The following is a 264,390-nucleotide window of genomic DNA, read 5'->3' as shown; positions in this document are numbered from 1 at the left end:
AAGTCCCTGGAAGGTAAAGGCTGCGGCCAATACCTGCAGTGCTCAGTGGGTGTTTGGGAAGAAAGAGAAGAGTCACGGAGCGGGGAGGGATAGCATTAGGAGATACACCTAATGCTAAATGACGAGTTAATGGGTGCAGCACACCAACATGGCACATGGATACATATGTAACAAACCTGCACAATGTGCACATGTACCCTAAAACTTAAAGTACAATAATAAAAAATAAATAAATAAAAATAAAGTTTTATTAGAACAACAACAAAAAAAAAGAGTCACGGAGACTCAGGGCTGACTGGGAGCACAGAAGGATCCTCTAACCACCCCCACACCTTGCACACACACAGCCTCCTCTCCTGCCTTCTCTGCTCTTAAGGTGCAGGTTAATGGTTTTTAAGTGTCCTGCTATTGCCTTGCCCTAAGTAGGCCTGGTTATCTGGACATTTTCTCCACCCCTCCTTACCTGCTGTGTAATTTGGACAAATTACTTAATCTCTCTGATCTTTACTTGTTTTTCCTTTGTTGGACCTCAAGTACACAGGGCTGAGTTATTCATACTCCTTGCTTAGCGATGCATTATCATCACTGGTCCTCCTCTCTTCTTGTGTTAATTTTTCTCCTTATCTCCATTTTCCAACCACACTTCCCACCCACCCCAGCCAAAGGCAACCGTCTGAATCTGCTTAATGAGTATCTACTTGTTCATATGTGTTATTGCAAAATCTGTATTGTTGTTTTTATGCAGGTGGTTTTCGTTTGCATAAGTGGTATTGCGTGTTTTGGGTCTCATTCTGTTATTTACTTGTGGGACTCCCTGCTGTTGGTGAGACCCTCTGTGTTGCCACATAAGCACCTGCTTCCTCACTTCCAGCTGCTGCGTCGTCCTCCACGGAGTGCACCCACCCCATTTTACCTCTCTACTCACCCACCCCATTTTACCTCTCTACTCCCCTGGATGTGGACCCCCAGCTGCCTCCGGCTCCCCACCCCCAAACAACACTTTAATGACATCATATGCATGTCCCCTTCCCGACCTGGGTGAAAGATTCTTTGGGGCACATTCCTAAGAGCGGAATTGATTGGTCATAGAGTCTGAGTAAGCATCGTTTGAAGTCTTCTTTTCTCCATCCATAAAATGAACATATGGGCCTCCCCCTCACAGGGCTGATATGGCTGTAGTGGGCTCTGTGACTGACACAGAGGAGAAGCCCAGCCAATGACACAATGACAGGTGTAGCTGCTGGTGCCTCCAGGTACCAGAGAGAGAGGGAGACAAGCTGCTTCATCTTTTTTTTTTTTTTTGAGATGTAGTCTTGCTCTGTCGCCCAGGCTGAAGTGCAGTGGCACGATCTCGGCTCACCGCAACCTCCATCTCCCAGATTCAAGTGATTCTCCTGCCTCAACATCCCGAGTATCTGGGATTACCGGCGCGCACCACCACACCCAGCTAATTTTTGTATTTTCAGTAGAGACGTGTTTTCACTGTTTTGGCCAGGATGGTCTCAAACTCCTGACCTTGTGATCCACCTGCCTCGGCCTCCCAAAGTTCTGCGATTACAAGCATGAGCCACTGCATCTGGCCTGAGCCACCGTGCCTGGCCAATGTCCCACATCTTGAATTGGAACTTTGAGCTCTGAATTACCCAGGCCTCAAATCCCAGCTCAAAATTTGGTCTCCAGAACATGGGAGACAGGTGTGGGGCTGTGTGATTCCCTGAGGCTCTACATAGCTGAATGGTAGGACCTCCCACAGCCTGAGCACAGAGCCTGACGCAGAGGAGATGCCGTGCCCAAGACAGGCTCGCCACGCTCCCATGAAAGATTCCTCCCATTCCTGACCCCTCTTTCCTCAGAGCTGGAAGGAGCCTTCTCACACAGGAGGGAAAAGACAGCCTCATTTGCTGTTCTTCCACTGCCCTGTCAGCCAACAAGCATTTTAAACAGATGTGAAACCACACCTGAGTATTAGATCCCACCATCCCATTTTACAGATGGAGAAACTGAGGCACAGGAAGGCTCATGGTCTCACAGGAGGTTAGTGGCAGAGGTGGCACTAGAATCCACATCTCCAAGCCCCCCTGACCCCTGCTCTAGGGCTTTTTAAAAAAATAAAGTGGGCCAGGCACGGTGGCTCACGCCTGTAATCCCCAGCACTTTGGGAGGCCAAGCCGGGTGGATCACCTGAGGTCAGGAGTTTGAGACCAGCCTGGCCAACATGGTGAAACCCTGTCTCTACTAAAAATATAAAAATTAGCCAGGTGTGATGGTGGGTGCCTGTAATCCCATCTACTCGGGAGGCTGAAGCACAAGAATCGCTTGAACCCGGGAGGCAGAGGTTGCAGTGAGCCGAGATTGCGCCACTGCACTCCAGCCTGGGTGACAGAGTGAGACTCTGTCTCAAAAACGAACAAACAGACAAACCAACCAACAAACAAAAATCCATTCCATATTAAATTATGTTATTTTTGTTTGTTGAGTTTTTAACTTAAAACAAATGATAGAGCAACAGGGCGCATCACTAAAAAGTTTTAAAAAACTCATATGTGGCCGGGCGCAGTGGCTCAAGCCTGTAATCCCAGCATTTTGGGAGGCTGAGGTGGGAGGATCATTTGAGGCCAGGCGTTCAAGACCAGCCTGGGTAACATGGCGAAACCTCATCTCTGCTAAAAAATACAAAAATTAGCTAGGTGTGGTGGCACGCACCTGTAGTCCCAGCTACTCGGGAGACTGAGGCAAGGGAATTGCTTGAACGCAGGAGGCGGAGGTTGCAGTGAGCCGAGATCGCACCACTGCACTCCAGCCTGGGCGACAGAGCAAGACTCTGTCTCAAACAAACAAACAAAAAACCCCAAAAATCCATAGGTAATCCTGACATTCTAGCTGGACCATCTTCATAGTTCTGTTCCCTTCCAATCCCTGGCCATTCACAAATATATATTTATGGTTATAATCTACAAATAATTTTAATTTTATTTTATTTTTGCTTTTTGTACTTAACCCATTTTTTATTTTTATTTTTTTATTTTTTTTGAGACAGAGTCTTGCTGTGTCGCCAGGCTGGAGTGCAGTGGCCCAATCTCGGCTCACTGCAAGCTCTGCCTCCTGGGTTCACGCCATTCTCCTGCCTCAGCCTCCCGAGTAGCTGGGACTACAGGTGCCCGCCACCATGCCTGGCTAATTTTTTGTATTTTCAGTAGAGACAGCGTTTCACCATGTTAGCCAGGATGGTCTCGATCTCCTGACTTCATGATCTGCCTGCCTCAGCCTCTGAAAGTGCTGGGATTACAGGCATGAGCCGCCACGCCCGGCCAATCCATTTTTTTAAATGTAGACACATGCCCTTGTGCACACACACATTGTTTCAGATTGTGGGATGTGTTTTACCATGGGATGTTTTTACCTGGCCTGCAAGGTGACCTTGTAGACACCTGCCCCACCCTGTCTCCCGGGTCTCAATGGAATTTTCCTTCTTGAGGTTCTTTGTTGAATTGACACTGCTCTTCTGCAGCTTCTCATGGTCTCTGTTACGTTTTTGCTGTTCTCTGTTTAGCATCTCCATGCCCAAAGCAGGGTAGGGAGCTTTGGCTACTTACAAGGTAGGGGGAGGGAGCACACAGGTACTGAGTACCTACTATGAGCTGGATCCTCTGCTGAGCACCTTAACCCACTCTTTCATTGAATCTCATAACAACCATGTCTCTTACAGATGAACCAACTGAGACTCAGAGAGGTGGTAACTCTGCAAGTTCACTCCCTTGAGAAGTAGCACAGCCAGGCTTCAGACCTAGTCTGCAGTCAAGGATCTTCCCCACAGTATCATAATCCCATCAAACATCCCATGGATGAAAAGGAAAATGAGTCCCTTCCCAGCACTCCCTGAACAAACAGGGCCGACCTCAGATCTCTACACCTCAGGCGCCAGCTACCCGAGAATCTCCAAGCCCCATCTCGGGATGTGTAGGAGTCCAGCCATCCAGAGCCCCTCAGCCTAAGCCCCTCTCCTTGAATGCAGCCAACCCAGAGGAAAACAGAAGTAGCCGGGATTGAAGCCCACCTTACCCTGAAGGCCTAAAGAAACAGCCTCAGGAGCTGATCTGTGATAACGTGTCTCCTGCCCAGAAACAAAAGGCCCGGCAGGATGATCTGCATCCCCTCATTATCTGGGATTTGAGGATTCTGATTGAGCTTCTGAAGAGCTAGTGGTAGAGACCCAGGGTGGGGACTAAATTGACTCTCTGGACGTTTTGGCCTGTCCTTCCCTTACTTAAGAGTACACTCTCCCAGCCTGGACCCCTTGGCATTGTGGGAGGAAAGACCACAGCCTTGGCCAGGCACGGTGGCTCATGTCTGTAATCCCAACACTTTGGGAGGCCGAGGTGGGCAGATCACCTGAGGTTGGGAGTTTGAGACCAGCCTACCAATATGGAGAAACCCCATCTCTACTGAAAATACAAAATTAGCTGGGCGTGGTGGCATATGCCTATAATCCCAGCTACTCGGGAGGCTGAGGCAGGAGAATCACTTGAACCCAGGAGGCAGAAGTTGCGGTGAGCCGAGATCGTGCCATTTTACTCCAGCCTGGGCAACAAGAGTGAAACTGTCTCAAAAAAAAAAAAAGACAACAGACTTGACAAAGACCTGATTGGGTCTCTGGGGAGACTGCAACTGCAGGCCCCCAATCCCACCCTGCATTCCAGAGCTGCCCAGTAAAGTTGGCTCTCAGGAGGTTACTGAGTAAACGCTGAGCAGAAATGTAATGATAGGATTGGGCTTTTGTCTGTTTCAAGGGGAGCCTGTTATTTGGCTGCTTCTGTTCCTGGGGGACATGTGTGAGGTGTGGTTATTAGGTGACAGAGTGGAGGCTGAGTATCAACAGTACAGAGTGCTGAGCTGGACAGAGGATGAGGCCCTGCCCTTGCCCCAGGGAGTTCAGCGTCAAAAGCTGCCAGGCTGATGAGATGAAACTGGCAGGTTTGGTGGGACTGCTCACTGCTGAACCTAGACCTTCCAGAGACTCCTCCTCCCACCCCTATGGACAAGCCCAAGAGGGGACAGTGTTACTGCTCTCATGCTGCAGATAAAGAAGCTGACTCAGAAGCTCTCCCCCTATATGCCAAGTCTTTTCTTTTCTTTTCTTTTTTCTTTTTTTTTGAGACAGTTTCCTCTTGTTGCCCAGGCTGGAGTGCAATGGTGCGATCTCAGCTCACTGCAACCTTTGCCTCCTGGGTTCAAGCTAGTCTCCCACCTCAGCCTCCCGAGTAGCTGGGATTACAGGCGCCCACCATCACACCCAGCTAATTTTGTATTTTTAGTAGAGACAGGGTTTCTCCATGTTGGTCAGGCTGGTCTCAAACTCCTGACCTCCAGTGATCTGCCCGCCTCAGCCTTCCAAAGTGCTGGGATTACAGGCGTGAGCCACCGTGCTTGGCCTTTTTTTTTTTCTTTTTCTTTTTTTTTTTTTTTTGAGATGGCGTCTCACTGTGTCACCCAGGCTAGAGTGCAGCGGTGTGATCCCACCACTGGGTTCAAGCGATTCTCCTGCCTCAGCCTCCCTAGTAGCTGGGATTACAGGCGCCCGTCACCACACCCAGCTAATTTTTTGTATTTTTGGCAGAGATGGGGTTTCCCTATGTTGGCCAGGCTGGTCCTAATCACAGGCGATCCACCCTCCTCAGCATCCCAAAGTGCTGGGATTACAGGCATGACCCACCACGCCCAGCCACTACTTTTATTAGTTTTTTTTATGTAACTTTCTGAGGTTTCTCTGTGCCAAAAGAAACAAATAAGATCATGTTTACTCTGCCCTACCTCCTGCCCTTGACAAATGGTAGCACACTATACCGTTTGGCGCAGTGGCTCACACCTGTAATCTCATCACTTTGGGAGGTTGAGGTGGGCAGATCACTTACCATTTGGCTAAGTTTATCAGGTTATCTTAGAGATAACTGGACACAGCTAGCAGCTAGCTGACTCACTTGTATTTAGGGTTGCATTATGATAATTTTTTTTTTTTTTTTTTTTTTTTTTTTTTTTAGACGGAGTCTCGCTCTGTCGCCCAGGCTGGAGTGCAGTGGCGCAATCTCGGCTCACTGCAAGCTCCGCCTCCCGGGTTCACGCCATTCTCCTGCCTCAGCCTCTCCGAGTAGCTGGGACTACAGGCGCCCGCCACCACGCCTGGCTAATTTTTTTGTATTTTTAGTAGAGACGGGGTTTCACCGTGGTCTCGATCTCCTGACCTCGTGATCCACCCGCCTCGGCCTCCCAAAGTGCTGGGATTACAAGCGTGAGCCACCGCGCCCGGCCGCATTATGATAATTTTTTTTTTTGGAAACGGAGTCTTGCTCTGTCGCCCAGGCTGGAATGAAGTGGTGTGATCTCGGCTCAGTGTGCAACCTCCGCCTCTCAGGTTTAAGTAATTCTTCTGCCTCAGCCTCCCGAGTAGCTGGGACTACAGGCACACGCCACCACGCCCAGCTAATTTTTTGTATTTTAGTAGAGACGGGGTTTCACTGTATTGCCCAGGCTGGTCTTGAACTCCTGAGCTCAGGCAATCGACCTGCCTCGGCCTCTCAAAGTGCTGGGATTACAGGCGTGAGCCACCACGCCTGGCCAGGGTTGCCTTTTTATTCCATTGTGTGGATAGGATGTACCATAGTTTGTTTGTTTATTTATTTTTGAGACAGGGTTTCTTTCTCACCCAGGCTGGAGGGCAGTGGTATGATCTAGGCTCACTGCAACCTCTGCCTCCTGGGCTCAAGCGATTCTCCCACCTTAACCTCCCAAGTAGCTGGGACCACAGGCATGCACTACCACACCCGACTAATTTTTTTTTATTTTTGGTAGAGATGGGATTTTGCCATGTTGGCCAGGCTGGTCTCGAACTCCTGGCCTAAAGTGATTAGCCCACCTCAACCTCCTAAAGCTCTGGGATTACAGGCATGCACCATGGCACCCAGCTGGCTATAGTTTATTTAAATTTAACCTTTCACCTTTTGGTGAACATTTGGTTGATTCCCATTTTCCCAGCTGGCCTTTTTTTTTTCTTTCTTTTTTTTTGGACGGAGACTCGCTCTGTCACCAGGCTGGAGTGCAGTGGTGTGATCTCGGCTCACTGCAGCCTCCACTTCCCAGGTTCAAGCAATCCTCCTGTCTCAGCCTCCCGAGTAGCTGGGACTACAGGCACACGCCACCATGCCCAGCTTTTTGTAATTTTAGTAGAGGCAGGGTTTCACCATGTTGGCCAGGATGGCCAGGATGGTCTTGATCTCTTGGCCTCGTGATCCACCCACCTCAACCTCCCAAAGTGCTGGGATTACAGGTGTGAGCCACCGCACCCAGCCCCAGCTGGCTTTTTCTTTCTTTCTTTCTTTTTTGAGACAAAGTCTCACTCTTGTCCTCCAGGCTGGAGTGCAATGGCGCAATCTCGGCTCACTGCAACCTCTACCTCCCAGGTTCAAGCGATTCTCCTGCCTCAGCATCCCGAGTAGCTGGGATTACAGGTGCCTGCCACCACACCCTGCTAATTTTTTTATTTTTAGTAGAGACAGGGTTTCACCATGTTGGCCAGGCTGGTCTCGAACTCCTGACCTTAGGTGATCTGCCCGCCTAGGACTCTCAAAGTGCTGGTATTACAGGCGTGAGCCACTGCGCCTGGCCCTTTTTTTTTTTTTTTTTTTTGAGACAAAATCTCGCACTGTCATCCAGGCTGGAGTGCAGTGGCGCGATCTCGGCTCGCTGCAACCTCCACCTCCCAGGATCAAGCAATTCTCCTGCCTCAGCCTCCCAGCTACTTGGGATTATAGGCGCCCGCGACCACGCATGGCTAATTTTTTTGTATTTTTAGTAGAGACGGAGTTTCACTATGTTGGCCAGGCTGGTCTGGAACTCCTGACCTGGTGATCTGCCCGCCTCGGCCTCCCAAAGCGCTGAGATTACAGGCGTGAGCCACCGCACCTGGCCACCCAGGTGGCCTTTTTAAGCCTTCCACACCTTGGCCAACCTTGCCATGACCTCCTGCCCACCGGGTAATTCCCAGCTCCCCCATCCTCAGCCCCTGAAGAGGCCTCCTGCCTACCCTCCCCAGATCCTGCAGCCCCCAAATTGCACTGCACCTTCCCCCATTCATTTCCTTCCTTTCAGTTACCTCCCCACTGCCCAGCTCTCCACAGGTCGCTGCCTGTCTCCATAGACTATATAGCAACCTGCACTCAAGAACCATGTCTTTAATTTTTCCGGCTCTTTCACAGCCCAGCGTGCGGCACACAGTGGCTCTCAAGAATATCAGTTATAGGCCGGGCACGGTGGCTCACGCCTGTAATCCCAGCACTTTGGGATGCCAAGGCCAGTGAATCACCTGAGGTCAGGAGTTCAAGACCAGCCTGACGAACATGGTGAAACCCCGTCTCTACTAAAAATACAAAAATTAGCCGGGCATGGTGGTGGGCACCTGTAATCCCAGCTACTCGGGAGGCTGAGACAGAAGAATCACTTGAATCTGGGAAGTGGAGGTTGCAGTGAGCCGAGATTGTGCCACTGCACTCCAGCCTGGGTGACAGAGAAAGACTCCATCTAAAAATATATATATATATAATAATAATAATAGTTATATAGTAGAAGTAGCAAACAAATGGAGCCACTTGGCTGGCAAGGTGGCTCACGCCTATAATTCCAGCATTTTGGGAGGCCGAGATGGGTGGATCACTTGAGGTCAGGAGTTTGAGACCAGCCTGGCCAACATGGTGAAACCCCATCTTTACTAAAAATATGAAAATTAGCTGGGCATTGTTGTGGGTACCTGTAGTCCAGCTACTTGGGAGGCTGAGGCAGGAGAATTGCTTGAGCCTGGGAGGCGGAGTTGGCAGTGAGCCAAGATTGCATCACAGCACTCAAGCCTTGGCCACAGAGCAAGACTCTGTCTTGAAAAAAAAAAAAAAGGAACAAAAAAACTAAAATGACATTTGAGGGGGATAATTGTGAAATTTTTTTTTGTTTATTTATTTATTTATTCATTTATTTTATTTATTTTTTTTGAGACGGAGTCTTGCTCTGTCACCCAGGCTGGAGTGTAGTGGCATGATCTCGGCTCACTGCAAGCTCCACCTCCCAGGTTCACACCATTCTCCTGCCTCAGCCTCCCGAGTAGCTGGGACTACAGGCGCCCGCCGCCTGGCTAATTTTTTTTTTGTATTTTTAGTAGAGACGGGGTTTCACCGTGTTAGCCAGGATTGTCTCGATCTCCTGACCTCATGATCTGCCTGTCTCGGCCTCCCAAAGTGCTGGGATTACAGGTGTGAGCCACCGCGCCTGGCCTGTTTTTTTTTTTTTTTTTTTTTTTTTTTTTTTTTTTTTTTTTTTTTTTGAGATTTCGTGTTTGCCCTGGAGGCTGGCCGATCTCCCCCCCCCCCCCCCCCCCCCCCCCCCCTCCCCCCCCCCGCCCGCTTTTTTTTTTTTTGAGAGGGGTTTCTGTTGCATTCTCGTCTTGTTGTTCTAGTTTTCGGTAGGGTTTTTTTTTTTTTTTTTTTTTTTTGAGACGGAGTTTCACTCTTGTTGCCCAGACTGTAGTGCAATGGCGTGATCTTGGCTCGCCTCCCAGGTACAAGCCATTCTCCTGTCTCAGCCTCCCAAGTAGTTTGGATTACAGGCATGCGCCGCCATGCCTGGCTAATTTTTTTGTATTTAGTAGAGACAGGGTTTCACCATGTTAGTCAGGCTGGTCTCAAACTCCTGACCTCAGGTGATCCACCCGCCTCTGCCTCCCAAAGTGCTGGGATTACAGGTGTGGGAATGTGGAGTGTGTATAAAATGATAATAGTGTATCAATGTTAGATTTCCTTTTTTTGTTTTATTTATTTATTTTGAGACAGAATCTCGCTCTGTTGCCCAGGCTGGAGTGCAATGGCATGATCTTGGCTCACTGCAACCTCCGCCTCCCAGGTTCAAGTGATTCTTCTGCCTCAGCCTCCCTAGTAACTGGGATTACAGGCACACACTTCCACGCCCAGCTGATTTTTTTATATTTTTGGTAGAGACAGAGTTTCACCATGTTGGCCAGGCTGGTCTCAAACTCCTGACCTCAAGTGATCCACCTGCCTTGGCCTCCCAACATGCTAGGATTACAGGCGTGAGCCACCGTGCCTAGCAATGTTAGATCTCTTGAGTGTGACAGTCGTATTGTGGCCATGTAGGAGAATGCTCCTACTCTTAGACATCGATGCTGAAGTGCTGGGGGAGGCTAAGAAATGGACCACGGTATCTACAACTTCCAAGCTTCAGCAAAATGAAAAGGAAAAGAATCCGAGAGAGAGAGAGAGAGAGAATTTAGCAATGTGTTAACAATTGGTGAATCCAGGGAGAAGGGTACCCAGGTGGTCATTGTATAATTCTTTTAAGTTCTCTGAAGGTTCGAAATGTTTCAGAATGAAAAGTTGAGGGAAAACGCCTTTAGTGTAAGATCTGGGGGAAATTGCGGGGAAACGTGGCAGTGGGCCCTGTCCCCAGGAAGCTCGGCGGAAATGGCAACTTGCACCAGCCTATGCCCCCTGCTGCCCAGAAAACATCAAACTCCACCCACTTGGCCTGCACCTCTGCTCTCAGCATCTTCACACAGGCTTTCCCCATCCTCATTAGAGGAAACTTCCCCCATGGATAGCCACCCCTGGCTTGGCTAGGATGTTACCCCAAGTGCCTTAAAGTACCACTGCTTGTCTCCCTGGAGAGTGAACCCAACCCTAAGGGGGCTCTACCCACTTTAGGTTTTCAAAAATTATATTCACTTAACTTCACAGAAAAAAAAGAATGTGGGCCAGGCGCGGTGGCTGACGCCTGGCACTTTGGGAGGCCAAAGCCGGCGGATCACGAGGTCAGGAGTTCCAGACCAGCCTGGCTAACATGGTGAAAACCTGTCTCTACTAAAAATACAAAAATTAGCCGGGCGTGGTGGTGCGTGCCTGTAATCCCAGCTACTCGGGAGGCTGAGGCAGGAGAATCGCTTGAATACGGGATGGGGAGGTTTCGGTGAGCCGAGATGGCGCCACTGCACTCCAGCCTGGGCAACAGAGCAAGACTCCGTCCAAAGGAAAAAAAAAAAGAAAAGAAAAGAAAAAGAAAAAGAATGTGACGTACAGACACAGAATGCCAAGATTTCGTCATCCCACATTCTCTTCGGAGCCCTGTCAATGAGGATGTTTTTCCACCCTCGTCATCAGATTGGTATACTAGTTTGTCATTTTCTTGCTTTTCCCAGCTTACTTTTCTCTTACAGGCACTTTCTGATGTTCCCCGAAGCCTCACGCCCCACATATTTGAGGGGCTATAGGATGCCGTGGCGTGCTCGCTTTGGCCATCCATGTCCCTCGTGTTGGACACTAGAGCTGTCCCCGATGTACCCATACTGACCTGGTCACGAATGGCCTTGAGAGGCTGGGAACTCACCCCCCTCCTTCCCCGGACTAGGGGGAAGTGGGGTGAAGGAGGCGTGCAGGGAGGGAACCTGGGGGAGGGGGTGGCCCGTCTCCCAGGCTGGGCGTGGGCCGGGCGAGGTCCCCAGCCCACCGGGCCGTGCCAACAATGGCCTGTTGTAGAAGGAGGCGGGAAGGAATGCGGCCTGGGGAGTTGGGCGGCGGCGGGGCGGGGCCCGGCCGAGCGGCTGTCTCTTACCTGGCCAGGTGGCTCGCATTTCCCGGCAAGCGGCGGCGCCCGCAGCACCTGTTGCCCGGTGCTCGGGCGGGGAGGACGGCGGGGGACATGGCCTGGTAGAGTCCCCTGGGGAGACCGTGCTGAGTTCAGTCCGGGGCAGGGCAGAGCGAGGGAGGGAAGGTCCTTCCCCGGCGCCCGCGCGGGCTGCGGCAGCATGAAAAAGAACCAGACGGTGCAGGGCACCTTCAGCAAACTCTTCGGGAAGAAGCACACCACGACCCCCACCACCTCCCTCTATGCCACCAACCCCCCCTGGATCTTCACCCAGGAGGCCCCGGAGGAGGGGACCAGGGACTTCGGTGAGTGCTCTGGGGACGGAGGGCGCTGGGGCAGGGCCGGCGGCGCTGTCTCCTGGAGGCGCGGATGGGAGGGACACGTTGGAACCTGCGGACTGGCCGAGAGCAGCCGCCGGGCAGGGGAGGAGGCACCGCACCGGGGTGTCTGGGAAGGGCTGTGCGGTGAGAGAGGTGTGGGGAAAGAGGGGACCCCCCGCACCACGGGGAGGTGGGAGAACTTTGCCGCCCCCACCTCTGACCCGAGGCCTTCTTCGGAGGTGTTTAATTCCCCCTCTTGGCGAATCCTTTGCTTGTGTTACTGTTAGGGGAAAGGCTTCCGGAGGTTTGCGGTATCTCCCCCGACCCCCACCGCTACACCCCCTTTCTGGCTGAAGCAAAAGTGTTCCTGAAGAACTGGGGGCTAAGGGGCTAAGAACTCCTCCCTCACCCTTTGCACTCCCTGTTTCCCTAGCCCACGTGGCAGAGAGGGGCTGCTATCTGGGTGCTCACAAACTTGGCTCTGGCTAGGTGAGGCCCAGGAAAAAACAACAGGCGCAGCTGCTACCAGGTTACCAGCCTGTTTGTGACACCAAGTCACTTATTGGGGCCACAGGCTCCTGCCAGGTCAACCTGGGACCTGGGCTGTCTCTGGGCTAAGACCAAGGAGCCAGAAATGGGACAGTGGAGGCCAAGGAACCCTCTCCCTGACTGCCAGCTGCTGCTGACCCTGGAATCAGTCTGGTGTGTCTCTGCAGGCCTCTAAAAGCACCGCCCTGGCTCATCCGCAGGCTCTGGCTGTGGGTCATCTTATCATTGCATCGTCTTGCAATTTGTATTCTCTGTAACTAGGGGAAGCCAGCGGCTGGAGACAGAAATCCATTTCTTGTGTATGACATGTGGCTCTGGAACGCCCAGGTTGTGGGGGCAGGGGGCTTCTGGGCCCAAGGAAGGTCACTCGTCACTGCTTTAGCTTGCCTGCCTTCACTCTCACCATTATTATCTTCACTGATCTTTATAGCCACTGTGCTGGGACCAACAGTGGATGTCACAGCCTTGGTGCCTGCTGTTGGACTCAGTTCAACACCCAGGTTGCCACACCAGGACACAAGGCACCATGGATAGGAGCGGGGCAGACAAAGTGTTGCCTCTTCCTGGCACAAGGATCTCAGATCAGGGGGTGAACAGAACTAACCATATGCCATTTAACCCTTTCTGAGCTTTTGCTATAAAAGATTATTAAGCATAAAAGCAGAGAAGAGAGATGACCTCTGAGTGGAACTAGCATTCGAGTTGAGAGGAGAGGGCATTCCTGGCAAAACAAACAGTAGAAGCAAAGACCAGGAGGAGCAGGACAAGTGGAGGCATGGTGTAGGCACTTCCAGACACAGGTGTGCGGGTAAGTGCCTGTGAGCCAGGACACTTCTTTCCCTCTCAACGGAGGCACCATGGAATGACCATTTATTAATCCTTTCTTTTTTTTTTTTTTTTTGAGACAGAGTCTCGCTCTGTCGTCCAGGCTGGTGTGCAGTGGCGCTATCTCTGCTCACTGCAAGCTCCGCCTCCCGGGTTCCCACCATTCTCCTGCCTCAGCCTCCCAAGTAGCTGGGACTACTGGAGCCAGCCACCACGCCCGGCTAATTTTTTTGTATTTTTAATAGAGACGGGGTTTCACCCTGTTTAGCCAGGATGGTCTTGATCTCCTCACCTTGTGATCTGCACGTCTCGGCCTCCCAAAGTCCTGGGATTACAGGCGTGAGCCACCGCGCCTGGCTATTAATCCCTTCTTAGGTGCAAGATGCCATTCTAAAATCTTTGCGTTACTGATTCATTGAAATATCATCTAGAGTCAGGCACTATTATTATCATTCCTGTTTGACAGATGAGGAGACTGAGGCACAGGGAGGTTAAGTAATATGCCCAAGATCACACAGCTTTCAATGCTGGAGGCAGCATTTTTCTAAGTCCACAATTCAATGATTTTTAGTAGACCGTTTACACAGAGTTGTGCAACTATCACCACCATCTGGTTTTAGAACATTTCGATGACCTCCAAAATCTCCCTTGTGAGGCAGAACCAATATTTGAACCCAGGCCGTCAGGATCCAGAGATCACACTCTTAGTGGGTTTGCTGAATTAACTCTGCAGAGGAAGGTGATCCAATGGTGAATTTTACTAGAGGGGCATCTGCCTGGAAAATACACCCCCACACACACACACCCTTCCTCCCTCAGGGGGAGACCTCAGCCATGCCTCTCAACACACCCTTCCTCCCTCAAGGGGAGACCTCAGCCATGCCTCTCAGCCACTTCTGCATTTTGCCTAGCCTGTGCAGGCTGCTAGTGGGCATCAGCACCTCTGGTGAGGGAAGAGGGCCTGGTGCCCTGTCATCTCCAGCCAGCTGCTGCCCTCATCAGCCTGGGCAGAGCTGGAGCCCAAAGGACAGCTCCTCCCATTCCTCAAGGCAGGGCTGGGCCTCCAGCTGACTCAGCTTGGTCTTGCCTGCACAAGGAGCGGTGGAAAACATCATGGGCCCAGCAGAACAGCGCCTCAGTGTTTCCGGGGTGTTCCCTGGGGTGCCACTGGGCGTGGCAGAAGTCCTCCTCCCTGCTCTGCTTGGAGTTAGGGAGAGGAGGGACCAGTGTTGTGGATTCTATGATGGGATGCAAGTGCAGCCCTGCCTTGGCATCCTGTCTTTGTCAATACGTGGGGCTAAGCACTCTCTGGGCCTCAATTTTTTCTTCTGTTAAAGGGAATAGTGTCCAGGCTGCCTGCAGGGTAACTGCCTGAAGTGGTATTTATGGTAGTGCTTTGAACAGCATTCAAACGAAAAGCTCTAAGGCAGGGTGTCCAATCTTTTGGCTTCCCTGGGTCACATTGGAAGAAGAATTGTCTTGGGCCACACATAAAATACACTGACACTAATGATAGCTGATGAGCTAAAAAACAAAACAAAAAAATGCAAAAAAAAACAAACCCTCATAATATTTTAAGAAAGTTCACTAATTTGTGTTGGGCCATGGGTTGGACAAGCTTGCTCTAAAGCAAGGATTGGCAAACTACAGTCCTGGCTCCATTCTTGCCCATGGCCTGCTCTGAGGAATAAAGTTTTATTAGAACATAGCCAACTATGCCCCTCATTTACATATGGTCTATGGCTAGAGTTGAGTAGCTACAAAAGAGACCTTATGGCCTGCAAAGGCTAACATATTTACTATCTGGCCCTGTACAGAAAAAGTTTACTGTCCCCTCCTCTAAGGCATGATTTATTATTGTTGGATCATTCCCAGCATGGAGCACTTCCTGCCCCTGCCTGCTTCCGCTCCTCTTCCTAACACTGCTGTAGAATAGAGGAAACTGAGCCATGAAAAGAGTATTTCAAAGTCTCAGAGAGAGTGGGATTAGAGTTCCATAGGGCCCTTGAGTCTGTGACATTCCCCTCGAGCCTGGGGTGAGATGCTGGCGATATCCAGCCCTTAGAGAACAGGCGGTGGAACGGAAGGGAGGAAAATCAATGTAGGGATGTGTAAGGGAATTAGGGAGTAATCAACTGTTTGCTCTGTGGTTGCAGCCATGTAAAAATCTGTTTGGACAAGGGTAGGCTGGGTACAGTGGGTAAATGCAAACAGTCATGTGAGAGTGGTGACAAGCAAAAAATTTTTCTTTACAGAATTTCTCTAATATGTATTCCAGCAATTAGGAGGGCTTCACTGAATACATTTGCAATCCTAACGAAGTCTTCTGCCCTCTCCCAGCCCAAGCAGGGCCACACGATTGTGTGTGTGTGTGTGTGTGTGTGTGTGTGTGTGTGTGTGTGTGTTTTAAATGTATGAGAAAGCAGAGATGTGGATCTCTGCAAATCCCAAGATAAAGGACTGGGCTGTTACTGGAGACAAAGCTGCCAGTCACTCAGGACTCCTCCCTGGCATCTTGGATTAACTGAGCCAAGATTCTTTATCTACCACCGCTGCACCTGCCACCAGCAATGGGACACCCTTGTTTGCTAGAGGACTCTCTTTCCTACCCCATTCCTCTAAATGGGACAGCTCACAACTACCTCAGTCATTTATTTGAAATGCAGATTCTGGGCTGGGCAGTGGCTCACGTCTGTAATCCTAGCACTTTGGGAGGCTGAGGCAGGTGGATCATGTGAGCTCAGGAGTTTGAGACCAGCCTGGGCAACATGACAAGATCCTGTTGTCTCTACTAAAAACAAAAAAATTAGCCAGGCTTGGTGGCATGCACCTCTAGCTGCAGCTACTCAGGAGGCTGAGGTGGGAGGACTGCTCGAGTTCAGGAGGCAGAGGTTGCAGAAAGCCAAGATTGCGCCACTGCACTCCAGCCTTGGTGGCAGAGCGAGACCCTGTTTCAAAACAAAAAAACAAAAACAAAAACAACCCAGCACTTTGGGAGGCCAAGGCAGGAGGATTGCTTAAGCCTGGGAGATAGAGGCTGCAGTCAGCTATTATGGCGCCACTGCATTCCAGCCTGGGTGACAGAGGGAGATCCTGTCCTCCCCCACCCAAAAAAAAAAATTTAATTAATTTCAGATTCCTAGGGTCCCACCTCAGGCACAGGAAGTCAGAATCTCTGGGCTAGGGTCTGGGTTCTGGGGGTTTTTTGAGACGGAGTGCAGTGGCACAATCTCGGCTCACTGCAACCTTCTACCTCCTGGGTTCAAGCGATTCTGCTGCCTCAGCCTCCCCGGGCTGCGCCACCACACATGGCTATTTTTGTATTTTTAGTAGAGACGGGGTTTCACCATGTTGGCCAGGATGGTCTCGATTTCATGACCTCGTGATCCACGCCCCCACCCCACCCCGCCCCATCCCCGCCCCGCCCCATCCCCGCCCCTGCCTCGGCCTCCCAAAGTGCTGGAATTTACAGGCGTGAGCCACCGCGCCCAGCCTTTGGGCTCTGGGTTTTTAACCAGCTCCAGGGGAATTGTTTTGTGCAGGAAGATGTGAGAATCCTGGTATTTCCTTCCCCACATGAAGCAAGGCTATTCTCTTTCCCTTTAGGACTCCCTGCAGGGCACATGGTAGGTTCTACATAAATATGGAAAGAATGTGACCAGCTCCTTATCTGGAGGACCCTAGTGCCCTCTGGTGTGGCTGCAGGTTCTGGTGTTCCTGTTCCCTGGGTCTCCTGACCCTGTGTTTCAGGCCTGGCTAAAGAGTGGGAAACTCCCACCTCCTACCCCGGGAGCCAGGAGCTGAGCATATATTTCCACCCAGGGCCAGACTGGCACCAGCCTACCAACTTTTGTTTACTCCTGTTCCCTGGAGGTGTGCTGTGGTTTGCCGGCAGTCCAGTGCATACATATACACCCTCTACTGCCCCATTATATAAGCTTCTCTTGTCACTCTAGTTCAACTCCAGAAAGCCAGGCCTGCCCTTGACCCCTGCAGGCCAGCTACAAGGTGCCCCTTCTCTCCTAGCCAATAAGTAATGACAGTAATGTAATTATTATATCACCAGTCTGTGGACTAAAAGCTTTGTATGTCTTCTGAATTGAGGAAACAGACTCAGAAAGGTGAAATGACTCAGTCATTCCCGTCCGGGGTAGCTCAAACATGAAAGTGCACCCAGTCATCTGGAATCTTGTTAAGATTAGATTTGTTTCGGTAGTTTCGGGATGAAGGGAGAGTCAGCATTTCTCACAAGTTCTGGGGTCTGCACACTGAGTGGCGAGTCCTAGCTTGGAAGCAGAGGGCCCTGTTCACTTTGCTCCTCCCCCTTAGTCCCCACCTGCAGGGTTGGGGGGGCGGTGCCCAAGACTCCTCCATTTCTGTTCCCTCCTCTTCTACTTTGTGGCTCCCTGCCCCTCCTCCCCTCCACCCCAGCCAAATCTTCAGCGTCCCCTCTGCCCTTGGACAAAGGCCTCTCTCTGGTCCTCAGGTCAGGACTGCTGGGACTTGCTGGGAAAGACTGGCCTTTTTAGGCTCCGGTCATGTGGACTTGCTAATTAGCAAGGAAAGGCCTCATTAACGCCATTTGTGAGTTACATTCACGTGGGGCCGCCCCCGCTGCTTCCCTGAAAGGCAGGGGCTCCCCTAGTGGCCGATGATTGGATGCCACACTTCATACTTCACTGTCCAGCACCCCCATTCTATATCTACGATGAGGTAGAAGTAGAAAGAGGTCTGTTTTGGGATTCTGGGTTCCTCTTAGTCAAGGCAAAAACTCCCCAAGCTAAGGCCCGAATCCTCCGAAGCCCCAGGAATCCAGTTAGACCTGTAGCCAGTGCTCCTGAGGTCATTTAGGGGCTCCTGGCAATTTGGGGCCCCAGCCCTCCTCCCACTCTGGCTAGCTTCCTTCCCTCCCCTGATTTTGGGAGGCTTCCAGAAGAGTGTCATCCTCATTTTACAGGTGGGGAAACCGCCCGACAAAGTGCTCAGTGTCCTCAGGTATTACATTGATGTGAATCCAGATATGATTCCTAGGCCCATTTCCTCCCCTCCAGGCCTCACCAACTTTTAAGTCTCATTCAGGAAAAACAAGAGATGGAGGGGAGAGACACTGAATCCCTACATCCCTTCCCTGCCTTGCTGGCTATGACACGAGGGAATCAGAGTCTAGAGTCATGTTGCCTGGGCTGGAATCCCAGCCCCTTTGACTCACCAGCTGTGGGACCTTGGGCAAGGGACTTAACCTCTCTGAGCCTCAGTTTCCTCACCTGCAAATTGGGAATAATAAGGGTACTTCCCCCATGGGGTGGTGAGGTCTTAGAATAGTGCCTTGCTCATAACACAGGCTTAATAGATGTTAGACATTTAAGTATTTAATTAATCAAATTAATTTTCTCTCTAGTTTGGACCTAGCTAGAATTTGGGGAAGAACTAAATAACTGCCCCGGAATCTTTCTGACCTCAGCCTCCATGGAGATCCATGAGCAGCTTTGGGGCTGGGGGAGGAAGAACATTTCTTCCAACCCTGAACTCGGTGAGCAAAGAAATGCCGAAGACTCAGTGAGGCTCCTCCCCTCGGGGAGCAAGGCAGAAAAGAAGGGCTGGGCGTCCTGCAGCAGCCTGTACCTAGCTCTCAGCTCGCCCGGAGCTGACCCACCCACCACATTTAACACGTACCCCACGCCAGGCTGAGAGAGCCAGGTCTGCCTGTTGGGGAGAGGCAGGGAGCCACGTGCCCTGTCATGCGAAAGGCAGTGCAAGTCAGGGGCCATGTTTGACCCCTGCTTGGTGACCTTGATCCAGCCCCTCCCACTCTGGGTTGCTGCAAAGAGGGCTGTTCAGCCCCAGGCATCAGGACTCAGAGTGAACCCAAACAAGAAAGCAAAGGGCCCAAAGGGCCGCCTGCCTCCCGGTGGCTCTCCCCCATGGGGACAGGTGTCACCATGATTTGCAAGTGACATAGTCCAGCTCAAGCTCACAGCTCAAACTCTTGGTGGAGGGAAGTAAGGTGGAGCAGAGAGAAAATGATGTTGATGACAACAATAACCAGCCCTCCCAATTATTATTATTATTTTTTTGAGATGGAGTCTCACTCTGTTGCCCAGGCTGGAGTGCAGTGGCACAATCTCAGCTCACTACGACCTCTGCCTCCCAGGTTCAAGCGATTCTCCTGCCTCAGCCTCCCGAGTATCCTGTGTAGCTGGGATTACAGGCGCCCACTACCACACCTGGCTAATTTTTGTATTTTTAGTAGAGATGGGGTTTCACCATGTTGGCCAGGCTGGTCTTTTTTTTTTTTTTTTTTGAGATGGAGTTTCGCTCTTGTCACCCAGGCTGGAGTGCAATGGCTCAATCTTGGCTCACTGCAACCTCTGCCTCCCCGGTTCAAGCAATTCTCCTGCCTCAGCCTCTTGAGTAGCTGGGGTTATAGGCACCCGCCACCACGCCCAGCTAATTTTTGTATTTTTAGTGGAGATGGGGTTTCACCATGTTGGCCAGGCTGGTCTTGAACTCTTGACCTCAGGTGATCCACCCACCTTGGCCTCCCAAAGTGCTGGGATTACAGGCGTGAACTACTGTGCCCGGCCACCAGGCTGATCTTGAACTCCTGACCTCAAGTAATTCGCCTGCCTCAGCCTCCCAAAGTGCTGAGATTACAGACGTGAGCCACCACTCACAGCCAACCCTCCCAATTATTAATACCATCGAACATCCAAAAACCTGCTCCAAAAACAATTCCTGGTGCCAAGCAGGAGACTTCACCCCAGATTTCAACCTGGGTACAGGCAGCTCCCCTCCTGCCCCTTCTCCCTCAGGAGAATCTGGCTCTGCCATGATTGTCATGGCAGAGGTCAGGAGATCGAGACCATCCTGGCTAACACGGTGAAACCTCGTCTCTACTAAAAACACAAAAAAATTAGCCGGGCGTGGTGGTGGGCACCTGCAGTCCCAGCTACTCGGGAGGCTGAGGCAGGAGAATGGCGTGAACCTGGGAGGCGGAGCTTGCAGTGAGCCGAGACCACACCACTGCACTTCAGCCTGGGTGACAGAGCAAGACTCTGTCTCAAAAGAAAAAAAAAAAGAAAAACAAAGTCATCATCTGCTGATGACTTTTGCACCCTTTCTCTCACTCAGCCTCACATCAGCCTGCCGAGCAGGGACCACTGTTCACATGTACAAAGATAAAGAGACAGCCTCAGAGAGACCAATGAGACTCCCAGGATCCCACAGTTAAGTGATGGAGCCGGAACTGGAACCCAAGTTCAGCTGGATTCTAAACCCATAGCCTTGACCCCGTAAGGTTCTGCCTCCCGTCCCAGCCATGAGCTGTCCGACTGCTGGGTGTTTCCGGCCAGGGCAGACAGGGCAGAATCTCAGCCATGGCCTCCTCACAGCCCAGGCAGCCTCTGCCACAACTCTGCTGCCCTCCGGCCCATGGCAGAGCCAGATTCTCCTGAGGGAGAAGGGGCAGGAGGGGAGCTGCCTGTACCCAGGTTGAAATCTGGGGTGAAGTCTCCTGCTTGGCACCAGGAATTGTTTTTGGAGCAGGTTTTTGGATGTTCGATGGTATTAATATTTATGTCAACTCAAATCCTTGAGGGAGTGTAAATGAAAGCAAAGCCCTACCTTCATTTCCCATCCTTCTATGAGGGAGAAATTGTTAGGGAGAAAATCTAAAGTAATCCTATGCCTAATCTTGTCATAAATAGGATTCCATTTGGGGGGAAGTTGGGTTCATTTAAAGATCAGGTTTGGGTCAATGGAGGCAGACCTGGATTTACTCCTATTTTATCACTGCATTATTTGCATGTGAGTTTGTCAGAAGTTTGTATCTTGACAGGACTGTGGTCCATCTGGGGCTCAGGCCTTGCTCAGAACCTGCTGCTGGGGTCTCACAAGGCTTCCTGGCTGCTGGAATTGCCCCAGGACTCTCTTTCTCTGGAAGTTCCTGGGTCCAGGGGCATCTCCCTTCCTTTTCCAGCTTTCTGAATCCCACCTGGATGTTCCAATGCTGCCTCTCTGGTCCGTGCATGTGGCAAGCATAAAACCTCTGAGATCCTGAAGGACCTTTCCAGAAAAAGCCAGACACCAAGGGAGTTTGCAAGTTTCAGAGTGGATGAGACAAGGGGCTGTGCCCCTCTTTCTCATTGCAGTCTTGTTCCGAGAGCAAATCATCCAGCCTCCTCTCCAGGCACCCCCTTCACCTCCTCCTCACCCCTCCTTCCTCAAGGGACACCAGGATGTTCCTAGCCCTCCTTTAGCTCCTCGACTGAGGAGGGAGCTGCTTCTCAGGAAGGCCTCAGCATCCCTGACCTGTGATCTGAGCAAAGTTCATCACTTCCAATAGGAAATTCCCCAAGGTTGAGCTCTGTTGTCTTTCTGTTTAGTTTTCGGCCTTGACCTTGAGGCTGGGAAGACCCCAGTTCTGACGTTGAATGCTTTGAGGATCTAGCTGATGGAGATGGACACACGCGCCTCACTTCATGCTGTGCCTCTACCCAGCAGGAGCTGGGCCAGGTCTGAGGGGCCCCTGAGAGTTGGCCTGATTCCAGCCACACCTCCTTTTCTTTTTCTTTTTTTTTTTTTCTTTTGAGACAGAGTCTCGCTCTGTCACCCAGGCTGAAGTGCAGTGGTGTGGTCTTGGCTCACTGCAAGCTCCACCTCCCAGGTTCATGCCATTCTCCTGCCTCAGCCTCCCGAGTAGCTGGGACTACAGTTGCTCGCCACCACTTCCGGCTAATTTTTTTGTTTTTAGTAGAGACGGGGTTTCACCGTGTTAGCCAAGATGGTCTCGATCTCCTGACCTTGTGATCTGCCCGCTTTGGCCTCCCAAAGTGCTGGGATTACAAGCATGAGCCACCGCACCCAGCCGGTTCTTTTTTTTTTTTTTTTTTTTTTTTGAGACAGAGTCTCACTCTGTCACCCAGGCTGGAGTGTACTGGCACAATCTTGGCTCACTACAACCTCTGCTTCCTGGGTTTAAGCGGTTGTCCTGCCTCAGCCTCCTGAGTGTCCTGAGTAGCTGGGATTACAGGTGCCCACCACCACATCTGGCTAATTTTTGTATTTTTAGTAGAGGCAGGGTTTCACCATATTGGCCAGGCTGGTCTTGAACTCCTGACCTCGTGATCCGCCCACCTCGGCCTCCCAAAGTGCTGGGATTATAGGCATGAGCCACTGCGCCCAGCTCCACACCTCCTTTTCTTATTTTATTTTATTATTATTATTATTTTTGAGACACAGTCTTACTCTGTCACCCAGGCTGAAGTGCAGTAGCACAATCTCGGCTCACTGCAACTTCCACCTCCCTGGTTCAAGTGATTCTCCTGCCTCAGCCTCCCGAGTAGCTGGGACTACAGGCGCCCGCCACCACACCCGGCAAATTTTTTGTATTTTTAGTAGAGACGGGGTTTCACCGTGTTAGCCAGGGTAGTCTCGATCTCCTGACCTTGTGATCCGCCTGCCTCGGCCTCCCAAAGTGCTGGGATTACAGATGTGAGCCCCCGTGCCCAGCCCCTTTTCTTATTTTGATAACAAATTTACTGTCTTACAATTCTGCATGTCAGAACTCTGACACAGGTCTCTGTGGGCTCAATTAAGGTGTTGGCAAGACTTTGTTCCTCTGGAGGCTCCGGGAGAGTCTGTTTCCTTGCCTGTTCTGGCTGCTAGAGGCAGCCCACAGTCCTCGGCCAGTAGCCTCCTTCCATCTTCAAAGCCAGCCGTGGCAGCCGAGCCCCTCTCACAGCGCATCACCCCACCTCTGCTTCTGTATCACGTTTCCCCCTCTGACCCCTACCCACTCCTCTTCAGACTGGAAAATCAAATCCGATTTTCCAGAGGTGCCTGGTGGGGAGAGGAGCCACCTGGGCCTTCCAACCCGGCCTCGACTACAGCCACTACCCTTCTATATGTTTTACAGAGAACAACTATATTCTTAGAAAGGATTTCACTGCTTAAAACAACCACAAAGCAAGCAAAACAACAATGGCCCAGAGGCAGGGCTGAGTCATGGGACCTGCGAGGCAGTTAGAGCGCCTGCTTGGGGGTCAGACGGCCACAGTTCAGATCCGACTCCATCCTGACCAGCAGGCTTCGAACAAACTGCCTCACCTCCTGTTGCTTCCCAGAGCTGCTCCTTGGCCAGAGCCGAGCTGAGCCTTCCTCACCCCCGTACATGGTGGGATTATGACTCTTCCCTTTAGGGGTGTGTGTATGGTGGTTTAGAAGTCAGGCCCTTTAGGGAGACCCTGGCTTCAACACTTACTGTGAGGCTTTGGGCAAGTTATTTGACCTCCTTGCTTCTCAGTTTCCTCATCTGTAAAACAGGGATAATGACTGTACCAATTTGCATGGGGCTGTTTTGAGAATTAAATGAATTAATAATGTGTAAGATGCTCGGAACAGTGCCCAGACCATTAAAGGTGCTCAGTAGGCTGGGCGCGTGGTGCACACCTGTAATCCCAGCACTTTGGGATGCTGAGGCGGGTGGATCACCTGAGTGCAGCAGTTTGAGACCAGCCTGGCCAACATGGTGAAAACCCCTCTCTACTAAAAATACAAAAATTAGCTGGGCGTGGTGGTGCACACCTGTAATCCTAACTACTTCGGAGGCTGAGGCAGGAGAATTGCTTGAACCTGGGAAGCGCAGGTTGCACTGAGCCGAGATCACCCCACTGTACTCCAGCCTGAGCGACACAGCAGGGGGATTCCACAATGGCTCAGGCCTGTTGTCCTGGCACATAAGGAGGCGAGACGAGCTTTCGAGGCCAGCCTGGGCAACATAGAAACCTCTCATCTATATAACCAAAGAAAAGACTCCATCTCAAAAAAAATAAAGATAAAAAAATGCTCAGTAAGTTTTTACCTTTTATTATTATTACTATTACAGTTATCACCCTTGCCAAGTTGCTCAGATATAACACTTCTAAAGCTTCTAGGCACCCAGTAAGAGTAGCCATTAATATGACAATAACTCAGCTGTAGGAAGGAGGCTCCCTAGATCCCAACATCGGTGCAGAGATGAACTGAAATGATTAAGGCCTTGCCTAGGAGCGTGGCTCTCATGCAGCCCCTGTGGCAATCCCCGCCCCACCCCAGTCCTGTTAAGGGTCCAGGTAGCCACATCACATCAGATCTAGGGCCTTGGCATCCACACAGCACTCTCTAGAGAATGCCCCAGGAGATCCTGGTGTCAACACGCAGACTCTTGGAAGTGAGGGAATCGGGGGCTTTCGTAGTGGCTGTTGGGTGTGAGCTACTTTTGTTGTTTCCCATTGGGTCAGATCTTATAGCTCCCCTCCCCCATGCCCTATCCGATCTTGGTCTGCAGCCTCAGGCATGGAGCCTGGCAACTGGGACTGGAAAATCATATTTGCCCAGAGTGCATGGGGCAGGGCAGTGCTGGGAACTGGAGTTTCCAGGGACATGCGGAGCACACGGAGAACCCGACGTTCGGGCCCCTGTTGAGACATGGAGAAGCTTGAGTGTCCCAGCCAGCTTCCTGCCTTGGGAGGGCAGCACACGGAGGACACCACCTCCAGCTGCTGGAGCGCTCCCAGGAGCCTCCCTGTCACATCCAAAGCCCAGATGCTCACATGGGGTGCTGCGGCTATCAGTGTAGGGATTTGGGATGGGTGTAGTCTGATCCCAGGATCTTCCTGACAAGCCCAGTCTCTTGAATAAATCATTTGGCTTTCTTGCAATTTTCTCCTAAAGTCATGTACAAGGAGAAAAGTAATCATGATTAGCTCAATTTCCCAGTTAGTAGGCTTCTGGCTAACTGGGATTCTAACCTTTCTTCTCTCCTCTTTGGCTGTCGAGGAAAGTCCTCCACACTTTGTTAAATGGAAGAAAGCCCTCTTTGCTCATGAGCCACATAGCAGGAGGGCCACAGCGATCCCTGCCAAGGGAGTGTGAATTTCTTGTCAGTGTGTATCAAGGGTCATGAGGGAGTTGAGAAAGGGATGTGATGTGATGTGAGTGGCCCCTCACATCCACTGCCACAGAGCAGCACAGAGCACAGACTCAGTAACTGGAGGAAGAGGAAGGTCCTTCATATCATCTTCCTACAGGTGAAGCAACCATGTTTGCTGAGCACTTACTATGCCCTGGCCACACTCACTCCTCACAACAGTGCTATACAGCACTATCATCACTCCCACTGTACGGATGGGAAAAACTGAGGCCCAGAGAGGTTAAGCCACATGGGCAGTCAGTGGCAGAGCTGGGATTTTTTTTTTTTTTTTTTTTTTTTTTTGAGACGGAGTCTCGCTCTTTCACCCAGGCTGGAGTGCAGTGGCATGATCTCGGCTCACTGCAGGCTCTGCCCCCCGGGGTTCACGCCATTCTCCTGCCTCAGCCTCCCGCGTAGCTGGGACTACAGGCGCCTGCCACCTCGCCCGGCTAATTTTTTGTTTTTTTAGTAGAGACGGGGTTTCACCGTGTTAGCCAGGATGGTCTCGATCTCCTGACCTTGTGATCCGCCCGCCTCGGCCTCCCAAAGTGCTGGGATTACAGGCGTGAGCCACCGCGCTCGGCCAGAGCTGGGATTTTTTAACCAGGTCACATTGACCCTACTGTCCCGTTTTTTCTGCTCTGCCCTCAAGGGTGCATTAAAGCGAGCCATGTACACAACCATCTGTGGTTTGGTGGTCAGGGAAATCTTGAGTTAGGGAGTCCAGATGATGGGATATTGGCCACTGGGGACAGCAGGTGGCCTCATCTGCTCTGCATGTTTCAGATTAGAAATTCAAACACTCGAGGGAAAAGCCAGCTTGTTTTCCTCCCTCTCTGAGATAAGCTTCAGCTGGGCCCTTAGCCGGGCTTCCTGGGCTCCAAAAACGAGGGACCATTGCTGTGGGAGAGAAGGCTCAGGACGGTACAGGGTGGTGGTTATGGATTGGGAGAGAGATGGCTGCAGGGGGCTGAAAGCCCCAGGAACACCGAGTCCCTCACCCAGCGGCACCTCAGCTGGCCCCATTAGCGCACATCTCATCCATAAGATCTGATTATGTTAGAGGCGCTTAGCTGAGTCCAACACCGGGAGACACGCAGGCCCTGGCTTTCTTCACTGGGAGCTGAAGGGCAGATTAAACTTGGGTGGCCGGATGCCTTGGATCTCCAGCTTATGGTGTCCCCACACTTGTGTTCTCTAGATGGCATCTATTATGGAGACAATCGGTTTAACACAGTGAGTGAGTCAGGAACAGCCACACTGAAAGCTCGGCCAAGAGTCCGGCCCCTGCTGACCTTCCTTCCGCTGGTGAGTACGGTTCTGCTCTGAGATCGGAGAGTCTGCTCTGGGTGGGGACACCAAGGCTGCCCTGGCCCGAGTGGACATCAGCTGCACCCTCCGTCCACCCCTTCCTTCCTGATGCTGACCTGGCGGGAAGGGGGGCTACTGGAAGGAGGCATGGCCGAGGCTCACAGTAGGAAGTCTAGGATTAGGGATGCCAGCTCGTTCAGGGCCAAGCCCAAGGAGAAGTTATGGAGAACTTGTGTGCAGGAGTGACACAGCAGTGGGTACCCTCAGCCAAGCAGGGTTCATTTTCCACAGTCACTGATGACTGTCTACTTTGTGCCAGGCCCTGCATTAGGTGCTGGATACAGAGATGACTGGGCCAGCCTTGCTGTTCTCAAGGAGCTCCCTGCCCACTGCAGGAGACAAATATATTTTGCTTAACCCAGTATATTCAAAAGAGTGTCATTGTGGCCGATGTGGTGGCTCTATAATCCCAGCATTTTGGGAGGCCAAGGGGGGCAGATCACGAGGTCAGGAGATCAAGACCATCCTGGCTAACAACGGTGAAACCCCGTCTCTACTAAATATACAAAAAAAAAAAATAGCTGGTGCGGTGGCAAGCACCTGTAGTCCCAGCTACTCGGGAGGCTGAGGCAGGAGAATGGCGAGAACCCGGGAGGCAGAGCTTGCAGTGAGCCAAGATCGCGACACTGCACTCCAGCCTGGGTGACAGAGCAAGACTCTATTTCAAAAGAAAAAAAAAAAAGAATGTCATTGCAACATTTAATCAATATAAAACATACTAATGGGCTATTTTACATTCTTTTTTTTCATGCTAAGTCTTAAAAATCTGGTGTACTACTTATGTAGAACAACCCGCTTCTGACAGACTGAGACATTTTAAGGCTCAGTGGCTGCTTGTGGCCAGTGGCTGCTGTACTAGACAGCCCAGGCCTAAACAGCCAGGCTCCTAGATTTGAGGCTCACTCCTGTCTGTCGGACCTGGGTCATGGGTGGCACAATGCTGTCACTGGGGTCACGGCATCCTCTTGCCTCCATGAGGGTTTAGTATTGCCTGGACTGAAAGGCCCCTTGCCCTGGTCTGAGCTCTCAGGGGCCTGTTAGACTTCATGGCACCCCACACATTGGTCCTGGGTCCCCATACCTCCTGCCTAGCACTGCCTGCCTGGCACAACCACCTTCCTCTCCCCATCACCAGTTGTTTTCTGCTATGTCCAACTTCAGTCAGACCTAAGATTCTAGATGGGACAGAGGCAGTCTTACATTCTCCTTGGTGCATCTCTAAGGCCTCTCCGTGGAGGGCTGAGCACACAGATCTCTGGGAATACAACTTTAAATAATTTATTTTCTGCTTATAAAGGCAATTCGTGGACATTATAGATAAATATAGAAAGTGCAACACCACCAACAACAAGGTAGAAATCAAATAAGTCAGCTTGGAATCCTAGCACTTTGGGAGGCCGAGGTGGGAGGATCACTTGAGGCCAAGAGTTCAAGACTAGCCTGGGGAATATAGCCCAACCCCATCTCTACAAAACATTTAAAAATTAGTGAGGTGTGGTGGTGTGTGCCTATAGTCCCAGCTACTTGGGAGGCTGAGGCAGGAGGATTGCTTGAGCTCAGGAGGTTGAGGCTGCAGTTAGCTATGATTGCACTACTGCACTTCAGCCTGGGTGACAGGGTGAGACCCTGTCTTAAAGAAAAAAAACAAATGAGTCAGCCCCTAACTTGGTTTCCAGAGAATGCATAAAACTCTGATAGAAGTGATTGCACCCATAAATGCAGATAAAATCAGTTTGAAATATTCTTTTTTTTTTCCAGACTGAGTTTCGCTCTTGTTGTCCAGGCTGGAGTGGTACAATGGCGTGATCTCGGCTCCCTGCAACCTCCACCTCCTGGGTTCAAGCGATTCTCCTGCCTCAGCCTCCCAAGTAGCTGGGATTACAGGCGCCCACCACCACAACCGGCATTGTATTTTTAGTAGAGATAGGGTTTCACCACGTTGGCCAGGCTGGTCTTGAACTCCTGACCTCAGGTGATCCAGCCACCTCAGCCTCCCAAAGTGCTGGGATTACAGGCGTGAGCCACTGCGCCCAGCCTGAAATTCTCTATATTGGGAGGTTAATTAGATTCTCTCCTGTCACTTACCCTCAACACACATACCCAGATTCACAGCAGTGTGGGCCCAGAGTTGACACACCTCTACCAGTCAGTAAAATACTAAAACATTCATCTGTAAAATGGGAATTAAAAAAAAAACAAATAAAATACTGAAATGCGGCCAGGTGTGGTGGCTCATGCCTGTAATCCCAGCACTTTGGGGGCCAAGGTGGGTGGATCACCAGGTCAGGAGTTCAAGACCAGCCTGGCCAACATGGTGAAACCCTGTCTCTACTAAAAATACAAAAATTAGCCGAGTGTGGTGGCACACACCTGTAATCCCAGCTACTCAGGAGGCTGAGGCAGGAGAATCACTTGAACCTGGACGCGGAGTTTGCAGTGAGCCAAGATCGCACCACTGCACTCCAGCCTGGACGACAGAGTGAGACTCCATCTCAAAAAAAAACAAAAAACAAAAAACAAAACGGAAATACTCTCTACATAGTAGAAACAGCTATTGCCCCTGGAGTGGCTCCTGCTGTCCTGCCCCTCCCCTAGATCTGGACCACCCCCAAAAGCAGCAACTAAAGAGTTAATGTGGGCCCAGCTGAGTTCGTTCTGATTGGTGGGCATCCTTATCTCCCCCCATCTATCTGCTGTGGGCCCCTCAAAGACCAGAGCAAATCCTCGCCTTCCAGCTCTCTCTGGCTCTGGTTTGGTTCTGGTCTGGGCAGAACATGACTCAGGGGCTGCATAGACCCCAGGCAGGCCTGGCCAAAGGCTCCGGGGCCCCTGGAGTGGTCTGGGTTCCAGGCTGTCCTGGGGAAATGCTTCCTGGGAGCAGTTCTTTTGGGCAAGCCTCAGAACCAGTCCCAGGAAATGGGGGCTTCTCCCTAAAAACTCACGCCCCCTTACTGGAGAGGGTGAGAGAATGGACACATGGTGAACTGACGGGTGAAAGGGGCCTCATTTTACAGACGCAGGAACTGAACCAGGAAGGGGAAGTTCACTCGTTCCCTCGGTGCTGGCTAACCAGGGAAAGGCAGATGGAGCGACTTGCCAACCCCATCCAGTGGCGCGGCCTGTGATCGTGGCCACCGTGTGCTGAGCACTCACTGTGTGCCAGGCACCATTCCACGTGGACCATGTGTGTTAACAAAGCCACCCTCCGAGCAAGGTGCTGTCATTAATCCCCATGTTACAGGCAGAGAAACTGAGGCACAGGGTGGAGTAACTTGCTTAAGGTATTGCGGCTAAGTGGCAGAGCCGCGACTGGAATCCCTGAAGCCAGGCTCCAGGATCCAAGTTCTATTCAGGCGGTTCTACTCTCCCTCTACCCGCTACATAGAAGCTTTTTCCTTCTCCTTCCAGGACCCGGCAGCAAAACCACTTCCACCTCCCTTGCCTGCCTCTCTGAATCCCTGTCCAGAAGCCTGGGCCTGCTGGGCACCAGGCCTGTTGCCACTTTTGGCTCATAGATGCTTCTGATGCCATGATGAGGCTATGAGCCACATACATCTAGCTTTGCTTACAATTTCAGCAGGGGACTGAAGCCCACCCTGATATGCCTTTAGATTAGGAACCCTTGGCCCAGTGGCCCACATCACAGGGACTGTTCTGTGCTCCTCACTCAGGTCACAAGATAGGGCATCTTCCACGCTGTTCATCGCCTGCTCCCCGGTGGAAGGGAATCTGGCTGGCGGCTTAATTCTTTCCTGTCTGAGCTTCTGACTCCTCTCCTGTAGGCCCTGGCCAGTTCCTTTGCTTTCTTTCAGCAGGGACAGAAGGCCGGGAAGATGGGGAGAAGAGGGAGGATGAGCTCTGTGTGGGTGTGGGCTCACACACACATGCACTCGCACACACCCCGTCCCCCAGCCCCGCCAAGTCAGGGTGGGTGGGGAGCTGGGCCGGTGCCTAGCCCTGCCTGATACTGTCCTAGCCGGCCAGGCCTCCACCCCTCCCTGTCCTCCCTTCCCACATTCAGAGGCACCTCCCAGGCCAGGCTGCCCAGTGGGTAGGGGAGGTACGAGGTAGCAGTGCCCAAGAAGTCAGGTGCCCCCCGAGGGCCTGTGAGCTCTCTCCAGGCCTGGGCCATCTTCTGAGCCTACCCTCCCTGTCAGTGCCCTAAAGGAGCCTGCCAGGGGACAGAGCTAGAGAGAAGGAGACAAGGCAGCGACAGGTGCTTCTGCCCCCTTCCCCAGAGCTCCCTCGCTCTGTGTGCTGAGGGTGCTGGGGATTACAAAGTGTTTATCAGGCATCCAGCAGCCAAAGGCCAGCTAGGAAAAGGACCTTGGGATCCCTCAGTGGCTGGAATGGGACCAGGGGCTAATACTCCAGCTGCTGACACCAGTCCCAGCTCTGCCGCTGGGATGCGGGGTGGCTGCAGGCCAGTCCCTTCCTCTCCCTGGGCCTCTGGCTCCTTACCCAACAGTGGGGGTCACACTGCATGGTCCTCAAGGGTCTCCCCAGCCATGACTTTCTGTGTTAAGATGACTTCCTAACGGAAGGGTAGATGGTGTGGTCAGCTCCCTGGAGGGCCACCAGAGAAGCCAGGCCCTAATGACACATGGACCCCTCCTTGAGCTCTGCTTCCGCCTCTAGAAAGGGAGGTTTTCCAGCTACCGGGGCAACCCCACCTTCCTGCTTGGGGAGCCCTGAGGAGCTGGATTTGAGCCACCAAACTTCAGAGTGGGGAGATCTACGGCAGTTGTCAAGATGAGAATACTGAGGCCTGGGGAGGGGAAGGCCCTGTCCAGGCCACTGGGCTCAATAGAAGCAGGGACAGGAGCCAGGCCTTTTCCCCAGGCTGGCCCCGTGTACAACATTGGAGGCCTGGCTGAGTGAGGGGTGATCCTTTCTCCCTCCTTCTCAGGGAATACTGGGCCCAGAGAGCAAGCCGGAGCCTGTCCCCCTGTTTCTTCTCCTCCTTCTTCTTCTTTTTTTTTTTTTTTTTTTTTCTGGGATGGAGTCTGTCTCTGTCACCCAGGCTGGAGTGCAGTGGTGCGATCTCGGCTCACTGCAAGCTCCACCTCCTGGGTTGAAGCAATTCTCCTGCCTCAGCCTCCCGAGTAGCTGGGACTACAGGCGTCTGCCACCACGCCCAGCTAATTTTTTGCATTTTTAGTAGAGACGGGGTTTCGCCGTGTTAGCCAGGATGGTCCCTCAGTCTCCTCACCTCATGATCTGCCCTCCTTGGCCTGCCAAAGTGCTGGGATTACAGGCGTGAGCCACCGTGCCCGGCCTGTCCCTCTGCTTCTGAGAGCTGGGTCCATAGAACAGTGGGTGGCAGCAGGGTTGTATTTCTGGGGTTATCTCTCGCCCTCCCCAGTCTGAATCAAGCCATCTCCAGGGTGATGCATATGAGGAATTAAAAATTAAATGCCAGTGTGGCAAATATGGGAAAACTGGCCCAACAGGTCCCCAGGGGTGCCCTGGGCGGTGAGAGCTGCCTGGGTCACCCCACCCTGTGAGTCAGACAGGCCTGGCTCTGCCAGAGGAGGCATCCCTAGGCTCAAGCAGGAGGCCTTGCCTGCCCTGCACCCCTCCCTTAGTCCTTGCTGCTGAAGAGGCAGCTGGAGTCAGCCCCATCTCTCCTTTCCACCCACCCCGCTGCTGCAGGAGCTTTTCTCTAAACTCAAGGCCCAGGCACATTTTGGGGCTGGAATCTGAGCTCTGTAGGGTGAGCCAGGCAAGGCAGCCATGACTGGCTTTTAGCTGGTTTGTGTGGATGATGTTAGGCCAAAGGGTTGTGGGGTGTGGGGTGTTAGGCCTGCCACGAGAGTGCAAATGGAGCTCCACATCCCCTTCTCTACCCACCTGGCTCCTTCCCTCTCAGTAAGGACCTCAGCTTGAACCTCCAAAGCTCCATGTAGGCCCATAAACCTCCATCCTTCATCCTGGCCCATAAACAGCCGCCCCTTTGTCCCCATGGACTCACAGATGTGTGCCCCCTCAGGAAGACTGGCCAGAGAAGAAGCCCTTGAAGTGGGCTCAGGGCCATTTAGGCAGGGTCTCCAGGGACATGATGTGCCCTCTGAGGGCATGTCCCCTTGATCCTACTGACTTCTTGCCCCAGAGAGAGGGCAGACCTGGGCCCTCCATAATACCCGGTGGAGGGCAGAAGCCGTGGTAACCTGGGTCTAAGGGTGGTTCTCAGATGGTAGATAGGTCCAGAGGAAGATGGTTCATGGGTGGACACTCTTTTCTGGCCCCCAGGAGGGGTCTGAGCTGTAGCACAGTGTGGGGCTGTGTTGGGGAAACCATCCATCTCCTTTATAAACTGCTCACTGGCTCCCAACTTCACAGGTGCTGTGCAGGATACACACAGCCTTTCTCGATCCTTGATCCTCTACCACCTCCACCAGGCCAGCACCCCCATACTGCACCCCTAAGCCAGGAAAACAACTGGCTGGGCTTCATCTAGTTGGGTATGTTGGGTGCCTGGAGGGGTTTCTGTGTAGCTCTTGCTCTAGGGCAAGGGTGGGGGCTCCCAGCTTCCTTTTCTCCCAGCCTGCAGTGGTGCCCCCAACCATGCCTGCCTCTAACTCAGGTTCAGGGTCATCTCCCTCCCACTCTGCAACTCCACACCCCACCCCACAGGGCCAGTGCCCCAGACCAGGCTCCAGAAGGAGTCTGGTGAGGAAGTTTGCATTCCATGATGCGTAGCTAAGACTCCGAGCTGGCCGCCACCCAGGGTCAACCATGCATTGCCCACTGGCCCAGCCCCTGGTGACCCACCCTTGAGACTTGGCTGAGCTCTGAGGAATCCCAGGCATGAGGATGTGTGTGTCCCAGGCATGGGGAGGCCAGTGGGGTGGACTGGGGCCATCAGTGGGTGAGCCCTGCCCTTCTGAACTCTCAGGGGTGCAACAGGTGAGCAGTGGGCCCCAGCCCCCACAAAACTTCAAAGGGAAACTAGCCTCATCCTTGAATAGCGAGTGTTTTCTTCCCTGCCTTCTTCCCTCCGTTTCTTCCTCCTTCTCAACTCTGAAATGTTAGCAGTCAAGAGGGCAATAGGGTATTCCTGGTGACCTGTCCCTGACCATGGGGAAGCACCCATTTCCTCAGATGCAACCAGAGAGACACACCCTGAAGGCTGTGCCCGGAGCAGTGGCCCAAGTCCTTGATTAGAATCCAGGGGAAATAAACTTTCTTGAGCACTACTCTGCAGGACCTCTTAAGGTGTGTAGTGGCCTCTGGTATCACAGAAAACCTAAGGGAGGTGGGATTATTCCCATTTTATAGATGAGAAAGCTGAGCCTCAGAAGGCAAGAAAGGGACACACTTCTTGAGCACCATCTATATGTCAGACACTGTCTCTGACTCCTTTTGGATAAGTCAGTTAAGATTGCAAATCTGGTCTGCCTGACTCCTAAGCTGATATTTTTTCCACTCAATCACAATAATTAAAAAGAAAACTAGGCCAGGCACGGTGGCTTATGCCTGTAATCCCAGCACTTTGGGAGCCTGAGGCGGGAGGATCACAAGGTCAGGAGTTTGAGATCAGCCCGGCCAATATGACGAAACCCCGTCTCTACTAAAAATACAAAAAATTAGCCGGGCATGGTGGCATGCACCTGTAGTCCTAGCTACTCAGGTGTCTGAGGCAGCAGAATCGCTTGAAGCCAGGAGGCGGAAGTTGCAGTGAGCCAAGATCGTGCACTCCAGCCTGGGTGACAGTGCAAGACTCCGTCTCAAAAAACAAAAACAAAAATAAAAAAACCCAAAAAAACACACTATTATTGTATTGGGTATTTTTTTTTTTAATTATAAAGGAAACAAAAGTTCATTGTTAAGAACCTCGCAATAGAGACAAGGAAGGAAATACATATAAATATTCTTGGAATGGTAGTTCTCTCCACCCATGCTTCCTCCCTAATCATTGCTGGGAACTTTCCAATATACTAGGCTGTGATGATGGGTTTTTTTTTTCTTTTCGAGATGGAGTTTTGCTCTTGTTGCCCAGGCTGGGGTGCAATGGCGTGATCTTGGCTCACTGCAACCTCCGCCTCCCGGGTTCAAGCGATTCTCCTGCCTCAGCCTCCTGAGTAGCTGGGATTACAGGCATGTGCCACCATGCCCGGCTAATTTTGTATTTTTAGTAGAGACAAGTTTCTCCATGTTGGTCAGGCTGGTCTTGAACTCCCAACCTCAGGTGATCTGCCTACCTTGGCCTCCCAAAGTGCTGGGATGACAGGCGTGAGCCACCGCCCCTGGCCACTGTGATGGTTTTTAAAGGGCTGCTTTGGCGGGGTGAGGTGGCTCACATCTGTAATCCCAGCACTCTGGGAGGCTGAGGAGGATCACTTGAGCCTTGGAGTTCGAGACCAGCCTGGCCAACATAGCAAGACCCTGTCCCTACAAAAAATATAAAAACAAGCTGGACAGGCTGGGTGCAGTGGCTCACGCCTGTAATCTCAGCACTTTGGGAGGCCGAGGTGGGTGGATCACTGGAGGCCGGGAGTTCGAGAGCAGCCTAGCCAACATAGCAAAAACCCATCTGTATTTAAAATACAAAAAAATTAGCCAGATGTGGAGGTGCGCGCCTGTGGTCCCAGCTACTTGGGAGGCTGAGGCAGAAGAATTGCTTGAACCCGGGAGGCAGAGTTTGCAGTGGGCCGAAATTGCACCACTGAACTCCAGCCTGTGCAACACAGTGAGATTGTGCCTCAAAAAAATAAATAAATAAAAGCTGGAAAGCTGGGCATGGTGGCTTGCACCTGTAGTCCCACACTTTGGGAGGCCGGGAATTCTTTTTTTTTTTTTTTTTTTTTTTGAGACAGAGTCTCGCTCTTGTGCCCAGGCTGGAGTGACGTGGCACAATCTCAGCTCACTACAACTTCTGCCCCCTGGGTTCAAGTGATAGTGATTCTCCTGCCTCAGCCTCCTGAGTAGCTGGGATTACAGGTGCCTGCCCCACACCTGCCTATTTTTTATTATTATTTTTTTTTGTAGAGACAGGGTTTCACCATGTTGGCCAGGCTGGTCTCAAACTCATGACCTAAGATCCACCTGCCTTGGCCTCCCAAAGTGCTGGGATTACAGGAGCTCAGGAATTTGAGGCTGCAGTGAGCTATGATCTTGCCACTGCATTGCAGCTTGGGTGACAGTGAGATCCTATCTCCAAAAAAAAAAAAAAAAAAAAAATTAAAGGGCTGCTTCAACTGAACTGAGTTGCTGGCTTGTACACCTCTGTGAAGTGAGTGAGGTGGCCGATGGTCTTAGCTTCTGGGTGTTGTCTGGGTGTGAGGACGAGGAAGTGCTGAGGCCCAGTTTCGTGGAGTTCCCAAGCTGGCAGAGCCAGGGCTGGACTCTGCCCCCAGGCAGCCACAGCGCAGGGAGTGGCTGTGGCCAGCTGCCCAGGCTGGCCCAAAGAGGGAGGTGCTGCAGCCCAGCCCACCAGGGGCACGCTCAGATGCTCACTTGCATGTTCTTTGCTTCACTGGACACAGATTGGTCTGCCCCTTTCAATGTGGGCTGCCACACTCAGAGGGCCATGCACTCCACTCCCCTGAGAATGTTTGAGGTACATGGCAACCCCTGCCGGCAGCACCCTGGGCTCCTGAGTCTGTCATTTTCCTGGTGCCAAGGGTGGAGCAGTGTAAGGTTGGGACACAGCAGGCTCCCCAGCTGACTGCAGCAGTCAGAGCCCCGTGTCTGAGGCCAGCAGTGACCTCAAGCCCAGCCCTGCCTGCCTGGTCTGGGGCTCCTGGAAAAGAACTTTGAGAACTCTCCCTCCCGGCTCCCCCTGCCTCTATCCTGCTGCCCCTTTGGCATCTCTGGAGTCAGAGGACAACCTGGAGGCAATACAGTTGTCTGTCCCAACACCCTGTCATCGAGGGGTGACCCTTAGTGTCCAGGTCACTGCCCACACGACGCAGGTGAGCTGACTCACAGAAGGGACACTTTATGGGCCTGGACTCACAGAACGCTGTAGTCAAAGTGATCCTTGGAAAGTATTTACAGAAGGGGCAGAAAACTGAGACCAGAGTGAGAAGTTACTTTGCTCCAAGTTAATTGGTAGCAGAGCTGGAGCCATAACACAGGTTTCCTGCCTCTTTGTCCCATATTCTTTTTTTTTTTTGAGACGGAGTTTTGCTCTTGTTGCCCAGGCTGGAGTGCAATGGCACGATCTCGGCTCACCACAACCTCCGCCTCCCGGGTTCAAGTGATTCTCCTGCCTCAGCCCCCCGTGAAGCTGGGATTACAGGCACGCACCACCATGCCCGGCTAATTTTGTATTTTTAGTAGAGATGAGGTTTCTCCATGTTAGTCAGGCTGGTCTCGAACTCCCAACCTCAGGTGATCCGCCCACCTCGGCCTCCCAAAGTGCTGGGATTACAGGCATGAGCCACTGCGCCCGGCTTTTTTTTTTTTTTTTTTTTGAGACAGGGTTTTGCTCTGTCATCCAGGCTGGAGTGCAGTGGCACAATCTCGGCTCACTGCAATCTCCACCTCCTGGGTTCAAGTAATTCTCCTGCCTCAGCCTCCCGAGTAGCTAGGATTACAGGTGCCCACCACCACGCCCAGCTAATTTTTTTGTATTGTTAGTAGAGATGGGGTTTCACCATGTTGGTCAGGCTGGTCTCGAACTCTTGACCTCAGATGATCCACCTGCCTTGGGCTCCCAAAGTGCTGGGATTACAGGTGTGAGCCACCATGCCCAGCACTTGTTCCATATTCTTTCTGCCACTCATTCACTCATCCAGGAACGTATTCATTCAATAAACATTTGTTTAACTGCCCGGTCTGTGTCAGGCACATACAAAGAAGCAGCCATCACTGAGCCCTCAAGTAGACTAGGCTGGGCAGCAGGGACTACAATCATCAACTCTATGTCTATAGAGTTGTGCTAGAGGGAAAGTATGAGAGCAAACACTGTACTGGCAAAGGAAGCAGGCTTTCGGGTCCCGATATTGGCCCTGGCACTTAACTAGCTGTGTGACCTTGGGCAATGTACTTAGCCTCTCTGTGCTTCAGTTTTCTCATCTATAAAATAAAAATAATAACTTGTCGGCCGGGTGTGGTGGCTCACGCTTGTAATCTCAGCACTTTGGGAGGCCGAGGCGGGCGGATCACGAGGTCAGGAGATCGAGACCACGGTGAAACCCCGTCTCTACTAAAAAATTAGCCGGGCGTGGTGGCAGGCGCCTGTAGTCCCAGCTACTCGGAAAGGCTGAGGCAGGAGAATGGCGTGAACCCGGGAGGCAGAGCTTGCAGTGAGCCGAGATTGCGCCACTGCACTCCAGGCCGGGCGACAGAGCGAGACTCCGTCTCAAAAAAAAAAAAAAAAATTAATAACTTGTCTCTTAGGGTTACTGTGAAAACTAACAGTAAGACTGGGTTGCTATATGTGAAATACTCAGAACAGTGCCTTGCATCTAGTAGATGCCTAATAAATGTCAGCTGCAATAATAATGCACATAGAGCCTGAGGATCACACAGGGAAGAGAATTAACTTTGGCTGGGGTTGCCAAGAAGGACTTCACAGAGGAAGGGCATTTAATCTGGGGCTTAAAGGATACCTAGGAGTTTGCCAGGAAAAGAAGAGAATCCTAGGCAGAGTAAGAGCAAGAACAAGGCTGTGGAAGCTTGAGATGTGGAAATGGATCACAAGTAGGGGCAGTGACTTTCGGGGGTTGGGAGAGGCAGATGTAGCTGGATCATCTAAAGGGCTTTTCAAGCTACCCATCCGCCCCTGGGACCTCTGAAACCTCTGCACAATTCCTCCAAGGGGTGGTTTCTGTGCCCCACTGAGGACCCCTGCTGCAGGGAGCACACTTGTTCATGAGTTCGTCAGGTTCCCCCAGCTACAGTGGGGTGGGAAAAAGACAAGAACCACCAGTGCGAGCCCAGGGTTTGTGGGGTAGGTGGGGAGAAGATGGTAGGAGCTGCAGAGGGTCCAACTTATGAAAGTTCTCACAGGCCATGTGAAGGTGTTTGAATTTCTTCCTCTGGACCAATGGAAGGATTCTGAGCCGGGAAGTAACCTGCTCTGAGATACTTTTGAGAAAGACTATCCCTGTGGCAGCTTTGGACAATGGAGTGAGGCGGAGACTGGGAAAGTATCTGGCATCAAACGCAATCTGTCCATCTGGGTGAGGGATGGTGAGGACTGAGGAAGGGCTGAGGTGGAGGGGCAGCAGGAAGGAAGGATTCAGGAAGTGATGGGCAGAACTGGATGACAAGCTGGGTTTGCAAGGTGCCCGAAAAGACAGTGATCCATAACTCGCTGTAGGACCTAGGGCATGTCACTGAATCTCTCTGAGCCTCCGTTTCCTCATCTGGAAAATGGCGGTAGCAATGACAGCACCTGGCTCATTGGGCTGTTGTGAAAAGCAAATGAGTTAAGTGATAGAAAGTGCTGAAAGAGGCTGGGCACAGTGGCTCATGCCTGTAATCCCAGCACTTTGGGAGGCCAAGGCAGGCGAATCACAAGGTCAGGAGTTCAAGACCAGCCTGGCCAACATAGTGAAACCCCGTCTCCACCAAAAATACAAAAAGTAGCTGGGTGTGGTGGCGGGTCCCTGCACTCCCAGCTACTTGGGAGGCTGAGTCAGGAGAATCGCTGGAACCCGGGAGTCAAAGGTTGCAGTGAGCCGAGATCTTGCCACTGCACTCCAGCCGGGGTGACACAGCGAGACTGTCTCAAAAAAAAAAAAAGAAAAAGAAAAAAGAAAAAAAAAAAAGAAAGTGCTGAAAGAGTACCTGGTACAGAATAAGTGCTGGCCAAGTAGCAGCTGTTGTTCCTACTGTTAAGATTGGGAGTTTAGGGGATGGGAGAAAGAGGTGATGTCTAGAGGTTACACACATTCTAAGTTGCCCCCAACACTTTTTCTTTTGATTTCTTGTCTTCTGTTTTGTTTAACTTTTTTATTATAAGATATACATAAGATAAAATTTACCATTTTAACCATTTTATTTATTTATTTATTTATTTTTATTTTTTTGAGACGGAGTCTCGCTCTGTCGCCCAGGCTGGAGTGCAGTGCCTCCATCTCGGCTCACTGCAAGCTCCGCCTCCTGGGTTCACGCCATTCTCCTGCCTCAGCCTCCTGAGTAGCTGGGACTACAGGCGCCCGCCACCACGCCTGGCTAATATTTTGTATTTTTAGTAGAGGCGGGGTTTCGCCATGTTAGCCAGGATGGTCTCAATCTCCTGACCTCATGATCCGCCTGCCTCAGCCTCCCAAAGTGCTGGGATTACAGGCATGAGCCACTGTGCCTGGCCTTTTAACCGTTTTAAAGTGTACAATTCCATGGCATTAAGTACATAATTTTTTCTTTTCTTTTGTTTTTTTGAGATGGAGTCTCACTCTGTCGCCCAGGCTGGGGTGCAATGGTGCGATCTTGGCTCACTGCAACCTCCGCCTCCCGGGTTCAAGTGATTCCCCTGCCTCAGCCTCCTGAGTAGCTGGGATTATAGGCACCTGCCACCATGCCCGGCTAATTTTTGTATTTTTAGTAGAGATGGGGTTTCACCATGTTGCTCGGGCTGGTCTCCAACTCCTGATCTCGTGATCTGCCCACCTCAGCCTCCCAAAGTTCTGGGATTACAGGTGTGAGCCACCATGCCCAGCTTTTTTTTTTTTTTTTGAGACAGAGTCTCTCTCTGTCGCCCAGGCTGGAGCGCAGTGGCACAATCTTGGCTCACTGCAACCTCTGTCTCCTGGGTTCAAGCAATTCTCCCTGTTTTAGCCTCCCGAGTAGCTGGGATTACAGTCGCCTGCCACCACGCCTGGCTAATTTTTGTATTTTCAGTAGAGACAATGTTTCAACACGTTGGGCAGGCTGGTCTCAAACTCCTGACCTCAAGTGATCCACCTGTCTCAGCCTCCCAAAGTGCTGGGACTACAAGTGTGAGCCACTGTGCCCTGCCTCAAGCCCTCTTCTTAAGGAGGCTTTTCCTTTGTTCTCTGAGGTGAAGAGAGGCAGGTTAGGAAATTCAGCACCCACGGAGATGGACGCTGTCCACACCTGTGCATTTGCACACTGAAATATGTCACCAACCACACCAGTGCACTTGATGCCAGCTGCCTGGGCGGGAAGCAATTTACCTTCTGAGTCTGTTTTTATGGGACTAAGATTAAAATGAGTTTGCATTTGCTTTCCCTGAAAAAACATCAGTGAAAGGGACAGCTAAGTAAGCCACAGGGGCCCATGTGGGCCCAAGTGGGAAAGAAAAGGGCCAGACAGGGGCTTGGAGAGCCAGAGAGACTATGTTCAGTTCAATACTGGAAGCTTCTGAAGGGATGAGGCTGGCCTTTGGGACTTGCTCCAAGGGCCAGACCATGGCGTGTCACAGCACTGCAAGCATGGTGGTGAGGTGGTGGGGGTGCTGTGGGATCCCCTTGTGTCGGCAGAGGGATCTAAGAAGCCAGGGCTTGGACTGAGCTGTTGTTACAAGCCGCTCCAGAGATGGATTTTCGCCCTGCGGTCTTGGGAGTCTAATGTGTTTTCCAAGTGCTTTAAGATCAAAGGGCATAGTGAGTAATATCACCTTAGGCCTATAAAGTCTATCTGTCTTCCTCCCACACACACCATTAAGCATTCAGGATAACCCAGAAGGTGTTACTAGACTTCCAGGGAGCTTAGCTTTGATTGTTCACAATTTTTTCACTTTTCTGGAAGAGAGGATTATAAGATATAATCCTTCAACTAGCATTGGTTTCCTGGGTTAGGGATATTATCTTATTTGATCCTCATAATAGCCCTGCAAAGTAGGAACTATTGGCTCAATTTTCTTATTTTTTTTTTCTTTTCTTCTTTTGGGACAGTCTTGCTCTATCGCCCAGGCTGGAGTGCAGTGGCATGATCTCAGCTCACTGCAACCTCTGCCTCTCCAGTTCAAGCAATTCTCCCTGCCTTAGCCTTCCAAATAGCTGGGATTACAGGCACCTGCCACCATGCCTGGCTAATTTTTGTATTTTTAATAGAGATGGGGTTTCGCCATGTTGGCCAGGCTGGTGTTGAACTCCTGACCTCAGGTGATCCTCTTGCCTTGGCCTCCCAAAGTGCTGGGATTATAGGCGTGAGCCACCATGCCCGGCTGCCTCAGTTTTCTAAGTAAAGAAAATGGGTCTCAGTGATCTGTAGAAAAGGTAAGGTGGAAAGCCTAGGTTTGCACCCTGGCTCTATGAAGGGATTTGAGGTGACACCGGTCACACTTTTAGTATAGGGCTATCGCACAGGAAGAGCCTGGACAATGGCTCAACATCACTGACCCCATCCCGCATCTCCACTGCTCATCCAAGGCCACACCGCTGGCAAGCCTGAGCATGAATGGAACCCAAGACTTTTGATGCTAAGTCCCCAGCCTTTCCGCTTTTCAATTATGTTGAAATTAATCAGAGATCTCAACCCTGGCTTTTGAAGGCCCGGCCTCCATCTCATCAAAATCAGAGTGTGTGTACTTGATGGAGGTTATTAGACCGTCAGTGATTTGCATGTGTGTGTGGCACATCTCAGGATGTCATGGGAGACACACCGCTGATGGGCTGGGTCCCTGTACCTGCCCTGGTTCGCAATCACTGGGTTTGAGAAAAGTTGAGATCAGGCATGTCGCTGGCCATGCAAATCAAGTAAAGGCAGGAAAAAAAAAAAGACAAGTTGATGGCTCAAGACCATTCCAGCTTCAGAATTCTTCAAGAACGAGATGAGTGGTTTGCTGATCCCAAGTGACCAGAGTAATTCTGAGATGGCCCTTGGTAACCCAGGGTCTCATAGATATTTCTGTAACATCAACCTTGAGTGCCCTTCTTGTATATTAAGTCCAGAGGGTTAGTACCATCAGCCCATCACTGAGTAACAACTGGGCTTACTATGCATCCAGCTTTGGGGGATACCATAAGACATGGTCCCTGGGCTCCAAGGAGCTCCCACATCTCACTGAAGGAACTAGAGGACAATCTGGAGTGCAAACAAGAGTCTCCCCTCTTTTGGGAGCTTGGCTGTGGGTTGCTCTGGGTAGCAGTGGGTCAGTGTGGTGCGGACAGGGGATGGCTCCCAAGTGCTTTTTGTGCCTTGCATCATTTAGTCCTCCCAGCTTCCCTACAATGGGTAATTCTATTGTTATCACCATTTCCCAGATGGGGAAACTGAGACACAGGGAGATTAAGTAACTTGCACAGTCATACATCTAATAGGTAGCAGAGCTGAGATTCAAATCCAGACAGGCTGGAAAGCCAGAGCCAATGCTCTTATCCCCTACCCCTGTTCCATCATCCTAGAGGGGCTCAGCTAATCCTTGAAGGATAAGGGATTTTAGGGAGGCAAAATACTAAGGAGTGGGAGCTCCACAGACCTGGGTTTGGTAGTACTGGTCGAACGACTTTACACAACTTCCCAAAGGTCTTTGAGCCTCAGTTTCTTCACCTGGTAAATGATGACATCCTCTTCTATACAGAGTGGTGTGACTGAGATAATGTGTTCAGTTAGAGCACAGTGCAAGGAGCATTATGATTATGATTATTGTTATAAATGGAGAGTGGGAATGACAGGTACAGCTGACCAACGCCCAGCATCATGGATGAACACGGACTATATGGGGTGGTTGAAAAGGTGGCAGGGAGGGAGTCAGTGAAGCTACAATGTGGGATGGGTGTAATAGGTGAGTGGGAAATAACAGTTGGCTGGGAAGCATGGGGCCAGGTCATTGAGGACTTTGAAAACTACCCTAAAATGCTCTACAGCTCTTCAAAACAGCAGGTGTGCGAACTTTGTTGACATATGGAAATGTGTGTTTGGAAAAAAAAAATAGAATGCAAAATAGTATGTACAAACTGACAGCTGTGTAAACATATTATAGCCTCTTAAGCTTAGCGATCAGAAGGGCATCTGCAGAGCTATAAATATTCAAGTTCAGGCTGGGAACAGTGGCTCATACCTGTAATCCCCGCACTTTGGGAGGCCAAGGTGGGCAGATTACTTGAGCCCAGTAGTCCAAGACCAGCCTGGGAGACGTGACGAAACCACATTCTCTAAAACATATACAAAAAATTAGCCAGGGCTGGGCGTGGTGGCTCACGCCTGTAATCCCAGCACTTTGGGAGGCAGAAGTGGGCAGATCACGAGGTCAGGAGTTCAAGACCAGCCTGGCCAACATGGTGAAACCCCGTCTCTACTAAAAATGCAAAAAATTAGCTGGGCATGGTGGTGCACGCCCCTGTAATCCCAGCTACTTGGGAGGCTGAGGCAGGAGAATTGCTTGAACCCAGGGGGCAGAGGTTGTGGTGAGTAGAGATCATGCCATTGCACGCCAGCCTGGGTGACAGAGCAAGACTCCATCTCAAAAAAAAAAAAAATTAGCCAGGAATGGTGGCACACATCTGTAGTCCCAGCTACAGATGGGAAGATTGCTTGAGCCACGAGATCAAGGCTGCAGTGAGCCATGCTTGCACCACTGCACTCCAGCTTAGGTGACAGAATAAAACCGTCTCAATTTAAAAAAAAAAAAATTCAAGTTCATCACTTTTTATTTTTCTGTAAACACCTAATGAAAACTAAGAACACACAGGAGGCCAGGCTGAGGAGTTTGGCTTTTCACCTATGGACCTACATGGAGAGTCAATGCAGATTCTATTTGTTTGTTTTGCTTTGTCTTTGTCATCAAGATGGAATTCATACACAGTCAATCCTCCCTATTTGTGGATTCTGTATTTGCAAATTTGCTTAGTGGCTAAAATGTATTTGTAACCCCAGAATCAATGCTTGTGTTGCTTCTGTGGTCATTTGCAGACATGCACAGAGCAGTGAAAATTTTGAGTTGTTCATTGCGCTTGTTCCCAGCTGAACAAGAGGATTCTTTGCCTTCTTGTTTTAGCTGTCATACATAAACAAGGGTCTTTTTCTGTTTAGTATCATGTGTTATAGTGCTATTGGCCATGAGTTCAATGTTAACCAACCAACAAAATATATTAAAGTGTCTTTAAGCAGAAACACAGCTAAAACAAGGTTATGGTTATGTATTGATCAGTTGACAAAAATCTGGTGACCAGAGGCTCATAGGAACCTAACCTTGTATTTCCCCTAGGAGCAACGGGTCAGTATTTACTAATACTATGTTCATTGCAACTTTATAGAACATAACTATGACAAATAGTGAGGAGTGGTTGACTGTACCACAAGATTCACTTTTTAAAATCAGCCTTTTATATTTTGGTATATGCACAAGGTTATGCAACCATGACCGTCACTGCAGATTTTCAAGCAGTAAAATGGCCTCAAAGAGCAGCAGTTTGAGAATTATCTGTCCATCTTTCCCTGTCCCCTGATTTCTTTCTGGTCTCTTTCAGAATGCCCAGGAAAACCATGGGCTGGCTGTGCCCACCCCCTCGGTTCCAGAAGATTTTGCAGACAAAGTGACAGGTAAGTGAACCCTGGGCTTGGGGCTGGTCCATCTTTCTTTCCTCCTAGGGCTCTGAGTTCAAAAGCTAAGCATCTGCTCATCTTCATAGCTGGTGACAAAGCCAGAGTCCCCAGGCACAGCCACTCTCGCCATCCTCAGTCCTCTTGATTACTGGCCGCAGTGGGCCCGGGCAGTGGGGCTGGGAGTTAAGGAGAGCCAGGGTCAGCGAAGGCCCCTTTCTGGCGGGGGAAGGATGGCAAGGGGACAAGGCCAGAGCAGGAACAAGTGCAGCAAAAGTGGGAGAAGGGCCTGGCTTTGAATCCCAGCTCCCCACATATTCGCTTTGCTCCCTTGGGCAAGACACTTCACCCCTCCTACCTCTGTATCTTCCAATGAACAATGGGAACAACAGTTCAGTTTGGAGGAGTAAATGAAGTGGTGGATGGGATGTAAGTCACGCCTGTCACACCTCTCAGAGGTGCTTCAAACTCGCTAATGGCTTCCCGTGTCACTCAGAGAAAAGGTTCCCGCAAGGACTGCTGGAGTGTGACTGGAGTCCGGCCACTTTGCTTGCTTGCTTTCCCCTCCCACACTGCCCCAGCCAAAGCATCTCCTGTTGCTCCTGAAATACCCCAGGCACATTTCCGCCTTGGGGTCTTTGCACTGCAGACCTCTCAGGTTAGAATGCTCTTCTGCAAGGCATCTGTGCGGCCGTGTCCCTCACTCCTCCCTTCTTTGCTCAAATGTCACCTTCTCTGCTTGGCCTTCTCAGACTGCTTTATTTATTTATTTATTTGAGATAGAGTCTTGTTCTGTCGCCAGGCTGGAGGGCAGTGGCGTGATCTCAGCTCACTGCAACCTCTGCCTCCCGGGTTCAAGCAATTCTCCCACCTCGGCCTCCTGAGTAGCTGTGACTATAGGCGCGCACCACCATGCCCGGCTAATTTTTGTATTTTTAGTAGAGACAGGGTTTCACCATATTGGCCAGGATGGTCTCTATCTCTTGACCTCGTGATCCACCCGCCTCAGCCTCCTAAAGTGCTGGGATTACAGGTGTGAGCCATCGCACCCGGCCGGACTGCCCTATTTAAGTTGCACCTGCTGCAGCCCTCCCCTGCTGGTGTTTTTTCCCATCGCACTCATCCTCTAACGTGATAATAATGTACTCACACATTACGTTCATTGTCCCGTTCAAGCGTAAGCTCCCTAGGAGGGCCAGTGTTTGTCCGTTTTTTGTTTTGTTGGTTTTTTTGCTGCTGCACCCCAGCTCCTAACTCCTGCCTGACAGTTGGGTGCTCAGTGAATGTTAGTTTTCCCCTTCCCCGCTCTTGGTTTCTTCAGTTTGAAGTCAGGCAGCTGGGAGGAGCCCTTCAGAGCTGCACACTCCCCAGGTTTGCCACACTGTTACGGACTGAGAGGAGGGGAGCAAAGGATGGGTGCCCCTAAGAAGGAAGTAGACTCTGGGAGAGGGACTGGGGACCTGGTCCAAGGACAACAGAGGGATGTGCGCTGCTGGGGCCAGGGGCTCTCAGCATCTCTTTAGCACCCAGATTGTCCAGGCCACCTTCCTTCTGCACACCCCTGTTCTATTCTGCAGTCCAGAATCTGCCTCCATTCTCTATGAAGTGGACAGCTGGGTTCTTAATAGTTTCAGGGTCTTTAGAAAGCAGGAGTAGTTTGTGCAAATTGCTCCCTCCTGCGGGTCTCTCACCCAGCCTTCCTCACTGAGGTCTCTCGCCCCTGCCCCATGACTTCCTATCTCTTCCCCACTTTCCCTGTCTCACACAGTCTGAAAAGTTAAGCACAGATGGTAGGAATCAAAGTGGTTCCATTTTATTAACTGCCTACTAGAGGCCTGGCACCATGACAAGCCCTTTCTGTGTGTTTGCATGGATTCTCTCATTTAATCCTCACAACGGCTGTAAGAAGTGAGCACTGACATCATGCCCCTTTGATAGATGAGGAAACTGAGGCTGAGCAAGGTTAATTAGTGTGTTCAAGGTCACTCATCTAATAAGTGGTAGAGCTGGGATTTGAACCCTGGACTTTCTGGCTTGGCCAAGGTCAAGGTCCCTGCAAGAAACAGATGGCGCACTCAAAGGGGATAACTGAAGAGAGTTGAGTAAAGGGACGGTATACCAGAGTGTGAGCTTGGTTAGGCGACTCGTCTCCTGGGGACAGTGACACCCAGGGACTGAACATAGCGGGAGAGGGACACCGCGACAGGACCTGTGTCTGCGGGGCAGGAAAGACAGCTGCTGCCAACCTGTGACGCAGCCAGGAGGCAGCCGGAGGAATCAGTGCCCTGGCCCTCTTGTCCCCACCCCCCATCTCAGGGGGCAAGGGAGTCCCGGCACAGGTTAGAGGGTGACTCTGGGGAGGCAAATGGAGGTCATTCCATACAGGCTTCAAAGGCTGTGCCAGGGACAGGCAGGGGACCCTCCCTAGAAAGAAGGGGGACACCCCCAGGACAGCTCAGGAGACTGGACACGGGGCTGCTCCCTCTCTTGGTGTTCAGGAGAAAATGATCCAGTCATTCTCTTGGGTGCCCACCCCTGCCCCTGCCCTGGATAAACAGAAATTGGCAGGGCTGGTCTGCCTTGTTCCTGCCCCCCATCTTTGCCTCTCCTTCTTTCAGGTACCAGCTCACTAGTCAATGGCAACCTCCGACTATACAGCTCTGTGGGTGACCTGAGGCCTGGACAATATGGCCAGGATCTACTCATCCCCCCACCTCCCCCAGGCCCAGCCCCAGGGCCCCCTCAGGACATTTCACAACCTCCAGGGGGGTCGCCACTGCCATCTCCACCTTCCACAGCACCCCCACCGCCTCCCCTGCTGCTGGAACCCCCACCCCCGCCCAGCATGGCCCCACCTCCACCCCCAGTATTGGAGGCCCTATCCCCACCACACAGTCTTTCCTCCCCATCCATACCCACCCCTCCTGACTTCATTCCCCCTGCCCCACCCTTGGCCTTTCTAGCCCCCCACCGCCTCCTATGCCAGCCCCAGCACCCCCAGCTCCAGCATCTCCTCACACAGTGGGGACTCGTCTCTTTCCCCCTGGGGGTGTCACCAAGTGGAAATCAGATGTAGCACTGAATGGCAGGCAGGCAGAGGCCACCAGAGCCAGCCCCCCGAGAAGCCCTGCTGAGCCAAAGGGGAGTGCCCTGGGACCTAACCCAGAGCCCCATCTCACCTTCCCCCGTTCTTTCAAAGTGCCTCCCCCAACCCCAGTCAGGACTTCGTCCATCCCAGTTCAGGAAGCACAAGAGGCTCCCCGAAAGGAAGAAGGGGCCACCAAGAAGGCTCCCAGCCGACTCCCACTGCCTCCCAGCTTCCACATCCGCCCCGCCTCCCAGGTCTACCCAGACAGGGCCCCCGAGCCAGACTGCCCTGGGGAGCTCAAGGCCGCAGCACCAGCCAGCTCAAGGCTTGGCCAGTCCCAGTCCCAAGCAGATGAACGAGCTGGGACTCCGCCTCCAGCCCCTCCCCTGCCCCCTCCTGCACCCCCCCTCCCTCCCCCAGCACCCCCACTTCCCCCAGCTGCACCTCCTTTGCCCTGTGCTCAGAAGGCAGCCCATCCACCTGCTGGGTTTACAAAAACCCTTAAATCCAGCTCTCCTGCTCTCAAACCAAAACCTAACCCCCCCAGCCCAGAGGACAGAGCCTCTTCAGCACCTGTGGACTGGAGGGACCCTAGCCAGATGGAAAAGCTGCGGAATGAGCTGGCAGCCTATCTCTGTGGCTCCAGGAGAGAGGACCGATTCCTCAGTCACAGGCCAGGCCCAACATTGGCCCCTCAGAGCAAGGAGGGCAAGAAGGGCCCCCACCTGCCCGAGAAGGAGACTCCTCTGAGCCTGCCAGCAAAGGACCCTCCCCCAGGTGTTCCTGAAAAGAGTCTTGGCGGCAGCAGCCTGACAGAGACAGAGGCAGCCCCCAGCCTGACCCTGCCCCCTGTGGACTACATTCCCCAAGACTCTTCAACTCCCAGTGTGCGGCAGATCCGGAATGAGCTGGAGGCCCGGCTCTCCTCATCAGCAGAGAAGGAGGCTAAGCCCAGCATAGGATCTCTGCCCCCTAAGCCTCGGCTAGAAGGGGGAAGAATTTTTGAAAACAGGGCTGATAATGACAAACTCTCCAAGCCTGTGGCCAAAAATCTGCCACCTCAATCCACCACCCTGCTGCCAACCACATCACTCCAGCCCAAGGCCATGTTGGGACCAGCCATACCACCCAAGGCTACACTTTGGCCAGCCACACCATCCAAGGCCACACTTGGGCCGGCCACACCACTCAAGGCCACATCTGGGCCAGCCACACCACCCAAGGCCACATCTGGGCCAGCCACACCACCCAAGGCCACATCTGGCCCTGCCATACCATCTACAGCCACAACTTTGCCCACTACCACATCCCAACTGATGGCAGAGAAGGACTCAGGCTCAGCTGGGCAGCCAGAGAAGCCAGCGTCTCAAGAAGTTTCCACTCCCTCCCAGGCAAGGGGAGAGGGGTCCCCCTCAGAGGCCACTAGACTGCCCACACAGGGAGCCCGCTCATCTCCAGCCCTCCCACCAAAGACATCTCCTGGTGGAGGAGAGGTGCCATGTCTCTACAAGCCCCACTGCCACCAGAGCAGCCTCAGCCGTGAGGTTGCTGTGGTGATGCCCACCCTGGCCAAAGGAGGGGCTGCAGGGCCAGGGGAGCCCGTGGAGGTAAAGGAGCCCCCAGGGCTGCCAGCCAAGCCTCCTGCCTCGGCCCAGCCCACTGATGAACTCCTCAGGCACCCGGTGACTGGGGAGGTGGTGGAGCGGGGCTCGCCGATGGCCCTGCTCCTGGCGGCCAGGCAGAGGGCGCAGAAGGGGAGGCCTGGAGGGGCTGCCCTGGGTCGGTCCTCTCTGCCAGGAAGTCTCCGTGACCACAGCCACCAAGCCGAGGCCAGTTCTGACAGCATCTTCCACAGCCAGGGAACGCCCAACTCCTTCACTGTGGTGCCCAAGTTACCCAAGGAGGCTGAGAAGGACTCCCCGCTGACGACCGAAATACCCAATAAGTGGGGACCGCGGCCGGGAAGAGACGCAGAGGGCACAGAGCCGAGCCGCAGGCACAACTGGACAAAGCCAGAGCCCCAAGCCCCTGTGGCCTGGGAAAGAGCAGCTCCCTCCAAACTCCTCCAGGGCCACCCGCTGCCCAAGTCCTTCTCCTCCCCACCTTCTCCTTCGAACAAGAGGGAGGAGGAGGAGGAGGAGGAGTTCAACTTCGAGGTCATCCCACCGCCGCCAGAGTTCAGCAATGACCCTGAGCCCCCGGCTCCGGCCCTCCAGTATCTGGGCCGCCAGAGCTCCCCTCCCCTGAACAACTACTCAGACTTGAGGCAGCTCCCGAACGCTGGCCCCGGGGCACCCCCGGCTCTCGGCTTCTCGCGCTTTCCCGCAGGCGCGCGCTACGCCGGGGCTGGGGGCCTGGAGCGCTTCTCGGGAGGGGGCCGCTCGCTCATAAAGAAGCGCCTGTACGTCGGGGAGCCGCACCGAGGCCCAGGGCTGCCCCACGGTGGCACCGGCCGCAGCCTGAGCTCTCCCAACTGCTTCGGGCCGCAGCCCAGAGGCCCCGAGATGCGGCGCGTGAACTCGGCGGGTCGCGCGCCCCCCGGAGGCCTGCACGCGGGGAGGCTGTCCCTGGAGGGCGCCGCCCGGGGCGCTGCGGAGGCCAAGCACAAAGCGCCCGGCAGCGCCGACTACGGCTTCGCCCCAGCTGCCGGCAGGTGAGCTGCGGGCCCGGCTGGTGCGGGAAGCCGGGAGGGGTGGAAAGCCAGGCGAGGGCCAAGGAGGCCCGGCCGTCCATCAAGAGAAAACATTTTGTTTTTAACCTTCGGCCTTGCAGGTAGAACGGGGGAGGGAGGCCCACTTACCGGGAGAGGGCGCTGTTGGCGCCTTCCTGACCGGCTTCCTGACCTCCCTAGTTCTCTTTCCCCACCAGCTCCTCTCGTCTTTCTCCCACCCGCTAGATCCCAGAGGTCAGGCCAAGTGTGGGGCGGGGAGAGATCTGAGTGGTCCTTGGGTGGAGGGATTTCCCAGCACAGAGTTGGATCCAGACACAGGCCGGGAGTGAAAGAGTTCTGAGTGAAAGGATGTTAGATATGTTCTCCGGCCAGCAGGGCCCAGACCAGAATGGGAGCCCTGTTTGTGGTGGTCTGCGGTCCCTCCCTGGGGTCGCTAAGCCCAGGGCTTGTGGGGGCAAATACAAAAGTATGAGCAGCATCTTTTCCTCTCGGTCCCTGAGGGAGGTGGGAGGCGTGTTGGCTAACCAGCTGCAGATATTCACCTCACATCACTTGCTCTCCCCCAGGTCTCCCCACACCACCACCCTCTATGGAAGCCCCATCAACACGTTCACCGTGAGGCCTGGGACCCGCCATCCCATCTCCTATGCCTGCTCAGGGGCCCATCGGAAAGCCACCTCCTGAACCAGGGGTTCTCTTAGCTCTACTCCAACAAACTGTGTCTTTAAGGATCTGGGCACTTGTTTCTTGTCGGGGGTGGGAGGTACACAGCAGGTGTTAGGCGACCTGACTCAGGCACAGAGGAGTCTTTGATCCCCAAAGACCAACGATGAGAAGCAGTGGCCCAGGAAGACCAAGAGTAGGCTTCTGTTTCCCAGAGCGCTGGTGTGGCTGTGGACTGTTTACACGTGGGGTGTGGGAGGGGAAGGAGGGTAGAGAGGAGGAACCATTAAGGACCCGGGCACTGAGTTTCCGCTCTCTGGTACTGTCTGCTTTAGCAAGAGTTATTTAAAACAGTTTTACAAGCACGGCCTACTGAGCAGGTTCTGAAAGCAAGGGGTGGGGCACCGACTGAACTGGAACCCATCAAGATAGCTGTGATTGCCTGTCAGGCCCTTGCAAAGGGCTGAGGCCCAGCTCTGTCCTGGTGGGTGTGCAGGGCACCGAAGGGAGATCTTGGAATATGTATGTATAACACGTGGAGGAGGACCATGTGTGGGGTGGGGAGTGAAACTCCCACATGTGGAATGGAAGCCCCTTGCATTGGCCAAGGGCAGAGGTGGGAGATTGATGGTTCATTTTTCCTTGGCCCTGGCCCTTAGCTACAGGCAGGCCTAGAGAGAGGACACTTGGCAAGTTTAGGATGGGAAACAGAGTTAAGCCTGGCTTTGCTATTCAGACCCATGCAGCCCTGATTTTGGGGACTGGGCCCAAGGAGCCATGAGTCTTAGGCTTGACACTAGGGGCCTTACATGTCCGGGTCTCATACGGGATTTGGAGAGGGCATTTTTCCTAACACTGATACTACAAGTCACCAATACTATTGATGCCTTAAGATGCTAGAAAGCCTTGGAGAGTGGAGGCAGCAGAGATGGGAATGGAGGCCTGAAGAAGCTTGCTGCTGATGGGGAATGTGTTTGGGAAAGTCAAGAGTGGTAGGATTGGTTGGCCGGGTGCGGTGGCTCACACCTGTAATCCCAGCACTTTGGAAGGCCAAGGCTGGTGGATCACTTGAGGTCAGAAGTTCGAGACCAGCCTGCCCAAATGGTGAAACCCTATCTCTACTAAAAATACGGGAAAAAAAAAAAAAAAAAAAAAAGAGTGCTAGGATTGGGCCAGTTAAGAGCAGGGGAGACCTGACCGGGCACGGTGGCTCACGCCTGTAATCCCAGCACTTTGGGAGGTTGAGGTGGGTGGATCACGGGGTCAAGAGATTGAGACCATCCTGGCCTACATGGTGAAACCCCATCTCTACTAAAAATACAAAACTGAGCTGGGCATGGTGGTGGGTGCCTGTAGTCCCAGCTACTCGGGAGGCTGAGGCAGGAGAATCACTCGAACCCGGGAGGTGGAGGTTGCAGTGAGCTGAGATTGCACCACTGCACTCCAGCCTGGCAACAGAGCAAGACTCGTCTCAAAAAAAAAAAAAAAAAGCAGGGGAGACCTATCAGTAGGGTGACCATGTGTCCTTTGCCTGGGCAGTCCAGGTTTATGCTTGTTTTCCAGTGAATTAGACCCCCTTCCACTTTTCAAAAAAGTCCTGGTTTAGATGCTATAGTCACCAAACATATCAAGAAACAATATTCCTTGGTCTTGCTTCCCTATCTTCAGGTCCTGGTTGGCCAAATTCCTGGGACCAGGCCAAGGTGGGCTGCCTCAGTAAGAAGGAAGGACTGGAGAGTGGCCCATTTCAGAGGAGCAGGCTGGTGGGGGCCAGCCAGAAAGTAGTTCCCTTTGGGGGAAGATGTTGGACCTTTATGATTTGTGGTAACCAGCTGAGGCACTGCGTTGTCAGGACAGCAGGTGAGCCACTTTAGGGAAGAAAGTGCAGGGGTGGATGGACGCCCAGATGACCAAGGCCGGCCACCCTGATGGGGTAGGGTCTGGTTATCTGTGTTCAAGAAGCAAATCTCACCCCAGCCCCAGCACTAGCTCTCTCTATATGTATGTATTTTCCCTGTACAATGTTTTATAAAAGAGATCATTAATTTATCTATGTTAAGGCTTGAGGGGTGGGGCGTAGACTCTCAGCTGTGTATTGCTCTGGGGTGGGCAGGGAAGGCTGAGTCTCACTTGACTTGGAAAAAAAACAGGCCAGTTTGGACTGGCCTCCAGCTCCGTGGCTGTTTGTCTAACAAGGATTTGGGTAACTACTGGATATAAGCCACTATGCTTAGCGTGGACAGACTGCCATCAGCTCACCCACATGACTCCTGTTCATGGCAAGCTAATAGTCTGTCTAGTGGAGGAGAGGATTGAAAACGCACACAAAAACACCATAAATTACAAGTAGTAAGAAGGAAAAAACGGAACGTGAGAGAATAACTAGCAGGTGGGGAGAGGAGTGGATTTACTTTAACAGGGTGGTCAGGGAAGGCCTCTTGTGGTGGTGACATACTGATTTAGGCAAAGCATCCAGCACGTGACTAGCGCTTAGTAGTTGCTCAGCAAGTGGCATCTTTGGGTGATGACTACCTCACATTTGTATGTGGCCTGTCACGGTTTTCCATAAAAGTTTTTTTTTTTAAGGCCATCTTGACGTCACACTTTTAGAATATTTTATTATATTATTATTATTATTTTAGATGGAGTCTTGCTCTTTCACCAGGCTGGAGTGCAGTGGCACGATCTTGGCTCACTGCAACCTCTGCCTCCCAGGTTCAAGCGATTCCCTGCCTCAGCCTCCTGAGTAGCTGGGACTACAGGCATGCGCCACCACGCCCAGCTAATTTTTGTATTTTTTAGTAGTGACGGGGTTTCACTGTGTTGGCCAGGCTGTTCTTGAACTCCTGACCTCATGATCCACCCGCTTTGGCCTCCCAAAGTACTGGGATTACAGGCGTGAGCCACCGCACCCAGCCCCCAATTTTTTTTTTTCCAGAAAAGTAAACAACCAGAAAAGTCATCTCGAGGCAGTGTTAGAGAAAGCGTTGTGCTTCCTCCTCTGAGTCTTTTGTGGGGGCTTTATGGGAAAGGGAGGATGCATCACTTACTCTGAAATTTGGGCTTCCAGGAAAGGCCTCTCCCATCCTTGGAGCCTCCTCATTCTCCTGTCTCTCACTGTCCCCCCACCTCTACCATGGTGTCCTCATTCTGGAAACCTCGAGTAGGGATAATGGCTCGGGCCCTTCGTCTGGCTTTTCTCCCCACACTTGCTCCCTTCTAACATTTTCTCCCTCATCTGACATGGAAGGGGCAATGGTTAACCCAGGAGGGAGGGCAGAGAACAAGGGCCCCACATCCTGGCTCTGCCTCTGACAAGCTGTGTGACCTTGGGTATCAGCTGACTCATCGGAGAAGTGAGGAGGGCAGACTTGGGCCGTGTCTGGATATTAAACTTTGTTGGGTCCCTGACCTCTTTGAGAAACTGATGCGTGCTTCTCGAGAGGCCGCAAGTGCATTTTACACACTATTTCAGGCCCCCCACAGATCCCCCAGATTCAGGCTCCATAGGCTTCACGTTGAAAACTCAAGTGACAGTGGTCAAGGTACCCACCAACACTTATTTAACCTTGACATTTTGCAAAGTTCCTTCTCTCTCTCGTTTACCTGTGACAATCCTCTAAAATGTGCCGGCCTTGTAATACTCCTAATTGCATTTTGTTAATGAGGAAATGAAGGCCCCGGGAAGAGACGTAAGTTGCTCAGAATGACCCCTCTGACTGGAAACCCTGTTCTTTCTGCGTGAATCATCACAGCTGCCTCCCTTATAGCTGTAACCACTCTCCCCACCCACTTATCCTCTCCCAGTCGTATCCCCCAAACTTTACCTCTATTAGAGTGGCGGTGGAGGAGAGGCTGAGTAGGCTAAAGCTACCCTGGTGCCAAAAAAGGTTAATGGGCATGGGTGGGGCAGATGTTCCTGGATCAGATTAGCCACACCTTGGTTTCTGAAGCCTTTTCACTGTTCCCTGGGCCAGAACCCCACCCCATCTCTCTTATGAAGCCCAGCCTGGCCGAAAGCAACAGCTAAGACAAGTCCCGGGAAAAGCTGAGCTGGAAGCCTGGGGCCTGGCGTCAGCAATATGTAAAGGGGCCTGTCCTGAAGAAGGTCAAGCTCAGCTTTTGTCACGGCCAGGCTTGTTCAAGGAGAGAGGCTTCCCCTCACTCCAGGTGAGCCCTTCTGTGCAAAGCTGTAGGACAGAGGTGACTCTGGAACCTGGAGGGGTGAGGCAGAGGCCACCTCACTGCTGAGCTGTCAGGCAGGCCTGCCCCCGCCTGCTCACCCACCTGCCTACCCCAGGCAGACTGTGGCCACTTCCATTTCAGCAGCTCAAAGGCCATGCTCATGCCCCATCATCCGTCAGCTGTACGGGAAGGGTGGGCACTGGCACACGTCAGAGAGCCTGGGCCTCCTCCCTCCGAAGCCCCAGGGATGCTTTCTGCCAGCGATGTGAGAAAAGGTGCTCTTCTGGGAGAGAGGAAGAGACCAAAGCAATTTATTATGAATGCTCCCCGTTGCATGGATAATCCTGTGCTCCTCTGCCCAATTCCCGCACCTCTGGAAACTTCATTCACATTTGGCACAGATGAGCCACTCCTCCCTCCTTCCCCTTGAGAATCGTTCTCTGAGCCTGTGCAGAACAAAGTGCTCCAATCTTCTATCTTGCACACTGGCTCCTTTCCTCCCCCTAGCTGTCTCCCTGTCCACCCTGTCCCGGGCTCTCCAGTCCTTCTCTAGTTTCTTCCTCAGAAGACAGTGTCACCCCTCATGCTCACCTGTACCAGCGGTCCATATTTCTAACTTTGGAAGTGCCTCCTGGACATGTCCACTTGGTTGCCTGGCCATCCACTCAAATCCAGCCTCTCCAAAAGGAATGATTCTCCCCTACTTCCTTCTCACACAATTGTGTGGCCAGAACAGCCAGACCAATGGCTCCAATCTACCCCCAAATACTCATCCCCGTCTCACTGCTTGGGCCTCCTTGGCTTCCCCTAGGCCACCTCACACTCAAGGCTCAGCTTGGATCGGAGCTCCTACAGGAAGCCTTCCCCAGCCCTGCTCTGCTCGGAGACCTCTTCCTCCTCCATACCTACTTCTCCCACTACTGTGGCAGGCTCTTCTTTATCCTCAGGCTGCAGCTCAGGCATCCCTCACCTGCTAGGCCACAGCAGCTCCTGCAAAGCTTCCCACAGTCCCTGCTGCTCTCCCTCCCACCACCTAGTGTTAGTTGGTCTACATCTCTCTCCCAGCAACTTACAACGTAAGGACGCCTCACTCACCACAGTATCCCCAGCATCTAGTGCTGCTCCTGGCACTAGCAGGTGCTCAGTATATTGAGTTTATTGATGAATGCAAGTTAGTACTTAATCAAATATCATCAAGCACTGTGTAAGTTCCTTGGCTGGGCGCGGTGGCTGACGCCTGTAATCCCAACACTTTGGGAAGGCCAAGAGGGATGGATCACGAGGTCAGGAGTTCAAGACCAGCCTAACCAACATGGTGAAACCCTGTCTCTACTAAAAATACAAAAAAATTAGCTGGGCGTGGTCATACATGCCTGTAATCCCAGCTACTCAGGAGGCTGAGGCAGGAGAATCGCTTGAATCTGGGAGGTGGAAGTTGCAGTGAGCCAAGATCACACCACTGCACTCCAGCCTGGGTGACAGTGAGACTCCATCTCAAAAAAAAAAAAAAAGAAAATATTCCTCAAGGGCAAAGGCCATGTCTCCAGTGGACTCATGAATACCTAACCTTATTGTTTCTAAGGTGTGGAACTTAATCGAATGCTGAGGTTATCAGGCTGCGGGGAGGTTTTAGTTTTAGGGATGGGTCTCTAAGGTCTCATCATAAAGGTGTGCAGATGCCTTGGAGTGGCTCCTGCCTGGTGGGCCGAGATACTGCATCCTCTAAGTAGAGACATGAGCCGGGATGTGATGGCACCAGGTGAGGGAGTTCTGGTCCTCAAAGGATCTCAGGCAGCCCTCTGCACCCCGCCAGTGAGCCAGCTACAGGGGCGGCCAGCTCCAATAATCCAAGTGACTTGCACTCTGTTGCTTTTTCCCTTTTGAGCTCCTTTGGTCTTCAGCAAACTTACTTGGTGCCACAGCCTATCTCAGCTGTGGACCAAGGGTAAAGTTTCCATTACATGTGGGCCAGAGAATTGAGAAGGAAAGCACCTCTGGGGGCCAGGGCAGCAGAAGCCAGCCAGGTCCGACCTGTTCACCAGCCCTCCCCACCTGCAGAGCCCAGCTTCAAGAGGAAAAAGCCTTACAGCTCTAGGTTTGGTTTTTATTAAGGAGTGAGCTCCCTGTACGAGGTTCTCAGGGCCTAGCGGGGGTCTAAGCACAGAGTGGGGACCCAATAGACTTGCTGTTTTGAATCTCTTCCATCTCAGCATAGGATCATTAGCCCTAATGCTACTCTCAGAAGTGGGACACTTGCTTCTCATTTTCTTTCTTTCTTTCTTTTTTTTTTTTTTTCCTGAGGCAGGGTCTTGCTCTGTCGCCCAGGCTGGAGTGCAATAGTGCCATCATAGGTCACAGCCTCCGGAGCTCAAGTGATCCACCTCAGCCTTCCAAGTAGCTGGGACTACAGGCATTCACCACCAGGCCTGGCTAATTTTTTTTTTTTTTTTTTTAGATGGAGTCTTGCTTTGTCCCCCAGGCTGGAGTGCAGTGGTGTGATCTCGGCTCACTGCAAACTCTGCCCCCCATGTCCAAGCAATTCTCTGCCTCAGCCTTCTGAGTAGCTGGGATTACAGGCGCCCGCCACCACGCCTGGCTAATTTTTGTATTTTTAGTAGAGACAGGGTTTCACCATCTTGGCCAGGCTGGTCTTGAACTCCTGACCTTGTGATCCACCTGCCTCAGCCTCCCAAAGTGCTGGGATTATAGGCGTGAGCCACCGTGCTCTGCCTAATTTTTGTTTTTATTTTTTGTAGAGACACGGTCTCATTATGTTGCCCAGGCTGGTCTTGAACTCTTTGGCTCAAGCAATCCTTCTGCCTCAGCCTCCCAAAGTGCTGGGATTACGGGCAAGAGCCACCGCACTTACACTCCCTTCTCATCTTGAAAATGGAATGTCTTCAATCTTGTCTTCTGCAGGCTGAGCCTTCTGACTCCTTTCAGCTTTCCTCACTGCAGAGGAGCATCTCCTGCCACTTTTCATTGTTGCCTTAGTTTATTTTCTGAGCCATTCAAGAGGGTTTGGTGGGCTCCTACTTTCTCTGTCTCTCTCTGGGCTACCCCATCTGTCATCTTCCTGCCTTTTGGTTCACAACTTTCCAGCATTTGTTCTAATAGCTGAGGGCAGCACAGAATTCCACCAATGCAATTCAACACTGCAAGGGGGCGCCACTCAGCACAAGCCAAGGAACCTCGCAAGAGGCTCACAGTTGTGTGGAAGACAGACATACACACAAATAACTGGACTGTGGAGCAGGGGAATGCAAAGCTCTCCCACCCAGGAGAGCCCGGTGGCCCAAAAGAGCACGGGACCACATGGGGCACTGTTGGGTTGTCCTTGTGGGTGTCCTCTCTTGCTGGCCTGTGACCCTTGTGGGAGCACGTGCATGAGCTGGGCAGAGGAATGAGGGATGTCCTTTGTGTGCTTATTTTTCCTACAGAGTGAGTCGTTGTCTTTCAGTGACCTCTCTTGGCCATGTAAAGCTGCCCTTGACATTCACTTTAACTGGATTCTCCAGGGAGAGGAGAGGGGAGTGAGCAGAAGGCACCTGTGTAATTTATCCTGGTGTCCAGCACCACTGTCTTAGCCTGGCATCCCTGTGTGTGCATGTGGAGTGGGCATTAGCCAACAGGTGGCACTTTGCTCACAAGTGCCTGAAGTTCGTGTGGCTGGTGGGGTTCAGGTTCAGACTGAGATCCATCTGAGGTTGACATGGCTTCTCCTAGGATCCAGGCACAAAGCTAAGTGCTGTCCGGCACACCAGTCATTCTCAAAACTCAGAAGTGCATCAGAAGCACTTGTCAAAACACAGGTTTGTGGGACTTGTTCCAAAGCTCCTGATTCAGTGAGTTTGGGATGGGGCTGGGGAATTCACATGTCTTTCTTTTTTTGTTGTTTTTTGAGATGGTGTCTCTCTCTGTCTCCCAGGCTGGAATGCAGTGGTGCGATCTCGGCTCACTGCAACCTCTGTCTCCTGGGTTCAAGCAATTCTCCTGCCTCAGCCTCCCGAGTAGCTGAGATTACAGGCACCCACCAACATGCCTGGCTAATTTTTGTATTTTTCATAGAAACGGGGTTTCATCATGTTGGCGAGGATAGTCTCGAACTCCTGACCTCAGGTGATCCACCAGCCTCGGCCTCCCAAAGTGCTGGGGTTACAGCGTGAGCCACCACGCCTGGCTGGGAATTCACATTTCTAACAAGTTTCCAGGTGAGGCTGCAAGTCCTGATGGTACAGGGATGGCACTTTGAGAACCCCTGCTGTGCAGTGTCATGTGTCATCACCTCATCTCCCTTAGGGCAGATAGTGCCACTCCCAGGTTACCAAAGAAGAAACTGCAGCCTCCACAGGCCAAGCAACCTTGCCAAGGCCACACAGCTGGAGGGTGCTAAGGAGCCAAACCGCACCTGCTGCACTGCCTTTTGCCCCCAGGGCAATGTGGCTGGGGTGGGTGTGACAGCATCTCTCCAAATTTTTGTTCCAGAGAGGGCAGTAAGTAGAGAGGGCGGGCTTGGGGTAAGCAGTACTGGGAGGTGGTCATAGAGTCACTGTTAGGCTGACAGTCATTCCTTGGGTGGCCATAATGTTTTAAAGACACTTTCAGCAAGGCACAGTGGTGCATGCCTATAGCCCCAGCTACTTGAGAGGCTTGCTTGAGCCCAGGAGTTTGAGACTGGCCTAGGCAACATAGTGAGACCTCATCTCAAAAAATATTTAAAAATAAAAATAAGATATTTTTGCTTCTATCTATCTATCTATCTATCTATCTATCTATCTATCTATCTACCTATCTTAGAGACGGGGTCTTACTCTGTTGCCCAGGCTGGTGTGCAGTGGCATGACCACGGCTCACTGAACCCTTGAACTCCTGGACTCAAGTGATCCTCCCACCTCAGCCTCCTGAGTAGCTGGGACTACAGGTGCACATCACCATGCCTCACTAATTAAAAACATGGTTTTTTTTTAAAGATGGGGTGTAGGCCGGGCACGGTGGCTCACGCCTGTAATTCCAGCACTTTGAGAGGTTGAGGTGGGCAGATCACGAGGTCAAGAGATGGAGACCAGACTGGCCAACATGGTGAAACCCCGTCTCTACTAAAAATACAAAAATTATCTGGGCGTGGTTGTGCGCACCTGTAGTCTCAGCTACTTGGGAGGCTGAGGCAGGAGAATCACTTGAACCCAGGAGGCGGAGGTTTCAGTAAGCGGAGATTGTGCCACTGCACTCCAGCCTGGCGACAGAGTGAGACTCCGTCTCAAAAAAAAAAAAAAAAAAAAAGATAGGATGTCGCTGTGTTGCCCAGGCTTGCTTCTGTTTCAGTCAAGCCTCATGATACTGGTCAGCAAGCTCTCACAATGGGTGCTACACTGCACTATCTCCCTGACCCTCTCCCTTTCCGGGACTGAAACTTTCACACCCCCAGCCAGCAGCTGGCAGTCCCGCCCCAGGAATTGTCCTTCCCAGGAGAGCCACCGCTCCAAGGTCACGCCCACTTCCTAGAGGCAGCTCACATTCACTAAGTCCCTCCCCTCAATGCAGGACAACTCTGAAGGTCCTTGCAGACCAGGGCGCCCCGCCATTGCAAGTGCAGGCAGCCCTGCTTTTCCCTGTGCTCACTTCTCCCTCTCCCACGCCGGTGTGCGTCCTGAGGGCACTCCCAGCAAACTTGCTGCACACAAACCTCAGTCTCCTGGGGAGCCTGTCCTGCAACAACTTATTAGGTACCAGGCACGATCCTAAGCACTTTACGCATATTATTTCATACGATCCTCCCAACAACCCCAGGAAGCAGGCACTTTTGTTATCAAAGGCTGTGTAACTTGTCCAAGGTCACAGAGCTAGCAAGCCAGAGAGCCAGGGTTGTTATGCAGGGAGTTGGGCTCCGGGGCTCTGAAATGTTACAACACTGTCTTTCAGAACATTCCTATAGTCTAGCTTGAGGAAATTAGACAGAAGAAACAGTGAAGATGTATTCTGATTTGAGGGGGGATAAAAGTCTCAGCTGGGCACGGTGGCTCACGCCTGTAATCCCAGCACTTTGGGAAGTTGAGGCAGGTGGATCATTTGAGGTCAGGAGTTCAAGACCAGCCTGGCCAACGTGGTGAAACCCCGTTTCTACTAAAAATACAAAATAAAATTAGCCAGGTGTGGTGGTGGGTGCCTGTATTCCCAGCTACTCAGGAGGCCGAGGCAGGAGAATCGCCTGAACCCAGGACGCAGAGGTTGCAGTGAGCCGAGATCGCGCCACTGCACTCCAGCCTAAGCCACAGAGCGAGACTCCGTCTCAAAAGAAAAAAAAATCTCTGCTGCCCCCAGTTTTCTACCAGTCTCGCTTTAGTTTCTGAATATGCAGCCCCCTGGTGTCTTAGTTTACTTTAATGGTTCTTATCCAGGGCCGATTTTGCTTCCCAGAGGATATTTGGTAATATCTGGAAGATCCGGAGGCATTTTTTCATTGACATCCTAGGGAGGTAGTAAGGGCATTCAGTAGGTAGAGGCCAAGGGTGCTACTAAATGTCCTACAATGTACAGGGCAGCCTCCCACAACACATCTAGATAAATGTCGGTAGTACTGAGGTTGAGAAACCCTGTGCTCTAGCTGGAAGCCTGGTCTCCTGGCTGGTTTTACCCTGAAGGAGTCCCATTGTGATGACTACTTGGGAGTGGATTTTGGTGAAGGTGGTGAGAGATGCTTGAGCATGTGAGTGGAGAGAAGGTTTGGAGGGCAAACCTCCAAGGATTTCACAATCCTTGAAGGACAAATATTATCCCAAGTTAGTTCAAGGAAAGATCACACAAAGCTTCTGGTTAATACCAGTGGCTGAGCTCTGAAGGCACCCCTTTTCCTCGACCAGGAAGCTCTAGGGTTATGTAGTGAACCAGGCATTTCCTACCCTCCTCCCAACTCCCCTGTAAACACGTACACTGATGGCCGGGCACAGTAGCTCACATCTGTAATCCCAGAACTATGGGAGGCTGAGGCAGGCGAATCACTTGAGGCCAGGAGTTGGAGACCAGCCTCGCCAACATGGCAAAACCCTGTCTCTACTAAAAATACAAAAATTAGCCAGGTGTGGTGGTGCACGCCTATAATCCCAGCTACTGGGGAGGCTGAGGCAGGAGAATCGCTTGAACTCGGGAGGTGGAGGTTGTGGTGAGCCGAGATCACACCACTGCACTCCAGCCTGGGTGACAGAGCGAGATGCTGTCTCTGAAAAAAAAAAGAAAAAAAATTAAATATGTAGAATGGGCGGGGGGTTGTGGGGGATCCTTCTCCCTAAGCGCTTATCTTGGCGCTTCCAGCTCGGTCTGGCCAATTCCACCTCTATGAGATAAGGAGGGTTCAGAGAAACCAGTCGCTTTGCTGTTTTTCTGCCCACAAGTTTCTCTAATAAATCTTATTCTATGTCTACACAGCATGGCTAGAGGTGAGTGTTCTGAGCCCCTGCATGCCCAGGCCTTACCAAGGAAAACCACCTTAAACAGTCAGTTCTCTACTCCCTTACCACATGGTACATTTGTCTAGGGCAGCTAAGAGGGGGCAGGGAATACTGGCCCACTGCAGAACAAAACGAAATAAAACAATATTGACAAAAACAAAAAGAACACAACCACCAGATGGGATCAAGCTGTTCGGGAAGGCAGGGAACTGCAGCCCAACAATCCTTCCAAGTATTCTAGGTGGGTTCTTTCCTTGGATCTATCGAGAGGTTAGCCTGGGATAATAGACATGACGTCCTCAACTCTCACCCACCCTGATGACTTCCAGCCCTCCCCTGAATGCCACTCATGGAGCCAGCTACCAACTCAGTGTTTCCACTTAGCTGCCTAATGGCATCTCGCACTTAACAGGTGCACAGCTGAGCGAGCACCTGAGTCCCTCCTGGCCTCCCATACCCAGAGCCTTCACCTCAGGGCGTGGAGCCGCATTCTTCCCTGACCACTCTTCACACACCACTTCCAATCCCTTGGCAAATCTTGTCAGTTTAACTTTAAGATACACCCACCATTTCTGATATTTTTCTTTTCTTTCTTTTGTTTTGTTTTTTGTTTTTTGTTTTTTTTTTTTTTTGAGACAGGGTCTCACTGGAGTTCCGTGTTGCAATCATAGCTCACTGCAGGCTTGACCTCCTGGGCACAAGTGATCCTCCTCCCTTAGCTTCCCAAGTAGCTGGTACGAGAGGCACACACCACCATGCCTGGCTAATTTTTTTTATTGTTAATTTTTTGTAGAGACGGGGTCTCCCTATATTGCCCAGGCTGGTCTTGAACTCCTGGGCTCAAGCGATCCTCCCACTTTGGTCTCCCAAACTGCTGGGATTACAGGCATGAGCCACCACACCTAGCCCCTGATTATCTCTTACCTCCTCAACTGTCACACACTTAGGCCAAGCCACTATCATTTTTTTGCCTTCTGCCTGGTCTTCCTGCTGCCACATTTATGATGGAAGTCAATTCTTAACACAGCCTCCAGGATGAGCCTGTTAAACCTAAGTCAGGTGATCTCACTCCTCTGTTTGGTCCACCCCTTCATGGTAAACACTGTTATCATTAGGATACCCACAAGACCCCACATGCTCCAACCCTGTCTCACTCCTGCCCCTTACCACTCCATGCTGGCCACACTGAACTCCTTAAATACGCTAAGCCCACTCTTGCCTCAGGGCCTTTGCACTGGCTATTCCTGTGCCACCCAATGCTCTTTTCCATTGGTCTCAATTCAAATGTCACCCTCTTGAAGAGGACAGGCCTTCCATAATCACTCCATTAAAGGGCCATACCCCAGGCTGGGCACGGTGGCTCATGCCTGTAATCCCAGCACTTTGGGAGGCTGAGGTGGGTGAATGGCTTGAGACCAGGAGTTTGAGACCAGCCTGGGCAACATGGTGAAACCTTGTCTCTACTAAAAATAAAAAAATTAGCAGGGCATGGTGGCGTGCGCCTATAGTCCCAGCTACTTGGGAGGCTGAGGTGGGAAGACTGATTGAGCCAGGGCAATTGAGTGAGCTGAGATCACACCACTGCACTCCAGCCTGGGTGACACAGCGAGACCCTGTCTCTAAATAAATAAATAAATGGCAATGCCCTTCCTCCTCCACACCCTCTATTCTCACTACCCTGCTTAATTTTTTTCCCTCAGCATTTATTGCCATCTTATGTATATTTATTTGTTTATTCCTGGCCCTCTTCCTCCTCACGCCCAAATTGACTTATCCAAAGTCCACTTTCCACTGGTTCTGCTTTTTAATTTCTTTCTTTCTTTTTTTTTTTTTTCCCAGACGAAGTCTCACTCTGTTGCCCAAGCTGGAGTGCAGTGGCGCGATCTCGGCTCACTGCAACCTCCACCTCCCGGGTTCACGCGATTCTACTGCCTCAGCCTCCCGAGTAGCTGGGACTACAGGCATGTGCCACCATGCCTGGCTAATTTTTTTGTATTTTTAGTAGAGATGGGGTATCACTATCTCTACTAAACTCTACTGGAGTCTGGCCAGGCTGGTCTCAAACTCCTGACCTTGTGATCTGCCCGCCTCAGCCTCCCAAAGTGCTGGGATTACAGGCATGAGCCACTGCGCCCGGCCTGCTTTTTAATTTCATAGATTGTTGTTATTTATTGTTTTTGTTATAAGCTGCTTCTAATCCATTATGGAATAAAAAGATATGTAACAAAGGAACCAGATCATTATCATCCAGCTTAAGGCAGAACCATTAATTAGGCCAGTGCTTTTAATATTTTTCTTCCCAGATTGCCAAACAAACAAACAAAAAGGAGCAAATAGACATGCCCTCCCACCCCCTCGAGCTTTAGGAGAGAAGCCTGAAGCTGCCACTAAAAAAGCAAAATGTCCTTGAGACTTTACTTTTCATGGACATTCTACACTATATTTCCTAATATATTTACATGTATTCAGTTATAAAACTTCTCCTCCTTAACCCCACCAATAATGTGCACTATGTAAAATGCTACTGATGTGGAGTCCCGGGGCTCCCTGACCACCCTCGACTCAGGGACCTTCACCCACGGTTGGGAGTTGGCCAGGAGGGAGTGGGAACATCCTTTCCTCTGGGCAAGTGAATTGGCTGGAGCTGGGTAGGGCCTCGCCAGAGTCTTGAGTTCTAGTCCCAGCTCTGGCACCTATTACAGTAGCTCAGTGACCTTGGGCAGGTCCCTCCATTGTAGTTTGGCCTGAGTTTCCTAAAAGGTTTGGGGATTTGTTTGTTTGTTGAGACGGAGTCTCACTCTGTCTCCCAGGCTGGAGTGCAGTGGTGCCATCTCGGCTCACTGCAACTTCTGCCTCCTGGGTTCAGGTGATTCTCCTGCCTCAGCCTCCCAAGCAGATGGGATTACAGGCACCCACCACCACCCCCGGCTAACTTTTGTATTTTTAGTAGAGATGGGGTTTCACCATGTTGGCCAGGCTGGTCTCGAACTCCTGACTTCAGGTGATCTGTGCAAGTCGGCCTTCCAAAATGCTGGGATTACAGGCGTGAGCCACCATGCCTGGCTGGGTTTGCGTTTTTAAGCTTAGTTCCCACCAGGCTGAATGTAACAATGGGCCTTACACTTCTGAACACGATCAGATAGAAGAAGAAAGAAGATGGTGTCCGGGCGCGGTGGCTCACGTCTGTAATCCCAGTACTTTGGGAGGCTGAGGCGGGCGGATGACCTGAGATCAGGAGTTCGAGACCAGCCTGACAAACATGGAGAAATCCTGTCTCTGCTAAAAATACAAAATTAGCTATTTGTGGTGGCACATGCCTATAATCCCAGCTACTCAGGCGGCTGAGAAGGGAGAATCGCTTGAACCCGGGAGGCGGAGGTTGCAGTGAGCCAAGATCGTGCCACTGCACTCCAGCCTGGGCAACAACAAGAGCAAAACTCCATCTCAAAAAAAAAAAAAAAAAAAAGAAAAGAAAAAGAAAGAAGATGGTGGTGAGAGCAGGACTGGGGCTGGACAGCTGGCGATTACATTGGGTGGCTGGCGGATGCCCTGGCAGGGCATAGGCTGAGGCAGGGAGGCCTCAGGGGGTTGGTACTCCTGGGAGGACCCAGAGCTGGAGCCTGCTCAGGCTTGGATCTCTTCTGTGCCATAGAAAGCTCTGCAGTGAAGGGGGCTGGAGGGCCCAGGCTATTTCTGGGGCAGGGCTTTCCTGGAGGTGGGGAGAGTGCCCATCCAATCTTCCAAAAGAGGGCAGAGCTACCAACTCATCAGTGCCAACATCTGAATCACAGGCCAAGAACACAGCCCTCCTAGGTCACCCTCTCCTCTCCCTCCCTGCTGAGGCACCTGTGAACAACAGTACAACACTTCCCATTCCTGCGTGTCACTTGCACTCTCAGGAGGGTGTGCTTGGTCCATAGCCCAGCCCCTGCCCACCCATCAGGTGATCACATCTCTGGGGAGGGAGGCAGCTTGCCTGGGAAGAATGTCAGTTCTTCCACAAGGATCACGCTTGTCATCTCTTCTTCTTTTTTCTTTTCTTTTCTTTTTTTTTTTTTTTTTTTTGAGATGGAGTCTTGCTCTGTTGCCAGATTGGAGTACAGTGGCGTGATCTTGGTTCACTGCAACTTCTGCCTCCTGAGTTCAAGCGATTCTCCTGCCTCAGCCTCCTGAGTAACTGGGATTACAGGCACAAGCCACCACACCCAGCTAATTTTTGTATTTTTAGTAGAGACAGGGTTTCACCATGTTGGCCAGGCTGGTCTTGAACTCCTGACCTCAAGTGATCCACCCACCTCAGCCTCCCAAAGTGCTGGAATTACAGGTGTGAGCCACCATGCCCGGCCTCACTGGGGACTTTTAAACTAATTAGTTGATTTTTAATTTTTGTGGAGATAGGGGTCTCGCCATGTTGCCCAGGCTGGTCTCAAACTCCTAAGCTCAAGTGATCCTCCTGCCTCAGCCTCCCAAAGCACTGGGACTGCAGGCATGAGCCACCGCGCCTGGCCTAGAGGCACTAATCCCATTCGCAAAGGCTCTACTCTCATGACTTAATTACCTCCTCAAAGGCCCCACCTCCTAACTTCATCACCTTGGGGATTTTAACATAAATGTGGGGGGGACACAAACATTCAGACCATAGCAGCTACTAAAACAGGCTGTGAATTCTGCTTCTAAGAAGTTGGCCTGCAGATATCCCAACAAATGAGCATCATGTCAGCGCAGCATTGTTTGCTGGAAGTAGTCTCAATTTCTCTAAATAGAAAACCGGTCATAAGTTAGGATAAGACATACAATGGAACACTCTACAGCCACGAAAACAAATGAGGAAGTTCTTTATGTATCAGCAGTGACCTCCAAGAGATAGTAAGTGGGGAAAGAAGCAAGTGCAGAAGGGCTTATGCAGTATGCTACTGTTCGTGTAAAAAAAGGGAAAAATGTGTCCATATTTGCTGGATATGCACAGACTACCTCTAGAGGATGCTTCAGAAACTGGTGTCACCAGTTGCATGTTTCAAGGGAACATGGAATCTCAGAACAGCTTTTGCTGTTTATGGAAGTCTCCATCTCCTTTAGTCTGGAGAGAGGCAATACCCCCTAGCTCATCCAAGAAAGGAGTCCACTCTGCTGCTTTCCAGATGCAATGGGTAGACACGTGGTTAGGAGAGAGCAGGGCAGGGTCATGCCATGTAGTGGCTTGGTGACCTCACACAAGGTACTTAGCCTCTAAGCCTCTGTTTCCTCTTCCTTTAAACAGCAAAAATAATACTACTATTAATAAATGAGGCCAGGCACAGTAGCTCATGCCTGTAATCCCAGCACTTCGGGAGGCTGAGGCAGGTGGATCACCTGAGGTCAGGACTTCGAGACCAGCCTGGCCAACATGGTAAAACCCCATCTCTACTAAAAATACAAAAATCAGCCGAGTGCGGTGGCATGTGCCTGTAATCCCAGCTACTCGGGAGGCTGAGGCATGAGAATCGCTTGAACCCAGCAGGCGGAGGTTGCAGGGAGCCGAGATCGCACCACTGCCCTCCAGCCTGGTGACAGAGCGAGACTCCAGCCTGGGTGACAGGGTGAGATTCCGTCTCAAAAAAATAATAAAAAGAAATAAATAAATAAGTTGATACATGTGTAAGTGGGGATAATAATTTTCCCAACCTCATTAGGATATCATCAGGACGAACAGTTAATTTATGTGAAGTGCTTAGCACCGTGCTTGGCATATAGGAAGTGCTCAGCAAATGAATTCGTTCCAAATACGCCGTGTTTTCTCTTCTGCACTTCTGACCCCTATGGAATCAAAATGGAAATTCCTCAGCGAGGCCAACGAGGCCCTTAGGGTGCATCTTTAACCTTCACTGCCACACTCAGCCCTTGCCACTCCCTTGTATCCTGTGTCCTCTGTTCACTCTCCTAGAATGTCCTTCCTTCCTTTGCTTGTCTTGGTCAAAGTCCAGCTTAAATGTCACCAGCCCTGGGATGCTCTTCCTGAAGTCCCAGCCCAGAAAGAGTTTGTGTTCCCTCCTCTGTGATTGCAGAGTCCCTGGGTGCCCCTCTGTGGGGCATCATCACACAGAACGGTGACTATGTTCCCAGTTCCAGCTGATACACACACACTTGTTTGTTGCAATAGAAGGAATCGGTGGGGGGAGAAAAAACTCAACTCCAACTCAAATAAAACCGCAATAAGACACATCTTTCTATCTATCAGAGTAGCAAGTTCAAGGAGTTCTACACTGCGGTGGCAAGGAGGCAGGCACTAGTGCAGGAGAGCCAACTGGTACACATTCTGAGACCTGGACGACATCTGTCCACATTCAGTGGACACCCATAACAAAACAGCACAGACAGAAAGCTGCTCGCTGCATCAGTGCTTGAAAGAACAGAGGGCTGGAAACCACCTAAATGCCCATCAGCTGGGGGCTGGGAAATAAGTGAGGGGAGAACTATACAACAACCATGCAGCCATGAAACAGAGAAGCTCTTTATTACTCACATGGAACATCACCAAAAAATACACTGAGAAGTAGAAAATATAAGTATTTGCATTTGATGGACAGAATATTTCTGGAAGAATACATAAGGTCGTATTAACGGTAACATAATAGCAACTGCCAGGGATGAGGGTCTGAGCCTCTGGGAAATAGGGGAGGAGGAAGATATTTTGTTATCACTTATATCTTTTTCTGTCTTTTAAATTTTATACTGTATACATATATTATCTCTTCAAAATTAAGTAACTTTTTAACAAAGGAGAAAAAGAAAAGCTAGTAATCAAATGGAGATGAGGTAGGCCACAAGCTCCAAGAGGAGGAAAAATACCTTGAATTTTTTTCCAGGAGCGCCAGGGTCCATGGCAAAGCTCTACCCTGGGCCAGCTGCCCCCCCACTTGCACCTGGGCACGGGAAGTTGATGTTCGCAGAATTAAGAACTTTTTTCAGTATACGCCTAAGTAAAACAGAAGAATGAGAAACCCACTATCAATAGCTGAGGAAAACTCGTAAATGAATGCATCACAAAGTTCAAAAGAAATAGAATGTGTGGCCCCAGGACTCTTTCGTATTATGGCAAAAACTGACAAGGCTCAGGGGGTTCTTCTTGTACCCACAAAGCTACTTGTAAGAGTCTCCGAAGCCCCTGTCTATTTATTATTTATTTAGTATATGAATTTATGTACAATATATAATTCTAATCATAGTATACACATTATTTTTCATCCTGATATTTTCATTGAATATATAATTGACATTTTTCCATTTCATTAAGTACTCTTCCAAAACATAATTTTTAATGGTTCCACATTATTGAAACTTATGGATATGTAATCGTTTATTAATAATTATCCATTGTTGGGGGCTGGGCGCAGTGGCGCATGCTTGTAATCCCAGCAATTTGGGAGGTCAAGGCCAGCAGATCACTTGAGGTCAGGAGTTCGAGACCAGCCTGGCCAACATGGCAAAACCCCATCTCTACTAAAAAATACAAAAATTCACCGGGTGTGGTGGCAGGTGTCTGTAATCCCAGCTACTCGGGAGGCTAAGGCAGAAGAATCGCTTGAATCCAGGAGACAGAGGTTGCAGTGAGCTGAAATTGTCCCACTGCATTCTGGCCTGGGTAACAGAGCGAGACTCTGTCTCAAAAAACAAACAAACAAAATAATTCTCCATTGCGGGACATTTAGCTAATTTCCAGTCTTTTGCTCTTATAAATAAAGCTATGATGCACATCTTTGTTTATAAATCTTGCTTTTTTCAACTTTTATTTTAGCTATGGGGGATACATGTACAGGTTGGCTACATGGGCATATTGCACCCAGGTAGTGAGCATAGTACCCAATAGGTAGGTTTTCGACCGAGGCCCTTTCCTCCTTCCCTCCCTCCCTCCCTCCCTCCCTCCTCTCGTGGTCCGCAGTGTCTACTGTTCCCATGTTTATGTCCATGGGTGCTCAATGTTTAGCTCCCACTTACAAGTGACAGAACATGCAGTATTTGGTTTTCTGGGTTCCTGTGTTAATTTGCTGAGGATTATGGCCTCTAGTTTCATCCATGTTGCTGTAAAGGACAGGATTCTAATCTTTTTTATGGCTATGCACTGACTGGCTATTTAAGAGCCTCCGAAGATCATCAATAACTCACTGGGTAAACGAGCTGGCGCCAGGCCCTTTCCAACCCAGGACCCCAGATGACCACGATGGGAAAGACCCTCCAGAGAAACCTACAGGAAGACCCACCAGTTCCAGTGACGTGACTCCTTCCGGGGGGCAACCCTGATTCGGAGCTGGCATTCCCAAACGGAACCTGCCTAGGGGGAGGGACAATCTGAGGGCCAGTGCTGCTGAGGGAGTCTCTGCTGGCTTTACAAGGGAAAAGGCTGGTTTCAGCTGACACCACACCAGCCTCAAAATAGATGTTACAAGAGGGACTTGGAAGCCTCAGGAACTGTGCTGGGGCACCCCAGACAGCCCAGTTCAGTGGCTGAGTCCCCACAGGCTGGGTGAGACAACACCCCCCTCATCTGCCCTCCCACCTTCCCCCAGGCCATCTCCGCCCTCCTGCTCCTTACCTCTTCCTGAAGCTTCACTTGCTAACCCTACCCCATTCGGAACTTGGCACACGCTTCAGCCCTTAAGTCCTTTTTTTTTAGACGGCGTCTCACATTGCTGCTTGGGCTGGAGTACAGTGGTGCGATCTCAGCTCGCTACAACCTCTGCCTTCTGGGTTCAAGCGATTCTCCTCTCTCAACCTCCGGAGTAGCTGGGATTACAGGCACCCGCTACCACGCCCGGCTAATTTTTTTGTATTTTTAGTAGAGACCAGGTTTCACTATGTTGGCCAGGCTGGTCTCGAACTCCTGACCTCGTGATCCACCCGCCTAAGCCTCCCAAAGTGCTGGGATTACAGGCATGAGCCACTGTGTCCGGCCTCAGTACTTAAGTCCTAAAGTCCAACCTTCCAATGACAGTTGTTCTCCACTGTCTTGGTGGAGTTAAAACAGGTTCCTGTGTGTTTGCCTGTCTCCCTGACTACACTGCTAACTCCCCGGGGGAGAGGAGTCATCTGCGGGTTTATATTTCCTCCCTCTCCCTTGGTACAGGCTCAGGCTATGGTTAGGAGTCACACTTGGCCTTGCTGACAGGCTGGCCGGCTCTCTTGGGGCCAGGACTAACCTCCCCCGGGTCTTAGCGTGGCTAGCTATCCCCTTACTGAATCGTGTTTGGCAAATGCCAAACTATGTGGACCTGACTGTAAGAGAAATACTATCCCCTACACCTGCTCCAGCCAGAATGATCCTACTCAGCTTCCGTCACTTCCTTGCTATCTGTCTCCATCTGAATAACATCAAGCCCATAAGGCTTTGCAGGTGCCGCCCAGCTCCTCCCCGACCCCTGCCCCACTCCTCTCCTGCTCCCTCTGCTCCAGTCACCCGGCCTCCTGTGGTGAAGTCACACACACTCCTGCCTCAGAGCAGTATGCCTGCTGTCCCCTCTCCCTGGAATACTTCTCCATGTGGCCAGCCCCTCAATGCATTCAGGGCTCTGTTCAAAGAGAAATTTCCTTCCCACCCCTCCTAAAACAGCAACCCCTGCAGCGAGTGCTCCTTCCCCTGCTGCCCTATTGTGTGGCAATCACTTCTTTCATCTGCCCCTCCAGATGCACCCTCCTAGGCCCTGGCAGGCTGGCGCTGGTATGGCCCACATCAGCAGGCCCCATCCCCCACTGGCTTCCATTCAGCAGAGAGCAGGCAGGACAGTGTGGGAGGAGGGAAGGAGAGTGAGGTGAGGGTACTGATTTCCTGGGTTGGCTCCTTCTCTGCAGGGCTCTGGGTGCTGGCAGGGCTCCTGGACCGGAGGCCTGGGCTCTTGCAGAAGCCTCTCCCATGGGCCTCTCCCCAGGTTCCAGCTGCCCCTCCCCTTCCCTGTTCCCAGCCCAGGTGCTCCACCAACCCTCGTGCTTCCCCTGGACCTTGCTTGCACCTTTGGAAGTAATCCCTTCATTAAACCTTCCTCAAACATCCAACCCGGGTACCCAGGTCACTGTCCTTCCAGGACCCTAAATTCACCATCTGACATGACAGGTCTGTTTGAGAGAAGAGAGACAGACCCTCTCATATTGTTTTATATTGTTTTATACTCAGAAAAGGAAAAATAAGTGAAACTAAAGGCAGGTAGCCCGGCGCCTAGGAACCAGACCCAAAACCAAGAAACCAGACCCGAAACCAGGCCTGGGGCTGCCTCACCTAAGCCTGGTAGTTAAAGATCGACCCCTGACCTAACTGGTTATGTTACCTATAGATTCCAGACATTGTATGGAAGAGCATTGTAAAAATCTCTGTCCTGTTCTGTTTCGTTCTGATTACCGGTGCATGCAGCCCCCAGTCATGTACCCCCTGCTTGCTCAATCGATCACAACCCTCTCACGCGGATCCCCTTAGAGTTGTGAGCCCTTAAAAGGGACAGGAATTGCTCACTCGGGGAGCTCGGCTCTTGAGACAGGAGTGTTGCCGATGCTCCCGGCCGAATAAACCTCTTCCTTCTTTAACTCGGTGTCTGAGGAGTTTTGTCTGCGGCTCGTCCTGCTACATGCTGTTGGTGAGCTGTCTGTCCCCCAGCTAGCCCACAAGCTCACAGGAGGGGAAACCATGTTTTAGTCACTGCTGTATCCCAACATCTGTATCGGCACTGCGTGTAGCAGAAGCTCAATAAGTGTTTGTTGAATGTTAGAGCTGGAAGCCATGGCTCATGCCTGTAATCCCAGCACTTCGGGAGGCTGAGACGGGCAGATCACTTGAGGTCAGGAGTTTGAGGCCAGCCTGGCCAACATGGGGAAACCCCATCTCTATTAAAAATACAAACATTAGCTGGGAGTGGCAGTGCACATCTGTAATCCCAGCTACTCAGGAGGCTGAGGCAGAAGAATCACTTGAACCTCAGAGGCGGAGGTGGCAATGAGCTGAGATTATACTACTGCGTTCCAGCCTGGGCGACAAAGACACTGTCTCAAAAAAAAAATTGTTTAATGAGTGACTGAACAAGGGGAGGATCAATGTAACCTGGAGAGGCTACAGAGGCTGGAAAGTCAGGCAAGATTTTAGGAGGTGATGGGGAGGAAGAGCTCTAACAAAGGCAGGGGATACGGCAGTGATGAGAATGGCCTCCTCTCAGGGTGTGAAGACCCTCGCTTATGTCCTTCTTAGCACCCCTCCACTGTCTATCATAATTTTGGGTTTGAGTTTTCTTTGTATGTCTTCCCACTGGAATGAATTCCCTGCAGGTAGGACCCATGTCCGTCTTGTTCATCATGGTATCTTCAGAGCTGGCACAGCACCTGGCATGCCCAGATTGATAGACTGATATTTAATAAATGAAAAGAACAATGAATTATCCAAAAGAAACAATGAATTAGCAGAGGACCTCAGAAGCCTGGTCGGGCCATTTGGACTTGGAGTGAAAAGCAGGAGGGAGGAACTGCAAGTTCTACTGCAGGGGAGAGAAGACAAGGCCAGGGCTTGTGGGAAGACGGCCCTGGCAGGGATGGAGGCTGGGGAAGAGCAGGGTACCTGCTCAGCCACGTGGGGAGGCAGTATCAGACTGGCCAGGAAGAAAGAGGGGGCACAATTCAGTGACCATCTTGTCACTGATTTCAGTGTCTTGGTCCAGGGGACCGAGCGGGGGACTGGGGAAAATGAGATCGTGCCGTCCAGCCTGAGGTCCCAGGCCAAGTTAAGCACGCGAGGGTTGGCTGCCATTATCCTCACTGTTTCTAACCTCTGTCTGAAGTGGGAAAGCTTTGGAGTGGAAGTGGTTTTTGGGAAAAGGGAGATCGACTCTGGCTATGTTGAAATCAAAGTATCACCAGACAACTGGATGCCGAGGCGTCCTGGAGAGATGATGGCTGGAGGTGGAGAAGCAGACAAGCCATCTCCATGCATACACAAAGGTGGAGTGTTTGTGACCATCCACGGCTGAGAGGACTGGAGGGAAGAGCCAGGAAAGAAAAGACCAAGAATAACAAGGAAAGTGGAGCCGTGTCATGGAAGTCAAAGGAACAATGTGGAAGAAGGAAGGGGCAGCCAGCACAGTCACACGCCAGAAGCAAAAGAAGCGGGCTGGACCCCACTGAGGGGCCCCCATTCTGGAGGAGCACCTACCTGCTGGCCTCTGGGATGGGCTGGGAGAGCTAATGGTGCAAGTCAGGGGGTGCATTGTTAGCAGAGGGCTTGCTGCCTGTCCCAGCAAGACATTCCTGGGCATACACACTCAAACCTCATTTATGACAGAGACTGCCAACTGCCCCACAAATCCACTTTTTCCTTCTTCCCATGGTGACAAAGCTCCCAAATTTTACCTAGACAGAGCCACCTAGGTAAAGACCGCATTTCCTTGCTTCCCTCGCAGCCAGGTGGGGTCGTATTATTAGGAGGGTGTAGCTTCCAGGTCCTGCTTAGGACGAAGGTGAAAGCTTGCCCTTATACACCTCCCTTCTTCCCCAAGGCTGGAATCTGGGCCCAGCAGATGGGGTGGCCACCATACTGCGTCATGCAAGCAGCACCCAAAGTGACAGAGGAGCCAAGAGACAGAAGGGACCTTGACACCACCAAGTCACCCAGCCGGCCTGGACCACTCACCCAGCTTTCACAGAAGCCATATGCCTCTGACTTAAGCCACTTGATTTTGGGGACTTTTTGTTACTGCAGCCTAACTCATATGGGAACACAAGATTTAATCCAGCAGGAATGCCACCTTAGATCAGACCAAAAGTTGCTCAGCTCATCTCTGCTAGGGGCCCCAGGGGTAGTCAGAGAGGTCACCGGCATCTCCCTTGACAAGATCCTCACTCTTCACCTGCCAGGAAATCCTTAGTCTCCTTAACACTGTTACAAAGCCATCATTCATAAACAGATCAAAACCCTTCGTAAGGCTGGGCAAAGTGGCTCACAACTGCGATCCCAGCACTTCAGCAGGCTGAGGCGGTATGATCCCTTGAGGCCAGGAGTTAAAGACCAGCCCTACTACACAGGGAGACCCCATCCCTACAAAAAACTTAAAATTAGCTGGGCGTGGTGCTGTGTACCTGTAATCCCAGCTACCTGGAAGGCTGAGGTGGGAGGATCGCTTGAGCCCAGGAGTTCTAGGTTACAGTGAGCTATGATAGTGCCTCTATACTCCAGCCTGAGAGCAGGACCCTGTCTCTAAAAAAAACAAAAAATCCTTAATGAAAGCTTTTTTCTCCCTATCTACTTAATCAAGGAATGAACATGAGCTGTGATCAGTGCCCTCAGCCTGCCTCACATCACCTCCCCCACACTTTTTTTTTTTTGAGATGGAGTCTCGCTCTGTCGCCCAGGCTGGAGTGCAGTGGCGCAACCTCGGCTCACTGCAACCTCCACCTCCCAGGTTCAAGTGATTCTCCTGCCTCAGTCTCCCAAGTAGCTGGGACTACAGGCGTGCACCACCATGCCTGGCTAATTTTTGTATTTTTAGTAGAGACGGGGTTTTACCATGTTGGCCAGGCTGGTCTCCAACTCCTGACCTCATGATCCGCCCTCCTTGGCCTCCCAAAGTGCTAGGATTACAGGGGTGAGCCACCGTGCCCAGCCACATCACCTCTCTTAACTGGTCCCACTTCTAGCTTCCTTTCTCCTCACACCTACAGGCCAGTTGAATGCACAGGTGGGTGGTGCACACGGCAGTGCTCGGTGCCACTAAGCCTCAAAACACGAACTGTTGTGAGGCAACAGCGTCAATCAGCTCTGGAGCAGAATGCCTGGGTGCAGACTGCAGCTGAGCTACTCAGCAGCCAGGTGGGCTGACTTGTTACTGACCTCTCCAGGCCTCCATGTCCTCGACTGCAAACAGGAACGGTCAAAACATTTGCTTTCAGGGTAATTGTGAGGATCAAATGAGTCCATATGTGTAAAACACTTAGAACAGTGACTGACAAGAGTTCAGCTCTCCATTAGTATTAGCTTTTATATGTATTTTTTCATATTGTCATGAGGGAAGCAAGCTTTTATAATTTTTTATTTTATTTTATTTATTTTTGAGACAGAGTCTTGCTCTGTCGCCCAGGCTGGAGTGCAGTGGCCAATCTCGGCTCACTGCAATCTTCACCTCCCGGGTTCACGCCATTCTCCTGCCTCAGCCTCCCGAGTAGCTGGGACTACAGGCGCCCGCCACCATGCCCAGCTAATTTTTTGTATTTTTTTTTTAGTAGAGACCGGGTTTCACAGTGTTAGCCAGGATGGTCTCGATGTCCTGACCTCATGATCCACCCGCCTCGGCCTCCCAAAGTGCTGGGATTACAGGCGTGAGCCACCGCACCCGGCCAGCTTTTATAATTTTATTTATTTTTTGAGACGGAGTTTCACTCTTGTTGCCCAGGCTGGAGTGCAATGGCGCAATCTCGGCTCACCGCAACCTCCACCACCCGGGTTCAAGCGATTCTCCTGCCTCAGCCTCCCAAGTAGCTGGGATTACAGGCATGCACCACCACACCCTGCTAATTTTGTATTTTCAGTAGAGATGGGGTTTCTTCATGTTGGTCAGGCTGGTCTTGAACTCTCAACCTCAGGTGATCCGCCCGCCTCGGCCTCCCAAAGTGCTGGGATTACAGGCGTGAGCCACTGCGCCCAGATGCTTTTATAATTTTAAAAGCAACGGAAAGAAAAGAAAGGTCTGGTAATGGAATAACACTCATGTATAAAGCATGGCCATACTTTATTTTAATGGTAAAGACATTCCATGAAATCCCCTCAACAAGGTATCCTAATGATCCCGTTCTGTAGAACTGACTTGGAAGTTTAGTGATTTGCCCCAGATCCACAGGTGGTTAAGTGGTGGACAATGCATACAAATGTCACCAAGCCTTATTTTACTGAGCCACATGAATAGAAGTAGAGTGACTTCAAGATGCCAGAAAAACAAAGCTCAGGATCATCTTTTTTTTTTTTTTTTCTGGAGACGGAGTCTTGCTCTGTCGCCCAGGCTGGAGTGCGGTGGTGCGATCTTGGCTCACTGCAACCTCTGCCTACTGGGTTCAAGCAATTCTCTGCCTCAGCCTCCCGAGTAGCTGGGATTACAGGCACCCACCACCACGCCCAGCTAATTTTTGTAATTTTAGTAGAGACGGGGTTTCACCACGTTGGCCAGGCTGGTCTTGAACTCCTGACTTGATGATCTACCCGCCTCGGCCTCCCAAAGTGCTGGGATTACAGGCGTGAGAAGTGCTGGGATTACAGGCATGAGCCACTGTGCCCGGCCCCACTCAGGTACATCTTTCACACTTGTTTCCCTGAAAGCCAGCCAGTGTTGCTACTGGTCTCTCAGAATAATCCCGCCAATCACCACTTAACTGCCTCCTGGTCAGAAACAGAGGAAAGGGGCTTGACGAGAATCCTCACTCCAAAGCCAGAACTGGGGCTGTGATGCAGAGGGGAAGGTTAGACATTAAGAAAATGCAAATCAATATAAGATATTACAACACACCCATCAGAATGGCTAAAATAAAAAATAACACTGAATACTTGAGAGGATGTAGAGACACTGGATCACTCAACATCACTAGGGAGAATTTAAAAAATGGTACAGCCGGCTGGGCACAGTGGCTCCTGCCTGTAATCCCATCACTTTGGGAGGCCGAGGTGGGTGGATCATTCAAGGTCAGGAGTTCAAGACCACCCTGGACAACATGGTGAAACCCCGCCTCTACTAAAAATACAAAAATTAGCCAGGCGTGGTGGCATGCACCTGTAGTCCCAGCTACTCGGGAGGTTGAGGCAGGAGAATCACTTGAACCGGGAGGTGGAGGTTGCAGTGAGCCAAGATTACACCACTGCACTCCAGCCTGGCAACAGAGTAAGGCTGTCTAAAAAAAACAAAACAAAACAAAACAAAATATATATATACACACACACACACACACACACACACACACATACACATATATATAGTACACCGGCTTTGGGAAATGGTTTTGTCAGTTTCTTACGAAATTAAATACGCAGTTACCGTAGGACCCAGCAATTGCATTCTTAGGTATTTATTGCAGAGAAACTAAAACTTTTGTTTACACAAAAATCCTGTACACAGTGTTATAGCAGCTTTATTCAGAGTAGCCCCAAATTGGAAACAGCCCAGATGTCTCTCAATGTGTGAACGGTTAAGAAAACTGTGTTAAACTATGGTGCATCCATGCTACTCAGCAATAAAAAGAAAGGAACTACTGATACACAAAACCACCTAGATGGACCTCAAGAGAATTATGCAGAACTGAAAAAGCCAACGTCAAAAAGTCTCATACTTGGCCAGGTGCAGTGGGTCATGCCTGTAATCCTAGCACTTTGGGAGGCTGAGGTGGGCAGATCACCTGAGGTCAGGAGTTGGAGACCAGTCTGGCCAACATGGTGAAGCCCCATCTCTACTAAAAATACAAAAGTTAGCTGGATGTGGTGGCTCATGCCTGTAATCCCAGCTACTTGGGAGGCTGAGGCAGGAGAATCTCTTGAACCCAGGAGGTAGAGGAGTTGCAGTGAGCCAGGATCACTCCACTGCACTCCATCCAGCCTAGGCGATGGAGCAAGACTGTGTCTCAAAAAGAAAAAGAAAAAAGTCACATACTTTATGATTCAATTTATAACATTCTTTCAATAACATTAGAGATAGAGAACAGAGTAGTGGCTGCCAGGAGAGAAGTGGAAGAGCAGAGAGGTGGATGTGACTGCAAACAGACAGCACGAGGGAGAACTGTACTGACGCAGTGGTTGTGTCTCCACCATTTGTGTGGTGGTGGTTACACAAATCTACACGATGAAACTGCACAGAACAACACACACATAACACACACACGTGCACATGGTGAAAACTAAATAAGCTCTACGGATTGTACTAATATACAATCCACATTGTACACTGAAACTGAATGCAAGGGTTTTGATACTGCACTACAGTCATACAAGATGCTACCACTGGGAGAAAGTGGGTGATGGGTACATAGGATCTCTCTCAACATTTTTTGCAACACCTTGTGAATCTATAATTATTCCAAAATTAAAATTTAAAGAAAGATCAGAGATATGTATAGAGACTTTTAGATTAAATGACACAGGTCTGGGGTTTGCATTTAAAAATACTCCATAAGAGCCAGGAGCGGTGGCTCACGCATGTAACCTCAGCACTTTAGGAGGCTGAGGCAGGTGATCACCTGAGGTCAGGAGTTGGAGACCAGTCTGGCCAACATGGTGAAACCCCATCTCTACTAAAAATACAAAAAATTAGGCCAGGTGTGGTGGCACATGCCTGTAATCCCAGCACTTTGGGAGGCCGAGGCGGGCGGATCATGAGGTCAGGAGATCGAGACCATCCTGGCTAACGCGGTGAAACTCCGTCTCTACTGAAAAATACAAAAAATTAGCCAGGCGTGGTGGCAGGCACCTGTAGTCCCAGCTACTTGGGAGGCTGAGGCAGGAGAATGGCGTGAACCCGGGAGGCGGAGCTTGCAGTGAGCCGAGATTGCACCACCGCAATCTTGACAATCCACTGCAATCCAGCCTGGGCAACAGAGCGAGACTCCATCTCCAAAAAAAAAAAAATTAGCCAGGCATGGTGGTAGGTACCTATAATGCCAGCTACTCAGGAAGCTGAGGCAGGAGAATCATTTGAACCCAGGAGGCAGAGGTTGCAGTGAGCCAAGATTGCACCATTGCACTCCAGCCTGGGCAACAAGAGTGAAACTCCGTCACACACACACACACACACACACACACACACACTACTCCAGGAGGAAAGAAAATAAAGGACAAAAAGTGGGAGAAACAGATGAAACAGAATCAACAAGCTATTGATAAGTGTGGAAGCTTGGTGAGGCATATACAGGGGTTCATATATTTTGCTAATTTTGTATTTGAAAATTTCCAAAATAAAAGTTTTACCAAGTTCCCAGGTGTGCTTAGGCCAACACAAGGGCTAAGCCTGACTTATTTGTCCACATTGCTGTTAACTTTTGAACACAAATTAAGTTCAAAGCTTACAGTTCTATTTATTTACAAAGTTTTTATTATGAATTTTTATTGAGATTTTCATAAACATTTTTAATCTGCGTGTTTACTACTTTTTGCCTCTAAGAAGTCCCATAAAGTTATAAAAAATAGAAATTTATAAATACACATTGAGAATTATGCATTTTTATACAGGGTCAATGTTTCAAGTTGTCTAACCCTTTCCCTGTCTCCCCTCAGAACAAAATTATGAGTACAGCCTCTGAGGCTGGGCGCGGTGACTCAGGCCTGTAATCCCACCCCCACTGGGAGGCCGAGGTGGGTGGATCACCTGAGGTCAGGTATTGGAGACCACCCTGGCCAACCTGGTGAAACCCCGTCTCTACCAAAAATACAAAAAAAATTAGCCGAGAGTTGTGGTAGGTGCCTGTAATCCCAGCTACTCGGGAGGCTGAGGCAGGAGAATCCCTTGAACCCAGGAGGTGGAGGTTGCAGTGAGCCGAGATCACGCCATTGCACTCCAGCCTGGGCGATAAGAGTGAGATGCCGTCTCAAAAAAAAAAAAAAAAAAAAAAAAAAAAAAAAAAAAGAAAAGAAAAAAAAAAGAGTATAGCCTCTGAAATCTCAACAGCAGAAATAGCAGCCCTTTTCCAAATCCGACCTATAACTCAGCACATCTGCATTCAACAGGCGCTTACACTGGACAATAACAACAAATGGAAGCTGCAGAAACACTGACTGGGACGACACCTCCCAAGAGCAGTGAGAACAGCTGGGATTGGCCACAGCTTGAACGTGGGGCTGTGTTCATAAACTTACCAGGCCAAGAATCGCTAAGAACTGAATCACAAACCCTGAGAAGGCCACATAGGCCAGTCTAACTGCTTCGATCTAGGAGAGTTTCAGGTTACAACAAACCTGAAAAACTCCTATTTAGTCCAGTCAGGGAATCCAATTTATTTTTACTAGCGTCCCCTCTTCAGTTCCTGACAAGCAGCTCTTTCCTTACACAGTACAGTGAGGCCAGAAGAACATGGAGCCTGCTGTCAAGTCCCCAAGTTTTTCAAGTTTCCAGATCCACCAAGGGAATGGAAGACTAAGAGATGGGCTGGGCACCGTGGCTCACGCCTGTAATCCCAACACTTTGGAAGGCCAAGGCAGGTGGATCACTTGAGGCCAGGAGTTCAAGACCAGCCTGGGCAACATAGCAAAATCCCGTGTCTAACTAAAAATACAAAAAAAAAAAAAAAAAAAATTAGCCAGGCATGGTGGCAGGCACCTGTAATCCCAGCTACTCTGAGAATCGCTTGAACCCAGGGAGTGGAGGTTGCAGTGAGCCGAGGTAGTGCCACTATACTCCAGCTGGGGCGACACAGCGAGATCCTGTCTCAAAATAAAAGGAGTTGAACTGTGGAAGCCAAAAGGGAATACATGAAGTTAAATATGGACGTTAGGATTCTAACTTGGGAAATAGCTTATTAATCCAGTGTTCACTTCCACGTGTCGTTGCATTTTTCTTCCTTGGATTTAGTTTTAAAAGCTCTTCCTTAGGAGGCCAAAAAAGGTATCAGCATGCCCAGCATCTTCCTTAAAAACTTGTTTTCTGGTTTGTAGGGTATGTTAAGAATGAAGTTGTTCTCCCTACAGGATACAAAGTGGTTGGACAGACTCAGACCTGCTTCTTGGAGAACGCCTCAGCTTGGTTCACTCCTGCCCATCCACCAGCCTTCCAGCTGACCAGCCGTTTCTCAGCTTTCAGAATACAAGATGAGGCCCAGCCCTCAACACCCCATCCTTACCCCACCAAATCCTTTCCTATTGTTTACTTTATCTTTTTTTAATTTTTTTGAAACGGAGTCTCGCTCTGTCACCCAGGCTGGAGTGCAGTGGCATGATCTCGGCTCACTGCAACCTCCGCCTCCCAGGTTCAAGTGATTCTCCTGCCTCAGCCTCCCGAGTAGCTGGGATTATAGGCGTGAGCCACCACACCCGGTTAATTTTTGTATTTTTAGTAGAGACGGGGTTTCACTATGTTGGCCAAGCTGGTTTTCAACTCTTGACCTCAAGTGATCCGCCTGCCTTCGCCTCCCAAAGTGCTGGGATTACAGGCATGAGCCACTGCGCCTGGCCCCTCTTTCCTGCTGTTTAAACCCCATGGCTCCTCTATAAAGTCCCAGCATAACAGAGCCGATGTTCTTGGCTCTTGTCAGAGAAAACCTCTTCTTCCAGAAGGGGCAAGACTTGGCAGTTCCCAAGCACACATTCCTCAGAGGGGCAATAAATGGTAAATCTCTCAGGAAGAGGGTGCTGCCCCGCTTCAGGGAGCTTTTATCAAATGCCAACAGGAGGATAGGTGCAGCCCCAACATGTCGTTCTCCTTCACAGTGACGCTCTGCTCAAGACTCCTGACTCCTGCCCGCCCCAATCAAAGCTGTGCTGTGTGGCCTCCTGTTTCCAACACGTTGAGGGAGTACAAAGTCACTTTCCATCAGCTCAACGGAGCACTTGGAGCCCAGATGAGGAGAGAAATAAGAATGAAGCTCTGGGATGAGAAAGTGGTGCCACAAACTGTGAGTCAATAAAAGGGATCCAGATATCCTGAAATACACACTGGACAAACAGTCTTCTTTGTAATAAGCACAGTAGCAAAGAGCCCTTTCTTTCCTGTCACTTTCCCTGGTCTCTTGAGTTTCAAAGGAATCAAATCCTGTGATAATGAACGAAGTCACTGGCTGCTGCTATGCCCCACCGCATAGCCCGATTGATTAAGAAAGTCTCTGGCTGGGTGCGGTGGCTCACGCCTGTAATCCCAGCACTTTGGGAGGCTGAGGCGGGTGGATCACTTGAGGTCAGGAGTTCAAGACCAGCCTGGCCAACATGGCGAAACCTTATCTCTACTAAAAATACAAAAATTAGCTGGGCGTGGTGGCTCATACCTGTAACCTCAACACTTTGGGAGGCCAACGCGGGTGGATCACTTGAGGACAGGAGTTCAAGACCAGCCTGGCCAAGATGGCGAAACCCTATGTCTACTAAAAATACAAAAATTAGCCAGCATGGTGGCGCTTGCCTCTAGTCCCAGCTACTCAGGAGGCCGAGGCAGGAGATTCGCTTGGACCTGGGAGGCAGAGACTGCAGTGAGCTGAGATCGCGCCACTGCATTCCAGCCTGGGTGATAGAGTAAGACTCCATCTCAAAAAAAAAAAATTATCATTATTCTGTTCATATCTTCCTCAACCCAAACATCCAGTGAAAATAGGTCATCTTAATAGACGGTTTGCCATGAAAATCATGTCCGATCACACCCTGCAGCCTTGGCTTGGCCATGAGGAGGTCACCCTCTTCTTCCCTTGAGTGGCTTTAACTCCCCAGGAGGGTGGAATCTGCGCCCCTGTACAAGCCAGGTTTCCTTCTCAGCTCAGGAGAGGGACCTAGAAAGAAGAGGAACCATGGAGCCTCCTGGTGTGGGCCCTGTCTGCTCTCCTTCTAGGGGAAAACAGCTCCAGCGCTGTGAGGGTTGGTCCCTAGACTGCAGGACACTCAACCACTAAGAAACAAGAGCTATGTACGGGAGCCAAGTAAGGACAGGAAAAGGGAGACTATTCCCTCTCACCAGAGTGGCTTTCCCCAAGGCTCAGCCCCACTGAGGAGACTCTTTTCCAAGGAGCAGAGAAGACCACCTCGGTGGGACAGTGAAGGCTCTCTGGACCCCAGCCTCCGACTCACTTCTTCCTGCGGATCTTGGGCTTCTTCACAGGCCGCAGATAAGGGTTATCGATGATGTTCTCCTCCCCGTTCCGGCTTCCCGACAAGGAGGGGTTCTGCTGCAGGACAGAGGTGTTCTCCTTCTCGGCTCCAGAATCCTCCTTTGAGCAAAAGCCAAAATAAAGCACAACATCAACAGTATAAGGAAAGAGATCATGCCCATAATTGGAATGACCATTAGCATCCTCTAATTAAGAAATTAGAACCTGGGAAGCACCTTCTTTCCAACGTTCCTATCTCTGCTCCGATGAAGCGAGGCCCAGGCAGGGGCTGGCTATGAAGGGAAGGCAAGACTAGCAGCCTTGACCCAAGAAAGCACACAACAGAGTCCAGAGTTTTTAACCTCTGGAGAAGGCAGGGACAGGGGTTAGAAAGAACAGAGACCTGGGAGGGACAGGAATCAAATTCAGATGCCTCAGGGAGGATGCCCAGCCTGGTGGGGAGATGAAGAAGAAAAGTGATTCTGGACACCCCGCAGGACTGGGAGATACAGGATCAGAACACATCATTTGCATAGCACATCTCCTGGCCAAGCGAACCTAAATCAGAACAGATTTCCCCCTCAAATCCTCACATTTCTGGTACTTGCAACATGGTACCAACAATCACATCCCAGCATAGGCCAGAAACTTCTCGAGCCTTGAGGGTTCCACTAAGGAAAGCAGAGCCTGCAGGTACCAGCACATGCACATCATTGGTAATGCCTATCTGCAACCTATGAGGCAGGGTTTGTTTGTTTGCCTGTTTGAGATGGAGTCTCCCTGTGTCACCCAGGCTGGAGTGCAGTGGCGTGATCTTGGCTCACTGCAGCCTCCGTCTCCCAGGTTCAAGCAATTCTCCTGCTTCAGCCTCCCAAGTAGCTGGGATTACAGGCATGTGCCATGACGCCCAGCTAATTTTTGTATTTTTAGTAGAGACAGGGTTTTACCAGTTGGCCAGGCTAGTCTCAAACTCCGAGACAGGGTTTTTTACTGTTAATTTTTTTTTTGAGACAGAGTCTTGCTCTCTTACCCAGGCTGGAGTGCAGTGGTGTGATCTTGGCTCACTGCAAGCTCTGCCTCTGGGTTCAAGCAATTCTCCTGCCTCAGCCTCCCAAGTAGCTGGGAGTACAGGTGCCTGCCACCACGTCCCACTAATTTTTGTATTTTTAGTAGAGATGGGGTTTCCATGTTAGCCAGGATGGTCTTGATCTCCTGACCTCATGATCTGCCAGCCTTGGCTTCCCAAAGTGCTGGGATTACAGGCATGAGCCACCGCACCCAGCCGCTTTACTGTTCATTTTTTGAGAAAAATGTGTTTTTTCAGAAAAGCTTATAAGTTCACATGTAATCAGTATGATCAAAATTCTTAAAAGGTCACAGTTGTGTACAGACACAGAAAAAAAGGTAATATGCTGATATTTTTAAAACTGCTCTGGTTGGCCGGGCGCGGTGGCTCACGCTTGTAATCCCAGCACTTTGGGAGGCTGAGGCGGGCGGATCACGAGGTCAGGAGATCAAGACCACGGTGAAACCCCGTCTCTACTAAAAATACAAAAAAAAGTTAGCCGGGCGTGGTGGCGGGCGCCTGTAGTCCCAGCTACTCCGAGAGGCTGAGGCAGGAGAATGGCGTGAACCCGGGAGGCGGAGCTTGCAGTGAGCCGAGATTGCGCCACTGCACTCCAGCCTGGGCGACAGAGCGAGACTCTGTATCAAAAAAAAAAAAAAACCAAACAAACAAACAAACAAAAAAAACTGTTCTGGAAGTATGAGCAGTCAGTTATCCTTTCTTTATTCACAGCCTCCTTTATTTTCCACGTTTGGTCGGGCTGCGCCCCCTGGTGATGGGCCAAGGGGAAGAAGTTCTTCCACGGAGAAGTCATTGAGATTCCTGTTCTGCAACTTGAGGCTAAAGAGGCCCTCACTGACCTCAAGCAGGAGAGGCTGCTGTCAAAACAGACAGAGGACGCCATGACCGGATGGCATGAAATGAATAGCAGGTTCCCCTGACAGGACAGCTGGCCTAGGGCATGGACACCAGTCTCAGGTTTAATGAGCCGGAAGAAACCAGATCACATCTAGGTTCCCCTGCGTGCCCTCTCTCTGTCCTATCGATTGTTCTCTTCAAAGACTCAGTTCCATTGGCCCAGTATCAGGGCCTGTGTGTTTTCCCTCTCCAGCACCCAATCCAGTGGGACCACAAGGTGACCCAGAGCTACTGGGGCCTTCCAGAGACTCTTGAAAGCAAGTGCTGCAGGACCAACCTAGTTCAGGCCAGACCAGGTGTGGGAAAAAAGGTCTGCCCACAACCAGACCTCCCTTGGGTATCTGGCATCCAACTTTCTGAAGTTCCTAATGGCACAAATGAGTAGTATCTCCCTGCTCCGTCCATCCTATCATTTCTCTACAGTAGACAGCCTATCTTCAAAGTTATTGGAAGCTCACTTCAACCGTGCCTTCAATGTTTTCTCAGATACACATGGAGGTAACACTGTTAGAGGTGCTGAAAACGCCAGGAGGGTCCAGAGGCTCCCTCCATTCGGCCCATCATGGCTCACGAGAGCAGGATGACAGGCTTCCTTCTCCCAAGCAGGCCTCATAGAAATGTCCCCTTCAGGGACAGGCAGCATTGAGATGGTTAGGGGTGGGGGAGCCAGTAAAAAAAAAAAAAAAAAAAAAAAAAAAAAAGTAGGCCAGGCGCGGTGGCTCACGCCTGTAATCTAGAACTTTGGGAGGTCCAGGCAGGTGGATCACCTGAGGTGAAGAGTTCGAGATCAGCCTGGCCAACATGGTGAAACCCTGCCTCTACTAAAAATACAAAAAAATTAGCCGGGCATGGTGGTAGGCGCCTATAATCCCAGCTACTCGGGAGGCTGAGGCAAGACAGTTGCTTGAACCCAGGAGTTGGAGGTTGCAGTGAGCCGAGATTGCGCCACTGCACTCCAGCCTAGACGACAGAGTGGGACTCCGTCTCAAAAAAACAAAAAAATAAAGTGTCAAACTGACCCAGAGATTTGTAAAAAAGGTGGGAGCAGAATGGTCTGTCAGGAGCTCCCTGAATTGCCTGGGAGCTCTAGCAAGCCCTACACCCTCTGTGGTGACTGCATCCAGTCTCCCAGCTCTCAGTGCCATCTCCACGCCAACAGCTCCCTGGAGTACATTGCCAGCCCTCACCTCTCCCGACTTCCAGGCTCATGCAGCCAGCTGCTCACTCAGCATTTCCACTGGGGTATCAGGTAGACAGTTCAGACTTCAGGCACGTAGTCTGAATTGGGGACCTTCCCCTGTGGTGTAAACAGCTCTTCTCAGTCCCTCCCATCACAAATGATGGCAACTCCATCCTTCTAATGGCTCGAGTCACAAACTCTGTGGTCATTCTTGCTTGTTTTATTTTTAAACAGGGTCTCACTATGTTGCCCAAAACTGGACTCAAATTCCTGGGCTCAATCTTCCTGCCTCAGCTTCCCAAGTGACTGGAACTACAGGCATGCACCACCACACCTGGCACACTCCTTTGCTTTCACTGACATCCCACACCCAATCTGTTAGCACAGCCTCTTGGACTTACCTTCAAAATTCATGCAGGTACTGACCACTTCCACCACCTCTGTGGCAACCACTCTGCTTGGGCCCACCACTGCCTCTCGCCTAGGCTACAGTGACAGCTTCCTGACTGATCTCTCTAGTCCGTTCTTACCGAGCCATCAGAGTGATGCTTTAAGCTCAGAAACATCCCTCCTCTGCTCCACACCCTCCCACAACTCCCATCTCACTTAGTTAAAAGCCAGCTCTTAAAACAGCCTACAAGGCCCCACCCAGTCTGTCCCTCCCTCCCACAAGCCACTCACTATTCCACAGGGCCTTTGCGCTGCCCATTCCCTCTGCCAGAACACTCTTCCCCAGATATCCACATGGCTCACTCCCTCACTCATTTCAAGCCCCTGCTCAGATATCCCTTTCTCAGTAATGCCTACCCCGAGCACCCCACTTAAAACTGAAGACTCCTCCTCACCCCGGATCTTCCCCCACTGTTTTTTCCCCGCACAGCACTTTCATTTCTGATATACTATGCAACGATTTATTCATATATTATGTTTACTATCATTCTCCCACAGCCAAACATAGGCTCCTAAAAGGCAGAGGTTTTCTTTGTTTTTCTCACTGCTTTATCCCAAGCAGCCAGAACAGTATCTGGCACATACTAGGTGCTAAACAAACACTGGTTGAAGGCCGGGTGCAGTGGCTAACGCCTGTAACCCCAGCACTTTGGGAGGCCGAGGCGGGTGGATCACGAGGTCAGGAGTTCGAGACCAGCCTGACCAACATGGAGAAACACTGTCTCTACTAAAAATACAAAATTAGCCGGGCGTGGTGGCACATGCCTATAATCCCAGCTACTAGGGAGGCTGAGGCAGGAGAATTGCTTGAACCTAGGAGGCGGAGGTTGCAGTGAGCCGAGATCGTGCCATCGCACTCCAGCCTGGGCAACAAGAGTGAAACTCCGTCTCGAAAAATAAATAAATAATAAACACTGGTTGAGTGAGTGACTGGTACATTTTTCATAAAAGAGTAAAAGTTTAGATATCTGGGTTGGCTGCAGAAAGCAGCTGGTTCAAATGTGTGAGAAAAGAATCTGTTATACATGAATTTAAATTATACATGAATTTAAAATGAACAACTCCTTTATGTTCAAGTACATGGAGAAACCACAACCAGGTTAAATAATGTACTGCCTAACAACAGACCTTGAGAGGTGCACTGTCATCAAGAGATAAAAGCATAATTTAAAATATCAGTTATTGGCTGGGCGCAGTGGCTCACACCTGTAATCCCAGCACTTTGGGAGGCTGAGGCGGGCAGATCACGAGGTCAGGAGGCTAACATGGTGAAACCCCGTCTCTACTAAAAATACAAAAAAATTAGCCGGGCGTGGTGGCGGGCGCCTGTAGTCCCAGCTGCTGGGGAGGCTGAGGCAGGAGAATGGTGTGAACCCGGGAGGCGGAGCTTGCAGTGAGCCGAGATCTCGCCACTGCACTCCAGCCTGGGTGACAGAGCGAGACTCGGTCTCAAAAAAAAAAAACCAAAACAAACGAAAAAACCAGTTATTTACTTCGCTATAACAATGTCTGTAAATGGTAAAGACAGAAAACAACCTAAGTGTTCATGGGGACTAGATAAATTAAATGGTTAAATCCACACAATGGAAGATAAAGCAGCTGTGAGGAACGACGCGGCTCCTCCCTTGCAGATGTGGAATGACCACCAAGGTACAGCCAGGAAAAATGCAAGAAGAGAACAGTTTGTGATCTGCTGTTTCAGTTCAAAATAACAACTAAAAAAATTGTCTCTAGAAGGATACACAAGAGGCTGGTAAGACAGTTGCTCTGTGGGAGGGAAAGTGGGTAACAGGGAACAGGATGGGAGGGATTGTCACCATACATCTTTTTGCACACTCTGCATTTTGAAACATATGATTGTATTTCCTAGTCTAACAAAATAACATTAGGTCCAACTGACTGTGGTAAATTGTCACTAGAATCTTTTTCTTGAAGTCATTTTATTTTTCATAGAAGGGCATATGGTTATATAGCCTACAACAGCAGGGGAGGGAGCAGTGTGTGCTAGGAGCTGCCACGTGCCAGGCACCTGACAGATACCAGCTCTGTCTCAGGCTCCCCCTGTCCCTTGAGGTAGGTGTTCCTGTTTCTACTTACAAGGAAATAGACTAAGGCATAAAGTAACACAATCACAGTCACACATGTGGCAAGCAGCACAGTCTGGATTTGAAGCTAGGCAAGTCTGACTCTAAGACTCAGGCCTTCCTACACTCCTGCTGTCTGCAACCCTGGCTTGGCCTCGTGGTATTCAAGAGTCCTCAGGCAGTTGCTGACACTCTTTAGGTTCAATTACCACCATGACCTCACATCACTACGGGACCGTCAGTGAATACGTCCAAGCCCTTTAACTATATTGTACTTACAAAGGTATGATGATGTTTGTTTACATGATTCCTCTTTCTCATGAGGTGAACCTCAACTCAGTCCATGACCCAATCACCATATCTCAGCCCAAATTAACAGAAGCGTACAATAACAATTTCCTCTGCTTTATTAAAAGCCATGGGCTCCCAGCCCTAATTCTGAAAGGAATAATTCAACATTGAAAAAAAAAAAAAAAAAAAGTATGTCCAGGCCAGGCACGGTGGCTCATGCCTGTAATCCTAGCACTTTGGGAGGCCAAGGCGGGCGGATCATGAGGTCAGGAGTTTGAGACCAGCCTGACCAACATGGTGAAACCCCGTCTCTACTAAAAATACAAAAATTAGCTGGGCACGGTGGTGCGTGCCTGTAATCCCAGCTACTCAGGAGGCTGAGGCAGGAGAATCGCTTGAACCCGGGAGGCGGAGGTTGCAGTGAGCCAAGATCTTGCCACTGTACTCCAGCCTGGGCGACAGAGCGAGACTCCATCTAAAAAAAAAAAAAAGTATGTCCAGGCAAATAAGACCTTCAGCAAATAGAGATGTCACAGGCGTATTCTACTAGCAAACCAGAGTGGCTGGCTGCCATTTGGTGTATCACATCTTGGAGAACATAAGGGATGCTCAGTCTAACTACAGCCACTAAGGCATCCAAACTAGTGCTGATTTTAGAGGATGGTTGAATATGGTAACCTGACTATATAACCCTATTAGCCTTGAGGGCATTCCAGCTTCTGGCGGTTCTGTGATTGTACTTGGCACTTTCTCCAAGGGTGCAGGAACAAGAGGGGGCTCTTATCCTTTCACTTGCTGAGTATGACACACCGGTAAGCAGAAAAGAAAGTATACCCTAAAACAAGCTAGGACTAGAACATCTCCTTGCCTACCTTTGTCTCTGAACCCACATGTTGTCTCCTATCCTGGGTATGAAATGTCAAGAAGAAGGCTAGTCCCTCCATTTAGTCACGGGCCCATCCCCTCTCATCTACCAAATGACATCATTCCCAGACTTTTCTTTCTCTCCTGTATCCACTTTCCCTTTTGACCAGATCATTCCCAACAGCATACAAACACGTTATTTCCTTTATCTTAAAAAATAAAAACACAAAACACCTCTCTTAATTCCTTAATTTCCCCCCTTTTAGTTACCACTGCATCACTCTCCTTCCCTGTACTGCAGGAACACCACACGACTTTCTGTGCCAATGGAAATGTTCAGTATCTGCACTGCCCAGTAGAGCAGCCACTGGCCGTATGTGGCTATCAGATACTTGAAATGAATGTGGCTAGTGAGATTAAGAAACCAATTTTTAGTTCTTTTTTTTTTTTTGAGACAAGAGTCTTGCTGTGTCGCCCAGGCTGGAGTGCAGTGGCGCGATCTCGGCTCACCGCAAGCTCCATCTCCCAGGTTCAGGTTCATGCCATTCTCCTGCCTCAGGCTCCCAAACAGCTGGGACTACAGGCGCCCGCCACCACGCCTGGCTAATTTTTTTTTGTATTTTTAGTAGAGACGGGGTTTCACCGTGTTAGCCAGGATGGTCTCCATCTCCTGACCTCGTGATCCGCCCGCCTCGAACTCCCAAAGTGCTGGGATTACACACATGAGCCACCGCGCCCAGCCTTTAGTTTTATTTCATTAATTTAAATTTAAATACCCACATGTGGCTAGTGGCTGCTGTAATGGACAGCACAAGTCTATACTCACTGACTCCTCTTCTCTCCTCCCATTCTCTCTGAATTTACTCCAGGTCTTCGCTCTCATTCTTACTGAAATGGCTCTCATCAAGGTCACAAACGACATCCACACTGCCAGATCTAATGGTTGAATTCTCAGTCCTCCTACCATTGGAGCCCCCCACAGCTTTGGACACAGCTAATTGCTCTTTTCTTCCTGTAACACTTACTTCCCTTGGCCTCCAGGACACAGCCCTCTTCCAGTTCTCCTCCCACCTCCATCCTGGTTCTTCCTCATCTCTTCAAGCTCTACACATAGCAACAGCTCCAAGACTCAATGTGCTTCTTCTTCTTATCCTCACTCATCTCTGGAAGAGCTCATCCATGCTCATGTTTTTAGACACGACCTACAGGCTGCTGGCTCCCAAATATGCATCTCCCGCCCTAACTGCTCCTCAAACTCCAATTATATATCCAATTCTTCACCTGACATCACCACCTGATGTCTAACAAGCATCTCAAACTTAACTCATCTACGTTTAAGACACGAACATCAATTTCTGACTTCCCCCACACACCTGTTCTACCCGGTGGTTGTTCCTATCTTGGCTGAAGGCAATTCCATCTTTCCTATTGTTCAGGCAAAAAACCTTATAGTTTTCTTTAACTCTCTCTCATATCTACTCTATCAACTGGCTTTGCTCTGAAAGTGATCTAGAATCTGACCAAATAATCTAGGTGACCACATCTCCTTATTTTTGCTCCTCCTACCATCTCTCAGTTTACTGTGACAGCATCCTACCTGGTCTCCCTGCTTCTGCCTGCCCTCTATAGCCCATCTTCAGCACAGCAACCTGACTGACCCTGTTAGCAAACCTACCTCGGATCCTGACCCTCCTCTGCTCAACATCTCCAGTGGCTCCATCTTACTGAGTAAATGGCAAAGTGTCTCATTTAACCTTTAAGACCCTGTAAGGTCTGACTCCCCGTGGGCCCTCTCGGACGTCGTCCCCTACTGTCCTCCTCCTTGTTCACTCCACTCTGGCCACCCTGATGTCCTTGCTGTTCTTCAATACAACAGGGGAGCACCTGCCTCAGGGCCTTTGCATCTGCTGCCCCTGCTGCCTAGAATGGCTCCACTCCCAGACATGTCCATGCCTTGTTCCCTTCAGGTCTTTACTCAAATGTCCCCTTCTTAGTCACTCTACCTAATACTGCATCCCTCCCATTCCCATCCCCACTTCCTATCTCACTTATTATTTTTCATTAGCCCCATGAGGACAGGGAATTTTGTTTGTTTGGCTTCCTACTAATTCCCCAGCACCTGGAACTGTATTTGTTGAATGAACGAGTGAATCCCCAGGACACGGATGTGTCTCTAAGCAGGAGATCAGGTCACACCCAGATCACCATGCAAGCCCTTATGCAGGCCCCTAACAGAAAGCCAGAGAGACCTGAGGTCGATCTTGTCCAGGTCCCAGGGTGACAGACTGAGGGCAGGGTGCAATAGTTTGGGGGATACTCTGAGGTAGGCAGAAGGTGGAACCCACCATGCTGATATGAAGAGCAAGGTTCTCTGTGTCTGTCTGTTCATCCTGCTCCGAGGAATCTGTCTCTTCCATTTGTTGCATCTCCAGTTCAGATGGAAGAAGAGCTGTCAGGTAGGGGATGGTGAAAGGTCTGGCAGCAATCACTGGCGAATTGGAAGAGAGGCATGAGTCCACTGTCACAGAGACCTCGCAGCTGGCTTAGAGTCCTAGAGCCTCACAACAAATCAGTGAGCAGCACCAGAAGATAATACTAGCTAACTCGCTCCAAGTACTTACACAACAGGCCAGGCAATGTCCTATGGGCTTTACTCATGTTATCTTTCATCCTTGCTCCCATCCTATTAAGTACGATTAGGCACAGAGAGGTGAAATGACTTTCCCAAGCATGCTAAAAATGGCAGAATGGGATTCTAACTCAGGCAGCATGACTTCAGAATCTACTTTTTGCCAAGTATAACTGAGATAAGATGGAAATGGGGCTATAGACAGAATCCTAGCAACACATAAGTTTTGAGATCTTGTACCCAAGGTCAGTTAAACCCCTCTAAGCTTCATTTCCAGAGCAGGAATATTGATTCTTTCACCCTGAAGGACTCAAGTCCAAAGGCTGGATTTGAGCACTCTGCATATATGGATGTCCACTGAGCTGTAAGACACTCTGGCAAATGAGAGTTCTAGCTCTTCCAAAAAGCAATGAGGATGAGAGGAAGAAATTGATTTAAAAATAACATTAAAAGAAAGAAGGCCGAGTGTGTTGGCTCATGCCCATAATCCTAGCACTTTGGGAGGCTGAGGCAGGAGGACTGCTTGAGCCCAGGAGTTTGAGACCAGCCTGGGCAACATAGTGAAATCCCTTCTCTAGGAAAAATAAAATTAGCCAGGTATAATAGTGCATGCCTGTAGTCCCAGATACTAGAGAGGCTGAGGTGGGAGACTCACTTGAGTCCAGGAGGTCCAGGCTGCAGTGAGCTGTGTTTGTGCCACTGTACACGAGACTGGGCGACAGAGTGAGATCCTGTCTCAAAACAGAAAAAGAAAAAGTCTCTGTGTATACTTCTATGGTAGAATGTGACTGTTAGAAAATACTCTAGAATTGGCTGGGTGTGGTGGCTCATGCCTATAATCCCAGCACCTTGGGAGGCTGAGGCAGGCAGATCACTTGAGCTCAGGAGTTCAAGACCAGCCTGGCCAACTGGGTGAAACCCCGTCTCCACTAAAAATACAAAAAATTAGCTGGGTGTGGTGGCTCCTGCCTGTAGTCCCAGCTACTTGCTGAGGCAGAAGAATCGCTGGAACCCAGGAGGCGGAGGTTGCAGTGAGCAGAGATCACGCCACTGTATTCCAGCCTGGATGACAAAGCAAGACGCCGTCTCAAAAAAACCCACAAAAACTCCAGAATTATTTTTGCTGTGGGTCAGATGTGGGGTCCTGCAGTAACAGCTAGGTTTGAATGCTGTCTACTAGCCATGTTCCTTGAGAAAATGACTTCATTTCTCTTCTTTTGTGCCTCATTGAAGGGTTCCTATGAAGGTAGTGATATATCAGTTCCCAACTCAGACAAGAGAATTTAATGAGATAATGTATGGGAAGTGATGAGCACAGTATCTGGCACTTAACAACTGGCAGCTGCTGTTATTCCAGAGCCAGGCACACAGCAGGCATTCCACAGGAGCTTGTTGAATGAATGAATCACCCGAACCTACCTCCCTCACTCACATTTGTAAAAACTGAGTTCTATGCAAATGAAGTAGCTTGGTCAACATGACCAAATAGTGCCAAGATGCCAAGTTAAATGAGATGGGACCTACAAGGGAACATCACGATGGCCAACTGGCCCCTGATGCCAGTGTTCCTTCTATTACCTGGGCTGCCACTGAGTGTCTCTGATGCCTAGGCCTAGGCTATCCTCAAGGTAACTCAATGGACCTCAAGCAGCCAGTCCCAACAGAGGCCATTACTGTTTTGGAGTCGTCAGTTAAGTACAGACTCTTAAGACCTGGGGAAGGGAGCCAGAAATCTGAGGGGCAAGCTGTACCCAAGGGAAGGACAAAAGCTTATTTGTTTCTTCCTACCATGCTGAGAGAAAGAAAAGATATTGTGAGTATTTCAAATAAGACAGAGTCCACACAGTGGGGAAACTCTCACATGGAAATGTGCTGACGTCATCTTTGAAAAGACTCTGAGTCTCGCCTGTCTTGGCCATGAAACGGGTAAGTGCCCGCTCCACATCGCGCCTCTGGGATGCAGCCTTCTCCCGCAGGACCTGGTAGTCTGATACGGGCTCACGGTACGTCTACAAAGAGAACAGCAAAGACACTGGGGTGATGCCGAAGTATTCTGCTTTCGTCAGCTCCCTGGCTTGCTGTTGCTATGCCCTATTCTCTAAAATGACCCAATACCAGGCCAGGCGTGGTGGCTCACGCCTGTAATCCCAGCACTTTGGGAGGCCAAGGCTGGTGGATCACCTGAGATCAGGAGTTCGAGACCAGCCTGGCCAACATAACGAAACCCCGTCTCTACTGAAAATACAAAAATTAGCTGGGTGTGTTGGTAGGCACCTGTAATTCCAGCTACTTGGGAGGCTGAGGCAGGAGAATCGCTTGAACCCAGGAGGCGGAGGTTGCAGTGAGCTGAGATTGCATCATTGCACTCCAGCCTGTGCAACAGGAGCAAGACTGTCTCAAAAAATAAATAAATAAAATAAAATAAAATAACCCAATACCATTAGTTAGAGCCAAGATCACCCAAGCACAGTAGGAAGGTGGAAAAACAATGTAACTATTTTAATATTTATTTCTAATTAAAAATTAAGAAATGTACAAATATTTACTGTAGAGATTGTCTTGAAGCCTTCATTCAGCTCCCATGACAGATGGTCTCAGGTCTAAGAGAGACATCCTGAAGCAAGAGTGGGAGCGCCCCCAGGGAAGCCCTGATGGGGACCACAGGTTCCATCAGCGTAATGTGACCTCCTGCAGTATGGGAGTGGCTGCCTATGTGGATTTGTGGATTATACCATCCCATCTTATTAAATCAATCCTCACAATATGGATACATTGTTCCAAAAAGATTCCCTCAAAGAAAGAGAGGCTGAAGATCTTATTATATGTGCAAGTGACCAAGAAAATGGCAGGCTGCCACTCTTCCTCCTAATTATGAGATTGCTGGCAATCAAGTTATGGAGTGAAAACGATTGAGATCAGAATGGGAAATGAGCCAAAACTTTTTATTTTATTATTTTTATTTTTTGGAGTCTTGCTCTGTCACCCAGGCTGGAGTGCAGTGGCGCCATCTCAGCTCACTGCAACCTCCACCTCCTGGGTTCAAGCGATTCTCCTGCCTCAGACGTGTGAGTAGCTGGGACTACAGGCACGTGCCACCACGCCCAGCTAATTTTTGTATTTTTAGTAGAGACGGGGTTTCATCATGTTGGCCAGGCTGGTCTTGAACTCTTGACCTCAGATGATCCATCCACCTTGGCCTCCTAAAGTGCTGGGATTACAAGTGTGAGTCACTGTGCCCAGCCGGAAAACATTTTAATTGGTAATGGCAATGGTGACATTTTAACAACGACCAATAAAGTAACTACTCCTCACGATGCTGAGATAGCACTTTTTTTTTTTTTTTTTTTTTTGAGACAGAGTCTTGCTCTGTCACCCAGGCTGGAGTGCAGTGGTGGGATCTCTGCTCACTGCAAGCTCCGCCCCCCGGGTTCATGCCATTCTCTGCCTCAGCCTCCCGAGTAGCTGGGACTACAGATGCCTGCCACCACGCCCAGCTAATTTTTTTGTATTTTTAGTAGAGACAGGGTTTCACTGTGTTTGCCAGGATGGTCTCGATCTCCTGACCTTGTGATCCGCCCTCCTTGGCCTCCCAAAGTGCTGGGATTACAGGCTGAGATAGCATTTTTAAAGAAGGCACCTGGAAATGTTTGTTGTCACCATCAGTTCAAGTGTGTCACCTATACAGTTCTCATATCTGTACTTAAACAAAGAAACAGAATTTTCTGACATGTTAAAAATCTTCCCAAAAGGCTGGGTGTGGTGGCTCACACCTGTAATCCCAGCACTTTGGGAGGCTGAGGCAGATAGATTACCTGGTGACAGAGCAAGACACTGTCTCAAAAAAAAAAAAGGAGTTTGAGACTAGCCTGGTCAACATGGTAAAACCCTGTCTCTACAAAAAATACAAAAATTAGCCAGGCGTGGTGGTGGGCGCCTGTAATCCCAGCTACTTGGGGGAGGCTGAGACATGAGAATCGCTTGAACCTGGGAGATGGAGGTTGCAGTGAGCCGAGATCACACCACTGCACTCCAGCCTGGGGGACTGAGCAAGACTCTGTCCACCCCCCACAAAAAAACCCCAAAACTTCCCAATAATAAAATAAGTGGATTTTGAACATATTGTACTTGTTAAAAACATTAAAATGCAAAATCTTATAATTATTCCTAAGACAACTTTTGGCACTCAATATATTAGAAATTTAATAGAAAATTTTCAACCAAATTCTTTGGATAATGGGTAAATGAGGATGAAAAAATTAGTTTTATGATTTATTAAGAGCAGCCAATGATGTTACATATCTTTGTGATGTACCATTTTCAACTATGAGAGCCATTAAAGTATCAGAATAAGCTAATCTTAGATTCTGACCCCCAACTTACTATTCCATCAAGTATTAAACCAAGATTTCTAGGCTGGCATGGTAGCACGTGCTTGTGGTCCTAGCTACTCTGCAGGCTGAGGTGGGAGGACTGCTTGAGCCCGGGAGTTCAAAGCTGTAGTGCCATGATTACACCACCGCACTCCAGCCTGGGCAACAGAGTGAGAACTCCACCTCTAAAAAAAGACTGAGTGCAGTGGTGCATGCCTGTAATCCCAGCACCCTGGGAGGCCAAGGTGCAAAGACTACTTAAGGCTAGGAGTTCAAGACCAGCTTGGGCACCACAGAAAGACAAAAAACCTGTCCCCATCTCTATAAAATAACAGCAACAACAAAACAAACAAAAACCCTATGATTTCAAAGAATAAAAAGCAGAGGCAATTGCTCCCACTAGAAAAGGTTATAGGTTTCCTGAACATTTTAAAAGGGTAAGATTATCTTTTAATGTACATTATTTTGCACAATGTTACATTATAATATTCATATAAATAAGCAAACATATACTGGAGTATGTACCCATGCCTGGGTGAATTGCTTGTGCCCAGGAGTTTGAGACCAGCCTGGGCAACATGGTGATATCCTGTCTCTACAGAAGATACAAAAATTAGCTGGGCATGGTGGTGCACCCCTGTAGTCCCAGCTACTCGGGAGATTGAGGTGGGAGGATCACTTGAGGCTAGGAAGTCGAGGCTGTGGTGAGCTGAGATCGCCCCATTGCACTCCAGCAGCCTGGGCAACAAAGTGAGACCGTGTTTCAAAAAAAAAATGTTACAGATAGGGATACACTATATAAAAGAGTTAAAGAATGTTATGGGTTGAACTGTGTCCCCACAAAAAACATTTTTGATATGTCCTAGTACCTCACAATATGACCTTATTTGGAAATAGGGTCACTGCAGATGTAAGCACAGTGAAGATCAGGTCATACTAAGGTAAGGTGGGTCCCTAGTGCAATATGACTAGTGTCTTCCTAAGAAGTTGGCCACAGGAAGACAGAGATAGAGAATGCCATGTGAACTTCGCATAGCTTTAGCCATAGCTTTTGTTAAAGGGAATGTAATTTTGTCTAGTTCAGAGGGTTTTAAAGATTGTCTTGGCCAGGCGTGGTGACTCATGCCTGTAATCCCAACACTTTGGGAGGCCAAGGTGGGTGGATCACAAGGTCAGGAGTTCGAGACCAGCCTGGTCAATATGGTGAAACCCCGTCTCTACTTAAGAAAAAAAAAAAAAAATTAGCCAGGCTTGGTGGCAGGCGCCTGTAGTCCCAGCCACTTGGGAGGCTGAGGCAGGAGAATCACTCGAACCCCAGAGGTGGAGGTTGCAGTGAGCCGAGATCGCACCACTGCACTCCAGCCTGGCGACAGAACAAGACTCTGTCTCAAAAAAAAAAAAAAAAAAAGATTGTCTTAACCTAAAAGAGTAACAGAATCGAAACTGAAGATTTAAGCAAAGTGAAAAAGGTTTGTAAAGGGTTGATCGTGTAAAAATTCTGTGGGTATCAACAAGTTGGCTGAGATTAAAAAAAAATTATTTAGCTTTTTCCTGCAGGCTAAAACATTAAAATCATACTCATGTGGGGCCAGAATCTGGACCTATGTGTCTGAATAACAGGGTTTTCTTAGAAAATTGACCTACTGTTTGATGGAAAATTGTAAAGGGTTCTAAAAAGTTTATGAAAATCTTACCGTATGGTCAAACAATTAAAACTGGGTAGAGATATAAAATTTTATTTAAAAAACTAGCTTTAACATTAAAGATGCACTAATGCAAATATGAAATTTGTTCTTCTCTTCTGAAGATGATTTTTATGTAATGTTAAAAGATAATGAAAGGGTTTTCTTTTCTCCTTTGGGTGAATGGCAGGGAAAAAAAAGAGGAGAGAGAAGAGACAGATTCAGTTGGCCTCATGCTATCTTCATTGAGTCTTGTTTGGAAAGCTAAGTCTCCTCTATCAGAGTAAAAGTTTTTCTTTTTAAAAAAATTTTTTGGAGTTATCATTTTGGCTAAACGAATGACTTACGGTGACCTGGGATTCTATTTTGTGATATCCAGTGTTTTAAACCTTTGATATTTGACAAACTTTACAAAATCCAATTAAAAATCATGTCTCTCTCTAACCTAACATTTTAGATATTAGGTCCTCTAAAGCCCAAAAATGACATTTGGCTTATCTGATACAAAAATCATACAGGAAGCATTGTCAAATATGAAATGGTGTTTGGCTTTCTTTGGTGTATATTTGTATAAATATGTTATTGGTACATGTTCCAAAATTACGTAAAACTTCTATAATTCTAATATGACTTAGTGTCTGTTATCACTAGTAATTATAATTATTATGTTAATAGATTGCATGACATAGAGGTAACAAATTTCCTTGCCAATTGTGCCTTTAACTGTGGGTGCCCTAAAATGTTTTTGTCATACACAGACAATTGTTGTCTCATTTTGGTCCTCTTTAAAATATGGTTTTATAATCAGGTATAAAATTTAACAGGTGCTCATAAATGCAGGTTTCTGATTAATAACTCTGAAGATTGTGACATTAGAATAGAGGGAAAACTTTCAAATAGAAGAATGAATGGTGTTTGGTTTACTTTAGACTGTATTTGTACAAATATATTATTAGTATGTGTCCAAAATTATGGGAAACTTCTATAATGTTGATATAATTTAGTGTACGTTAATAATTATAATTGTTATGTAAAATTGTTGTATGCCACAGAAGTAACCAAAATTCCTAGTCAATTGTAGCTTTAATAGTGGCTACAGACTTTTGTCATTCACAGACATTTTATCTTGCTTTGGTCCTTATCAAAATGCAGTTTATAATCAAATATAGGACTCTAAGTGCAGGTCTCAGATAACTTTAAGAACTGTGCTATTGGAATAGAGGAAAAAACCAAACTTCTAGGACTCTCATGGAGAGCTAATGTGTTAAACATTGCTAAACCTTTTGTTTTCAGAGTGAAGAGAAATTATTTCTTTAGAACTATTTGCAACTTTTAACTTGTGAGTAAAATAAACTCCTGTGAACAAAATTTGGAGCATATTGTTCCTCTCCACCTGATTTCTCCAGAATTTGGAAACTATTTGTGAATATTCTCAATTTATGGCAGTATAGCTAATTGCATAAGTGCAATAAGAATCTGTTTTCTTTTGTAACAGGACACAGTTGGAGAAATTGGTTATTTTACCAAGGCTTTGACTAGAATGGCATGATTTCTTTAAAGAATCAAAGTTGACTTATATAGCCAATTAAAGCCCGTTGGGGAATCTGGCCTTATACCCTGTCCACACAGAGTCTCTGTACAAGGTTCCTGACCCGTGGTAAGTAAAGAATGTTACTTTCAAACAGGCTCAGGAACCCCAAGTTATCTTGGGACCTCAAGAGGAGAGAAATTTGCCCAACTCTAGGTACTTGAGGGTACAAACCCATGGCTGGACTTGGCTTTTAAAAAGTCTTATCTGAGATTCTTCATGGAACAGAGTTCTATCAAAGCCTTAAAAAGTCTAAGTGAAAAATAATTATTCTTGCTGCACTTTATGCAAATAATTGGGCCAAGTACAGTAAGACTAAAGTTTATTTTGTAAACAAATCAGTTGTATCATGATTTGTTTTTAATAAAAATGGGGACTGGAGAGAGAAAAATTATGCTTCAAAAGAAAAACTATAGTAAACTGTTGTTAGCTGTTCTTGAGGTTTTTTCCGCAGTTTAGAATAAATTCTAAAGTCTTTGTGGGTTAGAGGTCCCCAAACTAGTGCTTTCAAATCTTTATTTTTAAAATTGGGAATTGTACTCCTCATCCTAGGACTCGTTATTTACCTTAGAGTGGGCTGTTTCACTTCAACACTGTAGTAAAACTATAGAGTACTAATGTTGTGCCATGCAAGCCATGGACGCCCAGCCAGGCCTGCATGAATACACTCAGACAGTTGCAAACCAGTTCCACTCTTCTCACCTTGGGGTTCACTCCCATTCCCACAATGTGCCCTGTCAGCAGGAAGAAGCCAGAGCAATTGATGGCCTTTTCCCATCTTCACAGCCTACACCTTAAGATTAAGGTGTTATAAAACCCAAAGGGAAGGACCGAAACCACGTTTGCAAAATTACGACTGAGACAGTGAAAGAGATCTAACTTAACTGACTCCATCTTGCTTCTAACCTTCAAGCTGTCCTTGTTCATTCCTGGGCGTAGGCTAAACTAACTTTGGGAGAAACTTAGTTTAGAGTTTAAACACAGACAGTGACACTCCTTTTCCCAAAGCAGACCTCCATCTCGCCTGGAGACTAGATTGCCTTTGTAGGACTAATATTAGCCACAAGATTAGAAATTATGGTTTAGAAGTCATGCAGCTGGAGGCTACAAGATTCTCACCCTCCCTATACTGTTCCTAAGATCAGTGCTTGAGATACCTTGCACTTGATGGATCAGCTGGCACCACCCAGATCAATAAACTGGCTCATCTGATCTTGTGGCCCCCACCCAGGAATTGACTCAGTGCAATAAGACAGCTCTGAGTCCCTATGATTTCTTTTTTTTTTTTTTTTCTTGAGACAGAGTCTCACTCTGTCGCCCAGGCTGGAGTGCAATGGTGCAATCTCGGCTCACTGCAAGCTCCGCCTCCCGGGTTCACACTATTCTCCTGCCTCAGCCTCCCGAGTAGCTAGGACTACAGGTGCCCACCACCATGCCCGGCTAATTTTTTGTATTTTTAGTAAAGACGGGGTTTCACCATGTTAGCCAGGATGGTCTCGATCTCCTGACCTCGGGATCCCCCCACCTCGGCCTCCCAAAGTGCTGGGATTACAGGCGTGAGCCACCTTGTCCGGCCCTGAGTCCCTGTGATTTCATCTCTGACCAATCAGCACTCCTGCCTCACTGGCTTCCCCCGACCTACCACATTATCCTTAAAAACTCTGCTCCCCGAATGCTCGGGAAGACTGATTTGAGTAATAATAAAACTCCAGTCTCCCCGTCTGCCCCTGCAACCACAAACGAAAAAGAATGCCATGTGAAGACAGAAAGCTGGAGTGATGCATCTATGAGCCAAGAAATGCCAAAGAATGCTGGCCAACCACCAGAAGCTAGGAAGAGGCAAGGAGGGACTCCCCTACAGGTTTCAGAGCGAGGACGACACCTTGATTTTAGACTTCTAGCCTCCAGAACTGTGAGACAATAAATTTCTGTTGTTCTAAGTCACCTGGTTTGTGGCACTTTGTTACAGCAGCCCAGGAAACTAATAGACAGATCTGACCAAGGGCAATGGCAAGGGCTGTGCTGCATTAGCTGGGCAGCTACTATTCCCCTCTCCCCCACCCTAAGGTGTGGAGAAATGCCCAGAGGACGTGAGGGCTTGCCGCAGCAGCCCGCACAATGGCCATCACTATATGGTATGGAGGCAGAAGCAAAGGAAGCGTGGGAGGGCACCTTCCCAACGGAAGGTAAAACTGCCATTCAGGCAAATTAGAACACATTCAAACCACAGAGGATAACTCATCTTCTCCTCGTTCAGACCTAGAGCTCAGAGTGATAAGTTCCATTTCATTATCATTACTAATTTTTATTTCTTTTTTTTTGAGACAGAGTCTTGCTCTGTCGCCTAGGCTGGAGTGCAGTGGCACAATCTTAGCTCACTGCAACCTCTTTCTCCCAGGTTGGAGTCTCCTGCCTCAGCCTCCTGAGTAGCTGGAACTATAGGTACATGCCACCATGCACAGCTAATTTTTGTAATTTTAGTACAGACGAGGTTTCACTGTGTTGGCCAGGCTGGTCTTGAATTCCTGACCTCAGGTGATCCATCTGCCTCGGCCTTCCAAAGTGTTGGGATTAAAGGTATGAGCCACCGCTCCCGGCCATTACTAAATATTTTTAAAGCAACTTTTCCCCCAATTGAAAAAATAATTTTCCTATTATGGAAAATTTGGAAAACTCAGAAAAGTAAACACAAAACAAAATGACCTATAATCTCAACCCAAAATTACTATGAACATTTAGTGGAATACCTTTTCAGTCTTGTTCCTATGTGGCTATGTACTTTTGTGTTTCAGTAGGACAGGCAATACTGGGGCCAGCTTCAATTTCTTTGTTAATTATACTTTAGCTGGCAAACTTGAGAACATAATTCTCATTTGCCAAATTGTTTCTCAATGAGGAAAGATAATCTGAATTCTTTTTTTTTCCTTTATTTATTTTTCAAATGAGACAGGGTCTTGCTCTGCTGCCCAGGCTGGTCTTGAACTCCTGGGCTCAAGTGATCCTCCTGCCTCGGCCTCCTAAAATGCTGGGATTACAGGTGTGAGCCAATGTGCCCGGCCACATTCTGAGTTTTGAACCACCCTTTCATCAACAAGCTTTTGGACTGGACTCTGCAGCGTGACAGTCGGTAGGAACTGACTCCGTGCTTTAGACCACGCACAGCCCCAGTGCTTCATCACTCACCGGAGTTTTGATGTAGGTGTGGGGATCAGGGAACTCAGGAAAATGGCTGGGGATGTGCGGCGGGTGGGGTCGGTTCTGCCCTGCAGTGAGGGCCTTGGGGGTCACTGGCTGATTGGTCACCGGAGCTGCAACAGAGTCACAACTGATTACCCCTCCACCCAAGACCCTGATTTCTACAGATTATGGTCTCTGCCCAAAGCCTCCTTTTCCCAAAAAAATGCCAGACCTCAATTTTCTAAACAAGTTGCATTTTGTATTTCAATCGATAAAAGGTCTTTGATGGCTTACAATGCCCAGCCCTGCTGGCTAATCTTGGTTGACATTCCCTTTGATAACAATCTGCCCACAAGCCTCTTAGGTAGAGGTGGGTGGCTGTGGCCACAATAACTACGTAAAACAGCATGCTGAGGAGCTACGCAAGTTACATGGGCTGCTGGTTCTCTTTTCAGAGACCTTGGATAACAAAAAGGAACAATGAGCTGGGGACAGTAAGTGTGAGCTTAATGATAACAAGAGGGGATTGAAAACGGCACCTTCCACTGCTATGTTGAGAGGGGGTTTTAAAAAAAATGCCAACAAGAAAAAAGTGACTTTAAAGAAAAAATCCAGGCCGGGTACGGTGGCTCACGCTTGTAATCCCAGCACTTTGGGAAGCCGAGGCAGGCAGATCACTTGAGGTCAGGAGTTCGAGACCAGTCTGGCCAACACGGTAAAACCCTGTCTCTACTAAAAATATAAAAATTAGCCGGGTGTGGTGGCAGGCGCCTGTAATCCCAGCTACTTGGGAGGCTGGGGCAGGAGAATAGCTTGAACCTCGGAGGCAGAGGTTGCAATAGTCAGCCGAGATTGTGCCACTGCACTCCAGCCTGGGCAACAGAGCGAGACTTCATCTCAAAAAAAGAAAAAGAAAAAAGAAAAGAAAAGAAAAAATCCAGTTAACTTTCTCCAGATCTTACAAGCCCAAACTGGTTACTCTCTACTCAGCTTATGGCACCCTGGTTTACTTAAAGTAGAGGTCATCAAACTTTGTGTAAAGGGCCATATAATAAATACTGTAGGTTCTGCATGTGGTACAGTCTCTACCACAACTAAACTATGCCATTATAGCATGAAAACAACCACAGATAGTAAGTAAATATGGCTGCATTCCGATAAGATTTTATTTACAAAAACAGGAGGTAGGCTGCATTTGGCCCATAGGCCACAATTTACCAACCCTTAATCTAAGGAGAACAAGAACTTTCATTTTTCCAAGCAGCATCATTTGCCCTTCTGGGGCTAGAACACAAGAAACACAGCACTATCTCAAAGATGGTTTGCCTTTTGGTGGCCGAGTTTTACATGCTAATCCCGCTAGCCCAAATAAAGATTACATTGTAGGTAGCCCCAAACACTGGAAGAGAGCCCGCAACAAGGACGTAGCTCCTAATCCAGTCCCTACCATATTCAATTACTTCATTCCACAAGCATTAATTGAAAAATTGCTAAGTACCTCAGTTCAAAGTCACTTACGAGCAGTGATGACCATCCTCTGAGACCGTTTTGCATAAGCAGGGAGAGTGTCCACATTGAAACCTAAGAGACAGGAAAACAAAAATCACTGCCCAGACCACTGGATATTTAATACACAAAGAATAGTAGTATTATGGACAAATGGCTTAAACTCTCAACTCAATGACCTTGCAGCCACACAAAAGAAGCTCTGGCAGAATTCCCTAAAAGGGAATTATGAGGCCTCTTAGATGTGTTCAGAGGAATCTCTCTTGATAACTCTTTCAAGCTCAAAGCAAATCAAGAGAACCATGACGGAAACCAAGAACACTTAGCAGACATGCCTGACTCCTAGGGACTCCTCTCTCCAGTTGCATCGAAGAACTGGAAACTGAAGGTATACTCACCCATCTCAACAAGCGTGACCACGATATCTGACAGTGTGGGCTGGGTCCTGGCTGTGTGCTCACAGTAAGACTTGGCACTTCTCCCAATTTCTGAAATGTCTAAGAGGGGATTAAAGGAATAAACTTATTCTCAGTTCCTCAGAAAGTTAAACATAGAATTACCAGATGAGCCAACAATTCCACTCCTAGGTATATACATAAATGAACTGAAAGCGGGATTCGAACAGCTATTAGTACACCAATGTTCACAGCAGCATGATTCACAGTAGCCAAAAGGTAGAAACAACCCAGTGTCCATTAACAGATGAATGAACAAACGAAATGTGCTGTATACATACAATGGAATATTATTCAGCCTTTAAAAGGAAGGAAATTCTGGTAATGTTATAGCATAGATGAACTTTGAAAACATTATGCTAGGCCAGGTGTGGTGGCGCAGGCCTGTAATCCCAGCACTTTGGGAGGCCAAGGCCGGTGGATCACCTGAGGTCAGGAGTTTGAGACCAACCTGACCAACATGGCAAAACCCCATCTCTACTAAAAATACAAAAATTAGCCAGGCGTGGTGGTAGGCGCCTGTAATCCTAGCCACTCGGGAGGCTGAGAAATAGCTTGAACCCAGGAGGGGGAGGTTGCAGTGAGCAGAGATTGTGCCATTGCACTCCAGCCTGGGTGACAGAGTGAGAACTCCTTCTCAAAAAAAAAAAAGAAAAAAAAGAAAACATTATGCTAAGGCCAGGTGTGGTGGCTCATGCCTGTAATCCCAGCACTTGGGAGGCTGAGGCAGGTGGATCACTTGAGGTCAGGAGTTCGAGACTAGCCTGGCCAACGTGGCAAAACCCCATCTCTACCATAAATATAAAAAATTAGCCAGGTGAGGTGGCACACACCTGTAATCCCAGCTACTCAGGAGGCTGAGAATCGCTTGAACCTGGGAGGCGGAGGTGGTTGCAGTGAGCCGAGATGGCACCACTGCACTCCAGCCTGGGAGACACAGCGAGACTCCATCTCAAAAAAAAGAAAAAAGAAAACATTATACTAAGTGAAATAAGGTAGACACAAAAAGACAAATAAAGATTCTACTTATATGAGGTATCCAGAGACAGAAAGTAGATTAGAAGTTACCAGGGGATGGAGGGGGAGGGAGAATGGGGAGTTATTGTTTATGGGTACAGAGTTTCTGTTTAGAATGATGAAAAAGTTCTGGAAATAGTGTGAATGGCTGCACAACATTGTGAATGTACTTAATACCACTGAATTGTACACTTAAAAATGGTTAAAATGATAATTTTTTTTATGTATATCTCACTACCACACACACAAAAAGGTCTTATTCTCTGATGGGCAATTTTTGTTTCTTCTGCCTGAAGCTGAACCTCTATTTAAGAGTCACGTTAAAGTCTTTTGGGGAAAGGGGAGAGGTTTCTAAGATGGAGTTTTTGAGGCTCGGCTCTGTGAATGAGCTTCCAAGGTGGACGGGAGGTTTCATGAACACTCTGAAGCTGTGCTGAATTTTACACACAAAAAAAGCATTTTTTGGGGAATGGGTCCACAGATTTTATCAAATGTACAAAGGGGTCTCAAAAGGTAAAGAACTCCTACTTTAGGGGCCCAGTGGCTCAGAAAATAAAAGCAAGTGGTGCTTGACAGGGAAGGGTGTCTAACAGGAGACCTACCACCAACTCCCCTGCTACACTGAGCAAGTCACTAATACTAGCCTCTAGACATGACTTTTAAACTCTAAATTCCAAGATTGTTCCAATAACTGCATTCTTATCTCTTGGGAACTATTAACTCATTCCTTTAGGACAAAGTTCAAAAAGTAGTAGCCTGGGAACCTGTGGTAGGCCCCAAAATCTTTTCTAAAGTCCACAGGTCAAAACTGTTTTCATAATAAAATTAAGTCATTCTTTGACTTTTTCACTCTCATTCTCTCAGGTAGTTTTCCTGAGTCTATGTGACTTTTGATGACATCACGGGTCTGATGAATAACAGAGTATGTGATGGTACTTTCTTATTTTCAAAATTTCTTCTTCTTTTTTTCTTTTTTGAGACGGAGTTTCGCTCTTGTTGCCCAGGCTGGAGTACAATGGTGTGATCTTGGCTCAATGCAATCTCTGCCACCTGGGTTCAAGCCATTCTCCTGCCTCAGCCTCCCGAGTAGCTGGAATTACAGGCGCCCGCCACCACACCCAGCTAATTTTTTGTATTTTTAGTAGAGACAGGGTTTCACTATGTTGGCAAGGTTGGTCTTGAAACTCTTGACCTCAGGCGATACATCCACCTTGGCCTCCCAAAGTGCTGGGATTACAGGCATGAGCCACCACACCCAGCCCCAAAATTTGTTTTTTCTAACGTGGCAAACACACATATACAAAAGCTACTTGGGGTCTTCAATGTTTATTAATATAAAGGGATTCTGAGAGCTGGGTGTGGTGGCTCATGCCTGTAGTCCCAGCTTCGTGGGAGGCTTGGATACAGAAGTTTGAGGTCAGCCTGGGCAAGACAGCGAGACCCCATCTCTAATTAATAAGAATAAATAAATATAGGCTTCTAGATCACTGCTTTAGGAAAACATTTGTTATTTAAAAGTGCCAAACATCAGCTGCAGAGAGCCACCTTGCCCAAGATCACCCTTCCTGGGGTAGCCCACATCTAGTGTTTGATCAAGACCTGAGTATAAAGGCAGGGCCTTTTCAGCTTGATGGGCAATAATGCTCCAGGGGTCCTGGCTAAGTTGTCCAGTTCTTTGTTGGGCCTGCATTGCACTCCACATCTCCCTCTGCCCAAACCTTTCTCCTACTTCCTTTCATAGTTGTTGCTCCCTAAGAAACACCATAAATACTTCCATCCCTCATCCTATCCCATCCCCCAAAAATTCAAAACAGGGAAATACGTTATACATGCAGAAAAGCCTCTGTAAGACCACACCCGGGCTTCTAAATCTCAACACATTTCCTTTTAAAAGTAGCTTTTCAGCTGGGTGTAGTGGGTCACTCCTGTAATCCCAGCACTTTGAGAGGCCAAGGTGGGTGGATCACTTGAGGTCAGGAGTTCGAGACCAGCCTGGCCAACATGGTGAAACTCTGTCTCTACTAAAAATACAAAAATTAGCCAGGCGTGGTGGTGCATGCCTATGATCCCAGCTACTTGGGAGGCTGTGGCAGGAGAATTGCTTGAACCTGGGAGGCAGAGGCTGCAGTGAGCTGAGATTGTGCCACTGCACCCCAGCCTGGGCAACAGAGTGAGACTCCGTCTCAAAAAAAAAAAAATAAAATAAAATAAAAGTGGCTTTTCCCCTTCATTCTTTGTATCACACAATCTAGCATTTGATTACATAATGTGATGATATCTATTGCTTGGGGAATTAGTCCTGACTCCCCAACAAAAGTCCTTAAGGGCACCCATAACTCACCAAGAGCTTACAATCTCCCCAGCACTGAATGTTTTATATATACATCTCACTTATACTCACAACTCCATGAGGTACAAACTGTTATCCCATTTCACAAATGAGGAAATTGAGGTTCAGGAGATTCAGTGGCTTGCCCAAGCTATTAAGTGACAGAGTGATGATGTACAACAAGTCTATCTGATTCTAAAGCCTGTAAGTCACTTCATTATGCTCTTTTCTGTTGTTGTTGCTGTTGTTGTTGTTGTTGTTGGAGACGGAGCCTCACAGGCTGGAGTGCAGTGGTGCGATCTCAGTTCACTGTAACCTCTGCCTCCCAGATTCTCTTACAAGCAATTCTCCTGCCTCAGTCTCCGGAGTAGCTGGGATTACAGACACCCGCCACCACGCCCAGCTAACTTTTTTGTGTGTTTTTTAGTAGAGACGGGGTTTTGCCACGTTGGCCAGGCTGGTCTTGAACTCCTGACTTCAGGTGACCCACCCGCCTCGACCTCCTAAAGTACTGGGATTACAGGTGTGAGCCACCGCACTCGGCCCGTTATGCTCTTTTCTTTTCTCAACTTTTTACATTAAAAAAATTTTTTTTCTCCCCTCTTAAGAAAAAAGTTTGTTTCTTAAATCCTCTCAAACACTGTCACAAAGCAGGGCACAGAACTGATGTTGGGGTTGACTCTAAGGACTAGTGTTTCCATGTACTCACAGCTCTGCAGCATCTCTGTCAGCGTTTCCACGGATGCTTTCTCGGCACTCTCAAACCCTGCCTCTGTCAGCAAGGAGCTCACAACCACCTGCAGGGTTCTCCTCCGGGCCAGATGATAGTTATCGGCAGGGTTAGTGGACTGTTTACTTCCCGATCTCTGTGAATCAGCAGAGAGATTTTCATCCACAGGAGAAGGATGCAATCACATAGTTCATACGTGGTCAATGGCAAGCAAAGTTATTCTACTAATTTTATTGTAAAAATCAGTGCTTAATGTTTAGATTTACAGATCTTGGCCAACTGAGTAAAAATTGAGCACCCAAGGTGCTTTAAATAGAGAGACTACTTTTCCGCTTACCTAAAACGTACGGTCCCAATGAGCTAAAATAGCAGGTCTTTTACTTTCTACCTTAGCAGATTATTAGAATACATAGCTGAAGAAACAGGCATAATGGGATTAAGACCTGTCCCCCAGAAAAAACAGGATCCCTCTCTTGTGCCTTCCATCTTCACACCATTTCATTGAAAGGGAAAATGAAAACAGTAACAAGAGGTGACTGCGAGGAGAGGAGGGCAAAAGATAACAGCACGAAAAAGTAAGAAAGCTAAATATTTTGAAACGGGAATGCCTTTCAACTTTGGCCGGCCAATAAGAAAGCGAAAACGGCATCTTCAGACCAATCAGGGGGTGTTCCGGGCTCCTAACCCCCAACAGCGAACGAGCCAATCAAGACACAGGTCCGCCAACTCCGGAGGCCGCAGCCAAGTCCCTAGGAGGGGGCGCCTACGGCCTGAAAAGACCCTCCGCCAGTCGGAGCTCATGATGGGGCTGGATTTCTGGGCATTATCTTGTTGCTCAGTCTAGGGTAAAGTTACAGGATACCCAAACTCTCTCGGCTCCGAGCCCGCGCTTCCTGCCCTTACCGTTCCGGAGCCACCGGCCCCAGCTGTGGCCGCCGCGTCGGCCATCTTGCTCTGGCGTAGTGTGCGCGAGCGCGGGGCGCGATGGGACTTGTAGTCGCGGGGCGGGGCGGGGCGGCGTGCGCCCCTTGGTTTTCCGAAGCCCAGTCGGTTGGGGGACGCCTCCGGTGACCCCGGCTCACGTGACTTTTTTTTTTTTTTTTTTTTTTTTTGGATACAGAGTCTTGCTCTGTTTCCCAGGCTAGAGTGCAATGGCGCGATCTCGGTTCACTGCAACCTCCACCTCCCGGGCTCAAGCGATCCTCCCGTCTCAGCCTCCGGAGTAGCTGGGATTACAGGCGGGCACCACCACGCCCCGCTAAGTTTTCGTATTTTTAGTAGAGACCGAGTTTCGCCATGTTGGCCAGGCTGTTCTCGAACTCCTGAGCTCAAGCAATCCGCAGCCTCGGCCTCACAACGTGCTGGGATTACAGGCGTGAGCTACCGCGCCAGCCTCACGTGACCTTTTTGAGTGAAGTGTTGTGGGGCCTTCAGTGGCCTGGTTGTGGGGCCAGGAAAACGCGCTTGGTTTCACTGAGTTAAAAGAAACCTATTTTAATATGAAAATCGGTTCTTGTGAAGAGCACACTCCTGGAAGGACCCAGGAGGTCATCTACACTCGCAGGGTTTTCCAGACTTGTCTGATTATTAGTAACACCTGGCTGGGCCCAGCCCAATCCCAGTGACTTGACTCTCTGGAAGAGGGGCTTGGGAATCTTTCTCATTAAGGAGCTCCCCAGATGATTCTCCTGAGCGGGTAATGTTGGGAAACCCTGGAGCATCCAGCCTGGTGATTTTGTGCTGAGGGCCGCTGCGCCTGTCAATGGCCCACTTGGAAGTAGAGCCTGGACCACCTAGTCCAAGTCAATGGCTGCATCCTGCAGCTTTCGCGCCCTCGACCCGCAAGTATTTGCGAGGCAAGTCTAGGGGGCGGGAGACTTGTCCCTTGCCGCCTCGCACCCAGGGCGTGGGGTGCCCGCGGCTGCCAGTGGTTTTCTCCCTAGCCTGTCAGCCCCTCTGGCTGCGCCATGTTCGTCCCCATTTGCAGGTGCCTGGCAGGACGCAGACTCTGGGCTTGGATCCTAACACTAGCCAGCTGTGGTACTTCGGGCACTTGACCGTAATCCTCAGTGTGTCTCAGTTTCCTCTTCTGTAAAACTGGGTGAAAGATGAGATGATACACAGAAAGGGTCTGTCACAGTGCCTGACGGGTAGTAAGAGTCAAGAAATCGGCCGGGCGCAGTGGCTCACGCCTGTAATCCCAGCACTTTGAGAGGCCGAGGCGGGTGGATCACCTGAGGTCAGGAGTTCGAGACCAGCCTGAGCAATATGGTGACACCCCGTGTCTACTAAAAATACACAAAATTAGCCGGGCATGGCGGCGTGCGCCTGTAGTCCCAGCTACTCGGGAGGCTGAGGCAGGAGAATAGCTTTAATCCGGGAGGCGGAGGTTGCAGTGAGCCGAGATCGCGCCACTGCACTCCAGCCTGGGCGACAGAGGGAGACTCCAGTCTCAAAAAAAGAAAAAGAAGTCGCTCCTCATGATGTTGTTTACTTCCTGGATAGCACGTGGAGGAGTTGCCAACGCGGGGAGGCAGCGGTCTGGGAACCCGTGCTGCCCCGGCCCCGCCGCCCACACCTGAGCCTCCGTGGCGCCCCGCCCCCTCACCTATGCTGCGTGGGGCGGGGGATGCGGGCGGGGGTGCGCGGCGCCGGATGAGCCTCCTGGCCTCGCCGAGGGTGTGCAGGGGGTGGGGGGGTCGGGCCGGGGACCGAAACTTGGCTGAGCAGAGCACCAGCCCCTTTGTCTCCTCCGCCCCCTCTTCCCCACTTCCTGCCCAGCTCGGGATCGGCGGCGCGGCGCGGACTTTGTAAACACTTCGCCACTGCAGGGGTGGAGACTGGCTCTGTTCGGATGTCGGCGGGGAGAGGTGCAATCCTCTCCTCGCGGCTGGTGGTTGCGACCACCCCCACTCCCCAAAGGCAGGCTCCAGAGGCGGCGGGACAGAGCGCCTGCGACCCCAGTCGGTGCTCCGGGGAGCTCACCTGGCGAGGAGGTAGGCTTGGGTGCTGGAGAAACCGGGGTAGATGGGATGTCAGCTAAGGCTGGAGACCATGCGTTGGGGATCGGCGCTGGGTGGGTCAGTGGGTTCGCCGCATCCTCATCACTTCCCAGTTGGCACCCAAAGCTTGGCTGACTTTCCCACTGAGTGAGCTGTTCTGCACGGAGTTGAAGGGCAGAGAAACCCCCAAAGGCCCTGAGCCCTCTGTATGTACACACATCGGCACAACCCCCTCCAGCCGATCTGGAAGCCCCGTGGCTTTACCGGGCTGTTGCTCTTCTCATGCCTCAAAGATGAGGTGGAAGGCCAGTAGGAGGGCAGACCAGTGTGGATGGGGAGTCTGTGAGTGCTCTGGCCAGTGCACCGGGATGAAACTGGAGGGAGGGACCCCTCAGTGGTGTCTGATTGGTACATAGATGATTATCTTAGCCTCCTCTGTGTCTCTTGAAGTGCCAACAAGAGGAATAACTGAATAAATTAGTTGCTGTTACTAAGGGAGCATTAAGTTATTCATTTGCATTGATTGAACACCTACTATATGCCTGGCATTATATGGAATGCTGAGGGTGCAATGATGTTATTCATCCACAGCTAATATGGATTACAGAACAATAGACATAGATGCCAAGTACACTGGCTGGGGTGGCTGGGAAGGCTTCAGAGAGAAAAGGACATTTGAGTTGGGTTCAGAAGGATGAAAAGCATAGAAGTCTTTGGGGGCACTTATTCCACAGAGCTGGATTGAACCCCAGCTGTGGTGTTGGACACTGGAATATAGGGGCGACCCAGAAACAATTCCTGCTCCCTTTAATCCACTGTCTCACCATCAAGGGAATGAACAGGATGAATCCCAGAAAAGGCAGTTTTCTGAGCTGGGTCCCAAGAACCCAGGAATTCCCAGCTGGGTATAGCTGGGAGGGTCCACCTCGGGGTGATGTGACAGTCCACACAGTCCTGGGCACCCCCTCCCCATCCCTGGACTCTGAGACTGTTTCCTCTGTTGAGTCCTTGCCCTCTGCCTACCACCTCATTTCTCTTTGGGACCAGGCGTGGATGGAGAAGTGGATCTCCCTTTGCTTCCTCACAGATTCTTCTGGCCGTTCAATTCCGGGGCTCCTTTGGGAAAGGACTGGCACAGCAATTTATGAATTCATTGAGCACCTATTTGCTGTGGCCATACTCCATCTGCACAGGCTATTCCCACAGCTGCTGGGGATGTCATGGTCATCAAATCAGAGTTTCTTCCCCCTGGAACTTAACACTGAAAGCGTCTCTGATAATTCTAGCAGAGACCTAGTCTAATGCCAGTTACTGAGATCATGACCTCCACGGTCCCAAGCATCTTCTCCCTCTGGCTTCCCCTTCCCTCAAGGGCTCAGAATACTAGCTAACAGTTACATAACACTGTCAGGTACTCTTCTAAGTGGCTTAGAGATCATATCTCATTTAAACCTTCTAATATAGTCCTATGAGGTAGGCATTAGGATTCTCTCAATTTTATAGACGAGGAAACGCAGGCACTGGAGATAAGTAATCTTCCTTCAGACACAAGAAACGAATGGCAGAGCTGGGATTCAAACCCAGGTCACTTGATTTGGGAGGCTTTATTCTTAACCATTAGGCTAGCCTGCCTCCTTCGCTGACCACATAGAATTTGCACTTGAACCAGGAACTTCGGAGTTTCCTAAAGGGAGTCTGTGGTCCTGTATCTTGGATGATACAGCCATCTGTTAGCTGTGCCATGGGGCTGGTACTGTTTACAGTGAGCCCAGCAGGCCTGGAATAGGGTTGTGGGAACTGCACAGAGCTGGTATCCTTTCCTGATGGCTGTGTGTGTGTGTGCGTGTATGTGTGTGTGCATGCACGTGCGTGCGCGTGCACACACACGTATGAATGTTTTCCCCTGTGTAAGCCTCACTCAAAGGGAAAGGGGGAATGTGAATAAACCAGGAGGACTGAATTAATATTATATTCAAGAAAGAACTTCTCAACTTGGACGTGATGTGCCAGAATCTGGGGATTTGGGAAACCAAGACACCTCTTTTGTTGGGAGTTAAGAATAGCAGAGATGCGCCGGGCGCGGTGGCTCACGCTTGTAATCCCAGCACTTGGGGAGGCCGAGGCGGGCGGATCACGAGGTCAGGAGATCGAGACCATGGTGAAACCCCGTCTCTACTAAAAATACAAAAAATTAGCCGGGCGTGGTGGCGGGCGCCTGTAGTCCCAGCTACTTGGAGAGGCTGAGGCAGGAGAATGGCGGAGGTTGCAGTGAGCCGAGATTGCGCCACTGCACTCCAGCCTGGGCGACAGAGCCAGACTCCATCTCAAAAAATTAAAAAAAAGAGAAAGGGATGTGTGTTGGGGGCATGGGTATTAATGCTGGGAGTCGAGGGTGGGAACTGGGTGGAGGGTGGCTGCACTGAGAAAACGGGTAAGCAGGATGTGAACCTTAAGAACTATAAACCTCCAAGCTGCTCTTCTCCTACGCACACACCTTCCTCCCTCACCCGCTGGTAGGGTGGGGTGCAGCGGAGCCCTTGGCACGCCCTGGCCCCCTGCCCCAGGCACTGGCTTGGCTGTGGAGAACAGGTTGTACTCTTGAAAAACCACAAGAGGAAGTTTAGGGAGGGCTGGGGGTGGGGAAAGTTCTGGGGCCCCTGCCAAGTTTCCCTTTCTCTGCTTAGCAGTAAGTGTGTTTATCTTGCCCTCAAAGACATTTAAATTTTAAATCCTCAAGTTTCAAAGAGCTGTTAAGGCCTGCCCCTTTCTAGGGGTGGCAACAGACACTGCTAGAAATGGGATTGAAACAAGTTACCCATCTGTTGGAATTCACCTGGGATTCGTGCTGGTTGAGAAAGGCTAATTCCAGAAAGTCTCTTCTTCTTTGGCCCCTTTGCTTTTCTCTTCCCCAAAGCATTCCCTATAACCTTTAAACTCAGAGGAATGTGGCTGTAATTGCCACATAGGAGCTGAATGGTGTTGCGGGAGCTGTCCCTAAGTGTTTTACCTGTACTGTCTCATTTAATATTTTTTCACCACAACTCTAGGTAGTAAACACCTCTATCTCCAATTTACAGACAGGAAACTGAGGCTCAGAAAGGCAAACTTGCTCAAAGTAATTTAGCTAGTAAGTGGCAGAGCTTGGAGTTGATTTCAAAGTCTAGGCTCTTTACTCATGAATTAACTCTCAGTCTGAGCATTGACTTTCCTAATATATCAAACACTGAGACAGCGAGGCTGAAATATAAAGGGATTTTTAAAATGCTGCTGCTAGTATGGGAGAGGGATAGAATTGGAACGGATTCCTTGGAAGTTAATGTATTTAAGAAAGGATAGCCACCGGGCACGGTGGCTCACGCCTGTAATCCCAGCACTTTGGGAGGCCAAGGCAGGCGGATCACGAGGTCAGGAGTTCGAGACCAGCCTGACCAACATGGTGAAACCTCATCTCTACTAAAAATACAAAAAAAAAAAAAAAAAAAAATTAGCCGGGCGTGGTGGCATGAGCCTGTAATCCCAGCTACTCAGGAGGCTGAGGCAGGAGAATCACTTGAACCCGGGAGGCGGAGGTTGCAGTGAGCCAAGATCATGCCATTGCACTCCAGCCTGGGCGACAGAGTGAGACTCCGTCTCAAAAAATAAATAAATAAATAAATAAATGGAAAGAAAGAAAAGAAAGAAAGGATAGCCAAGTTAAAAAAAGATGCAGGAGATGAGAGGTCAGGTCAAATTCTGGAAGGCTGCAGCAAAGGGGAAGATTTAGGAGGAATACTATACCTGTATGCAAATATTTAAAAGGTTGCCCTGGCAAGCCTTGAAGTAGGGGGTTAGCGGGACTAGTGGAGGCAGATTTTCAAAAAACGTAGAACTTTCTAACAAATGAGGCTTAGACCTCATGCTATAAGAGGGGCCTCTGCCAGCAAGATGACCTCAAAGCCCCTTCGCCTGTAAACCCCTGCTGTGATTTTCCCCCTGCTTTCCTCTTCTGTCATTCTTTGCTCTCCCATACTCCCTGGCCCATGGTAGTCCCTGATCGTCCACCAGGTGGGGCTGTTGCCCAGCGTGTCACCCCGGAGTGGCTGGATTGGGTGAAGAGTGTTGCCGGGTTCTTCAGGCGCTGACTGGTTTCAAGGGGCCTCTGCTCCCAGCCCATCACCAGCTGTTTACACACCGGGGCCCAGAGAACTGCTTTTGACCCAGCAAAGCCCCCATAAAAGGTGCTCTTCTGTCTTGTCCAGGCTCCGGCCAGAATGTGCAGGCCTCCGCCTCTGCGGCATACACCTGTCCCCAGGTCAGGGATTTCTTCCACATCTTCTCTTTCCCCTTCCTGACTGTCCTTTCCCTTTGAGAGAGAGGGACCCGTGTGTCCAGGGCAGAGGGCAAGGCCAACGGCCCTGCGAGCCAGCAGGGTAACTAATGTGGCATGGCCTTTTATGCCCTTCAAAGGGCATGACACCTCTGTCATCTCCCGGAAGGGGCCTCGAGAGCCCCACCTCTCTGAAAGTGTTTGCACTCAGTGGCCTGACCAGTTCTCCCACCCTGGGTGAAATTCCCCAGGACAGTCGTTCCTGAGGTGAGGGCTGAGGGGTTATCTCTGGAAGGAGAGGGTTGCTGGTACCTCCATCGCTGGCCCAGATCTGCTTGCTGCCCCCTCAGACCTTTAGAGAGGCACAGAGCCACTGGGCCTCCAGGGACACAGAGACAGAGCCCAGAATGAGCAAGGACACCCTGATTTTTTTGAGACAGGGTCTCATTCTGTCGCCCAGGCTAGAGTGCAGTGGTGTGATCTCGGCTCACTGCAGCCTCAACTTCCCAGGCAGAGGTAATCTCCCCATCTCAGCCTCCTGAGTAGCTGGGACCACAGGCGTGGCGCCACCACGCTCAGCTAATTTTTTATTATTTTTTTGAAACGGAATCTCACTCTGTCGCCCAGGCTGGAGTGCATTGGCACGATCTTGGCCCACTGCAACCTCCGCCTCCCAGATTCAAGTGATTCTCCTGCTTCAGCCTCCCAAGTAGCTAGGATTACAGGCACCCGCCACCACACCCAGCTAATTTTTTGTGTCTTTGATGGGGTTTCACCATGTTGGCCAGGATGGTCTCGAATTCCTGACCTCATGATCCACCCGCCTTGGCCTCCCAAAGTGCTGGGATTACAGGTGTGAACCACTGCGCCCGGCATACTCAGCTAGTTTTTTGTAGAGATGGGGTTTCACCCTGTTTCCCAGGCTGGTCTTGAGCTCCTGGACCCAAGCAGTTCTTCCGCCTCAGCCTCCCAAAGTGCTGAAATTACGGCGTGGGCCACTGTGCCTGGCCAGAGACACCCATTTGCAGGTGAGCAAACCAAGGTACTGAGAGGCCTAGCAGCTTGCTTCCGTACACACAGCCCATCTGTGGCTGAGCTGGAAGTCTGACTCAGCCATTTGGCTGTAACGTTTGTGCATATAACCACTAATCTGTGCCATCTCTCATGGAGTGGTCGAGAGAGCCTGTTCTCTATAGACAAACCACCCCACTTGGAGTCCTAGCTCAGCTCCTTTCTGGCTGTGTGAAAGTTTCTTTGTCTGTAAAATGAGCTTAACTATAGACCCCACCTCTCTGGGTAATGGTGAGAATTAATAATAACCAATATTAGTTGAATGCCTACTGTGTGTCAGGTATCTTTTTGCATCCTCACAGCAGACCATGAGGGAGGCATTATTATTCTGCTTTTTACACATAAGGAAACTGAGGCACAGGGGAGGCAGAGAGACTGCAGGATTAAGACTTCCGGCCAGGTGCAGTTGCTCATTCCTGTAATCCCAGCACTTTGGAAGGCCCAGGCAGGTGGATCACCTGAGGCCAGGAGTTCGAGACCACCCTGACCAACATAGAGAAACCCCGTCTCTACTAAAAATACAAAATTAGCTGGGTGTGGTGGCGCATGCCTGTAATCCTGGGTACTCGGGAGGCTGAGGCAGAAGAATCACTTGAACCCAGGAGGCAGAGGTTGCGGTGAGCCGAGATCGCGCCATTGCACTCCAGTCTGGGCGAGAAGAACGGAACTCTGTCTCAAAAACAAAAAACCCACTTCCGAGCCTACACTTCCCTAGGATTATGAGGCAGTGCACACAAAGCCCTGCTGAGTGGTGGGCAGGCCATACGTCCTTTGAGTGATAGCTGCTGTCATTATCACCATATCATGGGTATCATCGTCTCCCAGATGGAGGTCCTCGGGGTGGATATGGGGCCATCTAGATCCAAAGAGACAGCCCTGGTTTCTTTCCTCACCATCCCACCTATGGCTTCATGTTACCCTCTTTTCTAAAATAAAAATCGGTCCACAAGTTCTGGCCTGTGGTCAGACAGTTGGATAGAATATTTGAAGCTGGGGCTGTCCCAGAAACTCCCAGTTCTGGCCCCAGCTTTTTCTGCTCCAACTCACCCTCCCTCTTGTTTTCTGTTCTCTTCCTTCTCTGCTGTTCCTCCCTGCCCCCTCCCCTGAGGTCCCTGAGTTCTGGGAAAGGAAGCCGGAGCAGGGGCCTCAGACAGATGCAGACCTTGAGCTCCAACTTGGGCTCCAGCTGGAGGAGGGAGGACCAGCCAGGGGCAGGAGCATGAGACGCAGAGGGCCCCCAGTCTGCCTGTCCCTGGGAAGACGTCTGTTTATTATTCGCAAAGTCTTAAGCTCTGGTCTGTTAAGCTTTGCCATGCTGGGTGCTGTGGAATCCACTGGGAATAAGGCCCAGGGGAGGTTTATTCTACTCTGGCAAGTGGCTATCACAAAGCTGTCTTTGGGTTATAGAGGGGAGGAGTGCTGTTTCCTCCCAGCAGCAGGCCCCTAGGTTGCAAGGCTGCCTTTTCCGTTCCTCCCAGCTCCATTGTCTTTTCTGTAAGCGGTGTCTGCTATAGAACCACAAACTTGGAGATTCTTCAAATGTGGCATCTATTTTCATCTTGGGGTTACAAGCCCTCAGATGTACTGAGTGACTGAGCGTAGGCCAGGGCACAGAACATTCTAGTTTTCTCCAGGCCTTCTCTTCCTTCTTTCCAGTCAGCTGGTACCTGCTGGTCCTGGGGGAGCTCCCATCTTTTCTTTGAGTTCTACCTCTAGGACCCGACTGAGTTTTTCTCTCGCATCCCTTGATTTCTGAGGGTACAGCCTTTTCCAGCCTGGGCCCAGCCTTTTGGGTTCTTAAAACTTTTTATAGTCACTGGACTTGAGCTGGGTACCTCCTGGGTGGTCCTCAGAAAGTTTTTCCTCCCCCCGTTTCTTCTCTGCCTTTCCTCTGACACAGGTTCTAGAAGTCATTTTTGGTGCTTCTTGTGGGAATCTGTTGTGTGGCTTTTCTCTGAATCCTCGTGTGTTTCCAGACACATGGCACTCAAGATGTTGGTGATAATAATAGTGCATCTTAACACAACACTTCTATGTGCCAGGGGCTATTGTAAGTGCTGCCATATCCTGTATGCCATTTGTACATAAGTCAGTTTATAATAAGTATGGATATTTATTAACCCATTTCTCAGCTATTCCTCACAAACATATCCTATGAGGTTTTTGTTTTTTTTGTTTGTTTGTTTTGTTTTTTTTTTGAGTTGGAGTCTTGCTCTGTCACCCAGGCCGGAGTGCAGTGGCACGATCTCGGCTCACTGCAACCTCTGCCTCCTGGGTTCAAGCAATTCTCTGCCTCAGCCTCCCTAATAGCTGGGATTACAGGCACCCACCACCACGCCCAGCTAATTTTTGTATTTTCGGTAGAGACCGGGTTTCACCATGTTGGCCAGGCTGGTCTTGAACTCCTGACCTTGTGATCCACCCGCCTCGGTGTTCCCTAAGTGCTGGAATTACAGGCATGAGCCACTGCGCCTGGCCGAGTTTTTTTATTTTGCAGATAAAGCCCTTGAGGCACAGAGGTTAAGTATCTAGTCCAAAGTCATACAGCTGGTCGTATTGAGAACCTGGTGGCTGAAATAACTCTGACCTCAGTCAGACTTTTCTTTTTTTGTTTTTGTTTTTGTTTTTGTTTTTGTTTTGAGACAGAGTCTCGCTCTGTCGCCCAGGCTGGAGTGCAATGGCACGATCTCAGCTCACTGCAACCTCCACCTCCTAGGTTCAAGTGATTCTCCTGCCTCAGCCTCCTGAGTAGCTGGGATTACAGGCTCCCGCCACCATGCCCAGCTAATTTTTGTATTTTTAGTAAAGACAGGGTTTTGTCATGTTGTCCAGGCTGGTCTCGAACTCCTGACTTCAGGTGATCCACCTGCCTCAAACTCCCAAAGTGCTGGGATTACAGGCGTGAGCTACTGTGCCCGGCTCAGACTTTTCATGCATACTGTGTGCACCGCACACGTGTGTGTGCGCATGTGTATCCACCTACCAGGGCAAGTGTGAGATTACACTGGGTTCCCTGTTGAGACATTGTCATGTACACAGTCTCAGGACTAGTAGAGCAGGCCAGTAGGCCCCTCACTGCCTGTGTGCGTGACGTGCAGGGATGCATGGAGATGCAGGATGTATGGCAAGCCCAGAGCATCCTGGATCCCCCAGTGCCTTCTGGCCAGTGCTTTACGATTGTCCACTAAGCCAAGAAGGTGGAAGGGAAGGAGCAAAGGTGCCCCAGGCCTGCCACAGCAGGAAGGTCAGGTGTCACACACAGCCCCGGAAGCAGGAGTGGGTGGTGGTGAATGTGAGCTCTGCTAGGTAGGGCTGGGCCCTAACCTATCTGGGGAGCTCTGGTTGAATCAGCCCAACCACAGCCACCCCAACTGCGGCAATGGTGCAAACAAGCTTTTCCTCCAGCTCCCCCTCCAACGCTCATTTTCCTTTCCTTGCTCTTGTATGAGACTCAGGCTTTGGGAGGAGTGTGGGATTAGGACAGCGGCTGAGAGCGTAAGTCTGGAGGGGGTGGTTCAGCTGGGTCCTAGTGCAGGACCTCTCACCTTGGCCTTCAAGTGACACCTGAGACCTTCACCCAGCAATGGGTGGCAGCCCTGGCCTAGAGGGGATGTCACATACCCTGTCCAGAGGACAGGACTACATGGGTTGAGGACTCCTGGGCTCAGTCACCTGGTATATTCATCCAACATCTGTAAGTCTCAGAGACCTTGGAACCATTCACTTGTCCATTCTTCATGTAGTGGAGCCACATTTGACGCAGTGTTGGGTTCAAAGTCAGTGTGAAAACAAGACACACATCAAAGTCACTATTAAAGTCTCTGTTTTAAAGAGACTGCTCATAAAACACAGGGTACATGATTTGGACATTCTCTTCCATTTCTAAGATTCCTCAGCATGGCCAGTTTTTGTTGGAACACAGGATCTGGTCTTTGGTTAAGCATTCTGTTAAGCCTGGGTGAAGGGATCACATCATATAAATAGTACATAGGTTTCTGTGGTTGGTTGGTGTCTCTTCCAGTAGATATAACTGAATTTATGACCGGTAAATATGCACATTTAGGAATTCAGTATGCATACTTTTATGATCTAGCTGGGCCTCAAGAAAGGTTTCAACTACAGTGCTGTGGGAATCTGGAGGAAGGAGTGGTTGCTTTTGCATGGGTTAACCAGGAATTTCTTCTCAAAGGTGCCATTTGAGGAGATAAAAGAGGAATGGATTAGATGAGAAATTATTCCGGAGCAGTTTTAAATGGTGGTTGCTTTTGGATCTTTTTACTCTTCTGAACGTTCTGAGTTTTTTACTGAAGGCCATATTATAGAAATAATTTTTATGTTATTTCTATGGCAATTATTAGGCTTATTATTCTTTTTCTGTAGTATTACTGATTATTTCTTATTTCTAAAAGAACTAGTGGTTATTTCTATAATCACTATTATTTGTAGAACAATAATTATTTTTGATATGACCACTTCTTGCTTTTTTTTTTTTTTTTTTAAGTCGAAATGGGGTCTCACTCTGTCACCCAGGCTAAAGTGTAGTGGCACAATCTCAGCTCACTGCAGCTCCTGCCTCCTGGGCTCAAGCAGTTCTCCTGCCTCAACCTCCCAAGTAACTGGGACCACAGGCACAAGCCACCATGCCCAGCTAATTTTTTGTATTTTTGGTGGAGACAGGGTTTTGCCATGTTGCACAGGCTGGTCTTGAACTCCTGGGCTCACACGATCTGCCCACCTCGGCCACCCAAAGTGCTGGTATTACAGATGTGAGCCACTGCACCCTGCCCTAATATAGTTAAAAAAATCCAGCAACACAATGGGGCCGAGAGGTAAAAATGTGAATAAGGGCAAAGAATACCAAGAACTGGATAACCAGGCTTGGAATTGGGCATTTTAGAGACTGATGTATTAGGCCTACTGCAGCAATGTTTAAGCCTTCTGATCTCAGGACCACTTTACATTCTGAAAATTATTGAGGATCCCAAAGAACTTTTTTTTTTTTTTTTTTTTTTGAGACCGAGTCTCACTCTCTCGCCCAGGGTGGAGTGCAATGGTGCAATCTTGGCTCACTGCAACCTCCGCCTCCCAGGTTCAAACGATTCTCGTGCCTCAGCCTCCTGAGTAGCTGGGATTACAGGCACATGCGACCATGCCTGGCTAATTTTTGTATTTTTATTAGAGACAGGGTTTCACCATTTTGGTCAGGCTAGTCTTGAACTCCTGACCTCATGATCCGCCTGCCTCGGCCTCCCAAAGTGCCATGATTACAGGCGCATGCCACCACGCCTGGCCAGAACTTTTGTTTTTTAGGCTATACCTAATAATCGGTGCACCCGACATGGCATTCCCTGGAATAAATAATATAAGCTTTTGACTTCTCCCTCCCTATACCTGTTGATATTTTGTTTCTAATAAAAAATTTGATGTGAGAAATTTTAAATATTAATTTATTTAAAGTAACAATAAGAAACTCATTGCATGTTTACATAAGCATTGTAATTTTTTTTTGGCCAGGTGCGGTGGCTCACACCTGTAATCCCAGCACTTTGGGAGGCCGAGGCGGGCGGATCACAAGGTCGGGAGATCAAGACCATCCTGGCCAATATGTTGAAAACCGTCTCTACTAAAAATACAAAAATTAGCTGGGCATGGTGGTGTGTGCCTGTAGTCCCAGCTACTTGGGAGGCTGAGGCAGGAGAATCGCTTGAACCGGGGAGTTGGAGGTTGCAGTGAGCCGAGATCATGCCACTGCACTCCAGCCTGGCAGCAGAGCGAGACTCTGTCTAAAATAAAAAACAAAACGCCCGGGCGCAGTGGCTCAAGCCTGTAATCCCAGCACTTTGGGAGGCCAAGGCGGGTGGATCACGAGGTCAGAAGGTCGAGACCATCCTGGCTAACACGGTAAAACCCCGTCTCTACTAAAAATTACAAAAAAATTAGCCAGGTGTGGTGGCGGGCGCCTGTAGTCCCACCTACTCGGGAGGCTGAGGCAGGAGAATGGAGTGAACCCGGCCGGGTGCGGTGGCTCACGCTTGTAATCTCAGCACTTTGGGAGGCCGAGGCGGGCGGATCACGAGGTCAGGAGATCGAGACCATGGTGAAACCCCGTCTCTACTAAAAAAATACAAAAAATTAGCCGGGCGTGGTGGCGGGCGCCTGTAGTCCCAGCTACTCGGAGAGGCTGAGGCAGGAGAATGGCGTGAACCTGGGAGGCGGAGCTTGCAGTGAGCCGAGATCGCGCCACTGCACTCCAGCCTGGGTGACAGAGCGAGACTCCATCTCAAAAAAACAAAAAACAAAACCAAAAAACCCCATAAGCATTGTATTTTTTTTAAATGAAAACTATTTTCCAAAACAAAAATAATGAGAAGTATAGCCTTGTTTTACGTTTTTGCAAATCTCGTTAATGCCTGACTTCATAGAAGACAGCTGGATTATCACATCAGTTTCTGATTCAATCTGTTGCAGTATGTTTTCATTGATGTATATGAAGAAAATTTGGCCTTAAGCAGGTATCTCATTAGAAAAGAGAGGACTGGCCAGGCACAGTGGCTCATGCCTGTAATCCCAGCACTTTGGGAGGCCAAGGCGGGCAGATAACTTCAGCCCAGGAGTTGGAGACCAGCCTGGACAACATGGCAAAATTTTGTCTCTACGAAAGACCCAAAACTTAGCTGGGCTTGGTGGCGTGCGCCTGTAGACCAGGAGGAGGCTGAGGTGGGAGGATTGCTTGAGCCTGGGAGGTGGAGGCTGCAGTGAGTAGTGATTGTGCCACTGCACTCCAGCCTGGGTGACAGAAGGAGACCCTGTGTCAAAAAAAAAAAATATATATATATATATATATAAAATAATTTTTAGGCCAGGCATGGTGGCTCAGACCTGTAATCCCAGCACTTTGGGAGGCCGAGGCAGATGGATCACTTGAGGTCAGGAGTTCAGGACTAGCCTGGCCAACATGGTGAAACCACATCTTACTAAAAATACAAGAATTAGCTGGGCGTGGTGGCACATGTCTATAATCCCAACTACTCGGGAGGTGGAGGCAGCAGAATCGCTTGAACCTGGGAGGCAGAGATTGCAGTGAGCTAATGTTGGGCCAGTGCAATCCAGCCTGGGTGACAGAGCAAGACTCTGTCTCAAAAAAAAACCAAAATAATAATAATAATAATAATTTTTAGGCCAGGCGTGATGGCTCATGCCTATAATCCCAGCACTTTGGGAGGCCGAGGTGGGTGGATCACAAAATCAGGAGTTCAAGACCAGCCTGGCCAACATGGTGAAACCCTGTCTGTACTAAAAATACAAAAATTAGCCGGGCGTCGTTTTGGGTGTCTGTAATCCCAGATACTTGGGAGGCTGAGGCAGGAGAATTGCCTGAACCCTGGAGGTGGAGGTTGCAGTGAGCCGAGATCGCGCCACTGTACTCCAGCCTGGGAGACAGAGTGAGACTCCGGCTCAAAAAGAAAAGAAAAGAAAAGAAACTAGCCAGAAGCGGTGGCTCACACCTATAATCCTAGCACTTTGGGAGGCTTAGGTGGGTGGATCACGAGATCAGGAGATCAAGACCATCCTGGCTAACACTGTGAAACCCCGTCTCTACTAAAAATACACAAAATTAGGCGTGGTAGCGGGCGCCTGTAGTCCCAGCTACTCGGGAGGCCGAGGCAGGAGAATAGCGTGAACCCAGGAGGCAGAACTTGCAGTAAGCCGAGATCGAGCCACTGCACTCTAGCCTGGGTGAAAGTGCGAGACTCCGTCTCAAAAAAAAAAAAGGAAGAGAAACTAGGGTGACACCAGTAGAAATGGAAACAAGGGGGTGATCTGGGAAACTATTTTGAAAGTAGAAGCAATGGAAATTAGTAATTATTTGGTAGGAAGATCTGAAGAGTCCTCTGCCCTTCCCTGGTGAGGCACCATGCATGCTTCCGCAAAGGAGTAGGTTGCCCTGCGCTGTAGTTTGCTGCTTGCATTCCTTCTCTCCTAATAGGCCCTGTGCTCCAGGAAGAGCGTGAATGAGAAGAATCAGGGACTACCCTTGAACTTTCAGCCTGGATGACTGGCAGAATATTGGTTGCATTAACAAGTTTTAAAACCAGGAGGAAAAGATGGCCATTACCATTAAGCATCATTAACTGAAGAATAGGGAAAGGTGTCAGGCTATGAATGGGGGGAAATAATGGGTGGACCTTGAAATAAAGCACTCTTGGCAAGGAAGTATATTTTTCTAGTTACTGAAGATTTGCGGAGAAATATAAAAAACATCTAGGAAGGATTGCTGTGTTCTTTATTCTCAAGTAATTTAAGTTCAGTTAGGATAATGTTTTTCAAAACTAGAAAAAAATTTGTTTAAGAGACAGAGTCGACCAGGCGCAATGGCTCATGCTGGTAATCCCAGCACTTTGGGAGGCCCAGGCGGCCAGATCACTAGGTCAGGAGATTGAGACCATCCTGGCCAACATGGTGAAACCCCAACTCTACTAAAATACACACACAAATAGCCAGGCGTGGTGGCACGAGCCTGTAGTCTCAGCTACTCAGGAGGCTAAGGCAGGGGAATTGCTTGAACCCGGGAGGCAGAGGTTGCAGTGAGCTGAGATCGCACCACTGCACTCCAGCCTGGCAACAGAGCAAGACTCCATCTCAAAAAAAAAAAAAAAAAGAGAGAGAGACAGGGTCGGCTAGGCACGGTGGCTCACGCCTGTAATTTCAGGACTTTGGGAGGCTGGGGCGGGTGGATCACCTGAGGTCAGGAGTTTGAGACCAGCCTGGCCAACAAGGTGAAACCCCGTCTCTATTAAAAATACAAAAAAGTAGACGGGTGTGATGATGCGTGCCTGTAATCCTAGCTACTTGGGAGGCTGGGGCAGGAGAATCGCTTGAACCCAGGAGGCGGAGGTTGCAGTGAGCTGAGATCGCGCCGTTGCAGTCTGTCTCAAAAAAAAAAAAAAGTTAGTTGCGAAATATATGTGGTAACATGAAAGTTATACGGTAACGTTAAGGGAAAAATCAGGATGCAAAATTGTACATATATTTACAACTATATATTTTAGACACACACACAAAGACTTGAAGGAAATATACCACAGTGTTGACAGTGGTTATTTCTTGGAGCAGAACTAAAGCAGTTTTGTTTTTCTAGTGTTTTTTTCACTTTTTGAAATGTTCATGAAAAATCAAAAACATGTCATGAGTTGTGTTTCCATAAGTATTTGGAAAATAGCATCTCACAGGGGACAGTAGGTGCCGAGTGTAAAGTTGGCAGGAAGGAGTACAGTGTGAAGGCCCAGAGAAGTACCCTGTGAGGTCACAGCCGCCTCTGCCCCACATTCCCAATAAGCCTGCACTATCTGCCAGCCCTGCAAGTCCTGGGCCACCAGTAAAGTTGTGAAGTATCCAGGTGACTCTGGGGTGACCGGCTCCCGTTGTCACGGCAGTTAGGGGTGGGTGAAGTCAGGTGAGGGGGCAGATGACTCAGCTTCAAGCCCCAGTAACCTACAGATGGGCACAGAGTGGGTCTGAAGTGGAGCACACATTTCTTTTTGAGGCCTGCTTTTCCCCCTTGTCCCTTTTAGCAGGCTGTAGCGGGGAACTAAGGTGGCCAGAGCAGGAAGTCTCCCATAGAGTCTGCCTCCCCAGCTTAGCAACAGAGGAGGAGGTGGAGTCTGGATTGAGCCCCAAGATAAGGAACATGCAGCAGCTGAAGAGGGAGATCAGAATAAACAGCTGTGCCCCCGGGAGAATGAGCTCCACCTTCCACTCTTTGACCCCACCCCCAATTCCCACTTCTCCCAAGTGCCTTCCTGCACCCCACCCCCATCCACGAACACTCAGTGTTCCCACCCGCTCCAGAGGCCTCCCCTCCAGCCTTGGCTCGGCTCCCTTAGAGCTGCCTTCCTTCCCCCAGTCCCCTGAACCAGAGACTCTGGGGCCGCTCTCCAGCTGTCTGGAAGGAGTGAGTACTCAGGACAGGTGGCCGGATGGAAAGGGGCCTCTTCCAGGCTGGACTCCACCTGCCGGGCTGGGCCACCCTTAGACTCTCCCCTGGGCTGCTCCAGGAAGGCCTGGGAACACAAGAGAGCCAGGCTGTGGTGGCGAGTCTGGGGAAGGCGGGGCAGGACCTGGGGCATGGAGAGGAGACAGTGGAGTGGTCCTGGAGGCCAGGACTGTGCACATCTGGTCAGCCTCACTGTGGGTGGGCCTTGCCCTCCAGGAGCCCACAGTCCAGTAGGGGAGACAGACAGCAGGTACCAGATGTGCCTCCTGAGGTGGTCTCTGCACAGCTCTGGGAGGTCATGCCTCATCATAGCCTCAACGTAGTGTCTAGGGGTACCCCCAGCTCCAGAGAACCACCAGAAGGCTCCATATTTCCTGAGGGTTCAAGTCACTGCCCCAAACACCCCATATTACTTTCTAGACATACTACCCTGGGATTTAAAATTTAAGGGAAGGAGCAGATATTTCTATCTCCTGGAGCTGGACCAACCCCTCAGGCCACCACAAGTATAACGAGCACCCCTTCTTCTGTGCTACCCCCATACCAGCTCCAACCCGAGCGGCAAGACCCAGATGGACCTGGGCACCTAGGGGCTTTGGGGCAGCACTGGTTTACCACGTGTCCCTCCATATCCTGAAGATGTAGGCCTCCGTGGACGCACCTGTATTCCTGAGCTGTGCATGGCCTCTGTCCTGGGTGCACAGAGGATTGGACCCACAGGGCAGATAGGTGAGTGTTTGCCTCAGGTACATTGGGCATCTTTGCCCTTGGTGGGAGAATGGTTGCAATACGGAGGCATGGTGCATTCCAGAGGCTGCCCATTGTCCTGGCTGTCTGCAGGGAGGGCACCCCTATCCATCCCCAGTGCCCAGTGAGAGGATTTTTTTTTTTTTTTTGAGACGGAGTTTCACTCTTGTTGCCCAGGCTGGAGTGCAATGTTGTGATCTTGACTCACTGCAACCTCCACCTCCGAGGTTCAATCGATTCTCTTGCCTCAGCCTCCCAAGTAGCTGGGATTACAGGCATGCACCATCATGCCTGGCTAATTTTGTATTTTTAGTAGAGACGGGGTTTCACCAAGTTGGTCAGGCTGGTCTCAAACTCCTGACCTCAGGTGATCTGCTCATCTTGGCCTCCCAAAGTGCTGGGATTACAGGCATGAGCCACTGTGCCCAGCCCCAGTGAGAGTATGTGTGGAGGTCTCACTGCCCACTTAGTCTCTAATTGCTGGCAGCCTGGCATGGTCTCACATCACTGTATTTAAATCCCTCCTTTGAGGCTTCCAAGGCTCTCCAATGTCCCACATCTTTAACAAACTACTAGATAGGTGTCCCCTTCTATAGCCACTGCCAGCCAGCAGACTCAATAAATATATGTTAATAATAGCCAGGACCAGCTACATAGTTTGCAGGGCCCTTATTCAAAAACTGTTAAGAATTTCAAGGCTGCGTGTGGTGGCTCATGCCTGTAATCCCAGCACTTTAGGAGGCAAAGGCAGGAGGATCTCTTCAGGCCAGGAGCTCGAGACCAGCCTGGGCAACATAGCGAGACCCTGTCTCAAAAAAAAAAAAAAAAAGAATAAAATTAAAAAATAAAATAGCTGGTGGTGCCTGCTTGTATTCCTAGCTACTCAGCAGGCTGAGGTGAGAGAATCACTTGAACTCAGGAGTTCAAGGCTGCAGTGAGCTATGATCATGCCACTGCAATCCTACAGTCTTGGCAACAGAGTGAGACCCTGTCTCTTAGAAAAAAAAAAAAAAAAAGTTTCAAGATGGTGGTGACAGAGCATTAACCAAGTTTGGGACCCCTCCTGAGCATGGGACCCTGTGTGGCTGTACAGGTCACAAACCTATTCGGCCTTGATAAGAGCGAACACGAACGTGTATTGAACACTTGCTGTGTGCCAGACATTTTGCTGGGCTAGGGGCTTCCCATGCATCATCTCATTCCTTTTTCTCAACAGCCCTATTATCCCCTACTGTGCAGATAAGGAAACTGAAGCTTTAGCCGAGTCATCTCCCTTGCTGAGGTCATCCCGCTCCTAAGTGCTAGAGCTGGGAACGAAACCCAGCCCGTCTGTCTTTGGAGCCTGAGCTCTTACCCATGCCTGTGGGCAGCTTCAGCCTTCAGCGGCAGGGAGGCTGCTGGCGGAGGGCAGCTGCTTCCCTTGCCACCTTCTGCAATATCATGAGCAGGAAGGAAGATGAGGCAAGAAATAGCAGCCGACAGTGTGGCAACAGTGACCGTGGTGGTAAGGTGTCCAACCCAGCAGAGGCGATGGGCAGACAAAAGTGAGATGGGCACAGGAATTGTCTGAGCTGGAGGTAGCTGATAGACAGCACAGCTGTGCTCTCCACACCTCGCCCAGCGTGGCCATCGCCGAACCCACTCATCTCTCTCCCCTGATGTCACCTCCAGCTCTGCCTCTCTCTTCCTCTTTATGACCACAGTTTCCTCTCCCCAGCTCTCTCTTCCACTCCCTCCCTGGCCACCCTCCACCAAGGAGGTCATCAGGTCTCTTCTCCAGCTGTGTCCTCAGTATTCCCATACTTAGCACCATAGTAATAGCAGCCACGATTTAGTGAGCACCTACCACATGCCAGGCACAGTGCTAGGGACTTTACAAGTTTGTAATCTTCTCTCCACAAACTTGTAAGCAATTTTTACCCCCATTTCATAATGGGCGGCCAGGCATGGTGTCTCACGCCTGTAATCCCAGCACTTTGGGAGGCCAAATTGGGTGGATCACCTGAGGTTGGGAGTTTTGAGACCAGCCTGACCAACATGGAGAAACCCCGTCTCTACTAAAAGTACAAAATTAGCTGGGTGTGGTGGCGGGAGCCTGTATTCCCAGCTACTTGGGAGGCTGAGGCAGGAGAATCGCTTGAACCCGGGAGGCGGAGGTTGCCGTGAGCTGAGATTGCACCATTGCACTCCAGCGTGGACAACAAGAGCAAAACTCTGTCTCAAAAAAAAACTGAGGCTTAGAGAGGCTAAGAGATCTGTCCAGGGTTACACAGCTGGTGAGCAGTGGGGAGGAGATTTCGGCCCTGGCATGAAGCCCTCCTTTCTGCCCTCCTTACCACTTTCTGCCCTCCTTACCACCTTCACCATAGGATGGGTTGGCCTAAGTACAGTGGTTTCCTGAGCAGGGAAGGAGATATGCAATTGAGAAATGGTCAGTTCAAGGGAGGAATAAATTGGGTATCGTGAGAGCGACATTCACCTGCAACCTCATTTGGCATTAGGTGGGGGTGGAGTCAGGGGTGTATTAACCACCTGGAAGGCACTCTGACACTTGGGAAGCCGGCCTGATGGAGGTGAAGGGCTGGAGACATGGATGAGGACCAGGCCCCTTTTTCACGCCTTTACCCATCAGCATCTTGGCACCAAAGAATGGGCTGGGATAGGCACTAGGGGAGGTTAGGCTGCTGTAACACGGACTCCAACAAGAGTGGCTTAACAAAATGCCAATTTCTCCCATACAGATCCAGGTGGGTGATCTGACCCCTTGGCGATGTTGAGGGCCCAAGCCCCTCCTGTGCCCTTGCGTGTGGGAGATGGCATCCCACCATGGCTTCTGGGTCCGTCAGCCAGCCAGTGGGGAGGGAGGAAAGTGATGAGAAAAAAAGGGCACTGCCCTTCCTTTTCAGAGCATGACCTCAAAGTTGCCAGATGACATCCCTTTGGTCACCAGCTGATCACATGCCACACTTAGCTGACAGGGAGTTTGAGGAACATACATAGTGGAGCTTCTAGTACCAAAGGTACAAGAAGGGAAAGTGGATTTTAGGGGACAGTTGGCAATCTTTGCCATGAGATCTAGATGAAAAGGGGCTGGGGAGCCTGTGTCATGTGGGCAAGGATGGCCTTCCTATGGGGACCTGCTGGGAGAAAAGTGTTGCCAGCTGGACTTCTTTTTGTGAGGGGCCTAGAGCAGAGGGGCCAGAACCCCCTTGGCTAATGCCGTCACGCTGGACTCCCTCCCCTCTGGTCAAAGGTGGAGGGTCTGATTCTCCCTCGCCTTGACCAGAGGCCCTTTGGAGGTCATCATGGAGCCCTTCTCCTAGGAGCACCCTGTAGCATCAGGGTGAGGTTCATTGAGGAGCACCATATTTTCCCCTGGGCAGGGGGGCAGTGGGGGGAGAAGATCTGTGCTGTTCTGTGAAGAGGCAGAGGAGGGTCACATCTCCATCCCTTAGAGAGGTCATTGAGAAGGTCAAATGTAATGTGAGTAGGGTTGAGGCAGGGAGGTCAAGGTTTGCCAAAAATAGGGGAAAAAGAGGTTTATTTTCAAACGTGACCTAACAATTGATAGATGGCTTATCCCTTTGGTCACCAGTTGGTCACAGGTCACATTTAGCTGACAGGGAGTTTGGGGAACATACGTAGTAGAGCTCTTCTCTGGAGGTGGGAATCTCCATGCGGCTAGAGGCTGACAGGCAGCCTTGTGGGTCCAGTGCTGACTCATTCATTCACTCATTCACTGATTCACTCATCCACTCAGTGTCTGTTTATTAAGTGCTTACCATGGATACATCGGGTACCATGTTCCGTGTGTGTGAAAGAGGAAAGAACAAGACGGGCACGGTCCCTTACCTCTGTAGCTTATAAGCCTTGTTTTCCGCGGTTCCCTTTCTGCCTCCCTGGGGAGGAGAGACCAGGCCATCACAGCTCTGAGAGAGCCACCCTGTGACTCAGAGCCCAAAAGGCCCTAAGGGAGCCCACGAACACATCTGATAGGCCCTCACCTCTGAGCCCGCCATCCTGGGGTGGCTGGGGTGCAGGATGGGCCAGAGTGCCGGAGGGGAGGGCAGTGGAGCATTGGAGGTGCGGTTTCACTTCCCTCTCACACCAGGCGTGGAATCGGATTTTTCTCAGTTGGTGAGGTGTGTGACTTCTGTGAGCTGAGGGGAGATGTCCTCACTCACCCCTCCTCCAACTCTAGCTTTCCCTCCAGTGTTCCAGGTTGGATGGGATCTCTCCTTCCCATTCTTCCCATTACCCGTGGCCCTAGTTCACCAACTGCACCTCTTTGCTCCAGGAAAGAAGGTGGTGTGGCAGTTGGAAATCTCTGTGGAGACACTTCCTCTGTGAGGCCTTGGTCTCTCAGACTTCTCCCTGGGACTTGGCTTCCTGGGCCCCTCTTGGCCTTGCTGGAAGAGAGGCCCCCCTGCCCTGGCCTGCTTGGAGAGCTGTCAGGCTCCCTGTTTCCTCTCACAGTTAGATCCCAGACCTCCTGTCTGCCTGTGTGCATGGGTCACTCTCACTTTATTCCCCAAGGCATGGCCTCATGCAGGCCCTGCTTTCCTCCCTGGACTTCTTTTTTATTTTATTTGACTTTATTTTTTGAGATGGAGTGTCACTTTGTCACCCGAGTGCAGTGGCGTGATCTTGTCTCACTGCAACCTCCACCTCCTAGGTTCAAGCGATTCTCCTGCCTCAGCCTCCCATGTAGCTAGGATTACAGGCGTGCACCACCACACTGGGCTAATTTTGTGTTTTTAGGAGAGACGGGGTTTCTCCCTATTAGTCAGGCTGGTCTCAGGTGATCTGCCCTCCTCAGCCTCCCAAAGTGCTGGGATTACAGGCATGAGCCACTGCGCCCAGCCCCTTAATTTTGTATTTTTAGTAGACACAGGGTTCACTATGTTGGCCAGGCTGGTGTCAAACTCCTACTCTCAGGTGATTCACCTGCCTCAGCCTCCCAAAATGTGGAATTACAAGCGTGAGCCACCATGCCTGGCCTGCTTGCCTGGACTTCTGAGTGGCCCCAGCCTCCCAATGTCACTTCATGCTTTCCTGCTACTGAACAGTGCCAGTGGCATGGCTAAGGAGAGGGACCCTCCTCATCACTGAGGGTGGACTGAGATCCTCACAAGATGCAGGTTCTCCGTCCATGTCACTGGAGGCGCATAAACCCCTCTGCTTCTTCCATACACCAGCTGTGTTATCAGGGTGAATTCTTTTTTTTTTTTTTTGAGACTGAGTCTTGCTCTGTCACCCAGGCTGGAAATGCAGTGGCACGATCTCCGCTCACTGCAAGCTCCACCTCCTGGGTTCATGCCATTCTCCTGCCTTAGCCTCCCAAGTAGCTGGGACTACAGGTGCCCGCCACCATGCTTGGCTAATTTTTTGTATATTTAGTAGAGACGGGATTTCACCATGTTAGTCAGGATGGTCTCGATCTCCTGACCTCGTGATCCACCTGCCTCGGCCTCCCAAAGTGCTGGGATTACAGGCGTGAGCCACCGCATCCGGCCATGGGGTGAATTCTTAACCTCTCTGTGCCTCAGTGCCCTTATCTGTAAGTTGGAGATAATAATAGTATCCACCTTACAGGGCTATTAGGAGGATTACATGAGTTGTTAGGAGGCTTTATGCACATACAGCACTCAGAACAGTGCCTGGCCCTAGTAAGTGTATATATTAGGCTGTTATTATGACACAGGTGTTTGCCTGATGTAAACACTGGCAAAACTTTTAGGCCCCAATGCTAGTATATCAACCTAGGGATCTAGGCCAAATAAAATAATAAAACCTTCAGAGTCAGTCTTAACCTACAGATTCCCCCATTGTACAGTTAAGATGGTCAGTGGCAGGGTCAGGGCCCTGCTTGCATCCTGTATTTTTTGCTTTTAGTGTTGGATTTTGTACTTAGTGGGTGTTTAATAGATGATAGATGGTGGATGGATGAGTAGATACAGACTGGCATTTACAGGTACCCAAAGGATACGGCTGCCCTAGTTATTATAATATTTAAATAGTACCAGTTCTCACTATTCTCACCAGTTATATTCTGTACAGTCACCACGAACACAAAACTGGTGAACACTGGCCCATTGCTCCTAGGGGAAATACAGGGTTAGGTTTCTATGAGCCACTGGTCACAAGATTTTCATCAACTAATCAATACATACCTTTGTTTTCTGTGTGTTTCTGTTTAAAGACACCTTATTGAATATATAGTTGACTCATTAACATTGAACTCATGTCCCACAGCACGATAATTCATGCCCAAACAAACCTGATCTAATGTATTTTCTCTGTAAGGCGCATACAGTCATCTTGTACTTAGAAACATTCGCCAGCACGTCAGTCCTAGGCTTGGGGGCCATTTTAAACAGCAAAATCAATAAAAAAGCCAGCAATGCAGAAAAGGTGGCACTAAGTAGACTGTGACAAGGACACTTGTTTACATTACGAGAGCTGAAACAGGCAGAGCACTGCCCTGTCCCACCTCAGCCAGGAGCATGCATGTTGGGTGACTCAAATTTTTCATGGCTGGCCGGGCGCGGTGGCTCACGCTTGTAATCCCAGCACTTTGGGAGGCCGAGGCGGGCGGATCACGAGGTCAGGAGATCGAGACCATGGTGAAACCCCGTCTCTACTAAAAATAAAAAAAAAAAAAAATTAGCCGGGCGTGGTGGTGGGCGCCTGTAGTCCCAGCTACTCGGAGAGGCTGAGGCGGGAGAATGGCGTGAACCCAGGAGGCGGAGCTTGCAGTGAGCCGAGATTGCACCACTGCACTCCAGCCTGGGCGACAGAGCGAGACTCCATCTCAAAAAAAAAAAAAATATTTTTCATGGCTTTGTGCATGTCTGTGAAAGATGACAAAGCACCTCAAGTATTGATTTCGGGGTCACAAATTTTAGCAAGGAGGCAAATTCACAAATACAGACTCCATGAATAATGGGGATTGACTGTACCTGTACATGGTCCCCCTCTTAGTCCTATCCCTGCAAGATGCAGCCATCTGCATATCTACTGCCTGGCCCAGCATGGAGCCTCCAGCACCCTGAGCCAGCTCTTAGGCCAGCGCCATCCCACTTGTTGACTCTCCCATATCTCTCCTGGTGGTATAAATGTTGCTGCACTGGCGGAGGGGTGAGGAAGCCCTGCCCTGCCACCTTTCCCCTTACGCTACTTCCCCACTGCACATGGGGCCTCCCTTGCGAGCCAGACCCACGCATGTGTAAAGGAAGGTGGATGACACACAAGCAGAGGCCACCTGTGACTGCTCCAGGCCAAGTGCTGCATCAACACCTGGGGAAGACCCCCTGGCGGTTTGGGGGAGCCTGTTTTGACCTGATCTTTATTTACCCCTCAAAGGAAGTAAATAAATAGCTCTTTGTGTCTCTTTGTGGATGTGCCTGTACCACACTGGATGTGCCCGCTGCACACCGTTAAAAACCATGACCCAGCCCCAGAGGAAGTGGTAATACAACGATTGTTTATTTTCCATTTATTCTTATATCTCCTCCCCGCCTCCATCCTCCACCCTTTTTGTGTGTGCTGAGAGGTTTTCTTTACCAACCTGGGATCCAATCATTTGTTCATTCATTTCTTCATTCACTCATTCCAGTGTGTACTGAACCATCATAGTGCTAGATACTGGTAAATATGAAAGATATTATAGGAGAAAGTGAGGGTGCTTTGGCCTGTGGATTCAGGCCAACTTGGATTCAGATCCTTGGAACTATTTCCTGGCAAGATGATCGTGGATCTCTCTCAGCAGAATCATGGGCAAACTTCAGCCTTGTGGAACTCAATCTGCAAATTGAGATCATACTGTCTCATCTCACAGGACTGTTTCAAGGATTAAAGACAGAGCAGTGATTTCCCCATGGTCAGCACTTAATATGTGATACTTGCTTCCTTTAAGCTAGCAAGGTGGTAACAAAGTTTGGAATTTTCCCTCCGTCCCTCTTCCCTGTGGCTGCCAGCCTCCTTCAGCCCTTTATGGGCACCCACCTGGATTACTGTGCATTTCTAAAGCTCAGAGACTGTTAGAGGCTTCCTAGGGCCTGCAAAATCAAATTCACCTTCTATTGGTGTTCTGTTCTCCTAGGATCTGGGCTCAACTCACCTTTCCAGGCCTTTACCCACAGCGAATCTTTATAACTCTCTCCCTGCTAGCTAGATCTGATAGATCCTGGGGTGTTCCTGCTTCCATTGCTTTGTGCACACTGTCCCCCTTCCTGGAATGCCCTTTATCCTCCTCTCTCCGTCCAAACTTGACCAGTCTTCAAAGCCCAGTTTAAATCCACTCAGCTCCTCCTCCCACATACCCTGCCTCCTGGGTGGTGTTTCCTAGTGTGTATTATGTGTGGATAACAACACCTATTATTGTCCTTACTAGACTAGGAGCTCTTTGAGGACAGGCTCTGTGTCTCACTGGTTTCCACCCTTCTCTCATTCATTCAGCACATGTGAAGGATGATTGCTGTGTGCCTTTGGGCCCGTCCGTGTTTCTCCAACAGTGCCCATCACTCTGTAGGATATCCTCTTAGGAAAAGTTGGTCCAACAAATGAGTGAGGGGAAACAGAACAGAAGGTGGCAAATACTAGTCCCCCTTATTCACAGATCCCTAGTGGATGCCTGGAACAGCGGATAGTACCAGACTTTCTGTATATTATGTTTCTTCCTATACGTACATACCAATGATAAAGTTTAATGTATAAATTACGTTCAGTAAGAGATTAACCACAATGACTAATAATAAAACAGAACAGTTATATATTGTAATAAAAGTTGTGTGAATGTGGTCTGTTTCTCTCTCTCTCTCAAAATATCTTTTTGTACTGCACGATGGGTAACTGAAACCAAAGATAGTGAAACTGAGGCTGGGCGCGGTGGCTCACACCTATAATCCCAGCACTTTGGGAGGCCAAGGCACGCAGATCACCTGAGGTCAAGAGTTCGAGGCCAGCCTGGCCAACATGGAGAAACCCTGTCTCTACTAAAAACACAAAAATTAGCCGGGCGTGGTGGCACGTGCCTGTAATCCCAGCTACTCGGGAGGCTGAGGCGGGAGAATCACTTGAACCCAGAAGGCAGAGGTTGGGGTGAGCTGAGATTGTGCCATTGCACTCCAGCCTGGGCAATAAGAGCGAAACTCCGTCTCAATAAATAAATAAATAAATAATTAAATAAAGTGAAACTGGATAAAGGGGGTGACTGCTCATGAAGTCTTGGGGTGCTGGCTGTCTGTGCTGTGGGAATTCTGAGGGAAGGGGAGTAGGGGAGGCTACGGGTGAGGGGAAGGCTTCCCGGAGAGCCGAGTGGTCTTCAGAGGTGAACTGGTAGAGTTTGGAGGGCTGGGATGCAAGGCAAGGGCAGGGTAGGAGCCATGACCATCTTGGCAAGGCCAGGGACTCTTGCTTCAGCCCCTCACCATCATCCAAGTGTCTAGATCTGGGGAGGGCATGTGGATGAAGGCTGGAACCATACAGAGTCCTTCCGGAGCAAGGGAGGACAGAGAGAGAGAGCCAAGAACCTTCTGCATGTTGGGTCAGATGCAGGCACCACGAAGGGCTAGGGAAACGTGCATTCATTTATTAAGACTTTGTTCTGGCCAGGCGCGGTGGCTCACGCCTGTAATCCCAGCTTTGGGAGGCCGAGGCAGGTGGATCACGAGGTCAGGAGATCGAGACCATCCTGGCTAACACGGTGAAACCCTGTCTCTACTAAAAATACAAAAAATTAGCTGGGCTTGGTGGCGGGTGCCTGTAGTCCCAGCTACTTGGGAGGCTGAGGCAGCAGAATGGCATGAACCCAGGAGGTGGAGGTTGCAGTGAGCCGAGACTGCACCACGGCACTCTAGCCTGGGCGACAGAGCAAGACTCTGTCTCAAAAAAAAAAAAAAAAAAAGACTTTGTTCTTAAGGTTTTTCTTTTTTCTTTTCTTTTTTTTTTTTTTTTTGAGACAGAGCCTCACTCTGTTGCCCAGGCTGGAGTGCAGTGGCGCGATCTCCGCTCACTGCAAGCTCCACCTCCTGGGTTCATGCCATTCTCCTGCCTCAGCCTGCCGAGTAGCTGTGACTACAGGCGCCGGCCACCATGCTCGGCTAATTTTTTTGTATTTTTAGTAGAGACGGGATTTCACCTTGTTAGCCAGGATGGTCTCGATCTCCTGACCTTGTGATCCGCCCACCTCGGCCTCCCAAAGTGCTGGGATTACAGGCGTGACCCACTGCTCCCGGCATGGTTTTTAAAAAAAATATAAAATGATTATTTTTAGGAATTTGGACAATATGGAAAATAGGAAAAAGTTAGAAAAATCACCCATAGTTCTTATCACCCGAAGACAGCCCTGGTTTACATTTTGTGATTTCCTTCTAGTCTTACATCTTTATTAATTTAAAAATTATTAATTTTTAGATTTAACTTTTAAATTAAATTAAATAGTAAAAATTGTAATTATAAATATAAAACAAACTTCCTTATTGTAAAAACACATTACAAATAGGAAGAAAATAAGAGTTCAAATTCCACCCCAATCATTAAGTCCTATCCCTCAGGGGAAATCAGTGTTAAGGGTTACTAGATGTCCTTCTGAACCTTTTTTTCTGTACCTACAAACTCACTGATAGTTTCATTCTTTTAAAATAGGATCATAGAATACTGTTCACATGCAATCATTTCTCTTTTTACAAAGTTAGGACCATTTTGCATGCCTGGTGTTATATTTCCTTTCCTTTTTTTTTTTTTTTTTTTGAGACAGAGTCTCGCTCTGTCACCCAGGCTGTAGTGCAGTGGTGCGATCTCGGCTCACTGCAACCTCCACCTCCGGGGTTCAAGCAATTCTCCTGCCTCAGCCTCCCAAGTAGCTGGGACTACAGGTGCACACCACCACATCCAGCTAATTTTTTGTATTTTTAGTAGAGACGGGGTTTCACCATGTTGGTCAGGCTGGTCTCGAACTCCTGACCTCAAGTGGTCTGCCCGCCTTGGCCTCTCAAAGTGCTGGGATTACAGGCGTGAGCCACCGCTCCAGGCCTACATTTCCTTTCTGTTTTACATTTTTTATGTTACGTGAATTTACTTAAGTATCTGACATTATACAAACTGAATCCACATTGATGATCTACTTATTTATAGATTGCAATTTTATAACAACTGTTAGAAAATATGGAGTAGTTTGCCCCAAAACACAAGAATATCTAATCTGTACATTTTAGAACATGACTTTAATGTTCCATTGATTAATCAAAATGATTTGAAAACCTTAACATTTAATATTTAGTTACAGTATTTAAAAAGTAGTGGGAGATATCTTTTTCTTTTTCTTTTTTTTTTTAACATGGAGTTTCGCTCTTGTTGCCCAGGCTGCAGTGCAATGGCACGATCTCGGCTCACCACAACCTCTGCCTCCTGGTTCAAGTGATTCTCCTGCCTCAGCCTCCCGAGTAGCTGGGATTACAGGCATGCTCCACCACACCTGGCTAATTTTGTATTTTTAGTAGAGATGGGGTTTCTCCATGTTGGTCAGGCTGGTCTTGAACTCCTGACCTCAGGTGATCTGTGTGCCTCGGCCTCCCAAAGTGCTGGGATTACAGGAGTGAGCCACTAGGCCCGACTGGAGATAGCTTTTTCAATTTTGTGTCAGGTATATAAAACTAAAGGAAAAGGCATTTTTCTGATATCTCTCAAGTGAAATAAAAATGGCCTCTCAGGTGCTCACTTCGGCAGCACATATACTAAAATTGGAATGATACAGAGAAGATTAGCATGGCCCCTGCGCAGGGATGACACGCAAATTCATGAAGCGTTCTGTATTTTTTCCTGGCTAACACAGTGAAACCCCGTCTCCACTAAAAATACAAAAAAATTAGCTGGGCATGGTGGCAGGCGCCTGTAGTCCCAGCTACCGGGGAGGCTGAGGCAGGAGAATGGCGTGAACCCAGGAGGCGGAGCTTGCAGTGAGCCGAGATTGTGCCACTGCACTCCAGCCTGGGTGACAGAGCAAGACTCTGTCTCAAACAAACAAACAAACAAACAAATAAAGGCCTCTCAGGTGAACATTTTACTTTTATTTATTATTTATTTTGAGACGGAGTCTCATTCTATCACCCAGGCTGGAGTGCAATGGTGCAATCTCGGCTCACTGCAGCCTCCGCCTCCCAGGTTCAAGGGATTCTCCTGCCTCAGCCTCCTGAGTAGCTGGGACTACAGGCATGTGCCACCATGCCTGGCTAATTTTTGTGTTTTTAGTAGAGATGGAGTTTCACCAGAGTGGCCAGGATGGTCTTGATCTCCTTACCTCGTGATCTGCCTGCCTTGGCCTCCCAAAGTGCTGGGATTACAGGTGTGAGCCACCACACCCGGCCACATTTTCTTGCTAAAATACAAAATGTTAATTATTATTTTGGAAAAAGTTAAAATTTCCAGCCTTTGCCTTCTACCTACACAACATTTTAATAAACTGTTTTTTGTATGTCAATATATAGATTTCTTAAATGCCTATGTCACATTCCACCCATATTTTACTCAGGTCATTGCACTATTTCCAGACACTTCTGTTTTGGGCTAGGTCCATGAGACACAATGCCTGCCTTCTGAAGCTCACAGGCTGATTGGGACCCCACAACCTGACCAGTTTCCACTTAGTGCAATACATGGCAGTAGTGGATCTTGTGCTGGATGCAATGGAAGCTTGCAGGATGTGGGGTGGCTGGGGATGCAGTCAAGGAAGGCTTTGTGGAGACAAGACATTTTTGCAGTGGATCTTGAAGGACAAGCAAGAAGTCCCAGATGCAGAGGCCAGAGGACTGCGTGGAGAACTGCCAGCAGCAATGTGACTGATTATCAGCCAGCTCCCCTGGTTCTGTGGTTTGTTTCTGCTTTTCCTTTAGAGATGACAGATTCTGCGAACAAGAGCTCCAGCTGTTTATCAGGGGCCCTCCCAGGCCCCAAGTGCCAGGGGCTCCCACTCCCTGCTGGAGAGGCTGTGGGCCCCTGATTAGGGAGACAGCTGAGGCAGGGGACCGTGGGCACTGCAAGCGGGAGTACTGGCAGGGCAGAGTGAGGGACAGAGGTGGAGACCTGCAGGATGCTGTGTTGGGGAGGGCCAGGGCAAGGGACAGAAACAGACCTTGTCCCTCTGTACTCCAGGACATGCCCCTGCCCTCCTCTGCCTGGTGAGATGCTGCTCTATCAAGGCTCCTTCAGATGTCACTCCTCTGTGACTCCATTCATTTATCTAACGTTTCCCCCTGGCATCATTCAGAAATAATTTTTCTCCTTTGCCCACTTAGCAGGTCATTATGTTGTAGTTGAGAGTGTGAACTTTGGAATCAAGAATAATAATAGCAGACTGGGTGTGGTGACTCACGTCTGTAATCCCAGCACTTTGGAAGGCCATGGCGGTTGGATAACTTGAGGTCAGGAGTTTGAGACCAGCCTAGCCAACATGGTAAAACCCTGTCTCTACTAAAAATACAAAAATTAGCCAGGCATGATGGTGGGTGCCTGTAATCCCAGCTACTCGGGAGGCTGAGGTGGGAGATTGCTTGAACCTTGGAGCTGGAGGTTGCGGTGAGCCGAGATGGCGCCAATGTACTCCAGCCTGGGCAATAACTCCGTTTCAAAAAAAAAAGTAATAGATAGTAATAGCAGCTAACATTTATCAAGCATTTACCATATGCTAGGCACCGTGTTGAGTGTTGTGAGTCTACTTTCTTACTTAATACTTCCCAACCGTCAGTGAGGTAGGAATTATTATTATCCCATGTTGTAGAGGAGGAAACTGAAGGACAGAGATATTAGTAAACTTGAATTATCACAGCAGAGATTCAAACCCCTGTCTGCATCTCAATTTCCTCATTTATAACACAAAGATGAAAATAATACCTCTTTATGTTGGCCAAAAGATACAAAAATTCAGCTAGATGGGAAGAATAAGTTCAAGAGACGTATCGTACAACATGGTGACTATGGTTAGTAAAAAACATACTGTGGCCGGGCGCAGTGGCTCACACCTGTAATCCCGGCACTTTGGGAGGCCGAGGCAGGTGGATCACCTGAGGTCAGGAGTTCAAGACCAGCCATGTCAACATGGTGAAACCTCTTCTCTACTAAAATACAAAAATTGGCTGGGGGTGGTGGCACACAGCTGTAATCCCAGCTACTCGGGAAGCTGAGGCAGAATTGCTTGAACCCGGGATGCAGAGCCTGCAGTGAGCCGATATCACGCCACTGCACTCCAGCCTGGGCGACAGAGTGAGACTCCATCTCAAAAAAAAAAAAAAAAAAATTAAAAAATAAATAAAATAAAAACGTATTGTATACGTGAAAACTGCTATGAGCGCAGTGTTTATGTTCTCACCACACACACAAAAATATGTGAGGCAATGCATATGTTAATTAGCTTGATTTAGCCATTCCACAATATATATATATTTCAAAATATCACACTGTGCCCGGCGCGGTGGCTCACGCTTGTAATCCCAGCACTTTGGGAGGCCGAGGCGGGCGGATCACGAGGTCAGGAGATCGAGACCACGGTGAAACCCCGTCTCTACTAAAAATACAAAAAAATTAGCCAGGCGTGGTGGCAGGCGCCTGTAGTCCCAGCTACTCGGAGAGGCTGAGGCAGAAGAATGGCGTCAACCCGGGAGGCGGAGCTTGCAGTGAGCCGAGATCGCGCCACTGCACTCCAGCCTGGGCGACAGAGCGAGACTCTGTCTCAAAAAAAAAAAAAAAAAAAAAAAATCACATTGTACACAATAAATATGAACAATTTTTGTCAATTTAAAAAAAACAATAACTTTTTTTTATTTTTTGAGACGGAGTCTCGCTCTGTCACCCAGGCTGGAGTGCAGTGGCGTGATCTCTGCTCACTGCAAGCTCCGCCTCCCAGGTTCATGCCATTCTCCTGCCTCAGCCTCCAGAATAGCTGGGACTACAGGCGCCCGCCACCACGCCTGGCTAATTTTTTATATTTTTAGTAGAGACGAGGTTTCAACGTGTTAGCCAGGATGATCTCCATCTCCTGACCTCGTGATCTGCCCACCTCGGCCTCCCAAAGTGCCGGGATTACAGGCATGAGCCACTGCGTCCAGCCGACTTTTTTTTTTTGAGATGGAGTCTTCCTCTGTCGCCTAGGCTGGAGTGCAGTGGCGCGATTTAGGCTCACTGCAACCTCCGACTCCAGAGTTCAAGCGATTCTCCTGCCTCAGCCTCCCGAGTAGCTGGGACTACAGGACACGTGTGACCATGCCCCACTAATTTTTGTATTTTTTAGTAGAAACGGGGTTTCACCATATTGGCCAGGCTGGTCTCTAACTCCTGACCTCGTGATCCTCCCACCTCGGCCTCCCAAAGTGCTGGGATTACAGGCATGAGCCACTGTGCCTGGCCATAACTTTTTTAAAAAATAAAGTATTTTTTTGCAAGGGTAGTTGCAGGACCTGAATGAGGTAATGTATATCAAGCACTTGTCACATAGTCCTCATTCAGCTAATGTCGACTCCCCTGCCTCCTGTTACAGCCCCCACCACTCACTCAGAATCATCAATCCTTGGGTGGTGCTACTTTGAGTTTATATGCATGGCAGAGTGGTTAAGGGTGTCCATGCTGGAGCTGGACTGCCTGGGTTTAAAAATCCTGGCCCAGATTCATGCTAGATATATGACCTTGAGCAAGTTCTTTTAACCTCTTTGAGCCTCAGTTTCTTTATCTAGAATATGAAGATAAAAATAGAAGGATTCTTGTAGGATTAAAATGAATATGTGTGTGTTTGTGCATGTACATGTATATTTGCTATTGATATTGACTAGAAACTTTTTGAGGGCAGAATCAATTTCAGGAAGGTGTCACCTGGGTTCTCACTGCCTTAGTGAAGATATGTATGGCTGAGTGATCCAGATGATGGTATAATAACAAGGATAACAAGTATATATGTTGGAAATACTTGCTTATTATAATAAGAGATTTTGAAAAATGTATGAATAAAATGAAAATGAAACACTACTCAGAAATAATCACTGTTAACATTTTGGTATATTTCCTTCTAGCCTGTCACCCAAGCTGGAGTGCAGTGGCTTGATCATAGCTCAATGAAGCCTCGAACTCCAGGATTCAAGCCATCCCCCTACCTCAGCCTCCCAGTGCTGGGATTACAGGCATGAGCCACCATGCCCAGCTCCTTCCCATCTTATTTTTATGTAGACAACTATTTTCCTATAACTGGGATCATGTGCTGTGTTACAGTTTTGTGTCCCCCACTGAACTGGTATGTAGATAAGATGAGCATTTTCCAATGCCATTAATATATTCTTTGAAATAGAGTTGTTAATGGCATTTTGTTTTGTTTTACTGATTGAAAGACTATACACTAAGGAGTTAATATATTGTTGCCATTCTGGAGATAGGGAGGACTTGTTTGTTTGTTTGTTTGTTTGTTTTTGAGATGGAGTCTCACTCTGTTGTCAGGCTGGAGTGCAGTGGCACGATCTCGGCTCACTGCAACCTCCGCCTCCCGAGTTCACGCCATTCTCCTGCCTCAGCCTCCTGAGTAGCTGGGACTACAGGCGCCCGCCACCACGCCCAGCTAATTTTTGTATTTTTCATAGAAATGGGGTTTTACCATGTTAGCCAGGATGGTCTCAGTCTCTTGACCTCGTGATCCGCCTGCCTCGGCCTCCCAAAGTGCTGGGATTACAGGTGTGAGCCACCACGCCTGGCCCTGAGTCATTCTTGAATGAATGGCTTGGAGCTGGAAGGGACTGCTGAAATGTAGATCGAGAGAGCCAGAAATTAGATCTCAATAGGCTGAACTAATGATGAAAATTTAAAAATATAAAATTCAACAAGAACAAAGTTTATTCTGAAGTTAACAAAAGGATTCTGCAAAGCAATCACCTCAAACCTCTCTTGTTAGAAGACTGGGTGTGAATTACAAATAAATTATAGAAATACGGGATAGGTGAGATGTGGCTTAACAGTTATTTATTTGCTCAACATGTATTTATTGAATGTCTACTATGTGCCAAGACTTGTTTGTTCTAGGTGGTGGGGATTCAGAACGAGCCAACACCCCTGCCCTCTTATAGCTTACATTCTAGCAATGTCTAGAGACAGTAAATAAGCAAATGAACATACAATGGGATGTCTCATAGTGAAAACTGCTGAGACCAATGGCAGTTAACCATGGTTCACAAGAGAAAACCGTGGTTTAAGTTGGCTCTAAACTCAGGAATCAACTGTGTGATTCAGTTTTGAAAAAAAGCCTAACTCTACCTTCGGCTGTGTGAATGGAATGTCCAGCACTTGGGAGATCATGTTCCCTCTGCTATCTGATTATCAAGTTGGATCCTGGGGCACTGCATTTACACTTTAGAGAGACACTGATGAACTGGAACTTACTTAGGAAAGGATGACTAAGATCATTAGGGGTCCCGTATCGCGCCTAAACAGCCAATAGGGCCAGGATCAGCGGGCAGAGGCCTCACTACCCAGAAAACAGGACTGGACCAGTGGGTAGAGGCTCCAGGAAGGAAGGTTTCAGCTCAGTAGGTCAAGGAATGTTCTAGTGGTCAGAACTGACCAGTAATAGAACAGGCTGTGAGAGGGGGTGACTTTCCCATCTCCAGAAATATATAAGAAGAGCCTGGGGCCGGGCGCGGTGGCTCACGCTTGTAATCCCAGCACTTTGGGAGGCCGAGGTGGGTGGATCACGAGGTCAGGAGATCGAGACCACGGTGAAACCCCGTCTCTACTAAAAATACAAAAAATTAGCAGGGCGTGGTGGCGGGCGCCTGCAGTCCCAGCTACTCGGAGAGGCTGAGGCAGGAGAATGGCGTGAACCCAGGAGGCGGAGCTTGCAGTGAGCCGAGATCGCGCCACTGCACTCCAGCCTGGGTGACAGAGCGAGACTCCCTCTCAAAAAAAAAAAGAAGAGCCTGGATTCATCTGTGTCAGGATAGCATATAATGAATCTGGTAGAAGCTTGGATCAATTTGTATGTGCAGGTCCTTTTAGTTCCAGGTCATACTATGCATGAGAAGAAAAAAGGATTTTCTGCAAAGATCTTGTAATGTACATAATTCCACACTACCCACATTTTAATAGCCAACAACCACCAAGGGCATAAGCAGAATTCCAGCATGTAGAAATTACAAGTTCTCAGAACTCCTTCACTCATCACTTTATTTTATTTATTTATTTACTTGAGATAGAGTCTCGCCCTGTCTCCCAGACTGGAGTACAGTGGCGCCATCTCTGCTCACTACAACCTCCACCTCCCGGGTTCAAGCGATTCTCCTGCCTCAGCCTCCCGAGTAGCTGGGATTACAGGCACGTACAGGCACTGGCTAATTTTTTTGTTTTTGTTTTTGTGTTTAATTTTTGAGATGGAGTCTCTTTCACCCAGGCTGGAGTGAAATGGTGTGATCTTGGCTCACTGCAACCTCCACTCCCCGCCCCCACCCCACCCCAGGTTCAAGTGATTCTCCTGCCTCAGCCTCCCAAGTAGCTGGGATTACAGGCACCTGCCACCACACCCAGCTAATGTTTGTATTTTTAGTAGAGATGGGGTTTCGCCATATTGGCCAGGCTGGTCTCCAATGTTATGCTTTACAGAAATGAAAACAAAGTCCCAGATCATGGATTATATTCAGTTGTCCTGTCTCCCCAAGTTTTGTTTAACCTGAAATGATTCCTTAGTTTTTGTCTTCCATGACATCAGCATTTTTGAAGAGTGGGCAAGGAACTCTTAAGCAAAGTCTTAAAAAATGAGCTAATGCAGCTGGGCATGGTGGCTCAATGCCTGTAACCCTGTTTGACAGGGCCCATCATGCTCCGAATTTGACAGATGAGGAAATGCAGGCGTGGAAAGGCTACCTTGCTCAGGACCTTACCTCAAGATGATCCTATGACATTTTCCTGGTGTATTTCCTCCTCACTCTGAGTCTTTGCAGGTTTCTGTAGAAGGGAGCTCAGCGCCAGTGAGTGCTGTCGTCGGTGGCCTCCTACTCTGAGATTTTCAGGGCTTGGGAGTACCCCTCTCCCTCCACTGCCTCAGTTTACACCCATCTATTCATGGCTGTCTGCATTTGCAGGTGGAGGGCTCAGTACTCTGCATCTTCAATTCTGGGGTGGTGGAGGTAGGAGGATTTTGGTCCTTAATGTTCACTGCTTCCTTCCTTCCCACCAGAGCAATTTACTAACGCTTTGTATCTCACACCATGCCTGAGTTTCTCCAGTTAGGGCCCGTTATGTCAAATGTATCATCTCCTGCAGAGTGTGTCAAAAATACATAATCCCGGACCCCACTCCAGACCTCCTGAATCAAAATCTCTGGTGGAGTGACCAGGGCTTGCCTCTTTAATAAATTCCCAGTTAGTCAGGCTTGGTGGCTCGTGCCTATAATCTCAGCATTTTGGGAGGCTGGGGCAGGAGGATTGCTGGAGGCCAGGAGTTTGAGACCAGCCTGGGCAACAAAGTGAGATCCCATCTCTACAAATAAATTTTTAAAATTAGCCAGGCATGGTGGCCTAGGTACTTGCTGTGGTCCTAGCTACTTGGCAGGCTGAGGCAGGAGAATTGCTTGAGCCCAGGAGTTTGAGGCTGCAGTGAGCTGTGATTGCACCAATGTACTCCAGCCTGGGTGACAGAGTGAGATTCTGTCTCAGTCAATCAATCAGTCAATGGAAATTCATTCATTCATTCATTCATTCACTACCAGCTATTCTTACAGATTTGAGAATCACTTTTGAAAGCCTTCATTTGATCCTTGTGAAATGACCGATTGACTGCTTGGATGAACTCCTGAAGTGTTTGTATGGAGGACAGACCAAGAGGAAACTTAATATTTCCTCTCAGTTTTCCTGTGAAACTAAAACTGCGCTAAAAAACAGTCTATTTAGAAAAAAAGAAGAAGATCGTTGCCTATAGAGGAACTAAAGAATGTTGTGGAATGTTGTAGGGCTTAACCACCCGGAACCTCTGCAGTGCTGATGGCAGTGATGTCACTTTCAGTAGGAGAAGGTGTCTGAGCAGGTCCCAATCTATCTGACTCCTGCTGACCTTGCCCAAGCTCTGAGAGCCTGGGTGACAGAAGACAGTTGCTCCACCCCGCAGAGGAGCACAGCTGTTTCCCCAGCCCCTCATTCAGCCACCTGAAATCATTCACAGTTTTCCTGTCAGTTAACCCGGCCCTGCTGCAGTGTGGGAAGGGGCCCTGCTAGATGGGGTGGGGCCATGTTTCATTTACTATCGGGCTTGGTGACTTTCCTTGGGCCTCAGCTGAACAGGTGCAGGCCGAGGCAGCTGGGTGAAATGAGGACAATCTTCCTCTCCCTTCCTCCCTCCTCTCCTTCCAACTCCCTCCCCTAACCCAGCCACACGAAGCCACATCCCATTTCCTCCCCCTCATTCAAAAGCTTCACTCCCTACTCTGTCCTCCATGCTGCAGAGGGCAGTGCCCCAGGGCAGGGGACACAGTTACGGGAAAGTGGAAAGCAGTGGGTTTCCCCTGCCCCCCTCCCTTTCTGTTTTATTTGGTGGGCGTGTGAAGAGATGGAAGTGTTGTCATGAGAAGAGAGGGAGGGCTCTCCCAGGTACTACCTAGGTCACTGACTTTGCCTGCAACCTCTAAGCTCACAAAAGAAACCACTTATGAAGTTGATAACCCACCCCCTTCAGGGCTGACTCCTGCTTGTCCTCTAGGAGAACGAACATGGGGGTGCCTGAGGGATGAAGAAATCACACCCAAATCCACATTCTAGAACAAAGGTTCTCCAAGCTTAGCCGGCATTCCTTGGAGGGCCTGTTAAACACTGATTGCTGAGAGATTCTGATTCAGTAGGACTGACTGGGGCCCAAGAATCTGCATTTCTAAGTTGTTGATGCTGCTTCTACTGGTATAGGGACCACACTTTGAGAATCACTATTCTAGGGCTTCCCTTAAGGTTTTTGTTTGTTTATTTTTTTTGAGACAGGGTTTCACTCTATCGCCTAGCCTGGAGTTCAGTGGCACAATCTTGGCCCACTGCAACCTCCACCTCCTGGGTTCAAGCGATCTGCCCACCTTAGCCTCCCGAGTAGCTGGGACTATGGACATGCGCCACCACCCCCGGCTAATTTTTGTTTTGTTTTGTTTTGTTTGTTTTGAAACGGAGTTTCGGTCTTGTTGCCCAGACTGGAGTGGAATGGCGCCATCTTGGCTCACTGCAAACTCTGCCCCCCAGATTCAAGTGATTCTCCTGCCTCAGCCTCCTGAGTAGCTGGGATTACAGGCGCCCGCCACCACACCTGGCTAATTTTTGTATTTTTAGTAGAGACAGGGTTTCACCATGTTGGCCAGGCTGGTCTTGAACTCCTGACCTCAGGTGATCCGCCCACCTCGGCCTCCCAAAGCCCTGGGATTACAGGCGTGAGCCACCGCTTCTGGCCCAATTTTTGTATTTTTTGTAAAGACGGGGTTTCACCATGTTGCCCAGGCTGGTCTTAAACTCCTGGGCTCAGGCAATCCAACTGCCTCAGCCTCCCAAAGTGCTGGGGTTATAGGCATGAGCCACCACACCCAGCCTCACGTTAAGGTTTCTGATAAGTAGGCCTGACCTAGGCACAGTTGAAGGAAGAGCAGTCCACTCAAGGAAGTTGAGCCCCCAGCAGTGACCCTTATCACTCAGGCTCTAATCACAGCCCTTCCCCCTTACACTTCTGTATAGCTTAGCTACATTTGGATGGGACTCTGGCTTAAGAGAAGAAGGCGGAAAGAAGACTCTCTCTGTCTGCATGTTCCCTATCCCCACGGGCAGCCCCCCTCCAAGCAATACCTCCTTCCATCTTGAACCTTTTGTTTCTAGAGCTCCTTTCCTGCCAATTCTAGGGAAAGAGGTGCCCCTGTGTTCCCTGAAGTTTACCTTTCAACTATATTCTGTGGAATGTTAGGCAGTGGTGACTTGGGAGGGATCCACCATGAGGTAGCATGAAACTGCTCAACTATAGATAGGAAATGTTCCTGCTTCTGTAAAAACAACCAACCATAAAACCATAAACGAATATATACATAAGTATTTACATGCACATAGACCCTTTCCAGACCAATCAACAGCAGTTAGCTCTGTTGGAAGATTTCAGCAGGATAGAATATTTCACTCTTTATTTTCTCTAATCCTACATTTTAACAAGCCCATCTTACTTTGTAATTAAAAACCAGCCTACCTTACTTTGTAATTAAAAATGAACACACTGCAAGTAAAAGAATATGGTGCAGCTCTGGAAAGCTGCACACTAAGCTGTTGACAGTGGGGACTACGGGGTGAGGCTGAGGGTTCTGTCACTTTATACATACACACTCTGGACTGTTTGAATTTGTCTCAAGAGGCACTTTTTCTTTTCTTTTTTTTTTTTTTTTTGAGACAGAGTTTCGCTCTTGTTGCCCAGGCTGGAGTGCAGTGGCATGATCTCAGCTCACTGCAACGTCCGCCTCCTGGGTTTAAGTGATTCTCTTACCTCAGCCTCCCGAGTAGCTGGGATTACAGGCACCCGCCACACGCAGCCAATTTTTGTATTTTTAGTAGAGATGGGGGTTTCGCCATGTTGGCCAGGCTGATCTCGAACCCCTGACCTGAGGTGATCTGCCCACCTCGACCTCCCAAAGTGCTGAGATTACAGGTGTGAGCCACCGTGCCTAGCCAAGAGGTACTACTATTTTTTATATTAAAAAATAAGGTAGAGATATAGGCAATAAAGGAAACAGAACAGCCTCCTTTCTTCTTCTCCCCACTTCCCCCAGCCCCCGGCTCCCCCGCCAGCTGCTGTCCCCAGCCTTCACACCCTGCCAGCTGCTCTGCCGGCTCATTTCTTCCTGTCACCGTCAGGTTTCTTCACTGAGTGGCCTTCACCTGCTGTCTCCGTTTCTTCAACAGCCACTCTTTTTATTTTAAAGCAACATTATGTGCTTTTGTTTGTGGATCACTAGCATTCCAAAAAAGAAAGAAAATCCCACAGACTTTAAAGCAGCATCCGTGAGCTGCTCTCAATCCTCTCCAGCCCTTTCTGGCTCTCACAGCACACGCATGTCCTTTCATAATTGTAATCTGCACAAATGCTATTTTGTGTCCTGAACTTTTGTACGTCACCTAATTTTATAAGCCCGCCTATGTATGGACACAGCATCATTTTTTCTATGAATGGTACTATGGTTGCTTAGCCAGGCCCTGATTGTCAGGCCCTTGGGTAGTTTCCAATTTTCTGCTATTTATTCATTCACCATTTAACCCCCCGCATTTGGGCTCCGCCTCCTGCCAGTTTTTAAAAATTGCCCGTTTAAAGGTCAGTGCTATCAGACTTCCCTCCAATTCTACTAGCCTCTGCTCAGCCCTTGACTAAGCCCTTGTCCTGACTTCAATTGGACTTGGCCTTACTGGCCACCCTCACGGCCATCCACCCACCCATCTGTCAAGCTCTTGGTGAAATCCCAGCCTCCCTTCATTTCCTTTTGTTCTTTTTCTTTCTTTAATCATTTTTTAAAACACAGACCTTTTTACATTTTTGTTGTAAAACAATAAAACAACCAATAAGTGTACAATATAGAAAGTAAAAACATGTTGTTTCAAATGTTAAAATTGACTAATGAAGCATATATAGACAAAAGAATAGAAGTGCATATATATGTATGTAGGTGTATATATACATGTGTGTATGTATATTATGAAGTAGTATAATAAAACTAAACATACTTACCCTGCAACTTGAGAAATATGTCACCAGTTATATAGGAGCTTCCTGTGTCCCCTTTTCTGTGCCATCCCTCTAACAAATCTCATTGAGATACTATGAATTGTGTTCATTTTATCATTCACCTAATTAATTTTTTTTTTTTTTTTTTTGAGACGGAGTCTCGCTCTGTCACCCAGGCTGGAGTGCAGTGGCGCGATCTTGGCTCACTGCAAGCTCTGCCTCCCGGGTTCACACCATTCTCCTGCCTCAGCCTCCCGAGTAGCTGGGACTACAGGCGCCTGCCACCACACCCAGCTAATTTTTTGTATTTTTAGTAGAGACGGGGTTTCACTGTGTTAGCCAGGATGGTCTTGATCTCCTGACCTCGTGACCCACCCGCCTCGGCCTCCCAAAGTGCTGCAGGCGTGAGCCACCGCGCCCGGCCGGCTAATTAATTTTAATAGTGTGTGGACTTGAAGAGATTCCATGTAGACAGTCATATCATCTATTAATAATGAAGTTGGTTTTTTTCAATTCTATACCTTTCATTTATTTTCCTTTGTTTTGTGTTTTGCTAGAGCCTCCAATTTAATGTCAGCTAGAAGCAAGGACAACAGGCATCCTTGCCTTATTCCTGAACTTAAAGGATAATGCTTCTAATGGCTTCCCACTCATAATAATGATTGCTGTAGTTTTAGGGTAGATGCTCTTTAATAGATAAAGGAAGTTTCTTTTATTTCTAGTTTGTTGCTAAATCTTTTTTTTTAAATCTCTAAATCTACCTTAATGTTGTTAAATCTTATCACATGCTTTTTCTACATCTATTGAGATGAGATTATATGAGTTTTTGTTTTTCATCTATGAGTGTTATAAATTACATTAATAATAATTATTATTTTAAGACAGGGTCTTGGTCTGCACTCAGGCTGGAGTGCCATGGTGCAGTCATAGCTCACTGTAGCCTTGAGCTCTGGTGCTCAAGGAATCCTACCCCCTCAGCCTCCCAAGTAGCTGGGACCACAGGCACACAACACCACACCCTGCTAATTAAAAAAAATTTTTTTTGTAGAAATGGGGTCTCAGGCTGGGCGCAGTGGCTCACACCTGTAATCCCAACACTTTGGGAGGCTGAGGCGTGTGGTCACCTGAGGTCAGGAGTTCGACTAGCCTGGCCAACATGGTGAAACCCTGTCTCTACTAAAAATACAAAAAATTAGCCAGGCATGGTGGCAGGTGCCTGTAATCCCGGCTGCTTGGGAGGCTGAGGCATGAGAATCGCTTGAATCTGGGAGGTGGACATTGCAGTGAGCTGAGATCGCACCTTTGCACTCCAGCCTGGGCAACGAGCAAAACTCCGTCTCAAAAAAAATAAGAAATGGGGCCTCACCATGTTGCCGAGGGTTATCAAACTTCCTGGCTCAAGTGATTCTCCTACCTTGGCCTCCTCAAGTTCTGAGATTACAGGAATGAGCCACTGCAATTGGCCTACATTAATTTTTTTTTTTTTTTTTTTTTTTGAGACAGGGTCTCACCCTGTCTCCCAGGCTGGAGTGCAGTGGCACGATCTCAGCTCACAGCAACCTCCACCTCCCAGGTTTAAGCGATTCTTATGCCTTGGCCTCCAAGTGGCTAGGACTACAGGCGTGCACCACCACGCCCAACTAATTTTTGTATTTTTAGTAGAGGCAGGGTTTCACCATGTTGCTCAGGCTGGTTTCGAACTCCAGACCTCAAATGATCCTCCTGCCCTGGCTTCCCAAAATTCTGGGATTACAGGCCTGAGCCACCACACCTGGCCCCAGTAATTTTTTATGTTAAATTTTCTTTGCATTTCTGGGATAAATTTAATTAGGACATGATACATTATCTTGTTTATATACTGCTGGGTTTGGTTTGCTTATATTTTGAGCAAGGTGTCAGCATATATGCTCATTAGTGATATTAACCTTTAATTTTTCTTTCTCATACTATGTTTGGCTGGTTTGGAATTAAGATTTTACTAACCTCACTGACTGAGTTGGCAGTGTTTCTTTTTTAATACCTATGAAAATCAACATAAAATTGGAATTGATGCTTTCTTTAATGTTTGATAGAATATTCCTATAAAACATTCTGAGTCTGTTATCTTTGTAAGAAGATTTTAAATTACTGATTTAATTTGTGTTTATGATTATCGATAAATAGACCATATGTCCTTGTTTGCTTGGGCTAGTGCCAGATTATAGCTGTTATCCTGGCATATTTATAAATGGTACTCCCTTTCACTTTAAAAGATGTACTGGTTTGGATAATCATAAATAGTTATTCTTTCTTTCTTTTTTTTTTCTGAAATGGAGTCTCACTCTGTTGCCCAAGAAGGAGTGCAGTGGTGCAGTCTGCAACCTCTGCCTCCTGGGTTCAAGCAGTTCTCTGCCTCAGCCTCCGAGTAGCTGGGATTATAGGTGCCCACCACTACACCTGGCTATTTTTTTGTATTTTTAGTAGAGACAGGGTTTCACCATCTTGGCCAGGCTGGTCTTGAACTCCTGACCTCGTAATCCACCCACCTTGGCCTCCCAAAGTGCTGGGATTACAGGCATGAGCCACCACGCCTGGTCATAAATAGAGTTATTCTATATATAGGACTATTGAGTTTTTTTCTTTCTTCTTGAGTTAGTTTTTGGTAAATTATGTTTTTCTATAATATCATCTAATTTGTCTGTATCAAATTTATTGGCACTAAGTTGCTTATAGTTTTCTCATCTTTTAACCCTCTGCCATAGATTTAAACGTATCACTTTGGGCCAGGAACTGTGGCTCACGCCTGTAATCCCAACTACTCGAGAGGCTGAGTGAGGGATGAGAATCGCTTGAACCTGGGAGGCGGAGGTTGCAGCGAGCCAAGATCGCGCCATTGCACTCCAGCCTGGGCTACATAGTGAGACTCTGTCTCAGGAAAAAAAAAAAAAAAAAAAAAAAAAAAAATAATATATATATATATATATAACTTTTAAGATCTCTAATGTCATTGATCTGAATCTTCTTTTTATTGATCAATATTACCTAAGTTTTGTTTGTTTTGTTAGTCTTTTTGATGTTAAACTTTTTTTTTTTTTTGAGATAGGGTCTCACTCTGTCGCCCAGGCTGGAATGCAGTGGTATGATGGTTTAGTGTAGCCTCAATCTCCCAGGCTCAAGGGATCCTCCCACCTCAGCCTCCTTAGTAGCTGGGACTACATTCACATGCCACCACCAAGCCCAGCTAATTTTTGTGTTTTTTGTAGAGATGGGGTTTCACCATGTTGCCCAGGCTGGTCTCAAACTCAAGTGATCTGCCTGCCTCAGCTTCCCAAAGTGCTGAGATTATAGGCCTGAGCCACAATGTTAAACTTTTAACTTTACTGACCTTTTCTACTGTTTGTTTTCTGTCTCATTATTCCTCTGCTTTTGTTGTTTTCTTCTCCTTAAGACTTACTCTGCTGTTCTTTTTTTTTTTTTTTTTTTTTTTGAGGCAGAGTCTCACTCTTGTTGCCCAGGCTGGAGTGCAATGGCTGGATATCGGCTCACTGCAGCCTCCGCCTCCGGGGTTCAAGTGATTCTCCCACCTCAGCCTCCCGAGTAGCTAGGATTACAGGTGTGCTCCACCACGCTCAGCTAATTTTGTATTTTTAGTAGAGATGAAGTTTCTCCATGTTGGTCAGGCTTGTCTCAAACTCCTGACCTCAGGTGATCCACCTGTCTCGGCCTCCCAAAGTGCTGAGATTACAGGTGTGAGCCACCGCTCCTGGCCTCTGCTGTTCTTTTTTTTAACTTCGTAAGTTCTATGCTTGGTTTATCAATTTTGAATATTTCTCTTTTTTTTTTTTTTTTTCAGACGTTGTTTTGCTCTTGTTGTCCAGGCTGGAGTGCAGTGACGCGATCTTGGCTCACTGTAAGCTCCGCCTCCCGGGTTCACGCCATTGTCCTGCCTCAGCCTCCCGAGTAGCTGGGACCACAGGCACCCGCCACCACGCCAAGCTAATTTTTTGTATTTTTTTAGTAGACACAGTATTTCACCATGTTAGCTAGGATGGTCTCAATCTCCTGATCTTGTGATCCACCCGCGTTGGCCTCCCAAAGTGCTGGGATTACAGGCGTGAGCCACCACGCCCGGCCCTCTCTTTTCTAATACATGCACTTAAGGCTATATATTTCCCTGTAAGTGTTGTTTTAGCTGCATTGTATAAGTTTGCTTTCTTTGTTGAATGTACATATCATAAAATAAATACATAGATCTTTTTTTTTTTTGAGATGGAGTCTTGTTCTGTTGCCCAGGCTGGAGTGCAGTGGCACAATCTTGGCTCCCAAGTTCAAGTGATTCTCCTGCCTCAGCCTCCTGAGCAGCTTGAACTACAGCATGCACCACCACACCCAGCTAATTTTTGTATTTTCAGTAGAGACAGGATTTTACTATGTTGGCCAGGCTGGTCTTGAACTTCTGACCTCAAGTGATCCACCCACCTCGGCCTCCCGAAGTGCTGTGATTACAGGTGTGAGCCACCATGCCTGGCCAAAATACACAGATCTTAAGTCTACAGTTCTATGAATTTTTTTTTTTTTTTAAAGAGAGTTTTGCTCTTCTCACCCAGGCTGGAGTACAATGGCGCTTTCTCAGCTCACTGCAACCTCTGCCTCCCGGGTTCAAGCGATTCCCCTGCCTCCGCCTCCCAACTAGCTGGGATTACAAGCATGCACCACCACGACTGGTTAATTTTTGTATTTTTCGTAAGGAAGGGGTTTCACCATGTTAGCCAGGCTGGTCTTGAACTCCTGACCTCAGGTGATCCACCCACCTCGGCCTCCCAAAATTCTGGGATTATAGGCGTGAGCTACCGTGCCCGGCCCTATGAATTTTGACAAATGTAAACATCCACATCCATGTTGCCATCATCTGAATCAAAATATGGGACACTTCTATTATCCTAGAAAGTTTCAGGCACACTCCGCCCCCGCCCCGCTTTTTTTGAGGTGGAGTCTTGCTATGCTGCTCAGGCTATCCTTGAACTCCTGAGCTCAAGTGATCCTTCTACCTCAGCCACCCAGTAGCTGCGATTACAGATGTGCACCACTGCTCCTCGCCCATGGGGCCCATTTTGGTTCAGTTTCCTTTTTATCACCAGAGTTTACCCCTGTTAAGACTATACATGTATAGAACCTCATCTAAAAAGAATCGTGCAGTATCAATTCTCTTTGTGCCTGGCTTCTTCCACTTAGTATATGTGCTATGTGTTAGCAACCTGTTCCTTTTTATTGCTAACTTGTATTGCATTGTATGGATGTATATGCACTGTTTGTTTATCCATTCTCTTGTTGATAGACATTTGGGATGTTTCTAGCTTTTGACTATTAGCACCTATGTATATCCTCGAGCAAGTCTTTTGTAGATACACGTTTTCATTTCTTTTGGGGAGGTACCTATAAGCTTTTTTTTTTTTTGAGTTGGAGTCTTGCTCTGTCGCCCAGGCTGGAGTGCGGTGGCATGATCTCGGCTCACTGCAATCTCCACCTCCTAGGTTCAAGCAATTCTCGTGCCTCAGCCTCCGCAGTAGCTGGGACTACAGATGCACCACCATACCTGGCTAAATTTTTGTATTTTTAGTAGAGATGGGGTTTCACCATGTTGGCCAGGCTGGTCTCGAACTTCTGACCACAGGCGATCCGCCTGCCTCGGCCTCCCAAAGTGCTGGGATACAGGCGTGAGCCACCGCACCCGACCTATAGATGTCCTATAAGTTTTAATATGTGATATTTTCATTATTATTTAAGTTTTAGTTCTTGAAAAGTTTCCATTAAAGATTTGTTTCATGGCCAGGCATGGTGGCTCATGCCTGTAATCCCAGCACTTTGGGAGCCCGAGGCAGGCGGATCACCTGAGGTCGGGAGTTTGAGACCAGCCTGATCAACATGGAGAAACCTTGTCTCAATTAAAAATACAAAATTAGCTGGGCATGGTAGCACATGCCTGTAATCCCAGCTACTAGGGAGGCTGAGGCAGGAGAATCACTTGAACCTGGGAGGCAGAGGTTGTGGTGAGCTGAGATCGTGCCATTGCACTCCAGCCTGGGCAACAAGAGTGAAACTCCGTCTCAGAAAAAAAAAAAAGATTCGTTTCACCCAGTTATTAGAAAGTATGTTTTCAGATTTCCACATGTGAGACTTGATGATTTATAACCTTCTTGGATTTTGGTCCGCTAATATAATCTCTATAATACTGATTTTTTAAAATGTTTTTGAGACTTGCTTTATGACCTAGTATGTAGTAAATTTGTACCCTGAAAAGAATGTGTATTCTCCAATACACATATGCACACACACATACACAGGCCTATATAAATATATCTACATCTCTTTGATCAAGCTTATTGTGAAATCATCTAAATCCCTACTGATTTTTGTGTGCCCTCTCTATCAATTACTGCAAAAGATGTATTAAAATATCCTACTCTGATGGTGGATTTATTTTATTTTATTTTAATGACAGGGTCTCATTCTGTCTCCCAGGCTGGAGTGCAGTGGCACGATCATAGCTCACTGCGAAGTCAAACTTCTAGGCTCGAAGAATCCTCCTGCCTCAGCCTCCAAAGAAGCTGGGACTGTAGGTGCATACCACCATGTCCAGCCTTTTAAATTTTTTGTAGAGATGAGGTCTCACTATGTTGCCAGGCTGATCTCAAACTCCTGGGCTCAAGTAATCCTCCAGCCTTGACTTCCCAAACTGCTGGGATGATAGGTGTGAGCCACTGAGCCACCAAGTTTAGCTTTATGTATTTTGTACCTTTGTTATTTGAGAGATGGAAATTTATAATTATTATATTATTATAGGAAACAAATTATTATTGTATCAAAATTTAGAATAATTATCAGCTGGGCACGGTGGCTCATGCCTGTAATCCCAGCACTTTGGGAGGCCGAGGCAGGTGGATCACCCATCTCTACTGAAAATACAAAAATTAGCCGGGCGTGGTGGTGGGTGCCTGTTATCCCAGTTACTTGGGAGGCTGAGGCAGGAGAATCACTTGAACCCAGGAGGCAGAGATTGCAGTGAGCTGAGATTGCGCCATTGCACTCCAGCTTGGGCAGCAAGAGTGAAACTCCATCTGGCAAAATACACAGATCTTAAATCTATAGTTCTATGATTTTTTTTTTGTTTTTTGAGAGAGAGTTTCACTTTTGTTGCCTAGGCTGAAGCGCAATGGCGCCATCTCAGCCACCGCGCCCAGCCACAGCACAAATTCTGATGGGTTTACATCCTATGTTGGCCACTTCTAGCTGTGGGACCTTGGGCAAGTTACTTAATCTTTTCATGTCAGTTTTCTCATCAGTAATATAAGGATAGTAATACCTCTCTGGGTTTTAGATTAAGGAAGTTAATATAATAAAAAGCATAGACCAGCCAGGCGCAGTGGCTCACACCTGTAATCCCGGCAGTTGGGGAGGCCCAGGCGGGCGGATCACCTGAGGTTGGGAGTTTGAGACCAGCCTGACCAACATGGAGAAACTCCGTCTCTACTAAAAATACAAAATTAACCAGGTGTGGTGGCACATGCCTATAATCCCAGCTATTCGGGAGGCTGAGGCAGGAGAATCACTTGAATCCTGGAGGCAGAGGTTGCGGTGAGGCAAGATCGCACCATTGCACCCCAGCCTGGACAACAAGAGCGAAACTCTGTCTCAAAAAGAAAAAAAAAAAATGCATAGACCAGTGACTGGCATGATGTAAGTGCTATAAAATTTTGGGTATCAGCTGGGCACTGTGGCTCACGCCTGTAATCCCAGCACTTTAGGAGACCGAGCCAGGTGGATCACCTGAGGTCAGGAGTTTGAGACCAGCCTGGCCAACATGGTGAAACCCCGTCTCTACTAAAAATACAAAAATTAGCCAGGCATGGTGGTTGGCACCTGTAATACCAGCTACTTGGGAGGCTGAGGCAAGAGAATCACTTGAACCCGGGAGGTGGAGGTTGCGGTGAGCTGAGATTGCGCCATCGCACTCCAGCCTGGGGGACAAAAGTGAGACTTCATCTCAAAAAAAAAAAAAAATTGGATATTGTCACATTAAGGACAAGAAAATGGTCACCTGAAATTTTTTTTTTTTTGAGGTGGAGTCTTGCTCTGCCGCCCAAGCTGGAGTACAGTGGTGCAATCTCAGCTTTCTGCAAACTCCGCCTCCCAGGTTCAAGTGATTCTCATGCCTCAGCTTCCCGAGTACCTGGGATTACAGCCATATGCCACCATATCCAGTTTATTTTGTATTTTTAGTAGAGATGGGGTTTCACCATGTTGGCCAGGCTGGTCTTGAACTCCTGACCTCAAGTGATCTGCTTGCCTTGGCCTCCCAAAATGCTGGGATTACAGGAGTGCCACCATGCTCGGCTAATTTTTTTTTTTTTTTAAAGTAGAGACGGGGTTTTGCCATGTTGGCCAGCTGATCTTGAACTCCCGACCTCAGGTGATCCACCCGCCTCAGCCTCCCAAAGTGCTGGGATTACAGACATGAGCCATTGTGCCTGGCTGTTACCTGAAATTCTAAAATTCCAGTTGGGAATGGACCTTAGAGATGATTGGATCTAATCTCTACATCCCCATGGGGCTCTTCTGGGTGGTGGTGAAGCACATCCAGCCAGATTCTCATGTCATAACTGGGTTGTTTTTGAGGTCTTACTGTGTTACCGGGGCTGGTCTCAAATTCCTGGGCTCAAGTGATCCTCTTATCTTGGCCTGCTGAGTAGCTGAGACCACAGGCATATGCCACTGTGCCTGGCTCCTTCCTGGTTTTGAGCTCCCACTTTGGCTTTAAGCTGTTTGGTAAAGTAGGTAAAATTTATTGTAATGGCCTCTTAAATGAGGAGTAGGCCATTGTAATTTACCCATTACCCAGCCCTTGTCCCCTTGCCAGTTTTGCTCCCAATCTACATTTTCTACCCCAGAGAACTCACACTATTTCCCACTACTCACATCTTCACTCTGCCACCTGCTTCCTACTGCACCTTAGTTCTCTTGAGTCTCTGTTCCTGAGTCAGATTCTGCATGCCTGTTAAGGTGCCAACTAGTTAATGTGATAAACTAATTCCTCTGAAAGTACTAACTGGAGACGATGCAAAGGTTGCTCCTTCATACAAAGGTGCATTATGACATGGGTCCTTCCAGAGAAAATGCCCTGCCCTTTGAGTCCTGGTCTGTGGGAGGAAGAGATGGAAGAGCGTTCAAGCTAGGAAGTCAGAAGAGAGTATTAGATCATCAGCCTGCTCTATCAAAGAAGACAGGACCTTTCTGTTCATCCATTGTGTGGGCTGGCAGGGGACAGACAGGGATACTGGCAGGGATGTGGCAGGGACATTTGATAATATCTTTCTAGGTGCAGGCCTAGTTGCTGGAGGTGGTGGGCAGCAGGATATAAAAATGGGTAAGATGGCCAGGTGCTGTGGCTCATGCCTGTAATCCCAGCACTTTGGGAGGCCAAGGCGGGAGGATCACAAGGTCAAGAGATAGAGACCAGCCTGGCCAACATGGTGAAATCCTGTCTCTACTAAAAATACAAAAATTAGCTGGACGTGATGGCGCATACCTGCAGTCCCAGCTACTTGGGAGGCTGAGGTAGGAGAATCGCTTGAACCTGGGAGGTGGAGGTTGCAGTGAGCCGAGATTGTGCCACTGCACTCCAGCCTGGCAACACGGCAAGCCTCCGTCTCAAAAAAAAAAAAAAAAAAAAAGGTAAGATTTGTCCCTACCTTCAAGGATTGAGGGAAATGTTAACTACACAGGTAATAAATACACTATAAACCATGATAAATGCTAGAAGAGACATAAGTGAGACTGTAGATAAAGGTGAGCAGTCTATTCAAACTGGAAGTTTTGAAAGGCTTCATAGAAAGGCCAATGGTGGCCTTAGACCCACATATGAGGAAGATTTTTTACAAAATATAAATATAGTAGGCTGGGCGCGGTGGCTTACACCTGTAATCCCAGCAACTTGGGAGGCCAAGGTGACCGGATCACTTGAGGTCAGGAGTTCAAGACCAGCCTGGCCAACATGGTGAAACCCCATCTCTACTGAAAATACGAAAATTAGCCGGGCATGGTGGCGCGTGCCTGTAATCCCAGCTACTCAGGAGGATGAGGCTGGAGAATCACTTGAACCCAGGAGGCAGAGGTTGCAGTGAGCCGAGATTATGCCAGTGAACTCTAGCCTGGGTGACAAGAGTGAAAGTCCATCTCCAAAAAAAAATATATATATATATATATATATATATATATATATGAGCAGATTTTCTACTAATACTAGAAACTATACAAATAATAGAATACAAAAAGAAAAGAAAATCCTCTACCGTCTTCCTATTCAAGGCAACTTGTGTTATCTCCAGATGATAGGATTTGGGGTGATTTCTGTTCTCTGTATATTTATGTATTTTAAAAAATTTTATTAACATTTTAAAATTTATAACTTAAAATTTTTAGTATTATTAAAAAGAAATAGAGACAGGGTCTCTCTGTGTTGGCCAGGTTGGTCTTGAACTCTTGGACTCAAACAATCCTCCTGCCTCGGCCTCCCAGTGTTAGGATTGCAGGCGTGAGCCACTGTGCCCAGACCGTTTATGTATTTTTATCTCTCATGTGTTTTAGAATAAAAAGAGCACACATTTATAAAAACAAAATTTAATGCCCAAAGATAACTCAGTGCCAACATTTTAGCATATTGTCCTCCTAGTCTTTTTGCAATACACAGTTTTATCATTCCATTTACACAATTGTTTATACTGCTTTTTTCAATTTCTCAGCATTTGTCCTGTTTATTAGAAATACTTCGGGCATGCGCAGTGGGAGGCCAAGGCTGACAGATCACAAGATCAGGAGTTCGAGATCAGCCTGGCCAATATAGTGAAATGCCGTCTCTACTAAAAGTACTAAAATTAGCCAGGTGTGGCGGTGGGTGCCTGTAGTCTCAGCTACTTGGGAGGCTGAGGCAGGAGAATTGCTTGAACCCTGGAGGTGGAGGTGGCAGTGTGCCGAGATCGCACCACTGCACTCCAGCCTGGGCGACAGAGCAAGACTGCACCCCACCCCCCACAAAAAAGAAAAACTTCATACATATAACTGAGTGGTTGTGGGATGTAGTTTATATAGCCATTTCCCTCCCATTGGACTGTAAGATTGTTTACAATTTTTTTTCCTATAATAAATAAGCATTTGTATGTTCTTATGCATAAATAAAATTTTTAACTAATATGCTTTATTTATTTATTTATTTATTTTTATTTATCTATTTTTGAGACAGAGTCTCACTCTGTCGCCCAGGCTGGAGTGCAATGGCACGATCTCTGCTCAATGCAACCTCCGCCTCCCGGGTTCAAGTGATTCTCCTGCCTCAGCCTCCCGAGTAGCTGGGATTACAGGCGGCTGCCACCACGCCCGGCTAATTTTTGTATTTTTAGTAGAGACAGGGTTTCACCATGTTGGCCAGCCTGGTCTGGAACTCCTGACCTCGTGATCTGCCCACCTCGGCCTCCCAAAGTGCTGAGATTACAAGCATGAGCCACCGCGGCTGGCCTATACTTTATTTTTTAGAGTAGATTTGGGTTCACAGCAAAATTGAGCTGCAAAAGTACAGAGTTCCCATATAATTCCTATCCCCACACGTGCACAACCTCTCTCACTATTGACACCCTGCACCCTAGTGATGTATTTGTTACAGGTGATGAACCTACGTTGACATATTATCACTGAAAGGCCAGCATTTACCTCAGGGTTCACTTTTGGTGTCCATTCTTTGGTTTTTGACAAACATATGACATGTATCCACCATTGTAGTAATATACAGAATACTTTCACTACCCTAAAAATCCTCTGTGCTCTGCTTGTTTGTCTCATGCTTTCCCCTAATTCCTGGGAACCACTGGTCTTTTTGCTCCCTGCATAGTTTGGCCTTTTCCAATATGTCATCTACAATCATGCATCACTTAATGAGGGGGTTACGTTCTGATAAACAAGTTGTCAGGTGATTTTGTCATTGTGTGAACATCATCGAGTGTACTCACACAAACCTAGATGGAATAGCCTCTACACCCCTAGACTATGTGGGATAGCCTATTGCTCCTAAACTACAAACCTGTATGGCAGGTTACTGTACTGAATTCTGTAGGCAACTGTAACACAATGGCAAGTATTTTGTCTATCTAAAGGTGGAAAAGGTAGAGTAACAATAAGGTATTATAACCTCATGGGACCACCGTCATATATGCAGTCCATTGTTGACCAAAAACTGTGTGGCAGATGACTGTATTTGGAGTCATATAGTATGTAGCCTTTTCAGATTGGCATTCTTCACTAAGTAATATCCATTTAAGTTTTCTCTATGTCTTTTCATGGCTTGATAGCTCATTTTTTTTTTTTTAAGACAAGAGTCTCACTCTGTCGCCCAGGCTGGAGTGCAGTGGCGTGATCTTGGTTGACTGCAACCTCCATCTCCCGGGTTCAAGCGATTCTCCTGCCTCAGCCTCCCAAGTAGCTGGGATTACGGGCACCCACCACTATGCCCAGCTAATTTTCTTGTATTTTTAGTAGAGACAGGTTTCACTGTGTTGGCCAGGCTGGTCTCAAACTCCTGACCTTGTGATAGTGAACCACTGCGCCCAGCCAGCTCTTTTTTTGGAGGCCGAGGTGGGCAGATCATCTGAGGTCAGAAGTTCAAGACCAGCCTGGCCAAATCGTGAAACCCCGTCTCTACTGAAAATACAAAAATTAGCTGGGGGTGGTGGCGCATGCCTGTAATCCAGTTACTCCAGAGGCTGAGGCAGGAGAACTGCTTGAACCCAGGAGGCAGAGGTTGCAGTGAGTTGAGATGGTACCACTGCACTCCAGCCTGGGCAACAGAGCAAGACTCCATCTCAAAAAAAAAAAAAAAAAAAAGAAGACATGAGCTTAACAAATATACGGATATATGGAAAAATGTTCAGCATCACTAATCATCAGGGAAATCCAAGTAAAACCACAATGAGGTATCATCTATGCTGTGAGGATGAGGAGAAAAGGGACCTCACAGACTGTTGGTGGGAATATAAACGATCGCAGCCACTACAGCAAACATTATGGAGTTTCCTCAAAAGACTATAAATCAGACCAGGTATGGTGGTTTCCACCTGTAATCCCAGAGCTTTGGGAGGCCAAGGTGGGGAGATCACTTGGAGGCAGGAGTTCAAGACCATTTTAAGCAACACATCAAGACTTTGTCTCTACAAAACAATTTTAAGCCAGGATTCAAGACCATTTTAAGCAACACATCAAGACCCTGTCTCTACAAAACATTTTTAAGCCAGGCATGATATAGTGTGCCTATAGTCTTTGTTACTTAGGGGCTTAGGTGTGAGGATTGCCTGAGCCCAGGAGTTCAAGGCTACAGAGAGCTATGGTTGTACAACTGCACTCCAGCCTGGATGAAAGAGTGAGACCCCATCTTTAAAAACAAAAATAAAAACAAGGCTGGGCACAGAGGCTCATGCTTGTAACCTCAGCACTTTGGGAGGCTGAGACAGGAGGACCGCTTGAGCCTGGGAGGATGAGATTGCAGTGAGCCATGATTGTGGAACCATACTCTAGCCTAGGTGACAGAGCGAGACGCCGTCCCAAGATACATAAAATATTGCTGGGCGTTGTGGCTCACACCTGTAATCCTAGCACTTTGGGAGGCTGAGGCCAGTGGATCAGAAGTTCAGGAGTTCGAGACCAGCCTGGCCAACATGGTGAAACCCCGTCTCTACTAAAAATACAAAAATTAGCCGGGTGTGGTGCCACATGCCTGTAATCCCAGCTACTCAGGAGGCTGAGGCAGGAGAATTGTTTGAACCCAGGAGGCGGAGGTTGCAGTGAGCCGAGATCATGCCACTGCACTCCAGCCTGGGTGACAGAGCAAGACTCCGTCTCAAAAAAAAAAGAAAAGATAGATAAAATAAAACCGGCTGGGTGTGGTGGCTCGTGCTTGTAATCCCAGCACTTTGGGAGCTGAGGCAGGCGGATCACTTGAGGTCAGGGGTTTGAGACCAGCCTGCCCAACATGGTAAAACCCTGTCTCTACTAAAAATGCAAAAATTAGCCAGGCATTGTGGCAGGCACTTGTAATCCCAGCTACTTGGGAGGCTGAGGCAGGAGAATCTCTTGAACCCAGGAGGTGGAGGTTGCAATGAGCTGAGATCGTGCCACTGCACTCCAGCCTGGGTGACAGAGTGAGACTTCTTCTCAAAAAATAGAAAATAAAATAAATAAAACAAACTATAAATCAAACCACCATATGATCTAGCAACCCCACTACTGGGCATTTATCCAAAGGAAAGGAAATCAGTATATTGAAGAGACATCCACACCTCCATGTTTACTGCAGCACTATTGACAACAATCAAGATATCGAATCAACCTTGTTGTCCAACAGCAGATGAATGGATGAAGAAAATGTGGCACATACACAATGGAATTCTATTCAGCCATAAAAAAGAATGAAATCCTGTCGTTTGTGTCACTGTGGATGAAACTGAGGACATTATGTGAAGTCAGATAAGCCAGAAATAGAAAGTTAAACACCACATGTTCTCACTCACATGTGGAAGCTTTAAAAAGCTGATGTCATAGAAAGAAAAAGTAGAACAGAAAATACTAGAGGATGGAAAGGGGAGGGGAAAGGAAGCATAGGGAGAGATTTGTTAAAGGTTACAAAATTACAGCTACATAGGAGGAATAAGTTCCAGCTAGGTGGAGGATAGTGAATGCTCCCAAAACAAACAAAATTATAAATGTTTGAGATGATGGATATGCTAATTACTCTGATCACTGTACATTATATGTATTGAAACATCACTATGTACCCCATAAATATGTACAATTATTATGTGTCAATTAAAAAATAAAATTATACTAAATTAAAAAGAAACAAACTGGTGCATCCAGACAATGGAGTATTATTCTGTGGTAAAAAGAAATGAGCTATTGGCTGAGCTATGTACCTGAGCAGGGCTGGGCATGGTGGCTCACGCCTATAATCCCAGCACTTTGGGAGACCTAGGTGGGTGGATCACCTGAGGTCAGGAGTTTGAGGCCAGCCTGGCCAACATAGTGAAACCTCGTCTCTATTAAAAATACAAAAATTAGCCAGGTGTGGTGCCACATGCCTGTAGCCCCAGCTACTTGGGAGGCTGAGGCAGAAGAATCGCTTGAACCCGGGAGGCAGAGGTTGCAGTGAGCCGAGATCACGCCATTGCACTCCAGTCTGGGCAACAAGAGCGAAACTCCGTCTTAAAAAAAAAAAAAAAAAGTTTTCCCAGCACCATTTGTTGAAGAGACTATCCTTTCCCCAGTGAGTGTTCTTGGCACCTTTGTCAAAAATCAGTTGGCTAAGCCAGGGGCAGTGGCGCACGCCTGTAATCCCAGCTGAGGCGGGTGGATCACCTTAGGTCAGGGGTTCAAAACCAGTCTGGCCAACACGGTGAAACTCCGACTCTACTAAAAATACAAAAATTAGCCGGACATGGTAGCAGGCGCCTGTAGTCCCAGCTACCCTGGAGGCTGAGGCAGGAGAATTGCTTGAACTCCGGAGGCCGAGGTGCAGGGAGCCGAGATCTTGCCACTTTGCCACTGCACTCCAGCCTGGGTGACAGAGCAAGACTTCATCTCGAAAAAAAAAAATCGGTTGGCTATAGATTCATGGACTAATTTCTGGGTTTTCTATTATTTTCCATTGGTTTATGTGTCTATTTTTATGTCACTATCATGCTATTTTAGTTACTACAGCTTTGTGGTATATTTTGAAGACTGGTAGTGTGATGCCTTCAGCTTTGTTCTTTTTGCTCAGGATTGCTTTGCTTATTTGGGGTCTTTTGTGGTTTCTTATGAATTTTAGGATTTTTTTTTCTATTTCTATGAAGAATATACTGACATGTTGATAGATAGTACAGTGAATCTGTAGATTGCTTTTGGCAATATGATCATTTTAACAATATTAATTCTTCCAATCCATGAACATGGGCTGTCTTTCCATTTGTATCATCTTCGACTTCAATTTCTTTCATCAGCGTTTTGTAGTTTTCCTTGTAGAAGTCTTTCACCTCCTTGGTAAAATTTATTCGTAGGTTTTTTTTTTTTAGAGCTATTATAATGGAATTGCATTCTTGATTTCTTTTTCAACTAGTTCATTGTTCATGTATAGAAACACTACTGATTTTTGTATGTTGATTTTGTATCCTGCAACTTTACTGAATTTGTTTATCAGTTTTTTTGGTAGTCTTTAGCTTTTTCTATGTATAAGATTATGTCATCTGCAAACTGGAACAATTTTACTTCCTTCTTTTCCAATTTATAAGTCCTTTTTTTTTTCTCTTGCCTAATTGCCCTGGCTTTGGTATCCATTCACCTACTGAAGGACAACTTGGGCCTCAGAGTTTTGACAATTATGAATAAAGCCACTATCAACATCTGTGTGCAGGTTTTTGTGTGCACGTAAGTTTTCAGTTCATTTGGGCAGATACCAAGGAGTATAACTGCCGGGTTGTATAATAGTCCTTTTAGTTATATAAGAAACTGTTAAATTGTCTTCCAAAGTGAATATACTATTTTGCATTCCCACCAGCAATGAATGAGAGTTTTTGTTGCTTCACATTCTCACCAGCACTTGATGTGCCAATGTTTGGTATCTCAGTCATTCTAATAGGTGCATCATTATTGTTTTAATTTGCAATTCTCTAATGACATATGATTTAGAACACCTTTACATATGCTTATTTGCCATCTGTAGATGTTTGGTGAGGTATCAGCTTAGTTCTTCTGCCCACTTTGTTATCAGATTGTTGTTTTCTTTCTTTCTTTCTTTCTGTTTTTTTTTTTGAGACAGAGTTTCACTCTTGTCGCCCAGGCTAGAGTACAATGGCTCAGTCTTGCTCACTGCAACCTCCGTCTCCCAGGTTCAAGCGATTCTCCTGCCTCAGTCTCCCGAGTAGCTTTTAATATACCAAAGACCACACCCAGCTAATTTTTGTATTTTTAGTAGAGACGGGGTTTCACCATGTTGGCCAGGCCGATCTCGAACTCCTGACCTCAGGTGATCCACCCGCTTTAGCCTTCCAAAGTCTTGGGATTACAGGCATGAGCCACAGTGCCCAGGTTGTTTGTTTTCTTATTGTTGAGATTTTAAGAGTTTTTTTTGCATATTTCGAATAACAATCCTATGTGTTCTTTGCAATTATTTCCCCCTAGTCTGTGGCTTGTCTTCTCATTCTTTTGACATTGCCTTTTGTGGAGCGGAGGTTTTAAATTTTAATGAAGTTCAGCTTATCAATTATTTTTTCATAAATCATGCCTTTGGCATTATATCTAAAAAGCCATCCCCCATGAGGCCAAGAGGCCATGGCCATGTTAGCCCAGCTGCAAGGCTGGCCATCAGTTGTAGGAAATCCGTACTCCTTTAGGAACAGTATTGTGAATACATTTAGAAAAAAAGGAAAATGATCCCACAGTTAAAATTCAGAGCTGGTTTACAGGATATTGACATCTTCAGGCATATATTAGGCATTTAAAAGAATTGTAATAACTATTTAAAAATGGGGTAGTTATTTAGGCAGGCAACATTATCAACTAATTGTGAAGGTAGCATATTATACCATGAAGATGAATCTCTATAATGCAGTGGCTATCAGGATTGAGAGAAGATGGTGAGGGGCTGTAAGAATGAGAAATACTGTTTTAATTATTATTATTATTATTATTTTTTGAAACAGAGTTTCACTCTTGTTGCCCACCCAGGCTGGAGTGCAATGGCGCGATCTCAGCTCACCACAACCTCTGCCTCCTGGGTTCAAGCAATTCTCCTGCCTCAGCCTCCTGAGTAGCTGGGATTACAGGCATGCACCACCATGCCTGGCTATGTTAGTAGAGACGGAGTTTCTCCCTGTTGGTCAGGTTGGTCTCGAACTCCCGACCTCAGGTGATCCGCCTGCCTCGGCCTCTCAAAGTGCTGGGATTACAGGCATGAGCCACCATGCCTGGTCTGTTTTAATTATTTTTATCTGAAGGAGTACCTGAGAACTGTTTGAGGAACCAGTGATGCAATTTAGGGAGGCACTAGAGGAGTTTAGAGAGATAAAAAAGAGAGAAGATAACAAAGCTAAGCTCAAAAAGGAAGCAAAGAAAAGAGATCGCTAAGTGTAAAAGATGCATTTTCTCCTCAGCACAAAGCAGTTCCAGGTGTATATAATTCACCATTCAGAAAAAAATTCTGTGGCCTGGCATGCTAGCTCACACCTGTAATCCCAGCACTTTGGGAGGCCAAGGCAGGAAGATCACCGGAGCCCAAGAGTTCGAGACCAGTCTGGGCAACATACCAAACTCCCCCCCCGATTAAAAAAAAAAATTAACTGAGTATGGTGGTACACACCTGTAGTCCCAGCTACTTGGGAGACTGAGTCTGGAGGATCACTTGAGTCACTGGCAGCCTGAACGACAGAACAAGACTCTGTCTCTAAACACACACACACCACACACACACACACACACACACACACAGAGAGAGAGAGAGAGAGAGAAAAGCCTGGTCCATGGGAGTTGTGGTTACAGAAGGCAAAGCTTTTAATACACCAAAGATCTAAAGTTAAGCAGAAGTACTCCATAAGCCTTACCAATTGGCTAGCTTGTATAAGCACCCAGTCTTTTCTGAAGTGCTGCTACCTCTCAATAGGAAGCAATATCAGGGGTCCTTCCAAGGTATCACTGAAGTATTAGGACAATGCCACAAGCCTTTGGAGCCAATGTTACAGGCACCAGAACCAATCAGTGAGTTAAAGTTAAAGTGAGGAGCTCAAAAGAGAGGAATGAGTGCGAAATGTAATTGACAATATGTTTTTGCTATTTTCTTCCTACCGTAAAAATAGAAAGTACATCCCATTAATCCAGAGTAAATTAATATCCAGAGCTGGTTCACAGGATATTGACATGTTCTGGCATACATTAGGAATTTACACAGACTAGTAATGACTATTCAAAAATGGGGTAGTTATTTAGGCAGACGATGTTATCAACTAATTGTGAAGGTAGCATATTATACTATGAAGATGAATCTCTACAATGCAGTGGCTATCAGGATTGCATTAATCATGCAAATATGGGCCTGATTCTTATGGAGAACATTTCCAAAGTGAAAATCCTCAGAAATAGATCCGTGACAAGGAACAAGACAAGGATGCCCATTCTCACCACTTCTATTCAATATAGTATTGGAGGTCCTTGCTAGAGCAATTGGGTAAGACAAATAAATGGCATCCAAATTGGAAAAGAAGAAGTAACATTGTCTCTGCAGATGACATGATCATATATTAAAAGAAACCCCAAAGACTCCACCAAAAAGCTGTTAGAACTAATAAATTTAGTTAAATTATGGAATACAAAATCATCATGCCAAAAGAAGTAACATTTCTATACACAAACAACAAACTATCCCCCAAAGAAATCAAAACAATAATCCCATTTATAATAGCATCAACAAAAATAATATACTTAGGAATAAATTTAATCAAGGAGGTAAAGGACTTGTACATAGAAAACTATAAAATATCGATGAAATAAATTAAAGAAGACACAAATAAATGGAATGATATTCTGTGTTCATGAATTGGAAGAATTAACATGTTAAAATTAATTATTACCTGACATTACCTACAGAGCAATGCAATCTCCATCAAAATTCTAATGACATTTTTTACAGAAATAGAAAAAAAATCCTGAAATTCATATGAAACCACGGAAGATCATGAATAGCCAAAACAATCTTGAGCAAAAAGAACAAAGCTGGAGGCATCTCACTACCTAAATTCCAAATATACTGTAAAGCTATTGCAATCAAAATAGCATGGTACTGGCATAACAATAGACATATAGACCAATGGAACAGAATAGGGAACCCAGAAATCAGTCCACACATTTATGGTCAATTGATCTTAAGCAGAGGTGGCATATATGCACACTGGGGATAGGACAATCTCTTCAATAAATGGTTTTGGGAAAACTGCATATCCACATGCAGGAGAATGAAATTGGACCTTTATCTTAGACCACCTCAAAATAGATTAAAGACTTAAACTGGCCAGGCGTGGTGGCTCACACCTGTAATCCCAGCACTCTGGGAGGCCGAGGCGGGTGGATCACCTAAGGTCAGGAGTCCGAGACCAGCCTGGCCAACATGGTGAAACCCCGTCTCTATTAAAAATACACAAAATTATCCAGGCGTGGTGGTGGATGCCTGTAATTCCAGCTGCTCGGAAGGCTGAGGTAGGAGAATCTCTTGAACCCGGGAGGCAGAGGTTGCAGTGAGCCAAGATCACGTCATTGCACTCCAGCCTGGGCAACAAGAACGAAACTCCATCTCAAAAAAAAAAAAAGACTTGAACTGAGACCTGAAACTGTAAAACTACTGGAAGAAAACTTAGGGAGAAAGCTTCTTGACACTGGCCTGGGCAAAGATTTTTTTGGATATGGCCCCATAATGACATAGGACAGGCAACAAAAGCAAAAATGGATAAATGGGATTGCATCATACTAAAACTCTGTATAGCAAAGAAAACAATCAACAGAGTGAAGAGACAACCTGCAGAATGTGAGAAAATATTTGCAAACCACACATTTCATAAGAAATTATTATTCAAAATATATAAGGAACTTATATAACTCAATAGCAAGAAAACAAATAACCTGATTAAAAAATGAGCAAAGGTCAGTTGAGAGAGGAAGAGAAAAACAAAATGAGTAAAGGACTTTAATAGACCTTTCTCAAAAGAAGGCATGTGCATGGCTGATCTGTACATGAAAAGGTACTTAACATCATTAATCATCAGAGAAATGCAAATTAACATCACAATGAGGTATCGCCTCACACCTGTTAGAATGGCTACTATCAAACAGACAAAAGATAAACATTGACAAGGGTATGGAGAAAAGGGAATGGTTGCACACATTCCCCTTGGTGGGAATGTAAGTTAGTATAGCTACTATAAAGGAAAGTATGGCGATTCCTCGAAAACTTAAAAACAGCAACTACCCGCCGAGAGCAGTGGCTCATGCCTGTAATTCCAATACTTTGGGAGGCCAAGGCAGGTGGATCACCTGAGGTCAGGAGTTCGAGACCAGCCTGGCCAACATGGTGAAACCCTATCTCTACTAAAAATACAAAAAATTAGCCGGGTGTAGTGGCAGGCGCCGGTAATCCCAGCTACTCAGGAGGCTGAGACAGGAGAATCACTTGAACTTGAGGGGCAGAGGTTGCAGTGAGCAGAGATCGTGCCATTACACTCCAGCCTGGGCAACAAGAGCGAAACTCTTTCTCAAACAAACAAACAAACAAAAAAACAGAACTACCATATGATCCAGCACTCCAACTTCTGGGTGTATATCCAAAGGAAATCAAATCCATATGTCCAAGATATATTTGCACTTCTATGTTCATAGCAGTGTTATTCCCAATCACCAAGATATACAATCAACCTAAATATCCCTTGAATGATCAATAAAGAAAATGTGATTTATATATACAATGGAATAATATTCAGCCTTAAAAAAGAAAGAAATCCTGCCATTTGTGATAATATGGATGAATATTGAGGACATTATGCTAAATGAAATGTCAGGCACAGAAAAACCAATATTGCATAATTCACTTATATGTGAAATTTTAAAAAGTCAAACTCTTGGGAGTTGAGAGTAGAATGGTGGTTGCCAGGGGATTGGTGGGAGGGGAGAATGGGGCATGTTGGTCGAAGGGTACAGTTTCAGTTTGATAGGATAAATAGATTCAGAGATCTATGGTATAACATGGTGGTTTGCTTATTTTTAATTTTTATTTTTTGAGACAGAGTCTCACTTTGTTACCCAGGCTGGAGTACAGTGGTGTGATCTCAGCTCATGTAGCCCCAACCTCCCAGGCTCAAGCGATCCTCCTACCTGAGCTTCCCGCAGCTTCCTAGCTGGGAGCACAGGCAGGCACCACCATACCCAGCTAATTTTTGTAGAAATGGGGTTTCACCATATTGCCCAGGCTGGTCTTGAATTCCTAGGCTCAAGCAATCTGTCTGCCTTGGCCTCCCAAAGTGCTGGGACTACAGGTTTGAGCCACCTCACCTGGCCACATGGTGATTATAGTTAATAATGATGATATTTGTATACTTGAAAATTGCTTAGAGTATAACTCATAAATGATTTTACCACAAAAAAGTATAACTATGTTATGTTATGGATATGTTAATTAGCATAATGGTAGTAGTTATTTCATTACATATATAATCACGTTATATACCACTAACATATACCTTTTTTTTTTTTTTTTGAGACAGAGTCTCACTCTGTTGCCCAGGTTGGAGTGCAATGGCACGATCTCGGCTCACTGCAACCTCCTGGGCTCAAGCGATTCTCCTGCCTCAGCCTCCCAAGTAGCTGGGATTACAGGCGCCTGCCACCATGCCCGGCTAATTTTTGTATTTTTAGTAGAGACAGGGTTTCGCCATGTTGGCCAGGCTGGTCTTGAACTCCTGACCTCAGGTGATCAGCCTGCCTTGGCCTCCCAAAGTGCTAGCATTACTGAGGTAAGCCACTGCACTCGGCCAACATATACCTTTTTATTTGTCAATTATACCTCAGTAAACTTGAGTGATGAAAAGTCATCACTCTACCCAAGGTCATCTAGTTTTTTATCTGTGCTATCTTTTAGGAGTTTTATGGTTTTGTATTTTACATTTAGGTCTATGATCCATTTTTAGTTGACCTTAGTGAAGAGCGTAAGATCTGTATCTAGATTCTTTTTTTTTTTTTTTTTGCATGTGGATATCCAGTTGTTCCAGCGCCATTTGTTGAAAAGGCTATCTGCGCTTCACTGTATTGCCTTTGCTCCTTTGTCAAAGATCCATTGACTGTATTTCTATGGGTCTATTCCTGGGTGCTCAGTTATGTTCCATTGATCTATTTGTCGAGTCTTTTGCCAATACCACACTGTCATGATTACTGTTGCTTTATATTAAGTCTTGAAGTCAGGTAGTGTCAGCCCTCTGTCTTTGTTCTTTTCCTTTAATATTATGTTGGGTACTCTGGGTCTTTTGCCTCTCAATATAAACTTTACAATCAGTTTGTCACTACCTACAAAATAAATTGCTGAGGTTTTAAGTGGGATTGCATTGAATCTCTAAATCAGATTGGGAAGAGTGGACATTTTGACACCACCGAGTCTTCTCTATCGATTTAGTTCTGCTTTGATATCTTTCATCAGAGTTTTCTAGTTTTCCACATATAGACTTTGTACATATTTTGTTAGTTTCAAACTTATTTCATTTTAGGGGTTCTAATGTACATGGTAATGTGTTTTTCATTTCAAATTCCACTTGTTCATTGCTAGTATATAGGAAATGATTGACCCTTTTTTTTTTTCTTTTTTTTGAGATGGAGTCTCACTCTGTTGCCCAGGCTGGAGTACAGTGGCACAATCTCTGCTCACTGCAACCTCAGCCTCCCGGGCTCAAGCGATTCTCCTGCCTCAGCATACCAAGCAGCTGGGACTACAGGCACCCACCATCACGCCCAGCTAATTTTTGTATTTTTAGTAGAGACAGGGTTTCTCAGTGTTGGTCAGGTTGGTCTCAAACTCCTGACCTCAGGTGATCCGCCCACCTCAGCCTCCCAAAGTGCTGGGATTGTAGGCACAAGCCACCACGCCCGGCCATGATTGACTTTTTTAAAGAGATAGGGTCTCACTATGCTGTCCAGGCTGACCTCAACCTTCTGGGCTCAAGCAATCCTCCTGCCTCAGCCTTTTTGGTAGCTGAGACTACAGGTGTGTGCTACTGTGCCTGGTTTTGACTTTTGTATATTAACTTTCTATCCTTGGCCGGGCACAGTGGCTCAGGCCTGTAATCCCAGCACTTTGGGAGGCTGAGGTGGGCGGATTGCCTGAGCTCAGGAGTTCGAGACCAGCCTGGGCAACATGGTGAAACCCCATCTCTACTAAAAATACAAAAATTGGCTAGGCGTGGTGGCACATGCCTGTAATCTCAGCTACTCAGGAGGCTGGGGCACAAGAATCTCATGAACTCCAGAAGCAGAGGTTGCAGTAAGCTGAGAACACACCACTGAATTCCAGCCTGGGTGAAAGAGCAGACCTTGTCTCAATAAATAAATAAATAAATAGGCTGGGCATGGTGGCTCAAGCCTATAATCCCAGCACTTTGGGAGGCTGAGGCAGATGGATCACGAGGTCAGGAGCTCCAGACCAGCCTGGCCAACATAGTGAAACCCTGTCTCTACTAAAAATACAAAAATTAGCCAGACATGGTGGTGGGTGCCTGTAATCCCAGCTACTCAGGAGGCTGAGGCAGAGAATTGCTTGAACTGGGGAGGCAGAGGCTGCAGTGAGCAGAGATCACACCGCTGCACTCCAGCCTGGGCGACAGAGGGAGACTCCATCTCAAAAAAGTAAATAAAAATAAATAAATAAGTAATTTTATATCCTGCAACTTGCTATAATTGCTTATTAGTCCCAGAAGGATTTTTTTGTCAATTCTTTTGGATTTTCTACATAAATAATAATTTTATCTTCAAACAAAGATAATTTTATCTTCAAACAAAGATAATTTTATTTCTTCCCTCCCCCATCGTATGCTTTTTATTTTCTTTTCTTATTGCATTAGCTAGGACTTCCAGTACAATGTTGAAAGAAAGTGGTGAGAGAAAACATCCTTCCCTTGTTCCTGGTCTTTGTGGGAAAGCTTCTAGTTTCCCACCATTGAGTATGATGTTAGCTGTAGGGTTTTTTGCAGATGTTCTTTATCAAGTTGAGAAAGTTCCCCTTTATTCCTAATTTGGTGAGTTTTTATCATGAATGGATGTTCGATTTCATCAGTGCTTTTTCTGCATCTCTTGACGTGATCATGTGATTTTTCTTTTTTAGCCTATTGATGTGGCGGATTACATTAATTGATTTTCAAATGTTGAACCAGTTTTGCATACCTGAGCTATATCCCACTTGCTCATAATGTATAATTCTTTTTATACATAGTAAGATTAAATTTGCTTATATTTTGTTGAGGATTCTTGTATCTGTGTTTATAGGAGATATTGGTCTATAGTTTTCTTCTAACATTTGTGTCTGCTGTTGATATTAGGATAATCCTGGCCTTATAGAATGAGTTAAGGATTTCCTCTGCCTCTGTCTTCTGAAAGAGTTTGTAGAGAATTTGTATAATTTCTTCCTTAAATGTATGCTAGAATTTTCCAGTAAGGCCAGGTGCAGTGGCTTACTCCTGTAATCCCAGCATTTTGGGAGGCTGGGGTTGGACAATCACCTGAGGTCAGTAGTTCGAGACCAGCCTGGCCAACATGGTAAAACCCCGTCTCGACTAAAAATACAAAAATTAGCCAGGAGTGGTGGCAGGTGCCTGTAGTCCCAGCTATTCAGGAGGCTGAGGCAGGAGGATCACTTGAACCTGGAAGGCAGAGGTTGCAGCGAGCCAAGATTGTGCCACTGCACTCCAGTCTGGGCAACAGAATGAGACTCTGTCTCAAAAAAAAAAAAAAAAAAAAAAAAAAAAAAAAAAAAAAAAAAAAAAAATTCCAGTAAACCTATCTGAGCTTGATACTTCCTGTTTTTAAGATTTGTTTTTTAAGATAGATAGAGGATTAGAGGATTCTGGTCAAAGCTTTGATTGTGTGTCTGTGTGTGTGTGTGTGTGTGTGTGTGTGTGTGATTTTGAAAGCAGCATATATTCATTGTTAAATAAACAAGCTGTGTAGAAATATACCAAGTAAAGAAGTGAAAGTTGGCTGGGCACAGTGGCTCACACCTGTAATGCCAGCACTCTAGGGGGCTGAGGCAGGAGGATCACTTGAGACCAGGAGTTGGTGGCCAGGCTGGGTAACATGGCAAGACCTAGTCTCTATTAAAAAACAAAAAAAGTAAAAGTTTCTCAACACTCACTTTCCCCAGACAGACTCCACAGGAGTGATCACTGTTAAGGATTTGCTAAGGAATTTTTTTCAAACATTTCCTATGCCTGGTTTGAAGATAGATAGATCCATATATATACATATATATATATATATAGAGAGAGAGAGAGAGAGAGAGAGAGAGATTTTTTCCTTGTCTGACAATGGAAGATATTTTGAAAATATATATATATATATATATATATTTTTTTTTTTTTTTTGTAAGACGGAGTCTCGCTCTGTCACCCAGGCTGGAGTGCAGTGGCATGATCTCCGCTCACTGCAAGCTCCTCCTCCCGGGTTCACGCCATTCTTCTGCCTCAGCCTCCCGAGTAGCTGGGACTACAGGTGCCTGCCACCACGCCAGGCTAATTTTTTGTATTTTTTAATAGAGACGGGATTTCACTGTGTTAGCCAGGATGGTCTCGATCTCCTCACCTCGTGATCCACCCTCCTCGGCCTCCCAAAGTGCTGGGATTACAGGCGTGAGCCACTGCGCCGGGCCTTTATTTTGAATATTTTTAAAAGCCTTGATAAGTTACTTTCCAAAAGAACAAGTCAGGATTTTTTTTTTTTGAGATGGAGTTTTGCTCTTACTGCCCAGGCTGAAGTGCAATGGTGTGATCTCGGCTCACTGAAACCTCCGCCTCCTGGGTTCAGGTGATTCTCCTGCCTCAGCCTCCCAAGTAGCTGGGATTACAGGCATGCACTACCACATCCAGCTAATTTTGTATTTTTAATAGAGACAGGGTTTCTCCATGTTGGTCAAATTGGTCTTGAACTCCTGACCTCAGGTAATCCGCCTACCTCCCAAAGTACTGGGATTAAAGGCGTGAGCCACCCCGCCCAGGCAGGATCATATTTAGTAGGAGTGAGATTTAAATTTTTTTCACTTTTTTCCTAAGTATAGAAATGCAACATGTCATTGTAGAAAATAAATAACATTTTTAAGGAAAGGATTTTAAATCACCCCAACCACCCATAATATAGAGATGACCAATAGTAATATTTTAGAGTATTTCTCTCTGGGTGTAAAACAGGGGCACAAGTCAAAGCTTTCATGAAAGAAGCACAGGATGCCAGATCAGTAGATGGAACACATCAGCACCACACTTCCCCCAACACCTCCCCACCCATGTTTTGTATTTTAATGTGGTAGGAATCCTCTTTTCAACTCAGGTAGTTTTGAGCGGTTTGTTGTTGTTGTTATTGTTGAGACTGAGTTTCTCTCGTCACCCAGGCTGGAGTGCAGTGGCACACTCTCGGCTCACTGCAACCTCCACCTCCTGGGTTGAAGCGATTCTCCTGCCTCAGCCTCCCAAGTAGCTGGGATTACAGGGATGCGCCACCATGCCTGGCTAATTTTTTTTTTTTTTTTGAGATAGAGTCTCGCTCTGTCGCCCAGGCTGGAGTGCAGTGGCCCATCTCAGCTCACTGCAAGCTCCACCTCCTGGGTTCACACCATCCTCCTGCCTCAGCCTCCCGAGTAGCTGGGACTACAGGTGCCCACCACTGTGCCCTGCTAATTTTTTGTATTTTTGGTAGAGACGGGGTTTCACCGTGTTAGCCAGGATGGTCTCGACCTCCTGACCTCGTGATCCGCCTGTCTCGGCCTCCCAAAGTGCTGGGATTACAGGCTTGAGCCACCGCGCCCGGTCAAAAAAAAAAATCTTAATGGTTAGAGTTTTTTTCTTTTTTTGAGACAGGGTCTCACTTTGTCACCGAGGCTAGAGTGCAGTGGCATAATCTCGGCTTGCTGCAACCTCTGCCTCCTGAGCTCAAGTGATCCTCCCACCTCAGCCTCCCAAGTAGCTGGGACTACAGGCTGGTGCCACCATGCCCAGCTAATCTTTGTACTTTTTGTAGAGATGGGGTTTCACAATGTTGGCCAGGCTGGGAGGTTAGAGTTTTTGAAAATAATTGGGCTGTTTCAAAAACCTTCAGCTCTCCATCATTGAAGAAGTTCAAACAAGGGCTTCATGGACAATTCGGGAGGCTAGTAAAGGACTGTGGTTCCAAATTAGTGTCCACCGGATAAGGCACTGAATTTTTCATATAAGAAAATGCAGTCAATTTAAAGTACAGTTGGCTGGGCACGGTGGTTCGCGCCTGTAATCCTAACACTTTGGGAGGCCGAGGTGGGTGGATCACCTGAGGTCAGGAGTTTGAGACCAGCCTGGCCAACCTAGTGAAACCCTGTCTCTACTAAAAATACAAAAATTATCTGGGCGTCGTGGCAGGTGCCTGTAATCCCAGCTACTTCGGAGGCTGAGGCAGGAGAATCGCTTGAACCTGGGAGGTGGAGGTTGTAGTGAGACGAGATAGCGCCATTGCACTCTAGCCTGGGCAACAGAGCCAGACTCTGTCTCAAAAAAGAAAAAAAATAAAGTACAGTTGTTTGTTCTGAGCCTTCCTCAAAGGTATGGTGTTCAGGCATTCTTTATTTTGTGAAATGCAGTATATATAGACTATGGGTTTTTTTTTCTCATAACCTTACTTGGCAACAACCTTACTTTTTGGTCTCAAAATTTTGGGGGAAATTTTATTGGTCTTTGAAATGTAAATTTCTGGGAAGTATGGTTGTGGGGAAAATGAATATTTTGGTTAGGTTGAATTAGGTGCCTCTGAGACCCCTTTCTGACCCTGAGATTCTCTCAGGGCTGCAGGCTGGATTCCTTATGCCAGTGAGTCATTCAACAAACGTGAGCTTTTGGATAGGAGAGTGGGTAAAAATGTAGGTGGACCAACACAGCTCTGCTGCTACAAATGTTGTACAGTTCTTTGCATATATATGCTCCTGGCAGTGGGTCAGTCTGGTTTAGGGACTTCTGCCCTATGACTCTGAACAAACAGCAGCCTCAAGCATTCTTCCATTCAAATTAGCAAGTGTGCGCTGATGGGAAAGCTCTGTGCTGTGTGCTGTGGGCCAGGAGGCGTTATTGAGGTGAGTCTGGGGGTATCTAGCCCCCAGGAGCTTATAGTCTAATATCCTTCATATATCAAAGACAGTTTTGTTATCACAACTTATCAGAGCCTCAATTTCTTCATATATAAAATGGGAATAAGAATAATGCATCTAAAAGCCACAGAGATGATCTCTCCCTCCCTCCCTTACTTCTACCTGAGCTGGAAAGAACCAGACTCTGAGAGGTAGACAATGGAATCAAAACAGAATGGATGAGCTGGGCGCAGTGGCGCATGCCTGTAGTCCCGGCTAGTAGAGAGGCTTAAGCTCAGGAGTTTGAGTCCAGCATGGGTGAGAGACTGAGACCTTTTTTATTTTTAAAGATGGGGGGTCTCTCTCTGTCACCCAGACTGGCTCAATCACGGCTCACAGTAGCCTTGACCTCCTCAGCTCAAGCAATCCTCCAGCCTCAAGTCCCCAAGTATCTGGGACTACAGGTGTGTGCCACCACACCTGGCTAATTTTTGAAGTTTTTATGGAGATGGTGGTCTCGCTGTGTTGCACAGGCTTGCAACACACTCCTGGGCTCAAGCCATCCTCCTATCTCAAGCCCCAGAGTATCTGGAACAACAGGTGTGTGTTATCACACCCAGCTAATTTTTTTTTTTTTTTTTTTTTTTTTGACAGAGTCTCGCTCTGTTGCCCAGCTGGAGTGCAGTGGCGAGATCTCAGCTCGCTGTAACCTCCACCTCCCAGGTTCAAGCAATTCTCCTGCCTCAGCCTCCTGAGTAGCTGGGACTACAGGCACGTGCCACCATGCCCAGCTAATTTTTGTATTTTTAGTGGAGACATGGTTTCACCATGTTGGCCAGCTGGTCTTTAACTCCTGACCTCAGGTGATCCGCCCACCTCAGCCTCCCAAAGTGCTGGGATTACAGGCGTGAGCCACAACTCCCGGCCAGAACCAGCTAATTAAAATTTTTTTTTTTTTTAGAGACAGAGTCTTGGTATGTTGCCCAGGCTTGGTCTTGAACTTTTGGGCTCAAGTGATCCTCCTGTCTCAACCCTCTGAGGATCTGAGAGGACTGGTTGAGCCTGAGAGGTTGAGGCTGCAGTGAGCCGTGATCGGGCCACCACACTCCAGCCTCAGTGATAGCGCAAAACCCTGTCTCAAAAAAACAAAGACAAAAACAGAATGGCTTCCAATCAAGGCTTGATTGTCACTAGCCCACAAAATTCACATATCTAGGAAGAAAGAAAGGTGCATTAGCCCTGGATACTTAAAAAAAAAAAAGTCAAGCAAGCAAGAAGTCAGTGAGTGGAGAGGTAGCCTGGCGTGGCCTGGAAATTTTCACTACTCCCAGTGAGTCCCTGGAACCCTTTGGCTGCCTCCCTTAATTCTCCATCACCCACCAAGTAAGTGCCCTTGGGATTCTCCACTGACTACCCCTGGGGAAGATCCTACAGTAAGAGAATGTGCCAGCCGAGGCCCCCAGCACCTCTGTTTACCACCATCTGTTTAGACTTGGCCAAGGGGGTGTGCTGCTGTCTTAGGGCGCTGGTTGCCATGAGTCCAGCCTGGCAGTAGGGGCCACTCTGGATGTATTGCCAGCTTATATTTTGGAGCCTGTGAGGCTGAGGAGGTGGGCCCAGGAATGAGATACCCTCACTTGGGTCGCACCACGCATGTGGCCTCAGAGCCAACCTCCATAGGCAACACCCATCTCCACGGTTTCACCTCTCCCTTGCTTGAGTTTCTCCAACTCGAAGCTCACAGTGTTCTTGTGAAGATGAATCAGTTAGTGGAAGAGAAAGTGCTTTCTAAAATAGTTAAGCATTATATACATGTAAATTATGACAATCATGTATGTATAAACTCTTTGAAAAGTATAACGTACCATATGAATCACCCTAATTCTCTTGGAAGCCAAGAACTGTGGGGGCCAGGCACGGTGCTCAGGCTTGTAATCCCAGCACTTTGGGAGGCCGAGGCAGGTGGATCACGAGGTCGGGAGTTCGAGACGAGCCTGGCCAACACAGTGAAACCCCGTCTCTACTAAAAAATACAAAAATTAGCTGGGCGTGGTGGCAGGCGCCTATAATCGCAGCTACTCGGGAGGCTGAGGCAGGAGAATAGCTTGAACCTGGGAGGTGGAGGTTGCAGTGAGCCAAGATGGCACCATTGTACTCCAGCCTGGGCAACAGGGCTAGACTCTGTCTCAAAAAAAAAAAAAAAAAAAAAAAAGAACTGTGGGGAATTGACAGTTAGGCTTAAGAGAAATACCAGATTGGCCACCCGCCCCCATCCCCCTTTTGGGGTTAAATTGATAATAGTGTCAGAGTTTACCCAGAGGAAGAACTAAGATGGGAACTGAACGGTGCTGTGGGTTCAACAGGTGGCTGCCTCTCTGTGACCCGGCTAAGTTGGGCTGTTGTTGAGTAATAGCGTGGGCACTTGGGACCCTCCATCAGGAACCCTCTGCAGACAGCTGTGGGTTTCCAGTCAAGTTCAAAGGCAGAATGCACCATCACGGGGCTCACTGTACACTGAGTGAGCCCTAGCAACCCCCAGCTACTCCTATTAGAGGGAGAGGGCTGGCACCTGGTTACCCAGTTCTTAATGATGATGATGATACCCCCTGCCAGAAAGCCCACCTGAGATGGATGCATGCTGATGTTATACATCTGGTGTAGCACAGGTGTTCCTTTTCAAGATGGTGCACTCTAAGTGACTTGGATGTGTGTTCATATTTAGAAATCACTCGTGGAGTTGGAAGTGGGGTGTGGGTGCATGAATGATAGTATCACATGAGTTGTGCTAGGCACTGTTCTTGTTTTGTTTTGTTTTGTTTTTTCAAGACAGAGTCTTGCTCTGTTACCCAGGCTAGAGTGCAATGGCACGGTCTCAGCTCACTGCAACCTCCACCTCCCAGGTTCAAGCGATTCCCCTGCCTCAGCCTCCCGAGTAGCTGGGACTACAGGTGCACACCACCACACCCGGCTAATTTTGGAATTTTTAGTAGAGATGAGTTTTTGCCATGTTGGCCAGGATGGTCTGGAAGTCTTGACCTCAGGTGATCCACCCGCCTCAGCCTCCCAAAGTGTTGGGATTACGGGCGCGAGCCACTGCGCCCGCCCACTAGGCACTGTTCTAAGGGTTTTACATGTGTTATCTCTTTTAATTTTCACCCAGGAGAAAATCCTGGGTGGTATATCGTGTTTATCCATGAGAAGACTGAGCAACAGAAAGCCTAATTAACTGTCCGTGATTGTACAGCTATTAGAAAGTGACAGAACCAGGATTTAAACCAGGCAGAAAATCTGACAGTGAAATCAGGGCTTTTTATTATTATTGTCATTTTTCCAATGCACAACTAAGGCAGAACAAGACTTGTCAAGGTCATGCAGCTGGTACGTGGTGGATCTGGGAATCAAACCTAGGTCAGTCCAACTCCAGGATTTACAGTGATAACCACTACTCCATTCTACATCCACGGTTGCTTTTAATATTCAATCATAATATGGAATGTTATAGTACAGTAGTCTATATAACATAGTACAATTTTCTATTATAGAACAATATTCTATTATAAGGTTATAATTATTTAATGAATCCTCTATGGTTGGATATTTTGATTGTTTCCATTTTTAAACTATTATAAAATAGATTTTAAAAAAGAGAAATGGCAGGAATGCTGTTTGGTTTATCAGTTTGTTTATTTTAAAGGACTTAGGGCAGATGAGCTGAACTTTCAGAAGCTGGAAGAATTGGAGGCTTTGGATTGACTGCTTAAGTGGAGAATGAAATTCTGATTAGGAATTGTGCCAGTGTTAGAGAGAAGGGAAGAACAGACTGTGTTTTACCCCAGGGATTTGTCATTGCCTGCTGAGATAGAAAATTTGGGGATGCATTTCAGAAATAACTGTAATTCCCCCTTTGGATATTTTAGTGTTCTCTACCATTTTCCAGCCCAACATCTCATTGACATTACCCAGACACACATGGGTGGGGTTGGGCAGAGAGGAAAGCTGTTCTCTTCCCCAGCTTAGCCATGTGCATTCCTCTGGAATCACACCATCTGGCCATCCCATGTCCCTTGCCCCTTCTGCCCCTCTCCAACTCAGTCATATATATATTTTTTTAATTTTTAAATAAATAAATAAATATATATATATATATATAAATTTTTTGTAGAGATGGGGTTTCACTCTGTTGCCCAGGCTGGTCTTGAACTTCTGAGATCAAGCGATCCTTCCATCTCAGCCTTCCAAAGGGCTAGGATTACAGCCATGAGCCACTGCATCTCAGTCTCCCTTTGACGTTACCCCCTCAAATTCTACATTCAGACCCAAAACAGACGAGGAGGCGTGAGGCTATCAAACGTAGTAATGCTGAGTCCTCAGCACAGTACTGTGCACTTTCCAGGCACCATGTCTGTCACAACAGCTTTAGGTGATGGGAACCTTTATGCAACCACCATTTTATAAAGGAGGAAAAAAGCTTTAAGAGGTGAAGCCTGGTTATGTGTCCAAGGTCACATAACCAGGGCTGGATGGAGCTGGGATTCAGAGCCAAGGCTATCTAAACTCCATGGCCACATCATGTTTACCACCACATATTCTTTGCAGCCTTCATGATGTAGTATAAGCAGAGGGTGTTGTAGCTCTAGGGGAAAGTCTTCAGAAAAATCAGCAAGAACACATTCAGTTAGCTGAATTATGTCTATACAGATTGGGCTCGCTTACAGAATGTTAGAACTGCAAAGGATTCTGGAAATATCTCTTTTCTTTTCTTTTTTTTTGAGATGGAGTCTCGCTCTGTTGCCCAGGCTGGAGTGCAGTGGCGCCATCTTGGCTCACTGCAAGCTCCACTTCCCGGGTTCACGCCATTCTCCTGCCTCAGCCTCCCGCGTAGCTGGGACTACAGGCGCCCGCCACCACGCCCGGCTAATTTTTTTGTATTTTTTTAGTAGAGACGGGGTTTCACCTTGTTAGCCAGAATGGTCTCGATCTCCTGACCTCGTGATCCACCCGTCTCGGCCTCCTAAAGTGCTGGGATTACAGGTGTGAGCCACTGCGCCTGGCCGGAAGTATCTCTTTTCTACCTTATTTTATTTTATTTTATTTTATTTTATTTTATTTTATTTTATTTTTGAGACGGAGTCTAGCTCTGTCGCCCAGGCTGGAGTGCAGTGGCGCAATCTCGGCTCACTGCAAGCTCCGCCTCCTGGGTTCACGCCATTCTCCTGCCTCAGCCTCTCCGAGTAGCTGGGACTACAGGCACCCGCCACCACGCCCGGCTAATTTTTTGTATTTTTAGTAGAGACGGGGTTTCACCGTGGTCTCGATCTCCTGACCTCGTGATCCGCCCGCCTCGGCCTCCCAAAGTGCTGGGATTACAAGCGTGAGCCACCGCGCCCGGCCTCTACCTTATTTTAAAATTGGGGCAAATGAGACTAAGGAGATACGACAAGTAAATGCAATGTGTGATCACACCAAAAATAAAGAAAAAGGAAGGCCAGGTGCGGTGGCTCACACCTGTAATCCCAGCACTTTGGGAGGCCAAGGCGGGCGGATCATGAGGTCAAGAGATGGAGACAATCTTGGCCAACATGGTGAAACCCCATCTCTACTAGAAATACAAAAATTAGCTGGGCTTGGTGGTGCGCCTGTAGTTGCAGCTACTCGAGAGGCTGAGGCAGAATTGCTTGAACCTGGGAGGCGGAGGTTGCAGTGAGCCGAGATCATGCCACTGAACTCCAGCCTGGCGACAGAACGAGACTCCATCTCAAAAAAAAAAAAGAACCTGGATTCTGACACCAGGCAGACCTGGATTCATATCCAGGTAAGGTACTCCACCTCTCTCAGCCTGTTTCCTTACCCACAAAATGGGGATTATAAATACATAATTATCATCTTGGAGCCAGGCTCAGTGGCAGGTACCTGTAGTCCCAGCTACTCAAGAGGCTGAGGCGGGAGGATGGAAGGATCACTTGAGCCCAGGAGTTCAAGTCCAGTCTAGGCAACGTAGTTACACCCTGTCTCTAAAAGCAAAACAAAACTGAAAAACTAAATACCATCCAGAGCCACTGTGCGAATGAAATGAAATAATGCTTCTAATGAAATGCTTCTAAAGAGGCTGGGCGTGATGGCTCATGCCTATAATCCCAACACTTTGGGAGGCCGAGGCTGGTGGATCACCTGAGGTCAGGAGTTCGAGACCAGCCTGGCCAACATGGTGAAACCCTGTCTTTACTAAAAATACAAAAATTAGCTGGGCATGGTGGCACACACCTGTAATCCCAGCTACTCGGGAGGCTGTGGCAGGAGAATCGTTTGAACCTGTGAGGTGGTGGTTGCAGTAAGCCAAGATCGTGCCACTGCACTCCAGCCTTGGCGACAGAGCGAGACTCTGTCTCAAGGGGGAAAAAAAAAAAAAAGAAACTGGAGCAAGTTTGTGGAAAAAAGAGAATGTTGGGGTTGAGTTGGTGGGAAAAAAAAGAGAACACAAAACTGGTAACCAAATAGATGATTTCAAAAGAAAACCAAAAGGCCAAGTATTTCTCAATTTCATCTGATTCATTATTTCTCACAGGCACTGTCAGTTGGGCACCCATTCGACTTTCCCCACGTGGAAGTGCAGGGGTGTAGTGTGTGGGGACGTCTCTATGACTTGTCTTTGGTGAAGAGGGAAGGATGGGTTAGATTTACTTCCATAATACAGACTTGCTTTTTACTTCCTGTTTTGAAAGGGATGGGAGATTGAGAGGAAGTGAGGTTGTTAATATAAACTTGAAATCCAGATTCTTTCTAAGGACATTCACTCTGCTATGTGACCTCAAATGACCCTCTCACTGTCTCAATTGTCTTCTTACCATAGGCTTATTAAGATGGCCACAAAATGGGCACTTTGCATTCAGCATCTTATTTAATTCTCAAGACAAGCCTGCAAGATAGATATTACCATCCCATTTTGTTTTTTATTTCTATTTTTATTTTTTTTAAATTTTGAGACGGAGTCTCGCAGAGCGAGAGTGCAGTGGCACGATCTTGGCTCACTCCAACCTCCGCCTCCTGGGTTCAAGCGATTCTCCTGCCTCAGCCTCCCAAGTAGCTGGGACTACAGGCACGTGCCACCACGCCCAGCTAAATTTTGTATTTTTTGTCGAGATGGGGTTTCACCATGTTGGCCAACATGGTCTTGATCTCTTGACCTCGTGATCCACTCACCTCAGCCTCCCAAAGTGCTGGGATTACAGGAGTCAAGATTCTAGTTTTATGGGGTCTAAAGCTTGTGTAACCTGGGGAGCCCTCTTTAAACAACAATACAGAGGCTGGGCATGGTGGCTCACACCTGTAATCTCAGCACTTGGAGGGGCCGAGGCGGGTGGATCACTTTAGGTCAGGAGTTCGAGACCAGCCTGGCCAACAGGGCAAAACCCCGTTTCTACTAAAAATACAAAAATTAGCTGGGCACATGCTTGTAATCCCAGCTACTCAGGAGGCTGAGGCAGGAGAATCGCTTGAACCCAGGAGGTGGAGGTTGCAGTGAGCAGAGATCGCACCACTGCACTCCAGCCTGGGTGACAGAGTGAGACTCCGTGTCAAAACAAACAAACAAACACAAACCAATACAGAAACATTACAAAATCACAGATATAAGAAATACAAAAGTGAATATTTAGATTTTGAAATGAAATCACAACGTATTAGAAAAAAGAGCTGAAACATCAAGATCACAAACATCTCAAAATCCAGAAAAGCAACATACTATTTGTGTTAACTCTTTGACACTCCTCTGTAATACCTTTTTTTCCTATGTCTTTGTTGTTGTTTGTTTTTTAGAGATGGAGTCTTGCTTTGTCTCCCAGGCTGGAGTACCATGGTGTAATCATAGCTTGGACTTCTGGGCTCAAGCAGTCCTCCTGCCTTAGCCTCCCAAGTAACTGGGATTACAGGCCTGAATTTCCTAGGTTTTTTGGCTGCATCCTTCTTGGCTGCATCTTCATATCATAATAATTTTGTAATAATTTCCATAGAATAAAAAAAACCAGTATTCCTCTAACATGATTGATTATAAACTTTTTCTATTATTGATAGTCCAGAAAAGCTTATTTCAGCTTCAGAAGTCATTATTGGCAATGTCATAAAGATATTAGGATTAATGTCAAATTTGGGACATCAAAGTTTCTTCCATATATGAGCTGTGAGATTTTAGGGCATTTTTTTCCGGTGCACAGTGATTCATTGAATTGATGACACTTTATACCCCATTTGCTGTCAGCTAAATGTTATCTTCATTGATATCAGCATTTTGTGTCAAATCAGCAAGAAATTCTACTCTTTCCTAGTATGGCTTCTCCTCTCCTACCATTTTAGTTGGAATGAAGATGGTTTACATTCAGAAAAGACTAATAATTAAACTCCCTTCTCATAAATGTCTGACCTTTTAAAGGGAATTTATTACAAAATCCTGGGTGCAAAAACATTTGAAGCATTTAGAATGATTTGGCCTACTCAAGGGAAGGCTGGAGAAGACAAATAAATAACCACCTTGAAGGATGTGGACATTAGTGGGGGTTAGAACCACCAGGATGTGTCTGAGACTTTGATTCTGGGGACTGGGGAAAGAATCACGCAGCTGCATAGTTAACAGTTTCCGCAAGTCACTTTGACGCACTAAAATTGATACAATGGATAAGCAAATCTGTGAGTGAGAACAGCTAAAAATTGCCTCAGTGTGGACTCCAAGGGTGATCTTCACTACTCAAGGTGTGTCCCAGCAGCTGCTGCGCGAGATGGATAGAAATGCAGATTCCCGGGCTCTACCCAGAAGCATTGAATTAGCATCTGCATTTACCAAAGTTCCAAATGATTCATGTGCAGGTTATTGTCTAAGAAGCCTGGACTAGAGAGTTGAGAAGGAACTTGCTGATGTGTCCTGGCCCAGCTCATTTTATAGATGGAGAAACCGAGGCTCAGTCACTTGCCCAGTGTCAGAAGTGACAGAGCTAGGAATCAAATCCAGGGATATTTGATTATTTGATTCCAAAGCTTTCAGAGGGAATCAGTAAGTGCTTGTTGAATTACTTATTAATTTTTCATTCAAGCATTCATTAATATTATTATTTATTCATTGAAGAGACTTAGGGTAGGATGAAAATGTGGCTGTCTAGCCTTGGTGACTCTGCTGCCCTGGGAATAGGAAGGTGACACTTACTCCTCCGCTTTCCTCCTTTCAAAATGCCGTTCTCCATGACTCAGCAAAGGAACCATGGGTCTGAAACCAGAGATGAAGCAAAGAAAACCTCAAAAATGTTTTGTTTTGTTTTTTTCCTACAGGAATTTCCCTTTCATGTCATTCATTCCTGTGCTAGGGAATCCAGGAAGACTTCGACCTATGGTTAGCCGGCACTTAAAACAAGGCGTGACACAAAGCATGCTATATAAGTATTGTTAAATTATTATTAATTATGGAGCAGTTATGAATACCTAGAGACTTGGGTCAACTTGTGTTAAACTTCTCTTTCCATTTGTTCTAGTCTCACCCCAGAATTTGTGTGAATTCTCAATTATTCATGCTGTAGAGGGTTTAAGGGTCAACTGCAAATGAGTGAATAAATTAATAAATTAAAAAGCTTGGGTTCCCCTCTGAAATGAGATTATTGTAATGGATGAAGAGGCATGACTCAGTAGACGGTTGATTTGGGAATAACCACATCCAGTCTAGAAGGGGGCTGACTCTCAGAATTTCCAGCTATGGGATAGACAGACCTGCCTAACTAAGAGACAGTTTACTGATAGACTGTGGTAAATTCTGTGTGGAGATATACAGACAACAGAGGGAGAAAGTAATTCCTGGTTGGGTGGGGAGGGGAGGGTGTGCTTGTGGTTCTCAGCCCCGGATGTGTTTCGGAATCACCTGGAGATAAACATCTAGAACCTGGGCTCCATGCCTAAGATTCTGATTTTCAGCTCTGGGAGTATAACAGGGCCATCAGAATTCTCTTTTTTTTGAGAGGATTTCACCGTCGCCCAGGCTAGAGTGCAGTGGCGGCAATTATGGCTCATTGCAGCCTCGACCTCCTGGGCTCGAGGGATCCTCCCACCTCAGCCTATAGCTGGGACTACAGGCATGCACCACCATATCTGGCTGATTTTTTAGTTTTTGTGGAGCTCGGATATCTCTGTGTTGCCCAGAAGGTGGCCATCAGAATTAACAAGCTTACCAGGTGATCAGGACCTGAAGCCAAGCACTAAACATAATAATAACAACACATACTATAAACTGGACATCTTAGGTATTTTCTCTTATTGTCATAACCATCCCTAAATGCAATTTATATTATCCCCATTTTACAGGCAGGAACACTGAGGTTTAAGTAATTTGGCCAAGGTCACACAGCACAGCCCATATTTTAATTAAGCTCTCAGTCTAAAGGCCTAAGTTATTTTGCCATATCCCATACAACAGGAGGTCAGCCTGGAAGAATCTTCCCAGAAATTGAAATTAAGATAATTAACTCAGACGTAAACTGTAAAATCTGTACATAATGGGTCAGACAAAGATACGCAAGCGGATTTAAAGAGACACAAAGGCTCCGAGCTAGTGAAAGTTCGACCTTAACCCTATGGCCTCGATTAACATATCAAAAGGAAGAATGTGTCCTTTGGGGTGGGAGGGCACTTGGGCCAGTTAGTCTGATACTTTGTGAGCTGAGGGAGGGTTCCTGGCCCTGGCAGCATTGTGATCTGGTATTAACTCTTTCCCGTGGCTTCTGGTTTCTCCTGACCTTCCTAGCTGTTCTGTTTCCTTCCGTTTCTCCACCTACCCCTTAAATGTGGATGTTCCTTGCATTCCACTCTCCCGTATTCCCAGGATGACTGCATCCACTTCGGGGCTCAGCTGCCTGTGCTAAGGACTTCCAGAGGCGTGCACTCCTGAGGTCCTGACTCAAGGCATCAAGGCCATCGAGGGGAGTGGAAGAGGTGTTATCAGACAGGACTGGAGTTCACATCTTAGCTGGGTGCCTTACTGGCTATGGGTCTTAGAAGTTACCTATTATTGCTGGGCATGGTGGCTCACGCTTGTAATCCCAGCACTTTGGGAGGCCAAGGCAGGCGGATCACGAGGTCAGGAGTTCGAGACCAGCCTGACCAACATGGTGAAACCCTGTGTCTACTAAAAATACAAAAATTAGCCGGACGTGATGGTGGGTGCTTGTAATCCCAAGCTACTCAGGAGGCTAACAGGAGAACTGCTAACTGCTTGAATCCAGGAGGCGGAAGTTGCAGTGAGCTGAGATTGTGCCACTGCATGCCAGCCTGGGCAACAAAGAGCGAAACTCTGTCAAAAAAAAAAAAAAGCAACATGTGAAATAGAGAACATTTTCCCCAAATCTGTTCTTCCACTTGGATTCCTATCAGAGGAAATAGAAACACCTTCCATGAAATCGCCAGAACCAGAAATCTTAGAGTCATCCTGGACTACCCCTCCACTACCAACAAAGGGGGCACTGAGTTCCAGTGATTTCTGTCTCCTGCATTTCTTTTATTGTCACAAGCTGCCCTTGGAACTTCTCACTAGGTTCTTGCCAGAACCTCTTAACTGCTGTCTACTTACTGGTTCCCAAACCTTAATTGCTTAGCACTCAGGGTGTGGTTCAGATGAAACCCTGTAACAGCCCTCTGCTCCCTTTAGGGGACAAGTCCAAGTCTCTTGCAGACTCCTGCCACCCTGCTGTCATGCACCCGACCTGCTGGGTCTGCTGGCAGTGGTGAACCACATAGGCCAGATGTGGTTAGTTAGTTCCCTCACCTAGTTAGTTCCCACTCAGGATGCAGCTCAAGCAGCAGTAAGCAGCATCGCTGTCTTCCCTGGAAGAAGACTGTGTGCATGTGCATGCACACACACACACACTCTCACACACACATTCACACACACACTCACACAGACTCACACACATACACATTCACACACACATTCACACACACACACATTCACACACACACACACAGACTCACACACATTCACACACATTCACACACACATTCACACACACACAGACACACACATACACATTCACACACACACATACACACACACACAGACTCACACACATTCACACACACATTCACACACACACTCACACACACACACACATTCACACACACACATACACACTCTCACACACACACTCACACAGACTCACATTCACACACAGACACACACATTCACACACACACACACACTCACACACACTCACACAGACACACACATTCACACACACACAGACACACACATACACATTCACACACACACATTCACACACACACAGACTCACACACATTCACACACATTCACACACACATTCACACACACACTCACACAGACACACACATACACATTCACACACACATTCACACACACACACAGACTCACACACATACACATTCACACACACATTCACACACACACAGACTCACACACATTCACACACATTCACACACACACTCACACAGACTCACACACATTCACACACACATTCACACACACTCACACAGACTCACACACATTCACACACACACATACACACTCTCACACACACACTCACACAGACTCACATTCACACAGACACACACATTCACACACACACACACACACTCACACAGACACACACATTCACACACACACAGACTCACACACATTCACACACACACACACACACACACACACTGGAGCAAGTGCTCCTCTCCTGAAGCTTCTGTCTTTCCAACAAGACTGGGAAACCCTTAACCCCCCAATACCTCTTGGGCATCTCTGGGTGCCTGGTATGTGGCATGCTCTCAGTAGGAGGTTCTTCTAATAAGGTTTAACATTTACGGAGCTTTACTGTGGGTCAAGCTCAGTTCAAACCATCTTCACAACTCTGTGGGGTGGGTATACTTTATTCATCCATTCTACTAATATTTATTGATTACTTCCCTCTGGCTAGGCCCTGGTCCAGGCACTGGGGATGTGGCAGGGTAAAGATGATGGACAGTGCTAGAGGTGGGGGGAAGAGTTCCTCTTTTATCTCAGAAGATCAGGAAAGGTGAAAATGGAGCAGAGATTGAGGGAAGTGGGGAAAGGAGCTATGTGGAGATCTAGGGGAAGAGTGGTCCAGGCAGAGGGAACAGCCAGCTCAAAAGGGACTATTTGATGGTTTCTTCCTCCATTTGATGGAGTCCAGGTAAGTTGTCCAGAGTCACAGACTAAGCGGCAGAGCTAGGTTTCAAACCCAGGTTCTGTAACTCTTGACTCATACCTCTTGAACCATGCCTCTTTACCATGTTTTGTGGGACACAGTAGCTGCCTTAGCTGAGGGAAAGGCTGGTTCCACGTTCACCACCTCCCCTCTGACTGGAGTTTGGCCTCCTGTGTCAAGGACAGCATGGCTGATTGCCTGCCTTGGTATCCAGCTTCACTTGTTGCCTCTGCTTTTCTGCTTTGTGTATTCATTTCTTGGTCTGTATTAGAGACAGCGAGATTGTGTGTACTCTTCAGGCAGCCTCAATAAAGCACGCTTTTCCTTATGTAAAGCTGAGACCCAGACCCTGAAATCGTGTGACTTGGCCAAGGCAAATTCCCCTTTACTAGTCAGCAGTTAGGGTAGCCTCTGTGGGCAACCTGTGTGTCTCACATCACACCTTCCTTCAAGCTCCTTCAAGAGCTTCCTTCAAGCCACCTCTGGGGCTCTTTGCAGAGGTGATATTTGAGTTGGCCTTGAAGGACATGGAGCATTTCAAGAGGTGGAGATTGGGGAAGGATTTTAGGCAGAAAGATGTGTGTGAGCTGAGCAAAAGCACCAATGCTGGGCCACTCAGGGACCTGGAGAGTAGATGCCTGTGTGTTGGGGAAGCGAAGATAAGGCTGGACGGAGAATTTAGGTCATGTCATGGCAGCGTTTGAAAAAATTATTTTTGGTCAGGCGTGGTGGCTCATGCCTGTAATCCCAGCATTTTGGGAGGCCGAGGCGGGCAGATCACGAGGTCAAGAGATCGAGACCATCCTGGCCAACATGGTGAAACCCTGTCTCTACTAAAAATACAAAAATTAGCTGGGCATATGGTGGCACGTGCCTGTAGTCCCAGCTATTTGGGAGGCTGAGACAGGAGAATTGCTTGAAGCCGGGAGGCAGAGGTTGTGGTGAACCAAGAATGTGCCACGGCGCTCCAGCCTGGGCAACAGAGTGAGACTCCGTCTCAAAAAAAAAAATTTTTTTTTTTTTTGAGACAGGGTCTCATTCTTGTCACGCAGGCTGGCGGGCAGTGGCATGATCACAGCTCACTGCAACCTCAGCCTCCCAGACTCAAGCAATCTTCCCACCTAAGCCTCCTCAGTAAGTAGGACTACAGGTGCACACCACATTTAGGTAATTTTTAATTTTTTTGTAGAGACGGGGTCTTGCTAGGTTGCCCAGTCTGATCTCAAACTCCTGACCTGAAGTGATCCTCCTGTCTTGGCCTTGCAAAGTGCTGGGATTACAGGTGTAAGCCACTGTGCTTAGTCTGGTTTTAAGGTTTTGAGGAGCAAAAGAAGCACATGTGCATTCCTGAAGTCTTTGAAAGACTGCTTGGGCAGCCAGGCGCAGTGGCTCATGCCTGTAATCCCAACACTTTGCGAGGCCAAGGCGGGTGGATCACCTGAGGTCAGGAGTTCGAGACCAGCCTGGTCAACATGGTGAAACCCTGTCTCTACTAAAAATACAAAAATTAGCCAGGGTGGTGGCACACGCCTGTAATCCCAGCTACTGGGGAGGCTGAGGCAGAAGAATCGCTTGAACCTGGGAGGCGGAGGTTGCAGTGAGCCGATATCGTGCCACTGCACTCTAGCCTAGGTGACAAGAGTGAAACTCTAACTCAAAAAAAAAAAAAAAAAAGAAAAGAGAAAGACTGCTTGGGCAGTTGTGGGGAGCACAGGTTAGAGATGGTAACTGGTTGAAGAGAGGCTATTGCAGGAGTCCAAGTATTAGATGGGAGCACCTGAGCACTGAGTGGAAGGACCAGATTCCAGAGACATTTTGGAAGTGTTGATGACAGGTCCTGCTTACAGGTTGATGTGGAAACTGTAGGAGAAGGAGGAGCTGAGAAAGAATGGTGTCAGCATTTTCAGCTTGGGTGACTCAGCAGATCACTGTTAACTGACACACAATACACAAAAGAAGGGACAGGGACAGGATTTGAGCATCTTGAGTTTGAGGTACCAGGTGGGGATGTGAGCTGGGAGTTTGGGGTGGAGGGTAGAACTGGAGAAATGTCAAAGCTGAGGCTGAAGGAATAGAGGAGGTGTATGAGCAGACAGGGACTTGGCTTATCTAGAGGGAGGCAATGAAGGAGCTGTGGAGGAGCAGTTCGGAAGGCTAACGTAAGCGAGGACTGTTAGTTGTTGTTGTTGTTGTTTTTTGAGACAGAGTCTCACTCTGTTGCCCAGGCTGGAGTGCAGTGGCGCTGTCTGGGCTCAGTGCAACCTCTGCCTCCTGAGTTCAAGCGATTCTCCCATCTCAGCCTCACGAGTAGCTGGGATTACAGGCGCCTGCCACCATGCCCAGCTAATTTTTGTATTTTTAGTAAAGACAAGGTTTCACCATGATGGCCAGGCTGGTCTTGAACTGCTGACCTTGTGACCTGCCTGCCTCACCCTCCCAAAGTGCTGGGATTACAGGTGTGAGACACCACACTTGGTTGGCCATGCTGGTCTTGAACTCCTGACCTCAGATGATCCACCCACCTTGGCCTCCCAAAGTGCTGGGATTACAGGCGTGAGCCACCATGCTCGGCCACAAGGATTGTTTTGATGAAGGCATTGCTGGGATTGTTTGATAGGGCTCAGCATCTGATGTCCCCACATCTCATGGGGACAGCAGAGTTGACCTCCCCTGGATTATCTGCTCAGAAACTAGGGTTGCTTCTGCTCAGCCTGTGCTTCTTTCCATGGCCTTTGTGTGTGCTGTCTTCTTCCTCTGCACATGACCAGCTTCCCTCTGCTGAGGGGAAACTCCTGAAAGTGGAGATCCTGACTTCTCCCCCATTATTCCCCAGGAAGCTTAGCCTAGGGCTGTGCACTGTGAGGCACAGAACACTAGCAAGGGGATTGAATGACTGAACAGAATGGGTGGCAGTGGTCATCTTGGTCCCCTGCTTTGCTTGGACGTTGAGGCCACCCTTTTAAGGAGAACATCTTGTTTGAAGGAATGGGTATAATTTGCTCTCTGAATCTTGAGTTGCTTCGAGCTTACACCATCCATCCCTCTGTCCATCCATCCACCATGTATCAGATTTTTGCCAATGTAAATATCTACTAAAAGTTAAGCACTTTCAACATGGAGTTTGGGGGGCTCCTTGCACTTTTCATGCCCTCTGAGGTAGATAGTACTCCCCTATTTTGCAGGTGAGGAATCAGATAATTTCCCCCGGTCACACACAAGTGGTAGAGGTGGGATTTAAACCCAGGTCTGTCAACTTCAAAGCCCCCGTGCTCTCAGTCACTCATGTTAGAGACCTTCCTGGAGAGAAGATGACCATGTAATTTATTATCCAAACTGGAATCCTTTATAAAAAAGTTTTATTGAGTTATAATTTACATACCATAGCATTCACCTATCGAAAGTACAATCTTTTTAGTGTTTAGCATACTTACAGAGCTATGCAGCTACTACCATAATCTAATTTTAGAACATTTTCAGCTTCCCCAAAATAGACACTTGGGACCCATTAGCAGTCACTCTCCATTATCACCACCACCCAGTCCCTGGCAACCATGAATCTGCTTTCTGTCTCTATAGATTTGCCTATTCTGGATGTTCCAAATAAGTGGAATCATATTAATATGTGGTCTTTTGTACGTGGCTTCTTTCACTTTTACCGTGATGGTTTCAGGACTCATCCGTGTTGTACTGCACTCCTTTTTATGGCTAAATGATATTCTACTGTATGCATATGCCATATTATTTCATTTATTCATATGTCCACAAATGTTGGGTTGTTTCCATTTTTTTTTTTTTTTTTTTGAGACGGAGTCTTGCTCTGTTGCCCAGGTTGGAGTGCAGTGTCACGATCTCAGCTCACTGCAACCTCTGCCTCCCAGGTTCAAGCGATTCTCCTGCCTCAGCCTCCCAAGCAGCTGGGACTACAGGCGCGTGCCACCACGCCCAGCTAATTTTTGTATTTTTAGTAGAGATGGGGTTTCATCGTATTGACCAGGCTGATCTCGAGCTCCTGACGTCGTGATCCACCTGCATTAGGCTCCCAAAGTGCTGGAACTACAGGTGTGAGCCACCGCGCCAGGCCTGATTTTTTTTTTTTTTTTGAGACGGAGTCTTGCTGTGTCGCCAGGCTGGAGTGCAGTGGCGCGATCTCAGCTCACTGCAACCTCCGACTCCCTGGTTTAAGCGATTCTCCCGCCTCAGCCTCCCTTCCGAGTAGCTGGGATTACAGGCACACACCACCACGCCCAGCTAATTTTTTCTAGTTTTAGTAGAGACAGGGTTTCACCATGTTGGCCAGGAGGGTCTCGATCTCTTGACCTTGTAATCTTCCCACCTTGGCCTCCCAAAGTGCTGGGATTACGGGCGTGAGCCACCGCGCCTGGCCTGGGTTGTTTCCATTTTTGGCCATTATGAATAATGATCCTCTGACATTTGTTTGTTTGGTTTTGTTTTGCTTTTTGTTTATTTTGAGATGGAGTTTTGCTCTTGTTGCCCAGGCTGGAGTGCAATGGGGCAAACTCGGCTCACCACAACCTCCGCCTCCTGGTTTCAAGCCATTCTCCTGCCTCAGCCTCCCGAATAGCTGGGATTACAGGTATGCGCCACCACTCCCAGCTAATTTCATATTTTTAGTAGAGATGGGGTTTCTCCATGTTGGTCAGGCTGGTCTCGAACTCCTGACCTCAGGTGATCCACCAGCCTCGGCCTCCCAAAATGCTGGCATTACAGGCGTGAGCCACCGCGCCCGGCCGATCCTCTGACATTTGTATACAAGTTTTTGTGTGGATGTATGTTTTTATTTTTCATGGTGTATACCTAGAAGTGGAATTGCTAGGTTAGGTGGTAACTCTATTGAACATTTTGAGGAACTGCAGAACTGTTTTCTGAAGTAGCGATACCATTTTACATTTTTACCAGCAGTATGTGAATGTTCTAGTTTCTCTACATTGTGACTAACACTTGTTTCCGAACTGAGACGCTTCTGAGAGTGAAAGGGTGCACCATTAATAAATATGCCAACAAGACTGACATTAACTGGAACAGATTCTTACCCTACCTAGATACCAAAATATTAGAAGATTCAATTCCTGATTTCAGGGAACTTTCTGGCCACATGATGAGTCAAAGCCCCAAACCCACATACTTGAGTCAATTAAATAATCAAGTAAAGGTAAACTATTAAGAAGGAAAGCAAAGCACATCTAAATTCCCCCAGGAGACTGTATTCTCTTTAAGAGAAAAGAACTGTTTTATTTGTCTTTGTATTGTTTGTGGCCCCAGGTATATCTTGTGTTTGATAGGGTCTCAATAAAGTTCTGTGGACTAAGTGAATGAATGATACAAATTCTACAGAATAGAATGACTCACCTAGCAGGGGTTTTTGAGTTTGGGGGAAGTATGGCTTTTTGCTAAAAATGTAAATATATATTTTTTGCTCCATGCTGTAACAACACTAATGACAATTTAAAAATGAAAAAGTAGGCCCGGCATGATGGCTCACGCCTGTAATCCCAGCACTTTGGGAGGCCAAGGTGGGTGAATCACTTGGAGTCAGGAGTTCGAGACCAGCCTGGCCAACATGGTGAAAACCCGTCTCTACTAAAAATACAGAAATTAGCTGGGCATGGTGGCATGCAACGGTAGTCCCAGCTACTCAGGAGGCTGAGGCAGGGAATCACTTGAACCCAGGAGGTGGAGGTTGCAGTGAGCTGAGATTGCACCACTGGTCTGTCTGCCTGGACGATAGAGAGATTCTGTCTCAAAAAAAAAAAAAAAAAAAAAATGAAAAAGATAAAGTAAGGTAAAGCTTGGTGGCTCATACCTGTAATCCCAGCACTTTGGGAAGCCGAGGTAGGAGGATCGCTTGAGGCCAGGAGTTCGAGACCAGCTTGGACAACATAGACCCCATCTCTGCAAAAAAGTTTAAAAAACAAAAATAAATAGAAATGAAAAAGCAAATAACCTACAATGAGAGGAATCTGGAACTGTGAATGGCTGACAACAGGTTGGGAAAGACTATCCAAACAGGGGAATTGCCTGAGCAGGGAGGCAGGAATCAAAGCACACATTTTCATGCAGGGTACCTCTTCCGCAAGTTAACCTTTGGAACTACAAAGATGTGGTGCCTACCCCCAGGAATTTCCATTCTTTTGGGAGAAAACAGGATTTATTCACAGGAAACAAGGAGAATACTTTAGAACAACCATTAACTGGATGTGTGCCCTTAAGCGTAGTTGATCCTTCTGGCCCTAAATTTCTGTGATCTTTCAATTCCACACCCTGGGAGCTTCATGGAAGAGATGGGCCAGGAGCTAGGCCTTAAGGGAAGAGGCTGGATTTGGAGAAAGGAGCAGGATGCCAGTGGTGGGTGATAAGGCCCAGAGGTGGGCTGGAGTGCTAGGGCTGAGATAAAATTGGATAGGGCTGCTGGGGCCTCTTGTCGAAGGCAACTTTGAAAACCAGGCTGGTTGTCTTTTAAATTTAACCTGATAAGCAGGTCCTTGGACTGAAGATGAAAGGAGTGTCTGTGAGAGATTAATCAGATGGCCTTGGGCCATTGATCTGGATCTATCTGGAAGCAATGTGAAGATGAGGCTCTCTGGGAGGCTTTTGCGACAGCAATACAGGCCCAGCCTTTCAATGGAGGATTTGAGAACACCTAGGAAAATTCCTTCTGCCAGTTGTTTGTGTGGAGTTAACTTTTCCTTTAGTAACTTAAACCATTTTGTTTGTTTGTTTGTTTTGAGACGGAGTCTCGTTCTGTCACCCAGGCTGGAGTGCAGTGGTGCGATCTCAGCTCACTGCAAGCTCCGCCTCCCGGGTTCATGCCATTCTCCTGCCTCAGCCTCCCCAGCAGCTGGGACTACAGGCGCCCGCCACCACGCCCGGCTAATTTTTTTTGGTATTTTTAGTAGAGACGGGGTTTCACCGTGTTAGCCAGGATGGTCTCAATCTCCTGACCTCGTGATCCGCCCACCTCAGCCTCCCAAAGTGCTGGGATTACAGGCTTGAGCCACCGTGCCCGGCCACCATTGTTTTATATTACAACAATTAGGGCTATATTATAGGCCAGAATCCAAGATGTATATAGGTTTCTAAGGCAGAATATTTAGACTTCAAATAAATTTCAGTTTTGCAGAGGGCAATCAGATTTAGATCATGTTATCAGATTCCTCAGAGAAATCCATTCTTCTTTGCTGTAAAGGGTTTAAAATCTGAGGACTAAAGAAAGATGGTGCCATACATAAACATGTGTAAGTTGAGAGCAGGGTGGGAATATGATGGCCTACCTTTAGAACGTTGAGGATCAGCCTTGCTTAGTACCAGGAAAATTCTGGCCAGGTTGGTAATGGAGGTGGAGCCAGCACCTGATGGTCTTTCCCACTCCTTTCTAAAGGCCCTAGTTCTGCCCACTGAACTGGCATGTTTGGCACTTTCCTGGTTTACATTTATTTATTTATGTGTTTTAATGTTTTTTTTATTTTCTGAGACAGAGTCTCACTCTGTCGCCCAGGCTGGAGTGCAGTGGCACAATCTTGGCTGGTTCAAGTGATTCTCCTGCCTCAGCTTCCCAAGTAGCTAGGATTACAGGCGCCCGCCACCACACCTGGCTAATTTTTATATTTTTAGTAGAGACAGGGTTTCACCATGTTGGCCAGGCTGGTCTTGAACTCCTGACTTTGTGATCCACCCACCTCGGCCTTCCAAAGTGCTGGGATTATAGGCGTGAGCTACCGTGCCCGGCCCTACAGTTAAATATATACATATTTAAAATTTTTATTCGATCAGCTTTCTCAAGTTGAATTTTTTATTTTCTTCTGAGATAGGGTCTTGCTCTGCTGCCCCGGTGCAATCACACCTCACTGCAGCCTTGACCTCCTAGGCATAAGCAATTTTCCTGCCCCAGCCTCCCATGTAGCTGAGACTACAGGCATGCACCACCACACCTGGCTAATTTTTAATTTTTTTTTTTTTTGTAGAGACAGGATCTTACTTTGTTGCCCAGGCTGGTTTCAAACTCCTGGCCTCAAGCAAGCCTCCTGCCTCCTTAGCCTCCCGAAGTGCTGGGATTACAGTTTGGCTAATTTTTTTTTTTTTTTTTTTTTTTGTAGAAATAGGGTCACCCCGCCGGCTTGCCTGGTTTACTTTTAATGTGTCACCACTAAGATGTTTGCTGTGGGGTTTCAGTAGCTATCCTGTGTAAGACTAGGGAAGTTCCCACTTATCCCTGCTTTTCCAAGAGTATTTTTTTTTTTTTTTGAGACGGAGTCTTTCTCTTTCCCCCAGGCTGGAGTGCAGTGGCGCGACCTCAGCTTACTGCAAGCTCCGCCTCCCGGGTTCACGCCATTCTCCCGCCTCAGCCTCCCGAGTAGCTGGGACTACAGGCGCCCGCCAACACGCCCAGCTAATTTTTTGTATTTTTAGTAGAGACGGGGTTTCACCGTGTTAGCCAGGATGGTCTCGATCTCCTGACCTCGTGATCCGCCCGCCTTGGCCTCCCAAAGTGCTGGGATTACAGGCTTGAGCTGCCGCGCCCGGCCGCCAAGAGTATTTTCTTATGAATGGATGTTGACTTTTATCAAACACTTTTTTGGTATCTGTTGATGTAGTCATATGATTTTCCCTCTTTAATCTGTTAGTGTGATCAATTATATTGATTTTTTTCAAAATAATAAACTAACCATGCACTTTGGTATACAGTTAACTTAATCACAACATATCACCCTTTTTACATATTGGCTGGAATCAGTTTGCTAATATTTTGCTTAGGATTTTGCATCCATGTTCATAAGTGTAATTTTTTTTCACATATTGTTCTTGTTGGGTTTTGGAATCATTATATTAAAAATGATTTGGCCGGGCGCGGTGGCTCACGCCTGTAATCCCAGCACTTTGGGAGGCCGAGGCGGGCGGATCACGAGGTCAGGAGATCGAGACCACGGTGAAACTCCGTCTCTACTAAAAATACAAAAAATTAGCCGGGCGTGGTGGCAGGCACCTGTAGTCCCAGCTACTCGGAGAGGCTGAGGCAGGAGAATGGCGTGAACCCGGGAGGCGGAGCTTGCAGTGAGCCGAGATTGCGCCACTGCACTCCAGCCTGGGCGACAGAGCGAGACTCCGTCTCAAAAAAAATAAAATAAAATAAAATAAATAAAAATGATTTGAAGTGAACCTCTCTTTATATTCTCCGAAAGCATTTGTGTAAGATTGAAATTACTTCTTTCTTGAATGTTTGGGAGAATGCTGCCTGTTTGCTATTGAAGGTTGCCCCATCAGGTGGGTGTTAATAGAGAAAGTAGAGATAGTAAAGATATTTAACTTTATTTCACACATCACAAAAAGTCCAGAGGTAGGTGGTTCAGGATTGGTTAATTCAGCAGCTTAATAACATCATCAGGGAGGGAAATTCATTCCAGTCATTCTCAGGTGCCAGCTCCTTTCATTATTGCAAGATGGCTGCAGCTGCTCCAGGCATCACAGCACAGTGGTTAAGCGTGTTGATTCTACATGCCAAACCTGACTCCAAAGCCCATCACTGTAGGACAATTGAGTAAATTGCTTAACCTCTCTGTAAAATGGGATAATAATACTTTAATTCAGAAGTTTGATATTATGTGGACTAAATGAATGAGGCTAGGCACGATGGCTCACATCTGTAATCCTAGTACTTTGGGAGGTGGAAGCAGAAGGATCGCTGGAGGCCAGGAGTTCAAGACCAGCCTGGGCAACACGGTAAAGCCCCCTCCATCTCTAAACAAATTTTTTTTTTTTTTTTTTTTTTTTTTTAAGACGGAGTCTTGCTCTGTCACCCAGGCTGGAGTGCAATGGCGCTATTCTCCGCTCACCGCAACCTCCGCCTCCGGGGTTCAAGTAATTCTCCTGCCTCAGCCTCCCGAGTGGCTGGGATTACAGGCACATGCCACAACACCAGGCTAATTTTTTGTAGTTTTAGTAGAGATGGGGTTTCACCATGTTGGCCAGGCTGGTCTGAACTCCTGACCTCGTGATTTGCCTGCCTCAGCCTCCCAAAGTGCTGGGATTACAGGCATGAGCCACCGCACCTTTTTTTTTTTTTTTTTAAGGCAGAATCTTGCTCTGTACCCCAGGCTGGAGTGCAGCGGTGCAATCTCAGCTTGCCGCAACCTCTGCCTCCTGGTTTCAAGCCATTCTCCTGCTTCAGCCTCTGGAGTAGCTGGGACTATAGGTGCACACCACCACACCGGGCTAATTTTTGTATTTTTAGTAGAGATGGGGTTTTGCCATGTTGGCCAGGCTGGTCTCGAACTCCTGGCCTCAAGTGATCCACCAGCCTTGGCCTCCCAAAGTGCTGGGATTAAAGGCGTGAGCCACTGTCCCCGGCCAACAAAAATTTTTTAAAAATGAGTTTTATTTTTTTTTCAAACTCTTAAAATAGTGCCTGGCACATAGTAAGTATTCAATAATGTCAGCATGTCTTCCTCCATTCTCACACAGAGCAGGAAAGAAGCTGTTTTCCTCCCGTGCCCCACTGATGGAAGTCCTTTAGCAGACTCACCTCCACATTTGATTGGTCAGAATTACAGCAAGTGCCCATTCCTAAACCACTTGTGGAATTACCGTGATTTGGTTTGGAGTAACTTGGATTCAACCTCCAAGACCAGGGAGTCCCTGACCTCCCCTGAAACACAAGACCACCGGATAGCTCAACAAAACCTGGATTCTGTTCAGAACAGAGAGGCTGGAGTGGTGAAGGTGGGAGGGGTCTGTTGGGCCACACAAGGGCAAAATGGGAGTCCCCATTCTTACTGGTTCTCCATGAGATTCCTTGGGCACTCAAATAATTACCACTTGGATTTACCCACCACTGCACAGTCTACTTAGTGCTTTTTAACTCATGTATTATCTCATCCAGTCCTAGAGCCACCCTCTAAGTAGTCTTGTTATCCCCCTTTGACAGGCTGAGAAAAGCTCCCAGAGTCGAGGCACTTGCCCAGTTGTGTATATATAGTTGGGACAGAGCCAGGTCCTGGGACTCAAGTTGAAGTCTTCAGACTCAATGTTTTGCACTTTTTTTTCTTTTTTTTTTTGAGAGGGAGTCTCACTCTGTCACCCAGGCTGGAGTGCAGTGGTGCGATCTAGGCTCACTGCAACCGCCGCCTCCTGGGTTCAAGCAATTCTCCTGCCTCAGCCTCCCAAGTAGCTGGGATTACAGCCATCACGCCCAGTGAATTTTTGTATTTTTAGTAGAGATGGGGTTTCACCATATTTGCCAGGCTGGTCTTGAACTCCTGACCTCAGGTGATCCACCTGGCTCGGCCTCCCAAAGTGCTGGAATTGCAGGCATGAGCCACCGCACCCCGTTTTGCACTTTTATTTGTCTTCCATCAATTCCCAATGCCTGTCATTGGCCATCCTGACAACTGCCACATCCTTGTGCCCCCTCTGCTATTGTCTATGTAATATTATATTAACAATTATTCATTAAGAAGAAACTTGATGAAATCCCACGTTTCATGTTACACACACACACACACACACACACTCACACTCACTACTTTAAAATGAGCACAAGGTATTTATTTGGGCTTATGAACGTGGGCTCTGGCTTTTGATTGCCTTGGTTGGAGTCCCAGCTCTGCCACTGTAGCACATGCAGTTGGTCTCCACCCAGGTGTCCATGGCACTTACCATTCAAGAGTGCACCAGCCTCACTTCCAAATGCTGGCACTGTCACTTTGCTTGAGGGCTTGTTTTGACTATCAGAGTCCATCGTGCCCTCCCACAAAAAGGCTGGAAGTACTGGGGAATTAATTCCACTCCTCCTCCATCCCCAAGCAGCCCTCATACAATGGCTGTTGGGAATTGGTAGACAAATCTCCCTGCTCCCTCACGCCTCAGGTACAATAGCTGTCAAGCATGCACTTTTGATTGTCTCCCAGTTCCAAGGCAGGATTGAGCTCCATTTGTCCACCATGGTTAACAATAATGCAGTCTTCACTGGCCTCTGTCCCTTCCCTGCTCATTGCTCCACCCGCTTTAGCTGCTTCATGGAATTGCCTCTCAGGTAAATTATTTCACTTGAATCTTTGTCTCCAGGTCTGCCTCTGGGAAGCCCAAATTGAGACAGACTCTTTTTTTTTGTTTGTTTTTTTGAGACGGAGTCTCGCTCTGTTGCCCAGGCTGGAGTGCAGTGGCGCAATCTTGGCTCACCGCAATCTCTGCCTCCCGGGTTCACGCCATTCTCCTGCCTCAGCCTCCTGAGTAGCTGGGACTACAGGCGCCCGCCTCCGGCTAATTTTTTGTATTTTTAGTAGAAACGGGGTTTCACCATGTTAGCCAAGATGGTCTCCATCTCCTGACCTCGTGATCCGCCCGCCTCGGCCTCCCAAAGTGCTGGGATTACAGGTGTGAGCCACCGCGCCCGGCCATTGAGACAGACTCTTGCTAGCTGTATGGCTGGCACTGGGTGTTGCCTAACCCCTTTGTATCTCTCTTTTTCCTATCTGTAATGGAAGTAGGATAATAGCACCTCTACCTCACAGTACAGGTGTGGTACGGCTCTCAGCGCCTGGCTAGGAGAAAGCACTTAACAAGTGGGATCTAGGCCGGGCGTGGTGGCTCATGCCTGTAATCCCAGCACGTTGGGAGGCCGAGGTGGGTGGATCACCTTAGGTCAGGAGTTCAAGAACAGCCTGGCCAACATGGTGAAATCACGTCTCTACTAAAAATACAAAAAAAATTAGCTGAGTGTGGTGGTGAGCACCTGTAATCCCCACTACTTAGGAGGCTGAGGCAGGAGAATTGCTTGAACCCAGGAGGCAGAGGTTGCAGTGAGCTGAGATTGCACCACTGCACTCCAGCCTGGGCAACAGAGCAAGACTCTGTCTCAGAAAATAAAAAAAAAAAAAAAAAAAAAATTAAGTGGGATCTATTATCATTACTACCTAATAGTATTATTACTATTATTGCTCTGGTGTGCTACCAGGGATGTTGTGCCACACTGGGGACATACTACTCCTGACCCCCCACCTAAACTTTCTCTGGATGCCCTCTTCCTGCTTCTCTCTTCTTACTCCCACTTAATCTCTTTTTTTTTTTTTTTTGTCTGTCACCCAGGCTGGAGTGCAGTGGTGGGATCTCAGCTCACTGCAAGCTCCACCTCCCGGGTTCATGCCATTCTCCCGCCTCAGCCTCCCAAGTAGCTGGGACTACAGGCGCCTGCTACCACGCCCGGCTAATTTTTTGTATATTTAGTAGAGATGGGGTTTCACCATGTTGGCCAGGATGGTCTCGATCTCTTGACTTCGTGATCCACCCACCTCGGCCTCCCAAAGTGCTGGGATTACAGGCATGAGCCACCGGGCCTGGCCTGCTCTCACTTAATCTCTAAACTACTGCAACCCCATTTCTTTCACCATGGCTGTTTCATGGAATTCAGGTGATCAGAACCACCAATCCCCACCAGTCCCAGGACAGCCCACCCTTTCTATCACACAAACCACCCTACCTACTTCTGATGGGTGCTGCAAATGCCCAGGTAAAAGTCTCGTGTCTTCATGACATCTTAGGATTCCTGCATCATGGAGGATCATCATATCATGCAGTTTAGACTGGAAGCTTAAAAGGGTGGCTTCTCGGCCCGGCGCAGTGGCTCACGCCTGTAATCCCAGCACTTTGGGAGGCCGAGGTGGGTGGATCATGAGGTCAGGAGATCAAGACCATCCTGGCTAACACAGTGAAACCCCAACTCTACTAAAAATACAAAAAATTAGCTGGGCATGGTGGGGGCGCCTGTAGTCCCAGCTACTCGGGAGGCTGTGGCAGGAGAATGGCGTGAACCTGGGAGGCGGAGCCTGCAGTGAGCTGAGATCGCACCACTGCACTCCAGCCTGGGTGACAGAGAGAGACTCCATCTCGAAAAAAAAAAGGGAGGCTTCTCATCTCTGACCCATGTCCAGCATGTCCCAGGGCTTCTGAAGGCCTGCCCGATGTATGGAAGGCACGTGATAAGGCACCTGATTGTTAATGATCACAGCTATCTTTATTGACCACCTACTATGAGCCTGGGACAGCTAAAGTACTTTTCCCATATTAATCCCCTCATTCACCATATGAAATAGGAGTTGTTACCATCCTCCTTTTGCAAATGAGAAGGCTGGGACAGAAAAGTGAAGTAACTTGCCCAGGATCACACAATCACACAGCTGGCAAATAGCAGAGCTGGGCATCAACCTAAATCCAGAGCTCACTTACTTAACGACTATGCCAAACCAATGCCAGTGCTATCTCTTGCCTAGAATAAGGAATGCTTGCCAGCCGAGAACCGAAGACAGCTCTCTTTTTGCAGGTATATTGCTGTAGCAGGTTACCCTTCTACACCTGAGGCCCTGTGTGCACCGCAGTCTCACCTGTGGAACAGGAATCTCAAGCAGAATAACAGAACAGGAAACTCTCATTTATTCAGAAGCCAGACAGCCAGAAAAAGGAAGAAAAAGCAAATGCTTAAATATATAGGTTGTGTTCTTTTTTTTTTTTTTTTTTTTTGAGTCTTGCTCTGTTGTCCAGGCTGGAGTGCAGTGGTGCGATCTTGGCTCACTGCAAGCTTCCCAGGTTCACGCCATTCTCCTGCCTCAGCCTCCCGAGTAGCTGGGACTACAGGCACCCACCACCACGCCTGGCTATTTTTTTTTTTTTTTTTTTTTTTTTTTTTTGTATTTTTAGTAGAGACAGGGTTTCATCGTGTTAGCCAGGATGGTCTCAATCTCCTGACCTTGTGGTCCACCCGCCTCGGCCTCCCAAAGTGCTGGGATTACAGGCTTAAGCAACCGCTCCCGGCCCTGTAAGTTGTATTCTTATTTTATGAGGAGACACTTGACAGTTTCAGGCTAGTACCTGAGGTTTCTTTTCCCAAGCAGCTTATAAGCTAGAAATTGCAAACTGCTTTTTGTCCCTCAGACCCAGTATATAGGCCAATTATGTGTGGTTTGCACAGTTTTGTTACTGTTTTTCAACTCAAGTAATATAGATATTTTAAGAAATTTCTTTTTTTTTGTTTTGAGACGGAGTCTCGCTCTGTCCCCGCCTCCCCAAGTGCTGGGATTACAGGTGTGAGCCACTGCGCCCGGCGGAAATTTCTTTTCTTTTGAGACACAGTCTCACTCTGTCCCCCAGGCTGGAGTGCAGTGGCACGATCTCGGCTCACTGCAACCTCTGCCTCCTGAGTTCAAGCGATTCTTCTACCTCAGCCTCTTGAGTAGCTGGGATTACAGGCATGCGTCACCATGCCTGGCGAATTTTTGTATTTTCAGTAGAGATGGGGTTCCACTATGTTGGCCAGGCTGGTCTTGAATGCCTGGCCTCAAGTGATCCACCCACCTCAGCCTCCCAAAGTGCTGCGATTACAGGCATGAGCCACCACATCCAGCCTTTTTCTCTTCTTTTGTAGTAATGGGGTCTTGCTGTGCTGCCTAGGCTGGTCTTGAACCCCTGGCCTCAGTGATCCTCCCAACTTAGCCGCTCAAAGTGCAGTGATTGCAGGCGTGAGCCATCATGACGGATCTAAGAATATTATCTTGGGGAAACAGGGAATCTATGGCCACACTCATTACTATGGTGTAGCAAAAGTCTGAAGCTAAGCAGTATTTCTTGGGCTTTGGATGGGACATGTGCTATCTACTGTGTCTGGCCCCAACAGCTGCCTTACCACATGTGAGTTGCCATTTATCATGTGGTGTATGCTGCTGTTTTTCTTTCTTTCTTTTTTTTTTGAGATGGAGTCTCGCTCTGTAGTCCAGGCTGGAGTGCAGTGGCACGATCTTGGCTCACTGCAACCTCCGCCTCCCAGGTCCCGGTTCAAGCAATTCTCTCGCCTTAGCCTCCTGAGTAGCTGGGATTACAGGCACGCACCACCATGCCCAGCTAATTTTTTTGTATTTTTAGTAGAGACGGGGTTTCACTATGTTAGCCAGGCTGGTCTTGAACTCCTGACCTCGTGATCCGCCTGCCTCGGCCTCCCAAAGTGCTGGGATTACAGGCGTGAGCCACCGCGCCCGGCCTGGTGTTTTTCTTATATCCAGTTTGTTTTATTCATTAACTCAAAAAAGATTTATTGAGCCAGACATGGTAGTGCATGCCTATAGTCCCAGCTACTTGGGAAGCTGAGGTGGGAAGACCACTTGAGCCTGGGAGATAGAGGCTGCAGTGAGTCATTATCATGCCACTGCTTCCAGCCTGGGTGACAGAGTGAGACCCTGTCTCAAAACAAAAACAAAAACAAAAACAACTTACTGAACATCTACTATGAACTGGATACCATCCTGTTTTGGTGGGGTGGTGTGGGAGTAGATAAGCTGTAAACAGAATATGCAAGCAAAGTATATGCTATACTAGTGATCAGTGGTAAGCAGAAAAATGAAGCAGTGAAAGAGCATAAGAAGTATCAGGGCTGGGGAGCTGGCATTAAAAATTTAGGTAGGATGGCCAGGAAAGGCTGTAAGAGGAATGCAACTTTTGGACTTCCTGAAGGAAGTGAGGGAGTGGACCATGTGGATATCCGGAGGCAGAACATTCCAGGCAGATGGAACAGCACGTGCAAAGAGAACATGTATGCCTGGTGTGTTCCATGAACAGTGTGGCCAGAGCAGAGTGAGGGAGAGTAGTGGGAAATGGGGTGGGAGTACAGATGCTGCAGGGTCTTCGGCAGTCACTCCAAGTGAAATGGAGAGCCACTGAGAATGATGGGTTGAGACTAGACTGGAGGGCCAAGGGTGGGTCAGGGAGACCCAGCAGGAGGCTACCACTGTAATCCAGGTAAGAGATGATGCAACTCGGACCAGGGGGGGTAGCAGCGGAAATTGAGAAAAGAAAGGGATTGGAGATGTATTTTTGACGTAGAATCAACCAGATGTCGGTCGCAGGTTGGATGTGGAGGACCAGTAAGGTCAAGGAAGAACTGAGTTTGGACACAGGAAGTAACAGAGGAGGAAGAAAAAGAGATTTTGGAAATATTTTGAAATTATTACTAGCTCCTCTGTGATCTGCTGATCAGAGTGTGGGGATTGTGTGGGATTTGAGAGAGAGGAGTCAGGAATGACACCAAGTGTTTGGCCTGAGCCATTGGAAGGATGGAGTTGCCATTTTCTGAGATGAGCCTGTAGGAAGAGCGAGTTTTTTGGGGAAAGATTAGGATATCAGTTTTGGAGAAGTTGAGTTTAACTGGCCTATTGGACATCCTTGTGGTGTTGCCAAGAAGGCAGCCTCCAGTGTAAAACGGAAACTGAAAACAGGTCAGTTCACGCCAGCTCTGATTTGGTAGTGCTGCCTAAAGTGCTGTGTTGAGATTTTAAATGCCCATCCAGGCTGTTCCTTTTCTTTTCTTTTTTTTTTTTTTTTTTTTGAGATGGAGTCTTGCTCTGTTGCCCAGGCTGGAGTGCAGTGGCGCAATCTCAGCTCACTGCAACCTCCACCTCCTGGGTTCAAGTGATTCTCCTTCCTCAGCCTCCTGAGTAGCTGGGATTACAGGCATGCGCCACCATGCCCAGCTAATTTTTTTTGTATTTTTAGTAGAGATGGAGTTTCACCATGTTGGTCAGGCTGGTCTCGATCTCCTGGACTCGTGATCTGCCCGCCTCGGCCTCCCAAAGTGCTGGGATTACAGGTGTGAGCCACTGCGCCCAGCCAATTTTTGTAGTTTTAGTAGAGATGGGGTTTTGCCATGTTGGCCAGGCTGGTCTTGAACTCCTGACTTCAGGTGATCCGCCTACCTCGGCCTCCCAAAGTGCTGGGATTACAGGCGTGAGCCACCACGCCCAGCTGAAGAGTGCTCAATTTTTACTGATAGGAATGGACAAGCAAAGAGTTTTAAAGATTAATGTGAAATATTGTACAAATATTACAGATGCTCATAATAGTGACCTGGAATACTGTAAGCACTGAGATAGCTCCTTGATTCTCAAAGAAAAAAAACTAAATTATATGCAGTTTGGTTTAATGCATTTTTTTTTTTGAGACAGGTCTCTGTTGCCCAGGGTGGAGTGCAGTAGTGCCATCTGGGCTCACTGCAATCTCCATCTCCCAGGCTCAAACAATTCTCCTGCCTCAGCCTCCTGAGTAGCTGGGACTACAAGCGTGTGCCACTGTGTTTGGCTAATTTTTATATATATTTTTTGGTAGAGATGGGGTTTTACTGTGTTGGCCAGGTTGGTCTCAAACTCCTGGCCTCAAGTGATCCGCCTGCCCCTGCCTCCCAGTGTGCTAGGATTACAGGTGGGAGCCACCGTGCCCGGCCAACTTTGTGCTTTTAAGTCCCGCAATCACAACTAACTTTTTAAAAAAGGGTTCACCACGTGCCAGCCACTCTTCTATGTATTTTAAACAAATCAACCCATTTCTTCCTCACAACCACTCTTATAGGGGAGGTACTACTCTTATCACCATTTTTAGAAAAGGAAACTCAGGCACAGAGAGGTGGTTTAACTTAGCCAAAGTCACACAGTGAGGGAGTAGAGTGGCAGAGGGGTGTGGCTACAGGCCCTGGAGGGTCCTCTCCATACGCTAGACCATGTGTTTACCATTAGAAGCCAGGTCGGCCGGGCGTGGTGGCTCATGCCTGTAATCCCAGCACTTTGGGAGGCCGAGGCGGGCGGATCACGAGGTCAGGAGATCGAGACCATCCTAGCTAACACGGTGAAACCCCGTCTCTACTAAAAATACAAAAATTAGCCAGGCGTGGTGGCGGGCGCCTGTAGTCCCAGCTACTTGGGAGGCTGAGGCAGGAGAATGGCGGGAACCCGGGAGGCGGAGCTTGCAGTGAGCCGAGATCACGCCACTGCACTCCAGCCTGGGGACAGAGCAAGACTCCGTCTCAAAAAAAAAAAAAAAAAAAAAAAAAATAGAAGCCAGGTCATCAGGATTTGCTAGAGATACAATTCTAGGAGTAGGGCTCTTGCTGCTCAAACTTTTGCTTTTCTTAGAGGGGTTATGGATGCATGTTCATAACAGAAAGGGTACTCCTTGAGAAAGGGAATAATAATAATCATTTCAGAAACTACTCTCTGAATGCTTGCTTTGTGCCAGGCACAGGTGAGACATTTTCTGCTCGTTTAGTTTTCAGAACATCATTATAGGGCTATTATATTATCCCCACTGGATAAAAGAGGAAACAGAGAGGTTCCAGTAATTCTCTCAAAGTCATAAGTTGGGGAGCCAGGTTTGAACTGAAAGCAGTTTCTTACTCCAGAACCCTGTTTAGCACCCCTGTTCTCAGCCCCATGGCTCGCTTGGCTCTCCCCAGCATCTCAGTGGGTCTGAAGGTAACTAAGCCATGGCATGTGGACTGTGGGGTGATGGGCCTCACCCATCACCTTGTTCAGCCTCTCACTTCTCAGATGCGGACTTTTTTTTTTGGAGATGGAGTTTCGCTCTTGTTGCCCTGGCTGGAGTGCAATGGCATGATCTCGGCTCACTGCAACCTCTGGCTCCGGGGTTCAAGCGATTCTCCTGCTCAGCCTCCGGAGTAAGCTGGGATTACAGGCATCCACCACCACACCTGGCTAATTTTTAGTATTTTTAGTAGAGATGAGGTTTTACCATGTTGGCCAGGCTGGTCTCGAACTCCTGACCTCAGGTGATCCACCCGCCTTGGCCTCCCAAAGTGCTGGGATTACAGGTGTGAGCCACCATGCCTGGCCCAGATGGGGGTATTTTGATGATGAAGAGGAAGAGAAAGAAAATGTATCTTTCCTCCTAGGGGTTTCTTATTTGGCCTGTGACATTCCATTCCCACCCCTCCTCCAATCTGCCATTTTATTGACTTTTTCTAACTGGATGCACCTGGGTAGAAACTCCTCCTACTATTGGCCCTGGTCATTGCTTTGTCTTTAGTTTTCCTTTTAGAAAAACAAAAACAAAAACAAGAGAAACAAGAGGAGCCTCTATTTCTTTGAGGTGGAAGTAACTGGTGAACTTGTGCTGGTCCTGCACTGAGCTCACCTGCCTCCCCAGTGGCCAGTCCTTGGCCCTGAAAGTAGGGGATGATCTAGCTCTAGACATGGCTGTTCCATCCAGGGCGAGGCAGAAGTATCTCTCCTAAAGTCCTGCTTACCAGGAGCTCCCGTCCCCATACTGCAGGTTCACATCCAGTTTTCAGGACTAGTCAGTCTATGTGGCCCTCCCTCAATTAATAAATCAGCAACTAATTGGCCAGGTGCGGTGGCTCACGCCTGTAATCCCAGCACTTTAGGAGGCTGAGGCAGGCAGATCACTTGAGGTCAGTAGTTTGAGACCAGCCTGGCCAACATGGTGAAACCCTGTCTCTACTGAAAATAGAAAAATTAGCCGGGCATGGCGGTACGCACCTATAATCCCAGCTACTCGGGAAGCTGAGGCAGAAGAATCACTTGAAACCGGGAGGCGGAGGTTGCAGTAAACTGCACTCCAGCCTGGTGACAAGAGCAAAACTTCGTGTCAAAAAAACAAAGAAACAAAACCAAAAAACAAAGAAAAACACAAAAAACCCTTCTATTTGTTAAAGAAAAAAGAAAATCCACTGTGAGCCAAAAATTAGTAAAAACAATGAACTAAAATTTTGTTTTTGCAAAATGTATGATAACAAAATGTTAAGGAACGTCATGTGCCATCATGGTTCACTGCAGCCTTGAACTCCTGGGCTCAAGCGACCCTCCTGCTTCGGTCTCCCTAGTAGCTGGGACTACAGGCTTGTGCCACTGCACCCAGCTTATTTTTTTATTTTTATTTTTTGTAGAGATAGGAGTCTTGTTTTGTTGTCCAGGCTGGTCTTCAACTCCTGGCTTCCTGTGATCCTCCTGCCTCAGCCTCCCAAAGTGCTGGGCTGATGGGACATTTTTATACATAGTGCCATGTTACTATAAATGAGAAGTTTTAAAAATACTAATTTTAAAAATTAATTTATGTCAAGAATTTTTATAAACAAAGTTAAAAAAACAAACAAAAAATATGAAAAGGGTTAATATCTTTGAGAGGTGATGAGCACTTATAAGTCAATAAGAGAAAACAAACGTCCCTATAAATGAATAAGCTAAGGACATGAATGGGTAATGTACATAAGAAATGTAAATGTCTAATAATATGCCAAAATAGATTTATTATTACTGATAAGCCACTTTCACTCTCTAGTTGGCAGAGTTGTTTTGAAAAATAGATATGTAATGATGGTGGAGAAGATTGGTTTAACTATTCAGCAGGAAAATTTGGCAATTAGAAGTGTATCAAAAGCCTTAGAATGTTTCATAACCTTAGATTGGGAAATTCCACTTCTAGAAATTAATTCACTTCTAGAAATAATCATGAGTGTGCACAAAGATATTACCACAAAAATATTTTACAGTATTGTCTAATAGAGAAGAACTAGAAATAATTTAAATTTCCACCAATACAGGTTTGCCAAAATACATTTTGTACCTTCACCTAATGGTATACTATGTCCCCATTACAAATTATGTCCTAGAATATTTAATGGCATGGAAAAGTGTTAACAGTATTTTTTAATGAAAAAAGCTTACAAAACAGTTTGTGATGATTCCATTTAAAATGTGTGTTTATTCATAGAACAAAGATTAGAAAAATAAACATTGATATATTAAAGGGTTATTTCATGGCAAATTGCAAATGATTATTTCCTTTTTTTGTGGCTTATTTGTATTTTTGAAGTTTTCTACAATGTAAAAGAATATTTTATGATATGAAAACTACAATACAAGTTATAATATAAGAAAGAATAATTCGGCCGGGCACGGTGGCTCATGCCTGTAATCTCAGCACTTTTGGAGGCCGAGACCGGCGGATCATGAGGTCAGGAGTTCAAGAGTAGCCTGGCCAACATAGTGAAACCCCATCTCTACGAAAAATACAAAAATTAGCCGGGCATGGTGGTGCGCGCCTGTAGTCCCAGCTACTCGGGAATTGCTTGAACCCGGGAGGTGGAGGTTACAGTGAGCCCAGATCGCGCCACTGCACTCCAGCTTGAGCAACAGAGTGAGACTTCGTCTAAAACAAAAATAATAATAATAATTAACAGAAAATGGTTAGACACTTCCTTAGTGTCTCCTAAATCAGGAGGACCCCAGTAGGGCAGGGATCCTCATGGCCTCCTCCCATTTGGAGCATTATTGGAGGTCTTTTGTCTGCCTCTTCGTCAAGTGGAATCCAGCTTCCGGTAAAACTACAAAGTAACCAAAAGCTTGGGAGGTGGAAGAAATGCAACCGGTAGATCTCACAGAGTCTGTGCAAGAAACTGATTCAGTGAGAATCTAGTTTCTCCGTCCACAGTTTCTCCAAACAGAAACTAAGGCCGACTTTAGCGGCTTGTCCAAAGCTAGGCAAGCAACTTAACAAGGTGGGGCCATGATTCCATGGCCTTTCCGTTCTGTTATATGCTGATTTAGACTAAAGCTCTCATACTTTAAAGTGCACAGAAATCTAGTTAAAATGCAGATTCTGATTCAGGTTGGGGTGGGCCTGAAAGTCTGCATTTCTAACCAGCTCCCAGGCGATGACCATGCACGGTACAGGTCTGAGATCACAGTTTAACTAGCAATGATGTAGAGCACAGAATCTGGAGCAAGAAGGCCAGCTTCCCAATCCTAGCTCTGCCACGGACCAACCGAATGACAGTTGCCTCGGTTTCCGAGTTCTCGTGAAGATGTAGTGAGTCATTACATCGTGAGGCTTTCGAGCAGCGTTCACTAAGAACTAGCTCTAAGATTATTTATCGCATTCCTTAGAGCAAGCAGCCGCTGAAGTAGGGTTTGACGAATGAATAAGTGAATGCATGACCTTTGGAGAAAAATTCTTTCCTGGGTGACTAGAGTCCGAGAAGCAAAATGGGAGGGCCCGTGGGTAGGTAGGAGGCCCACCTCCTAGAAAGTTCTCTGCACCCGGTGGTCCAGAGGGCCTGGAGTGCCCGGAAGCCGGCCGGCTTGCGCTCAGCGGCCCAATGGGGCCGCGGGAGGGAGGGGAGAGCGCCCAGCCAACCCTTTCCGTCCGGGGCGCCGCAGCCCCGCCCCTCGGAGCGTTGCGACGTCCGAGCATTCCACGGTTGCTACATCGTCGCGAGGGGCGGGGCGCCTGTCAGGGAAGCGGCGCGCGCGCGGGCGGCGGGCGGGCTGGGGATCCGCCGCGCAGTGCCAGTGCCAGCGCCAGACCCGCGCCCCGCGCTCTCCGGCCCGTCGCCTGCCTTGGGACTCGCGAGCCCTCACTCCCGCCCTGCCTGTGCGCTGCCCGAGTATGGAGCTGCTGTGTTGCGAAGGCACCCGGCACGCGCCCCGGGCCGGGCCGGACCCGCGGCTGCTGGGGGACCAGCGTGTCCTGCAGAGCCTGCTCCGCCTGGAGGAGCGCTACGTACCCCGCGCCTCCTACTTCCAGTGCGTGCAGCGGGAGATCAAGCCGCACATGCGGAAGATGCTGGCTTACTGGATGCTGGAGGTACCGCCCGGACGCGTCCCCCTCCCCCACCGTTCCCGGGTCTGGACACACCGGGGCCGCCCTGTCGGGACATCCCGGTCCCCACAGCAATCTGCAGGATGCTTCGAGGCTAAGACTCCCGGGGCCTGGCCTTTGACTAGGGCACCCACGCCAGCTGCCTCCCTTGCTTTCCCGAGCCCTAATCGGCTCCTCCCGACAGTGACTGCCAGTCACTTGGCACCCTAACTGTGCCTCTCTTCGGGCCGAGAAAACGGGACCAAGGACACTCTCTCCCCTTCGGCTTCTCACAGCGTCTCCCGCTTCCCTCCCCCTCCCGGCCTTCTCCGGAGAGCGCGCCTGGAAAACCCTGGGCTCGGCCGCCCCCGCCCGGGAGCCGGTTCCTGTGTCTTTCGCGGGGTTCTGGCGGGGAAGGCGATGGGGGTGGCGCGCGCGCTGTTCCGGCCGACAGGGAAATGAAAAGTGCGGGAGGCAGCGGCAGGAGCCTCCTCCCTTCCCCTCGGGTGTGTGCAGTGGTGGCGGTGATGGGGGTGAGGTCCCAGCTCTCTGGCTACCATGGGTGACCCTTGCGTCCCACTTCCCCTCGCTGTGGGGGAGGGGAGTCTTCGTTTGGAATCCTCCGTGAGCAAGGGCTCCTTGGCTTTACCACCCACCCCCCCAAGGGGAGAGGGGAGGAGGCCGCGCAGAGGAAGTGGGGGGCGTCACCTTGGGGAGGGCGCATCCTCCTCCTTTATTGGTCCTTGTCTCTGTAAGTAGCTTACCCTCTTTCCCGTTTTTGCTCCCTATCACACCTCACTTCATCGCTCCCACCCCCCGCTGCTGTGTTCCCCACGCTCCGGCCCCAGCAGTGACTGTGCGTCCTCCCCCAGGTATGTGAGGAGCAGCGCTGTGAGGAGGAAGTCTTCCCCCTGGCCATGAACTACCTGGATCGCTACCTGTCCTGCGTCCCCACCCGAAAGGCGCAGCTGCAGCTCCTGGGTGCGGTCTGCATGCTGCTGGCCTCCAAGCTGCGCGAGACCACGCCCCTGACCATCGAAAAACTGTGCATCTACACCGACCACGCTGTCTCTCCCCGCCAGTTGCGGGTGCGTGTGTAACTCCCCCCACCCCCGACACGTATTGTCTCCCCACTTTCCAGGAAAAGGAAAGCTTGAGATATCAGAGGCTTTCCGCCCCCTGGAGAGGAAGCAAGGCGATCAGAACCTTTGGGAAAGGAATTGGGGTGGAACAAACGATGGGGCATTGTGGTGTGATGGTTAGTATCACTCCCTCCCAGGCTTGAGCTGCAGGCAGGCATTAAACTCCCTCCTCCTGACCTCCAGGGGATGCCACTCCTTCCTGGTCTTTCCCCCAGATAGCAACAAGTCAAACTGCATGTCTACACTCACTAGTACTTTGCCTCTGGGTTTACGCAGCCACCATGAGTTATTTATTGGCAGCAGAAGGGCATGCCTGCACACCCCCACTGGAGTAGGGGAGTGGAATGTGCTTCATGTGGGGGAGGGGGTTTTGCCTTGGTTGAGTCTTTATCCTCATGTGGACTTTGTGATAGAAAAGCCTCCCAGAGCCAATTAAAGCCAGGCCCTGATTGCTTTAAGGAAGGGCTGATGTATTTCATCCCACCTTCTTTGCTTCCTCTTATATCCCGGAAGAAACAGCTTCTTCCTAATCCTTCCCCGTCCTCATTCTGAGGAACTGGAGCAGCTGCTTTGGGCCTGGTGGAAACAGCTCCCTCTTCCCCCCTTAGCCCAAGGCCCAAGCTGAGGGACAGACAGGGAGGTGAGCTGCAGCTGCTTCCGATGTGATAATGGTGCCCCCTCCCCTGGCCCGCCCTCTCTGACCAAGGTCTTTCATAACCCTGTGGGGAGCTGCTGTCACTCCTGTGGTTTGGGAAGTGGCTCCCTGGGCCTCTTGCTGGAAACTTGGGCTGGGCTCAGGCCGGGCAGGAAAGTCACCGGTTCTGTCCCGCCTCAGAAGGAGCCTGGGGAGGAGGCGGGGGAGCTGCTGGATCTGGAAGAGGTTATTTAGGACATGCAGATTGTCTCCTAGGGGGGCTGGGGGAGAGGGTGGGTGAGCTGGCACCTTCCTCCACCTTGCTCTGTGGCGGGCCAAGTCTTCTGCTGACCCTGAGAGGAGTCTCTGGGCCCCATCTCCCAGGGAGGAGGGCAGCAAGCAGGCTGCTGTGATTGGCTGGCAGGGAAGCCAGGGTACTGGGGCCCCTGACTGCTGTGAGTCGAGGAACAGGATTCTTCTTCCTGCCAAGTAGCTCAGAGATGGGAGTAGGAGGCCAGAGTTGGGAATCCAGGAGGCTCCACAGCTCTTTGTGATGAATCTGGTAGTTTTTGGCGAGTCTGAAGGTGGAGCTAGTTTCCAGGGCCAGAGAGCAAGATGTTTTTGGAGGGGTTGGGGCTGGAAGGTAGAAGGGGAACTTCCTTTTTGTGAAAAGATGGAGGTGGTTTGTGTGCCCACGTATGAGGGTTTTTCAGTACAGGCAAAAAGTACTCTTCCCTCTGCCTGAGCTGGGGGTGGAGTGCCCAGACTTCCTAGAAGGTCAAGGTTGGAAGGGACCTCTGAGAACTCCAGTTGGTCCAAATCCGTGTGCAGCAGAGGAGGCTGAGGCCCAAGGAAGGAGGGAAAGGTCCTGCCTCAGCATCGCACTGAGCAGATGAGTGTAGAACCTGGGTCTTCTAGCTAGACCAGGTTGCCTTAAAAGTCAGGGATGTGATGGCCGCTGCCACCCACTGAAGCTAAGCACTTCCAGGGGTGTGTTCTCTACCAGTTAACACTGGGATTCTCTGGTTGCCTGGATATGGGGAAGGGTGGCCACCTTCCCTCAGACACGACCCCTTGCCTCCCCATAGGGAGAGTCCCACCCCCAGTTGCCTTCCAGATGCTTCTTTAGAAGCTGGGTCCCTTCTGTTTACTGCTGAGTTAGGAGTTGGCTCCTGGGACATGCACTAGGGGTAGCATTGTAATTTCTCTGCCTCACTTCTGGCTCCAGGCCAGGCTGTTTACTCTGGGGCCGTGTGAGGGTACGGGTTGATTTGAGAGGCTGACACCTAAGCTGGGGCCAAGAGAGAGACAGCTGTGGCTGGGGCGTGGAAGAGGTTGGGTGGGGTTGCCATTTCTGCCTCAATAAGGAGTCAAACCCACAAGTTCCTTCCTGAGATAAAACAATGAAGAAATCCTCATGTGTGCAACTCAGAAATGGGGCCAGGTCTGGGAACCCATGATGAGTGGACTGGGGTGGAGCTCCCAGCCTTCTCCTGAGACCTAGTACTGGCAGGTGGGCGTGGGTAGGTGAGGATGGGGCTTGATCCCTCAGGAATCATTTGGAGCCATCCTGTCTGGCTTGGCCTCCACCTATCCTCCTCAAAGTCAATTGGCATGGGGCACTATGGGTTCCAGCTAAAGGGGGTGGGGTGGGGTCCTATACCTCAGGACCCATCCCTGATATCCTACCAAGGGGATGTGGCTTGGGTTGGGCAATCTTCCCTTTGAGGAACCTCAGAAAAGGTTCAGTGGCTGTCACTGGAGGAGTCATACTCCCTTCTGTTGATTCAAGAACTGTGGACTTGGCTGGGATGCAGAGTTGCAGGGGAAGCTAGTGGTGATCTCCCCTTTCACAAATCCTTGGGGTTGAGAGAGTCTTTCTGCTTCATCCCAGAGTAGACTCCAGTTCATGGTGATGCTGTGGTGTCTGCTGCTTCCGTCTTTCAGCCCTGGCTGGAGAAATCCTCAGAGCCCTGAATGAAGTCAGGAGAAGGCCTGGATTATTGGCCCCTTAAACATAACCAGACAGGATTAAAAGGGATAATCCATGTAAAGCATGTTGTCCTGGCACCTAGTAAATGATCAGTAAGTGCTCAAAGCACAAGCCCCCTCCTCTTCCCTGCCTTGAACTCCATGGTGCCCGGCTTTAAAATCAGAAACAGAACTGGGGTCTTGGGCTTTAAAAGTTTGATGGGCTTCCCTGCCTGAGACTTTGAGACTTCTGCTTTACTCCCTCCTCTTCCCTTCTCCAGCCACTGACCCCACCCTTTCCCCCCTTTTCCAGGACTGGGAGGTGCTGGTCCTCGGGAAGCTCAAGTGGGACCTGGCTGCTGTGATTGCACATGATTTCCTGGCCCTCATTCTGCACCGGCTCTCTCTACCCCGTGACCGACAGGCCTTGGTCAAAAAGCACGCCCAGACCTTTTTGGCCCTCTGTGCTACAGGTAAGAGCCCTGTGCACATTTTTGCCAAATTGGAAAAATCAGAAGACTTATAAGGGTGAGAGGTAACTAGAAGATTCTGGTTTATACTGTCAAAATTCATTTGTGAAAATTACACCCCCTCTGAGCCCCCAGTCTCAATACAGAAAAGCAGGTTATAATCAGCTATATGGGATCTCAGACCCCTCCAGTTTGTAGGGAGGACACTGAGGGTATAGAGAGAAGTGACTTGCCCAAGGTCTCACAGTAAACAGGTTGGGAACAGAACCCCAGTCTCTTGGCCCTAGTTGTGTTCCCACACTAGGGAGTGTCTTGTCTATTCCTGGGAGCTATGGAAACTGGCAGTTGGTCCTGATCTCTAGGAAAGATACTCTTTCCTGTCTTCCTCCCTTGCTGATAGCTTGCCCTACCCACTGCTGGAGTTTTCTAGCATGTCCTCTGCTCTACTCATGCTGCCTGGCACTTTCCAAGGAGTCGGAAGTCCATGCTGGCCGTTATCCTTCAGGTTTCCTTATCTCATGGTTCCCTTTCCTCCTCTCCAAGATTATACCTTTGCCATGTACCCGCCATCCATGATCGCCACGGGCAGCATTGGGGCTGCAGTGCAAGGCCTGGGTGCCTGCTCCATGTCCGGGGATGAGCTCACAGAGCTGCTGGCAGGGATCACTGGCACTGAAGTGGTGAGTGCTGGGCAGCTGGGCAGCAGCGTCTCCATTCATAAAGTAGTGCTATGCCCTGAGCCTCCAGTAGAGGGAAACCTCCAACCCCAACCTGGTCCCAAGTCCTGGTTTCACAACCTTGGGGCTTTGTGGCTTTTTATCTCCTGCCTTGGTGTGGGGAGGGGCAAGTATCTTGGGTGGGGTGAAGGGCACTGGCCCTAGGGGCTCTTTTCTTGCCAAGTGGTGTGCTGGAGTGGGGGTGGGGGATTTGGTGTCAGATGCAGGGCTGCTCTCACACTCCCATGCCACATCCTCTTGCTAGTTTCTGAGAACTGAAGAGTGATTCCTGGGGCTGGGCTGTGGCCTGACCTCCCCAGACTTCCCCATGTGTTGGGAGCTGTCCTTCCCCTGCACCTGCTGCCAGATGCTATGGGGGGAGTGTTCGCTCCTCACTCTTCTCCCATGTTCCCAGGACTGCCTGCGGGCCTGTCAGGAGCAGATCGAAGCTGCACTCAGGGAGAGCCTCAGGGAAGCCGCTCAGACCAGCTCCAGCCGAGCACCCAAAGCCCCCCGGGGCTCCAGCAGCCAAGGGCCCAGCCAGACCAGCACTCCTACAGATGTCACAGCCATACATCTGTAGCCCTGGAGAGGTCCTCTGGAGTGGCCACTAAGCAGAGGAGGGGCCGCTGCCACCCACCTCCCTGCCTCCAGGAACCATACTATATCTAAGCCTGAAGGGGCGTCTGTTCCCCCTTCACAAAGTCCAAGGGGTCTGGTCCTACCCATCCCCGCGGTGTGCACTAAGGGGCCCAGCCAGCCATGTCTGCATTTCGGTGGCTAGTCAAGCTCCTCCTCCCTGCATCTGACCAGCAGCGCCTTTCCCAACTCTAGCTGGGGGTGGGCCAGGCTGATGGGACAGAATTGGATACATGCACCAGCATTCCTTTTGAACGCCCCCCCACCCCTGGGGGCTCTCATGTTTTCAACTGCCAAAATGCTCTAGTGCCTTCTAAAGGTGTTGTCCCTTCTAGGGTTATTGCATTTGGATTGGGGTCCCTCTGAAATTTCATGCATGATAGACACGTATGAGGGGGAATAGTCTAGATGGCTCCTCTCAGTACTTTGGAGGCCCCTATATAATCCGTGCTGACAGCTGCTCCTAGAGGGAGGGGCTTAGGCCTCAGCCAGAGAAGCTATAAATTCCTCTTTGCTTTGCTTTCTGCTCAGTTTCTCCTGTGTGATTGACAGCTTTGCTGCTGAAGGCTCATTTTAATTTATTAATTGCTTTGAGCACAACTGTAAGAGGACGTCATGGGGTCCTGGCCATCCGACAAGTAGTGGTAACCCTGGTGGTTGCTGTTTCCCTCCCTTCTGCTACTGGCAAAAGGATCTTTGTGGCCGAGGAGCTGCTACAGCCTGGGGTGGGGTCATGCCCTCCTCTCCCATTGTCCCTCTGCCCCATCCTCCAGCAGGGAAAATGCAGCAGGGATGCCCCGGAGGAGGTGGCTGAGCCCGTCTAGAGAGGGAGGCAAGCCCTGTTGACACAGGTCTTTCCTAAGGCTGCAAGGTTTAGGCTGGTGGCCCAGGACCATCATCCTACTGTAATAAAGATTGTGAAATAAAACTGGTTTTGGCTTCTTGGATTGGTGTGTGGGTAAGTCTATTTCTGGACTGTGAGGTAAGGAGGTAGAAGTCAATGGTCTAAAGCAGGGATCATTAAGCCTTTTCTGTAAAGGGCTGGATATTTAGGCTTTGTGGGGTATATGGTCTCTGATCCAAATATAGTCAGTTCTGCTTTATAATGTGACCTATGCGTTCCTAAAAATCGCTGTGCCATGCAAAATCGCACGATAAAAAACACAGGCCTCATGGGAAAAATGGGGCTTGAAGCACAACACTCAAATGAGTGACACATTTTTTAAAAAAAGGATAGCTTGGTTTTTACATATGTCAAATGGCTGAGAAATAAATATCACAATAAATATGGCCTTTTATCTTGAAGACATGCACTTTGCTTTTGGAAGTGGATGTTGGAAGGGTTGCTCAACACAAGTGGGGAGCTGAGTGAGGTAGCTGGTATATGTTTAGGTGTGAGTTTTGTGTACTAGTTAGGCTTGGTTCAGCTATGTACAGTTTCCTATATTCACCTAATGTTTCTCGAGGATGAAATCACACACAAGCAAACATGAAGTTTGCGTTATGATCAAACTGTTCCCAAATATATTAAATGGGTTGGAACAAATGCGCAATTTCGAAAGCAAATAACAAGGGTTATAGCAGGATTACACTTCAACTCTGCTGTTGTAGCACAAAAGCAGCCACAGAAAACATGTAAATGGGTGAGCATGGCTGTTCCAACAAAACTATTTATGGATGCTGAAACTGGAATTTCATGTAATTCCTATCACAAAATACTGTTGTTTTAATTTTTTTCCCCACTTAAAAATGGAAAAATTATTCTTAGCTCATGGGCCACACAAAAATGGGCACTTGGGCTGGGTGCGGTGGCTCATGCCTGTAATCCCAGCACTCTGGGAGGCTGAGGTGGATGGATCACCTGAGGTCAGGAGTTTGAGACCAGCCTGGCCAACCTGGTGAAACCCCATCTCTACCCTGTCTCTACTAAAAATAGAAAAATTAGCCAGGCGTGGTGGCACACACCTGTAGTCCCAGCTACTCAGGAGGCTGAGGCAGGAGAATCTCTTGAACCCCGGAGGCGGAGGTTGCAGCGAGCCGAGATCATGCCACTGTACTCCAGCCTGGGTGACAGAGCAAGACTCCATCTCAAAAAACAAATCAACAAAAAAAGGGGCACTTGGCCCTAGTTTACTAGTCACTAGTCTAAAGCTTTCATTGGCTGAAAAGCCAGAAAGAGAGCCTGTTTGACGCTAGCTCTGATCTAACCATTCTTGGGCCCAGCCTTATTCTCTGGCCTTTCTTGACTTTATCTCTGCTTTCCCCAAGGAGTTTTCTCTTGTAGTCCTTTCATCCACTGCTGAGACACGACCATCTTTGGACAACCTGCTCCTGGCTGCTGTAGCCTGCGGTGGGGCAAGGCAGAGGGTGTGTCCCCTGGGGGCTAAGGTGAGTGCAGCCTGGAGAAACAAGCTTGGAGATCAAGGGAGGTGGGTCCTATATAAACGGGACAAGAATGTCCTCCGTCCTCCAGATACTAACAGGAATAATGCCCACCTCCATTGACCACACCAAACACAGAGGTTCAATAAATATCTGCCTTTGCCTTTATCCACAGTGACCTGACACAATAGCCATAGAAAAAGTACTCACACCAAGCCCCAGCTAGGGACTGGGAATGCTAGCGTATGGTATCTCAAGTCGGCTCTCAGAACTAAACAGGGATAAGGGCCTAGAATGGAAGAGGGAACCAGCTAGACCCTCAGTCCTTCCTGTCCTGGACTGGGAGCCACGGATGTCCCTGTGATCTGTCACTGCCCTGATCTGGGTCTTCAGCCATTAAGGCTCAGTGTCACCTTCAGTCACCAACGGGGGTCTTGGTGTCCTTCCAAACCCCTTTGGCCAGGACAGCTGACTGTTTTCCTCACTCCATGGTGATGGGAACATCTTCCACATCTCGGGGGACTGCGCTCTGAAGCTCACGCCTGATTTCGGGGGATAGCTGTGGATGGGGCTGCAGCCGGAGCATTTCTAAGAGGGCCTCTTTCTGGTCTGTGGCCAAGTCGGCCTTGTAGCGCTGGACCAAAGTCAGGAGGCACTGGTGCCAGAGCACAGGCAGTTCACGCTTCTCTGTCCGGAACCCCAGGAAGTGGAAGACTAGGGCATCCAGCACCCGGTAAGGCAGTGCATACTTCTTATCCAGCAGCAGTCGCAGGAAGATGCTGTTGGCACCGCTGTATTCCATCTCAGCAATTTTCAGCATGGCCGCACTAGTGGGAAAGGGAGGTGGGGTAGAGTTAGCGGGGAAAACATTGGAAGAAGGATCCTACTTCTCTATGATTTCCCCTTTTTTTCTTCCCCTCTGCTGGCCCTTACACTATGGTATTCCCCAGGGACCTTCTCACCTACCCAGTCATATTATACTCCCTTGACTTCAGTCACCATCTCTACAGGGATCCACCCAAATCTCTACCTCTAGCATAGACTGCTTGTTTCAGTACCCAACTAGAGTATGTTCCAAACATCTCAACGTCTTCACCCTAACTACTTTCTTCCTGTGTTTCCTACTCATTTGTTTATCTATTTACTGAGAACTTACTTTATACCAGGCACTCGGGCCCTGTTGTTGCAGAACTTACATTTAGGGGGATAATGACACACCTACTCATTTGGCTTAAACAAGCACAAACCCAAGGCTATCCTTAGCTCCTTCTCTACTCTGCCCATCCCCAAGTCCTGGCAATTCCACTATCTGGATATCCACTGACCAGCCCCCCTCCACTCCCAGCAGTGCTACCTGGAGTGCAACACAGGGATGGAGCACTTGGTGATGATGCTACCCACAATGATGGCTTCCCGGAGGGTACAAGTGCCAGACTCGCACAGTGGAATCAGGATCCCTAGGGAGAGTCAAAGGGCAGTCACTATGAGCCCAGGATGAGAAAAAGGAGTTACAGCAGGAAGCATTCCCACCGAGCCCAGGGACAGCTAGCAATTTCCCACACCAGGCCTGCTGTGTTCCCCATAGAAGCTCCAGCCCTTCCCCTTCTTCCGTGCCTCTGGGATCCCACCTTTGAACCAGGCTCCAGGTTTGAAAAGGGCCTTCTTGAGAGCCATGTAGAGATGGAAGTTGAGTCGTTTGTATTCAGCAATGTCATCTCGTACTCGAGGGAGCAGGACAAGGTTGTAGAAGCGCTGGGCCATGCGTTCCTTCAGGTTAGAGGCAAAAATCCTAGTGGGAGTTAAGCGGGGGAAGTTTCCAAGTCACACGACAGTCCGGACCCAGCCCATTAGATATCACCATGGATAGTGCATACGAGAGGTTTTCTTTTTTTTTTTTTTGAGACGGAGTCTCGCTCTGTTGCCCAGGCTGGAGTGCAGTGGTGCGATCTCGGCTCACTGCAAGCTCCGCCTCCCGGGTTCACGCCATTCTCCTGCCTCAGCCTCTCCGAGTAGCTGGGACTACAGGCGCCCGCCACCATGCCCGGCTAATTTTTTTGTATTTTTAGTTGAGATGGGGTTTCACCGTGGTCTTGATCTCCTGACCTTGTGGTCTGCCCGCCTCGGCCCCCCAAAGTGCTGGGATTACAAGCGTGAGCCACCGCGCCAGACCCAAGAGGTTTTCACGTAAAATATGGGACCTTTCTTTCAGTGGGGGATGTGTGGGAGCTGTGTGCATGCAACACCCATCAGCTTAGAGAAAGAATAGGAGGGGCAATGAGATATACCCAAATGGGGAGCGCCGTCTGTCTGTGGGAGAGCCAGAGCTCATGCAAACTGATGGCTACTCAGCTACTCTCCTTCCTCTTGCTATGACAGTTCCCCTCGATTCCGCTATCACTAGGGCCCTGAGCATGCCTGGGCAGTCACAGACTTCTGAGGGTCCTGCTACAGGGTTGTATCCCAGTGGCTATAAAAGCCTCTCCCCTAGAAATTCATCACAGAGGGTTGTATCCCAGTAGTTATAAAAGCCTCGCCCCTAGAAATTCATCATGGAGGGTTCCTAACTGGCTAACTGGTCTTGGCCCCAAAAAATGACACAGGAAAAGCTAGAAAAATGATGCTATAAAGTAGCACAGAGAGGGCCCTGGGGCAAAGCTCAAATGCCCTGGGGCCAGAGGCAAGGAAAAAGCCTGTCCGTCCCAAGCCCAGCCCGCACCTATAGACCCAAGGCCCCCGAGCCCCCAGCTACTCTACCTGGTGGCTTGGTACATGGCGGCTGCAGTCCAGGCCTCTGGCTCTGTGACGTAAAGGATTTGCTCCCAGTTGGAGAGTGCAGGGATGATCTTAAATGCCTTGGGCAGTTTTCCACTGCGGTACTTAGATAATACCTAGGGATGAGGGAGGTAAAACAATCATCGTCATCCACATATGGCAAGCTTGCTGTGGGCTAGGAACTTGTCTGGGTGCTTTTAATATATTAACTCATTGCATCCCCACAATAACCTATAAGGAGGTGCCATTATTATGCTCGTTTTATAGATGACCAGTGAGAGTTCCAGTAACCGACCCAAGGATGCCAAGTCATTTACAGGCAGAGCAGGAATCTGAACCCACACACTCTGCCTCTTAGGTCTGTTTTCTACTCCCATGACTTCTTTAGTATGAGATGCGGGCAAAAGGCAAAAAAGCCTGTGGTGGGAGCCCACAGCCCCCAAAGGGGTCTTCCACCATGGCTCTCCTCTCAGCTCTTACCTCCCGGACCCCCCTGTACACTTCTAGGACCCGGGGGTCCAGCTGGGGCATAGCGAAGCCCGACACCTCTGACATGACCGTCTCAACCTCTGTCTGCTTCTCAGTCAGCTTCTCCATGATGACGTCAGCCAGGGTGCGCCTAAGAGGGCAAATGCCAAGCGGAGGGGAGAGAGGAGGGAAGGAGCACTGTAGTCACTGTCCAGGAAGCTCCAGACTCCCCACAGTCCCTGTGAGCACTGCCATACTGCAGTCCTGCTGGGATATGCAGCTTAGAGTTCTCTCTCTGTGCCCATTCATCCACCACAGACAGAATCACTGCAGGGTGCAAAGGAACTGAAAGTCATTCCATTTAGGACAAAGCTGGCAGTTGTATGGAGGTTATTATGAACCTCAACTCTGAAGTCAGTCTGCCCAGGTTCAAATCCTGGCTCACCCACTCCCTGTATGATCTTGGGCATGTTACTTTACGTCTCTATGCCTCTGTTTCCTCATTTGTAAAATAGGGATAATAACGGTACTCACCAAAAAAGATTAATGGAAGGATGAAATAAGTTAATGTCTGTTCATTACTTGGAACGGTGAGTACACGGCAAGTGTATCTGCGGAAATATTTCTAGGACTGATTATATTCTTTTCAGCCTCCTTAAACAGAGTATTGTTGGGTATAGCAAACATAATCTAAATGATTCAGAATTAGCATCACCTTGAGCTGTCATATAATACTAGCATCTTCAGAGGCTGCTGAAGTGTATTTATTTATTTTTTTTGAGAGACAATCTAGCTCTGCTGCCCAGGTTGGCATGCAGTGGCACCATCGTGGCTCACTGCAGCCTCTATCTCTCTGGCTCAAGCGATCTTCCCGCCTCAATCTCTCGAATAGCTGGGACCACAAGCACATGGCAAGAGGCCCAGATAGTTTTTTATTCTTCTGTAGAGATGGGGTCTCCCCATGTTGCCCAGGCTGGTCTCACACTCCTGGGCTCCTGCCTTGGCATTCCAAAGTGCTGAGATTACAGGTCTGGACCACCATGCCCAGACTTAAATGTATTTAAAGCTGCTTCTCAGTTGGGCGCAATGGCTCACGCTTGTAATCCCAGTACTTTGGGAGGCTGAGGGAGGTGGATCACGTGAGGTCAGGAGTTTGAGACCAGCCTGGCTAACATGGTGAAACCCCGTCTCTACTAATAAAACAAAAATTAGCCAGGTGTGGTGGTGCGTGCCTGTAATCCCAGCTACTCGAGAGGTTGAGGTTGCAGTGAGCTGAGATCACGCTACTGCCCTCCAGCGTGGGTGAGAGTGAGATCCTGTCACAAAACAAAACAAAAAACAAACTGCTCCTCTTTTCTGAGGTCCTACTCAATGCTAGGCACTGAGTTTGGGACTTTTCAGTCCTAGAGTCAGTGCAACACTTATAGGACACGGAAACCTATGCAGACATGGGAACTGGGCCTCAGGTTAATAACTCACCCAAGGCCTCACAGCTGTCAGGTGGGGGGTAAGAGTCAAACTCAGGTTTTGACAGTCTTAAGTTAAGGTGCTTTATAGTACCTTATAATGTGCCCCCAAACTAAATGGCCTCTGACTGTTGAATTCATGTGGATCTAGGCTTTCTTTCTGAAGATGCCAGCTATCATTTCTTACAACTGCCAGGAGTTCTGATTACTTCAAAGAGCTTATCTACTCTATTTACTACAAGCTGGAAAAGCATTCTGCTAAATTTGTCAGCATTATCAGTGAAGTAGGAGTTATGAGGTGCTGAGTGAGAACCTGAGAGGCTCTCTGGTGGGACAAGCCCAAGTACCTATTTTGTGACATGTATTTCAACTGTTAGGCATCAATCTGGGAGAGGGGCTCATTTTCATTTCTTCATTCTGCATTTTCAAATAAGCTGCCACAGAATTTATCAGCCTCCCTGTCCTTTTATAGTACGATTAGCAATGAGATGCATTAACCCAAACAGCCTAAAGTATCAGGGATACCATTATGTTAATATCACAGGGTCAGAATGAACTGGTTGAGGACCTTTATCCTAGACTCCACTCCCCAGGGCCAAAATTTATGGGCTCAGGAGTTTGACCACAGGCAGTCTAAATGCCTGCATGTTTTGGAGCTAGCATTTATTATAGATGGGAATAAATTAGTGGTCCTAACTAGGGGCAGTCTTGCCTCCCAGAGGACATTTGGCAATGTCTGATGTCATTTTTGGTTTTCACAATTAGGGGGAAGGTTGCTACTGGAGTCTAGAAGTAGAGATCAGAGATATATCTACTAAACATCCTACACTGCACAAGACAGCCTCCACACACACACACACACACACAATTACCCAGCCCAAAATGTCAATAATGCTGAGGTTGAAAAACCTTAGCTTAAATGAAGTTTAGGATATGAAGACTCGTCCAAGGAAGTTGAGCTTACCACTAAAAAAACTAAGAATACCAAAACCACATGCAATAGGATGGCTCTCCTCAGAGGTGTAAAAGGGGCCTGGAGCTGTTTCCCTGGCAATTGGGCAGTTGTACAACAAATGGAAAGAAGGACACAATGTTTTTTGAGGCTGGGTCATTCCCACTCACAGTGGTCCTTTGAGGATGGGCCAGTTTTGTCAAGGTGGTCCCCTACAACTAGCAACTCCAGGGCCCTTTCCAAAGGTAGGGAATCATAAGTCTGCCAGGGAACTTGTTTTCCTGTGGGAACTTTCTACAAGGACTCATTATCTCAAATCCCCAGGCCTACCTGGCAGGAGGGTTCTTGTTCATGAACATCTCTATGGCACGCTCATCCTCAGGGTCCACGACCACCTCTGCATGGTGGCCCACCCCTGTCATTGTGGCAGCCTTCTCCAGGGTGGGCCACTCCTCATCCTCGTCATCTGATCCATCCTGAAGCATTCTTGGACCTAGAAGGGGGAGACTAAATGGATGAGCACAGCAAAAGGTAGCTGAGGGATTTCGTCAGTTTAACTTTAGCCATTATGTAGTACAGGCCTCACATGTGGTTGTGATAGACGCAGGTATGTGCAGTGAAACAAATGAGGCATGCATTAGCTCCCTGTCCCCAGGGGCTTGCAATCATGCTTGAGAAACAAAATGTATACACAGGAAACAATAAGAAAAGCAATGGCCATAAATAATAGTTAACATACCATACTCAGTTATGTAGAAGGAACTTTTTTTTTTTTTGAAATGGAGTCTCGCTCTGTCACCCATACTGGAGTGCAGTGGCTTGATCTCAGCTCACTGCAAGCTCCGCCTCCCAGGTTCATGCCATTCTCCTGCCTCAGCCTCCTAAGCAGCTGGGACTACAGGCATAAGCCACCACGCCCGGCTAATTTTTTGTGTTTTTAGTAGAGTTGGGGTTTCACCATGTTGACCAGAATGGTCTCAATCTCTTGACCTTGATCTGCCCGCCTCGGCCTCCCAAAGTGCTGGGATTACAGGTGTGAGCCACTGTGCCCGGCCTGTAGAAGGAACTTCTAAACACTATATCCGTGTTAACTGTTTAATCCTTATAAACCCAAGAAGTGGCCGGGCACGGTGGCTCACGCCTGTAATCCCAGCACTTTGGGAGGCCGAGGCGGGCAGATCACGAGGTCAAGAGATCGAGACCATCCTGGTCAACATGGTGAAACCCCATTTCTACTAAAAATACAAAAATTAGCTGGGCGTGGTGATGCGCGCCTGTAGTCCCAGCTACTTGGAAGGCTGAGGCAGGAGAATCACTTGAACCCAGGAGGTGGAGGTTGCAGTGAGCCAAGGTCGCGCCACTGCACTCCAGCCTGGCGACAGAGCAAGAATCCGTCTCAAAAAATATATATAAAATTAAAAAAAAATAAAATAAACCTTCTTATGGAACATTGGCAAATAAATAAATAAATAAAAATAAACCCAAGAAGTGGATACTATTACTATACCCAGTTTCAAATGAGGACATTGAAGCACTGAAAAGTTGGGTAATTTGCCTAAGAAAGGTCGTCTGGGCCTAGACTGCATTCTTCACCACTATTCTACACGTATTAGGGTTTGATTATATGCCACAATGAGTAGTAGAGACAACATATGCACTTAAAGGATGAGTGGTGAGGACAGTTAGGCGCTGGATGGGCAGTTTGGGACCAGGAGGAGTGTGTTCCAGACCTGGAGAAACTAAGGCTTGGATATAAGAGTCTCCTAGGCAATAGCAAGAAATAATGCTAGGTAGGTGGGAAAGGTGAACCCAGACTGGGGGGCCTTTAAATTCAGGCAGTAGAGTTCAGATTTCAATCCACCAGTCCATTTAAATACATGAAGTTGGCTGGTCACGGTGGCTCACGCCTGTAATCCCACCATTTTGGGAGACCGAGGCGGGTGGATCATGAGATCGGGAGTTTGAGACCAGCCTGACCAACAGGGAGAAGCCCCATCTCTACTAAAAATACAAAATTAGCCGGGCTTGGTGGCGCATGCCTATAATCCCAGCTACTTGGGAAGGCTGAGGCATGAGAATCGCTTGAACCCGGGAGGCGGAGGTTGAGGTGAGCCGAGATTGCACCACTGCACTCCAGCCTGGGCAACAAGAGCAAAACTCTGTCTCAAAAAAAATAAATAAATAAATGAAATAAATAAATAAAAATAAGTAGGCCGGGCGCGGTGGCTCACGCCTGTAATCCCAGCACTTTGGGAGGCCGAGACGGGTGGATCACGAGGTCAGGAGACCGAGACTATCCTGGCTAACACGGTGAAACCCCGTCTCTACAAAAAATACAAAAAATTAGCCGGGCGTGGTGGCGGGCACCTGTAGTCCCAGCTACTTGGGAGGCTGAGGCAGGAGAATGGTGTGAACCCGGGAGGTAGAGCTTGTAGTGAGCCAAGATCCTGCCACTGCACTCCAGCCTGGGCGAGAGGGCGAGACTCCGTCTCAAAAAAAACAAAAAACAAAAACCACGAAGTTGGTCCATTTAAATAACTTCCATTTTTGGAAGGCTACATGTCTGGGCATCTGGAAAGGGGTCTAATAATCCAAGTGGGGAGCTATAATCCTACATATCAATAGGTCATCAACAACAAAGGCAGTGTGTGATAAACACTAAATAAGGGGGAACAGACATTTTGTCTCCACGTGCCAACAGTCCCCCAAATTTGTACTTTGTAGGTGGTTCTCCTTAGCGCCAGACCCTAATTCCAGGTGTCTCCTGTACAGCTGCTCTTGGATGACTCACAGGCACCTCAAATCTCACCTGTTATCAACTAAACTAATTTTCTTTCCCTCCTAGGTCTACACTGCTAACCATCCACAGCTCAGTAAATGGCACCATCGTCCACCCAACGCTAAGCCTGGGAGGTACTCCTGCCTCATCCCCTGCCCTCACCCTCAACACCCAATCAATTACTAAATCTTATTCAATTTTACCTCATAGACTGTCTCTCACATGCTTCACAGCCCCATCTAAGCCTAGATCAGCATCATCTCGTGCCTGGATTTATTCAACAGTCACCCACTGGTCTCTATGTTTCTGACCTTGCTTCCTCCAACTCATTTCCCACTCTGCAGGTGGTCATCTTCCAGAAACACATATTTGCTTTGATCAGCCCTGTACTTAAAATTCTCCAGTAGCTTCCCATTCTTCCCATTGCTGTTAGGATGGTTTTAAAATCTTTTATAGGCGTGGCTCCTACCTTCCTGACCATCATTCATTACCGATTAACCCAGTCATTCAGCAAACACCAGGCACCTACTATATGTGAGGCACTGTTTGGGGTGCTGGCAATATATCCACGAACAAGAGAAACCCAAAGACTTTGTTCTATACAGCTTACATTCTAATTGGAGGAGATAGTCTACGACCATACCACCCTGAATGCACCCAATCCTGTCTAAATGGAAGAGACAGACATAAATAAACATATAAATATATTGGGTTAAAAGATAAGTACTATGGGCCGGGTGCGGTGGCTCATGCCTGTAATCCCAGCACTTTGGGAGGCCGAGGCGGGTGGATCACCTGAGGTCAGGAGTTTGAGACCAGGCTGGCCAACATGGCGAAAACCCCATCTCTACTAAAACAAACAAACAAACAAAAAAAAAAATTAGCTGGGTGTGGTGGCGGGCGCCTGTAATCCCAGCTACTTGGGAGGCTGAGGCAGGAGAATCGCTTGAACCCGGGAGGTGGAGGTTGCAGTGAGCCGAGATCACAGTATTGCACTCCAGCCTGGGTGACGGAGTGAGACTCTGTCTCAAAAAAAAAAAAAAAGGTAAGTACTATGAAAAAAGATAGGGCAGAAATGTTGGGAGTATGGAGATGGAGTAGAGTGCTGCAATCTTAAATGGAGTGGATAGGCCTCTCTGAGAAAGTAACCCTACAAGTGTATGAGAACAAACTATCCCAGAGAGAAGGAACAATCAGTCCAAACCCCCTAATTTCCCATGTTTAAGGCACAATGAAGCCTAAATAGGTGGAGTGGAATGGGCAAAGAGGAAAGCAGTAGAAGAGGTCAGACTGGCAAAGGAGGCAGATCATATAGCGCATTGTAGACCATTGTAATCCCCCACCTGTGAGTGCTTTGTAGCGAGTACGAGACACGGCAGGGTGCAGTAGCTCACACCTGTAATCCCAGCACTTTGGGAGGCCAAGGCAGGGAGGGTCGTTTGAGCCCAGGAGTTTGAGACCAACCTGGGCACCACTGTGAGACCTCATCTCTACAAATAATTAAATAATTAGCAGCCGGGTGCGGTGGCTCACGCCTGTAATCCCAGCATTTTGGGAGGCAGAGGTGGACGGATCACCTGAGGTCAGGAGTTCAAGATGTGCCTGGCCAACATGGTGAAACCCCATCTCTACTGAAAATACAAAAATTAACTGGAAGTGATGGCTGACGCCTGTAATCTCAGCTACTCAGGAGGCTGAGGCAGAAGAATTGCTTGGACCTAGGTGGCAGAGGTTGCGGTGAGCCAAGATTGCGCCACTGCACTACAGCCTGGGCGACAGAGTGACTCCATCACACACACACACACAAAGAATTAGTTGGACATGGTGGCACACACCTGTGGTCCCAGCTATGTGGGAGGCCGAGGTGGAAAGACAGCTGGAGCCCAGGAGACTGAGGCTGCAGTTAGCTATGATTGTGCCACTGCACTCTATCCTGGGTGACAGAGCGACAGACTCTGTCTCAAAAAAAAAAAAGAAAAGAAAAAAAGGAGAATATGAGATACTAACGAGGAGGCTACTGTGATAATCCAGGTGAGAGACTGTGGTGGCTACAACAGGATGGTGTTCCAAAGCGGTGAAAAGTGGTCTGATTTTGGATATACTTTGAAGGCAAAGTCATCAGAATTTCCTTACAGATCAGATGCGGGGAGGGAGAGACAGAGAGAGGAGATGGTGGGGGCGGGGAGAGAAAGGAGTCTAAAGTTTATCTTGAGCAAATGAAACAATATGCTACTAACTGAGACAGGGAAGACAATGGTGAGAGAAGCAGGTTTGGAGAGAAGGCCAGGATTTCTGTTTTGTACATGTTAAATTTGAGCTGTCAGATTTCAAATTGGAGATGCCAAATAGGCAGTTAAATATAAGAATCTGGATTTCATGGAAGAGATCAGGGCCAGGGCTAGACTATAAAGTTAGGAGTAGTCACTCAAGAGATGGTATTTAAACCATGAAACTTGCCAGCACCAGAGAATATTTGAAGAGGTCAGAGGACTGAGGATAAGAGGTTGCACTAAGAGTCAGCCAAGGATACTGAGAAGTGAGTTGGCAGTAAAACAGGAGTGTTGATGTCTTAGAACCCAAGTAAGGATACTGTGGCCAGAAGGTCACTATTCAATTGTGTCAAATACTGCTTTAGATGAGATCTGAGAAACGGATGAAGCACGTCAGAGGTCAACAGTCCCTCCCTAGTGAGAAAATATCAAACGTCTTTCAATTCATCTCTTTCGCTCTTTGGCTGCTAAACAATGTGTTTTCTGCTCAAAACACTTCCCATTCGTTTTTCAGTTCTCAGCTTAAAGGTCCTGCTGCAATCACAGAAGCTTCTCAAGACCAATACTATTGTTACCAGGGAAACGATACTTTATCATGGAAATATATTGTTCTGAGTCTACTTAATTGCCTCTCTGCTGGGCTTGACTGTAAGGTCCTCAAGTTAGACGTGCCTGTGTTGTTTACTTCTGTACCCAAACATTCGATAGAATTCCGAGCATAGCGCAAAGCTCGTAGTGGGTATCCCATAAATATTTACAAAACCAATGGATACATGCTAGGAGCACTTAGCGGCGCGAGCGATTACTGTTGGCCTAACTTCGGGGGTGTCTAGAAGGGAGTGCCTGAAACTAGGAGTGGGCGCGGAGGGCTCTAGACAGGGTTCAGTCTCCCATTCCGTTACTTTTGCAAGTGTGACTCGAAGCAATTCCCTTGCCAGACACTTTAGCTGTCCACCCCGCCCCACTACTGGCCACTGTCTTCCTCGGACCTCATCCCAGACACTCACCCAGCCGCGTGGTGCGTTCCCGCGGCGCCGCGGGCTTGTCCCCAGTCCCATGCTCGGCCTCGAGCTCCTCCTGCTGCTGCCGTGCTTGCTGCAAAATCCGTCGGCTCAGCTGGGGCCCCACATACTCTTCCTCCGCTTCTCCGGTCCCACGACCCCGCCGCTTCTCCCGGACCCCCGCCCGCACTGCATTCCCAGCCAGGATCTGATCGGCCAGGGGCGCATGTTTTTCCTGACCCCCGACCCCACGGGCCGCCTTGAATTTGGGCATTTTTCTCGAAAAAGTTGCCGGGAAGGTGCGCACGTGGAGACTGAGGAAATGCCAGAATGCGCTTGCGCGGTGGACTCCCAGCTCCTAAGAGGCCGCCCGGCGATCACAGTGCCCCCTAGCATTCGGAGGCCAGAAGCGCCATCAGCACCGCCCCTCCCACTAAAAGAGCTCCCGGGTTCCGGAGCTGGACTCCCTAATATATTCACTGCCTTTAACGTTAGCTTCTCTCAATAGTGCAGTCTTTGAGTGTCGCTCTCCTAGCTTCATGGATGTAGGCCTAGAGTGCTCAGCCAAACGGGAAGGTCTGGATTTAGAAACCTCGGGGCGGGAATCCGCAGATGACGTCAGTGTAGGCGTCACCGAGTGGTGCCGAGACACGCCCCATTCCCTGGGGAAGGCGTAGACCCGGCGCTCTGTTTTTACGTATTTCCGGAGTCCCTTCTGAGACCGAAGGTTGTGTTGGGGAACTGGAGCAGTTTCTGTGGGCGGACAGGGAACCCTGCGTTTCTGCTGTGTGATTCTGCCACTTTCCCGGCCCGACGCCATGGGAGTGACTTGGTAAGACTGCAGGGGGTTTTGTGGGGCGGGGCTTGGAGTTGTGAAAAGCCGGAAAGAGGACCTTGGCCATGGTCCGCCGTCCTCTGGGAGCTGAGTGAGATGTCCTCGGGTTGTGTGGATGAGAGGATGCCGTGCGGGCTGCGGGTTCCCCGGGCTTGTTTCCTCGGAGATGCGCCCCTTCCTCTTGGAAGGCGGGAAAGCAAAGGTGTTTTGTTTTTTTTTTTTTGTTTGTTTGTTTTTGTTTTTTTTTTGTTTTTTAGACGGAGTCTCGCTCTGTCGCCAGGCTGGAGTGCAGTGGAGCGGTCTTGGCTCACTGCAACACTCCGCCTCTTGGGTTCAAGCGATTCTCCTGCCTCAGCCTCCCGAGTAGCTGGGACTACAGGCGTCCGCCACCACGCCCGGCTACTTTTTGTATTTTTAGTAGAAATGGGTTTCACCATATTGGCCAGGCTGGTGTCAACAAAGCAAAATTTTTATCCCAGGAACCTATCAATGGTTGTATACCTCATTCTCTTCTGGATACATCTTCCTTTCCGTAAGGCCATAGTACTGCCTGCAATGGGACCTCAGGGTTGGAAATAGGGTCTTTGGACTATGACCCACCTGCAGACAGGGTTGGAGGGAGTGGGCCATAAGCAATCAGGAGATAGTATTTTTTAAGATTTTCGCCTGCCCTTCCCTCAGCCATCAAATACAGTTAGACCCGCTTGTGTCTGTTTCTAATTTGCCCATTTTAAGATCTTGGGTCTAGAGGAAAAAAGAGGGTATTGATAATAAGGAGATCATGGTTCCAGGCACTTTATCTCTTTAGAGCCCGTTTCCCACTATGTTTAATTCCATGGTTGGTCTAGTTTCAACGGAGTTTTTATCTTTCATATGTTTTAAGTCTCAGTTGAAAGAAGATGAGGTGGCAGGGAAAGGTATGGGTCCGGTGCTTGTGGAGGCGTTAGTTGTAAGGTGCCAGGTCCCAGAACATTTTTTTCTTATCTCAGTAGATTTCAGCATTTTTCCCGTGGGAGAAACCCGGAGGCCAGCATATCTGAAGCCAGTGGCTATAGGCTTCTCATACAAAAGCATGTGTAGGGGAAATACTTTTCCTCCTGCTAGCCCAGGTTCTTGCAGGTTTCTCAGTGATTGCACTCTTGTTTCCTACGGTTGACATCATGATCCTCCTGTGTTCCTTAATGGAAGCAAGATATGTGAGGGATGGAAATGGAAAGGATGCAGCGTAGAACCCTGGAACCCCTGCTCTTTCTTTTTTTTAAAGAAATAGAAATGGGGTCTTGCTGTTTTGTACATGCAGGTCTTGAATTCCTGAACTCAAGCGAGCCTCCTGCTTTGGTCTCCCAAAGTATTGGCATTACAGACATGAGCCACCGTGTCCAGCCACCCCTGCTCTTTAAATGGAGAAGGCAGCTCCAGGGAAAGGGCTGTTGGCACTCTTATCAACGTTTTCAGAATCCTAGGACTTCTGTCACTTGTAGCGTCAGTTTAGGGATTCTTTTATATTTCAAAATAAGGCACATTAGCAACATCGTTTATCAGTGTTTTTTCTGATAGAGTAGTGACAATTTTTAGCAACAGAAGGACTCTGCCTTAATAGATTAATTTAGTTGATCATAAAGCAATGTCATCGATGACTGTTTTCTTGATTTCTTTTTCTTTTTTTTTTTTTTGAGACGGAGTCTTGCTCTGTCGCCCAGGCTAGAGTGCAGTGGTGCGATCTTGGCTCACTGCAAGCTCCGCCTCCCAGGTTCATGCCATTCTCCTGCCTCAGCCTCCCGAGCAGCTGGGACTACAGGCGCCCGCCACCACGCCCTTCTGTATTTTTAGTAGAGACGGGGTTTCACCGTGTTAGCCAGGATGGTCTTGATCTCCTGACCTTGTGATCCGGAGGCCTCGGCCTCCCAAAGTGCTGGGATTACAGGCTTGAGCCACCGCGCCCGGCCTGTTTTCTTGATTTCTATATAGCTAAGTACTGCTTGTACTATTGTTTATTAATTTTTCAATCGATCTTTTCCTTAAAAATGTTTTAACAGACACTACATCCCTATACAGGCAGTCTAGTTAGTGGTTAAGAGCATGGACATGAAGCCAGGTTGCTGGGCTTTGAGTCTTGGGTGCACCACCCATTAACTGTGTGACCTAGTGCAAGTTATTTAACCTCTTTGTGCTGTACTTAAGTTTCCTCTTTTTTTTTTTTCGAGGCGGAGTCTCACTGTGTTGCCCAGGCTGGAGTGCAGTGGTGTGATCTCGGCTCACTGCAAGCTCCACCTCCCAGGTTCATGCCATTGTCCTGCCTCAGCCTCCCGAGTAGCTGGGACTACAGGCGCCCACCACCACGCCCGGCTAATTTTTTTGTATTTTTAGTAGAGATGGGGTTTCACTGTGTTAGCCAGGATGGTCTTGATCTCCTGACCTCGTGATCCGCCCGCCTCGGCCTCCGAAAGTGCTGGGATTACAGGCATGAGCCACCGCGCCCGACCAAGTTTCCTCTTTTTTTTTTTTCTTTTTGAGATGGAGTTTCGCTCTTGTTATCCAGGCTGGAGGGCAGTGGTGCGATCTTGGCTCACTGCAACCTCTGCCTCCTGGTTTCAAGTGATTCTCCTGCCTCAGTCTCCCATGTAGCTGGGATTACAGGCGCACACCACCATGCCTGGCTAAGTTTTGTATTTTTGGTAGAGACAGGGTTTCACCATGTTGGCTAGGCTGGTCTCGAACTTCTGACCTCAAGTGATCCGCCCATCTTGGTCTCCAGAAGTGCTGGGATTACAGGCGTGAGCCACCACGCCCGGCAGTTTCCTCATTTGTAACAAGTTGATAAATAACATACCTTCATAGGACTATTGTGAGGATTTAGAGAGTTAATTCATCTAAAGGCCTTAGGATGCAGTCTGGCATGTTGTTGGTTGGCAGTTGGTTACCTACCACTCTAAAGGGGAAGCCACCATAGGAGGTTCACTCACCATAGGAGGAAATCTTGGAAATAACGTTTTTGTTTTGTTCCATTGTTTTGATTCAATTTTTGTGAATACTGTTGCCTCTCATTCCCAAAAATTATAAACTTGAAGACTGCTTTTCTTTTTTTGTTCCTAGGGCTGTTGAATAGAACTTTCTGTGATGATGGAAATGTTCTCTAACAACAGTGTCCAATACAGTAGCCCCAGCCACCTGTGGCTCTGGGCCACCGTGCTTAACAGCTCAAGTTCACAGAGTTGGTAAAAACATGTTAACCCAAACGGAGACTTTCCCTTGATGTAGTCAGAACTGCAAGAGTTGCAAAAGGAATCCCTTTTTCATTATATGACTCAGCATTATTGAATGCTCAGTCTGTGTGCCATCTAGAATCTTTGGCATGCCACACTTGAGAACGCCCCATGATAGGAAGTTCATTGCCCTGGTGCGAGAATCCTGAGAACTGTGCTCCAGTTCTTAGAGGGGCTCTCAGGGACCATGGTCCTCTATTCCTTGTCTTTACAATGGGGGACTGGTCCAAGTGTAATGAGTTATCTTAATTGATTGTTCACATTCAGTTACAGATTGGACTCCTTGTTCTACTCTTCCCCATTCTAACTACTGCACTTGACTGGTCTTAAATTTTTTTTTTTTTTTTTTTTTTTAAGATGGCGTCTGGCCCTGTCGCCCAGGCTGGAGTACAAGGGCGCGATCTCAGCTTACTGCAGTCTCGGCCTCCCGGGTTCAAATGATTCTCCTGCCTCAGCCTCCCATGTAGCTGGGATTACAGGTGTCCGCTACCATGCCCAGCTAATTTTTGTATTTTTAGTAGAGACAGGGTTTCACCATATTGGCCAGGCTTGTCTTGAGCTCCTGACTTTGTGATCCGCCCACCTCGACTTCCCAAAGTGCTGGGATTACAGGCATGAGCCACCACGCCTGGCCAAAAAAAATTTTTTTTGATTAAAAATAATAATAAAGTTGCGGGGATTGGAAGATGGTCAGAGTAGGTAATTTCCAAGATAATTTTTGGCCCTGATGAGCTGTGATGCTGTGGGCGAGTGAATGGCTCAGTGAGCACATGTGTGTCTCTGGATAACTGACGATTTGGTGCTTTCCTTTCCAGTGTGTCCCAGATGCCCGTGGCCGAGGGCAAGAGTGTTCAGCAAACCGTAGAGCTCCTTACCCGGAAATTGGAGATGCTTGGGGCAGAGAAGCAAGGAACATTTTGTGTGGACTGTGAGACTTACCATACAGCCGCCTCTACCCTTGGCAGCCAAGGTCAGTGAGATGGGTCTGTAGGATGGCTGGAACCAGGCTTGGAGTTAATAGATATTTGTGTTAATTGAAGTCTTTCTGCTTTTCTGCTAAGGGTGGTATTCTTAAACATGTGGTGAGATGTGTTTAATTCTTGGTTCTTTATCTCTTGGAATAGGGCCTTTGAAAGCTTTATTTTATTTTATTTTTTTGAGATGGAGCTTTGCTCTTGTTGCCCAGGCTGGAGTGCAATGGTGCGATCTCGGCTCACTGCAACCTCCACCTCCCAGGTTCAAGTGATTCTCCTGCCTCAGCCTTCCCAGGTAGCTGGGATTATAGGCATGCACCACCAAGCCCGGCTAATTTTGTATTTTTGGTAGAGATGGGGTTTCTCTGTGTGGGTCAGGCTGGTCTCGAACTCCTGACCTCAGGTGATCCGCCCACCTCGGCCTCCCAAAGTGCTGGGATTACAGGCGTGAGCCACCGTGCCCGGCCACTTTATTTTATTTTATTTTATTTTTTGAGACGGAGTCTCGCTCTGTCGCCCAGGCTGGAGTGCAGTGGCGCAGTCTTGGCTCACTGCAAGCTCCGCCTCCCGGGTTCACGCCATTCTCCTGCCTCAGCCTCTCCGAGTAGCTGGGACTACAGGCGCCCCCCCACCACACCCGACTAATTTTTTGTATTTTTTAGTAGAGACGGGGTTTCACCGTGGTCTCGATCTCCTGACCTCGTGATCCGCCCGCCTTGGCCTCCCAAAGTGCTGGGATTACAAGCGTGAGCCACCGTGCCCGGCCCTTATTTTATTTTATTTTTTGAGATAGGGTCTTACTCTGTCGCCCAGGCTGGAGTGCAGTGGCATGATCACAGCTCACTGACTGCAGCCTCGACCCTTGGGCTCAAGTGATCCTTCCACCTCCGCCTCCTGAGTAGCTGAGACCACAGGCATGAGCCACCACGCCTGGCTAATATTTTAAATTTTTTGTAGAGACAGGGTCTCCCTATGTTGACCAGGCTGGTTTTGAATTCCTGGCCTCAAGGGATTATCTGGCCTCAGCTTCCCAAAGTACTGGGATTATAGATATGAGCCACCACTCCTGGCTAAAGCTTTATTGAGGTATAGTTGATATACAAGTAGTTGTACACATCTAATGTATACATCTTAATGAGTTTGGATATATGCATACACCTATGATACCATCACCACAGCCAAGGTACTAAACATATCCATTACATCCCAAAATTTCTTTGTATGTGTGTATTTATGTGTGTGTGTGTGTGTTTTTTTTTTTTTTTGAGACGGAGTCTCGCTCTGTCGCCCAGGCTGGAGTGCAGTGGCGCGATCTCGGCTCACTGCAAGCTCCGCCTCCCGGGTTCACGCCATTCTCCTGCCTCAGCCTCTCCGAGTAGCTGGGACTACAGGCACCCGCCACCACGCCCGGCTAATTTTTTGTATTTTTAGTAGAGACGGGGTTTCACCGTGGTCTCGATCTCCTGACCTCGTGATCCGCCCGCCTCGGCCTCCCAAAGTGCTGGGATTACAAGCATGAGCCACCGCGCCCGGCCATGTGTGTGTTTTTAAGAGATAGAGTCTTGCTCTGTTGCCCCGGCTGAAGTGCTTTGGTGTCTCATAGCTCACTGCAGCCTCAAACTCCTGGGGTCAGGTGATCCTTCCACCTTAGCCTCCTGAGTAGCTGGAACTACAGGCATGTGCCACCATGCCTGGCTGATTTTTTTACTTTTGGATGTGGTCATGAGAGTGTCTTACTATGCTGCTCAAATTGGTCTCAAACTCCTAGCCACAAGCCATCCTCCCACTTCAGCCTCTCAAGTAGCTGGTGTCAAACTCCTGAGCTCAAGGGATCCACCAGCATAGGCCTCCCAAAGTGCTGAGATGACAGGCATGAGCCACCATGCCTGGCCCTTGTGTTCTGAGTGCTTTTTGTTTTGTGCAGTTTGAACTCTAAAAGCAAGGTTTCTCAGGGTTAATCACTGACTAACCACGTCAGAATCACCTGGGATAATTGTTAAAGTTGCAGATTCCTGGCCCTGTTTACTGATTGACTGCTGCTGTAGGCCACATAATCTACATTTAACAATCCAGACAATCCTTATGCACTCTGAAATTTGAGAAAGACTTGTTTTAGGCCCAGAAGTCTTTGTTTATGATTCTTTTAGAGCTTTAGGGTTTCTAGAAGTTTCTGTTCATAGAGTTTGTGTTTTCTTACACCTAACCATTGGCCTTGACCTCCTCATTAGCATAAATCAATTGTTCTTTTTAGTGTATTGAGTGATGAGATGGGGTGTGGATGATGGGGGATGATGGTTGGGAGGGAGAGAGGATTTTTTTTTTTTTTTTTTCTTTTTAGAGTGGGGGTCTCACTTCGTTGCCCGGCTGTACAGTAGCATGATCACAGCTCACTGCAAGCTCTAACTCCTGGGCTTAGGCAATGAGAGAGACTCTTTGGATATGAGTTAGGGAACTTGTTTCTCTTAGTCTTAGCTCTGCAGTAACTTGAGCTTGAACAGTTCCATAACACAGTGTTTATCACCGGGGAGCCAGAGTCCTGAGTCCTGGCTTTGCCACATTCTAACTGTGTACCTGTAGGTAACTCCCACAACCTGTTACTGTTTCCACGCCACTCATGTACCTGTTTCCCTTAGATCCATTTCCTGCACTTCCCCTGTAAGCTGTATTTTCCAGGCCCTCTGCTAGTTAGCTTTGGTTATTGAGAGGCACCAGAGAAGATTAGAGGATGGGAGAAAGGAAGCCCACAGTGTTCCTCTCCCTCTGCTCTGGGCAGTGTCTCTAGCCGTGGCTGTGTCTTCACCTCCTTGGTTCTAGCTTCTAGGCAGCCCTCATTCCTGCCTCTGATAACAGCACATATTTTCTTTTCCCTCTAGCCCTAGATATGGTAGTAGTTTCCTGTGTTGCTAATCTTTGGGTTGTCCCACCATCCCATTTGGTTTTTCCTTTCTTCCAACCCGTGTATTTGTTCCCCGTGTACATTTCTTGTACCAAAACTATTTGACATGGGCTCTGTTTTTGGACTCTTCCCAATACAGTTCTCTCATCTATAAAATGAAGATAATCATAGTACTTCTCTCCTCATGTTGTGCTAAAGAAGTTAATACATGCAAAGCATTTAGAACTGAGATTGTCATGTAATTTTTTTTTTCGAGACGGTGTTTTGTTCTTGTTGCCAAGCTGGAGTGCAATGGCACAGTCTCGGCTCACTGCAACCTCCACCTCCCGAGTTCAATCAATTCTGCCTCAGCCTCCCGAGTAGCTGGGACTACAGGTGTGCTCCACCACGCCTAGCTCATTTTTGCATTTTTAGTAGAGATGGGGTTTCACCATCTTGGCCAGGCTGGTCTTGAACTCCCGACCTTGTGATCCGCCCACCTTGGCCTCCCAAAGTGCTGGGATTACAGGCATGAGCCACTGCACCCAGCCTGGCATGTAATATTTAAAGTAATATTTAAGTAGCTAAGAGTTGTACTGAGCTCTTTTATCATCGTTGATAAAATTGCAGTTACGATTTGTGTTGCCTTCAATATGAAGGAGGTAAGAATCAAGAGATAATTACAAAAGCATTTGGGTAACAAAACATTTGGATATAGATATGAGATGGCAAATGACTTCTAGTGAAACTACCTGGTGTAGGCTGAGCAGGCCCTCACTTTCAAGAAGCCACAGTCTAGTTGGGGAGACAGAACACCTTCATGGCAGGCAGGAAACAGCAATAAACTTGGGGTGAGCATACCTGGATTGGAGCTTCAGTTTTGCTGGTTACTGGCTCTGTGCCTTTAGATCAGTGGTTCTCACACTTGACCAGCATTAGCATCATCTGAAAGGCATGTTACCACACAGATTGCTAGACCCCACGCCAAAGTTTCTGACTTAGTAGTTTGAAGGAGAGTAGACAATAATTTGCATTTCCCCCCACCTTTTTTTTTTTTTTGAGACAGGGTCTCTTTCTGTCACCCAGGCTGGAGTGCAATGGCATGATCATAGCTCACTATTGCCTCGACCTGCCGGGCTCAAGTGATCCTCCAGCCCCAGCATCCTAAATAGCTGGGGCTACAGGTGCGTGCCACTATACCTGGCTAACTTTTTGATTTTTTTTGTAGAGTCAAGGTCTCCCTATGTTGCCCAGGCTGGTATCAAACTCCTGGGCTCAAGCGATCCTCCCCGCCTTGGCTTCCTGAAGTGTTGAGATTACAGGCATGAGTGCCCTGGCTGTAATTTGCATTTCTAATAAGTTCCCAGGTGATTCTGCTACTGCTGCTGCTCTGGGATCCAATTAGCTTCATTTTCCTCATCTTTAGAAAGGGGATAGTAAACCTGGTTCTGCTTGCTTCACAAGGTGGTACATACATGAAAGGATTTTGCTGTGTTAGAAAATACGATTGTCGGCTGGGTGCGGTGGCTCATGCCTGGAATCCCAGCATTTTGGGAGGCCGAGGTGGGCAGATCACCTGAGGTCAGGAGTTCAAGACCAGCCTGGCCAACATGGTGAAACCCCGTCTCTACTAAAAATACAAAAATTAGCCAGGTGTGGTGGCGCACGCCTATAATCCCAGCTACTCAGGAGGCTGAGGCAAGAGAATCACTTGAACCTAAGAGGCGGAGGTTGCGGTGAGCCAAGATTGCGCCATTGCACTACAGCCTGGGTGACAGAGTGAGACTCTGTCTCAAAAAAAAAAAGTTTTTAGCCTATCTCTCTCATGAGATTGTCAGCTTTTTTTTTTTTTTGAGATGGAGTCTCGCTGTCACCCAGGCTGGAGTGCAGTGGCACGATCTCGGCTCACTGCAACCTCCGCCTCTTGGGTTCAACTGCTTCTCCTGCTTCAGCCTCCTGAGTAGCTGGGATTACAGGCACATGCCACCATGCCTGGCTAATTCCTGTATTTTTAGTAGAGACGAGGTTTTAACATGTTGGCCAGGCTGGTCTCGAACTCCTGACCTCAAGTGATCCACCCACCTTGGCCTCCCAAAGTGCTGGGATTACAGGCGTGAGCCACTGCGCCCAGCCTGATGGTCAGCTTCTTGAAGTCAGGGGCTAAGTCCTCTGCTTATACGTCCCTTAAGCCCTAAGAAAAGTGTTGGGAATGGCTTATGTATGTAATAAGCATGTGGGATTTGGCAGTCTATCCCTTAATTTTTTTTTTTTGAGACGGAGTCTCGCTCTGTTGCCCAGGCTGGAGTACAGTGGCGCAATCTCGGCTCACTGCCAGCTCCGCCTCCCGGGTTCACGCCATTCTCCTGCCTCAGCCTCTCCGAGTAGCTGGGACTACAGGCGCCCGCCACCACGCCTGGCTAATTTTTTTGTATTTTTAGTAGAGACGGGGTTTCACTGTGGTCTCGATCTCCTGACCTCGTGATCCACCCGCCTCGGCCTCCCAAAGTGCTGGGATTACAAGCGTGAGCCACCACGCCCGGCCCCATTAATTCTTGTAGTGTATGAAAGAGGAATCTTGCTTTCCAGTTTTTACCTTTTTTTTTTCTTTCTTTTTTTTTTGGAGATAGAGTATTGCTCTGTTGCCCAGGCTGGAGTGCAGTGACATGATCTCAGCTCACTGCAACCTCTGCCTCCTGGGTTCAAGTGATTCTCGTGCCTCAGCCTCCCAAGTAGCTGGGATTACAGGCGTGCACTGCCACACCCAGATAATTTTTGTATTTTTAGTAGAGACATGGTTTCACCATGTTGGTCAGGCCGGTCTGGAACTCCTGACCTCAAGTGATCCATCCGCCTCAGCCTCCCAAAGTGTTGGGATTACGGGTGTGAGCCACTGTGCCCAGCCTTGCCTTCTTCTGTTTTCTACTTAACTAAATGTATATGGCTTTCCATTCTTATTGCAAATAGCTTATGGAAATAAATGAGAAAACTTATTTCTTAGAGACTGGAAGGGGTGAGCTGGGGCTTGAAAGTTGATCTTCTGATCCAGATCCTGAGTTCTCTCTGCTGTAGTGTGCTGCTTGCTTCCCAAGTTGGCTAGACTTCTAAAAATTCTCCAACGGTTTGCCATTGGTTTCAGGATACAGTCTAAACTTCTTGAGGCATGGTAGATAAGACCTATCACAGCTTGGCTCCCATCTACCTTTCCCTGCTTATGCTCAGACACACCCCTTCGCTGCTTCCGAAGGAACATTTAGATCTCAAAGAGGGAGGAAGCTAAGGTGAGGAGGAGTGTGCAGAAGAAGGGAGCAGCTACTTCCTTTGGCATGCCCAAATGCTGTTACTTTCATTTTACTTATGTAATATATGATAATATACAAAAGATTATACGTAAAGTCTGTGGGAGTTAGACTTTACATATAGACCATCTGTGAGCCCACCACTCAACTTAAGAATTAAAACATGGTCAACACTATTAAAGTTCCCTGTGTGCCCCTCACCGTTTTCTGTAGAGCAGAGTGGGTTTTACTACATGCTGCCTCTCCTGCTATTATCCCCTACCTTTCTAGAGAAGGCTGTCAGTGAGAGGATTCCCCTCACCCCCCCACCAAGAACTGCTGAGGTAGTGCCAGCTTGCTGTCTGGCCTCATTCTGTGGGGGAGTCATTTGACTCTACTCTGGGGTTTGCCAGTGAAAGTCTTGATGATGAATAGGATCTTTGTCCCTTGCAGGTCAGACCGGGAAGCTGATGTATGTGATGCACAACTCAGAGTACCCATTGAGCTGTTTCGCCCTCTTTGAGAATGGCCCTTGCCTTATTGCTGACACCAACTTTGATGTGCTTATGGTGAAGCTCAAGGGCTTTTTCCAGAGTGCTAAGGCCAGCAAGATTGAGACCCGGGGCACCCGGTACCAGTACTGTGACTTCCTGGTGAAGGTGGGCACGGTCACAATGGGGCCCAGTGCCCGGGGCATCTCTGTGGAGGTAAGACCTTGGTGAAAGTAGGAGCAGGATGTTCTGAGGGGGCTGCTCAGCAAAGGGCTCTGAAGATTTTCCAGTTCTTCTCTTTTTTTTTTTTTTTTTGAGACAGAGTCTTGCTCTGTCACCCAGGCTGGAATGCAATGGCACAATCTTGGCACACGGCAGCCTCGACCTCCAGGGCTCAAGTGATCCTTCCGCCTCAGTCTCCCAAGTACCTGGGACTACACCTACCGAATTAAATTTTTTTTTTTTTTAGTAGAAATGAGGTCTTACTATGTTGCCCAGGCTGATCTCCAACTCCTGGGCTCAATTGATCCTCCCATCTCAGCCCCCCAAAGTGCTGGGATTACAGGTATGAGCCACCACACCTGGCCTCCAGTCCTCAATTTAAACAGCTATTTATGCCTACCTGATCCCTGACTCCAAGGCGTCTGTGCTTCCTCTCCGTGAATCTTTTATCCTTTCTTTAATTATTCAGAGACTGTCTAACACAGGTGGATAGTAGGAAGCGGGAAGCTGGGTTCAAAACAAGCAGAAAGCTTCATTAGGAAGGGTGGCTTGCTGGAGAAGGGAAAAGATAGTCAAGGAAGGCAGGTGAATTATGATACGGAGGGACAGTCACCCATGACAAGAAGTTCTGGAGCAGACCAGGACAACTCTTAGAACAATTTTCTGGCAGTGGGCCCTAAATCACATATGCCGACATACCTCTCCTTAGTATGCTTTAAGATAGGTTAGGAAGCAAAAATGTGCTTTTCCTTTTGACATGCTGTCTGCTTTCTTTCATGGTAGAAAGAGTGTTTGTGTCTGAGATCACTTCATCTGTGACACTGAGAGAGTGTGTGTGTGTATACATACACATATATAGTGACAAGGAGTGAGAGTGGCAGTGTAGCAGTAGCTGGCTTCTTTGGGACCAGGGAAAGTTCACAACCTATAATGTGCCCAGCACTGAGATAAGAAAACAAGTAAGCTTGCAGGTCTACCCTTTGAAAATTTGTGATTTATTTATTAAGAGTGAGGCTGAAACACACAAACTATTTTTGAAGTTAGTCTGAAAATGCTATAATAGAGGCAGTTGGCTCTGGGAATTCAGGCCAGTGTGAGCACTGCTGACTTTGGTTGTGATGCTTCCTGAGGATCAACATTTATGTAGGGATTTAAAATGTAGAGACATGGGGATAGATAAGTCTAGGAAGAATCCCAGTTGGAGAAAAGGGTATTAGTGGTAGTTTCTGCTCAGCAACCTCTAGGATCAAGACTTCCTAATCCTTTCGGCTTGTCATAGACCTTGGATTTGCTGAGACCCACTGAGGACCCGCTGTTTATCCTCCACATTTCTAATCTTGTAGTAGAAACACACCCCACCTATTTCTTTACTTATTTCTCCTTAGGGTTGCCAGTAATTTTACCCTGCCATCTCTCCAGTAAAAAATTAAGAGAGCAGAAGGAGAAAACCTAAGATGTATATTTTTTGGCCCATGACACACTATTTGGGAAATTCTTTCTTAGGGTCGGAGCTCAGGTTGGTTCTACCTAGGGAGTAAAATTTGGTCTTGAAAAAAACTCAAGAGCATATGTGTCCACTCTACTCTCTACTTACCACCCCCACACACATTTTCCTTCTCTTTCTCTTTGTTGTGTCTCTTCGAATTTTCTTGAGCTCTCCTTAAATCTTTACCCAGCATAGCAGGGACAACACAGTCCTGAGATCATCAAAAGGGGCCCAGATCTGCTTCTGGGTCCTCTGGGAGGGCTGTGGGTTGGCACAGCTCCAGGATAAGGTCAAAGATGCCTAAAAATGCTGGGTGTTGAGCCCAGTGTTTAGGTTGAACGTTTCCTGTGGACCAACACTGTGCTAGGAGGTGTATGTCTTTAGCTTGGGGTTGGGGAAGATGGGAGCAGGAGGCAGGAGGTGCAAGAGAAGCAGACCTTGTCTTAGCCTTAATTCACCCTCATTCTCTGTGCTTTTGGTTCGCAGGTGGAGTATGGCCCCTGTGTGGTAGCTAGTGACTGCTGGAGTCTGCTGCTTGAGTTCCTACAGAGTTTTCTAGGTAGCCACACACCAGGGGCTCCTGCAGTGTTTGGGAACAGACATGATGCGGTCTATGGCCCAGCAGATACCATGGTCCAGTACATGGAACTCTTCAACAAGATCCGCAAGCAGCAGCAGGTGCCGGTGGCTGGGATTCGTTAGTGATGAGCAGCTGCCAGCTGAGCTGTGTCACCAGGGGTACTCCACAGGAGGAGCAGGTGCTGACTCTCAGGTCCCTGGACCCCAGAAACCCAGGGTAGACATGGACTCTACTCTCCTTCTCTGGTTCCCAGCTGTGGCTTTTGTTCTGGGGCTCTGGAGTCCCCTCCCCAACCCCCTGACTCTCACACGTAGCCCCCCATCAGCTGTTTTACTCCGTGCCTTACTGGATTTGGCCTGTCCTCAAGAATGGTAATTATGAAGAATGGAGAAGTTTGGACCCTGCCTCCTTTAGGGGAAAGGTAGGACAGGAATGTCCTTGCCTGGTACTGGTGGGGGAAATAGTCCATATCCCCAACTATTGAGGATTTGTCCCAGGCCAATGGTGAACATGCTGCATTTTATGTTTGGATTGTGCTGTAATAAGAGCCTCTTCCTTTCCGCAGAGGATGTGGCTGGGCTTCCATCCTAGAGATGGAGTAGAAGGCACAACTGGTTTGATAGTTACTATTTTCTGACCTGTTTGCTGAAGTGATCTGCGAATTGACTTTCCTAGGGTGTTGCCTGAGTCCTTTGAAATCTCCTTCTGACCCCTTTCCCTTCTGTTGTGAAATATGTTAAGCCACAGGCCAAACTGCTATAAGATCGAAGTTTGTTTTTTTCTCACCTAATAATAGGTAATCAGATGGTCGAGGGCAGATTTAACTCTACAAGGTTATCAGGAACTTGGTTTCCTTCTGTCTTATTTAGCCGTTCCCAGTATGTTTTCTTACCCACAAGATCAAAGCAGACTCATCAGCTCCATATCTGCATTCCACTGGGGAAAGAGAGAGAAAAGAGCAGTTTTTTAAAAAAAGGTATGACTGAGCATTGCTTGAATCACTGTGGCCACACTTTGCTGAAAGAGATGCTGGGACATAGAGCCTCTTATCTGGGCGGTCATGTGCCGAGTTAAAACTCAGGGATTCTGTGACTACAAGATGAAAGAGAATTTGGTTGCTGAGATGCAGTTAATGGCTTCTGCTACATGGGGCTCAATGGACATGCCCAGGAATGCTCTTGGCTGTTATTTTGCAGTTAATACCTCTTGTAACTAAAGCATTTGTTTATGAGTTGACTTGAGAGAAGGGCTGATCTCAGAGCCACTTTGAGCTAAGTTGGATTAGTCACACTAGGAAGTTAATTCCACACCTTTTGTCTAAGTCTCAGTATTGAGGCCTCTCCAGTTCTCATGCACCCCGATCTTAGGGTTAGAATACTTGACCCTGATACCTGCACCATGCTTCATGGTTGCCTGAGCTATTTCTCCTGTTTCATTTGAGCCTCCAAACTATATATTTGGTCATGTTGCCTGCCTACCCCATGCCTGCTGCAGAAATATTCATCCAGGTTAACCTTGATATACACAGAGATGGTCTTGGGAGAATTGTGAATGTATGTACCGTATTGTCATCAAGGATACTGTCCCTTATTTGAGCATCTAAAGAGAAACTTTTCAGATCCAAGTGCTCAGATGTAAAGCCTCTACAACAAGTCAGGTAGTGGTCATGTTTCCCTTCTAGTTTTGGCTGACAGGAAGCTCAATTCAGTACCATAACTACAGAACCTGTCATCTGTATTTTTTGTTCTCACCCCGTTTTTGTTATTTTGTTTCTGGTTTTTTATATTGAGGTATGTTTTAGATATTGTTTACAAAAATAAAATGCACAGATCTTAACGTTTTTGGCCTCCTGATTTACATTTGCTCTCGTCCAGGTTTATTTATTTGTATTTTTCTGTAGGCTGCAGCTTTATGGAATGAAACAATGCATAGGCACCATTTTGAACCAATGCATTTCCTGAAAATCTCCAGAAGTTGATTGTGATAAATATAGACTCTCTAGACTTGTGCATTATAAGGAGGGACTCTGTTCCCTAAAAGCTAAAAAAAAGTATAAAATCCCTAACTACACTTGGCTTTTATTTTGTTTTTTTATTATTATTATTACTTTTTGAGATGGAGTTTCGCTCTTGTTGCCCAGGCTAGAGTGCAATGGTACAATCTCGGCTCACCACAACCTCCGCTTCCTGGGTTCAAGCGATTCTCCTGCCTCAGCCTCCCGAATAGCTGGGATTACAGGCATGCGCCACCATGCCCAGTTAATTTTGTATTTTTAGTAGAGATGGGCTTTCTCCATGTTGGTCAGGCTGGTCTCGAACTCCTGACCTCAGGTGATCCGACCACTTCAGCCTCCCAAAGTGCTGGGATTACAGGTGTGAGCCACCATGCCCGGCCCTTATTTTATTTTATTTTTTTGTGATGGAGTTTCATTCTTGTTACCTAGGCTGGAGTGCAGCGGCACAATCTCGGCTCACTGCGAACTCCGCCTCCTGGATTCAAGCAATTCGCATGCCTCAGCCTCCTGAGTAGCTGGGATTAGAGGCGCCCACCACCACACCCGGCTAATTTTTTGCATTTTCAGTAGAGATGGGGTTTCATCATGTTGGCCAGGCTGGTCTCAAACTCCTGACCTCAGGTAATCCACCTGCCTCTGTCTCCCAAAGTGCTGGGATTATAGGCATGAGCCACTGTGCCCGGCCCACTTTTCCTTTTAGGCACAGTCTTGGCCTAAATTTCCAGCGTTTTTCACTTTTGTTCTTTTCCTTCACATTTAAGCACACATTCGACCAGCTTTAAGTCTAGAGAACACCAGATTTAAGAACTGCCACTTGGGTACTTTTTTCCTTTGTGTCAATTAAAGGAAATGTGTTACTAAAAGAAGCAGGTAATGTAATACATTTCTTTTTTTTTTTTTTTTTTTTTTGAGACGGAGTCCTGCTCTGTCATCAGGCTGGAGTGCAGTGGCTTGATCTTAGCTCACTGCAGCCTCCTCCTCCCAGGTTCAAGTGATTCTTCTCCCTCAGCCTCCCGAGTAGTGGAGACTACAGGTGCATGCCACCACACTCAGCTAATTTTTGTATTTTTCCATTTTCTTTTTTTTTTTTTGAGACAGAGTCTTGCTCTATCACTCAGGCTGGAGTGCAGTGGCATGATCTCGGCTTACTGCAAGCTCGGCCTCCCGGGTTCACACCATTCTCCTGCGTCAGCCTCCTGAGTAGCTGGGACTACAGGCGTGTGTCACCACACCTGGCTAATTTTTTTTTGTATTTTTAGTAGAGACGGGGTTTCACTGTGTTAGCCAGGATGGTCTCGATCTCCTGACCTCATGATCCGCCGGCCTCGGCCTCCCAAAGTGTTGGGATTATAGGCGTGAGCCACCGCGCCTGGCATTTTTGTATTTTTATTTTTTGAAACGGAGTCTTGCTCTGATACCCAAGCTGGAGTGCAGTGGCGTGATCTCGGCACACTGCAAGCCCTGCCTCCCGGGTTCATGCCATTCTCCTGCGTCAGCCTCCCGAGTAGGTGGGACTACAGGCGCCTGCCACCACGCCTGGCTAATTTTTTGTATTTTTAGTAAAGACAGTGTTTCACCGTGTTAGCCAGGATGGTCTCCATCTCCTGACCTTGTGATCCGCCCGCCTTGGCCTCCCAAAGTGCTGGGATTACAGGCATGAGCCACCGCGCCCGGCCTAATTTTTGTATTTTTAGTAGAAATGGGGTCTCACCGTGTTGGCCAGGATGGTCTCTACCTCTTGACCTCATGATCTGCCCGCCTCGGCCTCCCAAAGTGCTGGGATTACAGGCATGAGCCACCGTGCCCAGCCTACATTTCTTAAATAATTTAAGAAATACGGCTCCACTAGCAAAGTTGCCAAAAATAAATTGATGACTTGTGGGAAGGACCCATATGTTATCCAGCTCTTGTGTGCATTTCTGAGTGGGGCTTTCAGTAGTACTTTAGGATATAAATGTTTGTGTATAATTTTTGAAAGTGAAAGTTGAGGGCTATTTATATAAATTAAGGGGAAAAGGACGTGATTATTCCCATTTTATAAATAAATCTTACACTCAGCCAGTAAATGGAGATGCCATATTTTTTTGGTTCACATCTGATGTTCTTCTTGCCCCTCTAGACTATGTTCCTACCACTCCTTCCTCTGTTTCCAGATGCTTTAGCCCTTTTCCCATCTGTAGCTACCCCAAAAGAGCAGAAACTGGGAAACTTCTAGGGCCTTGCCAATGTCATCTTGGGGTACTTTTGCCAGAGCCACACACAAATATGCTAACCTTGACTGCCAGCTATCAGGGCAGCTTTAGAGCTCATTTAGTTCTCTCAGTGTAAAATGGAGAGGCTGTAGCTCCCAGAGAAGTCATGCAGAGAGATGAGGGTGGAGTCAGGACCAAATTTCAGGCCCAGGACTCCTGGCTACCAGCATGTGCCAAAGTACAGCAGCTGGACCTCCCTGAGGTGCCACATGATTTTAGGTGGAATGTGGAAACATTTTAATACTAGTATTTCTGTCTTATTCTAATTTATATTAAAAGTATAACTAGCACTTTATTCCTTAGGATGGGGGTGTTTTTAAGAGTTTGTTTGTTTATCAGTAGAGATGGAGGTCTCATCCTGTTGCCCAGCCTGGAAGTCTTTTCAAATGATCTATTAAGTTACAGTACAGGGGATACATGCAAACCTCAAAGCCTGTGGAAGGGGAAGGCAAATACTGGATCTTGGGAACCACTGTAATCTACTTTGTGTCTAGTCTATTTCCTACATCCATTGATGGTTCCTGCCCTGGCTGTGCTTTCCTGTTGTCTCTCTTTGATGCTGGATTCTCGTACCCTGCTCCCACACTGCCTCCTGCTGGCTTTCCTCAGATACCAAGGACCAAGTAGTCACATTTCCCCTACCATGCATTGGTGTCGCTTACTCACTGAAGAAAACACCTAGGGACTGACCACTTCACCCCTCCACCAGACCTACTCCAACCCAGTGTGTTCTGAGGCTTCAGGGTAAGGCAGTTAGTGAAATTTTTCTCTCCAAATCCTGGAAGGTTAAGGGTTGTAGTTAGAAGTTCCCCACCTAAGCATGTGCTCCAGGTGTCAAAAATTGACAGGCAGGACTGATGATATGGCCTTATCGTCTCCAACCCCATACCTTTAACTCCCAACATTGCCTTTCTCTTGCCGCACCCTCCCTCTCCATTTCTGTTACTGCCTGGGTGTCTTAGGCCACAGACCCCAATTACTATTGCATGGGGAATGGCTGAAACCAATTGCATTACAAGTTTGGGCCTCCCCTGAGAATTTGGTATCTTTGGATTGTGAGTACTCACTTCTTGGGGGTGGGATCTCTCCAAGATGAGTCACTATGATTGTGTAGAGCATTCCCAAATCAGTCTTTTTGGTTAGAACAACTCTTTAAATCACCTAGCTTGACCATCATTCAATACTCACATCTCGGCCAGGCGCGGTCGCTCACACCTGTAATAGCAGCACTTTGGGAAGCTGAGGTGGGCAGATCACCTGAGGTCAGGAGTTCAAAACCAGCTTGACTAACATGGTGAAACCCCATCTCTACTAAAAATACAAAATTAGCTGGGCATGGTAGTGCATTCCTGTAATCCCAGCTACTTGGGAGGCTGTGGCAGAATAATGAATCACTTGAACCTGGGAGGTGGAGGTTGCAGTGAGACGAGATCTTGCCACTGTACTCCAGCCTGGGTGACAGAGTGAGACTCTGTCTCAAAAAAAAAAACTAAAAAAAAATCAGTGATCCAAAAAAGAGTCTCTAAAGGGAGAACAAATCCTGAAATGGAAACAGTATGAGGACAACATTAAGCAAGTTTGAGACTGGTCCAGCCAGCTTTTGTGAGCAGGATCTTTCCCTGCCTTCTGGACCTTACATCTGGGTGTCAAGCCAGAGGATTTTCCTTCTTCATTTTATAGCCAATCCTTTGGGCCTTTCAGAGAGTTTCTGGGAAGATGGACTGAGTTTTTGCTATCTTCCTATGTTTCCCCTTTTTCTTTTGAAAATAGGCAGGAGTAAATATATATGAAGCAATCTTGATAGCTACCTCTGTGGCTTCAGAGTTACTCTTCTGTTATGACACTCCATGGGGTCTGACAAGTATTCTGTTGTAATGGAATTTGGTATAATGCATATACTTTTTCTTTTTTTTTTTTCTTTTTTTTTTTTTTTTTTTTATGAGACGGAGTCTTGCTCTGTCACCCAGGCTGGAGTGCAGTGGCGCGATCTCCGCTCACTGCAAGCTCCGCCTCCCGGGTTCACGCCATTCTCCTGCCTCAGCCTCGCCGAGTAGCTGGGACTACAGGCGCCCGCCACCACGCCTGGCTAATTTTTTGTATTTTTTTTAGTAGAGACGGGGTTTCACCGTGGTTTCGATCTCCTGACCTCGTGATCCGCCTGCCTCGGCCTCCCAAAGTGCTGGGATTACAAGCGTGAGCCACCGCGCCCGGCCTACTTTTTCATTTTTCAGAAAAATGTGATTGATGAGGCATAGAAATAGTTCCTTTCCTCTGTGATGAAATTATTGATGAGGCATAGAAATAGTTCCTTTCCTCTGTGATGAAATTATCAAGTTAAAAAATTATTGAAATGATTAGGGCAAAGTTTCCTAATTGTCTTGCATTCTCTGTTTCATTTCCCAACACAGACCCCTGCCCCACCATCAGATAGCACAGATTAATTTTTAAGATTAATATGAATTTGACTGAATTTTCTTTGGAGACTTTTAAAAAGAGAGTTTAGGGACCACATTTATGTAGCCTAGATTGTCCTGAAGCCGGAATTCAAGAGTAGAAGTCTTTTGTCATGTAGGAAAGGCAAGGCTGTGAATGTGAAGGTGACGGGTATTCTGGGTGGCCTGCTCAAGGGAAGAGAAGGCATCTTTAAGAGACAGATGGCTGAGTGCTAGCCATAGCACTGGCCCTAACTTGCCACATAACTTCAATCAAGCTGTTGTCTCTGAGTCTCATCTGTACAGTGGGAATAATGATGCCTGCTTTCCATATTTCATAGAGTTGCTGAGAAGCTCAAAGGAAAATACATATGAAGAATGTTTTGTAGGCAAGAAGATGCCATCTCTTCTCTCGTGTCTTTTAATTTTCTATAATTTTTTATTTTTTAAGACAGAGTCATACTATGTTTCCCAGGCTGGTCTCAAACTCCTGGGCTCAAGTGATCTTCAGCCTCCCAGTGTTGGGATTATAGGTGTGAGCCACCATGCCTGGCCTAAATATTTATTAATTTGCTTAAAGGTAACAGAAAGCCCATCACATGTTAACATAAATAATTTTTTTTTTCTTTTTTTTTGAGACAGAGTCTCACTCTATGGCCTAGGCTGGAGTGCAGTGGTACAATCTCAGCTCACCACAACCTCCGGCTCCCAGGTTCAAGCAATTCTTGTGCCTCAGCCTCCCAAGTAGCTGGGATTACAAGTGCCCGCCACCATATGACCTCAGGTGTTCTACCCACCATGGCCTCCCAAAGTGCAGGGATTACAGGCGTGAGCCACTGCTCCTGGCCAAAATATATATATATTTATTTATTTATTTATTTTTTGAGATGGGGTCTTGCTCTGTTGCCCAGGCTGGAATGCAGTGGCATGATCATAGCTCACTACAGCCTCCATCTCCCAGGGTCAAGCAATCCTCCCACCTCATCCTCCTGAGTAGCTGGAACTACCTGTGCCAACCACCATATCTGGCTAATTTTAGTAGAGATGAGGTCTTGCTATGTTGTCCAGGCTTGGTCTCAAACTTCCTAAGCTCAAGCGTTCTTCCCACCTTGGCTTCCCAAAGTGCTGGGATTACAGGCATAAGCCACTGTGCCTGGCTGATAAAATATTTTTAAGGAAAAGTAATTATTTTTCCAAACAAAGTTTCTTGAGACGAGTAGCATTGTTTTTAATTTTCATAAATCTTTTGAATGTCTGCCATAATAGAAGACTGTGAAATACTCATATCTGCTTTAGCATTCAATCTGTTTCAATGTTGTTTTGGTTGAAGAATATGAAGAAAATTCAACCTCCCACAGATGTGTATTTGGAAAAAGGGAGAAGTATATTCATAACTTTTTCAGATAATTGTGGATATTCTTTGATGCTATCAAAACTCCGCTAAAGGTTAGTTGAGTTGCAATGTGGAACCTCAAAGTATATTAGTGAACTTTTTATATTCCATTAATATTTACTGGTTTATTTTACACTTTTTTCTTTTTAGGGATGGGGTCTCACTATGTTGCCCAGGCTAGTCTCGAACTCCTGGGCTCAAGTGATCCACCTGCCTCAGCCTCTCAAAGTGCCGGGATTACAGGCGTGAGCCACTGCACCTGGCCTTATTTTGCACTTTGAATGGATCTTTTACTAATGTGTGATTTTGTAGTGTCATGGCATTGGTCATTTGGAAAACACTGCACATCTCCTAAATGTTGAAACATTATACAGTATGAAAAAATCATATTTATTTCTTTTTATTTTTTATTTATTTTTATTTTTATTTTTTTTGAGATGGAGTCTCGTTCTGTCGCCCAGGCTGGAGTGCAGTGGCACGATCTTGGCTCACTGCAAGCTCCACCTCCCAGGTTCGAGCAGTTCTCCTGCCTCAGCCTCCCGAGTAGCTGGGACTAAGGCACATGTCGCCACACCCAGCTAATTTTTTTTGTATTTTTAGTAGAGACGAGGTTTCACTGCGTTGCCCAGGCTGGTCTTGAACTCCTGAGCTCAGGCAATCCGCTCACCTCGGCCTCCCAAAGTGCCAAGATTACAGGCATGAGCCACCATGCCTGGCCTTATTTTAGTTTTGTGAGACAGAGTCTTGCTGTGTTGCCCAGGCTGGAGGGCAGTGCCATGATCTCGGCTCACTGCAACCTTTGCCTCCCTGGTTCAAGCAATTCTTGTGTCTCAGCCTCCTGAGTAGCTGGTATTACAGGCATGCGCCACCATGCCCAGCTAATTTTTGTATTTTTAGTAGAGATGGGGTTTCACCATGTTGGCCAGACTGGTCTCGAACTCCTGGCCTGAAATGATTTGCCCACCTCGACCTCTCAAAGTGTTGGGATTACAGGCGTGAGCCACCGTGCCCGGCCCACTACCAGTCTTATTAGAAAAAGTCATGGGAAGCTATCAAGCTTACATTGGGAGATACAAGTCAGTTGTCAGAAATTGTTTGACTTACATGCTTGAGTTTTATCAGGCCGGGTGCGGTGGCTCACGCCTGTAACCCTAGCACTTTGGGAGGCTGAGGTGGGCAGACTGCCTGAGCTCAGGAGTTCAAGACCAGCCTGGGCAACACAGTGAAACCCTGTCTCTACGAAAATACAAAAAATTAGCTGGGCGTAGTGGCATGTGCCTGTGGTCCCAGCTACTCAGGAGGCTGAGGCAGGAGAATTGCTTGAACCTGGGAGGCAGAGGTTGCAGTGAGCCGAGATCACGCCACTGCACTCCAGCCTGGGTGACAGAGTGAGACTCCTTCTCCAAAAATAAAAATAAAGGCTTGAGTTTTATCATAACCGACAATGCTACCAGGCTCTACTTTATTTTTAAGAACATGTCTGCCAAATATCCAGTGAACAACTAGTCTGTATAGCTGTTCTTTCAATTAAAAATGGTGTTCCATGAAGAAAGCTATTAATTCAGCCCCAAACTCAAATTGCAGAAGTGCTTTTCCTCAAGACAAATGTTGTACTTAAAAGTGCTCGATGCATACATACATGCATTTAATCACATAAACGTGTACTTAAATCAATTTTTATTGTCTTCATCAAAGACCTTTGAAATGAAACAGGTGTTTTTGGTTTTTTTTTTTTTTTTTTTTGAGACAGTGTCGCACTGTGTTGCCTAGGCTGGAGTGCAGTGGTGCGATCTCGGCTCACTGAAACCTCTGCCTCCCAGGTTCAAGTGATTCTCCTGCCTCAGCCTCCTGAGTAGCTGGGATTACAGGTGCGTGCCACCATGCCCAGCTAATTTCTGTATTTTTAGTAGAGGGGGGGTTTCACCATGTTGGCCAGGCTGGTCTCAAATTCCTGACCTCAAGTGATCCACCTGCCTTGGCCTCCCGAAGTGTTGGGATTACAGGCATGAGCCACTGCACCCGCCTGGCCTGAAACAGGTGTTTTTTTACTGTGGCAGTGAAGAATACCTTGACCTCTAGTACAGCTTGGTGCAGTTGCCTTGATTTGTGCTAAGGCAGCAGTTTTACCCATTGCTACTTTTGTATCATTGTGCAAATGTCATCACAGTGACAACGCAGATAATGTCTTAGTATTATTAGGAAAATCGTTTTGATCTCAGGCACCCCACTATCCCCCCAGCCCAAAGGGTCTCAGAGATCCCTAGGGCTTTCCAGGCCACCTTTTTTTTTTTTTTTTTGAGATGGAGTCTCACTCCATTGCCAGGCTGGAGTGCTGTGGCATGATCTCAGCTCACTGCAACCTCCAACTCCCTGGTTCAAGCAATTCTCCTGGTTCAAGCAATTCTCCTGCCTCAGCCTCCTGAGTAGCTGGGATTACCGGCACACACCACCATGTCCGGATAATTTTTGTATTTTTAGTAGAGACGGAGTTTCACCATGTTGGCCAGGCTGGTCTTGATCTCCTGACCTCGTGATCCACCTGCCTTGGCCTCCCAAAGTGCTGGGATTACAGGCGTGAGCCACCGTGCCCAGCTTCCAGGCCACACTTTTGAGAACACTGATGTAATACATGCTCACAGCACTGAGAAACTTTTCCTCCTGTATTGCTATTCTGGGAGCATCCCTTCCATTAGAAGTTTTAAGTGGCTCCCAAATTCTTCACTCAGCAAAAGCACCTTGTTATGGAACTAACACTGAATAAGTAACAATCTTTCTTCTCCAAGAATTTTCTTGGGGATTGCTGAGTAAGGGAATAAGACAGATAATTAGAGTTATAATGTTAAGAATTCCTTAAAAAGAATTATGTTAACTGTGATGGACGACAAAGGGAGAGCTAAATTCTGAATCTAACTCTGAGGTCTTGAACCTCATGATAAATCCCGACCAAACCAAATTGAAACACTCCACTTCCTCTCCTTCTATCAAATCTCTTTTAA

General features: G+C 48.2%; 5 protein-coding genes and 1 non-coding gene across 10 annotated transcripts; 4 read left to right on the top strand and 2 right to left on the bottom strand.

Annotated features, from left to right (window-relative positions):
• The first annotated feature begins 11,320 nt into the window (after positions 1 to 11,320).
• Positions 11,321 to 51,892, top strand: C17H6orf132 (chromosome 17 C6orf132 homolog). Its single transcript, XM_030795863.1, is given in 6 exon segments — positions 11,321 to 11,993; positions 26,534 to 26,640; positions 45,033 to 45,105; positions 47,724 to 48,065; positions 48,068 to 50,846; positions 51,431 to 51,892. Coding segments are annotated over 6 exon segments (4,068 nt in total). The 5' UTR covers positions 11,321 to 11,344; the 3' UTR covers positions 51,549 to 51,892.
• An 18,048-nt stretch (positions 51,893 to 69,940) lies between these two features.
• TAF8 (TATA-box binding protein associated factor 8) lies at positions 69,941 to 112,193 on the bottom strand. 3 transcript variants are annotated; one of them, XM_030796548.1, is made up of 9 exons: positions 112,135 to 112,193; positions 111,211 to 111,367; positions 107,099 to 107,197; positions 106,713 to 106,775; positions 105,201 to 105,325; positions 96,239 to 96,386; positions 94,094 to 94,236; positions 84,876 to 85,015; positions 69,941 to 70,106 (listed from the first exon to the last, which is right to left on the bottom strand). In XM_030796548.1, the coding sequence occupies exons 1-9, from the start codon at positions 112,177 to 112,179 to the stop codon at positions 70,022 to 70,024; spliced, it is 1,005 nt and encodes a 334-aa protein (XP_030652408.1). In that variant the 5' UTR covers positions 112,180 to 112,193; the 3' UTR covers positions 69,941 to 70,021. The 3 variants fall into 3 exon arrangements, with proteins under 3 accessions (XP_030652408.1, XP_012351831.1, XP_003266318.1); XM_012496377.2 differs by lacking the exon at positions 69,941 to 70,106 and adding an exon at positions 84,312 to 84,580; XM_003266270.2 differs by lacking the exon at positions 69,941 to 70,106 and having other exon boundaries at positions 84,826 to 85,015.
• A 175-nt stretch (positions 112,194 to 112,368) lies between these two features.
• Positions 112,369 to 226,159, top strand: CCND3 (cyclin D3). Of its 3 annotated transcripts, none has more exons than XM_004090860.2 (5): positions 112,369 to 113,087; positions 220,513 to 220,728; positions 223,701 to 223,860; positions 224,401 to 224,537; positions 224,989 to 226,159. In XM_004090860.2, exons 2-5 carry the CDS (start codon positions 220,558 to 220,560, stop codon positions 225,154 to 225,156), a joined length of 636 nt encoding a protein of 211 aa, XP_004090908.1. In that variant the 5' UTR covers positions 112,369 to 113,087; positions 220,513 to 220,557; the 3' UTR covers positions 225,157 to 226,159. The 3 variants fall into 3 exon arrangements, with proteins under 3 accessions (XP_004090908.1, XP_030652409.1, XP_003266321.1); XM_030796549.1 differs by lacking the exon at positions 112,369 to 113,087 and adding an exon at positions 113,838 to 114,227; XM_003266273.2 differs by lacking the exon at positions 112,369 to 113,087 and adding an exon at positions 219,258 to 219,646.
• Positions 142,063 to 142,169, top strand: LOC115831103. Its single transcript, XR_004026637.1, has one exon. It is a non-coding gene; the product is annotated as a U6 spliceosomal RNA (small nuclear RNA).
• Positions 226,160 to 227,735: 1,576 nt separating the features above from the next.
• On the bottom strand, positions 227,736 to 239,912 carry BYSL (bystin like). Its single transcript, XM_030796547.1, has 7 exons — positions 239,309 to 239,912; positions 233,583 to 233,745; positions 230,847 to 230,985; positions 230,349 to 230,482; positions 229,223 to 229,383; positions 228,949 to 229,051; positions 227,736 to 228,421 (listed from the first exon to the last, which is right to left on the bottom strand). Exons 1-7 carry the CDS (start codon positions 239,574 to 239,576, stop codon positions 228,076 to 228,078), a joined length of 1,314 nt encoding a protein of 437 aa, XP_030652407.1. The 5' UTR covers positions 239,577 to 239,912; the 3' UTR covers positions 227,736 to 228,075.
• A 79-nt stretch (positions 239,913 to 239,991) lies between these two features.
• MED20 (mediator complex subunit 20) lies at positions 239,992 to 255,139 on the top strand. Its single transcript, XM_003266283.2, has 4 exons — positions 239,992 to 240,134; positions 244,216 to 244,370; positions 250,978 to 251,231; positions 253,210 to 255,139. Exons 1-4 carry the CDS (start codon positions 240,121 to 240,123, stop codon positions 253,423 to 253,425), a joined length of 639 nt encoding a protein of 212 aa, XP_003266331.1. The 5' UTR covers positions 239,992 to 240,120; the 3' UTR covers positions 253,426 to 255,139.
• The last annotated feature ends 9,251 nt before the right edge of the window (positions 255,140 to 264,390 follow it).

This window comes from Nomascus leucogenys, chromosome 17, assembly GCF_006542625.1.
Source record: "Nomascus leucogenys isolate Asia chromosome 17, Asia_NLE_v1, whole genome shotgun sequence".
Taxonomy (NCBI): Eukaryota; Metazoa; Chordata; class Mammalia; order Primates; family Hylobatidae; genus Nomascus; species Nomascus leucogenys.
Note: the sequence above shows the minus strand (reverse complement) of the source record. Positions and strands in the feature narration are given on the sequence as shown.

Excerpts from the sequence above, each read along its gene's own strand:
- TAF8 (XM_030796548.1), bottom strand. The coding sequence starts at position 112,179 with ATGGCCGACGCGGCGGCCACAGCTGGGGCCGGTGGCTCCGGAACG. Across the intron at positions 107,198-111,210 it reads GACAGAGATGCTGCAGAGCT|ACATTTCAGAAATTGGGAGA; the intron begins GTGAGTACATGG and ends ATCCCCTCTTAG. Across the intron at positions 94,237-96,238 it reads TGACGTCAGCACATTTCCAT|TGATTGCTGCCAGACCTTTC; the intron begins GTGAGAGTTTCC and ends CCAATTCGCCAG.
- CCND3 (XM_003266273.2), top strand. The coding sequence starts at position 219,449 with ATGGAGCTGCTGTGTTGCGAAGGCACCCGGCACGCGCCCCGGGCCGGG. Across the intron at positions 223,861-224,400 it reads TTTGGCCCTCTGTGCTACAG|ATTATACCTTTGCCATGTAC; the intron begins GTAAGAGCCCTG and ends CTCCTCTCCAAG. Across the intron at positions 224,538-224,988 it reads GGATCACTGGCACTGAAGTG|GACTGCCTGCGGGCCTGTCA; the intron begins GTGAGTGCTGGG and ends CCATGTTCCCAG.
- BYSL (XM_030796547.1), bottom strand. The coding sequence starts at position 239,576 with ATGCCCAAATTCAAGGCGGCCCGTGGGGTCGGGGGTCAGGAAAAACAT. Across the intron at positions 230,986-233,582 it reads AACAAGAACCCTCCTGCCAG|GCGCACCCTGGCTGACGTCA; the intron begins GTAGGCCTGGGG and ends TTGCCCTCTTAG. Across the intron at positions 229,384-230,348 it reads GCCATGTACCAAGCCACCAG|GATTTTTGCCTCTAACCTGA; the intron begins GTAGAGTAGCTG and ends AACTCCCACTAG.
- MED20 (XM_003266283.2), top strand. Across the intron at positions 244,371-250,977 it reads CTCTACCCTTGGCAGCCAAG|GTCAGACCGGGAAGCTGATG; the intron begins GTCAGTGAGATG and ends TGTCCCTTGCAG. Across the intron at positions 251,232-253,209 it reads CCCGGGGCATCTCTGTGGAG|GTGGAGTATGGCCCCTGTGT; the intron begins GTAAGACCTTGG and ends TTTGGTTCGCAG.